Here is a 280412-nt window from a genome sequence, read left to right as displayed (position 1 = left end):
ACTCATTCTTCAGCTGTGTATGTTGAAATTTTTCTCTTCCTTCAATGCTCAACTTGGTGCCTCCATGAACCCTTCAATGGTTTCCCCTCTGAAAGCTTTTCTCTCTCCTCAAATTTTCCTAATGTCAAGATAGTTCATTTGTTCCTATCATACTTCAGCTTGTATTTAACTTAATTATATACATGTCCCTTCTGCCTTAGTTATACATATGTGTATATGCATAAGTACTACTGTTTTTCAGTAATTTTAAATTATGTTCAACTCTTCATAACCCCATTTGGGGTTTTCTTTGTAAAAATAATGGAGTTAATTTACCATTTCTTTCTACACCTCATTTCACAGAAAGAAAACTGAGGCAAACAGGATAATTATCCGGCATCACACAGTTAGGAAGTGTCTGATATCATATTAAACTCAAGAAAATGTGTCTTCTAGACCACTCCAACACTCTATCTACTGGATCACCTAGCTTCCCTATATATATATATATATATATATATATATATATATATATATATATAATATATATATATATATATATATACATACACATATGTGTGTACATATATATGGAGAGAGAGAGATCTATAAACATACTTTTAGGCAGGGGCAGCATCCCTTTTTTCAATTCCATTTGTTTGTATAAATATATATGTGGATATATTTATGTATAAGTGTATGGATATATGTGTATACATAAATTCATTCTTTAGGAAGAAGTTTCATCTTTTTGTTTTTCAATTCTTGTACATCACAATATTTTTCATAAAGTAGGTTTTGATATTCTTTTAAGTAAATCAAATTATACATATATAAGTAACCATTGGGAAGATTAGATTTAGCTCTCTCTTGATTGTAACAATGAAGATACTTAGCTCTTCCTTATTGTGAAGATTAATTGTAATCCTGTCTATTTTTAGATTTTAATCTACAAAAAGGTGGAAACAGTATTTGAAGTATATCTACCCATTTTAACTACAAAAAGTTGTTACCTAACTATAAAAGGTGAACTAACAAAAAAAGGTGTTAAGTTACCAAAAAAGGTATAATCTAAGCAAAGAAGGTGTGAACTAAAGAGTGGGCAGTCCTGGAGAGGAGAGTCTACTGTGATTGGTAGATGTGAAATTTAGGGGAGGTTACATAAGATGAAAAAGATCTTTAAAAAGAGGACCAGAGGCCAGAAGAAGATATATTCAATATTCGATATTCGAGTTAGATCAAAGAACTCTCACTTGAGGGAGAGACTGGAAGACACTCAAACTTTACTGTGGAACTGGACCCCTGGAGGAGTTTGTGCAGGAGACCAGACTGTTTTCTTTTTAGATCATTACCATCGGTGAGTGAAAGCCTGTCTTAGTAACCCTGCCTTTCTCAGAGGTGTAAACCTGGAAGAAAGGCCAATTGTCTTGAGACTTTTTTCCCTGATTAGGGTCTTAGAATTTCTACCTGGCTCAGAGGAAGCCAGAGTTCTCTCTCTCTCTCTCTCTCTCTCTCTCTCTCTCTCTCTCTCTCTCTCTCTCTCTCTCTCTCTCTCTCTCTCTCTCTCTCTCTCTTTCTCTCTCTCTCTCCTCTCTCTTCTCTCTCTCTTTCTCTCTCTCTTTCTCTCTCTCTCTCTCTCTCTCTCTCTCTCTTTCCTCTCTCTCTCTCTCTCTCTCTCTCTCTCTCTCTCTTTCTCTCTCTCTTTCTCTCTCTCTCTCTCCTCTCTCCTCTTTCTCTCTCTCTCTTCTCTCTCTCTCTCTCTCTCTCTCTCTCTCTCTCTCCTCTCTCTCTCTCTTCCTCTCTCTCTCTCTTTCTCTCTCTCCTCTCTCCTCTCTCTCTCTCTCTCTCTTCCTCTCTCTCTCTCTCTCTCAATACACACACACATGCCTTAATATCTTCTCTCTATTGTAAATAAAACTACCATAAATTACATTTTACTGTAGTAATTCATTTTGGGATCTAGACATTAATTCCTTTATGACCGCCAATTTTAATACATTTAGAGTCCAACCAATAAAAATTTAACACCATAAAAACAAAATACTATGTGCTAAGTGCTTTTAAAAGATATGAGAGGGGGCAGCTGGGTGGCTCAGTGGATTGAGAGCCAGGCCTAGAGACAGGAGGTCCTAAGTTCAAGTCTGGCCTCAGACACTTTTCAGCTGTGTGACCCTGGGCAAGTCACTTGACCCCCATTGCCTAGCCCTTACCACTCTTCTGCCTTGAGCCAATGCTCCAAGACAGAAGGTAAGGGTTTAAAAAAAAAGATATGGGAAAGTTCTCTATGAGATCTGATAGTAGGGAAGGTGAAGGAAAGTTATTACTGACTAGAAGAAACTTGACTCCAGAGGACAAATGATGAACTATGCCACCATAGAAAGGAGGTGGACAACATAGGAGGAATAATGAATTTTCTAATGAAGATAATCACTATGTTTGTTTGTTTTACTTAACTATACTTCTTTATTATATCAGAAGGTGGGGAGGGGGATATGGGATTAGAAAATGAACATTTTAAAAAGATTAATAACTTTTTAAAGATGACATTGCAGTTAGAATTTAAATGATGGATATGACTTTAACAGAGTCTTTGGGTGGATTATAAATCATTTAACCTTTCTCAGCATCAGTTTCCCCATTATCTTATATAGTTGTTCTAGGCAGAGCAAACAGATCAAAAAAAGTCATGGAGGTGGGAAAGTACAAGAGATATACAGAGAATATCAGGAAGTAGGGATAGGAACACAGAGTACGACAAATTGATATATAGTATTCCTTGTGACTTGTTAGCAAATAAATACATTTGCAGAAAAGAAAAATATTTTTCTGTACAGTCAAATATGGAAAGTAAATATAGCTAACTAGGAATCATGACACACACAAAAATGAACCCTATGGGAATATGTTTTGCATGATAATACACATGTAATTCAGATCGCACTGGTTGCCAGCTCTGGGAGAGAGAAGGGAAGGGAAAGTGAAAGGCAATTTAGATCATATAACTTTGGAAAACTTAAGTGGAAATTTTTTATTATATGTCATTGGTCTGGTGAATTAATTAATTAAAAAAATCATGAGCAGCATCATGCAATTATGTATACTGGGAGCTATCTATGTGATATAGTGAGCAATGGGGTTGGAATCAGTGGACATGAATTCAAATCTTGCTTTAGACACTTACTTTGCTATGTACTCCTAGGCAAGTAACTTTATCTTTCTCTATCTTTTTTTCTCACCAGCAAAATGGAAATAATAATAGCACCTGCTTCATAGGATCAAATGAGGTGACATGAGTTAAACACTTTACATAATGCTAGAGATTATTATGTACAAGAGAAAAAATATGAAGTGAGTTCTACTACTATGGTACCTTTTGCATGTTTATTAAACTTTTCTGGGTCTCAGTTCTCCTCTCTGTAAAAATGAAAGGTTCCTTGAACCCCTAAAATTATACTCAGAAATTACATGGAGCTTCCCCCACCCTTTTGAATCATAAAATTGGAAACAAAATCACCACACAGGCAAGCTAGTTCATTCCAAGTCAAATCTTAAAATCTCATTTACATGTCTCCAACAATTGGTCAACCAGATTCCTATGAAACACTATCTCATAAAATAACCATTATATTTTTGGATTGATCAGATTATTAGGAAGATTTTCTTTTTACTAAGCTAAAATATATCTCTCTGTAATGTCCACCCACTGTTACTAGTTCTGCCTCTTAGGTCAAAGAAGAATAAATTTATTCAATTTTCAACCTGACAGTCCTTAAATATTTGAAGTCAGTCTCTCATCTCCTCTTCTGCAAGCCAAACATTCCCAGGTCTACATTTTTCATAATTTTTATCCCTCTCATCTTCCTCATCAATTCCCCCTGGATGTGCTCTAGGATTTCAATGTCCCTTCAAAAATGAGGTATCCAAAACTGAATTTTCGATTCTAGCTTGGTTTGACTGGGGCAGAGAAAAATATAATTGCAACTTTCCTTATTTTGATTGTATATTTGAATTAATAAATCCAAATATCACATTAGGTTTTTCAACTGCCACATTTACCACTGAATCATATTAAGTTTGCAGTCCACTAAAACATCTAGCCATTTTTGCTCATGAACTAATTTCTAAATGCTTTCTCCTAGCCTGTCTGATTTTCAGGACAAGGGTATGATTTAATGTTTATCACAATTAGATTTCCTGTCTTTAATTTTATCCTCTAGAGAGCTTTCAAAGACCCTGACCTTGGCATATAGTGAGTTAGCTCCCTCCAAGCTTTGAATAATATGGAAATTTGATGAGGAAGCCATCTTTTCCTTACTCCAAGATACTTATCAAAATGTTGACTAGAACAAGGTTAAAGAGATATCCTGTGTACCTTCTTCCAGGGTGCCATCAATATATTTATCTTGTTCATGCAAGTATAATGAGAGACTTCATTAAATTCCTTAAAACTGAAATCAAGATATATTTGGAAGAGCCAAGATGGTGGAGTAGAGGCAGAAAACCTAATAAACTCTCCTGATATTCTCCTCAAACAACTTTAAAATAGCTTATCAAATTGAATTTTTGAATGGCACAGCCAGCAAAAGTTCAGTGACACATTTTTTCCAGCTCAAGAAAACTCAGGAGATTGGGAGGAGAGATCTGTGACACTCTGGTGCAAACAGCCTGTTTTGTTTGTTTATGCAACCAAGCTAATATGGAAATATGACCTGCATGATTTCATATGTATAATTTATATCATATTGTTTGCCTTCTCAATGGATGGGAGAAAGGCTAGAGAAAGAAAAAAAATTGGAACTCAGATTTTTTAAATGAATGTTAAAAAAATAACAATTTGAAATAAAATAAAATACACCAATAATTTTGGTATAGTTTATAGAAACATCACTTCTTTTGATCTGTCAAGAGATTCATGATGTTATTCATGTAAATACTTCTCTAACTGATCTAGATCATACTTCTTTGATGAACAGTAGACAGCTTTCTGACTGAGCTGCTGTTCTTCTTCCTCATCTCCTAGATTAAGATTAGGTGGTCAACTTGTGGTTCAGGAGTCCCTCCAAATTTAAACATGCTGAACCTCAAATTGCTTAATCACATTTCATGGTTAAACTTATACTTGAAGTCCTTTCAATCTGATAGGACCTGCTGAGCCTATGCTCAACAACACAATGAGGCACCAGAGCTAAAATTTCCAGAGAACAAAGAATACTAAAAGTATATACAAAAAGACATGGCAAGAATAATTCTGGGCATTATAATAGGTCCTGTGGATACAAAAGATGTTGTAACAGCTCTTTGTGTGGTAACCAAAATGAGAAACTAAGGGAGATGGTTGAACCTCAATTGGGGAATGGCTGAACAAATTGTGGCATGTGCAAAATACTATTGTGCTGTAAAGAATTTAAGAAAGAGATGGTTTCAAAGAGACATGGAAAGACTTGTATGAATGGAACAGAGAATAAAGTCATGAGAAAAAGAACAGCTTATAATATGAAATCAGTACTCTGAAAATCAACAATTTTGAAAGACTTAAGGGTTATGATCAAGTAAATGATGAAAAATTATTTCTGACAATAGATGAAAAAGGATTCAGCCTACCTCTTATCAAAGAAATATTGGACTAACATGCAGAGTAAGCAAGTTCATTTGGGGATATTATTAATGAGGCAATGGCAATGTGTGTTTTTCTTGACTGGGATTATGTGAATAATAGAAAAGTTCTGTATTTCTTGTTTTAGTGAAGGGAGGTGAGAGGGAAAAATAAATACTTGATATTGAAAAAATAAAATATTAAAATTTAAATGTTACATATAAAATAAGAAATCAAAATATACTTCTGTCCAGAACATTCCCCTAATTTGAAATGCTAATGCATAGGTATCTTCAAATCAAGGCTAAGCTATCTTCCTGGAGGATAGATATTTTTCCTTTCATACTATTTTATATTGTGAAATAATACTATCTAAGGGAAAGAACAATTAACTGAACCTAGGTTCCATGATCCACATTCTGCTATTCTGTAATGATGTGGCTTCTTCTAGGAGCCCTAATTTCTTCATTTTTACCAGAGGGGGATAAGACAAAAGAACTTTCCAAATTCTCAAAATCAAAGATAATTAGTCATGTACTACATCCTCTTCCCCCAAATATTTTGGCTAAAAATGTAGCCAATAAAAACAAATATCTTTAAGACCCATCAAGTAACAATTATTGCCAATAGAAATAATTAATAACATCTGAAAACTGAAACAATCAGGTAGAAAAACCCTTTGAATATTTTGAGCAGATGCTTACCAGATGTCTGAGACTGACTTAACAAAGAGAAATAATTGTTAATCCTTTTATTAACCTGCTAATCCCAAAGTATAGAAATATATATCTGCATCTTTTGATAAAAGTAAGTGGAATATTTTCCAGGGCCCAGGATGAAGACAGTTTATAGAATAAAAAAATTATGGAGGTTAACTAGTCCAACTTCTTTTTTCTAAATGAGATAATTGAGTCTTAACCAAGGAAGTGAAGTGAATTGCCCAAGGTCACAGTTTTAATTTTCATTAGGAAATATCTGATGGATTCAAATATAAAGGTGTAAGGTTATTATGAGTCAGTGTGATATGGCAAAAAAAGAAAGCTAATTTTCTCTCGGGCATCACCAAGAGCCTTAGTATTCACGAATGATAATATGATAGTCTGTTTTCATTATTCCCTGATCAGATCATACCTAAAATATTGTGTTCAGGTCTGATTTCATTTCATGAGTGATATTAATAAGCAGTAGAGCACCTAGAGTAGGGCAAACAAGATGGTGAAGATTTTAGAGCCATATGATGATTAACAGAAAGAGAAGAATATGGACCCATTTTAGCTCCAAAAATTAGCTATAGAAGGTACTTCCTCCTCTTTTTAGATTTTGGTGACTAGAGTTATGAAACACTACATATAATTTCAACTTTTTTATGTGTTACTTAATTTTTTTTTTGATTACGTAGTGGAAAACTGATCTGGGAGTCAAGAAAAATTGCCTTCAAGTCCCACCTCTAATATATATTGATAGTAGACCTCAGGCAAGTCACTTAACCAATCACTGCTCTGGGGAATTCCTCAAAACCATTTATGTGAAGAGAAGGTGAGACAAAAGAAAATGCACATCTATGAGTTCACAATCCTGATATAACAGTCCCTATCTATCTACTTAATTCTTTTATATAAGAAAATGCTCTCTGGGATAAGGAAAGGGGAAACATTGGGAAATATAAGTGATAAAAAAATAACTAGGGCAGATAGGTGGTGTATTGGATAAAGTGTCGAGCCTAGAAGTAGCAAGATTCATCTTTCTACATTCAAATCTGGCCTCAAAAACTTACTAGCTGTGTGACCTTGGACAAGATACTTAACCCTGTTTGCCTCAATTTCCCCATCTGTAAAATATCTGGAGAAGGAAATAGCAAACTCCAGTATCTTTGCCAAGAAAATCCCAGATGGATCCTAAAGAGTTGGACACAACTGAGAATGACTCAACAACAACAAAGGAAAAAACAATATTATATTAAAACAGAAAAAAAATATTGAGAATGTTTAGCTTAAAGAAGAAAAGTCTTGGTGTGAAGAATTAAAGAAGGGGACTTGTTAGATATCTTCAAGTTTTTAATGAGTTGCCATTGGTAAAAGGGATTCAATTTTTCCACTTTGCTACAAGGGTCAGAACCAAAGTAATGGGTAAAAGTTGTAGAGAAGCAAATTTAGATTTAATGTAAGGGGGAAACTTCCTAACAATTAGAGCAGCCTGAAATTGGAGGAGACTACCTCAAGAATTAATGATTTCCCCTTCCTTTGAAGACTTTTAGCAAAAGCTAGATGACATAGTATTGGGCATCCTGTATATAATGGTTCTTATTCAGCTTTGGGCTGAATCAGAAGGCTACAAAGGTTCTTTGAAATGCTGAAAATCTGTGATTCTCTGAATTTGGTTCATTCGTTATGATAAAACTTGAAGTTAACAGGAATATGCATTTAAAAATTATATACCCAGGTTTTGATGATAGTCATGCCTAAGAATATCTCAACAAATACTGCTTCATTCTAGATCTCGTTCCTTAAACAAATTCCAAAATTTAATATGTGACTGCCTTGTAGTATCTATGTATTTCAAGGAAAAGGATGGGTAAAAATATTAATGTTCTTACCCAAATTTTTTTGACAGTTGTTTTGAGTAACAAGCAGACAACTACTAGAGTAACAAACTATGCAAACCTAGCATAAAAAAGGGAATTTCATATAAAATCCAATAAAAATACTAAAAAAAAAAATAAAGCTGTGATTATGGATCTATGGGAAAGTACCAGATTTAGAATCAGATAACTAGGATCCATAATTCCACATTATAAGATCATTTGTGAAACTTTGGACAAGTCAATCAGTCAACTAGAGTCAACTAGTATTTATTATCTACTATGGAATAGGCACTGTGCTAAGAACTGGACATATAAAGAAAGGCAAAACAAAGCACTCATGCTTTCAAAAAGTTCTAATAGAGAAGAGAACATGCAAACAATTACACATCAATAATATACATACAGGATAAAAGGGGGATCATCTCACACCCAAGACAATAAGAAAAACAAAGTCTGAGAATGGCTTCTTACCAAAGGTGGAGTTTTTATATTAGACTTGAAGGAAGTCTGGAGATGGAGACAAGGAGAGAGAAAATCACAACCATGGGTAACAGCCAGTGAAAATTCCCAGAAGTGGTAGGTAAGCTTTCTTATGTGATGGACAGCAAAGAAGCCAGGGTCAACTGAAGTCCCTTCATCTTGTAATGGGGAAATTTAAGGCTTCTGGGAGAAGGTTATAATATAGTAATGGTTACAAATGTGGCTACAAGATTTATATAATATTTAACAATGGCCGCCAAGGAATTTACTTATGAAATTCCTAAAATGAAACACTCAAGTCAGAATGAGGTTTATGGAGGTTTAATCACACTGGGAGTAGGGAAAAGGTTAGGGAGAGAAGGAGAGAAGAGAAAAGGGAAAGGGGCTACTCAACCTCTGACCAAGGCAGGGGGAGTTTTAGGCCCAAAGGCCCAGGTGGAAAGAATCAGTCCTTAACTCACGTGACCCATCTGAAGGAAAGCTGTCTGCGGGCGTCCTCCCTCTCCAAGCTCCTAACACCAACCCCCTCTCGCTCTCCCCACAGGAAGTCCCGCGAATCTCAGAGGCTGTTCCCTACCTCACTTCCTGTGTCTCACAAATCCAATGGTTGGCTCTAGCTTGGCTTAGGACAGCCCAGGTGGGCAGTTAGTTATTTCTGATTTGTCATTGACTAGCGCATGCCCGTGTAGTGTGGGTGTGCACAATTTTTTGGGTGCTAGACCAAAATGGAGACTTTTAAAATTCACAATCCCCCCCTGATGATGATTGGGAGACTAGTCTCCCCAATTGATCACTAAACATAAGCATACTGCACCCCAAAAATTTCTAACTATAAGTGTATACAAAAATTTTTTTACCCACTAAGAGGAAAATTATAATAGTTGTAAATATGGGGAAATAGAGGAGAGAGAAGGACAGCAAACCAATGTTTTGCTGGGCGCATTGACAAAAGCCAATTAGGGGGCAGTCCCCTTTGGCATAAGAGTGTACATTCAAAGAATGTTCAATCAACCACACCCCAAGGTTCATTCTGGATCTTCCTGTAGTGAAAAGGTTTAGATATCTTTCTGCAAACAGTTCATTCTCTGGATTCAGTTAGTTAGCAAGCTTCTTCTCTGAAGATTTCTCTCGAACAAAATTTAAATCTTGGAATTGATGAAATACAATCCCCCCTGAAGAAAGTGTTGGAAAAACACTGAGTCCAGCTGAGGATTCAAGTTTTAGTTGTGGGGGTGTGTGAGTTAATCCAAAAGAAAAACAAAACAAAATGAAAATAAAATAAAAATTCAAAATCAAAAGAAGAAAAAGGGAAAAAATTAAGGGAAAAAATATAAACCTTTTATATATGCATATTTATATTAAAGAAGAATTCAAAATCAGTATCAAAATCAAAAAAATCTATGTATATAAAATTTTAGAAAGCAAGAATAAAAATTTTTTTTTTTTCCACAGGCCCCTGTATTAGGGTCCAGTTAAGTAATTTCTAATCCCACAAGTCTGTAGGACAGAATGCAGCATATTTTACTTCCCCATTTGCAGCCAAGGCTACAGGAAGTTGCCATACTATAGGAGAGAAAAAAGAGGACCAGATTTTTATTTTATATCTAGGGAAGTGTTATCCCCTTGTCTGATTTTTACCTTCGTTCTCAGGGATGGATGGAGCCAGGATGGTAGCCAACCTTAGGTACTTGTCTGTAGGTATTTTCACGAAGAGTGTGGATACAGGGAAGGCCTACATCTTAACGTCTGTCAAGTGTCGCAACCCCGAGTCTCACACTAGGTTCAAGTCCTTAGTATTGGCTTAGAAATGCATTAATTCTACCTGGATTGGTCTTTGATTTTTAGACCTGTGAGCTCTTTTGGCATTATCCAGGTTATCTCTGTGCTCCTTTTTTGATCTCGTTCCTAGAATCAGACACAAACATTAATCATAGTCCCACAACAATTATCAATAAATGGCAGGTTCCCATAGTCTAAAGCTGTTTGGGTGCGTATTAATAATAACAACAAGTATATATATTTAAACTAATATTGTAGAATAAAATTAATATTGATCATATGTACCTAAAGTACATAGAAATGAGAAAAAGGGAAAAAAATAAAATAATGTAAAAATAATAATAATAATAAAATAAGGAAAAGAGAAAAAAAAGGAAAAAAGGAAAAAAATTAAATTTAGGAATTCAATGTGTCAAAAGCAGAATAAAAACAGTTCCACTTGTCAATGTATAGTTATCTCCAATGCATGTATAGGATAGAGTCAATCAGTCTCAACAGAAGATGCTCTCTTTACATGAGAACAGTGAATCCAAGAGTCCTTTTCTCCAACCTTTATAGATGTTGGAGTAGTTAACAATATTTGGAATGGTCCTTCCCATGAAGGTTCAGTTGCTCCAGTACGCTTGAAATTCTTTATATACACGTTGTCTCCTGGGTTCAGGTCGTGAAGTGAGAAGTCTAGTGGTCCAGCTTGTACTGCAGCTCCGGATTCATGTAGCTCACGCAGTTTGTGCTGTAATTCCTGTATATAGGAAGCAATAGTAGTATCTCCCCCTAATAGCGATGTATAAGCCAGGGAGAAAGGCTTAGCCTGTATAGGCGGATGTCCAAAAAGCATTTCAAATGGTGAAATATGTAAGTCTCCTCTAGGCCTGCTTCTAAGATAAAATAGGGCCAAAGGGAGAATTTCAGGCCATTTTAAATGGGTCTCAGTGCATAATTTTCCAATCATAGTTTTAAGTTCTTTGTTCATCCTCTCAACTTGGCCTGAACTCTGGGGATGATATGGAACATGGAATTTGGGAGTTATCCCCAAGCAAGAATATATCTGGTTTAAGACAGAATCGGTAAAATGACTCCCTCTATCAGAGTCAATACGTGCTGGTAGGCCAAAACGAGGAATAATTTCTTTTAAAAGCACCTTAGCAACAAAAGCTGCTGTGGCTCGGGCTGTAGGAAATGCTTCCGGCCATCTGGTCAGTTGGTCTACTATGACCAAACAAAATTTATATTGTCCAGCCTTTGGCATCGTTATAAAATCTATCTGCAGGTGCTCAAAAGGTGTGTAAGCCAGAGGACGTCCACCAAAGGCTTTACCACGAAAGGCATGTTGGTTATATGCCTGGCAGGTAGGGCAGGATGAACACACTTTAGAGGCTATGGTAGTTATACCAGGGGCTATCCATACTCTCTTAACAGAGTCCACGATGCCCTGGGTACCAAAATGACCATTTTTATGAATAGATTGGCAAATTTGGTTATAGAAACTTCTAGGGAGCAGGGGTTTTCCTTCAGATGACACCCATCCCATACTCCATTAATTTGTTTTGCTTTAAATTTTTGTTTCCATTTTTCCACTTCCTTTTCATTATAGGAGAGTGATAAATTTAAATTATCAGTGGTTGTTAATGTTAAAATTAATCCAGGTCCTTCTATGGCTGCTAGTTTTGCAGCGGCATCTGCTCGGTCATTTCCTCTAGAGACAGGGTCTGAGCCACCTGTATGGGCAGAGCAATGAACTACAGCTAGGGCTCTAGGCAGTTTGAGAGCAGAAAGAACTTCATTAATAATTTCTGCATTAGCTATGGATTTTCCAGCTGAGGTTAAAAATCCTCTCTGGAGCCATAGCATTCCGACTGAGTGACAAATGCCAAAAGCATATCTAGAATCCGTATAAATTGTTGCCTTTTTATCCTTGGCAATTATACAGGCATGTTTCAGAGCTATGAGCTCTGCTCCTTGAGCGCTAATGTTAGAAGGTAGTGAAGCTGACCATTCAGTGGCAAATTCTGAGACTACGGCAGCTCCAGTGTAACGTATGCCATCCCTCATAAAAGAGGAACCATCGGTAAATAAAATCAGATCTGCATTGTCTAAGGGAGTGTCCAAGAGATTATCTCGAGGCTTTTCTGCCATGGACACTAATGTTTCACAGTTATGTAGTGGTTCTCCTGAAGTAGGTAAATCTGGAAGCAAGGTGGCAGGGTTAAGAGTTGAACAGCGTTTCAAGGTAATATTTTCACTATTTAATAAGGTTATTTCATACCTTGTAATTCTCTGATCCGAGAATGCCTGTGTTCTATGTTTTACCAATAATGCTTCAATCTCATGTGGGCACATTATTGTTAATGGACATCCCAATACTAAATCAAAGGTTTTTGTTACTAGTAAGGCTGTAGCAGCTACTCCTCTAAGGCATGGTGGTGCTCCTGCTGCTACTGGGTCTAGTTGGGCAGAATAATAGGCAATTGGGCGCTGAGAAGGTCCCAAAGTCTGAGTTAAAACGCCTGAGGCTACTCCTCTTCGCTCATGCACATATAAAGTAAATGGCTTGTTGTAATTTGGGATGCCTAGAGCAGGGGCAGATAAGATAGCCTTTTTTAGCTCTGATAGAGCTGACAGGTGTTCAGGCTCTAATTTGAGGGGTTCAGGGACTACATCCCTTGTTAGTGCTATAAGAGGTTTAGTAATTTCCCCATAACAAGGAATCCATTGTCTGCAAAACCCTGTTGCTCCCAGAATTGCTCTTAACTGTTTTTTAGTGGTAGGAGCACTCAATTTTTGAATATTCTCAATTCGCTTGGGAGAAATAGAGCGGGCACCAGCTGTCAGAATGAACCCCAAATATTCTACTTTGGGGAGACACCACTGAACTTTGTCCTTCGAGATCTTATGACCTCTTTTGTGCAATTCCAAAAGAAGGTGTTTGCTATCTTCTTGACATGTTTTTGCATCTGTTGAAGCCAAGAGTAGATCATCTACATATTTGATTAATTTGCTATTTTTAAATGTTATATTGTCTGTGTCTTGGCTCAAAATTTGCTCAAATAAGCTCGGACTTTCGACATAACCCTGTGGCAGCCGACACCAGGTATATTGTGAGCCCTTCCAGGTGAAAGCAAAAATATGTCTGGAGTTTTCATGTATTGGTATGGAAAAAAAGGCTGAACACAAGTCTACTACTGTAAAGTATGTAGCTGTGCTAGGAATAGATGAAATAATAGTATGTATGTTAGAAACTACGGAGTGTCTCTTTATAACGTGATTATTTACTGCCCTTAGATCCTGTATAAATCTATAGATGTGCTTGCCATCGGGCCCTTTTTTTGTTTTTTTTAATTGGTAGGATGGGCGTGTTGTATTCAGATTTACAAGGGATTATTATTCCCTGTTCTATTAATGAGTTAATAACTGGTGTAATACCCTCAATTGCCTCCTTTGAGAGGGGATACTGAGGGATAGAAGGAGGTAGGCTAGATTTAGTTTTTATCTGCACAGGAACAGCAGATTTAAGCAAGCCTACATCAGAAGAAGATGTGGCCCAAAGAGACTCAGGTATATCTTTAGGTATTTCAAAAATGGAAGGCTTTTTTGCGTCCTGGTTTTCCGAGAGAAGTACAGGGAGTAATTTTAAAGATTCCTCTGGTACTTCTAATGATAATGAGCCATCTGGGGAGCAGGTTATTGTGGCTCTGAGTTTGCATAGAAGGTCCCTCCCCAGCAAATTTAAAGGGGAGTCAGGCATCAAAAGGAAGGAGTGTTGTACCTCTAGGGGTCCTACAGACACCATTCTAGGAGGAAGTCTTTTAACTCTTTGGGTTATTCCTGATACTCCCATTACATTCTCTGAGCCAATAGAATAACATTGTAAATCAGGTTTTCTCTTTAATACAGACCAGGAAGCTCCGGTGTCTAATAGACAATCATAATAGGTGTTACCCACCTTTAAGGTAACATGGGGTTCATTAGTATGGGGAGGGCAGTGGATAGGGACAACGGGTAGTAGGACATCAGGGTCCAGGAAATCAAAGGTTGTATCCTCTGATTCCTGTGCCCCAGCCCCCCCCGGGCACCATCATTGTTTTTGGGATATTCCTTGGGCACCCCCCTGAAGGGCACCTCTCTGAGAGTCATTAGTACCTCGAGTAATTTTTGGACGAGCGCCATTTCTCATATATTGTTGAGTATTATCATTAAAATTTTCTTCAATTTGAGCATTGTCATTGATTTCCCAATTCCTATTTCTATAATTCTGGTTTCTAAAGTTCTTATTTCTATATTCATTATAGTTATTATTTCTAAAGCTATTATTAGACTGTGTATTTCTTCCAATCATCTTAAGAAAGATTCTACATTCCATCATTTTGTGGCCCTTCTTCTCACAGAAGTGGCAAGTAATGGATTGATAATTGGATTTCTGGAGAGGGGCAATTGTCGTTGGTTCATTACCCTGCCCACTTTCTAATTTAGTTATCCTATCTATTAAATATCTCATTTTTTTCTTCATTTCCTCCATGTCATCATCATTTTCTTTCTCCTTTTCTTCGTTTCCCTTTAAAACATATATAGCTGTTTTTCGCAATTCTTCAAGGTCCATATCTGACCATCTTGGGCATTGTGTCTTAAAATAATTCTTAATTACTTTGCAAGAATTGTTTACAAAGATTCTTCTAACTTGTCTTATACTACTCTCTTTAGTTAAGTCCCAATCTAAGTATCTGTCCCCAAACTCGATAATTCTGTCCATAAATCTGGAGGGTGTTTCGTTTTCCTTTTGCTTAATTTTTTCCAGTTCCATCCACTTATCTGTACTGTCCGCACATTCCTTCATGGACGTGAGGATGGCCTCTCTACAACGGTATAGTTGTAGATAATCCTCAGGATTGTTATAGTCCCATTCGGGATCCTGAGATGGCCAATGTGCTGCATTACACCCCCTGGTTTTGTTGACATGAGCAATTATTTTATTTTTTTCACGTTCACTTAAAAAAGCCTGGAGTAAGCTCTCAACGTCCTTGTAAGACGGATTATACTGAAAAAATATGTCTCCCATCTTTTTTGTTACTAGAAAAGGATCTTGTTCATATGTGGGAATATTTCGTGTAAATTCATTTATTTCTTGGGGAGTAAACGGTATCCTATGTCTTAAAGTCACCACATCCCCATTTCGTCCTATTTCAGGTACTTCTCTTAGAGGAAACAGGCCTCTAGTTGGATTTTGCACCTGTGGGTCAGTTTGACAAGGACAGGTTTTTCTAGGGGGACAAGATCTCTCTTGCATTGGAATTTGGTTTTCTGTAGGAGAAGGAACATGAGAATCTGGGATTGCCGGGGAAGGGTTTTGGGGATTAAATTCAGACAAGATTTGCACTGCACGAGAGAAGCAGTCTGTTAACTGGGCTATAGGAAAGGTGCTTTCCATTTCTATTTCAGGGAAGGAAATTTCCTCATTCAAAGGTTCAGAAACAGGTCTATTTCTGGTAGAGTGGTTGTTTGTCAATTGATCCTGTAAGAAACTTTTTAGATCTTCTAATTGGGCTTGCATTTTATCCTCAATTTTTCCTATTTTATCTTCCATATTTCCCATTTTATCCTCAATATTTCCTATTTTATTCTCAATATTTCCTATTTTATCCTCAATTTTTTCTATTTTATTCTCAATATTTCCTATTTTATCCTCAATTTTTTCTATTGTATCCTCAATTTTTTCTATTTTATCCTCAACATTTTCTATTTTATCCTCAATATTTTCTATTTTATCCTCATTTTGCTTTATTTCCTCCTCATTTTGTTTTATTTTCTCCTCATTTTGTTTTATTTTATCCTCAATTTTTTTTATTTTTTCATCTCTAAATATAGTATTGAGGAGTACAAAAATGACAGTACCTATTAATATAAAAATTTGGAGGTATCCTGGATTCCTCAATGCCCCTACTTCTTCAGCTGCCTTATAATTGTCAAAGGATATAGTACTCATTTTTATATGTATATTTTGTAATTTCACAAAACACGTGGGGAGCAGGGCAAAGCAACAAACTTTCCACAGGCTTTTTTTTTTTTTTGCAGTAGGTGGCTCCCTAGTCTACAACCCCTATACAAGCTAAGGGCCTATTGTATTGTAAATTGTATATGGGTGGGTCTCAGCAATCTTCTTTAGACCTCAGGCTAAAACTGCTAGGATCATGTGCTATCTTCCTTCAGCAAAGCCCACTTAAATTTTTAAGACTAGAAAGGCCAGGAAACAGAAAAAAAAATGGTTTTTAAGTTAGCTCCCTAGCTGTATTCAGCTGATTTTTGCGGGCTAGGAGCTCCTAAGAGCTTCCTCTCCTGAGGTTCCTCGTTGTTGATCAGTTGATTAGCTAAGTCTGGCCTGCCTTATAATCTACTGAGCCACCTCCTTAAAGTAAAAGGAGACGGAAATGAGAGACAAAAAAAAAGAGAGAAGAAAAAAAAATCCTGTTGACCCCAATTTAACTTAAGGGGTAAAGGGAAAAGAGAAAAAAAGTATTTTATACTCACCTGTTCTGGCAGCTGTGTCTTTAAGCCAAGGTATTTGGTAACAGGACTGAGGGAGTGAGCAATAAGTGGGTTGAAAAGGCAAGAAAATTCAGGAAATTTATTGAGGTTCTAGAAACCTTCCAAGCACTAAGGCAGGGCCAAGAGCCAGAGGGGGTAGCCGGGGTGGGATTTCTCCCAGGTGATAGTAAGGAGATCAGAAGACTGATAAGGTTCTTTTTTCCAGTAGTGGTTAGCCAAAACTGTAATGGGGAAATTTAAGGCTTCTGGGAGAAGGTTATAATATAGTAATGGTTACAAATGTGGCTACAAGATTTATATAATATTTAACAATGGCCGCCAAGGAATTTACTTATGAAATTCCTAAAATGAAACACTCAAGTCAGAATGAGGTTTATGGAGGTTTAATCACACTGGGAGTAGGGAAAAGGTTAGGGAGAGAAGGAGAGAAGAGAAAAGGGAAAGGGGCTACTCAACCTCTGACCAAGGCAGGGGGAGTTTTAGGCCCAAAGGCCCAGGTGGAAAGAATCAGTCCTTAACTCACGTGACCCATCTGAAGGAAAGCTGTCTGCGGGCGTCCTCCCTCTCCAAGCTCCTAACACCAACCCCCTCTCGCTCTCCCCACAGGAAGTCCCGCGAATCTCAGAGGCTGTTCCCTACCTCACTTCCTGTGTCTCACAAATCCAATGGTTGGCTCTAGCTTGGCTTAGGACAGCCCAGGTGGGCAGTTAGTTATTTCTGATTTGTCATTGACTAGCGCATGCCCGTGTAGTGTGGGTGTGCACAATTTTTTGGGTGCTAGACCAAAATGGAGACTTTTAAAATTCACAATCTCTCAGGGTCACAGTTCCTCATGTGTAAAATTCATGTAACTATTTAGATATTCTGTATCCATAGCATATAGCATTGTTCATGTCACAGCAGGCAATAGAGGAAAATGCCAGATTTAGAGTCTGGAAACATGCATTCAGATCCTGATTTTATCCAGATATCATCAGTAAAACTGTAGGAAAGTCATTTTATTTCTTAGTGATACAGTGGACAGAGCATTGAACTTGGTCCTAGGAAAATCTGAATTTAAATCCAACCTCAGATTTATCCTGCCTCATTAGTTATGTGACCAAATTCTAATTATTTAATGTCTCAGAGACTCACTTTAATCAGACATAAAATAGGAATAAGAATAACATCTCTCTTATAAGCTTGTTATGAGGATTAAATGAGAAAAAAAACAAAAGCACTTTGCAAATCTTAAATTGCAATTTTACCTATAAATATGTTGTTATTGTTAAATTTTTATTACTCAGGATCTTAGTCCCCTCAGCCATTAAAAAAAATTTTTTTTTTGCCTAGCCATTACAAAAATAGTCCTTTTCAGCCTTAAAAAGTGGTTATCATCTTAGTCTTATTTTTCATTTGAGTCTTGCATGTGCTTGTGCAAAAATGTTTCAAAGGTGACTTTTGATGATTCTCATCACTATGTATAATTGAAAATCTGTTACCCCCAAAAAAGAACTACATTTCCTGGGAGTCCACTGACTTCCTGTCATTATGTACTTCCTGTAGACAGGGGATATTAGGTGGGGATATGGAGGGTACCACCTCTTTACTTCCTGTCCAGAGGTGGTGGTAGTAAGGCAGGCATTAGAACTGGCTGATCAGCCATGGGCACATGGTCTTTATTTTGTATCCTCTTTATTCCTTAATTTCTAATGATCATTAATAAATCCTTTAAAATATAACATTTTAATATTTGAGATTAAATTTTAATTTTTACAACTGTCACTGAATTCTGTTCAAGGATGGCACCATCTTCATTGCTAATGGAGGAAATATGAATATACTTGGAATCAGAACAAGGCTTATGGGAATAGGATCACAACTTTCTCCCCTAAAAAATGCCAGTATGTCTGTTTGATACCTAAATAATTCACCTCTTCATATAAATTTTATTATTATCATGGTAGTATTTATAAAGCATTCACATTGGGAATACCATTTACTGAGCCAGATAATTTCCCACCTAGATGAAATGAAATGCTGACTCTTGTGCCTGGACAGAATGAATTTGTTTTGAAGAGGATATCAAACATATAGTCCTTTGCTCTAGATTCAGTATTATTCCATTTCACATCCTATTAAAGCAAATAAATCATTAAGACATGAAAAAAAAGAATAATTAATCTAAGTTCAACATATATGTGGGTTCCTTAGCCAATGTGTCTCCTAGCAAGCATGTTATTACATTACTAGGGATATACATTTTTTCATCCTTCTGTGTACCTTTATTGTAAGAATTCCATCATTTTAAACAATGAATATTTTATGAAGTCCTATTCTAAGAATTGCTTTGGATTTCTATATGTTGTTCTCAAGACTAAGGAGATGGTAGCCATGATATACTCTGCCCTTGTTAGACATCATTTCAAGTGTTGTGTTCATTTTTAAGCGTCATATTTTAGGAATGATATTGTTAAGATAACAAACATTAAATTGCGTAGTCAACAAGGTATAATGAAAGGGTACTAGCTATCAAGTAATGGGATTGGGTTCACATGCTATGATCCCATAGTATCTGTGTGACATTGAGCAAGTCACCTAACTTCCTTGGGGCTTGGTTTCCTCATTTTATAAAAGGAGGGGGTCAGAATGGATGTAAAGGATATACAGGTCTTTGAGGTCTAGCCTCTGAGACTTGACCAACTGTGATTTGAACAGATAAAGAAAGTACGATGTTTGAACTGGAGAAAAGATGACTTAAAAGATCATAATTTGTTATTACTGTAGTTCAGTTGTGTCCAGTTCTTCATGACCCCTTTGGGGTTTCCTTGGCAAAGATACTGAAAGGAGTTGCCATTTTCTTCTCCAATTCATTTTACAGATGAAGAACTGAGGCAGGCAGGGCTAAGTGGTTTGACCAGTCATAAGTGTCTGAGGCCAGATTTGAACTCACAAAGACAATCTTTCTGATTCTAGGTCTGGTTCTCTACCTACTTAGCCACCTAGCAGTGTTTTAAGTTTCTGAAGAGAGAAAGATTAGACTAGTTTTGCTTGGTCCACAAGGATAAAACCTCAAACAATAGTTGAAAATTTCAGAAAGTTGGAAGTGAAAATTTAGGCTTGATGTAAGGAAAAACTGCCTTATTTCTAGGAATTTTCCAAGCTACAATGAGCTGCCTCAAAAGAGAGCAGGTTCTTCTTCAATCGAGGACTAACAGCAAAGATAAAATGACTACAAAGATGAGATGAGGGTTGTCTGCCATTGAGGGGATTTTCATTTAGGCAGGGATAGGTCTGGATGAATTCTGAGGTCCTTTCCAGAGCTCAGACTGTGATTCTGAGTATCCTGGCCTCATGATAAAAATGTCTTTGTTATTTCTGTGAACACTGTAAAAAACATAAATTATAACCAGACAGAAAAAAAAAACAGTATAAGCTAAGCATGCACAAATGGGCTACAGATGTTGGTTGCAGTCATATTTAAGTGCATTCCAAGAACCCAATGAGCTAAACAGGAATCCATGCCAGGATACAGATATCTGATAACACCACCACGTGTCACCGATGGGCCCTGATTCAAGAGGAAGCTTTCATTCACAACTCTTTTCCTCTCATTATGAAACCAGAAGATATGGAATTGTCAGTGGACTTAGGGAATATTTTAAAGCAATAATAGTGAAAAGAGGAGGTTAATATATCTCATAAACTTTTCAATAAAAAAGTCATATTGAAGTAATTCCTCACTTATCTAGAGGCTGCTCAATTAGAAACATCAGCCTAATAAGAAGGTGTGCCAGTCCGTCCTAAAAAGCTGCTTCCTTAAACTGAGGGGGAAAGGAGACTCCATGGTAAAGCCAAAAAGCTCTCATGCCTATGATCAGAAAACATAATAACTAAAAAAATATTAGTTCGTAAGTCTATGTTACCTTAAGTGGGGCTCTTAGCAGAAACTTTGCAAAGTAGATTCTATAATTATTAATATCTCTTTTTAATAGTTAAGGAAACAAGTGACTTGGCTATTGTCCCAAAGCTATTGCAAGGTTGGGTTGGCCAAACCCAGTCTGTGGCTCTAAGAATGACACACAAAATTAATAGAGCAAGAAAAATTGATTTAATAAATTCTACCCCTTAGAGTGCTCTCAGACCACACTTATAACCTACTTAACCTTACTGTGAATGTACTTGTTTTTTAAACCCTTACTTTTCATCTTAGAATGAATACTCTATATAGGTTCCAAGTCAAAAGAGTGGTAAGGGTCAGGTCACATAGGTAGGGAATTGCCTAAAGTCATATTTGAACCCAGGATCTCCTGCCTCTAGTCTTAGCACTGGGTCCACTGAACCACTTAGCCACATCCTTTGCATACACTTCAAACATGCTCCATTACTTGGCTTTCATCTCTCCAAGGGAGGGAGGGAATAGATGGGAGGCAGGATATTCATTTTCTAGCATTTAGAGGGATGTTTCCCCCATTTTCATTATTTGACTGGACAAATTTCTTTTTTCCTGATCTCAGTTTCATGCTTCATAAAATTAGTTATAGATAGAACTTTTGGATCCTTCCTTGTTCTGACAGTCTAGGAATTTGAGTCTATGACTAGAAAGTAAGGAGTATTGTGACTTAATGGCAAAAGACCAAACAGGCCTACCTGGCTTCAGGTCTACTTCTGGCACATACTGATTGGATTTAACATCTGACTTTGGCTTTAATGCCTTGGAGCTCTGGGTCAGAGATGTCAAACAACAAGCAACCTGTAGAAGTAGGAGTGCCACCCTAACCAGATTGGAATATAATTAGGAAATATTGAACAAAAGAAATAAAAATTCAGTGGAGCATAGATAATGTTAATTTGTGGTTTTCTATGTCAGCATGTTGCCTGCAGCAATTTGAGTATGACACCACTACTCTGGGCATTTCTCTAAAGCTATTCATTTCAGAGAAATGGTCAACATGTAGTAGTAGAGGGCATTTCCTCACTTGGGAGTTCCCTATACAAATGAAATCACAGATCTAGTCCCTTCCTTTAGGATTATAAAGAGTAAATTAGAAGTAGTTGTGGACATACAGGTAAGTATGTAGACTGATAACCACAAGAAATGAGAGCTAACTTGAAGAGGAGACAGAAAATACTTGGGGGGAGGGAAGGCTTGTGTACTTAAAAATCACAACAGCCTGTGAATATATGGTCTAGAGATGAACAGCAATTCCTCTCAATAGCCCTCGAGAGCATAACTTTATTCAAAAAAACTGAATTATCTTATGGCCATCTTGATGACCCTAGAAACCAGGACCTGAAATAAGCATTATAGGTGCCTAGAACAGTAGGCTTAATTCCCAATTTCATTCATGTCTTCATTCACAGCCCCTATCTCTGAAGGACTATTTTAAAAGTCTAGAGTAGAGATTAATACTATATTCATAATATAAAGAATGCTAGAAACAAAGTGGGGATTGTCTGATCCAAAGTTTTCGTTGGATTGGTAAAGAGACTGAGGCTAAGAAAGAACTGATAGTCACAAAATTAGTTCAAGACAGCTGAGACCACAATGCAATTTCACCAATTTATAGGCTTTTTCTGAGACCCCCTTCTGCTATTCATTTTCATCCAATTTCCTATTTTGCTTAAAATAATTTGGCCAAATATCCCACTGTGTGCCAGAGAGCATTGTAAGATATAAAATCAAACATTAAATTAAAAATGGATTGTACAAGTAAAATTGATGTAGCCAAAATTAGAAGGAAAGCAGAAAACTGAATATATATATATATATATACATAGTTTCTCAAATAGAAGTCTATATCTCAAATATAGAGAGAACTTGCTTCTATTTTTAATTTAATTCATGACATTAACAGAACAGAATTAATTTTCCTTTCTAAATGAGGAAAGAACCATCCTTTTCCAATATCAATAAGGCTTTGTCTACATAGGTAAAATGGAGCATTTTATTTATGAAATGTTTGTGTGTGTGTGTGTGTGTGTTGGATTAGGTTTTTTTTAATAAGGAGTAATAGTTTCACTATAATTTCATTCATTTTATTTCAAAGATTCAGAAAGGATACATGGTTTCAAAAATTAAAAGAGCTTTGTATCTCAGTATCCTTCCTTCAATGACAAGGATTATATCTCAGGAGTGTATGAGGTGTCCAAGGAAGACTAGCACCTCTTTTAGTACAGGGACTTGCCTAGCCCGTTTCAGGGCTGCTCATCCACCTTTGGTGTCCATCTTTTATACAACTCTCACCTGTGGCTCCAAGAAGCTGCATAACAGCTACACCCTGGTAAAACCATTCCAACATATGGCTAAACCACATTGAGGATAACTGGCATGGCTCAAATCTGTCATTGACTTAGAGGGATGTTTACTTCTGGCAGAATGGACAGATGAGGATGATTTGTCCATGCAGGTGACAGAAGACAAGCTCTATGAGGCTTCTGGCATTTGGTCAGATAATGAAGATGCCAAGCTCATCTGTTGCATCCCAAGCCCCTACCAGTCATTCTGACTTATCTTGCAGGGGTCTTCAATGAATTGGAAAGAGTAGAGCTAATGACTTTATGTAACTGCCTCATTTAAATCCACTTGCTCTGCAAGTAAAGACATCACCCACAAGGTCAGTGATCCCCTTCAAAAATGAAAGAAGAAAAAAAAAACATTCCATTCCATTGATACCCTCTTATTCTACATAATTCTTGTGCATTTCCTCTTATAAATTCTTGGGAATAAACTCAATGATTTGAGGACCTTCCTTTAGGTCTTTCAACATTGTTTGAGTACCAGGGCAGCATTCAGGCTGTCCATTTGTTACTTTGTGTATAAATCCCTTGAAACTAATAATCAGAGGATTAACAACTGAACTTATCTATCACTGAATATAATAAGGAATCTTTTTTATTTACTTTATTATTTAAAAATTTACTTTTGTCAGAGAAGATTCTTCAAGTCTGTGTTTTGCTCTGTTTATAATCAATAAATTAAAAAAAAACTACAGCATCTTTTATACTTTGAAACTTTTAGATCTGTGAATAGCTTTAGGAAATCATTTGTGAAATACTGCCTGGTTTCTCATATTTTCATCAAGGACACCCTCAATATATATGTAGATCATTTTCATTAAAAAATCATAAAAACAAGAAAGGTAACATAAGAATCTGAAGATTCTGGTGTCTTGCCCTACCCCAAGCTCTTTCTCAGTAATATCATTCATGGTTGATTTTTAATCATTAAATACCTTCCTATATGTCATATTATATATATATATATATTTATGTATATATATATATGTTTTCAATTTCTCAATGCTTTTAAATTCATGTTACATTTGACATAGATTTCTTCATTTTCTTATAGGACCCATCTTATCTTTCCCATTTCATTGTCTTTGACCCATCAATTTGAAGAATCAAATTATTTAGTTTCCAATTAATTCTTAATTTACCTTTCCATGGGGGGCAGGTGGGTAGCTCAGTGGATGGAGACCCAGGCCTAGAGGTGGGAAGTCCTAGATTCAAATCTGGCCTCAGACACTTCCCAGCCGTGTGACCCCATTGCCTAGCCCTTACCACTCTTCTGCCTTAGAACCAATACACAGTATTGATTCCAAAATGGAAGGTAAGGGTTTTTTTAATTACCTTTCCATGAATATTTATTGATTATAATTTTATTGCATTATGATCTGAAAAAAATGCATTTATTATTTCTGCTTTCCTGCATTTGGCTGTGAAGTTTACATGGTTAATTTTGTGTATGTACCATATGCTGCTAAAAAGAAGATATATTCCTTTTTTTCCCCATTCAATTTTCTCTAGATAACTATTAAATTTAACTTTTTAAAAATTTCATTCATTTCCTTTACTTCTTTCTTGGTTTTTTTTTGTTAAATTTATTTAGTTCTGATAGAGGAAAGTTGAGGTCCCCCACTAGTATAGTTTTACTGTCTATTTCCTTCTTAAGTCTTTATAGTTTCTCCTTCAAAAACCTAGAGGCTATGCCATTTGATGCATATATATATATATATATATATATATCAAGTATTGATATTACTTTATCTTCTAGATTACCTTTTATCAAGGTATAATTATGTTTCTTATTTCTTTTAATCAGATATATTTTTGTTTAAGCTTTGTCTGAGTTCATGATCACTACACCTATGTTTTGAAAAAAATCTCAATTGAAAACTAATAGATTCTGTTGTCTACCTGTCTCAAATGTGTTTCTTGTAAAAAAAAATATAGTAAGCTTCTGGATTTTAATACACTCTACTTTCTGCTTCCATTTTATCAGTGAGTTCATCTTATTTACATTCACACTTATGACTGCCATCTATGTATTCTCCTCCATTTTGTTTTCCACCTTTAATCCCACCCTTTCTCCTTTCACTCTGTTCCTCCACACAAGTGCTCTACTTTTAATCATTCCCCCATTCCCCTTCCTTTAAATTACTCCCTTCTAACCATCCCCTTTCTTATTCCCCTTCTACTTCCCTATAGGGTAAAATAGGATTCTATACTCCATTGAGTCTGGCTATTTTTTTCCTCTCAGCCAATTCCAATGAGAGTATGGTTTATTACCCATCATCACTCATGGCCTCTTCCCCACTGTGATAGTTATTTTCTGTGATATAATTTACCCAATTTTGTCTATCTTCCCACTTCTCTCAATATAATCCTTTTTTTTCACACCTTGATTTTTTTTGCACATGACCCTAAAAAGCTTACTATCACAATCTCTGTCTATGAATACTTCTTCTAACTACTATAGTGGTAGTCTCTCGGTGATCAAGAATGACGATTGTCTTTGTGCAGTTCCATCTACGGTGTACCCTCATGTGGCTTTGGAGTCCAAAGGCTGAGGCGCAGAGTTTGTGGCACATGGGGCATGGGACGCCAGTTGTTACGGGAGGTGCGGTTGTGGCCTGGTGTCGGCGTTCACGCGCAGCGGCAAGACGTCGACTTCGCTCATCTTCAAAGGTGATGGCGGCATGGTTAATGTGGGTTCGCCAGCTGCTTCTGACAGAGGCAGCGAGTTCTAGTTGCTTTGGTGTCATGCCAGCCCACTTCAAGTTTGACTTTAGCTGATCCTTGAATCTTTTCTTTGGTTGGCCTTGTTTCCTGAGTCCAGCTGACAGTTCACCATAGAATACCTGTCTTGGTATTCGGTGTGGGTCCATGCGGATGACGTGTCCAGACCATCGTGGCTGGGTTTTGAGGACCAGGACTTCGATGCTGGTGGAGTTGGCTCTGTCGAGGACTTCCTGGTTGGTGACTCGGTCCTGCCATCGGATCCTCATGATTGACCAGAGGGAGCATTGGTGGAATTGCTCCATCTGTTTCATGTGCTTCCGGTACAGTGTCCATGTCTCACAACTGTACAGGAGTGAGCTGAGGACCACTGCGTTATACACTTTGAGCTTCGTCGCAGTGCTTACACCGCTGTGTTGGAGGACTTTGCAGCGCAGCCACCCAAGTGCCTGGCTGGCCTTTTGGATCCTGGCATTAATCTCGTGGTCTAGGGACCCGTCATTGGCGATGGTGCTGCCCAGGTACTTGAAAGTGTTTACGTTAGAAAGCTGCGTGCTGTCGATTGTAATGCACGGCTGGTTAGTTGGCCTCCCTGGTGCAGGTTGGAACAGCACCTCTGTTTTGCTGAGGCTGATAGTCAGGCCAAGCAGTTTTGTTGCGGTGGAGAACCTGTCCATAATGGTTTGGAGATGATTTTCTTGGTGGGCCATGAGAGCACAGTCATCTGCAAAGAGAGCTTCCAGGATGAGTCTCTCTGTTGTCTTTGTTTTTGCAGTCAGGCGGCGAAGGTCAAATAGTGAGCCATCCAGTCAGTATTTGATGTATACGCCCAGGTCTAGATCCATCACAGCATGTCGTAATACTTGGGTGAAAAATAAGTTGAATAGTACCAGAGCGAGGACACAGCCTTGTTTCACGCCATTGGAGATGTTGAAGCGATTGGAAGTCTCTCCACCAGATAGGACTTCCCCTGTCATGTCGACATGAAAGAGCTGGATCAGTTCGACGAATTTTGCTGGGCAACCGAGCTTGCTGAGGATCACCCACAATGCATCCCTGTTCACTGTGTCGAACGCCTTTGTCAGGTCTATGAAGACAATGTAGAGACTCAGGTTCTGCTCAAGGCATTTTTCCTGCATTTGCCTCACCGTGAAGACCATGTTGATGGTGCTTCAATCTGGTCGGAAGCCACATTGTGATTCAGGCAGGTTCTTCTCTGAAACAGATGACAGGAGTCTGTTGAGTATAACATGGGCGAGGATCTTTCCAGCAGTGGAGAATAGTGAGATGCCTCTGTAGTTGTCACAGGCTGCTCATGAGCCTTTGTTCTTGTATAGGGCTACAATGGAGGCATCTCTGAGTTCTGGGGGCATGTCTTCCTCTTCCCATATGCTGGTCAGCACTATGTGGAATGCCTGGAGCCCCTTTCCATTTAAGGCCTTGTACACCTCAGTTGGGATCCCGTCTTTACCGGGTGCTTTGCCTGCACTCATTTGTTTGATGGCTTTTTGGACTTCATCTATTGAAGGAGGGATGCCAAGTTGTTCAATGGTGCAGTTTTGGGGGATCTCGTCAAGGGCGCTTTGGTCGACTGAAGAGGGTCGGTTGAGAAGCTGACTGAAGTGTTCTTTCCACCTGTTGCTGATGCCTTTTTTATCTTTTATGAGAGTGTCACCGTCAGAGGATAGCAAGGGAGTGGTGGTGGGTTTTAATGGCCCATAGACAGTCTTGAGGGCACTGAAAAATTGTTTGTAGTTTTTCGTATCAGCAAAACGCTGGATTTCTTCTGCCTTTTTCCCCACCATCGGTCTTGCATCTTCCTGATCTCACGCTGTGCCGTGGCTTGGGGAGACTTGAATCTGTCCTTTTTAGGAGCAGAGTTTGGGTTATTTTGCCACTCCATAAAGGCTTTGTTCTTCTTGCTCAATAGGTCTTCAATAGCAGTGTTGTTCTTGTCGAACCAGTCCTGGTGGTTGCATTGTTTTGGGCCTAGGACTGCCTTTGATGTTTCCTTCACTGTGTCTCTGAACTGGTTCCATTTCTCAGTTGAGCTTCCAGTGAGTGGTCCCTTGGCAGACAGCTTGTCGTCCAGGCAGGACTGGAATGTTTGCAAATAATATGGATCTCTAAGACGACTCACTTTGTAAAATGCGCGAACTGTCTGGGCGCGTTTTGGATGGCGAGGCTCAATGCGCATTTGAAGAGTCGCTCTAACCAATCAGTGGTCTGTCCAGCATTCAGCTCCTCTCATGGCTCCGGTGATCTTTACATTCTGGATGTCTCACCTATCATAATGATAAAAATGTTAAGAGTTACAAATATTATCTTTCCACGTAGGAATATAAACAATTTGATGTTAATTTTTTTAATCTTTTTTATATACCTTTTTATGATTCCATTGAATTTTGTATTTGAATATCAAATTTTCTATTTAGGTCTGATCTTTTCTTTAGGAATGCTTAGAAATCTTCTATTTTATTAAATGACCATATTTCCCCCTGAAATAATATAGTCAGTTTTTTTTTTTAAACCCTTACCTTCCATCTTAGAACCAATACTGTATACTGGTTCTAAGGTAAAAGATTGGTAAGGGCTAGGCAATGGGGGTCAAGTGACTTGCCCAGGGTCACACAGCTAGGAAGTGTCTGACGCAAGATTTGAACTCAAGACCTCCCATCTCTGGTACTGGCTCTCAATCCACTGAGCCACCCACCTGCCCCCAATATAGTCAATTTTGATGGGTAGGTGATTCTCAGGTGTAAGCCCAGTTTCCTTACCTCCCAGAATATCCAAGTCTTCTGATCCTTCAATATAAAAGCCACTAGATCCTGTGTAAAGTTGATTGGGGCTACATGATATGTGAATTGTTTCTCTGACTGGTTGTAGTATTTTTCTCCTTGACCTGGAAGATCTTGAACTTGGACTCTAACATTCCTATAAGTTGTCATTTGGAGATTTAGTACCGGAGGTGATCTATGAATGCTTTCAATTTCTATTTTATCCTCTTGTTCAAGAATATCAGGTCACTTGGAAAATTTCTTGTAATTTGATTTCTAGGTTGTTGTTGTTTTTTAACATGACTTTCAGGTAGTTCAAAAATTCTTAGATTATCTCTCCTGAATATATTTTCTAGGTTATTTGTTTTTTTCAGTGAGATATTTCATATTTTCTTCTATTTTTTCATTCTTTTGATTTTGTTTGTTTCTTGATGTCTTATAAAATCATTTCTAACCCATTTCAGCAGCAAGAATTAGAAAGAGAAATACCATTTAAAATCACCCTAGACAATATAAAATACTTAGGAATCTATCTGCCGAGACAAACACAGGAACTATATGAACACAACTACAAAACACTTTCCACACAGTTAAAACTAGATAAACATTTGGAAAAACATTGATTGCTCATGGGTAGGAAGAGCTAACATAATAAAAATGACAACTCTACCCAAATTAATTTACTTATTTAGTGCCATACCCTTTGAACTACCAAAAAACTTCTTTACTGAATTAGAAAAAACCATAAATAATTTCATTTGGAAGAACAAAAGATCAAGGATCTCCAGGGAAATCATGAAAAAAAAATGCAAAGGAAGGAGGACTTTCAGTCCCAGATCTCAAACTATACTATAAAGCAGTGGTTATCAAAACAATTTGGTACTGGCTAAGAGACAAAAAGGAGGATCAGTGGAATAGACTTGGTGTAAATGATCTCAGCAAGACAATTTATGACAAACTCAAAGACCCCAGCTTTGGGGACAAAAATCCATTATTTGGTAAAAACTGCTGGGAAAATTGGAAGACAGTGTGGGAGAGATTAGGTTTGGATCAACATCTCACACCCTACATCAAAATAAATTCAAAATGGGTGAATGACTTGAACATAAAGAAGGAAACTATAAGTAAATTAGGTGAACATAGAATAGTATACATGTCAGACCTTTGGGAAGGGAAAGATTGTAAAACCAAGCAAGACTTAGAAAGAGTCACAAAATGTAAAGTAAATAATTTTGACTACATCAAATTAAAAAGGTTTTGTACAAACAAAACCAACATAACTAAAAATCAGAAGAGAAGCAACAAAGTGGGTAACAATCTTCATAAAAACCTCTGACAAAGGTTTAATTACTCAAATTTCTAAGAGCTAAATCAATTGTACAAAAAATCAAGCCATTCTCCAATTGATCAATGGGCAAGGGACATGAACAGGCAGTTCTCAGCCAAAGAAATTAAAACTATTAATAAGCACATGAAAAAATGTTCTACATCTCTTATAATCAGAGCGATGCAAATCAAAACAACTCTGAGGTATTACCTCACATCTAGCAGATTGGCTAACATGACAGCAAAGGAAAGTAATGAATGCTGGAGGGGATGTGGCAAAGTAGGGACACTAATTCATTGCTGGTGGAGTTGTGAATTGATCCAACCATTCTGGAGGACAATTTGGAACTATGCCCAAAGGGCGATAAGAGACTGTCTGCCCTTTGATCCAGCCATAGCACTGCTGTGTTTGTACCCCAAAGAGATAATAAGGAAAAAGACTTGTACAAGAATATTCATAGCTGCGCTCTTTGTGGAGGCCAAAAATTGGAAAATGAGGGGATGCCTTCAATTGGGGAATGGCTGAACAAATTGTGGTATATATTGGTGATGGAATACTATTGTGCAAAAAGGAATAATAAAGTGGAGGAATTCCATGGGGACTGGAACAACTTCCAGGAAGTGATGCAGAGAGAAAGGAGCATAACCAGGAAAACGTTGTACACAGAGACTGATACACTGTGGTACAATTGAAGGTGATGGACTTCTCCATTGGTGTCAATGCAGTGTCCCTGAACAATTTGCAGGGATCTAAAAAAGACTATCCACAAGCAGAGGATAAACTGTGGGAGTAAAAACACTGATGAAAAGCAACTGCTTGACTGCAGGGATGGAGGGGATATGACTGAAGAGAGACTCTAAATGAACACTCTAATGCAGATACCAACAACATGGAAATGGGTTTGAATCAAGAACACAGTGGAACCGTCCGTCGGCTATGGGAGAGGTGGGGGTGGGGGGAAAGGGAAAGAAAATGATCTTTGTTTCCAATGAATAATATTTGGAAATGACCAAATAAAATAAATTTTAAAAATCATTTCTAATTAAAAAAATTTTTTTAATTAAGTTTAAAAAATTTAATGATTTCCAATTCTAATAAAAAATTTTTTTTAATGATTTTCTTCAAAGACCTTTTGATCCTCCTTTCCCATTTGGTCTATTCTATTTTTCTTGGAACTATTTTATTCATTGGATATTTTTACCTCTTTTTCCAGAAGGTCAATTCTTTTATTTTTAAGAAACTCTTTTCTTTATTTGATTTTTGTTTCTCTTTTCCCACTTGACCAATTTTGCTTTTTACGCTGTTATTTTCCTTTTTTGCATTGCTTTCATTTCTTTTTTCCCATTTTTCTTCCACCTCTCTTGTTTGATTTTTTTAATTTCTTTTTGAGTTCTTCCAGTGCCTGAGACCAATTCATATTTTTCTTTGAAATTTTGCATGTGGTTTCTTTCCTCTTATGATTCCCTGAATCAGTACCTTGCTCTTCTTTGTCACCACAAAAATGTTCTATGGTTAGATGTTTCTTTTGCTGTTTGCTTATTTCCCCAGTCTTTTTTCTTGCCTGTGTACTGGGAGTTCTGAAAATTGCTGTTTCTGTCTCATCTGCTGATGGCTTGCAGGACTTCAAGCATTTTGAGGTATTTTGCCCTGGGATTAGGGATTTCACCATAGGCTTGAAAGAACCATCCTCTGTGGACTTCTGGGCCTCACTGTAGGCCTGTGTCAGGACTTGAGACTTCAAAGGGTGTGGGGTGTGGGGTGGTCTGCTTTTGTCTTAGGCAGGGTCCCAGGATTTCAAAGTTTAACTATGTCTGGGCTAGGAACCCAGTGCATTAGATGGAGGGTGGTCAGTCTGTACTTCTCTGGGTGATGTTTTATTAATAATTCCCCTTTATCCCATGAAAATTAACTCTGCCTACCTTTCAAGTTGTTTTCTGCAGGAGAGCCCTCTCTTCAGTCATTTTGAGGTAGTATTTTTTTAAATTTTTTTCGATTTTTTTATTCAGATTTAATTTGGATTTGAACTTTATTTGGAAGGATTCTTGGAACAGTTCAGGCTTTTGGTGGCTTGGCTCTACCCCTCCCCACTTCACCTTTTTAAATGTCATTTTAATTTCCTCGCATAGTATGAATGTGGTGATGCTACTCTCCCTAATTATGAAAATATCACTATGAAAGTTCTGACTACTCTGGAAAAGTCCTAAAGTAACTATTTCACTCTCTATCTCTGTGTTTTCTACACCAAGCACAGTGCTTGGTATATGATAGGTGACTAATAAATACATGTGAATTAATTTGTTGACTGATGTGGTTTTTCAGCTCCTTTGGTGGCATTATTCTCATAGCTTTAACATCATTGTGCTGATCCTAATTTAAATATTTTACTTAATTAATTTTTCATTTTTCAGCACTTAAAGCTTATTTGAATTGATTATTATATTGTACAAAGTTTCTTATTCTCATCTTTATCTTTCTAGCTTATGGTTGAACTTAATGTTTCCTCAAGAAAATGTCAATGATTTGAATGTAAAGTCTAAGAACCTATATCTAGAAGTTATAGCATTTAATACTATAATGCTTATTATCAACTTTATAGGGTTCTAAGGAGGGAAAATAAACTGTAAAATGCCATAAAATATGAACTATTATTATTGAGCTATTATGAATTTGATGCTTTATGAAGTAGGTATAAAAGGATTATTAAAGTCACTTTACATATACTCAGTTTGAAAGTGTCAAAAACCTAGATCTCCTGACTGAGAATATTGTGCCCATATGTACAAAAAACATTTACAGAAGCTTTTTTGTGTTGGTAAAGAATTGGAAACTGAGGGGATGTTCATCAACTGGCAAAGGGCTGAACAAATTATGCTCTATGATTCTGATGGAATACTATTGTGCCATGAGAAATGGTTTCAGAAAAACCAAGGAACACTATGAATCCATTCACAGTGAAGTGAGAAGAACCAGGAGAAAATTGCACACAGTAAAAGCAAAATTATAATTATAATCAACTGGAAATGACTTAGCTACTTGATGAATATAATAATTTACAATTCTAAAAGAACCATGATGGAAAATGTTATATATATATAATATGTATATTATATATATAATATTTTGTATATATAATATATATATGGATATATATATACACATATATATATATGGATATATATATATATATCCATAGAGAATACTCTTGAACTCTAACTTCAAGTTAAAGCATATTTTTATTTTCTTTATTTTTCTCACTTCATATGGTCATTCTTGAAATATACTTACATGGCTTCACATGTATAATGGATATCCTCAGTGGGCAAGGGGAGGCTGAATGTTAAATAAAAGATAATTTTTAAAAATATAGAGTATTCCTTCTTTTCATTACACTCTATTACCTTTCATATTTAAAACAAGACAATTGGACCAGATGATATCTAAGATCTTTTCTAGCTGTCTCATAGGATTCTATAGAAAGATATTCCTGTAATGAGTCTTTGAATTGAAAAATGTTTAACAAATTATATGCAGTCACATAGGTAGTGTTTGGAAGAACAAGGACTAGAAGAACCATGGTCCTCATATTCATAATCAATCAATGATTTTACCATTCTGTGAATAGATATGTATTAAGTGCCAACTATATGCTGGAAACACAAAAACAAAAATGAAACATTCCTTGGCCTCAAAGAACTCAACATTCTTGTCATTGCTTCTATTATAAACCATATTGACTACCACTGGAGTAAAATAATTAATATATTCATTGAAATTGAAATAACTTTATAAAAGTTATCATTTCTGGTACTCAGGAAAGAGATGCTGAAGTTTTTCAAACTTAGAGTCCAATCTCATCATCCTAACAGAAATTTCTGAAAAATATGTAAGCAATTCAAGGTGGAAATGGCATATTGGTATTAATAACTAGTCCTAAGTGATTTTGGCAGCCTATTGGGAAAGCTAGATGGCACAATGGATAGGGCACTGGACTAGGGATCAGGAAGATTCATTTTCATTAGTTCAACCTCAGACACTTAATAGCTACATGATCCTACACAAGTCACTATTCCCTGTCTGCCTCCGTTCCTCATCTCTAAAATGAGCTGGAGAAAAAAATAGCAAACCATTCTGGGATCTTTACCCAAAAAACCCCAAAAGAGGTCACCAAGAGTCAGATACAACTGATGACTCAACAACAAAAACAATGAAACAAAGGATGAAAACAGGGCATGGGAAGAGCTAAAAAGTGAGATAAAAAGTAAGATAAAAACACAATTAGGTGAAAGATGAATTAAGAGTATTTTCATTCTGGGTTAATAGTCAACTAGTCTGCATTCTCCACTGGAGCAGAAGGCAAACACTCAAGCCAAATGTGCACTGGGGCACTGCATTCCTGAAAGAGAAGAGGCCAAGCTAAGAAATATTCTTAAGCACTCAGAAAGTAAGGAGTGGAAAAGTGTACTGTTCAACTGCTTATTTTAGACAGATGAATTGCCTGAAAGAATCTGGCATTCCTTGTCTGAACAATTACATTTTTTAATATGCTGTCTGGCTTGTTAAGAAAAGGTAATTTCTTTGTCTTGTCTTGTAGAAGATTACTGATTCTGTAATTAAGAGGGAAAACCATTTTTTTCAATAAAAGAAAAGCAGGAGCAGAGTGAAGGTTAATTTTAAAACATAATTAATAGGACTGCACTGCACAAAAGTTCTCCAAGAGTGAATTTAGAGTTAGAGGACATGGATCCAAATCTTGCTTTTGACTAACTAATCTTGTTCTACTGCTTGCTAAATTTGAGTAAGTCGCTTAACCTCTCTAAGTTAAATAAGATAACAGTTCCTCATTTATAGAATGAACAAGTTGGACTAACTTACCTTAAAGGCTATTCTGGCACTTAGTATCTGATCTTGTGGTCAACTATGACTTATCAAAGCACAGAGATGAACTTGGACTTTTGAAGTCTATACTCATATTTCATTCTCCACAAGGTCCTACAAAGCTGAAAAGACTTCAAATATGGACTGGTGGAGAATTGTATATTTATGATTCAAAGACTGGCATAGCTGTGTTTATAAAGATTTGTTACTAGGTTGGTTCCTGGAACATTTCAGCTCTTCAAGGCTATTTACTTCAAATGCAGGTAGACTGGGATCTACCATGCTAGAGAAAATACTCACACCAAATTAACCACAGATTCATAAGATGATCATTAAACTATAGAGGATCAAATCTATATAATACATTTTGGATTAACAATCTATTCACTTTGTAAGTTAGGTAATTGTGACACAGAGGGCTTACACAAGATAAAGTAACTTCAGTTTCAATTTCTCTTAAAGGAATTGCCAGATTCATAGGTTTCCATGATGAAAGAATTCATCAACAAATAGCCAATCTATTGATGATCCTTCTTCCCATGGTTGGCTAGGTTTGTCCTTCATATGACATCTTTTCAAAATGGTAGTCCCTACCAGAGATAACATTCTAATTCCGTAGTCTTTGGGAATCTATCTGCAAATCTCAAGTCTTCTAGTAAATATTTAACTGACTGTCTAGGAAAAAGAAAAAGATATGCTCTGAATATTTAAGTTAAATTTGTTTTATTAACATTTTCTTCAACATTTTCTTAGGTCTAGACCAGGCATAAGCAAAGTTTTTTCTGCAAAGATCCAAATAGCAGATCTTTTAGACTTATCATTACACTAGGCTAGACTGAGGACAGCAAGTAAGTATTTATATAACAAAAGAACAAATATATTTCCATAACTTTTCATTGGCAGAATTCAAAATATAATAATAACGTATTATTTTTATAATACCAGTACACCAATAAAAAGAATAGAATTTTAGGGGATAAACTTCCACTTAATTGAATTTCAAAGTTAGTCTTTCCTACTATCAAAACTATTGCAAATATTCATCTATTAATGCTGATCTGTAATGAGATTTTATGTATTTCATCTTTGAAAATGTCACTTCACCAAATTAGGTACTGCCAAATATGGACATCAGTTAATGAGCTATGATTTTAATTGAACAGATTCATTTCTTATTATTGTTGTTATTGAGTCATTTCAGTTACTCTTCCTGATGACATTTGGGGTTTTGTTAGCAAAGATACTAGAATAGTTTGCCATTTCCTTCTCTGGTTTATTTTATAGATGAAGAAACTAAGGCAAACAGGGTTAAATGACTTGCCCAGAGTCACATAGATACTAAGTGTGTTAGAAATTAAATTTAGGGTTTGACTAAATATGAGAATTCTAAAGTAATATTGTGGTTGCTGATTTAAAATATTATAGCTAAAGTCAAAATGACTTTTAGTAGCTTTTATTTATAAAGAGGTGGAAAGAGTAAAAGTAGAGAAATGAAAGAAGAGGGTAAAGAAAATGTCTAACCTATCACACTAAATGTTGCTCTGGTGTCTGGCTCAGTCCCAGCAGGGTTTGGTAACCCTCAGCCAGAGGATCTGGTGGTGTCTTATGCAAGGATTCCACCAACTCAGCCTCCTCCAACAAAGGAAGGCCTCTCTGGAACTAATCTCTCCAGAAGCCAGGAAAGTAAGGCTAACTTCTCAATCACCCAAGACAGAGTCCAAAGGAAAAGATCCAGGAGCAGTCCTCCAAGAAGCAGTCCAAGAGCCAAAGTCAAGGTCCAAGGCAAAGGCCAAGTCCAAAGCCACCTCCAAAAACCAAATCACCAGGAGAAGCCCTGGACAGGAAGTTCAGGGCTTTTTTAGTCCTTTCCCCACATTACTTCCTGTCCTTTCCTCCACTTTATGGGAACCAATTGCAGTCCTTCAATTTGCTTAGCACTGTCCAAGGGGTAATCTGTGGCCTCTGGAATTGTCATCCATTCTAGGAAGTGACTTGTGAACTCTCTTACTTAGTGTTAAGTAGGGGTGTTTATTTTTTTTTAAACTCTTACCTTCCGTCTTGGAATCAATACTGTGTATTGGCTCCAAGGCAGAAGAGTGGTAAGGGCTAGGCAATGGGGGTCAAGTGACTTGCCCAGGGTCACACAGCTGGGAAGTGTCTGAGGCCAGATTTGAACCTAGGACCTCCCATCTCTAGGCCTGACTCTCAATTCACTGAGCTACCCAGCTGCGCCCAAGTAGGAGTGTTTAAGTTTTTGGTTGATTAACCTAAAAATTGCTGATTGATGGACAAAGTTTGATTCATTCTTCACAAGTGTGACTAACAACATTAGACTCTTCCTTTGATATTCATCTTTTAAAATGCCATTACATTATGAATTAATCACTTCCATTTGAAGGTTAAGTAAAATATTCTCAATTGCACAGTTAAATAGATTTTGAAATATGTACTTTTTGTACTTGTATTGAAGTCTATATTATATTGCTAGAACTATAATTTTATCTCAGGAAAAAAAATATATATATATACACTAAAAATTTCTATAGGAATGGGGATCTTGCTCCTTGTCTTAACAGCTAAGGAAGTATATAAAAGTTTGACATTATTTGTGATTTGAACATTTGTTCTCTTCAAAATGATTTTACTGTACTATAAGTTTCACATATAAGTCCTGTTTTGTCCTGTAATTCACATTCATTTAGAAACATTATTAAGTTTGCAGCAAAAACCAATTTCCAAAGGCATCTAGTGTTTGATAATAATGATTGTGTTCTCATTCAGAAAACATTCAATCACAGAACAATTATGGGTTTTTTCTTCTTTTCTTGTTTTGACATGATGGGTATGCACTAATAATAAAAATAAAATAAAATAATGCAGTGTGGTGATACACAGGGCATTCAAAACTGTCACTAGAATTTGTAGTTTACCTAGTAGGAATGCAATGAGAGCAACCACTTAATTATGCCATTGTATCACACTCATACATGACAAATAAATGAATGAATGTGACTTTATTCCCCCCAAAATGAAACTTTATTTAAAAATAAAAAACCCTTCTGGCTTTTCTGGTCAAGGACAGGTCATGTGTTGGATTTGGTCCAAGGCCTTACTTAGTTTGTCTATTTCTTGAATAATCAACAAAACAATAAATCAAGTCCTGGTTTTAGTGTTTGCTGATCTAGCATTTATTTAGCATTTTAAGATTTACAAAACATTTTACAGATCTTATTGTATTCCCACAATATCCTAAGAAGTGAGTAAAATTATTTTTCTCATTTTACAAATAAGGAAACTCAGGCAGAGAGGTTCAGTTATTTACCAAAGGGTCACAGAGTTCATAAGTATCTGAGTCTGGATTTTAACTCAAATCTTTCTGAATCTAGGTCCAATGCTCTGTGCACTGGGTCACCAGTTAAGGGAACTGGTGATAGTTAACTTAGAAAATTAACTGTGTGGGTAGGGAGGTAGAGATATGAGAGTTGACTTTAAGCATTTAGAGGGCTGTGAGGGAAAACCAATTAGACTTATTCTGCTTGATGCCAGAGGGTAGGACTAAGAATTCTAAATAGGAACTTCAGGGAGATAAATTGAGACTAAATGTGGTGGGGTTAAACACAGCCATCTAAAAGTGGAATGGGCTGCTTCACAGAATAAATGGATTTACTCTCACTGAAAGCACTCAGACAAAAGTTGGATGACTACAGAGAAGATTCTCACATGGTTATGGATTAAATTGTACAGCCACTGAGATCCTTCCAACTCCAAGATTCTGTGTCTATGTAACTTAGTTAATAAGATCCATTCTCAGTGTTGTACATAGCAGAGTTTCTGAGGTCCCACTAAATGGTTGGAGATACTCTTCCGGTATCTCCATCAGATTGAAATTATTAAAGCAGGAAGAGCAATGTATTTTTTAAAGCACATATACAACTTTATTAAAGTACTAGGAAATTAGGGTTTGAGGTGTGCACCTGGACTGAACAAAGTCAATGTGTTTCAAAAATTACTTCATGGCAAGATATTTTTAAAATGTTTACAAAATTCCCTCCTGCAGTCCTTACAAGGATCATACTTTCCAACACTTTTTATTTTTATTAACAACTTTTATTATGAAGCTTGTGAATGAATTGCCAGTGCTCTAAGGCCAACTGATCTAGACCTCAAACTCAATTTTTCTCTTTAAAAGTCCCCAGGGAACTTATTCTAAGTGCTCGGTTTCATCCCTCCATAAACCACCTGTTCTTGACTACAGCTGGAGGTTTCATAGCTCTCTCAGGTCTACAAGTGAATTCCAAATTAGAACGCACAAGCATCTTACTTTAAGGTATTTTTATAGTGCTATGTCACAGTATTTTTTATTTCGGGTTGTGCTATGTCCCATACCACTCCTTTCATGCTCTAGATTAATCACCTGAAAATTGCATTATTACTGTAATTCTTCTGTAAATGGTCTCTCTACAGAAGATCACAAAACAGCTCCTTCATACCAAGAGGATTTGTTGAGATGAATGTTGTTTTTTCTCATCAGCTGGAAAGAAGCCAAACTTGTCATACTTGGATCATTATCCACATTCATTGCCTACTCCCTCGGAGAAAGAACACTGAATAGTTTCCCCAGTAACCTGAATGTGTTGACCCAGTGATGAAAGTGCCCAATTTAGACTCAGAGAATAACATCCACAGGTCATAGCAACTATTCCAAGAAATTTAAAGAAATATATCAGGGAGGTAGATGAGATGAACCAAGTAGCATACTATAGTAGATATCATAAAATCAAAATTACTTCTCTTGCAATTGAGACTCTGATGCTCATTGCCCATGCTGCAAACCTGGGCAAGTCACTAAGTTGAAGATTTGACTCATTTTTATAATTTTAGAACAAATTTTAGAACAAAACAGAACTGAGTAGGTGATATCAAGGAATTGAGGACAACATGGTTGGTTACATAGCTGAGGCGTGGGAAACAATATGATTGGATGGAAGTCAGAAATGAGGAGCTAGCAATAGACCCCCCTTCTTCCCTTCATTGTTCCAATCCACCTACAAGGTTAAAAGGTAGTGGCCCAGGCTTTTTGGAAAACAAATTAGATATCCTTGAAGAATAGCTTGATGGTGATTCTGGACTAAACTTTCTGATGTCCATCACATTTCCCAAGGATAACAGTGATGCACATAACTAGATTTCTAATTAAAGCCAGCTAAATTTCTGCACTAACTTTAGAGACCAAGAACCACAACAATTAGTTGTAAATAGGACCAATAAAAATGATACAGAATCAATTTAATCTTTTCAGTTCCAACTGAGAGCTTTTACAACTCTGAGGATTTATGATCGTACTTTAATGGATTTATTATCTCACATAATTTGTGTATATGAAGTACTTTGCAAAGTAGATGATCTGGTGGATAGTGGCAGATCTGTAGTATAAAAGATCTAAATTCAAATCCAGCATTAAACACTTAATAATAGCTCTGTGACCCTCTGTTAACTTCTGTTTGCCACAGTTTTCTCATATATAACATATTGATAATAATAGTACCTCTCACCTACAGCCATTATGAGAATCAAATGAAATAATAATTGCAAAGTAAGCACAGTGACAGACACATTTTAGGAGCCATATAAATATTAGCCATTAATATTATTAAAACACTACAAAAATTTGAATGACAGCAGCAATATAACAATTACAGCTATTCTGATAGTAATACCATTTATATAGCATTTTCAGGTTTTCAGAGTACTTTACCTATAAAATATCATTTTATCCTCACAACAAAGCTTTAAAGTAGGTACTTTTAAGAATATCTATTTTCTGTTCAAAAACTATGAACATGCAATTTTCTGTTGAATAAATTAAAGCAGTCAATGATCATATGATGAAAAAATGTTCTAAATCATTCTTGATTATAGAAATGCAAATTAAAATAAGTCTAGGCACCACTTCACAACTATCATATTAGACAAAATTATGGTAAAGAAAAGTGATAATTTGTTAGAGAGGGTGTGGCAAAATTGGGACACTAATACATTGTTGGTGGAGTTGTAAACTGATCCAACCATTCTGGAGGGTAATTCATAACTATGTCCAAAGGGCTATAAAATTGTGCATACCCTTTGATCCTGCAATGCCATTATGGGTACTGTATCCTAAAAAGAACATAAAACATGATAAAAGGACTACTTATACAAAATTATTTATAGCATCTCTTTTCTTGTTATGGTAAAGAATTGGAAATTGGGCAGACGTCTACATATTATGGAATGGCTGAACAAATTGTGGTTTATGCTGCTGCTGGAATACTATTGAGCTAATAGAAATGATAAGCAAGATGATTTCAGAAAAAGCTGGAAAGATCTCCATGAACTGATACAAAGCAAAATGAGCAGAAACAGGAGAACATATTGTACACAGTAACAACACTATTGTAGGATGATCAACTGTGAAAGACAATGATCTTGGACAGTTCTGAAGGACTTAAGAAAAAGAATGATTTCCACCTCCAGAGAAAGAACTATTGGAGCCAATGCAGATCAAGCATACTTTCACATTAGTTTATTTATGGTTTTATCTTAGGATTTGGGTTTTATATGATTATGCTCTCATAACAATGACCAATATGGAAGTAAGTTTTGCATGATAATACATGTATAACCCAGATCAAGTTGTTTACCATCTCTGGGTGCAGGAAGGGAAGAGAGAGGGGAGGAGATAATTTGGATGTTATAATGTCAGAAAATGTGTATTTCAAATTATTATTATATGTAATTGGAAAAATAAAATATCACTGAATAAAAAGAGAATATCCATTTTACAGGTGAGAAAACTGAGACTCAGAGAGATCCGAATAACTTGCCCATAGTCTCACGGCTATTAGGTGCCTAAGATAGCGTTCAACTCAAGTTTCCCTAATTCCAAGTTCAGCAGAAGCCTATTAATTTTTCCACCTAGTTGCCTGATCCTGATGTAGTCACTTTTCCACCCGTATATTTTGTAGTCCTTCATGTATCCTCATCCTCTAAAGTTCTTTTTTCATTCTCTCTCTTTTTTTCCAACCTCTACCTTCTGTCTTAGAATCAATTCTAAGTATCAGTTCCAAGGTAGAAAAGTAGTAAAGGCTAGGCAATAGAAAGTGCTGAAGTCACATTTTAATCCCAGACAGACCTCCTGTCTCCAGGCTGGGCTCTCCATCCATTGAGCCATCTAGCTATTCCTAAAGACCAACCTCTTGCTCTTTAATATTTTGAGTATGTTGGTGCAGCACTCAAGTAGTTTATCTATGAGCTGTTATTCTTCCTAACATGACCAGCCCATCTTCTTTCTCTGGTCACACAAGGCTTTAATCTTGTCTTTTATATAACTTTCTGTGCAAGAAGTAATTTGCTTCTCAACTTCAGCTGCAGCCAGTTTTCCCCACCATGTCCCCTTCCTGACAGAATCACCTGAAACAATCCCATTTGAATCACCATGAAATCTTGACACTTTGCAGCTTTCCATGTTCCATGATTCAAAGCAGCTATTCATTAAACATTGCTGAGTGAAAATATACAATTCTATTTCTATGAAAATTTCATTTGGAAAAAATTTAAACTTTTTTTGTTCAAACACACAGACACAAATTAACAATTCTATGTAACTTGGTGGATTATAATTCAACCTTTGACAATTATTGCTTCCAATTTCCATAGTTAAAGCACTACTGTTTCTTAAGATTCGCCATGAGCTATGATCCTAATCCCCATCCCCAAATGGGTGGTCATGAGAACCATCAATGACAGAAAAGCTTCAGCTTATTTTTTCTCTGGGGTCTCAGGCTCCCACATGTCTGTAGTCAAGCAGGCACTGGTGCTTCCAATCACACTTTTCTCCAATCAGAGTTCAGGGTGGAGCTCAGATGCCATTCCTTCTAGAAGGCTATCAGATATATGCAGCTGACTTGCAGCTGTTTTTGCTCAAGTTCCCCACCACTAAAAGCATATTAGGAGCTCAAAGGGGGCTCTCAGAGAAACAGAAAAACAAAGAAATGGATGTACAGTATATGCAAAGCATTTCCCCAGGCAGTTGATAGCTTTCTTCTGTTCCTTTCTGAATAGCTGAGACAAGCTTTAAAAAGAAAATTCCTGAATGTTGTTTTGCTGAAGTTACATTGCTATGGCTGCAAACACATTGTTAGTGGTCTAGTCTTACATCGAATCCTTTAGTCTCTATCTTTCATGATAGGAGTAGGGAGTCCCTGGCTGAATAATGAGCTAGACTCAGAATAGACTGATATTGAAATGGTTCTTTTCAAAATTCCAGCCAAACTGGCCTACTTACCGCTCCTCCTTATATACAATATTCCATCCCCAAACACCATGTTTTTACCCAGACTGTCTCATGCCTGAAATATTCTCCATGTTCTACCTATTGGAAATCCTGGCTTCCTTCAAGGCTTACTATGTATTTTCTCCTACAAGAAAATTTTCCTGATTTCTCCAGTGGTTCACATTTTTGCTTCTCTGCCCCTCATTACTATGTATTTATTTGATTTAGTTTTTGTTTTTACTTATCAGTACAAATCTTGTTTTCTCAGTAGAATTTAAGCTCCTTGAGGGAGGAGATTGCTTTTGTCTTCGATTCCCCAATTCCTGGCACAATGCCTAGAATAAGTTTAATAAATACTGTAATTACAGAGTAGTAATACTAGTTGACTCAATGTTTCATATGAATTTGAAGTGTCATGCGGCAGTCAAAAAAGAAGATGGGATCCCAAGTGTCACTAACAGAAGCTTAATTTCCAAAAGGGGAGGAGGAGAGTAGATGGAAACATAAAATGCCCCAAATCAGACACATGAGGAGTTAGTAGCATCACTGTTCTGTGCTCTGGTTGGAACAGATGCAGGCAATTGTGTTTAGTTCAGAGTACTATTAAGGAGGAAAGATATTAAGGGGGATAGGGAACATTTGAAGAGTGTGACCAGGATGGTTAAAGAACTTGAAAACAGGACATAGAAGGATTATAAGTGGAAAGAACAGGGGATATTGATCATAAAGAAGAGAAGACTTAAAAGGGAGACAGGGTGGTTGTCTCCCTAGACCTGCTCTGCACTTGGCTCCAGAGGGCAGAACTACACACAGGTGTAGAAGCTACAAGGAGACAATTTTCCGTTCAATAGAAGGAAAACTCACCCAAAGTATGAGGCAATGCTTCTAGAAATAGTGAGTTTGCCCATCACTACAGACCTGTTTGTTCAGTCATTTTCAGTCATGTCTGACTCTTCATGATCCCATTTGAAGAATGGTTTACCATTTCCTTCTCTAGATCATTTTATAGATGAGGAAACAAGCCAACAGAGGTAAGTGACTTGCTCAGTGTCACACAGCTAGTAAGTATCTGAAGACAGATTTTTAACTCAGCTGTTCCTGACTCTAAACCTGGCATTCTATTCATTGTACCACCTAGTTGCCACTAGAAGCCTAGGAGAGGCTCAAAAAACACTCGCTTGTTGGGGACATCAAGGAGGTGGGTCTCTGAGTAAGTACATGTTGGCCAAACTAGCCTCTGATGGGCCCTATCTAATGGCAAGTTCAGAGATGTTTTGCTTCTATATAGTGAAAGTTTTATTAATTATCTAAAATTTCCTTCTTCATGCTATAAAGAGGACACTGCTGTATTACACTTCTACATAGTGAGCATTTTCTCTGCAAAGAACTAAGGGACATAACGGTTTAGATTTAGAGAGCTAGAAGGGACCTTGGAGGCCAACATGTTATAGACTAATACCAGAATAATTCTGCATTTTAGGTCCATTACTTCTTGGACAAGAGGTAAGTCGTCTCCATCATTAGTCCCCACCAAAAAATTGTGGTTTGTATTATACTGACCAGAGTTTGAAAGTCACATTTATTTTGAAGTTTTTATATAGTGTTCTCCTCATCTGCTCATTTGACCTTACATCAGTTCAAAGACATTTCCCAGGTTCCTCTAAAACTGGCCATTTAATCATTCTCTATGATATCATAATAATCCATTACCATCATACACCATAACTGGTTTACCCATTCCACAACAGATGTACTCTTTAGTTTCCAATTTTTTGCTACTTTCAAATGAACTATTATAAATATTATTGTTCTTATCATCCTTTTCTCTCTTTCTTTGACTTCTTTAGTTTTTGGTTTGGTTGGTTTGGTTTTTTACCTTTTTTATGATACCTCTACCCCCTTTCAAGGGCCCAATGCCATCCTCAAGAATTTGTTATTTCCATTCACACACACATATACTTTTAAAAATTAAATCCCAAGTTAGGAAATTTCCTTTACTAATAAAAATCAGTATTTGCTCTGTACTTACTAGACTTAAGAGTTGCCTGAGACACAGGGGTTAAGTGACTTGCACAGGTCACAAAAACATTATGTGTCAGAGATAAGACTTGATTACAAAAAAAAAAAAGGTCTTCTACCCAACTATCCTACACTGTCTCTAAGACATAGACATAAAGATAAAACTCTGATATCATCTTGGCTATGTAATCTTAAGCAAGTCACTTTTAATGTCTAAGAACCCTAAAATTAGAGTGTTTAACTTTGTGTCTGTAAACTTCTTTTTAGAAAAATGGTTTAAGCACTACATTTCAATATAACTAACTTCCTTTGTATTCTACTAGGCTAATAAACATGGATTTTCCCATTGCTTTGCATATAGAAAAGTCTCAATAAATATCTTTTGATTATATTGGCTTCTAATACACTATTTTCTACAATGGTGCTACTCTTCTAAGTATATAGAAAATATCCTTAATGCTAGCCAGCTAAGAGATATGTCTTCAGGTCAGTCCCATTACTTTTAATGGGAGAATAATCTAACATCCAAATCTTATTGATGGAAGATAGTAGTATTATCTTTAGATGTGAATCAAAGTCATCTCCAACTGCCTTGGAGGTAGTAAGCTTCCCATAATTGGAATTCTTACAGCAGAGAGTGAATAGACACTTATTAGAGCTACCTGTTAGAGAGAATTGTTGATCAGATTTAGGGTGAATTACATGTCCTCTGAGATCTCATCAAATGCTAAGATATTTTGTGAATATAAGAACTTGCCATGTGCTTTTGGGCAAGAAAGTCTGTCTGTCAAACTCTGCGCTTCCTCTCCAAAAAATGAGAAGAATGATGAGAATATGATTGCACCAAAAGAAATAGCAAAAAAGAGGAATTCAGAGAAAAATAAATGTTAAAAATGGATACAAAGTGATATAGATTTGAAGCAATACATATGTAATGCAATAATAAAAATTAGTAATATTAATATATCACTTTAAGATTTGTAAGTCGATTAAAATATCTTGCTTCATTTGAGCCTCACCATAACCTTAAAAGGTCAGCACTGTCCCAATTCTAATTTTTGAAATGAAGAAAATATGAGACTGAAAGAGATTCAATTCAATTCAACAGTCATTAAGTATCGCCTATGTGCCTGGTGCAGTGCTAAATGCTAGGAGCAAAAATAAGAAAAAGGCAGTCCTTGCCCTGGGGGAGCTTACAATTCTTTATATAAGACAACATGCAGAGTGACAGGATGTGGAAATGACCTTCATGGAGTCAGAACCAAGCACAGCTGCTGTGGGAAAATGTGGGAAAAATTACCTAGAAAATTCAGAACCCCAACCTCTAAAAGGAAGGCTTTGGGAGGAGTTTAGGGCTCTCCTCCTCTAGCACTCTAATCAGAGGGAACAGGCATCTGAGGGAATTCAATCCAAAATTAAGACTGTTGCAACAGTAATGAAATTTCAGGTGATCAGCTTATGATGGATGAGACATATTGTTTCCTAGTGTTAAAACCAAGCAGAGCTGCAGGTGAAAAATGTAGAGTTACTTGACTTGTAGGGTCAAAAGCAATCAAAGTGTTTGAGTCAGGATTTGAATATGGGTCTTCCTGGCCAAGCAACCACCTAACTAGCTGACCAAAATAGCAATACTCCAACTTTTTGTTCTCAGGATCCATTTACATTCTTTAAAATTATTGAAATATACAAAGAACTTTTATTTGTAGGGTTTATAACTATCAGTATTTACTGCATTGGACATTAAAATGTCTTAATAACATGGTGAAAATAGGTTGTTGTTTTTTAACCCTTACCTTCCATCTTAGAATCAATATTGTGTTTTGGTTCCAAGGCAGAAGAGTGGTAAGGGCTAGACAAGGGGGGGGGGGGCGTTTAAGTGACTTGCCCAGGGCCACACAGCTAGGAAGAGTCTGAGGCCAGATTTTAACCTAGGACCTCCTATCTCTAGGTCTGGCTCTCAATTTACTGAACTATCCAGCTGACCCTGTGAATATAGTTTTTTAACCTCTTAAAAATTTCTTAGGTACCCACAGATGTCCCTAAACTATACTTTGAGAAATTCTGAACTACTGGGCAACTAGGTAGTTTAGTGGATAGAAAGTCAGATCTGGACACAGGTGGTCTTGGGTTCAAATTTAATTTCAGACACTACCTAGTTGTGTGACTCTGGGCAAGTCACTTAACTCCAATTACCTACCCTTTACTGCTTTTCTACCTTGGAACTAATACTTAGTATTGATTCTCAGACAGAAGATAGGAGTTTATTTTTTTATACTAAACTAGATTAATATGAACAAAACACAACAGTAAAAATAAGATCTCTCATTACTCTTAGACTGTCTCTCTCTCTCTCTCTCTCTCTCTCTCTCTCTCTCTCTCTCTCTCTCTCTCTCTCTCACACACACACACACACACACACACACACACTTTCTGTCTCTGTCTCTGTCTCTGTCTCACACACATATACACACAGAATGAGGGGAAAGGACAGAGTCATTAAAACTAAAAAAAAACAAAAACTTTTTTTCAGCTGCTTTTCAAAAGAGGAACTGAATTAGAAAAGGAAATCCCTCCAGGCAATCTCTAGCTATTATTCCTCTTTATGGGATTTTACTGAGGAAAACTTAATGACCTATAAGTTTGACTAGGTGTTTTTACTCTTCTCTCAGGAGCTCGAGACTTCAAGAAGTTTGTCTTTTGAAACTGTCAGACACCCTTAATGAAAATTCTGCTGTTTAGAAAAGAGCAACTGAGTTGAGGTCTTTCCTTTTGATGGAGACAAAGGCATCCATACCAGATATCAACTATTCTGTGCAACCAGTAGCAGAAATACCCACTTGTGAACAGTCAAGAGCTTAGTAAGAGCTTACTATGTGCCAGGCACTGTGCCAAGCACTGAGGATCCAAAGAAAAACAAATATATTGTTCTTATTCTAGAAGAAATATCAGCCTAAGTGTGAAGGGAATATGCCAATAACTATGTAGGTTTAATATCAAGCATTTCTTCCCTTCTGCTGTTGTCAAACACATGACCTTTTGAATAATTATGTCCTAAAAGTCAAAGGTTTCTCTCTTTTCTGGCCTTGGCCTAGTTAATAACCAGAATGATCATGTAGTGAGAAATGCATTGGGACAGAGAGAGAGAGAGAGAGAGAGAGAGAGAGAGAGAGGAGAAATAATCTGGAATAGATTTTAAAATTCCTTCTCCTAGACTAGCTAAGCACTTCTAGGAAAACACCAAAGAGCATCTTTTGGGTAGAGGAAGTGATCTTTTGAGGGCACTCTGTAAGTCCCATTTAGAAACCTTTAACACCACCATACTCTAAGAAATTGTTAAGGAAAATTGTCCAAAAATTCTAGGTACCATAGATAATGAAGACTTATCAATTTTTAATCTATATGCACCAAATGTTTTAGCATCCAAATTTTTAAAAGAAAAATTAAATTAGATTTAGACAGAAATAAATGAAATAATTATTGTGGGGAATTTTAATCTTCCCCTCTCAGAAATAGATAAATCTAATTAAAAATAATTAAGAAAAAATCAATTAAATGAATGAAATCTTAGATAAATTAAATATGATAGATATCTGGAGAGAACTAAATAGAAACAGAAAGGATTATATCTTTTTTCAATGATACATGGCACTTTCACAAAAATTGACCATATATTAGGGTATAAAAACATTATAGTGTAATGTGAAAAAAACTGAAATATTAAATGCAACTTTCTCAGACAAAGCAATAAAAATTGTATATAATAAGGGAAGATGGAAACAATAAGTAAAATCTAATTGGAAACTAAATAACTTAATTGAAAAAGAATGAGTAGGTTAAATAACAAATTATTGGAATAATAGTTTCATTAAATAGAATGAAAATAATGAGACATCAACCTATGGGATATAGCAAAAGCAATAGAGGAAAATGTATATCTCTGAATGCTTATATTTATAAAATAGATTTAAAAAAAAACAATGAATGAATGCAATCTAAAATGTTGGAAAAGAACAAGTTGCCTAGACTATCAGGGTGAGAAATAGAATACCTACACAAATCTATTTTAGAAAATAAAAAATGAACAAGCGATAAATTAACTTCCTCAGAACAAAACATCAGGACAAGATGGATTTATGAGTGAATTTTACCTAACACATAAGGATCAACTAATTTCAATAGTAAATAAATTGTTTGAAATAACAGTTAAAGACGTTTTATCAAACTCCTTTCATGAAATAAATATGGTTCTGATACCTACCCCAAGAATAGCAAAAATCAAGAAAGAAAATTAAACACCAATCTCATTAATGAATATGGTTGCAAAAATCCTAAACAAACTACTAAGTAGAAGACTAAAACAACATGTACAAAGATAATACATTATGACTAAACAGGATGTATATACCAGGAATACAGGGATGGTTTAATATGAGGAAAATTCTCAGCATAATTGATAATATCAATAACAACAGTAATAAAAATCATATGAATACATTAAGAGATGCAGAAAAAGCCTTTGACAAAATACAACACCCATTCCTATTTAAAAACACTATAAAGCACAGGTATGAATGGATTTTTTCTTAAAATGATACAAAACATCTACCTAAAACCATCAACAAGTATTAGGCATAATGGGAGAAAAGCCAGTTTTCCTAATATGATCAAGAGTGAAAGAAGGATGCCTACTATCTGAAAAGATAAATTGTACTTATTGCTTTTATATCATTTATTGTAAAATCAATTCATCTAATAAACTTTTTGGTTATATAGGTAACTCAGATTTTAGAAAGGGTAGTCTTTGTTATGAATTAACTGTATATAAGTAGTGATAGATAAGAAGAGTTAGCTTAGAGATCCTGTTATCAACCTAGAAATATTAAATACACAGCTTAACTAAATCCTGATTCTGGATAAAGCTAACAGGAGCAATTATAGTCAGTTGTAAAAGTAGAAATTTATTAATAGTATTTGCTTTTCTAGAAATTTATGTCAATAACAACAATTTTATGATTCAGAGAGATGACTTGTTTATCTTAATGTCTCTTCTCAAGAGATTGTCTGAGGATACCAATTATAAGTTTAATAAAATTCTTGAACCTTGTACTGGAATTTATTGACTACTAGCTAATATACTTTAAGTATGTAGTTTTTGTTAATCAATTATTTGTATTAACTGTCAAAAGTCTATAAAAAATAACAGGATGTCTTTCATAACAGACTAGGTGTGATGAGGCCACTGACTATATTTACCCACAAATAGTCAGTTTACATCATTATGGCCCCAAAATTTCTTTATTTTTTCCTTATTACCAATATATTTTAACAAAGTATTAGACATGCTAGCAGTAGTAATAAGAGAAGAAAAAGAAATTGACGGAATCAGAATGGGCAAAGAGGTTATAAAACTATCTGTGCTGATGACATGATGGGATAGATGGAAAATCCAAAAATTCAATTAAAAGGATAGGTGAAAATATCAATAATTTTAGCAAAGTAGCAGGATATAAAATCAATCTACAGCATTTTACTGACAAAATCCTGAAGGAAGAGAAAGAGATACTCCATTTAAAATGATCACAGATAGAATAAAATATTAGACTGCCAAAACACACCCAGGAACTACATGATCATAATTATAAAACACTTTTTACACAAATAAAGTCATAACATATCTAAATAATTGAAGAAATATTAATGCTTATGGATGAGCAGAATTAATGTAATTCAAATGATAATGCTACCTCAAATAATTTACCTATTCAATGCCATACCAATTAAATTTCCCAAAATTTATTTTATTGAGTTAGAAAAAATAATAGCAAAATTCATTGGGAAGAATAAAAGATCAAGAATACTAAAGGAATTCATTGGGGGGAGTGAACATAAAGGAAGGCAGTTTAGCAGTAGTAGATTTTAAATTGTATTTTTTTAAACCCTAACTTTCCATCATAGAGTCAATATTGTGTATTGGTTCCAAGACAGAAGAGCAGTAAGGACTAAGGTTAAAGATCTTTTCTTCTATTCTACTTACATGAAAACAAAAGCCTTCAAAATGATTCTTAAAAAATATTTTGACCCACCTGAATGCCAAAAGTTTCATAGTACAATTCCAGCTTTCATCATCTCTTACCGGCCTCCTTGCTTCAATGTCTCCAGCATCAAGTCATCCTCCACATCCTTTCCAAATGGCTATTGCTAAAGCAAAAAATCTGACCATACCACTTCCCTCCTCAAAAAGCTTCACTGGTTATTTTGCTCTTCAATAAACAATTGCTGTTTGGCATTTAAACTTCTTCACAATCTAGCCCTAATTCCTCTGCAGAATAATTTCACATTATACATTTCTTGCACATTCTCCATTTCTGCTAAACTAGCATCCTTGTTCACTGCAGAAGAACCTAACTCCATGCCTTTGCATAGACTGGCAGGAGAACTATATTGATCCCTCTGTTAGCACTGTTGTCTCCTCCTGAAATTGCTTTGATTTCTCAAGATTTACTTCTTATATACATTTGTATTTGAAAGACAATTTGGTAGAGGGATAGAAAACTTTCCTTGTACCATATCTGAGTTCGAGTTTTGTTTCTGAAAAATATTAGTTATGTGAGCAAGAGGGAACTTTTTTATGTCTTTAAAAGCTAGGCAACTCTCTAAGATTAAATTAGAGCAGAGGTTCTGGTTTGCATTTTCTAATGTTGATGAAATTATGGTGACAGACCAAAAATTAAAATTGTACATGTTGAAGACAAAGACTGATTCCTTTGTATTTTTGTCTATCCAAATATGTAGCACTTATGTGCCTTGAAATAATGAGAATTAAACAAATGTGTGTTGGCTTAAATTGAATAGAAAATATTAAGGGAAAATATAGGGGGCAGCTAGGTGGTTCAGTGTTTTGAGAGCCAGACCTAGAGATGAAATATCCTGGATTTAAAACTGGTCTTGGATATTTCCTAGCTATATGACCCTGGCTAAGTCACTTAAACTCCATTACCTAGCCCTTGTTGCTTTATGCCTTGAAACCTGTACATTGTATTGATTCTGAGATGGAAGGCAAGAGTTTATAAAAATGAGAGAGACTGAAATATGATTGACCAGACATGACAAATTAAAGTGTGGACTCTTTATGGGTATCCACAAATGAAGCCCAACTCCAGTCTTCAAAAGGTGCTGAGTTCAGTAAATTCTTTTTATTTCCATATATTCACTTTGTTACCTTTCTTTTGTTTTTGTTTAATTCTTCACAGCATCATAAATGAAGAGCTATAATAGAGGTATTCTGATAAATATTTAACAATCAGCTTCTCTAGTAGGGAATTGTTCATGGAACACTTTTAAGTTTAGTCTTCATTCTTTCCATTTCCTAAATCATTTTATTATGATTATTTAATCAGTAAAACAATAAACCAAGCTCTGGTTTTAATGTTTACCTAATAATACAGCTTTTTTATCGCTGTGGATATAAAGAATTTTAGTGCTGAACCCTATCACTTTATAAAGAAACAGCAGAGCAGAGATGTGAAGTAATCTTTCCATTATAAAACATTGCTTCTCAGTGACTTAATCAATCCTTGGCTAATTAGTTAAATCAACATTATATTGCATTTCCCCTGTATTCCAGTTATGAGCCTGATGCATTAACTTCTGTTCTGACCATCCTTTTCTTAATGGTGGCTTGAGAGGCTCATTAATACACAAAGGCACTTAATCACAGAGTATACTTGGGAGCAACCCAAATATTGCAATTTACTTGTTCGTCACCAAGACTTTAGTCTAAGGCATAGATGATAGTGGCAGCAGCTGCTGCACATTCCCAGAGACAAGGGCATGAAATGTGCAGCCTACTAGCAGGTTGTGTATTGGGATGGCTCTAATATTTGGAATTCTCAAGTGATTCTCCCATAATTTCAACTCAGATCCCTATGTTTGTTTACCTTAACAAATGATGGGGGGAAGGGTTTTAGGGGGTCTAATAATAAAAAAGTGGGGAGGGGGGGTTTCCTCCTGTTCTGGGGCATCTTCAAGCAGAGACAAGACAATCATTTCAGGGGATTCCTTCTGATTAAGAGTTAGAGTAGATGACAAAAAGTCTGTGATTTTGAACTCTCCCACTTCTACTTCTCCTGGGCTCCCTTTCTTTGATGTCATACATTTGTGTGGCAGACTTTTATTTATTCAATCATAGAAAAATAAATGGCTTCTCCCAAACAATTCAGGGTGCATTTTTAATACAATAATTTTGTGGAGCTAATCTTTAAGTGTATTCCTATGTATTATCTTTTTCTTTTTTGTATCAGAGGGATTTCATTTTAAGGATGTGCTTTTTAAGGAAATATACAATTGTCATTGATAGTATTATGTCTGCCATTGCGGGGGGAGGGGAAAGTATAAATCAAATGCAGGATCAACTGTCTCCTCTCTTTTCAAAATTTTGGAGATATTGAGAATATAGTGTGCATGTATAATTATGTATACATGCATATATATGTCTATATGTATATGTACATATACACATATGTCAATTGGGATTGTAATTTTAAACATCACTGAAATATATAAAATAACATTCAAATATGAACATATGGTCTAGATCTGGAAGACATCTGAGACATCTAGTTTGGCCCCCTCAATTTACAATAAGGAAAATGAGACCCTGAGGCTGTGACTTGTCCAAGATGAGGCAGACAATAAATATTGGAAAAGAGATTTGAACCCAGGTGCTCTAACTACAGAAACAATGGCTATTTTTTCACTTTCTCACTCTGACTTCAATAAGTCTGACCTTTTCCAATGGCTCTTTTCTTTCTTCATTGATACTACAGCCATTTTTTTTAGTTCAATTATTTTTTAATTTTTAGCAATGTTTAATTTTTCCAAATTACATGTAATGACAATTTTAACATGTTTTCTCACAGATTTAATTCCAAAATTTCTACTTTCTGCATTTCTCTCCCCCTTCCCTGAGCCAGAAACCAATTTGATTTAGGTTTTACATGTACATCCAGTCGCTTCTGTGGTCTATGGAAATGTAAAACTACTTCATGTATGATTATACATTATGCCCACAGGAAGAATTGTAAAACGAAGAAAAAATGTTTCTTTAGTCATTTATTTTTTAGCTCCAACAGTGAATAAGCCTCTGCCTACAGAAGGCAAAGTTGTTCTGGGAATTTAGATGAACAAGGCACTTGGATTTTCCTCATGTAAGAATTATACTTCCTTCCGCTGTTGTTTGAACAAAGGCTGAGACTCACTGTAAAAACAGATGGAAACACTGTTTTTTGGGGGGGAAGAAGCAATGTTATTTTTACAAACTTAAATGCACAGAAATGAAAGCAGTAAATCCTTAATCCAGAGATTTTAAATGAACAATTTAAGACCTCCAAATTCTGTCCAGAACAAAAAAGAAAAAAGAAAAAAGAAAAAGGTAAAGGTTTACACCAATTCTACCATCATACCACATACATTTATGGAGAAAAAAATTATCCTGTGCCATTAAATTTGAATTATTCAAAGGAGCTGCCACTACTATTCTGAGAGACCTCAGGACATAGTGCATAATTGTTAGTCCTAGAGTCAGAAAAATCTGAGGTCAAATCTCACCTCTGGCACTTAGTAGCTATAGAAAAATAAGCATTTAAATTTCCTAGCTGCTGTTTCATTTGAAGAGAGAAAGGCAGACAGACAGACTCAAAGAGAGGCAGAAAAGGAAACGGAAAGAGAGATAGAGACAGACTCAAAGCATTCACATTCTAATAGGAAAGACAACATGCAATTAACTAGGTACTTATTTACAAAATCTAACCAGTATAAATTGGAGGTAATATCTCAGAGGGAAGGTACAACAATGCAAATAGAACATTAGTATGGAAAGGTCTCTAGCATAAGGTGGAAATTAAGTTGAATTTTGAAGGAAGCCAGAAGGGGGAAGTGAGGGGTTATATTACAGGTATGAGGGACAGAGAATTTAAAAATGCAATCAAGAAATGGAGCATAGTGTTTCAGAAACAGGGGAAAGTCAGTGTAGCTATTTTGTATAGTACGTGGAATAACCAGAACAGGTAATAAGAGTTCACGTGGTGAAGAAGTTTAAATACCAAAGAGCTTTTTAAATTTGATGCTTTAGGAAAATCACAAGCACCTGAATGTAAGATGTTTGGAGTAAGACGAGACTAAAGGCAAGAAGACCAACCAGAAGTCTAGGTATGAAGTAATCAAGGGTCTATACCAGGGAAGCATCTATGTGAGTGGAAAGAAAGGTATGACATATATGGGAGACATTGGGAAGATATAAACAATATGAGGGCAGATTGGATGCATGGGTTGAGTGAGGAGTCAAGGTTGACAAGACATTTCAGGCATGAGTGACTGAGAAGATGGTAGTATCCTAAATGGTTAACAGTAAAGTTGAGAAAAGGGATGGGTTTGGGGGTTGGGGAGGGAATAATAAGTTCTATATTATATAAGTTGAGTTTGAGATACCTGTGGGACACCCATTTTAAGAATTCCAAAAGGTAATTAATAATGTGGGACTGGAGTTTAGAAGATAGATTAGAGTGAATACACACATTCCCACATACTTTGTAATTCAGTTGTTTCAGTCATGTCCAATTCTTCATGATCCCACTTGGTGTTTTCTTGATAAAGACATGCAAGTGATCTTGTCCAACTTATTTTACAAATGAGGAAACTGTGACAAACAAGGTTAAGTGATTTGCTCAAGGTCACACTGCTAATAATTCCCTGAGGCCACATTTGAACTCGGGAAGATAGCTACCCAATCTACAGCATGATCTAGCTGCCTCCCACATAATAGAATAAAATGAAGTTTATATTTGATGAAACCTTTAAAAGAAAATATTTGCCAGAATAAAAAGTCCTGAGCGATGTATAAAGACACAATTTACAAAGATATATATATGCAAACACATGCACATGGATACATTCACATAGATATACATAAATGCATTTTATAAATGTAAACATTTAGAATAAACTTTTAGAATCAAGTAAATTTATTATAAGAAAATTGTCTTACATCAGAGAAAAACAAAATAATGATAGGAAAGTTAACAAATAGAAAACCTGCCATAGTATATGAGATAAATCTCTGAAGCATCCCTCTTTTCCCTGAACTCCTACAATCCTTTATGTACTATTTAAAAGGTGGCATAAAACAATGGAAAGGGCACTAGATCCTGCTTTTGAGTCTGACACTTAATAACTATGTTACCTTGAAACATGTTTGACCTCTTTGAGGCTATTATCTCATCCAAAAAAAAAAAAACCCAAAAGGTTATAATCCTTGAACTACTTTCTCCAGTAAAGCTTGTGTAAAGAAAATACTTGAAAACATTAAAGCACTACAGAATAAATGTAGTAAATGCCTTATAGTACTCAACCCATGCTGTCCCAAAGTTAGATGACTACAAAGCAACCCAAATTAAATACCCCAAAACCAATGAGTTAAGAGTCACCTTCCGCTTGGAATGCACATAGCATTATGTTCTGCCACTCTGGTGCATGTGTTATAAAATAGAGCATGTGTCAGCTCCTTTTACTAAATTGTATGAAGCAGAGATAATGTCTTATATAAACTTTGGATCTCCTCTTGAACTCAGGATCATGTTCTATATACAAGATTTAATGCTTGTTAAATGAAATAAATATTATAATTATCTGTGTAAATGTGTTATCCAACTCACTAGACTATAAACTTGAGGACAAGGGACTGTCTTATTTCTTTCAGTTTCCCAAAGCACAGGATTATTTAACTCAATCTATGTTTTATTGAATGAATGAATTTAGAGTCAAATGCACTTGGCTAAAGTCTCAAGATCATCTACTTCCTACCTCTGTACCTTTGGACAAGTCATTTCCTTTCTCTAGATTTGTTTCCTCTTCTTTAAGAGGAGGAGCTGAACTGAATCTTTAGTCTCTTTCCAGCTTTGACATGTTACATTTCTGAATGGAACACTCCCATTACAAGAAGCCAAACAAACAAAATAGGCTAAAAATAAGCACTACCCATGACTAGTCAATATGATTTAATACTTCCTCTCTTTCATAAGTCTTTGCTCCCCACTACTCTACTACATAACAAGTATTATGTTCTAAACTTTGCTTCATGGACATCATGGACAATAAGGGAAAAGTCTAAGGAACTTTTAAAAAGTGACCGCTAAGTTTAAATTGAACTAAATTTTTGCCACTGCTGCAGTTAAAAAATAAGACTTACATGAACTAAGTATCAATTTTTTGCCATTTTTTATACTTCAACAGATTGGAATAGGGTAATCATGAGTATGCCTTTCATGATTGTAGACTACCATCCACAAGTCACAACTATCCTGTGCTTCCTAGTCATTGATACTCATCTCTTTATTTCCACTAAATCTTCCATTGATCATCTAACATGCTAGACAACTTCCTTTCATGTTCCCATTTCAGATAACAATGCAGAATATGTGCAATACACATGTTTTGCTTTAGCTTTGTCACATTGTTGACTTTCCACTTTTCAATCACATGCCCTTGATTATCATTTAAATTAAAACAATTCTGAGGTTGTGCCTCCCAGCCAGGAAAATGGCAAAAATAATAAAATATGGAAATATACTAGAGGGAGAAGAAGACAGGTACGCTAATAAATAAACTGTTGGTGGAGACATAAATCTCTATCCAACCATCCTGGAAAACATTTTGGAATTATGGGAAAAACTTTTTAAACTATTCATATCCCTTAATTTAGTAATACAACTCTATACTCCAAAGAGATCAAAAATTGAAAGAAAAGTCCCAGATATTCCTAAAAATTAACAAGTGCTTTTCAAAATGCAAAACATAGAAAATATAGTAAGTGCTCATTAATTGGGAAATGACCCTAAATTATTATTACAAACAAGCAAATTAGGGAAATGTGGGAAGACTTGTAGGAATGTATGCAAAATGAAGCACAATTCAGTGCAATCAGTACAACAACATATATGTATAATAAGAGGCAGCTGAACAAAGATAAATTGCAATAAACTGGTTTTGATCCCAAAGAAGAGATGATGAAGTAAACTTCTTTTAGAAGAGGTGAGTGACTACAGGAATGCAATAGTACACATCCTGCCAGACTTGATAATTTTTTTGGGTGCTTTTGTTTGAATGTTTTTGAGGGATTGTTCTAATGGGAGGGAGGGTGTATAAGGAAATGACTTAAGGATATGAAAGTAAAGACATCAATAACAATTTTCTGGAAAGAAATCAGTACAGATTTTTACTATTACTTTTAATCCAGGTTTGTCTGGGCATGCCCAGTTTCTATCTAATACAGAGCCTGAGGGGCTTTTGGAACATGTCCAGATTGCCTTGGCATCCCCTAGGGTGTATGGGTGTAGTTTCCTTTGACTGCAGGCATCTTTTCAAATTTGGTGAGATCAAGACCATAATTCTCTTTTGGCATCTCTTTCTGCTACTTTCTTTCTGGCTTGCCAGTTGATGATCACCATTTACCCCATAAGAGAGGCACTATGAACTTTACTGGTGAGAAGGGAAAGATTTCTTTCCTCTGCTCCCTCTTTCACTCCCTATATGAGAAATGGGGCTGGGGGTGTTTGTTTCTGTTCTGTGTTGATTTTTTCTAATTTGGGGGAGCCAGTAATAATCTCCACTTGACCTGGGAGTTCAAGACGTGGCAACTTTGGAGCTAGAACTCCAGGTTGCCCAGGTTATCAGCCCACCAGTCTCTCCCATGAGGAAGCCTTGCCCAGTGGAAGCAGGATGTCCAAGACTCAAACTCAAGGTGGGGTTTGGATTTGGACCTAGGACAATGTTCTATAGAAACTGAGATAAGCTAAGGACCTGATATACTTCCCCTCCCCAAAGAATAATGTGGTGCAAAGGAAGTGGCATAGTTTGGGGGCAGGTAGTAAAGTATGCCTTCCTATTTCAGGAGGAGTGTAATAATACTATTTGTAGTAAATATGCCATTGTAAAAGCTAAACTGACTGTGAAGTGGTTAAAAAAAAACTGGAGTAGTATCCCCTACATTTGAAGGCACTTCTTATAGGGGCTGGAGCCATTTGTTGTGAGCCTAAATACACCCTACCAATCCCCTCAAGGTTACTGAAAAACCCTGAGGGAGGAGTGAATGTAATATGCCTTCAAGTGTACGGGCCTGGGTAATCTATATTACATGCTTATTAGTAATAATGCTGGCCCCTTCCAAGCAAAAGTGTACTGTAGGAAAATTTAACCTCAGTGTTGCTTTTCTGTCCTTCCTGAAGTTTGATTGGAATGTCACCCTTCCCCTTATTCATAGTAAGAAAATCTTTAAAGTCTCTCCCCAAAGAAGAGTCTCAAATCTGTTATTTACATCTTAGTGTAAATTTGTATTCCATTTCACAATTTGAAAAAGTTTGATCTAGAGTTTAAGGAATCCCAAAGAACAGAAAAGCAGATGGAGAAGATTCCTATTCATGGTGTGTGTGTATTTTGGGAGAGATGGCATAGATGAATCCTCATTCTGAATATCCTACCCCTCTCTTCAGTCAGCAACTGTATATATTTTTATTTTTTCAATGAAATATTTCATGATTGGGATTACCAAATCTAAGAACTAGGGAAGAAGTTGGAAATCAAATCCTTCATCAAGCACCCTACAGCATCAATTCTCAACATGTACTCAAGGGACTCCTGCATATCCCCAAGACTGTTTCAGAAGGTTCTTAAGGACAAAACTGTTTTCATAGTAATACTAAGCGTTTTTACTTTATTTGGGATATAGCAAATAGCTAGAGATATGACTCACATGAACAAAAGCTTTTTGTGGAGCATATGGTGATTTTTAATATTATTAAGGAAACCAAAAGTTTGAGAACCTCTGGACTGCAGAAAAGAGAATATTTTCAATACCACCCCTACCCCACTATGATTTAAATGTGCTATACATATTTCAAGATAAAGGATACTATTTTTAACTTTCTCCAAATCCCCATACTCTACTACCAGAACAACTGTTATGAACAAGAACAAGTAACTTTTCTATTAGAGAAATGAGTGAAAGAGGAACCAAGTCTCCACTTCAAAACGTGGCCCATTTATTTGAAACTGGGAAGCATCATTACACAGTGCAACACTTCTTTGGTAAATGTATTGGTTACATTGAACATAACAAGAGCATTCTGCTCTTGATAACAGTTAGAAACGTAAATAAATATGTACAGTTTGCAACATATTAAAGCAATATTCTGACAGTGGCTACTCAGAAAAGTTCATCCAGGTACTAACCACTGTCCTTTAAAAAAAATTAAACTGGTGATCCAGCAGACATTTCGATGGAAATTACAGAATGTTATTGCAAGGCACAGCTCGGCTCTTCCATGAATTTTCAGTTCACTGACAAAAACATTCATTTTGACAAATGCCTCAGTCAGGCACTCTAAGCATGTTTTTTTTTGTTTTTAGCCCCCTTTTATATCATCTAAATCATACACACACACACACCACAAAATATCCCTCCAACAAGAAGCTATTAAGACATGGCAATACTTCCACAAGAGTAGAAAAATCATTGCTATAGTTTCTATACCTGAGCATTTTATAACTACCCTAAAATTCTGAGGATAAGTTAAGAGAAACATTTAACTTTTTCTGGTTGACAGAACCCCCTCCACTATTTAATATCTTTCTCATCTTGAAAACCTTCACCAGAAAATTTGAAACAACTTCTGTGAAATTTAAAGAAACTTGATGAAGCCATTTAATGATATTCAAATCAAAGATGAAGCCAACCAATCTTGGTGCATGAAATCAATTTGAAGCTTCTTAACATTGGACTATCAAATGTAGCCCATCACAAATGTGCCATAGTAGAGTACACATAGCCATGTTTTGCAAACAAAGGACACTATGTGCTAAGGCTGTTTGTTCCCTGACTCTCATTTGAATGATGCTGATTATGTCATATATTTATAAAAGGCATATCATCCCAAGACTTAGTCACAGTCAATGTACCATGCATGAGAAAGCCTTATCTCATAATCCTGGGCAGAATCATACCATTTACTTTGGCCTATCCTGCAAAGTGAAGACCTTATGATCTTTCACAGAAAACAATTGTGCAGTTTTCATACCTATTTCCATTATTTCATGTTCAGAGAGCACAGTAGTTGGACTGGGGCAAGATAGAGAGAGGTGTTGGTGGCACAAAATACAGCCCAAGTTTAAAAAGAAAAAGGTCACACAAGGTACAAGAGTTGCCTTTCATTGAAGTGTATGATGACAAAAGAGTCAGAACAGGAATACTAAGAGAGAAAGGTCTCTTGCATAATGGAGCTGGTTTATCTGTCCCTCTAATACTTATGCGTGGAGAGTGGTGTGGAAAATATTTTTTAAAAACACACAAATGAGGTATAGGAATTGACCACACATGCATAGCACACCTGGAAGTGATTAACTTCTCAACATTCAAATATCTAACCAGAAAAGCTAGAAACAAAGTCAGGGCTATTGCTGCCCTTTTACCCCCAATAATGACACTACAACTAAGAACAGTGGCTATCTACTGGAAGTTTTTGTCAGTACACACAATAATCAATAGGTATTTTCATATACTAAATGATATGAAATATAATTTTCACATTGTCTTAAAAACCACATTTTTGTGGATGCAGGTCAGAAATTCAAACCAGCTGGTTTCTAAATAAGAGTTCATATATTCATTTCAATCATACTTGGGAAGATACAAAAAGGGGGAAGTAGTAGAAATTTACACGTATTTTGAGGAAAAGTAGTTTTATGATTAAATGCTGATGAGCTATGAAATATCATTCATGTGGCTAACAAAAACTGGAGAAATGCTGATCACTTTGGGGATCATTGAGGAGGATTAAAAAAGACTATATTCCACTGCTAATACACTCATAAAAGATGCTTCTCGACTTGCCAAAGATGTATGTCTTTTGTAAATGTTGCTTGAAACTTCATACCCATTCCACTGGGATCTTCCACACCCTTCTTTGTTATTCACCCCTATATGGTCTTCATGCACTCTTTCTCTGTTCTGCATCAAGACTGAGAACTCAGCTAGACATAAGATCATCTCTACCCACTGCTCTGAGGTACCACTGGGCCGAGTTTAAATTAAAACAAGATCACAGTAAATCATCAGGGGGACCTCACTTGCCTGACTGTGCAATTTCATAGTAGCACCAATTTTTAATTTAATACAAAAGAAAAACCTGAGAAGCCTACAAGAGGTTATATAACCATTCACCTACTTCCCTTTCCATACATTTGTATGGGGGGTGCCTGTCTCCTGGGAAACTAGATAAAGAATGCACACAGCATTCAATTCTTTAACAGCATCAGTCTGATGCTGTTGTGAAATGTCTCCATTCTGGATATACTGTTAAAGTCTGCATTTATCTGTGTTGGCCACCTGATCTCAAGATGGCTTAGCAGAGAATCCCACCCCCACCCAACCCCCAAAATGTATACAGGCAGCTATGGCTTCTTTGGCTTGCTAACAGTGTTTTTTAAGCAGACTGGACAACATTCTCCTTTGATCTTCACTGGAGCTGGACAATCTGCTGGCTGACAAGATTCCACAAAACAAGTGATCTGGCCATCCTATGGGAGAAAGATTTTGTTACTTTATTTTCTAAAACATCTATGATAAAAAATATCCCTCTCCACACTCTGCACACTGATTCTCTGGGGGACATTTATCCAGTTCATTTTTTGTGGTTCTTCATATAATAAAAGCAAATTCTATATCCTTTGCAATTTTTCATTTAAAGAAGGGATTCCTCCTCAGGTGTGGGTTGGATTTGATCAATAGCATCAAATTCAGATATAAATAGAGGTCACTGATCTGAAAAAAGGATACATGCAGATGGCATGCTAACTAAGTTTTAAAATGTAATAGCATCTATGTTTTATTGTAGTTTTCTTTATATTGTCAAATATTCCCCAATTAAATTTTAAACTAGTTTGGGTTACACTTGAGATTGTTATGGGCCACACACTATGTCATGGGCCACATATTTGACAACTCTGTCCTACATACAAGATTGTTTTTTTAATTCAAAGATCTATGAATGTTACAGTTCTCTTCAAATATTTTGTTACCATGTGAAAGAGAAATCAGAGTTGTACAATGTGACCCCAGAGAAAACAACTGGTATAATGCAAAGAACATAGACAGGCTCACAGATATAAAGAAAAATTTCCTAACATTACAGCTATCCACAAGTGAAATGGTCAGCCTTAGATGTTATTGATTCTCTATTACTAGTAGTTTTAAGAGAAAGCAGAATGATAATTTGTTGGGAATGATGTTGAGGGGTTTTTATAACAACTAAGAGTTGGACTAGATGTACTCTAAGAACACTTCCTAATTCAGAGATTCTGTGAAGTTAGATTTTTTTTTCATTAATGTCCCAACATGGAACTGATTATTCACAAAAAGAGTAAACTCTCCATAGATATTTATTTAAGTAAAAATAAAGATTAAAAATATCAGGAGTCAAATACCTAAGACAGTTATATAAAATACTGCTGACTTAATGGTTTCCATCATTTCCAACCTTCCTCATCATCAAAGAATTCAAATTAAAACAAATTAAATTTAAATCAGAACCAAAGATTTTCCTGACTTATCTGACTTTTTTGACTCCTTTTCCTCACCCCTACAATGCCCACTCTATGCCCAGGCAGAGACATGGGATTATTCTAACTATGACCTACTAAAAATGGACAAAGTTAGCTAGATCACAAGTCCCAAGGAGGAGAAAATGACTAAAACTGAGTTCAAGGATTTCTCACATACTCACTTTGCATTCACACACAGTACATGAATCTCTTTTCCATTTTTCATTGCTCGAGTATGATTTACCCTTTTCATCAGTGCATTCAGTTTTACTGAGGCGTGATTCAAGTTTCTTTATCTGTAGAAAGATTGAAGTTTAATTAGTCACTTCTCAAAGTCATAGCCATGCTTCAAATCTGACCTCTCACTTCACTTTTAATTCCCTTCTCATCTCTCCAATTGATGAAAATTTATCTTCATGATCTCATTACAAAGAATTATTGGGAAACTGAAAGTCAAGAGATTAAGAAGCAGGAAATCATGGTCCATTACTGACCTAGACACCAGAAATAAATACACTCCAGAAACTGACATCCAGATACTTGAAAAAAACATGGAAAGCTAAAAATCAAAAAAATTTTTTTCTAAACGAATTGTGAAGTATACTTAACTATAACATGATAAATGAAAATTTTCCCTCTGTTTTCAAATAGCTGAATGAGTGTATTCTAGAGACTACCCTGCTTATGAACATCCTCAATTACATCTAAACACTTATAAAGATTATATTATATTAAATAAAAATGTTACTCTTAATTTCTGTTTGGGGAAAAAAAGATATGAATGGCATGTACTTGATTTGAGTTTTTTATTTCCTTGCGACAGTTTACCATATACTCCCAAAGCATGGAAATAGCTCCTTAAAACAAAGTATGCTCTCTAAATACTATAGTTGTACATTAACATTTGACATTTTGAATGGAAGAAGGCAGAAAAAAACAGCTAGAGAGAAATTAAATGAGCACAAAAAGTTTGGTCACTCTTTTAAGAATCTCTTACCACCCATACACAGAGCAATTCAGATAATGTACACTGGGGCAGAAGAATTAAATTGGGTACCACTGCTAACATTGGCCTCATGGAAATTTAACAAACACATCAATTCCCTAACAAGTCAAAAGAACCATAGCTCCCTTATTAATTCAAATTCTTTCTCTAATTAAATTGCCTTACTATTTTCCCAAAATTTGGGGTCCAGGCCAAATTTAAAAATTAAGACTCTTAGTTCTAAAAGGAAAAGACATAAGACTTCCAAGTGATGAAACTACTTAAATAGTTATAAATCTCTTTATAAATGTGGGTGCCTAATATAGAGACTATAAATCACTGGCTAATATTCCTAGTAGGTAGGAATTAAAACCAGAGTTTTGTCAATATTTAAATTGACAGCCTCAGTAGCTCAAGGGTCTAGAGTTATATCAATTTGGCCTCTCCCTTTACTACTTTTCCATCAAGATTAGATCAATCTATTAAAACTATAAATATAATACATTGATAACAAAAATTAAAACTATATACCAACAGAAAAATTTTAAAAAACTTTAAACATGATTCAACACTCCCTTCTTAAAGAAACACTTTTCAATGTCATCTTTTCAGATAATGAACACAATTAAAAAATGCCTCATTATATGAAAACAGATCTAAACAATTAGAGAAATATTGATTACTCAAAGGTAAGCAGATCTAATATAATAAAAAATAAAAATACAAAATAAATTAATTTATTTATTCAGTGCCATACTAATCAAACTTCCAAAGAATTGTTTTATAGAACTAGGAAAAATAATAACAAAATTCATCTGAAGGAACAAAAAGACCAAGAATATCCAAGGAATCAATGAAAAAATAGTAAAGGAAGGTGGCCTATGATAACCAGATCTCAAAGTACACTACAAAGCAAAAATCATCAAAAATTATGGGGGTAAGGGGGACAAAGAACATGAATCTTGTAACCATGGGAAAATATTTTAATTAATTAAAATTAAAAATATTTATAATCTGGTACTAGATTTAAAAAAAAGCACAACAGATAAGTGCAACAGATTAGGGACACTATACAGAAATGAATGATCATAGTGGTAATCTAGTATTTGATTAACCCAGAGATCTAAGTTGTAGAGTCAAGAACTAACTACTTGACAGAACTGCCGAAAAAATTGGAAAATAGTCTGATAGAAACTAGATAAAGATCATCAATCCACACTGTATATACCATTATTAGCTTAAAATGGTTATATAATTTAGATATATAAGGTGATATCAGAAGCAAATGAAAACACAGGAAAAAATTATCTGTCATATTTGCAGATAAAGGAAGAGTTCAGAGAGGAAGAACAGAGGAAACATCTTAGTCAAATCTCTCAATACTTCCTTTCAAAAAACCAAAATAGTGTCTTAAATTGAATGGAGCCCACAGCCAACAAAAAGTTGGGTATAAGACATTATTCCATCCCAAGACAACTTAAGAGATGAGAAGCAAAGTCTGTGGCACTGGGGTACAGGACTTGCCAGAAGTGCAGTTTGGCAACAATACCAGTTCTGGGCATTAGAGGCTGTAGCAATGACAGCACTAGAACTTTGGGGTATTCTCACCACCCAGAGAAGGTAATGAAGTGGAATAAGTCAGAAAGTGATTATAAGAGTTCTCTGTACAAACACCAATCATGGAATCAAGTGCCATTTAGCAATTCTACTGCCTATTATTCAGGTCTAAAGTGAAGTCACAAGGAAACAGAGGGCCTGATTACAATTTCAAGGAGAAGAGAAAGAAAGAGAGCCACGAGTAGAAGGCCTAGGTCCTCTTTGGCACATGAGCACAACCGGCACTGGGGAGCTGCTCCTTTCCTCCTCTTCCCAGCCAGGGAGAACATTTTTGCATGCCCCACCCCTCTGACCAGCTGCCCAAAGCAAGCACTTTCTCCCCCAACTCTCTCCGGAAATTCTAGGGTTCACAGACATCTTGAATTTGTTCTCTGGGCACCCAAATTGAGAAAAGGCTCAACAACCCTAGCCTTGTTCATGGTCCTATTATTAGGAGTGAAAAAGAGAGCTAGCATTTATAGTTAGCTGAAAAGAAGCAGGGATTCTTACTAAAGTAAGGACTAGAATACACAGCACCAGAGAAAGGACTACACCTCTCACCAGATTACATCACCTTGAAACCATCTAAACTAAAAGACACCACAGACCTAGTTGGAAAAACAGTAGGGTGAAAAAACTTTAACATTGCAAAAGTAACTTTCCCTAATTCCCCATCAAAATTGAGTAGAACCTAATACTAAAAGTTTAAAGTCAAGAAATAGGCTAGAAAAATGAGCAAACAATTAAAAAAAGAACCTGACCATATAAATCAACTATGATAAGAGGGAAGCTCAAGACACATCTCAGAAGACAACAGCCATCTACAAGCAAAGCCTCAAAAGAAAGCTGGTTAGATATAAATCTAACAAGAATTCCTGGAAGAAATAAAGAAAGCAATAAGGAAAAAAAGAACAAAAATTATTTTAAAAATAAAAGCAATAGAGGAAAAACTGGGAAAAGAAATTAGAGCAATGGAAGAAAAGTATAAAAAAAGAATAAGCAACTGCTTTATAAAAAAAAAGCTGGCTAAATGGTAAAATGGGTACAAAATCTCACAGAAGTAAGCTAATTATTGCATGAAATATCAAGATGGTGTAAAACAAAGTCAAAAGAATAAAACTTAGAAGGAAACATGAAATATCTGAACAGAAATCTACTGACCTATAAAGCAGATCAAGGAAAGATAATTTAAGAATTATTGGACCACCTAAAAACTATGATAAAAATGAAAAGCCAAAGCCATGATAAAAATAAAGAGCCTAGACATGTTTCAAGGAATTATAAAGGAAACTTCCCTGACATCTTGGAACTAGACTGTAAAATAGAAACTGAAAGAATCTATCAATTACCTCCTGAAAAAAAATCTCAAAATAAAAACTCCCAAGAATATTAAAGCTCAATGCTAGAACTCTGAGGTCAAGGAGAAAACACTATGAGCATCCAGAAAGGAGTCATTCAAATATTACGATGTCATAGTCAGGAGCACATAAGATTTAGCAGCTACCATGTTAAAGAAGCAGAAAGCTTGGAATATGATATTTCAAAAAGTAAAGGAGTTACAGTTACAACCAAGAATAATCAACTTGGCAATACTAAGTATAGTCCTTTGACAGTGGTGGGCAGAGGGGTGGACATTAAAAAAAATACAGGACTTTCAAGCCTTCATAATGAAAAGACCTGAACTGAATAGGAAATCTGGCATTCAAGCACAAGACTTAAAAGAAATATAAAAAGGTAAACATGAAAGAGAAAGCATTAAGGAACTTAATATGGTAATATTGTTTATATTCCTATATGGAAAGATGATACTTGTAACTCCTAAGAACTTTATCATTATTAGCATTAAAATGAACAGGATAAAGGTATCACTGATGAAAATGAAATTTTAAAAATCATTAGGAATAAGATGATATAAGAGATTGAATTTAAGGAGTCAGAGGAGAAAAATGTCAGATGGAGACAAACTTTAAAAAAACATAGCCAAAGCGTGGATTTTTGTCATCTGACTATGCATATTTGTTATGAGGTTATTTTTTCTTTTTTTCTACAGAGAGAAGGGAGGATAGAAAGTAAATTTACTTTTGTTCATTGAAATTGAAAGAACTTTGATTATCATTAGTAAAGGAAAATGCTTTGCTTTCTACAAATATATATACAAGTTATACAATATATCTTGAATCTATTTAGTATTAGCAACCTAATATATTATATGCTCAATGGTATTTGGAAGAAAATAGCAACAATCATTTATATGTAAGGCTCTATATTCTATACAAGTGACTTGCCCAGGGTACCACAGCTAGGAAGTATCTAAGATCAAATTTGAACCTAGGACCTCCTGTCTCTAGACTGGCTCTCAATCCACTGAGCCATCTAGCTGTCCCCTGCACCACTGGATTTCAATGACTGTGGTATTACTTCTGAATGTATATGGTATATGTATGTGACTTGAGAAATGGCACAGTACTATGGAGACATGCATTTTGAAATGAGCTATCTTAGAAAGCAATTTTTACAATGAAAATGACAACCTAAGAACTAAGCAAGGCAATTATCACTAGTCTTTCTAGTTACCTGTTTTCTGAGGCCCGTGATAGTCTTTTGCATTTCCAGAACAAATTCTTTGAAGTCATTTGTTGCTGGTACATTCATGTGTTCATCAGAGGAAGAAGTGAAGTTATTAAAAGGCTGACTCTGCTTTACAGTACTGGAACAAGGACAAAATAATTCAAATGCATTGTTAATACCTGTTCTCAACCAGGAGCATTTTAAGAAAAGATAAGAATGCATCCTCCATTCCCAAAATATGTAAAAAATATATAATTAAATTGGGCATGGGAAAAGACAAAAACAATTTTGCCTACATATTAGTCTCTTGAAAGCATATTCTCTGCCCCTGAAAACACAAAAGTTGAAAATCAAAATGTCAAGGATACATTAGAAGACTGCCAACTGGATTCATTCAGTCTAATTTCTATGGCCTAACCCATCCTGTTTAGACCTCTCTTTCCCCATCTAATCCTTTTCTTTCCCCAGTCAACAGAAACAAAACACTTATATACACCCTCCTACTTCTTGCTTCTCTCATGACCGCCATTCTTTTTGTGATTAGTATGGTATAGGTGCACATGATATCCCGATTTCTTGGACCATTAAAACACATCTCCATGATTGCAATACATCTGCTATATAAAAGTTATTTGGTACAAAAATACCTTAGTATTTTTCGTGCTTTGGTTCTCTTTGCAGGCTTGTCTTCCTGATAGCTGAATTCAAGAGAGCGTCTTCCTCTGAAGTGATATGAAAACACATTAAACTGCCCTCTAGTCCTACAATCTAAAATCATAGACAAAAAGAAATATTAGTCATTGACATATCTAATTATTTATTTTAATAGAGACTGTACATTTATTTCAAATAAAACTCATTAATAATGAGGATTATGATTACTACTGACAACACAATTCAGAAGTTCTTAGTAACTCAGTACCAAGTGCCACCTAAAGTAGTTTATTGGTTTCATAAACACACACACACACACACACACACACACACACACACACACACACACAATAAAGCAGAAATATAGGCAGCAGCTGGGTGGTTCAGTGGATTGAGAACCAGACCTATAGATAGGAGGTCCTAGGTTGAAATCTGGCATCAGATGGGACCTAGCTGTGTGACCCTGGGCAAGTCACTTGACCCCAACTGCCTAGCCCTAACCACTCTTCTGCCTTGGAACCAATACATAATTTGACTCTAAGGTGGAAGGTAAGGATTATTAAAAGAAAAACAGCATTGTTTTAAAGAAGAATGATTTAAATGTTATGGATAAGGGCAACCACTTAAATAATAAAGAAAGTAGCAAAGCTGTAATAAATAAATCTGTCACTTTATAGGGTCTATTTATAATGCATTTATGATACTATGGATATTAAAAGCAACCTTATAAAGGATTTTCTTGTCAGCAAAAAAGGGAGCCTAAACAATAGACAATTACAGTATTCAGTGTCTGATGACCTGGATTCAAATGCCAGCTCTAATATTTATTATCAATACTTCCTGGTCAAGTCACTTCCCTTCTTTGCAAAGAAGTAGGCAAATAATGATCAGAAGGATCTCTTTCAAGTCTGATTCCCGTGATTTTATTTGTTTGTTTTTTTTATAAAATCTATGATTTCACTAGGTTAAAGAACTAAATTAGTGACAAAATGAGCTCTCCTCACACGTATTAAATCTTAAGAAGCTGCCTAAGAGCTGGAGAAATAAAATGACTTGGACATGGTCAGAAAGACTGCAAGCAACAAAGGCAGACCTTAAACACATATCTTTCTTAATCTGAATCCTGATCCTTCCATTCAAACATAATTCCTCACCCTATGAGTTATAAATGCTTACAAAAGATTATAGAGACTTTGAGTAAAATGAACTTTTTATACCATGACACGTCTCAGTCATTACTAATCACTCCAGCCCTGAAAGCCTTTGAAATTTTTTGGTTCAACCAGCCAGAGCCATATAATATACATACTGAAGAAGCCATGAGATAATGGGACCTCAAAGATGATTGACCATCCACAGTCCTGACCTATTAGCATAGAAGATCTACAAGATACTGAACTGATGCATTTAAAGGTTCCTTTGAATTTCAAGTATGTTTACTGGAAAGAAGAATGAAAAAGTGGACCAACCCACCCACCCCCAAATTTGGAATTACAATGGCAGTTCAAATTCTGGCTCTGCTTTTTGCTGGTTGTAGGGTCTTAAGTAAGTCAACTAACTCCTTTGAGCATTTAGTTTCATTATTTATAAAATAAGATTTTGGAATGGAATATCTACCAGTTCTAAATTTATGATCCTACTATATAAAACTTGGAGTATATTCAAAATAATTTTGAAGATGAACCAAAAAGCACAGAGAAATAAATGAAAATCAAATGTTACAAAGAGATTCTGTCCTTTTGAACTATGCCTTAAGACAGTCTTTAATGAAGGGAAAAGGCACATGATTTTAGTAAGCAAAATTTGTCCCCACCAACCCTAAATTCCTCAAACTGTACTGTGGATGCTTTTTAGGCTAAAATGAAAGCAGCCAAAGCATATTAAATGTCCTTTCAGCTTCACAGACCGGGAACGCTCAATAAACGTTGAATTGAGTTGCTATAAAATAATGTGACCCCAGACAGTTGCCTGATTTGAGAATGAGAAGAACCAAGGCTCAACTATCTAAGAGATGGCTAAGTTTCTCAAACAAATTAACAGCCAAGCTCCTAAGAAGATAATGGAATGTGAAGACTAGTCTCCAAAGATTAAGTCTTTCAAAGGAAACTCAGATTTTCTGACCAAGAAAACAGAAAATCTGGCTGTGCTGCTTCTTAGGCAGCTAAAGGCAATCTGGTTTAGTTATCAAAAAATGAAAAGGCCTTTTGTGTCTGGTTAGGGAAAAAAGACTTGGCGTTTCCCAAAGATTCATAAAGACAACTTTATTCAAATATAAGAACTTGCCCTCTTGACATTCTGATGGAAAAGTATTTTGGGTAGAAAAATGTAGGGAAAATATCAAAAACAGATACAAGTTCAACAGCTGGAATAAGCAGAATTTAACTACTAACTTTAAGGTAAATCAAGGTCTCCACTGAGCACAAATTATTCTTTATTAGATTATTTCAACATTTGTACAGTAATAATACAACTGAAAAGAATACTAAAACAAAGCTGATTATTGGGTAATTTTAATAATAAATCTTAGCTCTAGAAAAGCAATTAAACCTAACTTCTTTTTCTGTTTTGCATATGGAAATGCTCATGTTCAATGAGAGTTGATAAATACAAAATAATAAAAAACATATTAAAATGGAAATTTTTAAAAATGAAAATGCATCTTCTTTTCCTTAGAAAGGTGGAGGCCAGAATAGATATATGATGTTGCATGCTATCTGATAGAGCTTCTGTATTTAATGGTTGCATTTAATTTTTTTTCTTTTTTGCAAAGGAAGTTGAGTGGATTAGAGAAGGTAATGAGTAAAAATATCAAGACATAACTGTAGCAGAAAAACAAAAGGCACAAATAAAATGTTACCCAAAAAACCCTTCAAAATTTTTATGAAAAAGCATCCAGTTGAAAAGTAATTGGATAATTATACAAACACAACTACAAAACACTTTCACACAAATAAAACTAAATCTAAACAATTGGAAAAACATAAATTACTCATGGGTAGGATGAGCTAATATAATAAAAATGAAAATCCTACCTAAATTAACTTACTTATTTAATGTCATATCTATCAAACTACCAAAAAAAATTTTTTATAGAATTAGAAAAAATTTTTAACAAATTTCATCTGGAAGAACAAAAGATCAAGAATATCAAGGGAACTAATGAAACAAAGTGTGAAGGGTGGTGATCTAGCAGTACCAGATCTTAAACTGCACTATAAAGCAGTAATCATCAAAACAATCTGGTACTAGCTAAGGGATAGAAGAATGGATCAATGGAATAGACTAGAGGTAATGACCTCAGCAATCTAGTGTGTGATAAGCCCAAAGATCCCAGCTTTGAGGATAAGAACTCACCATTTGACAAAAACTGTAGGGGAAATTAGAAAACAGTATGGCAAAAATTAGGCTTAGATCAATATCTCATATCCTATACCAAGAGAAGTTAAAAATCGGTATATGACAAACATAAAGAGTGATATTATGAGTAAATTAGGGGAACATGGAATGGTCTACTTATCAGATCTATGGAAAAGGGCACCATTTAAGACTAAACAAGAGATAGAGAACAAGATATAAAATGAATAATTTTGATTATATTAAATTAAAAGGCTTTTGCACAAATAAAGCCAATGCAACCAAAATTATAAGGGGAAACAACAAAATGGCGAAAAATTTTATAACAAATTTCTCTTACAAAGGTCTAATTTCTCAAATATAGAAAGAATTAAGTCAAATTTATAAGGAATCAAATCACTCCCCAATTGACAAATGGTCAAGGGACATGAATAGGCAGTTTTCAGATGAAGAAATCAAAACTATCAATAATCTTAAGAAAAAATATTCTAAATTCCTCCTGATTTGAGAAATGCGGATCAAAAAAACACTGAGGTACCCACCTTACACCTAGCAAAGTAGCCAATATGACAGGAAAGGAAAATAATAAATATTAGAGGGGATGTGACAAAGTTGGGACACTGATGCATTGCTGGCAGAGTTGTGAATTGATCTGACCATTCTGGGGGACAATTTGGAATCATGACCAAAGAGCCTTAAAAGAATGCATGCCCTTTGATCCAGCAATACTACTATTGGGTTTATATCTAAAGAGATATTTTTTAAAAGTCTGGGCAAAGATTTGTTTGTACAAAAATATTTATACCTGCATTTTTTGTGGTAGCAAAAAATTGGTTTCTCAATTCGGAAGGGCTAAACAAATTGTGATATCTGTAGGTGAATGGAATGATAAATTGATGGATTTCTATAAGAACTGGAAAGACCTAAATGGACTGATGCAGGGTGAAATAAGCAGAATCAAGAGAACATTATACACAGAAACTGTAACATAGTGGGACGATCAAAGGTAATTGACTTTGTTCCAATAACAATGCAACGATCAGGGACAATTCTGTGGAACTTATGAGAAGAATGCTATCCACATCTAGAGAAGGAACTGTAGGAATAGAAATCCAGAAGAAAACATATGACTTATCAACTTGTTTTTATAGGTATGTGGTTTGAGGTTTGGGTTTTAAAGGATTACTTTTTTACAAACATGAATAAGATGGACATGGATTTGAGTGATAATAAATATATATATATATATATACATATATATATATATACACACACATATAGCCCAGTGGAATTGCTTGTCAATTCCAGAAGTGGGGAGGGAGAAATCATGAATAATGGAATCATGGAAAAAATTTAAAAATTTTTTTAAATTAAAAAAAAAAAAGGCAGGGTAGCCCAGTGGACTGAGAGTCAGACCTAGAGACAGAAGATCCTGGTTCAAATCTGGCCTCAGACACTTCCCAGCTGTGTGACCCTGGACAAGTCACTTAGCCCCCATTGCCTAGCCCTTAACACTCTTCTGCCTTGGAACCAATACACAGTATTGATTTCAAGATGGAAGGTAAGGGTTTTAGAAAAAAAATGTTTTAAAAGGAAAAGAAATTTTTTAAAAAGTAGTTGGAAAAGGTGGAGAATGCAAGACTACCAATTATAAGTATCAGCTAAGTCTATCATGCCAAAGTCCATATCTAATCTAGTTACCAATTAAATCAATATCCTGCTCAGTACCATTAGGTATGTGTGTTTCTATATATAATCATATGTATGATACATATAGACACACACACATATATGTGTGTATATATGTGTCTGTATATAATTATATATACACATAAAATTTTCTCAATAGAGAGATATACACTGAGACAGAGATACATATAGAGACACACAGAAAGAAGCAAGTTAAAAAACTAGCCTTAGAGTGAGACAGATCTGATTTCAAGCCCTGAATCAGTCACATACTAATTTACAGCAAAGGGTGAATCAGACCTCTCAATGCCTCAAGCAACAAAAAACATCATCTTCATTGACAGTGCCACTTCTTCACTAGGAGCTCTCTGTTCCAATAAAATTAGATTCAATCAAACAAAGAAACATGTGGTCAACTAGAAAGAAAAACAATGAATTGGGAATTAGGAGACTAGAACCTCTGCCCCACATCTACCTCCACTCATCTGACCACAGGAAAACTATATGAACCCCCATGATCCACAACTCTAAAATGAGGAGATTGTACTGGATGATCTCAAAGGTTCCTTCCAGATCTGGCCTTCTGTTTTCACAAAATGATAGAATAAAGTGAAAACCAGATCAAATAAAGTTACTCAGTGATGCCTCACAACATATAGTGGTGACTGGATTATAGCTTTCTGGCTTTGCCAGTGTCGTGTTAGTGCTAGGAGATGCTGTCCCACATTTCAAAACTGTGTGTCTGGCAACCTTATGTCAGTCTCAGCAAATGTAAAGATTCTACACCATGCTAACCTTGAATATGTGGGAGAGGAAAGGACCACAGGAACTCATGAAATCTGTCAATTGAGATGGAAAGATAGTTCAAAGATAGTGAGAAAAGGCAGTACCAACACTGCTGAAATTAAATGTCTTTTGAAATACTGAACTAAGGCTCAAAAAAGAAAGCAGAAATAGAAAAAAATGTGCAAAAGAAAAGAACAGAAATAAAATCTATGAGATAATTAAACAGACCACTGCCCACAGAATAACTATCAAGGCAGGGTAGCAAAGAACTATCTTTAAGATCAGTGTGGACTGTGGCAGTTCAGGACATTGAAAGAGTATTTTCTAGCTAATTCTAACCACTTGAATGTCACCCTTTGATCAAGGAGGATTATATGCTTCTTCTCAAAGGAATCTTCTCTATAAGAAAGCTCTTCAAAACTGACTGCAGAAAACAACCATTTTTTAAAAACATAATACATTAGTTGAGAGCTTTATTCACAGTAACTCTGTAAAGTATACAAGGCAAGAATTATCCGCAGTATAGAAATGGGGAAACTGAGACTCAAGAGAGCATAATTGGCTTGTCCAGATAAAACTTATTTTCTTTTGCAAAGTCGGTGTTACTTTTAGTTCATGCTTCACCTCCCCCAACCCCAATTATTGATTCTTATTAGCCAATCTGTATCTTTTCCTTATATACAAACCTTCACAGCAATCCTGCCACATTCTTAGGTCCACTTTGGGAATTTCATCACAGCTACTATATCCATGTGGAAATTCAGCCACTCTAAAAACATCTCTTTGGACATGAGTGATGTTGTCAGAATTGTCACAAAGAATTCGGGCAAGGGATGTCTGCTTGATTTGGGTCAACTGAGCAGGGCTAAATACTCCAGGGTTTTCATACCATAACCTGTAGTTTAGAAGAAGGGAAAAGAGAAAAATGGAAACAAGAAAAAGAAAGCCCCCAAATAACTAGATATAACAGACTGAAACAATTGCTCCAAACCTTGAAGCTTAATTCCATGAGTATTTTAATTTTTGTCAGATTCACTTATAAAATAAGACAACTGTAGACAGTTATAGGATCTTGGAAAAAATCAGCCATGCTCTCCAGGAGCTCAGTTTTGCTAAACAAAAATGAGGTAATTGGAATAGATAATTTCTGCAGTCGCATCCAAGTTTCTAATATTCTATGAAATATCACTTACAAGACATAAAACAGCTGGTCTTTATTTCTGAAGGGCAAAAATTAAGTTCTCTAATAAACTATAATTTAAAATAATCATATATAAACAAAAAAGTTACATCTTTAGGGGACAAACTGATAACTGAATTATTTACATGATAGGGAATTCTGAAAGTTTTGATATGAGTTAATGCATTGAGTATCTTAGATTATAATATAGATTGAATCTAGAACTCTAAAAACATATGTATAATTCATCAAATAAACCATAAAATGTTATAATGGTACATTCCTTCTAAAATATGCCTAGAAGATTTTATGTAGCAAAATTATTATTCAATCAGAGAAAACATATAATATAGTTAATTTGGCATTGTTTCCAAGATACATATTGCTAAGAGGAGGCTCAAACAATTCAAGGTTTCTAAAAAAATAACTACCAAGAATAAAGAATAATTTTTCTTCCTAGCCTCAATCTAGAGGAGCTAAACGATCTTATCTTATCTCTTATCTCCCCCATATCAAAGAAAAAACAATAATACTAAAAATAGTATTTCTTTGGCACTATTAATGTACACTTATTAAACTTTATCTGGTATTCCAATGAAGTATTGATCAGAGCATGCAAATTACCTGTCCCCATCTCGTAGACGTTTAAATTGCGTACTTAGAAGGCACATCAAAGTTGGGCCCAGTCTGCTACCAGGAACCAAATCTTCCACCATGAGAGCAGGAAATAAATCTATATTCAATGGTGAGCCATATAATCTATGACATTAAAAAAACTTTCTTAATATTCTTGACAAAGATATAATTATTTTTATTTTTAAGATTCTCTTATTATGACTTTAGTAATTATCATTATCACAAATAATCCAATACACAAAAAGACAAAAAGAGGATTATATATGAAAACGTAAACAGTTCTGTGAAGTTTGTTTTTTAAGTGTGTGAGCCACTAAATTTTACTAATAGGAAAAGTGCCCTTCTGTAACTTGTGAATTTTTTACTTTCTTCTGTGTATTTTTTAAATGTTTTATTGATGTTCTTGTTCTTTGGAAAAAAGGGAATCCTTATAGGCACCATTATCCCTCCCACAGATCACAGATCTACTACCTCTTTGTTGAGGTAGAAAATTTTTTCATAAGTTCCTGAATCTGAAAAAAAAATCACTACTTTGTGGCCACCCTCCTGAAGACGAATAGTATCTAGGCATGGAATGGCACAGAACATAGAGAGTGCTAAGCGTGGATTCAGATAGTTCTCAATTCAAATCCACTCTCAGTTACTAGCTCTGTGACCCAGAGAAAATCACATCACTTCTGCCTGTTTCTATTTTCTCAGCTGTAAGATGGGAATAATGATAATGCCTACCTCACAGGGTTGTTGACAGTATCAAGTAAGAATATATTTGTAAAGTGCTTAGCTGACTGTCTGTCTAAATACAAAATCATCATTATTATTAGGTAAAATTCATTCATGGATGATGGACATACAACCTTCTATTAGTTCCATATTAAAAGATTTTTCCACTAGCATGGATAAGATTTGCTAAGACTGTACTCTTTACTGCTATAGTGAAGGATATATGCATACCACCAGGAGACAAAAACAGAGAACTTTTTTGTGTATATGTCAATTATAATTTATACTTTTGAACTACAAGAGAATAAATCAAAGTAACATTAAAAATTAGAGAAATTATTCTAAAAAAATCTACTTCAGACCAGTACAAATATACTATAATAAATTAACTATATGATCAAGTAAATAAAACTGACATATACATTGGATAAAGATTAGCTGTGCAGAATCTGAGGGCAGTAATGGCCTGGGGATTATAATGGTCCAGAAGATAAATGTGTCAGTAAAATTAGATTATGATTCAAACTCTCACTGAAATATATTAACCCAAACTGATGGGCTGTTTTGTTTTGTGAAGGGGATTGGATGTGTGGTTTCAAATTTTGAGGAATTCTTGGTAATGGAAATTTTCCCAATAGTTATAGGTACACAGTTTTATAAAAGAGCTGTCTAGGGCACTAAGAGAATAGATGACTTGACCATAGTCACACAGGCAATGTAGGTCAGAAGTAAGACTTGAACATAAATCTTCCAGTCTCCAAGGTCAGCCTCTAGCTTCTATGTCATTCTCACACTTATTTTTAAAATAGGGCATATTATTCAGTTGTGATATGTATATTTTTCAAACCTTTTACTATATTAGACATTGGTTGCAACCTCATTAAAGTATCCTACTTCATTCTTTTAAGAAAAAATTAAAGAAGTTCTTTCAATTGGTAATTAAGAGGTGTCTGAAATTTTTGTTAATTGATCATATCTGACAACCCATTATCTCAGAAAGACTGACCAATTATTATTTTTCTATATATAATAGACAGAAAAGAGGAGAAATAACCAAAGGGAATATCTTGAAATCCCAAGTAGGTGAGAAAAGAACTTCTAACAACAAAGAGCTGTGAGTTCTCTCCTTTATCGCATGTACTCTCTAAGCTTGATCCCATTTTCCCCTAGATTCTGTAGGTTCATTTAGAAGATTTCATCATAGACTTTCAGTAGATGTCTTGTATCAACTGTTCTACCAGTACCAACTTAGTAAACACCCTCTTTCTAAAAGCTAACAAATGGCCTTAAATAAAATGTTGGAATTATGAATACAATAATAATTTGATAGATCTGTGATCTTTTTGATGTATTAGATACTTCCTAAGATAGCTCCTTATTATCATGACTTTTTTCTGTGCCCTCAATACAAAGAGCCCACCCAATGTGCTAGGGATCTTCTTTTAGATCACTTGACAGTATGTGAAAAGCAATGGAGCATATGGATTGCCTTCCTCTTTTCTGTCTCATATCTAATGACCTTTTTTACACTGCTCTGGTTTCCCTTGTTTTTCACTGGTTCTTTCTTGCATCTATTCTGTGCCTACTATGTGCCTCTACAATACCCCTCAGGTGACATGCAATGCTAATATTTCAGAGACCATGGTAAAATGACTTTGCAGCCACATGCCTTGATATCACCTTTCCTCTACCTTGGTACACAGAATAACTTGGACCAACTGATGATCAAAAGTATTGGGTAGCTTTATTCTTCTGCTCAGTCAAGGGAGCTTATTTTAGTATCTCTGAGTGGTCTCTTTATCTTGGCAACCATGACTGCTTCTTAACATTCCTGTTACAGTAAAATGCTTTGTGACATATTATTAATATAATATAACCTATCACTGTCTCCCATTTCAAGTTTGTACACTATTCCAAAAGAAATGTCTAAGTTTTCTCTGAAACTTACCCTTGAAGTTTCTCCCGAATGTGAGGATTTTTTATTTCATTCCTCAGATCTTCAAAAGTGGAAGCAGAAGAGAGATTACAGTACACTCTAAAGTCATGATAGGGTGGAATACCATGATCTCGACCCCGTTGAATGTTGATTGCTGCTAGATCCAGGGCCACAGTATGAGCCATAGAGAAGAGCCTCTCCGTCAGTTCAGTATTCAGTAGCTGAGTTGGCACACGCATCTTTCCAGCAACTCCAAACAATCCTCTCAGGAGGGGGTCAATGCCACCTTCATTGACAATCCGGAATGGTGAGAAGAAAGCTTTGTGCAGAGGTATGTGACCCTGTGGAATGGGCTCAAAGTTCTCATCTAGCCTATACAGTATTGGATTGATGAGCGTGTGACCAAACCTAAAAGCTGCCGTTGCAAAGGCATTGAAGATGCCAGAGTTGACACTGGGATCATAACCCTTGTATTCCCCAAGCATCTTCATGCCGACTTCACCGAAGATCTTGGGTAGCCAGTGGTTATATGTGATATGCTGTATCTCTGCACCAACAATTTTACGTGTCTCATAATATATAGTGTCACCATCCCAATGGGGATTGAGTTTTAGTAATTCAGTGGCAATTCGATTATGTTCTCGAAACCACAGTGTGTGCATACTGGTCAGCCCCAGTTGCTCATTAGCACGGTGATCCCCAGCTAAGAAGCAAGGAATAGGACTTTCATTCTCATCTCTCATGCACTCTGTTGGTGGGCCAGTTGCAAAGGGAAGAAGAGGTTTTCCTGATCTCTGTACTATGCCTTGTCTCAGGAGACCTCTATGGCTGGCCAAATCTCTGATTTCTCGGGCTTCGTGATCTGAACTCCCATAAACATTAGATGCATCTATATAAGAAGTGAGCTGGTTGATCTGCTCTCGAGGATAAACAGAGTTCATGAGCAGAGAGGTCATACCACTGCCACACACTGGGCTGGAACGTACAAAGAACATACAACGAGCACCATTTCTGACTCTGGGGTCATTGGGTGGAATCATGACTGAAAAGCAGGGAGGATCATTGGTGCAGACAGAACTGCAGTGCTGACCATCAGAGAACCGGGCTTGACTCAGAGCAACAACTGTGGAATCCAAGTCATGATCGAGAAACTGACCCCACTGCATTGTCATGTGAGTGAACTGCTCATCAGGGGTGATTGATTCAGTTCCTATCAAGGTGGTAGATACCAAACGAGGCATTGGGAGTGGGAATCCATTATAAAGTCTATTTGGATTAATACCTCGTGGCAGGTTAAACCCATTTTCATACACAGATTTCAAGAGTCTTTCAAAGGCAGTTAGAGATGCACCCCACATTGGATGTTGCAGGTTATTGCAAGTTCCATCATGGGTCCTGTATTTCTGATGAAAGCACATATCTGAACAGTTGTTCACTCGTCTGTGGGCAGTACAGCCAGATAAGTTTGCAATCAGGCTTAGGTATTGAGGAGAAACAAGGTCATTGTAATGGTAGCCTGAAATGAAGATCAAAAACAAGAATAAAAAAAATGACTTCCTCATTTGTAGTAATTACCCCAAAATTTGTTAACACTTTTTTCACTCTTTTTTTTCAAAATCTCTTGTTGGAAATGTCAAATTATATTGACATCAGAGTAAAATATGAGCTCTGTGAAGACAGAAAAAGTTACCTTTTTGTCTTTTTTCAGTAATGCTTACATAGCAAAATGCTTGGCATACAATAGGAGTTTAAGATATTTTTGTTCATTTCACTGAATCACACAGGCACAGGCATTGGTGTATTGATAGAATCATTAATGATCTCTCCTTGAAAGAATTTGGAGCTTGCTGAGATCAATTACAGTTCTGCTATATAGTAGGTGTTTAATACATACTGTGAAGAATGGATTTAGCTATCTCCTGATTGTAACAATGAAGGTACTTAGCTCTTCCTTTATAGTGAAGCTAGAATTGTAAGTTACAATCTATTTTTAGATTTTAACTACAAAAAGTTTTAAGTAACTACAAAAGGCGAATTAATCACAAAAAGGTGTTAAGTAACTACAAAAGGTGAACTTAAAAGAGATGTTAAGTAACCCAAAAAGAAAAAAATCTAGCCAAAGAAAGGTGAGAACTAAAGAGTGGGCAGTCCTGGAGAAAATCTAAACAAGGAAGATATGAACTAAAGAATGGGCAGTCCTGGAGAAAAGTGTCTGCTGTGATTGGTAGATTGGTGACAATCAGTCACCCAGGCTTGGAGTGAAAGATCAGTCACTCAGAGCTGAAGGGAAGAAGGTCATTCATTCGGAAATTCTGGTACTGACAGTAACCAGAAGGCAGACACCCAGACTTCTTTAAGACTGTCTCCATTGGTGAGTGAAAAGCTGATTTAGTGCCCCTGCCTTTCTGGAGGCATGAATCCTCCAGGAAAGGCCCAACTTCTTGAGACTCTCTTCCCCTGGTTGGGCTTATAAATTCTAACTGATATCAGAAGCCAGAGTTTTCTCTCTCTCTCTCTCTCTCTCTCTCTCTCTCTCTCTCTCTCTCTCTCTCATTCCTTAATGTCTTCCTTCTACTGTAAATATTATAATTAAATTACCATAAATTCCATTTACTTTAGTAATTCATTTTGGGATTTAGAAATTAAATCCTTGGTTACCAATTAATATATTATCTCAGTCTCAACCACAATTAATTTTAACAATATCAAATGAATTGAATGAGTAGATTGATAGATCTAGATTCTATGAAAATAAATAGAAGATGAGCTGGTGGTTAGCTGTAACCAAACCCAGGTCTTACTTGTAAGATGAAAGGAAAAAACATTGGATTTGTTGTCACAATAACCACAGTTCTAACTGGGGCTTTGCCCCTTATTGGCAATATGGCCTTGAGCAAGGTGTTTCCCCTCTCTCTCTCTGGGCCTCTCAGTTGATTAATTCCTTGTAGAATGGAATGAGGGGTAAATATAGAACTGATAGAAAGACAGTACATACTAGTGGAGAAATTAGTCTTTAAATTGGATTCAAATCTCACCTCCAACACTAAATAGTTGAGACTAAGCAAATTAGGTAATTTCTCTCAGTCTTAGTTTCCGAATGTAAAATTGAGATTTGAACTCTGGACTCCATTCCCCAGGAGTCCTTGCTAGCTCCCAGAATGCCCTCTAATATCACTGAATTCTCACCTGGGACGAGAACAAAATTTTATTTAAAGGGTCTTCCCCGTAGGCGGGGTCTCTTTTGGACTTCTGTTTTGGGGCAGATGTGGCTTTTTCCATAATGTAGGTTATCTTGTCTAGGCCTCCGGCCTAGGCACGTGTTTTTTCTTATTCTGTATTTTCTTTAATCCTTAATCTCTAATAAACCTCTAAAAAATATAATACTCCTTGCAGAGAGAAACTAATTTCTAACTGCCTCAGTCTCCCCTAAATTTTAATCTTTACACTAACCCATAAAATGGCTTAAAATTAATAATAGTTCTGAATTTAAAGAATTGTTATGAGATCAACTAAGATTATATATTTAAAATACATTATAAACTTTAAAGAGTTATGTAAATGTCAACTATCTTCATTATTAAAAACAACATCTATAAAAGGATATGTGTGTAAAAGGAACATACACACAAAATAATTTCTGAAGTCCTTGTTCCCTCAGATAAGTTTCCTATGGGGGTAGGAATAGAAAAAGATAGGAAAGAAAATTAGAAGAACTGGCATTTCATATGAGAAAAAATATTGGGCTTTCTACAAGCATAGAGTTTTCATTTTAAAAAAATCAAACTCAAGAGTTCATTTTACTTTAAATACTTCTCCAATGTAAATCCCACAATACTTCAAGTGGTGAGATTGAAATATCTATCTGTATAATTGCAGGGGTTTTTTTATTTCAAGGAAGTCACAGTGAAATTCTTAATCATGAACATAAAAATAAAACATGAAATAATATTTTATCAGATTTTCTGTCTCATGCCAAGTCTCAATAACTTTTTAAATATAGTGTCATTATTTTTGTATCTTGAAGTTATAAGTTTTAAATAACAGACATACTATATTTAGACTCCTAAAAATAAAGGTTTTAAATATAGAGAAATTATGCAATGAGCCTGCACTTTGATGTCCAGTGGAGTTTTTCAGGTCTTATAATGAAGAAAATATAATGGTCTAACTTACTGTATAGATGTATATATCCGTATTTAGACATATTAGATATACATGTTTATATATATGAATAAATAAAATCAGCTTGCATTTTGAGTTGAGGATTTTTAACAAATTAAACATGGTGTTTAAACATATGTCTTAACAAATTAAAAGGCATAGACAAAACAGAAATGAGAATTATTTTGACAATTTGGAAGTTTAATAAATATCCAACAGAAATTTCAAATTTAGGTTATCACTATTAGTCTATAAGTTCTATTAGAACAGAGATGGACCTTATTTAAAACTTGTATATTCCATAAATTTCAATAAGTAGCACATAATTTTACATTCAATAAGTGCTTAATGTTGTGTTGATGGAGTGACTGACGGAATGAATGAATCCTCCAAGTCTATATTATTCAAAAGTAGTATGTTTTTGACAGTTACATTATATTGACCTCAGAACTACTGGGCATTTTAGAATATATCATGATTTGCTTTAGCTTAAGAGTGGTTTGGGAAAAATATACATTTTATAACTATTTAATTCATTAATTCATATATTTGGCCATGTGGTAAGAATAAGGGATCACAGATGAACAGTTCAAGAGTTATTATACTAATATCTGTAAAACATTAAAAGACCCCAAGGGAGGTCACTAGTACTTTGGATAGGCTTATGGAAAATGAAAGGAAAAACACGATGAGAACTGCACTGAATAAAAAGGCATGAAGAGGTTGTGCCTTGTATCAACAGAAAGAATAGTGACAATCTACTTAGTAGTAAAAGAGATACTAAGGCTTGATGTTAGGGATATGAAAAGTTTAGATAAAGACTTTAAGTAATGAGGTACTTAACAGAAAAATTCTCTCCTTAAGGGCACTTCATCAAAAGCATTTTATTCATCCACACCATGATATGGGGGTGGAAGAGAGGCAGCTAGATATGTTAATATTATTTTTACCCAAACAGGAAAAGCACATGGTAACTTTCTGCTAAAATGATGTACACAGCATAAAGGAGGGCCATTAATCCAATATGCAGCTGGGGGGACATTAAGGCACTAAGAACAGGTGGATTCAGTAAAACTCCTTTGTTCTAGGGCACTGGAGAAAACGCCTGCCTTAGAGATAGAATAAAATTGGGTATTTGGGGGTGGGGTGGTATAGAATGAGACTCTTTAGTCTCTCCCTAGACTAAAACAAGAGGTCAGGCTAGGATCAGGTCCTGGTGAAGAAGCTAAAGGTTCAAAGTAACAACTCCCAACATTTCCCCATGCAGAGAAATGGGCATGGAGTCTGGGCCAAGAGGTAGAAAAGAAAAAAAACATTTAATATAAAAAATAATAATTTTTATAGTAGGATGAACAGAACTTGGACCTCAGCTCCCCTCTTCCTACCTATGTGACTTTGGGCAAATAACAATAGCTTTCAAGCTTAGTATCCTAATCTAAAAATATGAACTTAGGCTAAATAACTTCTGAGGTCTCTTTTGAGCTCCTGATCAATTGATGAACTTACAAGAATCCCCAAGAACACAGATAACCCTTTATGAACCCATGATATGTTATGGAGGACTGCTAGAGAGAGGTAGACATTCTGCTTCATAGAGAAAGAACTACTTTAAAATCCACACCTCTCCTTGTGTTTACATATAATTTCGGGAAGGCCATCTATCAGTGTCCTTCTCTTGATTCAAGAACTGGCCACTTAATCAAGGAATTCTGACCAGAAAACCCACTGGAATGTTCCATAACATTCCACACTATAAATGTCTAAACACATGCTAATGATTCATTCTGGTACCTCTGGATAAATTTCTTGAACAATAACTTATGAAAATTGGAATTGTAATCAACTCAGAATGAAAGGACTCTAGGATGTTAAAAACAGCCAATGTTTTCCCATATTTGGAAAATGAACCATGAGAAAAGACTATAAGGAAGTCAAATATTCATATTGTAAATTATCTTCTTACTTCAGATGCTATCAGGGAAGAGTATATATAATTAGCCTCGAGCCAAGAAGACCTGGTATTAATCCCTGTCTCTAAAACATATTAACTGACCCTGTACCAGTATCCTTACTTCTCAGTGCTCTAGAGAATTTTGTAAAACAATGAGTTACAAAGATGGTGCTGACATGCCTGGATTGGTACAAGAAGGTTCTTTACCCAGACAGTCCCTTAGTCAATGAATTCATAAGGCTAGATAGTATCAATATTTTGAATTATTAAAAAAATTTAATTGTTTTTCTATTTCAGTTGCAAAAAAAGAGTAATAAAATTATTTGACTAAGGATATATGAATTTTTAAAAACACTTAAGTAAAATGATCCTTTCATTCATTTCCACAAAAGCTACAAAAGATGAGGACAGGAATGGGTTGATGAAAGAGGATAAGAAGGGAAAGGAGAAAAAGAAATTACAATTTCTATACAGAAATTACTTGCTAATGTTTTGCCTGCCCCCCACTGAATCCCTGTATTATTTCCTCAAGAAATTACTTTATATTTATGCAGATATATTTCATGTACATGTATATATACATTCAGATGCATGTATGTATGTACTTTGTAGTTTTAATGTTTATTTCATGTCCTCTGAATAGATTATATGGTCATTGGAGGCAGGAATTGATGTGTTCCTGTCTTTGCAACTCTAGTGCCTAGAACACATTGAGTAATATTTAATAATTTAAATGAATTACTGACTTGTTCCATTCAGGTCAACCATTAAGCCATGCTGCACATGTTCCTGTATAAGCTGCAAAGTCCTTTCAAAGATTTCTCCAGCTCTTGCTTGTTCCACAGTGTAGGGATCTCTCGGGTATCGAAATAAGGCCAACAAGTCATTTGGGGAACGAGGGCGGCTAACAAGTTAATAGAAAAAGAAAAAAAAAGAACACAAATCATGTGATTCAAACTACTAGAAGATACTTGAGGAAAAGAGACAGTGTAACAATCCACCAATATATAGAAATGAAATGTTTGGGTTTTGCTATTTCTAAAGATGAATAATCTATAGAAAAAGAATGTACTATACCTTATTCACTCATCCAAAAGCAGAAAGCAAAATTTTTTTAAAAAGGAGAAAAAAATCTGTGATTAATACAAAAGAAAACACAATCTTTATTAAAATGTGACACTTCAGAGCTATCAGTGTTTGAAAAATATACTAATTGTTTTTGAAAGATTTTGATTCTATAAGGTCATTAAAGTAACTAAATAAGGTGAATGATTTATTTGTGAATCATTGCTATGAATATTGCTATTTGGAAGGCCAAGTTTTTCAATTCAGCTGGTAAGCCATAGAAATTAGCCAAATGTTAATGCTATTTATTATTTAAAAATTAAAAAGCAGTTAAATCCTTCAACAGCAAATAGAATACCAATAAAATTTCTGCATATACTTGTATGGGTTTTTTTTAATTATTCCAGTTAATTAAAGGAAACTTAGAATTCAATTTGTTTGTTTTTTAAATCTCTACCATACCTGTCAAACAGATGGGTCCGTGTTGAATTGATGGCTCTGTCAACTGTTGCTATTGCTTCTACAATTGAAGTGGCTACAAAAGGATCTCCATTTCGGCTGACATCAGGAACTACAAAAGTACCAAGAAGTTACCCATTACCAGAAAAAATACCTATACATATTACTCATAAAATTGTCTAGACACTACATCACTTAAAGCTACAAAAGCCACATTTTTTGTCTGACTCTTTTTTTAAACCAAAGTTTTTTACTCATCACAAACTCTATTCAAAGGTATTTGCTTTGTATTGTGAGGAAATTAAAGCTCTTCATTTTCCAGACAAGATTCTGTAGGTAAGAAGAGGGGAGGAAATTAAGATAATGAGTTGCTTGACTGTTCATGACAGAGTAATGGGAAAAGTTAATGATAGACCAGAGTGGATGATCCAGACACCATGAATAGCATTAGTCACACAGCTTGACCTCAGATGGATTTTGTATTTATCTTTAAATTTTAGCACATGTAATCAGAAGTACAGATTTCCTCCCTGAAGATCCAAGAAGAATAAACATATGATAGAGTAGCAGAAATAGCAAGACCATTTTGAACCCATTCAAACCACTAATATCAACAGTTGACCTAGAAATCTAAGTGGCCACATGCTGGCTAAAGACAGACATTCCTTGAGATTTTAAACCTCTAGAAAAGAAGTTTTTATTTACTCCTGCCCCAAAACTGGGCCCTCCAGGGCCCCAAAATTATAATCATATAATAAATAGAATATATCTAATATACAATATATAATTTTTTTGAATTTATATACACATACATATACATGCAAGTGCATGTATATGTTTGTGTGTGTGCACATATATGTGATACAGTGGATAGAGCACTGGGCTGGAGTCATGAAGATGAGTTCAAATCTGACCTCAGATTCACACCAGCTGTATGACTGTCATTTTTTTTACCTCAGTTTCCTTATCTGTAAAATGAGGACAATTATAGTATCTAACTCCTAGGGTTGTTGGGAGGATCACATGGGAGGATAACTGTAAAGTGATTAACACAATGCCTAGCACATATAACACTGTATAAATATTGGCTATCAATTTTATTATTACTATTTGATGTCATTGTTTGGGCTATATGTAATTATATAATTATTAAATAAACATATAACCAATGGAAGGATCTGGACTAGGATTTGGAAAAGATCTAGGTTCAAATCCTGACTCAGTTATTAGCTGTATGACTATGAGTAAATCAATTCATCGTTTTTAGTTTCAATTTCCTCATCTAAAAAATCAGCGTGATAATTCTGGCAATATCTCACTTCACAGGGTTATTATGCTTATCAAATAAGAGAAATAATGTATACAAATTGCTTCATAGACCTTGATATACCCACTTTTTTTCTTTCTTATATTGTTTTAATGATTTAATGGACTAGAATGGGGGAGAAAAGAAATATCAGTGGTGTAAAAAACAAAAAATATTTTTAAAACTATTTTTAAAGAAAGTTAAATTTTTAAGCACTATGTTAGTGATCAGTTTTTTTTTTTGGTTCATGTCCAAATATTCATGAACCCAGGTGTAGTTTTCTTGACCAAGAAACAGGAGTGATTTGCTATTTCCTCCTCCTGCTCATTTTACAGATGAGGAAACTGAAACAAACACGGTCAAGTGACTTGCACAGTCTCACACAGCTAGTTAAGTATTGGAGGCTGGATCTGAACTTGGGAAGATGAATCTTCTGGACTCTGAGGCTGGCACTCTATTCACTGTGCTACCTAGCTGCCAATTCCAAAACAGAGAGAGATGGCTCTACAAGTCCTTGAGTCAGAGTTTGTTCCTTTTTCCTATGTCTGCTTGTCCTCTTCCAAGTGCTTTCTTGCCTCTTCTGTTTGCAAACTAGAAGAACTGGAAAATTTATAAAGAAAAAAGAAAGAAAGAAAACATTCTTCTTTAAAAAAATGGTTTTCATTCATCCTGATATAAGTAGGATGAGAAAAGAGAGGTTGAGGCACTTTTATCTGGGATAGGGAAGACAGTAGCTGTGCACATACCTAGAATTATCCTTCTCTCACATTCAAGGCCATAGAGTAAAATTTCTGCTCTAGTTATAAAGCCACAGACAATAAGAGCTAAAAGGCCTATCTAGAAACAGTTCTCATTTATAGATAAGGAAACTGAGATCCAAGGAAATTATTTTCCAAAAGTTGATAATATAGAATAAGATCAGTTGAAGGAAAAGGGGATGTTTAATATGTTAATGACAATGATAATAACGATAGCACCTAGCATTTATATAATGCCTAGTATGTGCCAGGTACTGTAAAATGCCTCATTTTATCCTCACAACTCTGGGAGGTAGGTGCTTATTATTATCTCCATTTTGTAGCAAAGGAAATCTGATTTAAATAGAGGTTAAACCACCTGCCCAAGCATATACATAGATAAGTGTCTGATTACAGATTTGAACTCAGGTTTTTCTGCCTCTAGGACTAATGCTCTATCCACTGCACCACCTAGCTTCCACCGAGAGAAGACAAGATTTCAGGGGTTTTTGGCATCCTTATTATGATACATGGAAAAGGAATTATGTTTATTTTATTTGGTCCCAAAGGAGAAAACAAATGGAAAGAAACTTCAAAGAAGAAATGTCATTCTTCATGAAAGGGGGAAAAAAAACCCTTCTTAATAATTAAGGTTAACTAATAATATAAAGAGGGCTACTAAGTGGTAGAGTAGATAGAGTGTAAAGTCTAGCATTAGGAAGACTCATCTTCCAGAGTTCAAATATGGCTGCAGAAACTCATTAGCTTGTGGCTCTGGACACAGAGTTAAGGACTCTTAACCCTATTTGCTTTAATTTCTTCATCTATAAAAATGAACTGGAAGAGAAAATAGCAAACCACAACAGGAGCTTTGCCAAGAAAACCCCTAATGACTGAAAATTATTGAACAACAAATAATATAAAGAGCTATTTCTGGAAGTAATGGGTTATCTCTCACTAGACTTTCTTCAAGTAGAGGTTGGTAGGTCACTTGGTGATTACATTATAATTAGTATTACTTTTGGGTTTAGATTGGACTAAAATGTCCTTCAAATTTGCAATTCCTGTGATTGTATCATTCTCTAAGTAGCAGTTACCATGCTCTTTGACTCCAAATCCAATGCTCTTTAAAAAAAAAGGCTATCTTGATTTAACAATACAACAGTCTACAGGCTTTGTCAATTCTTTAAAAGCTGGCTCTTCTCTCCAGTCATCACTGTCACAACTCAGAACTAGACACTAATATATAAGCCCTGGTCCCTGTTTTACTGTAGCTGACTTTAAATGGTACACTTTTTTTTGTGGTCACCCTGTTTTCTGCCACAATTAACAATGTTTCCATGAATCTATTATTTATTAAGGTAAGTCTCAAGTCCTTTCTTTAGTTTTCACAGTGCACTATAATCTGACCCCTTCTTATCAATCAAACTTTTTATCCCAAAAGCTTCTTCCACTTTAAAGAAATTTCCTCCTGTTCCCTGAATATAACAAGTGCTTTTCTTTCCCATGAGCTCATCTGATATTCCTCTTCCTGTCTCTTTCATGTGTTTAAATACTACATATCCTGAAATTTCCCATTTCAAGTCTTCCTTCTTCTACAAAGCTGCTTCAAGTATACTTTACCCTCTTTGATCTGCTCCTTCGCACCATTCCTCTGATATTTATAATCTGTACTATAAACCTTATCTCTAAAGAATATGTTGTTTGCTTCTGTATCATGTGTAAATAGTAGTCTTAGTAGAATCCTCTTTTCCAACTAAATTCTAATCTCTTTTAGAGAAGGGGAAGTGCTTTATCCATTTTCCACAGCCTTTAACTATAGAGGAGTTAAATAAAACCTTGTTGAATGGTTCAAGTTGACTCATGTATCCTTTCTTATGCAACTTCATAAAGAGGCATCTTTTACCTTATGTTTGCAATTAATAATATGAATTTAATTAATTTTGCAACTGAATCCTCTCTTAAAGAAGTGCATGGTTTTAATGGATCAAATAATCTGTGTGTCTGTATGTGTGTGTAAAAGGATATAAATCAAGGCTATTTTCTGAAGTAGTCCCCACACTCCTCAATGATCTCACCTATCTATGTCCCTTAAAAAATCATTATTATAATTTAGAGGTAAATTTTAAGAATAACATTACTGGGGACAAGGGAGGTAGGTTGAAACCCATGTTTAATTAGTGTGGGAAACAAGGAATATGGAGAGTCTATTCATGCAAATCAATAACACTTTGCTGATTCATGGTCTTAAGAGAGTTGCCTGAAGAACTTAGCAGTTAGAGTAAATTATTCTTGTTTTAACTGTTAGTGTATATCAGAAGCAGTAATTAATTCAATCTAAGTCCATCGCCCATCTTCTATTCAAAAATTCAAGTAGCTTCCATGTAAACTATACTCTTTTTATCTTATCTTACCATAAAATTATGAGTTGACCCTTTGTTCTTCCACAATTTTGTGCTCCTAATTTCACAGAATCACAGAATTTCAACATTGGAAGGGGATTTAATCTAACACATATGCCAAAGAAATAACATGTCTGGTATATCCAAAGTCTTGCTTAAATATTTCTAAGAAGAGAAAATCCACCATGTTGTGAGTAAACCGTTTTCACTATTGTTCCTAGTTTTATCCTCTAAGGCTAAACAGAACAAGTCTAATGCCAGCTTCTCAGACATTTGAATATCAAACTGCCTCTGGTTCTTCTTTTTTCCAGACTAAACATCCCCTGTTCCTTCAAAGGTTTCCCATCTAGATGAAGACTCCTGGAAACCCATTGCCATTTTGTTTTCTTTCCTCTAGACTCTTTACAGCTTAAATTCTTTTGAAACTCTATTGCTAAAAACTGATAATATCAGATGAGGGCAGAATACAGCAGGATTATAACCTACCTATTCCTGGAAGCTTTGTATCGCAAATGCAATCATCATTATCATCACACTTCAGATACTAAAAATGATAATCATAGATATTCTCTTTTAGTGAAAATCACTTCCCCTCCAATTGCAAAATGATATTGTCCTTACTTGGATTAGAGACAATCCCCTTTCTCTTTCTGGAAGCTATATTTCTCCTAATATAGTCTTAGATCACATTAGATTTTTTGTTCATTACATCACAAGACTGATTCTACTCCTCATTAAACTTAGTAGTTGATTCTCAACGTCTTCATATATGCCATCCTATATCAAATCTGGTAAGGAGCTCTTCTGAATTTAGCTACTTTTATCTTTGAACAATAGACTTATTAGTGATGAATATAGGATTGTCAATTCCAAAATTAAAGTTTTTCTGTTCAATAGTGTCTACCATAGCATTTTTCCATAATAGCACAGGCTTCGAAAAAATCCAGGTTATCTCTTCAGAAGAGAAATTAGCAACAAATCAAAACAAATTCATCAGAAAATCTTTATGGACTTTACAAAATTCAATCATCAAGGAATCATCAATTGACTGATTATACTTTTGTATCCTTTTGAGTCACAACTCTTTAAAAAAGGACACTTAAAATTTATCCTCACCAATTCAATCCTTTCAATCATCCACTGAAATCATTCTTATTTGACTCTGAGTCCTAAAACTGTACCATTCCATATACATAATATCCAGGATACTCTACCTTGAATACATCAACTTTCCAAAGACATAATATTCTTTCTCACTTTAGCAAGATATTGAGTATTCAATTAGGGACAGAAGATTGACCCATTATATGACTCATACAGGAAATTCCCATATGTGGATAATTCCTTTGCCAATGCACTGTCAGCATCTTCCCTAGAGCAGTAAGTAGTTAAAAAAATTTGCCAAGGGTCACAGAGTCAATGTTAGACTTAAAATTAGAACTCAGATCTTCCTAGGTCCAAAAATAGCTATTTCTATACACAAGAAAGCTCCACATTCATCTTCTCTAATCATCCATTTTTTATACCCTTAAAATTTTGGGAGGGTTTAAATTACCACTTTGTCAAGCTACTATATCTCTTAGAGAGGTAAATCTTGTAAAGAGAATTGATCAAGTTAATATGATGTAGTGAGAAAAAGGTCCAAATTGGAAATTTGTTTACTAGCTTAGCTCTGTCTCTCATGCTTTGTTTTCCATATCTGTAAAATAAGGGATTTTGTCTACCTGACCTATATAACAGCATCCCTTTCTTCTCTAAAATTCTACAACTCAGAAGTTTCCAAATGAACAATCTGGTTTTTATATCATAGGGTCTTGGTGCTTGTTAGGTAAAATATCTTATACAAATTATAAGAAATAATTCCTATTGGTATGACTGTCTTACCATTAACACTTAGGACCATACTAACTGAGGAATATCCAATAGTATTCCGGGCAACACATTCATAGCGACCTTCATCAGCTGGTCCAACATCATTTATGGTCAGAAATCCCTCTGGGTTAATATGAAATTTGCCACTTTCAGTCACCTGCACTCCATCCTAAAACAAAATGGAATAATCAGTTGTCTGGAAAAAGAAGACTGAGACTTTCTCATGCTTGTTTTTTTTTCCCCTCCTGAATGATTTTCCAAACTGGAATTTCTTGAGGTATGCCTTCAAGCCCAGCCCAACATTGAACCTCAGAAGGAATTTAATCTATTTCACTCAATAACAAAGCCTAGTAGCAAAAATTCACTAAAAAATTCAAAGTGAAAAAGGTGAATTAAATAAAAACAATAGCATATATGTCTTAATTATACATTATTAACCTATTAGCACTTAACAAGGTTTTCAAAACACTGAGAACATTGAAGAAAACCCTATATAATGGTTAAATTTTAAAGACAACTTTGGACATTAAACAAAACCAAAAATTAATTCCTTGCTCCTCATCTACCCATGTTGTAAGGCAACCCTTTTTGAAGCACAAAAAATATAGTCAAAGATTTTACTTCTCCACTTGAAGGATTTGCAAAGAAAAAGGATGGCTCTTTCTTTTTCCCACTATAAAAGAGGGGAAAAAAAACAGACCTAGGGGTAATTAGATAGTGTAGTGGTTATAGTGCTGGGCCTGGAGTCAGAAAGTCCTTCATTCAAATTTGACCTCAGGTTGATTATCAGCTCTGTGACTCTGAGCAAGTTATTTAATTGCTCTTTACTTCAGTCTCCTCAGCTGTAATGGGGATGATAATAGCATCTATCACCCTGGATTGCTGAAATGATCAAAAAATATTATTTGTAAATTATAGCACAGAGCCTGATCATAGGTACTTGTTTCCTTCCTTCTTTCCCTATATAAGTTCTAACAACTAAAATTATGGTGGTCACAGGGTCCCACAGGAGATTTCAGAGATTCTTTAAATGTGGATCTGGAAATACAGCAGTCGTGTGCACTCAAATTTGGTAAAAACTCAGCAACATACTATTATGTAATTTAAAAGTCAGCTTCTTAATTTGGAAGCTAAAGAATGTTAATAGGAGGTTTAAAAGCATTCCTAAGTTAAATTCTTCAAGATTTTTGTGTGTCTGCTAAAACATTTTTATAAAGATTTTATTCTGAAAGGTACAGGATTAGGGTAAATATCAGGCATTTCTTGATTTACACATTTATTTTCTAAAAGTTCTTATGTAACTGCTGTACCTTTTAAGCATTCCAATTAAGCTTCATAGAAATTTTCAGTTTGCTTTATAAGATAAGGAAGAAACAAGTATTAAAGTTTGAGAATCATGCCCAAATTCATTTCTTATAAAAAGGATACAATCAATTAAGCAGAAACGACTAGTGAAATTTCAGGAAACGACAGTTTTTTGTGTTGGAGCAGATTCTTTTTTTTATTATTTGTAATCTTCATATATTTTAGTCAAATCATTAAAATTTCATTCTTACATATCCCAGTTTAAATCCCGCTTATGCAATAATACTTTGAATCATATATTTTAGTAAAACCTTTCATTTTAACCCCTTGCACTATTCCCATAGTTCTTTCTCTGGATGTGGATAGTGTTCTTTCTCATAAGTCCCTCAGAATTGCCCTGGACCATTGCATTGCTGCTAGTAGAGAAGTCCATTTCATTCAATTATGTCACAATGTGTGACATTGCTGTGTACAAGGTTCTCCTAGTTCTGCTCCTTTCACTCTGCAACAATTCCTGGAGGTTGTTGCAGTTCACATGGAATCCCTCCAATTCATCATTCCTTTTAGCACAATAGTAATCCATCACCAACATATACCACAATTTGTTCAGCCATTCTCCAATTGAAGGGCATCCCCTCATTTTCCAGTTTTTTGCTACCATAAAGAGTGCAGCTATAAATATTTTGGTACAGGTCTTTTTCCTTATTATCTCTTTGGGGTACAAACCCAGTAGTGCTATGGCTGGATCAAAGGGCAAACAGTCTTTTAGCACCCTTTGGGCATAGGTGTTGGAGCAGATTCTGATAGGTCTTAGAATTGTTTTGTGTTGATTCCCTTTAAGATTATTTTTTTAAATCCTTGTACCCAAAAGGGAATACATGCTTTGGAATACATCCTTCTTCAGTACTGTTTTGGAATACATCCTTCATCGAATACTAATATTTCCAATCTCAGAACAAATGAGTATTTTTAATAAAGGCTTTCTTACAGTCTTTTCATTCCTCCAATACTTAATTGCATTTAGACACCAAAAAGCTTAAAATAGGTTTTATTGTTTTTTAGTGCAATCTTGGATTTTTCATTTGGTTTTTGGTGGATTTTTTCTAGTACTACCTGCAGCAGTAGATGGCATTGCATTAGTTTTTTGTTTTGTTTTGTTTTTTTTTGATGGGGGTGGTAGAACAACTGAAAACCTTTGCTCCAATTAATTGAATTACATTAAAGGTTTCTAAAATTAAAAAAAAAAGATCCTCCTGGGACCTAAATGGGAAGAGGAAAGATACTTTGTGGAACACTAGAAGTTACATTCAATAAATATACAATTCAATGAAAAAAATTATTTTCTCAAATATCTAAATGAAATTTAGCATTTCCTTCCATTATGAACATAAGGGGGAAAGACATTTTTTTCCAGAAGGGGCCTATAATCTTCATAAAAATGCCAAAGGAGCCCATCATAAATTTATAAAAATAAAAGGATTTTTTCCCTAAAAAAACTCATTGGGGATTTTCACTTGCTCCTGCCCAAATATAACTCTTAAGAATAAGGAACTACCTAATTTTATAACTGTTAAGGATATAAAAGGTACTTCTCCAAATAAATTACTTTTAGATTTTTGCAATGGGCTTGCAGGTGGTGCAGAGGATGAAGTGTCAGGCCTGGAATCAGAAGATTCCTCTTCCTGAATTTAAATCTGACTTCAGACACTTACTAGGTGTGTACGTCTGGGCAAGTCACTTAACCTTGTTTGTATCAGTTTCCTCATAGGTAAAACAAAATGGAGAAGGAAATGGCAAAACATTCCTGTATCTTTGCCAAGAAAGTCACAAATGTGATTTAAAAATGACTAACAAAATAATTGGTATTTTCATGCTATCTTGTATTCTATTTTTTCTACCATACAATATTCCATACTTATTCATCATGTTTAATTATCTCTGAAGTATCCCATCATATAGAATAATATTCCACAGTTTGCTTAGTCATTACCTATTCTTTTGAATTTGGTTGGACAAGACTAAAAAAACATCCTCCAAAAGAACATCAGATATTCTCAATATGTAACCCAAAAAAAGGCTGTTGAGAGTAGAATACTTACATCTAGCTTGGACAAGAAAGGGTCAATACAAAAGCATATTTTTTGCTTATTTGTTCATTTTTTTGTTATTCCTTGTTGAATGTGAGGAGAATTAGGTAATTATTACATTGTTTTGAATGTTTACTCAAATAAAAATGGTTTTGTGCATGTCTTCGTAACCCCAGCACTGAGCAAAGTACCTTACAACAGAATGGGTGTTTAATAAATGTTTGTTGAATTGAATTGGGGGTAGGGCAACAAAAGGACTGGATTTGAGCCCTACAAGTTCTAAATGCCATTCCATTTATTATTTTTCTTCCTTTTCAAATTAAATTTTTAAAAATGTTTATTAAGATGCCAACTCCAAGGCAACAAGATAGTACAGTAGACACAGTCCAGGCCTGAATCAGAAGAATGTGCATTCAAATCTAGCCTCAGACACTTCCTAGCTGTGTGACCCTGAGCAAGTCACTTAACCCTGCTGCCTACTCCTTATGACTCTTCAGTTTTAGAATCCAAATTAAGACAGATGGTAAAGATTTGGAAAAAAAGAAAGATGCAAGCTCCAAAATGAAATCATAAACCAAGTAGAACAAGGAAGAAAGAGAAGGGCATATTGCATCTTATTCCTCAGTTGAATATACATAAAACACAAAATCATGATTAATGGATGAACATGACCAATATATGAAAAAACAAAGTAAATAATTAATTGTGCCACTAATAACCAATATGAAGTGTTGTGTGTTTGCATGTGTATATACACACATAAATGTACATATACACAGAAATTAGACACATACGATACACATATATGTATAATGTATACATGAAAGTGGTATGTGTATATGCATAATATACATATATACAATATGATGTTTTGTATATACATATGTACTGTGTGTGCATGCATGTAGATACTTATATGACATTTACCTATCATGATATTGCCTTGGCTTCATAAGTGGGAAGGAGGTTTATGAGAGAAAAGAACAGAATCAAACAATGATACAAACTAACTTGCCTATTGGATGGTGGCTATAAGATTGTTATTTTATTTGTTGATTGTTTCATTTTTTAAAAAATGTTAAAGTATAAATTTTAGATATAAATTCATGAAACTTCAACAGCCCCAAATTTATCATTTTTGAACTTTCTTTGCTACTTTCTACTTAGAAATTGGACAGGCAGCTATGAGATGCTCTATATTTAATAAACCTGAACCACAAAACAGTTAAGTCTGAACTACACTTCTGAGCCCTTCAGAAACCCAGCAACAGAGATTACCTTATTCTTACCTTATTCCATGTTATTACTGGCTCTGGTTCTCCTTGAGAACTGCAAGGAATCTGCACATTGGTACCAACCTCCACTGTCATATCCCTTGGGATGCTAGCAAACACAGGAGTAACTAGGAGAAAAGTGACATGTGACTATTCAGTGGGTAGAGATGATAAACTATTATAAATCACAAGGAATTACAAACAGAAACTGAAAACATAATAATCCTTCTCCCAAACCAGACTTGAATCACTCAATTCCAATCAATCAATCAATCTCTCTCTTATATACACACATATATAACAAACACCCACATATGCATATTATAGCACTTATATACAAAAAGTCAAGCAAAATGCCTATGCTAGATATCAATAATAAAAATCAAACTGTTTTTGCCCCCATAATGGCATATTACCATGGGAAGAGTGGGTGGGGTTGAAAGGATATATATATATATATATATATATATATAGAGAGAGAGAGAGAGAGAGAGAGAGAGAGAGAGAGAGATCAATATACTATAAGTTATTAATCAAATACCAAGTCCTTATGAAGTATTTAATCTGTATTAGGCACTGGCATTATAAAAAGAAAAATGACAGTCTATTCTCATCAGGTTTACAATCTAAACACAATTATAATCTAAAGGCAATTTGGAATTATGCCCAAAAGACTTTAAAAGAATGCATGCCTTTTGATCCAGCGATACTACTACTAGGTTTGTACCCCAAAGAGATCAAAATAAATGGGGAAGGACCTGTTTCTACAAAAATATTTATAGTTGTGCTTTTCGTGATAGTAAAAAAAATGGAAAATGATGGGATGTCTTTCAATTGGGGAATGGCTGAACAAACTGTGATATATGATAGTGATAGAATACTACTGTACTATAAGAAATGATGAACTGTTTGATTTCTATAAGAACTGGAAAGACCTCTATGAAATTATGCAGAGTGAAATGAGCAGAAAAAGGAGAACATTGTACACAGTAACTGAAATATGGTGGGATGATCAAATGTAATAGACTTTGCTACTAACATCAATGCATTGAATCAGGACAATTCTGAGAGTCTTATAAGAAAGAATGCTATCCACAGACAGAGAAAGAACTGTGGAAGTAGAAATGAAGAAGAAAACATATGATGTGTCACTTATTTATATGGGTTTATGATTTGGGATTTTAGTTTTAAAAGATTGAACTATTACAAAAATGAATAATATGGAAATGGGGTTTAAGTGATAATACATGTACACAGTGGAACTGCTTATCAACTCTGGAAGGAGGAAGGGAAGAGGGAAAGAAGACAACATAAATCATGTAATTATAGGAAAAAATAATTTTAAAAAGTTTTTTTAAGTTTACAATCTAACAAGAGAAGTGTCATGTACATACAGATGTTTACAGAATGTACAACATAGTTACAAGGTAAACTAGAGGGGAAGGCACTAATGATATAACACAATTATACCCATATATACAAAAGATACATACAACATAGCTACAAGGTAACCTGTATAGGGTAAGGCACTGGTGATGTGATGGGATTGATATGAATAATGGAGAGAGTCAGAGAATATGCTAGTGAAATGATGGGAATGATGGAGATAATGAACTCAGAGAATGTGTAGGAGGAATAGTGTAGATAACTAATAATTGATGGGATCATGGAAGGGTAGCACTGAGATGAGCTTTGAAAGAAAAAGGATTCAGAAAAAATGACATTTCAGACATGAGGGGAAAATTTGGGTAAATGAAAGGAGATAAAATGCCAAGTTCAGGAAACAACTAGCAATCTAATTCTTTTGGAATATAACTGTATATGTGAAGAGGAATAAAATAAAACAAGACTGAAAAGACAAGGGATACCCTGCAGGTATCCCCAGTGGGCACCTTCAGCAGCCTATTCAAGTACTCGTCTCCATGCTCCCTGTGGACATCCTCCTATAATTCACTAACTCAGGCTCTGTCCTAACCTCCAACCTACTACACCATGACTTCTTAGAACTCAGCCACTTTCCTGAAATAGTACCTTCCTACACTTCTAGGGATTTGGTACAGGCAAAGGCTATTATATGAAGTTGTAGAGAGGGCATTAGAAGAAAACAATTAGGAAAAAAGATGGGTATTCAAATGTGTAAAGTATAAGCAGGGAGTTGGTCACTTGGTCACAAATGGTTTTGGTCACAGCAACTGAACACACCATCTCCTGACCCCAGTAGGAATGCAATCCATTAGGGGAACTGTACCTATATAACCACCTGCAATCAGCGAGTCCTTGAAATATAGTCTGATTAGAATATCTGAAAATTCAAGAAGTTGAAAAATAGAACCAGAGAGAAAATGAAGCAGATTCTGATAAAATGCTGTACTACCTTATGAGTAGAGCTACCATATGGATGAGGTTTTGGGAAAATTTTAAGTAAGTATCACAGGAAAGTAAATGTTAACTGAAAATATATTTTAATTAAATTTTAAATATTATAAGGATCTCATTTGTTAAAAACCATCAATTTCCTCACAGTTCATAAACAAACCATTACTATGCAGTCATTGGACAAGAAAGTCAGTCCTCTGTTATTATGCTTGCTTTAATATCACTCCAAGAAAACATATTTATACATATTTTTCTTAAAACATTTTATAAAACTTAAAGCTAAGTATAACTACTAATTTTATAAATCCACTTTTTTTTTAAAGTGGAATATGTGGGGCAGTTAGGTAGCTGAGAGCCAGGCCTAGAGATGGGAAGTTCTCGGTTCAAATCCTAGTTGTGTGACCCTAGGCAAGTCACTTAACCTCCATTGCCTAGCATTACCACACTTCTACCTTAGAACCAATACACAGTACCAATTCTAAGACAAAAGGTAAGAGGTTCCTTTTATAATTTTTAAATTGGAATATGTGGTTCCTAATAAGGAGCAATGAAATGAAAACCAGCAAATATGAATAAATATATTTTTGCTAAAATAAACATTCACAATTCCACCCTATGCATCCCATACCCAAAAATAAACTTTACCTCTAGGCTGCACTGTCAAATGCACAGCCACCCTCTGAGAGCCTATGATATTGACAGCTTGGCATTCATATTGTCCCTGGTCATGAAGGGCAACGCTTGAAATCCTCAAAGTTCCCGATGAAAGAACTAAATGTCTTCTATCTACTGAGAGTTGACTCCCTGAAATACAGTGGAAGTAAGTTGTTTGGCACTATAACACAAGAGCAGTATAATGTAGTAGGTAGAGAACTGGCCACAGAAAGAGCATCCTGTTCTTAAAACCTATCTCTGACACATACTGGGAGGGGGGTGCAGGAACCAGTTGAAATCTGCCCTAGAGAGAGAACTGTTAAATTTTCAGTGTGAACATTTATACCTTGTAAATTGGAAAACACTTCAGATCGGGTTTTATTTATTTGCTTTGTTCGTTGACTACGCTTAAGAAAGTAATGGAGATAATGTTAATAATGCAAATCAAACTTAAAAGCATGTCATGCTGCAAAGATCCAGTTGTTAAACATTTACCAGCACATCTCCAGTATACACTGCTATGTGATCTTTGACAAATGATTTAATCTTTCAGTGTCCTAGGAAATTCCCTGAGACTGTTTTGGATATCAAATGCTGATCTCTTTGGTAGAGGGAATTCTTTGTCAGGAAATACTAAGACCAATTAAATCATGAGTACATTTTTTTTAAAAGGAACATACAATGATATAACAAGTGATTTAAAATAGGTAGGAAGTTATGAATTTGGCAACCTTTGACAACACTTTTTTGATTACCAGTTTGAGAAAGCAAGCATTATAAAAGTTTATTCAATAACGAGTTCAAGTCAAAGATTATCAACCTTTTATTCCAAAGGCCCAAAGTTCACTCATCATTAGTCTCCTATCCTGTAATATTAACTCTTTATATGTGTGAACTTATAGGGAGATTCCCTTAGTGAGGATATCAAATAAAATCAAGAGTTCATTATATGTGATATGTCCCCTGGCCCTGGACCAGTGCTGCTTTTCCTGCTTACTTCAGGGCAAAATGTGAGAGATCCAGTATGTACCCATGTACTAAGGAGATCAGATATCCATTGCAATCCACTTTTGCCTGGATCAAACCCAAGAATGTTGCAGGAAGAGACTGAAATTCAAAAGAGGAAGTTTCCTTGGGCCCAGCACTTATCTATTTGATGCTGTCCAGGATACGATATCATTTTATGGGCAATCAGAATTAATAAAATTACCAAATAACATAATTACCTAACAAAGTATGGAAGAAACAAACATACATATGAGCACAGTACAAATATAAAAGTTTGTAATATGTCAGAAAAAATATTAAAAGCAGTGCAAGAAAGTTTAGACTTAGATTGAAAGCTTTTCCCCCCTTTTACATACAATTCTACCTCCCCTAATCTACTCAACCCCTACCATGGCTTTCCCAAAACACCTCTTGCTTGTCTTCTGATGTCATTTGGCAACTTAGTTTAACTTAACCCAGATGGGCCCAAAGTAGAGGGAATGGCTGGGGAGAGAGATTATTATAAATTTAGAATAGGATATTTTACTGCCCCACCTATGAAGTCAAGTTTTTTTCAGCATTTGAGGCAATAATATGTAGTACACACAATATAGTCATGGAAGCACTGCACATATGGGACATTTAGGTGTTGAAAGAAAGCAAGTCATGTCTCAAGACCAGAGGGTTAACTTTTGAAAGATTCAACTCATCTAAAAAAATGTCCTAAGCAGGAATAAAAAAAAATTGAGCATATGAATATACAGAATACAATATAAAAAAATTGTACCTTCCATAATTTTATCAGTGTTTTTAGTGTTAGAAAGAAGAAAATGAGAAATACAATACTGGAAATCTCACCTCCTTTTGTCCAGGCAATAACGGGTTGTGGATAGCCTTGTGCTTCACACTGGAAATCAACAGTTTGGCCCTCAATAACCACTCTGTCTTGAGGAGTAACAGTGAAATGAGGCACAGCTACATAGAGAAAATAAATTATTGAAAAAATTAAGTCAAAGGGGAAAAGAATACTTGCAAAATATTATGACATAGGTATAAATTACTATTTTTAAAAAGTGTATTAGGCAACACTTCCTTCTATATTCTGCATATTATTTTTAAAATATGAGTCGTATGATTTCCTTGAATCTCTTTTAGACCACTACCCTTCTCTTAGTAGGAGTGATTATGAGAAATAGCATGGTATAGTGGAAAATGCTGGTTTGTTGTGTCAGAAAACCTGGGACCAAGTATTTACTCTATCTAACCTTTTCTCTAAGAGTTTCATTTTTGTCTTGGTATAGAAATTGCCAGGTATAAAATTTCTACAAATGAATTATATTACTGGGTATGTATAAACTCCTTTGTATAACATTCAAGGGTATCCCATGATCTATTGGGACTACCTAATCTTTCTAATTTTATTTCTTCTTCTTGCCCCTCTGGTCACAATAAACTATTCTATGCCTCACTCTTTCCCCTACCAATAAAGTAGAACCCATAATTTCTAGATACAGTCCAATTCTATTTCTGGATAGCTGTTAGCAAGTGTTACTCTTAAAGATGTCATTTCTTTACAGAAATTACAAATCAAACTTTATCTGATATATATATATATATATTTCAAATGTGTTTTTTCCAATTGGTCTCTATTATGTTTATTTCACCATACTGTTCATCCTTAATGATAATAATAAAATCTAGAGTATTAGTTAATCACGTTGCTTCTTTCACCTCTTAGGGAGATGAAATTATCATTAAAGCAAGTCAAGAAGTTATCAGCTGCTCAGTTTTTAGCAGAGAAAGTCAAAGAAACTTATCATCTCTACTGGTATGTGCTTCTGTGTCAGGGTCACCATCTACTTCTCAAACTTCTCATTCCATTTATTCCTTCTGACTGCATTGAATATAATAAATTCTCACCACAATATCACTTGTTTTTCTGCCAGGTGACCTCTATAATCCATTACTTCCTAGTTCTATGTAGTCCATATATAATTTGTTTCTGTCACATCTTATATGTGACTTGTATACCCTACCATTGACAGATCCCAATAATGATTTGTCTCACCAAAAGTCTCAAATTAATATCCCTCCAACAAAGTTTGTAGTTTACCCTGTTTGCTAGTTCAGTTCCATCTTCATTTCATAAGCACCTACTCTCTTCAAGGCACTAAGCTAGGTGGTCAGGAAATAAAGGCAAAAACAAAACTGTCCCTTGCCTTCAAGGAAGTGACATTCTACTGGAGACTAGTCAGTAAAGTTGAAGTATGTGCAAAATAATTTCAAGATGCAAAGACAACTGGAAGGAGGTGTTGGGGGAGACTAGGAAAGGCCTCATGTAGGAGGTTAGCACCTAAGCCATACTGTAAAGGAAATTAGAGATTCTATGAGGTGGAGCTAAAGAATGAATACTTCACAAGGTGAGGTGATGGACAACAGAATAGAATGTGAAAATATTAGCTAATGAGCTAGTTTAACTGGAAAAATAATTCAAGAAGAGGAAAATACAAAAGACTAAAAAGGTAGCTAAAAGCCTGATTATGGATGAGGATTTTTATCATTTCCCATAGGCAATAGGAAGAAACATAAGATTTTTAAGAAGTCAAGAGTTATATTTCAAGAATAGAAACTTGGCAATTTGGGGAGGATCAATTATAATGGGGAAGAATAAAAAGGAGACCAATTAGGAAACTGTTGCAATAGTCTAGGCAGGAAATAATAAAGGCCTGAACTAGATTAGACGAGATAATAATAAAATAATAATAAAAGAGAAGACAGCTGTGATTGATGTCATGTAAGTAAATTTACAAGATACCTCCACTGATGGAATAAATGGAGAAGTAAGGGAGATGGAAAAGTCAAGCATAATTGTGATGTTTCAAATCTGAGTTACTGGAAGGATAATGATACCATCACTAGAAATGGGAAAGGCTGAGGATAGTTTTGTTGGGGAATATAATGAGTTCCATTCTGGGTAATGTTGACTATTACCTTATGGTACCATCTTGTCAAATGTTACCCTCCACATATTTGTGTATTTTTAATAGTTGCTTATTCTTTTTTTCCAATTCAATCAACAAGCATTTTGATACATTTTTATACAGAAATAAAATAAAAAATATATTTTATATATAACATAAAATATATATTTCCATGTTCATCATGTTGTGAAAGGTGGCATATTGCTTACACTAGACAAAACTTCAACATGAAAGTAGTAAAGAATGATGTTTCAATTTGTATTCAGACCTGATCTGTTCCTTCTCTGGTGGAAGATAACCTTTTTTTTTATTATAAGTCTCTTGGAACTATCCTGGACCTTTGCCTTGTTAAAAATTTGAAATGCAGGCTAATTTTATCTGAAAATTATTTATGTAAACCTAACTAGAAAAAGATGTAGTTCCTATTACTTTTTTCTGTGATACAATAAAGATAACACTAGCTCTGTAGTCAAAGAACCTGGATTAAAATGGTACATATTATCTGTATGCCCTCACACAAATTATTTAACCTTGGAACTGAGTCATCTCATCTGGAAATTGGAGGTATTGAACTAGGTGGCCTCTGGAGTCTCTTTCTGCTCCAGAACTCTGATCCTATGATAGAAGTTTCTGAAATACATACAATGACCAGAATTACCAAATTACCAGAACAAAGCAATCCTTCTTGAGGGTCATTAACTATAGCTATGCTTATATGACTATAACAGACATGCTAAGAACTATTATAATTACTTAACTGAACTAACGAACCATGCATCATCAATAAGCAGTGAACATTTTGATTGGACTAAAAGACTTCAGTTAGCATAGTTCTATGAAAGTTCTGATGCAGTGAATTCTAAAGAGAATATATAATATAAGCTCAGGGGTTTGTGCTGGAAACAGCTCAAAAGAATTTTGAAAGTCAATTGTTAAATTTTTTTAGTATGAATATTTACACTTCAGAAATTGGCACACTCTAAAAGCAGGTCTTGGTTTATCATTTTAATGACTGTCTAGATTTAAGAAAGTGTTGATAATACAGTCAAACTTAAAAGTATATTGCATACTTTTTTCTGGAGAATTCAGTTGTTAGGCATTTATCAAAATACTCTTGTATTGCTCTATAAACAGTGTTTGAGCTTATCAGGAGTACATTAAAAGGCTCAAGGAATGAAACTATCACCTGGTTGGAGGTCTGGTAACTTAAGGATAAAAGTAGCAATCACAACAACAAAAACAATAACTTGTATTTATATTGTGCTTTAAGATCTTCAAAGTACTTTATTTGAACCCTTGAATAAGTCTGAATATTTTTCATTCATACAGCAAACCTGTATTGAGTGTCTATAGCATAGAACAGTAAAAATGATATTGAATTTGGAGTGAGAAACTGAATTCAAGGGTTTGGCTTCTTTGAAGTTAGTCAATAATCAATAGACATTTATTAAGTGCCTAGTATATTATAGTCACAATGCTAACACCTATAGATACCAAAAAAGATGGAAAAGACAAGCCCTGTCCTCAAGGAGCTGACAAAGATCCAATAAAATAACATCTTTCATCAGAAGTCTTTCCCAACCCCTCCCTCTAGTGCCTTTCCTCAGTTAATTATTTTCTCTTTATCCTGTATATATTTTGCTTTACATATATTTGTTTTTATGTTATCTCTTCCACTGAGCCTTAAGTCAAATTCTGAGTTCAAATGCAGCCTCAACACTTACTAGCTATATGACATTAGGCAAGTCACTGAGGGCACTGAGTGGTTAGATGTTTTTCACCCATCATATCACTTTGTCTGTCTCAATTTCCTCAATGGTAAAATAACAATAATAAAGCAACTACTTCCTTGTTGTGAAGATCAAACATGATTATTTTAATATTTTTAGCACAATACCTGGCACAAATTAGGTGCTATGTAAATGCGTATTTCCTCTCACTCTCCTTCTAATAATGATATGTCAAGCACATTACAGAGGAGTTTCATATATGGATTGAACTAAATGGCCATTAAGAATGGTAAACTCAAATTTTGTGGTCACATTTTATTAACAATTCAGGTTGCATTTGAGTTGAGCAATGGAAGATTTGTACAGTGTCACTAAATTGAGATCTATTTATTTACCCATAACTTTAGGAGAAGGGAAGGCATTGATGGATTATTTTTAAAACACCTTAGAAAAACAAAATTAAGCATTATATTAATTTTACCTGTAAAAAAATTAAGATATATGAATATGCAAAAAGAAGTTTCAAAAGGATCCAAACTAATGCAGTAATGGAAGAAGGGCTGAAATGAAAATCTAGAGATCTGGGTTACATTTAACCCTGGAACTGTTAGTATAACCTTTTGCAAGCCACGTAAACTTGCTCAGCATTAGTTTTCTTACTGAATATAAAGCAGAAAGATAATGGATTATATCAGATAACCATATTAAGATCCATTTCAGCAATAAAATTCTATTATTTGCAAACATTTCTTTTTTCTAATTTTGATGGCACTCACCTTGCACAATGATGTATGCCGTTGCATGGATGCTATCTACATTGTTGGCTGCAAAACAAATATACTCCCCACTATCTTCCTGGATTACTTTTTCAATGTAAAGACCACCAGAAGGAGTAATATTGACACGTGGATCAGTTGGCAAGGGTGTTCTGTCACCTTTTGTCCAGGTAATTCGAGGTAGTGGGTGGCCAGTAGCACTGCATTCTAAAGTAACACTTTCTCCAACCAACACCTCTGTGTTCTGTGGCTGGATGACAAAACTGGGTCTAGCTATTCCAAGAACACGAAAGAAAGAGAAAAAGAAATTAAAGCCTTGAAACCATTTCCAATGATTTAATACACTGCTTTGTTTAAAAATTGGAATAGAAGGAAATACTCTCTTTGACACCAGTTTCATCTACCTTTGCAATGGATAATACTCAAAGGATGTCAAAAACAAAATTAGAACAAATGATTTTTTTAAGTGCCATCTTAGCTTGGAGGAAAACAACTCATTAATTTAAGATCAGATGTGGTCTGAGTTACTGTTGCTCTCTTAAAGGTCGGACCTTTCAAGGTTTTAAACATACTGCTATTCTATTTTTCTTGGCATAGCATGGAAGAACTTAATTAATTTCTCAGGAAGAAAAACAAATTTAGCAATCCATTTTAAACTATTCAATTCTATGTGAATCCTCTCCTTCTTTGAATAAATGTACAACTTTAAAGGAGACAAATTGGCTTCAGACACTAGGTGTGTGATACTGGGTAAGTCACCTAACCCTATTGGTCATTTAATGTGCCATAGCTTCAATTTCCTCTCCTGTTAAATGGGATAATAATAGTACCAATGTCACAGGGATTGTACAGATCAAATGAGATATAATTAAAACTCTTTATAAGCAAATTAAACTAACATATAAATGTGAGCTATTATTATTGTGATTTTGATGATTTCTTATTTTGCAGTGGCATAAATGGTAATGTTAAAGAATTTCTTTATATAAATTACTACCTTTTGCAATATGTTTTGTGTTCCAGACCTCCAAATGATTAAAATTACAAATAACAAAACTCTTACTAGTTTTCATCTTATATTATCTTTCGCAAATCATGACAATTGCCCGTAAACAATCCAAAAAGTTGCTTTTAAGAGTATTTAAATTTTTGCCCATGAAGTAACTTATAAATATGTGTTTTATGTGCTATGAAAAGTACATTAGCAAGTAACGAGTTAAATAGACAAAGAGTCTTGCTTCAGCAGCATAATATTCCATTGAAATGCCATAGATTATTATTATGATTATTATTATCATTGCCACAAGGCTTTTTAGAGGTAAAGATGATAATACTAACACATAAAGAGGGCAGTTTGGTGGATTATGAACCAGGCCTGAAGACAGGTGGGTGGGGGGTGGGTCCTTGGGTTCAAATATTACCTCAAATACTTCCTACTATGTGACCCTGGGCAAGCCACTTAACCCCTATTGCCTAGCTCACCGCTTTTCTGCTTTGGAACCAATATTTAATAATAATTCCAAGATAGTAGGCAAGAGTTAAAAAAAAAAGGCATGCTATATACCTTGATCTACTCTGCCCTCCATCTCCCCCCCCCCCAAGCAACAATAAAGGGTCCAAGAATCCATTAAATAATTTAGGTCCCAAACACATTCTTGTGACCAGAATCCAATGTTAAATACCTAAATGTCCAATGTACATTGGACCATAGTTGAATTGGACCACAGAATACAGCAGGTCAAACTAGATCACCTGTTTTTAATTTCCCAGCTTGGCTTCCTCAGTCTTGTGATACTAACAAATAAGCAACCTAATATGAATTAATATAATCCTGGAGGCTGGAAAGAGTAAGGCCTTGGTTAAAAAGGAAAATTGCTTAAATGATATCAGCTTACCTGGAGAACCAAAGTATCTAAGGGTGACTTCCTGAGTTTTTACTTCTCCTGCTACATTTTTTGCCATACACTGGTAAATTCCTTGGTCTGTCTCCTGAGTGTTCTGAATCATCAGAGTTCCATCATCTAACAAGTTTAAACGGGAATCTGTTTTCATACTCAGCTCGTTACTGTAAAGATAGAAATCTAGTGGGCTAACATGTTTTTAAGCACACAAGCAGAAGTGATGCTTCTAATCATAAAGAAAGACACTTGGGAATTCTTAGGGAAACCTGGGGCTAGAATCTGCCCAAATCCCAAAATGCAGTCCCATCTCAAACACTCCTCACCATCTCAAGACCACCCCTTCTTGGGTAGTCCTGTGTAAAAGGTAGTCCATAAGAAAAAGCTACATGATTATAGTTTTTGGACTAGAATATACATTCTTTGAATACAGAGACTTTTATTTCTGTCTTGGACGATGCCTTGTAGTCGCTGCATAATACATATTTGATAAATGGAATTGAAATATAGGTTTAAAAATTTTTAAATGGACAGAGATCTAGAAACAATAATAATTGCACCCAAGAGATAGAAGAATTAAAGAGATAGAACCTTTTTCTGGGACCTGGTTGACTCAAAGTTTAAAACTAAAATATAATTACAAACAGAATAAAAAATAATCATTTTGATATAAATGATAAAATTTGCACATGCTTAACTCCACCCACTCACTCACTATCACACTTTTATAACAGACAACAAATTGTTACTATTCCCAAACTAACTTAAAATACCTCCTCTGCTTACACATGTGTGATTCCCAAGGTACTTAATGGCTTTATCTTTCACATGACTTTGAAGATTACTTTAGACAGTTATAATCTATAACTGGATTCCTGCCACATTCAATTGTCTTTACACATTCCATTCCTACTTTGCTTGGTCATGTAGTTAAGTCAGCCAGCCAAGGACAAAGGAGCTATCACATATTGCCACATGGCCTTTCTTAACCCACAGATTACCTTCTTGTTTGGATGTGAATTTGTTTTAGATCATCATTGATTAGTGCACAAAAACAGAAATCACAGATTTTTACCAAGATCATGGTTTGCAGCAAGAGGTAAAAGTCTGAATGTTTAAAAAAAAAAAGGTAAGATATTGGATCTTACAGATAAGAATGAGAAAAAATATCTTTTCTAGATCGTTAATAAAAACTATTTTTAAACAGACAAAAGGTATTGTTTTTCACTTATAAAGTAAATGCAATCTTCAGTGTCTAAAGTATTATAATCTTTAAGAAAAACTACAAATAAATGAATATTTTGCTGGAAGGAAAAGTTTACATGAAAAAATTATCACTAAATATCCCATCAGGGAAAAAATTTCCTCCAGTAGATTTAGCATAAAATTTCTAACATTTAATAGGGATAAAAAGATCATTTTTAATACCTATTTTCTTTAGTTATCCCCCTCCTGTCTCCAAACATTCTCTACTGGTAGTCCATGTTACATACAAACAAACTGTCTTCTCCCCACCAATCAACCAAAGAATCTTCTGTTCCTTAATCAGTCTACTCTTGAAATGTCCTAACCTGTAGGAAGCTTTATTGCCTGATTTGGGAAATATCGGCTATATCAGATTCCATGAGTGGGAATCCTTTTATTATCCCTTCACTGTCAATTAATAAGATGAATTTATCTAACACATGCTTATGATATGATCATTTACTATAGTTAATGTAATTATTTTCCTGCCTTATTTGGTTGTTTTTGTATTATCTACATGTCCATTTGCACCCAAGTTCTTTGAGATTAAAAGTTCCTGCTTTCTTAAATAAATTTGTGTGGTTATTAATACAAAAATCAGGGTGTTTGAAGTTAATTGACTTCAATTCAACAAACATTTATTAAACTTCTACACTATGCATGGACAAACAAAAATAAAAATGATCTCTGCCCTAGAGGAACTTAAAATTAATGGGAAATACATACATGGCAAATATATGCCAATAAATACAATGTATTTCAATGTCATATGAAATAATTTTCAAGGGAAGAAAACATTAATAACATAGTCAATCTGAAAGTCTTGGTTTGGGAGCAAGCATCTAACATTAATAACATAGTCAATCTGAAAGTCTTGGTTTGGGAGCAAGCATCTAACATTAATAACATAGTCAATCTGAAAGTCTTGGTTTGGGAGCAAGCATCTAAACCAGTATTTTGAAGACTGGTAAAGAGTCCATGAGGCAGTGATGAGGAGGAAATGAATACCATAAGTAAGAGTCCAATTGGGAAAGTCATGTAGATGAGAGAGAGGAAGTTAGGGGTAAGTGATAACTAATTGGATATTTCGACTGAAATGGAAACTGTGTCAAATCTAAGTAATATAAAATAGGGGAAAAAAGGTAGGTTAGGATAAAGGCAGAGTTATGAGGCTGGGAATTTGTTTTGTATACTAGAGGCAACAGGGAGCTACTAAGAATTTTTTAATAGAGTGACAAATTTGGGTTTTAGAAATATCAATTTGTCAGCCATGTGGAGAAGGGGATCATTAATATTATTGTAATTTTGGAATGTAATTTCATAAATGTACAAAGAAGCAAAAGGTACATACATTATTTATTGTTCCTGATAACTCTCAAAATTGCTATGTGGAATTCACAGGAAAAGTCCTTTATTTTTCACAAACACTGAATTTATGTGCCTAATTTTGGGCTTTTCCCCCTATTGTGCTACTATCAAATGGGGATAAATAATGCAAACATTTAGGTCTTTGCTCTTCTCCTCTCAACATTATCCATTTGGATTTGGCTTTGAAGAACTTGCATCCTAAGATACATTAGACATAACTAGGTTTCACAAGTTGCAAAAATAATTGTAAACTATATCTCTTAGTACTTCAGGTTTCCTTTATCCACTCAAAATGCTTACTCAGAAGAGGCTATCAACTAAGAATTGACAGATAGAATCTATATGAAGATATTTGTGGATGTGGAGAGTCAAGAATGGGAAATCAAAAGGTGGTGTTTCCCAATTTAGAATTAAAGGAAATCTTTTCTAAAACCATGTTTAGAGCTTAATTATGTTTAGTTCAGGAAAAGATGCATGCAGAAACCACTACAGTCCCAGATGGATACTCAAATTTCTCCCTATATGACACCCTCAAACCTTAAACAATAAATATGGAAAGAAATCATCCCATATATTCATTTGGTACCGCTGACCTTAGACCACATAGACTTGAAAATTTTAAAGGGGAACAGAAGTCAGAGAAAATAAAAGAGAAGTTTGAGGGAAACAAATTGAATCTGAGCACAAGTAAAAGGTCTAGCTCTTCTTACCACTGCACCCAAATAGCTATAAGTAACATATTGTATTCTTGATCTATTCCATTGTATAGCTAGTCAGAGGCAATCAGTTAACAAATATTTATTAAAATTTTATTCTGTGCTAAGCACTGGGAATACAAAGTAAAACAAAAACATGGAGCCCTTATGATGGTCATATTCTGATTAAATAGAATGTATTCTACTATTTGGGGAAAAAAGTGCCTAAGAGAAAATGCACTCTAACTTAAATCAAAGTATAGTTGTTAATCTGACTGAAGATTTTTTTAAACTCCCATGAGTCTTTGCTTATAATTTCAAAGCCCTACCAAAAAAGGGCAGGAAAGATAAAAATGAGATGATGAAAAAGTAGCACCTATTTTTTTCTCTAAAGGGAAGAAAAAATGTGGGTTTTAAAAACTCAGTAAAAATGGTAGATGGTGATTGTTTCACGTGTAAAAATATTAAATATCTACTGTACTCATCAAATTATTTTTCTTCCTCCAACTTACTTGTTTCGAAGCCAAATTATTTCTGGTTTGGGATTGCCTTCAGCTCTGCAAGTGAAATAGACTGTATTCCCAGAGGTCACATCCACATCCTGAGGCTCTGATGTAATCCTTGGCCTTTCTGTATCAAGAAATGAAAAGGAAACATTACTTCCTTTAAAATTGTCAAGTAAAAGTAAATGGGGATATTTTGCCTTTATAATTTTTTCAAAAAATGTGATGAATGCATCATGTCAAATATTTTAAGAAACTCTACAAATGGTTCCCTGAACAGAATTCTAATTTGTACCATGACTACAACAAATGAATTTTAAAAATGCTTATTAAGACCAGTCTCTAAGAAATTTTATAGATTAATAAAACCAAGAAGGTTTTATAAAGTGAATATCAGATGTAATCACTCCTATTGTAGGCCCCATATTTCCTGAATGATTTTCTAGCAGCAAACCTGGAATGCATGAAAAAAAGTAAAAAACGAGATCCAGCATAAGATCACACACAGCTCTGCTGCCTTCAACAGACAAACCTCTCTATTAACTAGCTAACAGGGATAAACTCAATTTTTTCTTTCATATTTATATAACCCTTTATGGTATATGAATATTTCCTAATAACAATCCTGTTCAATAAATAGAGCTAAATATTATTACCTCTACTTCATAAATGAGGACCCAATAAACCATAAAACATTCAATTTTTATTTTATTTTGTTCTCATACTTGCTAACTTTTGTATCACATCCATCCACTTGTATTTCTCTGGATAAAAAGAATCAGGACACCAAATGAAAGGCAATTGGAAATAGCTTAAACTCTCTCCAACAATTCAAACTCACAAAACATCTCTATGCCTAGGTATAGTGATGGATTCAGAAGAAATGAGTTCAAATCTCCATTTCACTATTTACTATATGACCTTGAACCCATTATTTCCCTTTTCTGGGCAAAGCTTCATCATCTACAAAATAAAAAGTTGAGAATGAATGTTCCATTAATTAGAGATATTCCATTTCTAATTTTATACAGATATTCTTAAGCAGTAAGAATAAAAATTAATTATTACAAAACCAAGTGCCTGTGGCTCTTCTACATGAGACAAATTCAAATGCCAACAAAGAAAAAGAAACAAATTACCTTAATGAAATAATAATTAATGAAATTGTAAACACAAATTGGTGGCCAAGGACTTCTTATTCATTTCTAGTCAAATTATCAGCTATGGTGTCTACCTATTCTGCTTCTATTCTCCTTTCTTTAATGCATTCTTCTTCACACCAGGTTAAGCAGGCCTCCTTTGGAATTATTGTAAGGAGTTCTCTCTCTTCATCTTTCCAACTTATTCTTTCACTGTTTCTCCTGTAGAAATCTCTAAGGAATAGTAGGCAAGCAACTCTGCAGCACCCATGGGAGTATATGTGTGTACATATTTATACACACATGCATGTGTACATGTGTGTCCATTAGGCTCTCATTTGCTGAAATCTCAATACACATGAATTCAGGTATATACAATTGGCATTTAAAAAAATTAAGGCAGAAAAATAAATAAAAATGCTTAATTATGTGCTAAATCTTGTAAATCTTGAAATCTCTCAGACTTGTGAATGTTAAAAATTTTCCCATCGGGGAATTCTTAATTGGAACAAATTCCCTACTGAGAAACATTCCCCATTTTGATGTGAGAACTCGCCAGGATCAGAAATGGGAGGACCTCTACTCCAACAGTACTTAAGACTGCTTTAGGGGAGAAAACTCCTTGCTAAACAATGAAAGTACTTAGACCCATACTTATAATGAGGCAAGGAGTTCTTTGAGCCAGGCCTGTTTTTAGAATTGATACAATGGGATGCTAGGTACCTAAAAGGGTCGGGCAAGTTTTCTCTTGATGAGATTAGTTGACTCAGCTGTGTTTTCTCTCCTTCAGACTTACTGAGGAGATTTGGTCAACTTAGCAGGAATTTAGATGGGCAGTCGTTTGGAAAGCATCTACAGTGATTGGTAGATGTAGGGACTTAGGAGAGATGACATGGGAGAAAAACCCAGATATAAGAAAAAGCAGAATCTCTTGAGGAGAAATCCTTTTGGAGGATCTCTGATGAGGATCGCTTGGGAAGAATCTCTTGATAGAGGCTCTGGAGAAAGGCCCTTTGGAACAGTCTCTGGCTGGAAGGCTCTCTGGTGAAGTCAGCTGAGATGGAGCTGGCCTGGTGTCACTAGAATCCTTGTTTAGGCAGACCTTGTGGTGAGTGTTAAGACTGACTGATTTCTCTCCTAAGACTCAGGTCTAGGCCATATTGGCTTGAGGTCCTTCATACTTATTCCTTTCTTACTCTCTCTCTCTTTCTTTGATTACTCATTGTATTGTTAATTAAAATCTCTATAAAACCCAATTGACTTGGGTATTTGAATAATTGGGAATATTTCCCTGGTGACCACCTTATATTTGATTTTAAACCCAAGACACTGTAGTGAAACATATTTTCTGCGGTCAAATTTACTCACCCTCCCTTATATCTATCACAATTTATATCTTCCACCATTTTAACTCACTACAGTTTAAGACCTCAACCATTTTAAATCTCACAATCTAAACCATTTTCCTAAGAAGTATAAAGTCTCACAGCAATTCACCCAATCATGCTCATTCTCCAGGTAAGAAATATTAGTGTAAACTGCAACACTGTTTTGCACCAAACTTTAGCTTCTGCATCAATCTTCGTCTAGAGTTTCTGTTTGTAAAAAAGTCATGTCCATGTCAGAGCTCTACTTCTCTTTGCTTCATTAACACTCGTCATTAATAATGGCCCCAAAGTACAAGAGTGGTGAATTTGTAGCTCTGAAAAACGTAAGGAAAGTCGTAAATCTCTAGGTATGTTTGTATCAGAAATACTTACTTACTATTATGTGAGATATTCAGCTTTAAAGAAAGGCCTTGGAACATATTGGTTGCATAAAATGAGGTCTTATTATACAGTGGTACCTTGATACACGAGCACCTTAAGTCATAAGCAATTTGAGATACGAGCAGTCATGATCAGGATTTTTTGCTTCAATTCAAAAGTGAATATTTGAACCACAAGCTTCCACCACTCTCCATTAGATAGCCTGCTGAACATTCAGTTTCACAAGTTTCATGAGGCTGTCTCATTTAGTTCAGTGTTTATCTGGACATACAAGCATCTGTATTGAATTGCTTTTGCTTCCTTCCTTATTTTTGTCTTTATATCAGGCTTTTTTTGGCAAATTTCTTAACTTTTAACCATGAGTCCTGATGATGGAGTAATTGAAGGAGTTGCAGCAGCAGCAACAGCAGCAGAAGGAGATTTTGCAGGAAATTAGTTGGAGGAGCACCAGGTAGATGAGTTAGTCATTAAAGTGAGATTAAGATAATGTTGAGGATTTGGGGAAAAAAATTAAAGTTTATTGAAAAAACACACCCAGAAAAAGTTGCAACAGGTCGTACTTTGGAACTGTGTAACATTTGTTTCACACATTAATGAAACATTCTGAAAGGAAGGAAGAAACAAAGTTCCATGGAATGGATTTTGTTAAAACAGCCTCTAAGTGAAATCAAGGAAAGTGTGGCAAAACAGCCAAAATTAAATGAAGAAAAATGATAATTAAGTAAGTAAAAAAAATAGCATTTAAGTTTAACAGTAAAATTACATGTCATAAGTTATGTATATGGTCAATTTTGCTTTTAAATGTAGCATTACATTTGTAGAGAATAAGTTATGTTCAGCAATGGCACATGAAATGAAAACCTCCTCAGCCAGCATCTTCACCTGACATTGAAGGTAAATAATATTTCATAAGACAGTGTATTTATTTATATGTTTCTTATTATCTGCAAATATATTTATTTGATATTTATAAAGAACATTTTCATATTTAAAAGCTTATATATAAAACAAAAAAATATTCATGTGTTTTTTTGGGGCCAGAACAAATTACTTGTATTTCCATTAATTTAAATGGGGAAATTCAATTTGACACACAAGTAAATACTTGGCCATGGAACCAATTAAACTCATGTGTCAAGGTACCACTGTATAAAGTCGTCCCTCGCTATGTAGTAATTCCCTTATCGGGGCTTCACTGTATCATGGGGTTTTTTTAAATATATATACATATATATATATATATATGTATATATATATATATATATATATATAATTCTGTATGCTGGAGTTACACTTAATGTGGCACATTATTGACTGATGGAATGAAAAGCAACCAACCACAGCACTGTGTTCTGTATCCAGGATGCTTATTGGCTCAGTGATTGTGGGTTATAAAGCGTAGAAAAGGTTTATATATGAGTGGAAAGGGTTTATAAAGCCTTAAAAATATACATATATATATATGATAAAATAAAATCAATATAACACTGCTACTTTGTGGATTTTAACTATTGCTGGGGTCTCTGAAATAAAATCCATGATAGGTAAGGGATCACTTTGTATATATATACATGTATACATATATATGTTTGTCTCTTAATGCATGCCAGAGACTAAATGAACAAATGCTAAAGGAAATCAAAATAAACAATATAGAAATTAGGAATCAACTATATTAAAATATTTAGTATGAGGAGCAGAATAAATTTAACAAGTTCTACCTCATGTTTTTATAAGATCGTTGAATTGAAAGCTTGGAAGAAACTTAAGACATGGTCTAATCCAACCACCTCATCTTACAAAGGATGAAACAGAAGTCCAGAGAGAAGTGACTTGAGCAAAGCTATCTAGTTTAGCCATCAGCAGAGCCAAAATATGAACCCAGGATGTCTGTGTCTAAATCTTGTGGTATTGCCAACTACACTACAATGCCAACATTATTTTTCCTTTTAGACATACAGCAAACACATTTTGGAAATAGCAGCTGTCAGGCTATGTAGTGATTAAATTTTGTCAATTATAGAAGTTCAAACATGGTCTTATCAATACACTTCCTGGGAATATCCAGAGAACATAAATAAAATGAAGAAAAATGAAAAATAAACATCTTATGTCATTGTCAAGTGTCAAAACAAATCAATTTATTTACCTTTTTATTTTTGCTAAATATGACCAAAGTTGAACAATTAAGCTAATATTTCCTAGCCATTTTCTCTTTGTTTTTTATTTGTCCAATTTAAAAAATATCTTTTTTTTTTACCATGAACTTAGAATGCTAAGGACCATGAGGCCAATCTATTTGCCTTAAAGTTGAAGTCTCTTTGTATTATCTTCCTCTATTAGAATGTGAGTTCCTCAAACACAAACATTTCACTATAAAAAGAATAACAAAAATATTGTGTGGGAAACTGTGAACTGTTAGATTTTATAAAAAAAAAAAGAAACACTCGTGTGTGTGTGTGTGTGCGTGTGCGTGTGCGTGTGTGTGTGTACGTGTGTGCGTGCGTGCGTGTGTGTGTACGTGTGTGTGTGTGTGTGTGTGCGTGCGTGTGTGTGTACGTGTGTGTGTGTGTGTGTGTGTGTGTGTGTGTGTGTGTGTGAAGCCATAAGAAAATTGTGATGTCATTACTTCAGCAACTCAGAAATCAAGCCTTTCTGGGCTGTTCTGCTGCCTCCAGTTGTCAATGTTTTTTGCTTCTTCAATTACCATATGTTGTATTTACTTTTCTTTATCCATAAGAGACAAAGTGATATAGTGTTGTTGAACCAGGAGCCAGAAAACCTGAATTCAAATCCTTTCTTAGGCACTTATTAGCTATGTGAAAATGGGTGATTTACTTAAGCACTGGTGAGTACCTCAGTTTCATCACTAAATAAATTCTGGAAAATAATATTTGAACTATTGGGTGGTGAGGAAGGAGCTTTGCACACCTAAGAGACCATATAAGTTACTACCACAGTAGAACATAAGTTCCTTGAGGGAAGACTGAATGTAGATTTTTGTATCCATCCCAAGTACCTGGAATACCTCCTTATACCTAATTCAAATGAATTGAATTTCAACAGCCAATTTATAATAGTTAATGAATAAGAGAAAAGACCTCAGGACTAGGTATTATCAAGGAGTTAAAACCTCATTCATAAATGCCATATGTAATAATTAAAATAAATAATTAAAATAAATATTTCTACCCCGATATATATATTTTATAAAGTTTATTGGAAAGGTAGACAAACGTTCCTAAGAAACCTGACCACATGGTGCTTAGCCTGCCAGTCTCTTCCTCATTCCTTCCTCACCTGCCTGCTCTGTTTTTCCCTTTCAATTCTTCTGCAGTTCTCTCCCAAGAAGCCCCCAGCCTTGACTTTTATTGGCATACAGAACGTACACAGACGCAACCCAGCAGCAGCTCTGCTATGTCAGGAATGTTTAATAGACAGGTAAAGCTCCTCAGGAGGGAGAGGGGATAAACTTCCTTGACACACATATCAAATAGAAAAGAAAGACCATAAGAAAACAAAGGAAACAGAATATGTCTCTATCACAAAATGCACACTGAATACTAGTTAAGAAAACAATGAAGAAGTTTTTTCCTTATCCCCTTTAGTAGTTTCTCCCATAATATCTAGAATGGTATTCCGAATACATTGAACAGCTAATACATGTAAACCAACATTTCCTTCCAGTCTCATTTTCTATTTTTTTTTCTCATTTATGATCCTTTCCAGGTCAGACATAGTGAAACTTGAGGACAGATGCAGTATTTACTACTATAATGCTAAACACAGTTTACAACCAGGAAAAGAATAAACTAGAGGCTGTTAGAATTGGCCCATCTGTAGACAAAAAGGCATGTCAGCTGATGAATGGGAATGAGGAGCCACACAAACTCTCCACAATAATCCAAACTGGCAAACAGCTGGTAAGAGTAATGGAATCAAAAGACCTCAGTTAAATCCTCATTATACTATTCACTATCTATGTGACCTTAAGCAAGTGATTTCCCTTCCCTATCAGACAAGAGGTTGAGAACAGAAGTTCCCTTAAAATCCCTTCGTCTCTAAATCCTATGATCTCAAGATGTATCTACTTATAACTGTTCAATTATACCACTATCTCTGGATATATCTCCAAAACCTTTCTACATTTGCTTTTGATCAGTTTGTATTAGTTGCAGAAAGTTCATTTCTCTTCCTTAAATCCCAGTCCCTATAGGGAGTGCAGGAGAAGATAAGAAACTTGTTATAGTAATAATCCAGTGAGGAAAAGAGTTGAGAAATCAGTAGCAGTTGATCTCAACAAAAAGCAACTAGCCTTCAGAAAAAAAAAAGAAAGAAAAGAAAAACTAAAAGTTGTATTACCAAAAAATGACACTAAGAAAATAGAAAATTGCAATTCCTTAGGAGCTTTCTGAAATTAAAAGTAGTAACTAGATATTGTATAGAATTGTGCCTAATAGAAACATTATACTTTTGTTTGCATTTTTGGAAACTAAAACACAATCACAAATCCAATCTGGTAATCTAATAGGGCTAATTTCAGTGCTGGAGCCACTTCAGATAAACTGATCTGGAATTGTGCCAAGAAAAAACTCACCACAATTTAGTTCTTCTGGTGTTATAGTAGCCACAGATCTCCCTTGGATCCTCCTGGGATATTCACAGGTAGCAGCTGCCTGGGCATTCCCCGACTCTGCATATGTCTTTAGCAGGTCTGCCAACCATAGGATTTCACAGTCACAATGGAGGGCATTTGAATCTAATCGCCTTTGGAAGAAGAAGAAATAGCCAGTAAAAATTAATCAAAATGGCCAAGAATGGCAGACAAATATATTAGGTGTTCAAAACACAAATTTAGTCCAAACAAAAATATCACTCACTACCTTCTTTGTTCATAACCCTATGCTAGATGAGTCTGCATGATACAAAGATGTATAATGTATAAGAATGGTTCTCTGAAAATGATCCTCTTGAAAACAATCTAACTGAAGGCACATGGAAGCATGGAACATATAAATATTACAAATGGGTCTCTTCAAATTCATCTAGCTCAAAGACCTCAACTCAATGAAGCACCAGTCCCATCTCTATCATCCCTGAAAAGTATTCATCATATGTTCCACTTGAACAACTCTGGTAGAGAGAAAACTCACTACTTAATGAGGAATTCCATCCCATCTTTGATTGTTTCTAGGAAAATTCTTCCTGATGTTGAACTAAAATCTACTTCATTGTGACTACTCCTCATATTCCTTACTATGTCCTTTCCGGGGTAAAACAGAGTAAGTTTAATTCAAGTGAAATCCCTATAAATACATCAGTTTTGAAGATAACTATCTTATTCCCATCAGCCTTCTCTTCTGTACATTAAATTTTGAAACAATTCTCATGGTGGTTTTGAGTTAGTCATAGATACATAAGTGACTCTTAGAATTAATAAATATCCAAGGATTTGAGAGACAATCCAAACCCTTATTTTAGAGATAAGGAAACTGAGATTCAGGTGTTAAATGACTTGTTCAAGGACACACAGACAGTACTCATCAGAGACAGGATTTGAACACATGTCATCTTAATCCAGAGCTTGAACTCATTCTAATACACCATGCGTATCTCACCATACCATCCCTAATTGTTTCCTTCTGGATGCACTCAAACTGTTTTATATTCCTTCTTAAATATGATGTATAGAAATAGAAAAAAAGATCCTAAACTACAAGATCATAGATTTAGACCCAGAAGAGTACTGAATGCATAAAAGAATCTTGAGAATGAGAGATAACATGTGCTAGAGAGTTAAAACCATGGCTACTACCTCAAATTATACCTCCCCTAAGACTAAAGTATACAAAGCCCAAGACCCAGAGTTAGATTCCTAGAAACATCCATCCCAAGGCCAATTTTTCTATCTTAAGCTTTACCAATGCAGCCATCAATGAAAGGAATATCCTTTGTGGAAAAGTGTTTCATCATCATCATCACAAATACCAACCACCAATTTACTGTCACTTTTTGGCAGGTAAACTCAATATGCTGAGGAAGAGCACATCCTCCAAATAATCAACTCTACTACAAGCCCAGCTACCATGACCAGCATTGAGGGAAATGATCATAATAAAGGGGCAAGTTGTTAACTGCCTCTGAAATATTGCACCCCTCCCCTCTCTTCTTAGCTACTAAAGCTACTAAAGACTGGAAAAAAACAAAGTTTTTGCTACCAAGTTCTTTTTGTGCTGAACAAATCATTTACCATCTAAAACAGATATAGTTTTACTACTAGAAATGACATAAAATGAGCTATATTATCAACAGCCTTGAAACGACACCCTAAGAACCAGTGGACTTTGTCATCTATCTTGCAACCAAAACCTCCTATATTTTCTAAATTCCCATATTAAATTATGAATTCTCCAAGCACAGGGAATATGTTATTTTTCTACATTTGTTTCAAGCACTTAACACAATGCTACACACACAACTCTTAATAATTTTTTCAATCATTTATTCACTCATTGCTTCACAGTCTGACAAAAGGTTGTCAGCTCCATCAACTTATATGCTGAATTTCTTTTAAATTTCTTTATTTAGTCAATTTAGAATATTATTCCTTGGTTACAATAAACACATTGTTTACCTCCCTCCCCTACACCAACCCTTTCCACAGCCAACAGCAATTTCATTGGGCATTATTTATAGACTAAGGCTCCAATAACTTTTTGGACAGTCACATTATGCTCATTACATGCTGAAATATCACCTAAGCTATCTCCCCCATATTGTATTTGTGCATCTGATTTACTGAACCAAAGTGCAGAATTTTCATCTTGTTGCACTTTACTATTAAATATGAGAAGATCTTTCTTCGTTCTGATCCTGTCATCCAACACATTGCCTTCACCCTTTTCAGCTTTCTGAATAAATCTGAATGAATGATGAAACTGAATCTGAAAAATTTAATAGCTACCCATGCCTCTTCCAAAACTAAGGACAATGATAAACAAGCCAGGGCTATGAATATAGCTAGGTGAATACTAGAAAACACTCCCCTTCAGGCAACGCCCTTTCCACAAAATCACTATGGGTATAAATCTACCAATAGCATCTTTCCCATATTCCTCCACAAGAACATTAGTACACAAACAAGTACCTTGCTGAAATACAAATACGTTTACGGTTGTTCCCCCAAACTAGTTATTATATTAAAAAATAAAATGAGGCAAACTTAACCAAACCTTTCTTTTTTTAACCCATGCTGGCTTCTCTTCATTTGGCACTTATTTTGATAACACTATAGACTTTTAGTTCTACTCTGATGTGTATTTTTTTCTATTCAATAAGTGAGTGGATTTCATGAAAACACTCAATTGGTTCTATACTCCTTTTTATCTTCACCATCGTGCCTAACACAATTCATAAAGTAGACATTCAATAAATATTTTGTTAAATGACACACTTTAGCAATATTCACGAACAATCAAATGAAGATTAAGAATGGGGATCTTTGTGCTTAATATCTGTCACAAAGAATAAAAGGGTTAAATACTGAAATATAAATTTCTAATTAATTGTGAGTAAATACTCTTATTCTGGAAGTCTCAGAAGAGGGATATTTAAGGAGGTTAAAAAATTTTAATTATACATCCATGTCTAGAGAAAAAATGGTAGATCTGGAATAACCAGAGTTATTTCTTCTTTGTAGTATATTACAACCTATGATAAATTAATACAATATGTTGCATTATAAAGCAATTGAAATTTAAGTAAAAACAAGTATTTTCTCCACTAATATTCACAAGGTAAATATTAAATCAATCAAATCAATCAAGATTTTACTATAAATGCTTATATCATATAACCAAGTTTTAACTCCCAGAGACAGACAGACAGACAGACGGACAGACACACACACACACACACACACACACATACACACACACACACCAACTACTTTTTATCTTTTATAACAGATTTTCTGATTGGTATAAGCTCCTATGATTAATAATCAAAGGAAATGCTTAACTAGTACAAATATGCATAAGTGTATATTAATACAGTATCATGGTTAGATAATTGAACTAGGAATTAGAAGATTTAACTTGGACCTAGAATATTTTGGTATGATTCATTCTAAGTTCTACTATTTATCAATCCAATAACATTAGAAAACTCATTCAAACCTTTCTTGACCATCATTCTCCTCCTAAGTAAAAAAGATCATCAAAATAACATTTACATAGTTATAAGTTGTTATAAGAAAAGATATTTGTGTGCTATACAACATTACAGGATAAAGAGCAATATCACAAATGCAGAAATTAAATATACTGAAACTTAGGAATAAAAATTATTTTACTTACAATCTCTTCATGGAATTCAAGTGACTGAATGTTCCAGGAACTAAGTGAGCAATTCGATTGTTATGCAAAAATCTGTTGATTAAAAGAATATAATGAATCATTTTAAATATATGTATATTATAGATAAAAGGTGAGAGGTTAATCTTTTAAAAGATTTAGGTGACTACTTTCTGCATCATTTAAAAGAGGTCTTGTTTCTACTATTCTAGATCACCATTGGTTTGTTGAGATTACTCACTAATTACTAGGTTAAGAGCATTAATTTTTAGCCTAGTTTAATGTTTATTTTTTAATGATACTACTCTGAGAAAATATAATTTAACTTTAAAAATGGATACCAATAGAAATTATAAAGGAACAAAATAACATTATCCCAAGATGATGATTTATTATTACTCTTTTTTCCCCATGTGAATTAGTTTATTTAGTCAATTTAGAACATTATTCCTTGGTTACAATAATCATATTGTTTCCCTCCCTCCTCTCCACCAACCCTTCCCACAGACAACAGCAATTTCATTGGGTATTACTTATGTCCTTAATCAGAACCTATTTCCATGTTGTTTGCACTATGATGTTCATTTAGAGTCTATATCCCCATCCATATCTCCTCAACCCATGTATTCAAGCAGTTGTTTATCTTTGGTGTTTTTACTCCCACAGTGTTTCCTCTGGATGTGGATAGTGGTTTTTCTTGTAGATTCCTCCAGGTTGTTCAATGTCATTGCATTGCCACTAATGGAGAAGTCCATTACATTCAATTGTACCATAGTGAATCAGTCTCTGTGTACAATGTTTTCCTGGTTCTGCTCCCCTCACTCTGCATCAATTCCTGGAAGTTGTTCCAGTCCCCATGGAACTCCTCCACTTTATTATTCCTTTGAGCACAATAATATTCCATCACCAACATATACCACAATTTCTTCAGCCATTCCCCAATTGAAGGGCATCCCCTCATTTTCCAATTTTTTACCACCACAAAGAACGTAGCTATAATCATTTTTGTACATGTCTTTTTCCTTATTATCTCTTTGGGGTACAAGCCCAGCAGTGCTATGGTTGGATTAAAGGGCAGACAGTCTTTTATTGCCCTTTGGGCATAGTTCCAAATTGCTCTCCAGAATGGTTGGATCAATTCACAACTCCACCAGCAATGAATTAATGTTCCGACTTTGCCATATCCCCTCCAGCATTCATTACTTTCCTTTGCTGTCATGTTAGCCTATCTGCTAGGTGTGAGGTGATACTTCAGAGTTGTTTTGATTTGCATTTCTCTGATTATAAGAGATTTAGAACACTTTTTCATGTGCTTATTAATAGTTTTGATTTCTTTAACTGAAAATTGCCTTTTCATGTCCCTTGCCCATTTATCAATTGGAGAATGGCTTGATTTTTTGTACAATTGGTTTGGCTCTTCATAAATTTGAGTAATTAGACCTTTGTCAGAGGTTTTTGTAATGAAGATTGTTTCCCAATTTCTTGCCTTTCTTCTAATTTTGGATGCATTCGTTTTGTTTGTACAAAAACTTTTTAATTTGATGACATCAAAATTATTGATTTTACATTTTGTGATATTTTCTAGCTCTTGCTTGGTTTTAAAGTCTTTCCTTTCCCAAAGATCTGACTAATATACTATTCTATATTCGCCTAATTTGTTTATAGTTTCCTTCTTTATATTCAGGTCATTCACCCATTCTGAGTTTATCTTGGTGTAGGGGGTGAGATGTTGATCTAAACCTAATCTCTCCCATACTGTCTTCCAATTTTCCCAGCAGTTTTTATCAAATAGTGGGTTTTGGTCCCACAACCTGGGATCTTTGGGTTTATCATATACTGTCTTTATTATTACTCTTAAGCAGGGGATCTTAACCTTTCTGTGTAATGTCCATGACACATTTCTCAGAGTAAAGATTTTAAATGCATAAAATAAAATACACAGGTTTATAAACATAACCAAATGACAGTGAAAAGAAAAAATGCAATTTCCCCATCTAAGTTCATGGATCTCTTGGTGTCTATTAGATTGGCTCAATGACCCTTAGGCTAAGGTCAAAAAAAAGAAAAAGAAAACTTACAGCCTTTCAAGCTTAGGAAGGTGGTTGAATGATTCTGGGTCCAAAGTCTCAATCTGATTAAAGTGAAGATATCTATAAAAGCAAAAAGCAAAAATTATCAAAACTTATTTTTGTCATCTTTCTTCAGAATCATCATTTTCCATTGCAAAATGGATTATAAGTTATAACTCTAGTTTTCCTAAGAAATAAAAAGACCATTTAGATGTGAAGATCAAAATGAAAAGTTGAAACAAAATTTTAAGTTAAATGACATAAGTTTACTTATATGATCAAATCTACATAAAATTAATATTGTCAAGAAAATATCTAACTAGTTAGAGATAGTAAAATATCTTATCTTTTTCCCAGACCTGTAATTTTATTTTCAAATGATGTCACATCTATTTACTATATTTCTTATTTTTTTAAATGGTATTTAGCACCACAGTTATTTTTGTAGTGCTCTTTTCACAGATCCTAACATGGTGTCTTGCCTAAAGAATGTACTTGTGAAATATTTGTGTCTGAATTGAGTTTTTAGAAAGATACTTGATTTTTTCATAATAAGTAATAATATAAGCTTATCTTGGGCTATAATAAGACACATAGCATTCAAGGTATTACATAATGGTCCCTCTTTTCTTTGCTTCATTCTAACCACATTAAGAGTATTGTGTTTAGGTCTGGGCACTAAATTATAGAATGGGCTGATAAAATAGAGAGAATTCACTGTTCCCCCAATAATATTCCATAAGAATCAGATGAAAGAATCAGAGCTGCTTAGCATAAAGAAGGTAAGAGACCACAGGGAGCTATTTTTCAAGAACCTAAAGGGATATCAAGTGAAAGTTGAATTTGAATGCAATTCCAGAGGGCCACAAACATAAAGAAAAGCAAATGGAAGTTGAAAAAAAATTTTAGATTTAAACTTGATAGAGAGAAAAAAAATTTTAACAATGAGAATATCTGAGAGTGTCCCAAGAAATAGTACATTACTCCTTAATTGAAGTCTTTACTCAAGGATTTGCTGAAGATGTTATAGGGGACATTTTTGTGAAGAAGCAGGTCAGACAAGGTGGTTTCTAAGGTCTTTTCCAACAATCCTTATGGATATTGTACATGTCATAGAAAATACTCTGAAGATGCACTTTGATTTAGCAAATAAAGAAATTTGGGATAATACACACACTCTAAATTTGGTTAGACTGTAACATTTATGAATGAGAAACAAAGAAACCCACTAACTGAAAAAATGGGCAAAAAAATTTTGCTGTAAGAATTAAATATTACTGTACCATAAAAATATATTTGAAGGATGCAGAGAAGCATGAGAAGACACATAGGAACTTGTAGAGACTGCAACAGACAGAACATACAGACATAATTACTACAACAATGTAAAAAGAAAAAAGAAAGGAAAAATAATTCTTTATAATTTTTAAGTTGTATCTTGTGACTAGACAAGAAAGAAAAAATATACTTCTGCTTCCTTCATTGTGGAGAAGAGGTTTTCCAAGTATACAGCATTCTGCCTAATGTAAGACCTGGTTGATATGTTGGTTAGTTTTGCTGAGTTGCTTTCTTATCCTCTTTTATAATTTTTTTGTTGTGAGGGATGGCTCAACTGGATGTGATAGCTATACCAGGGAAGCAAAGGCTAGTTCTGAGGTACACGGGGTTATGCCAATGGAGCATTCAGCATTAAGATGGTGAACCCTTTAAATAGGGGAACACCAGGCTGCTTAAGAAGGGGATTTCAAGTCAAAGCTCCCATATCAATTAAACTGGAATCAGGTCTATGAATAACTCCTTTACTCCCTGGAAAAGATAGGGAGAACTATTCCTTAAAAAAATAACAGCAATAATAATATTAACATATACTTCAACGTATAAGAGAAGCAAAGTGATATATTTGGGAATGAACTCAATTAAAAACAGAATATATCAATAAAATGACTAAATTCATTTAAGAAATTTATTCAACTATAAAAAATAATACTTTCTCATTCCTAGAAATGAAAGTCTACCACATGGAAACAAAAGGATGTTTCAACAAACCACCAAAAAATCATATATTATATACATAAAATTCCCAACTATTTGTATAATACCCTATACATCAAATTCTTCTACACATTGGATTCATACCTTAAGCAAAGTTAATTACAATGAATTTCTTGTACTGACCATACTTTTCTCAGAATCACAATACAAGCACCAAAAATGCCCAAATCAACAGAATAATTTTGAAAATAGATTCATGAAAAAACCTGAAGCTTGACACAGTACCTCCCTACATCCCATTGAGTAGTGTCCAACTTTAACATAAATTTCAAAGTAAAAAAAATGGGCTGGAAAAATGATAAAGCAACAACAAAAAAAATTGACAAAAAGCTACTATGGTAGCAGGGAAGACCAAGCTATAAACTCAAATTATGACAACAATGTGAAAACAGTTATAAAAAATCATGCCCCCCAAAATAACTAAATAATAATCATTAAATAAGAATTCATGGAAGAGTAAATGAAAGAGAAAAGAATTGTAGAGGAAAAACAGGGGAAAGAAATGAGTGATACAAGAAAATTGTGAAAAAAGAATTAACAACTTAATAAATTTTTTAAAAGTACCAAAAACACTGAAGAAAATACAAATTAAAAAACAGTATTGGCCAAATGGTAAAAGAGGAATGAAAATCCACTGAAGAGAAAAACTTCATAAAAAGAAGAATTGGTCAAATGTAAAAGGCGCTACAGGAAATCAATGAAGAAAAGAATTTGTTAAAAAGCAGAATTGGTTAATGGGAAAAGAGATACAAAAGCTCACTGAAGAATGATTCCACAAAAATTAGAATTAGATAAATTGAAACCAATGACTCCATGAGAAATAAAGAAACAATAAAACAAGTCAAAAATATGGAAAAATACAAAATGTGAAATAGCTCATCAGAAAAAAAAATAGTTTACTTAGAAAATGAGACTGAGAAGAGATCATTAAAAAATGATTGTACTACCAGAAATTCATGATCAAAGAAGGAGGATATATATCTCAAGAAATTACAAAGGAATATTGTCTTGATATCTTAGATCCAAAGGATAAAACAAAAATTAGTGATCACTTCCTGAAAGGGATTCCCCTAATGAAAACTCCCAGGAATATTACCGGCAAATCCCAGAGTTGTAAGGATAAAAAGAAAATACTTAAGCTACCCAGGAAGAAATAATTCAAATATCATGGAGTTACAGTCAGGATCAAACAAGTTTTAATGACTTCCACATTAAAGGAAGGGAGGACTTAAAATATGATATTCTGGAAGGCAAAAGAAGAATTAAGATTAAAATCAAGAATAACCTTTCCAAATGAGGGGATGCCCTTCAACTTGGGAATGGATGAACAAATTGTGGAATATGTTTGTTATGGAATACTATTGTGCTCAAAGGAATAATAAAGTGGAGGAATTCCATGGGAACTGGAACAACCTCCAGGAAGTGATGAGGAGCGAAAGGAGCAGAACCGGGAGAACATTGTATACATAGACCGATACACTGTGGTACAATAGAATATAATGGACTTCTCCATTGGTGGCAATGCAGTGATCCTGAACAACCTGGAGGGATCTATGAGAAAAAACACTATCCACATTCAGAGGAAAAACTGTGGGAGTAGAAACACAGAAGAAAACAAGTACTTGAATACATGGGTTGAGGGGATATGGATGGGGATATAGACTCTAAATGAACATCCTAATGCAAACACCAACAACATGGAAATAAGTACTGATCAAGAACAAATGTCCTTTAAGAGGAAAATATCTATATTTAATGAAATAGAGAACTTCCAAGCATTCCTGATGAAAAAATCAGAGATGGATAGAAAATCTGATACTCAAACCTGTGGAAAGGAAAACTAAAGGAAGTTTTGGACTTTCTGCCACTCAAGTGGAACAAATAACAGTTGGAATGTTAAAGAAGACATTGACAAGAATGACAGTTGGTGGGGGGAGGGGATACTTGGAGGGTCAGTTGGTCTCCTTATGGGGACTCTCTTCCTGACCCAAGGACTGGAAGGAGAATTCTCTCCCTGTCTCTGGATAAAAGTACCTTTATTGCCTTGGAGCCAATACACAGTATTGACTCCAAGATGGAAGGTAAGGGTTGAAAAAAAAAAAGTACCTCTATTCCTGGACTTTTCCTAACTGTGTGCTCTACCTGGATTCCTGTGAGCATGTCATCAAACAAAAGGATTTAAGGGGAGGAGTTTGAACTGTAAGGCCAGTCTTTAGGGCATCAGCCTGAAGAGACAGGCCCAACCAGCTCTGAAAGTCAGAATCTTTTCTTCCTCTTGCTGTCAACTGCTAAAAACTTTGAACTTAAGAAAACTAGCACAGATTAGCATTGACAGGAATAAAAGAAACCCTCCACCAGCCTGTGAGGCCTGGCCTTAGCTCTAAAGCTGAGAGAGACTCAAACCCAATCGAGGGAAACCAAAACTGTAATATTTGATGGGATAGTAGGGATTGAAAAGGTGCAGGGCATAAGTAAGGTTTCATAAGAGTGAATGGAGGCGTTGAAGGGAGAGGGGGAATATGGCTGCCAGTGAGGTAAAAGGAGATACCCCATGCTGATAGGCTATCTTGGAAAATTGGGGTTCCCAAGAAATGGGCCACCTATGATAGCCTGAGGGGATGTCTTCTCTATTGATGGATATTGAAGATACCAGAGTACATGAGCATGGACACCCCCCCCCAAGGGACAAGCCTTCCCCCAGACCAAGGTTGCCTAGTAGGGGTCCAATAAGAACTGTTTATGGTTGAATAGCTGTACTTAATTTCAGCTCCCTCTGTGTCCCCTGAAATGATTGTACTCTTATCTGACTGCAGTTATTTAAAAAAAGATGAATTTAATAACAAGTTTGGATTGGAAGGTATCAGGGAAGAGGGAATCAGAATTTCCCTAGATTGGGTTTGAGTCTCTCTCAGCTTTTGAGCTGAGGCCAGGCTTCACCGGCTGGTGGAGGGTTTCTTTTATTCCCATCTGTGCTAATCTGTGCTAGCTTTCTTAAATTCAAAGTCTTTAGCAGTAGACAGCAAGAGGAAGAAATGGTTCTGATCTTCAGAGCTTGTTGGGCCTGTCCCTTCGTGCTGATGCCCTAAAGACTGGCCTTACAGTTCAAACTCCTCCCCTTAATTCCTTTTGTTCAATGACATGCTCACAGGAATCCAGGTAGAACACACAGTTGGAAAAAGTCAAGGAATAGAGGTACTTCTGTCCTGAGACAGGGAGAGAGCGCTCCTCCCAGTCCAAGGACCAGGAAGAGAGTCCCCATCAGGAGACTGTCACTCTCCAAGTTCCCCTCTCCCCATCAACTGTCATTCTTGTCAATATCTTCTCTCTAACATTCTAACTGCTATTTGTTCCACCTGAGTGGCAGAAAGTCCAAAATTTGCTTAAGTTTTCCTTTCCACAATCATCCTCTTTTTTTGTTGTGACCTTCCCAAGGTAACTTATTTTTGTTATACTTACCAATATACTAAATCTATTTTCTAACTAGTCCCCGCAAAATAATAAAATTCCCTCAATTACTCTATCTCTATTCTATGCTAACTTTAACTATATCTAAGGAATTCTATGCAGGAAAGTTTGGGTAAGGGTAGTTTTAGGGTTTTACAATAAATTCAGTACAATAAATGTTTGAACAAAACCATTGCAAAGAAATTTGAATCTTAGTGCTAATGCTACTTACTCTTCCTAAGTTAAACTAATATAAACATTTTCCCATTTTATATATCTACAATTATTTGCAAACTATTTTATCTATATATAGTTCCATTAAACATAATTTCAGCATCAGCTTTACAACTTTGTTTCACAAGAGTGACTGAATTGCCATTTTTCCCAATATCCTCCTAGCTGTAAACCTTAAAATTTCTTAGACTTATAAATGTTGGAAATTTCACCATTGGGAAATTTCATACTTGAAAAATTTCCTATCGATAGTGGGAACTCTATTGGAATGTGAACCCCATTGGCATGGGAGGTTCCTCCTCCTCCCTTCTTAAGATTACTTTAGGACAGAAACCTTTTGCTGAACAATGGAAAGGGCTTTGACCTATGCTTAAGCATAGAACAGGAATTTCTTTGAGTCATGATTGATTTTAGAATTGATACAATGGAGATACTTGGAATGACAGAACCAGGTCTTGGAAATTGCAATCTCCACCCTACTCAGTCCTAACAGGATTTAGGAAGGGCTGCAGCATAGATCAAAATTTAATTATTCCAATCTCTACCCTACTCAGGGTAACAGGATTTAGGAAGGGCTGCAGCAAAGGATCAAGATTTAATTATTTGAGAATATGACCTTCAACAGACATGTGCAAAGCCACAGACCTCTGGGCGGTCCTGGGTTAAGGTAGAGCCACCATTGGCACAGGGAAGACATGGACAGTGATTGGTAGATGTGAGAACTGAGGGGAGGCAACTTGGATGGTTTCCTTAAAGATAGCGGGGTCTGAGGACTAGGAGGGGTTGGTTGGAGAGGTTTTTGCTCTGAGAGGTTGTGCTCTGAGAAGCTGGCTCTGAAGGAAGCTGGAGGTGGAGGCCCTGAGACTGTTTCTCCATTTTGGTCACGTGAGTGATAGGGACTGATCTCTTTTCTTTGCCTCAGCTATCTAAGGGCTTGGGCCTTTTGGCCCAGCCTAAACAGAAGGGGTATTTAAGCCCTATTCCCTTCTCTCCCCTTGCTCTCTCCCTCTCTCTCTCTATCTCTAATACCTTTCTTCCTCCTGTTTGTAATTAAACTCCATAAAAGATTTACTGCTGACTTGAGTTTTCATTAGGAATTACATAGCTGAATTCCTTGGCGACCTTAAATTAATATATATCAGTCTTTTAAAGTGATTTCCTTGTCACATAGCCAAGGCTCCCTGTAGGTAATAGGGAAAACCCCATCCCTCTTACCTTATCCTCCTTCCTTGAGTTAAAGAAGAGAAAAGAGTATTTTCTCTAAAACATCATAGTTCACACTGAGTGAAACTGAAGAAAGGGGGGACGGGGAAGCTGAAAGGTTTCTGAAGAGGGGAGATATAGGGAGGTATAGGGAGGAAGGGTAGACAAACCTTGATCCATTTGTCATTCAGTATCCCATCAATATACCCCTCAGAATATATCTATTACACTATCTGCAAATGCAGCTTAAGTCTATTTCTAAGTATAATTAACTGTCTGTGCTATGTTTAATTTAATTTACTCCTAATCTATTCCCTACTAATTATAACTATTCTCTTAATCCCTAGTCTAATCTATAATCTAATTTTATGTACAACATATATACAAACTATGCTACATATTTACAGATTCTATCACTATGCTACTAACCTAATTATAGCATATATATTATTTCTAGAGATTATTTACATATAATACAATAATATACATGGTTCTCTAATCTCATCAAATAGAAATATCTATTGATCATTCTATTTGCCCAAGACCTTATGAAACTAACTATATACATATATACATTTTGCATAAATACAATTTCAGACACTTATTTACTTAAACAATGTCTCCTAATATACGTCAGTTTGTGATTTTGTGTTTTGTGTCTAATAGTATTGTGTTGAATTAACACTTATCAAGTTTCTTCAGATTTCCACTTCTCATGTTAACAGATGGATCTCTTCTTTCTTCCAAGTTATGTAATGTGGCATGCTATTTCCCTAATATGTGAAATTAATGTTGTTTTATGATTTTGCTGCACTCAATCTTACAGATAAATCCTGTTTTCCATCTGTCCTCTTCTTATATAAACAAATTTATGAAGTTCAAAGTCTTAGCTGTCCATTTCAGCTTTTCTCTTTGTTTCTTCTCTATAGCAGCTTTTCTTGATGCCTTTCCTCTGGGATACTTTAAAATCTTTTCCTCTGGACTTGTTTGAAATCTTGTCCTCTAGGAAGCTTTTCCTCTGGCCTGGAAAGTTGTCTTCTTGCTGTGACATGCTTGACTGCTAGGATGTTGTTGTCTCAAACATGATGTGTCACTATTGTGTGACACTTTGTGTGTGTGACACTTTGTGGTGTACTTTTTGATGTTAATCAGTTTTTGTTTTCATTTCAGTTTTTGTTCTCATTTCTCAGCACTATCTTTTGTGTAACTACCTTCTTCTATGTCTGTTAGTGATGTTGGATTTTTCTGGTTTTATGTAACAACAGTGGAAGCATGAATCTTTCCCTGCAATTTTTATAGCAGCCGGGCTAGTAAGCAATACTTCATGTGGTCAAGTCCATTTTATGTCTGTAGTTAATTTTCTATTGAAATTCTTTAAGTATACTTTGTCTCCTGGTTTGATGTTGTACAAATTGTAATCCAGGGGTACTGTTTATTGTATGAAGCCCATTTTGTGCAATTCTGCTATTTTTGTTTGTAAAGCTTGTATATATCTTGTTAATTAACAATCTGGTTTGTGAGAAGTTCAAAGTCAGAGAAAGGAAGGTGTGAGAGGATCATTACATTGTTTGCTTCTTCCTATATTTGTTTTCTATCAGGTATATAATTTTGTTCTACTCCTATTTCAGTGTCTTCTAATTCAGTGACTTCTTCCTCAACCTCAAACTCTTGATAATTCTTGATTCCCAATGCCACCATCATTTCTTCTAATGAATTTGTGTATTATTTGCCCTGAACTAACTCTTCTGACAGGATCATTTGTTCTTGATTTGAGTTGTTAAAGTAATCATCTGTCTCCCACTCTTGTAAAGTTTTGGGATCTTGATTATGAAGTTTGATATATTCATAAGGTTCTTTGTCTTCCTTGCTTTCTGTCAAATATCATTGTATATAGTAGTTCTGTGTGATTCATGTCTTGTTCTGACTCTTGCTCAGTCATTTCTATATTCCCAAAGCCTTTTGCTAGCTGTTGCCCAGCAGTATGCTGTAACTCTATTATGTGTTGATAAATTTGGTTCTTGTGTGTTTGTTCCTTCCTGTGGAACTGCTATCATATCCCAGTTTTGTTCTTCAGCTACAGACTTCTCTTGTAGCTTTGAACATTCATTTTGCAATCCATAATCAGTTTGCAATGGAATTGCATTATCATGGAGACTTAAGGATGGTGTGATAATGTTTGTGTTTGCTTTTTCTTGTGCAGTTGCTCTTGGTTGGAATTCTTTGACATAGGTTGACTTTTCTATTATGTCATTGGTATGTTCTTTCGAAATGTCATCCCTAATTTCAGTGTCATTGTCTCCAGGAGGTCTGCTAATTTGAATGTTCTCTGTTATTGCATTTTCCTCTCCCTTGGACCATTCTATTGTTTGCTTATGTGCTTCAATTAATTCATTTGCAGTTTGTTTAAAACCCTCTACTATTTGTGTCTCATATGGTTCTGGTTTTGGTTTTGCTATTTGTTCTATACTTTCTGTTTCTAAAGTATATTCTTTACTTTCTGCTAAGTCACTATTGTCTTATGCTGAGAAATGTTGCAATCCACTGTTGCTTGGATTTATTCTTTCATGTTCTTTGGCTTTTAAAGTTATAATGTCCTAATAAATTTAAGGTTTGTGTATTACAGACTGTCACCAGATCAGTTCCTTCCCCTTTCTTTGTATCTTGTTCCTCTGTTCCAAAAATTTTTTTCTCTAATCTCTGTTATATCATTATTTAACTTGATTTCTTCTTCTATCTGCTCTTTAGTTTTATTTTGTGCTTTTGGAACCCCAAATTCTATTTGCATGCAGTCTCCTTCCTTTTCATATTCCCCATTTCCTTTCCCGTTTTTCCTTTTGGATGTTACCCCATGCACCTGGCTTCATAACTGACATTGTTTAGCAGCACCTGAAACTACTTGTGAATAATGTGGTTTCACCTCTTGTTGGATGCATCTCCCCATAGTTTCTAAATTTGGTGCTTGAAATGAATTTTGCAATTACAATTGCAACATTTTGTATATGTTTGTGTATTGTTGCTGCTATACTTTATGTTGCTTTTCCAGGACCTCTTTTTGTTCTTAGCTTGGACTAATAGTGGCCTTAAATAACAATCTCAAACCATGTGTCCCAATTTCCAGCAAAGGAAACATGTGGGTAAAATTGAATTGTAATTCCCAGTCTATTTTTAGATTTTAATCCCCAAAAGAGTTAACTCAGTATTTTAAGTAGATCTGCCTATTTTAATCACAAAAGGGTGCGAACTAATTACTAAAGGTGAGAACTAACTACTAAAGGTACAAACTAAATACTAAAGGTGTGATACAACCAAAAAAAGATATAATCTAACCCAAAAAGGGGTGAACTAAAGAGTGGGCACTCCTGGAGAGGGCATCTGCTATAATTGGTAGATGAAAAATTTTGGAGAGGTGACACAAGAGAAAAATATCCTTAAATAGAGGAAACAGAGGCAGACAAGATAGATAGATCGAAGAACTCTGACTGGGAGTTGTACTGGAGGATCAGTCTCTCAAGTTTGGAGTGAAGAAGAGTCACTTGGAAGAGAGACTGGAAGACAGACACTCAGACTTGGCTGTGAAACTTGACCCTGGAGAAGCATGTGCAGGAGACCTCAGATTACTTTTCTTTTAGACTATCACCTTGGTGAGTATCAAGGCTGACTTAGTTTCCCTGACTTTCTGGATGTGTGAACCTCTGAGAATGGCCCATCATCTGGAGACTCTTTTCCCTGATTAGGGCCTTAGAATTTCTACCTGACTCAGAAGAAGCTAGAGTTTTCTCTCTCTCTCTCTTCCTTAATATCTTCTATTATAAAATAAACTATTTTAGTAATTCATTTTGGGATTTAGAAATTAAATCCCTGGCAATGACCAAATTAATATGTTAAGTCCAACCACAATAAATTTAACAATGGCTTATGTGTTTTAATATGAATTATGCCACTGTCTGATTGTAGGCTTGTTTGATCTCTTAGTAGCAATATTGGTATTCCCCCTTCAGCTCCATCTGACTTTTCCTGGTCCATTACATTGTTATTTTTAGGTATCTCTTATTGTGTGTTAATATCTTTACAACTTTGTTTCTCCTCAGTTACTTGCTTAATCATTTGCTTTAGTTGTGTCATCTCCTCCCTCCTGGCTAAAATCATCACTGCCATTTCATTGTCTTTTCTTTTTTCCCATAAATTAGATACACACCTTTTTTCAGAGCATGGCATAACCGGATTAAGGAGAATAATGCTCCCTCATAAGTGGGAATGAATCAAATCAAGAAATCTACACTAATCTTCAGCCATTGAAAACTTTCATATATGTTAAGCAAAAAGTAAATGTAATCTGTAATCTTGACAAAAAATAAGTTATAAAACATATAAAAGAAATGTCCAATCAAGGCTGTATAACCCATGACAAGTAATAGTTTCTTTGCCTTCTTGTATCCTGAAAAGCCTTTTGCAAAAGAAAAAAATGTTTTTAAGTCTGGCCCTTTACATTGCCTCCTCCCTTAAGAAGGAGTGGTTTCTTTTGGCTGTGGTATTGCTAGACAGATTAGCTGCACTCAACACTGCTCTCAAAATGACTGCTTTCCAGTCACACAGGCTTTTGAAATGTGTATAGGCCCAATTTCTCTGAAACTTTCCTCACACCTCTAACTGCCTTCTTTCCAAATTTTTGGCAAAATAGTCTGGAAAAACCTAGCTGGCTCTGCCAAAGCTACAATATTTAAAAGGATAGTAGGGATTAAAAAGGTACAGGGGATGAGGAAGGTATATAAGAGAGAATGGAGGAGTTGAAGAAAAGAGAAAGAATATGGCAGCCGGTGAAGTAAATGGAGATACCCCCTGTTGAGAGGCTATCTTAGAAAATTGGGGTTCCTGAGAAATGGGACACCTGAGGGGACATCTTCTTTATTGATTGATTTTGAAGATACCACAGAGCAGGTAAGCACACACCCTGAGAGAAAAGCCTCCCCTCAGACCAAGATTGCCTAGCAGGGGTCCAATAAAGACCATTTATGGTTGAATGGCTGTCCTTAGGTTCAGCTCCTTCTATGCCCCTGAAATGATAGTCCTCTTATCTGACTGTGGGTTATTTAAATAAAGATGAATTTAATAACAAGTTTGGATTGGAAGGTATCAGGGAAGAGGGAATCAGAATTTCCCTAGATTGGGTTTGAGTCTCTCTCAGCTTTTGAGCTGAGGCCAGGCCTCACTGGCTGGTGGAGGGTTTCTTTTATTCCTGTCTGTGCTAATCTGTGCTAGTTTTCTTAAGTTCAAAGTCTTTAGCAGTAGACAGTAAGAGGAAGAAATGGTTCTGACCTTCAGAGCTGGTTGGACCTGTCTCTTCAGGCTGACACCCTAAAGACCAGCTTTACAGTTCAAAATGCTCCCCTTAAATCCTTTTGTTTGATGACATGCTCATAGGAATCCAGGTAGAGCACACAGTTGGGAAAAGTCCAGGAATAGAGGTACTTCTATCCCATGACAGGGAGAGGCTCCTTGCAGTCCTAGGGTCAGGAGAGAGTCCCCGTCAGGAGACAAACTGTTGCTCCAAGTCTCCCCTTCCCCCAACTGTCATTCTTGTCAATATCTTCTCTCTAACATTCCATCTGCTATTTGTTCCACCTGAGTGGCAGAAAGTACAAAACTTGCTTCAGTTTTCCTTTCCACAAACCCAAGACTCAAGAGAAACATAAAAAAGTAAACACTAAAAAGTAATGATAAGGGACTCAATAAAATTAAGCTGTTCAAATTCCTAAATATATTACTGAATATACTATTACCTTAAAAAATTATAAGTTTTATTATAATGACATTTTTAATAGAGCACTGTCTCAATTTTTCATTTGTTTATTTGCATGAACTTCAATATTGTGGGAATGCAGGCAAATCCATCATATACCAGAAATTATTATTTCATGCTCACCATTTCCATTTCTGACCCCCAAAATTAAATGAACCACTGACTCATCTCATGAAAAACAATGTATTATTTTCAAAACGACCTCTGTATTTGTTTCTCTAGGATCCCAGCCATGTTTGATCTGCAGAGCTTTCCATTTGTCATGTAACCACTAAGAAAAAGTACTCACCATTCAGTTTTAAAACAATGCCTTAAAGAAATCTTAATAGATAAGCAACCCTCAACATGCTCATTAGTTTTGCTGAAAAAATTCTCCTTTATGTTGGTAGTTTGCAACTAAATAGTCATTTTCCCATATGTACAAAATTATGAATGGTGACTAAATTTCCTGGACATCCCACAAATGGCAATTTATTCTTTAATGCAATTAACATAGTAGTAATAAGAAGACCTCATACTCTTACAATGCTCTAAAGTAAACCATGGCCTTTCATCAAAATAATCCAAAGAGGTGGACAGTGTTGACAGAGTTAGATGAAAATACTGCAGCTCAGAGAACACAAGGGACTTGCTCAAGGACACACAGTTAGACTGTCAAGGCTAGACTCCAAGAAACATTCTTTCCCGAACTCTATACCACTTTTCAATATTTTCAATAGCAAAGATTTGGGGGAGTAAAATGAATTCAACTAAAGCCATGTTTAATGGCACATTGTAGTTGAACTATGAGACAGAAGAAATACCAAGCATGTATCCTAGTGATAATGATGATTAGTCTTTTGGATATATAGGATGTCCACAAATGAGGCGCTAGTAATAAGGATAGAAAGGATTAATATTTCACATTTTTATAGTACTTTAAATACTTTCTTCATCACAGTCCTTTAAGATACAGCATAAATATTACTATTCCCATTTTATGATTGAGGTATTAGGCATGCCTATGTCCCACAGCTAATAAGTATATAAACAAGAATTTAAACTCATCCCTCGTTTTTGGGTTTGAGGACATCCAATAAGATGAGTTAAAGCTTTATAAAAAACATTGGAGGGAATGGCTGAACAAATTGTGGTATATGTTGGTGATGGAATACTATTGTGCTCAAAGGAATAATAAACTGGAGGAATTCCATGGAGTCTGGAACGACCTCCAGGAAGTGATGCAGAGTGAAAGGAGCAGAACCAGGAAATCATTATACACAGAGACTAATACACTGTGGTACAATTGAAGGTAATGGACTTCTCCATTAGGGACAATGCAATGTCCCTGACAATCTGCAGGGATCTAAAAACACTATCCACAAGCAGAGGATAAACTGTGAGAGTAAAAACACCGAAGAAAAGTAACTGCTTGACTACAGGGGTGGAGGGGATATGACTGAGGAGAGACTCTAAATGAACACTCTAGAGCAAATACCAACAACATGGAAATAGGTTAGAGTCAAGAACACATGTGATACCCAGTGGAATCATGTGCCAGCTATGGGGGGGGGGGGAGGAGAGGAAAAGAAATGATTTTTGTTTCCAATTAATAATGTTTGGAAATGACCAAATAAAATAATGTTTAAAAAAAAAACATTGGACAAAAATTTCTATAAAATAACCATAACTGCATCAATTTAACCCTCATTATATCAGAGTAAGCTAAGAATTTATTTTATGAACCTAAATCATTTTCCCTAAAATTAATAAGAAAAAAGATTTCTTTCATTGCATACCCAATAAAATATTAATAAACTGAATAAAAACTCAAAGTCATCTGTCCACAAACTGATCGGCAAAGAGGAGAGACACAGATTTATTATTCCCCAGAATAAATGTCTACTACTCTAACACAAGGAATCCTTACAATGAAAGAAAGAAATATTATCTCTCTGTTTCCATTTTTTTTATGTCAGAGGTCAGTACAGTTCCTTTTACAAAGTAGTATCTACCATTTAATAAATGCTTGTTGATTGAATGAGCAAGTTTGGTGCTTCTGAGAAGAAATAACTGTTTCATAATCACGGCTAATAAGTGTATCCAGATCAGAGAACCTACAAGATGGGTAAAAGGGGTAAGGTAGAAAAAAATATTTATCCCAAGGGCAGTCAGTCTGTAAGGACTCTGGCATACAAACTGGTTAAGGATTTCTCTCTGTGGCCCTACCTTGATTAAGCATGTAAGCCTGATCTTCAATAACTCACAAATCTTTTTCCTTCCCATCTTTTAGAGTAATGTTTTTTAACCTTTTTGCATATCATGGATCCCTCTGGCAGTTTGGTAAAGTGCATTAACTCCTCAGAATGAATTTTTAAATACATGAAATAAAATACATGGGACTACAAGGGAATTAAATAATATTAAATAGAATTATCCAAAAAATTGGGTTTTCATTCTGGAGGGTAATCTGGAACTATGCCCAAAGGGTGCTAAAAGACTGTTTGCTCTTTGATGCAGCCATAGCACTGCTGGGTTTGTACTCCAAAGAGATAATAAGGAAAAAGACATGTACAAAAATATTAATAGCTGTGTTCTTTGTGGTGGCAAAAAAATTGGAAAATGAGGGGGATGCCCTTCTACTAGGGAATGGCTGAACAAATTGTGGGTATATGTTAGTGATGGAATACTATTTTGCTCAAAGGAATAATAAAGTGGAGGAATTCCATGGACAATGGAACAACCTCCAGGAAGTGATGCAGAGCAAGAGGAGCAGAACCAGGAGAACATTGTACACAGAGACTGATATGCTGTGGTACAATCAAATCTAATGGACTTCTCCATTAGTGGCAATGCAGTGATCATGAACAACCTGAAGGCATCTATGAGAAAGATCACTATCCACATTCAGAGGAAAAACAATGGGAGTAGAAACACGGAAGAAAAACAACTGCTTGATTTCATGGCTCGAGGGGATATGATTGGGGATATAGACTCTCAATGAACATCCTAATGCAAATGTCAACAGTATGGAAATAGGTTCAGATCAAGGACACATGTAATACCCAGTAGAATTGCATGTCAGCTACTACAGGAAGGGCGGGGGGAGGGGAGGGAGGAATAGAATATGATTTTTGTAACCAAGGAATAATGTTTGAAATTGACCAAATAAAATTTTTTAAATTATGTTTTTGCAGACCTCTGACAGGGTAGAATTATAGAAACTTGATTTTATCTTTAGTACCTCTACCCCTTTTAGTATATATATATATATATATATATATATATATAAATATATATATATATATATATATACTATACTATAACTTCCAGTTCTCACATTCATACCTCCAAGTTGCTTCTCCCTCTAGGTTTATTTATAATCTGAGATCAGTTCCTTTGGTGAATAGTCTGAACTATATCTTCATCCTGAATTTTAACCATTCTACAATTAAGAAAGCCCCAACCAATAGCTACCTTCTTTGAAAGTCTTCCTTGATTCTCCTGTGGTCAGAAATACTCCTTTTTCTTGGGCCTGACATAGTCCCTTTATTGAATGTTATAATTTGTTCCTCATTTGCTTTTATGTAGTATAGATACTGTCTGTTTGTGTTTTATCCCCCTTATTACACTGTAAGCATCATGGAGATAGGGAACAGATCTTAGCAAAAATTTTTCTTTCTGAGCCTAGTGCACTACCCCATATATAGTAGACACTTAATAAGTGTTTGTTGATAAGGTCAGCAATGTTCAGAAATAAGGGTCTTTAAATCTTAAGTTTCATTTTAATTTTAAATTTGGATACTTAGGCAAAACAGTAGATAAATCACTGGGCCTATAGTTAGAAAAATTTGAATATAAATTCAGTCTCAGATATTTACTAGCAAATCACCTAGGCACTGTTTGCCTCAGTTTCCTCAAGTGTAAAATGAGACTAATAATAGAATCTACCTTCCAGGGTAGTTATGAGGATAAAATGACATTTATAAAGTGCTTGGTACATAATGGGTTATGTAAATCCTCTGACTAATGCTTTATTTTCTTTTTTTTTAAACAGCAAGGAATATCTTTTCAAAATCTATTCCTTTAATTCCTTTCTTATATCAAAAATGCCTGAGTTTTAAATTTTATTAGTAGGTCAAACAAATATACTTTGAAAAGTGATGGTCTTACACACACCATACACCCAAAAATATTCCCTGGTATAAAAAGGACTTATTCCCTATTTGTTATCATTACATAACTGGGAAAGAACATCACAAACATGGAAAAAAGCTAAAATAAAAATGACAGCAATAGACTTTTGATATTTCATTTACATTCTCATAATTAAAGACCTGTAAGGACTTTGCCTCATTAATCAGATTACAGAATACAAGCAATAGACCTCAGAACAAACAGGCAATCAATGCTCAAATGGAAATAAGAGAAAGACAAAAGACATCCTTATACAGTAATTCTCTTATTGGTTTTAAAAGACTTGAATAGATTAGAACAGCAAATGGTTAACTGTGGGAACTGAGTGAACCACATTTATTCTATTTTATGACTCAATTATGGAGCTAGCTTAATTCCCTTTCTATTCTATTATAGATCTACTTCAAATTCTCTCTTCTGAGAAAGGCTTATTTAATTGTGGGAATCAGGAGAAAACTTTATTACATTGTTTGAACCTAGCCCTGCATGACTGATAAACTGGACCACCTATATAAGCTATTTATACACACCTAATGAAGGTACCAGGTTCGTTAAAAATAATCAGTCAGATGCTAAAACTGATGTAAGAAATTTTCTCATAATTATACATCTCAAAAAACCCATGATCACCTGAAAATTGGTCCCATAGTGATCAATCAATTATTGCTTCCACATTCCTTTAATTGTTTACAGACACTTGAGAAGAGTGGGACATCTCTTTTCTTGAATTCAGGGAATTGCACCTGCAGTTCATTCTCCCCTAATTTTTCATCCAATTAAAATTTAGTTTATCAAGCATACTATTTCCTTTTAAATAATTGGCCTTGATTAATTGTTTTTAATGTATAAATTTCTATCATCCTCTGTATTCAGGGGTTAGCCCTAAGCTAAGGAAGGGCCCTGGCCCTGATTTTTTAGTCAGTTGAAATGAATTGCTTAATAAATGGATATGCTTAGAAGATAAAGCATTTGTTTCCTTAGTCGTTTCATCTTTTTTGGTCATTACACTAGCATAGATAGGATTCTTTCAAATGGAAATGGTAAAACATGAATTTTTTTCTCAATAATGATTTATAAGGCATTGCAAAATGTGTCTGCTATCAACAGATATTTCATTGGGAATATTTATTACAACATATAGTTGTTCCTCATAAATGCATTCTCTGTCAAAAATAGGTGAAAATACTTGGAAATATTATAGCAGCATTTTTGAAATAATTAAAAAGCAAAGATTATGGGTATCCATCAATTGGGAAGTGGCTGAAAAAATTGTTATAGAAGACCACAATTTATTATTTGGTCTAAAAAAATCAATGGCTATGAAGAATTTGGTGAGAGTTGAGAAATGATCCATGAAATATTACAAAATAGAACATGAAAAATCAGAACAATATACTTTATTACTATAATAAAAAAGAGGAAAACAATATTGAAAGGCTTTAAAAAAATAGATGTATGAGGACTAATGATAAATCATCATTAGAGAGATGGTAGACTATGCTAAGTAGAGTATTCATTCTCAGATATAGACAATATTATTATTCATTTTGGTTAATTATATTTATTTATTATTATAAGGTAAAGTTCACTAGAAAGTGGAAATAATTTTTTTAAAGCATCCATAAAACATTTAAAATATATATTTAGGGGGCAGCTGGGTAGCTCAGTGGATTGAGAGCCAGGCCTAGAGATGGGAGGTCCTAGTTCAAATATGGCCTCAGATACTTCCCAGCAGTGTGACCCTGGCCAAGTCACTTGACCCCCATTGCCTAGCCCTTTCCACTCTTCTGCCTTGGAGCCAATATACAGTATTGATTCCAAGAAGGAAGGTAAGGGTTTAAAACATAGATAGATAGATAGATAGATAGATAGATAGATAGATAGATAGATAGATAGATACACACACACACACACACACATATACATGATTAGTCCAAGAAATTAGAAATAGGTTTAAAGGCTAGTTGTATCCAAATAGGTATATCTGACATACAAAACACACACACACACACACACAAAACTTACGTATTTTTTTTAGACATTTCAACAAAAACATGTTGAACTATTTCACAAAAAGTCCTTTTTGTTCAGTAGCACAATTCACAAAAACAGCCAGGGAGTCTCCTTAACTTTATCTCTCAAGAGTTAGAATTTAGCAAATTAATTTTGAACAAATGCTAACTCAATCCCAGGATTTTTCAAAATGAAATCAATCCTTCATAGTAACATATTCATTGAGAAATCCCATATGGTGTTTTGACTTAGTAACAACTGACCCATAGTTTCAGATAAAAGTTAAAAATTCTAGTTTCTTTCAACACAATTCAATTTACACATAATGTGTGTGATGGGGTTATCATGAAACCTCTCTTTCTCCCTTTTCCAATGCCTTTTCACTAGGTGATGTCCCATGAAGCCTGTGTAGAGCTGAGCTTAAGTTCCCTTGGCCACTTTCCATGAGTGATGTTCTTGGATTAAGCCCTAAAGGATTTAGAGTTTCCAAATAACATTTTGGAATGATGTAGTGATCTCTTGGGATCTGTGATGGCAGCAATGGAAGAGGATGCATGAAAAGAGGATTGGCCATTGAGCAACCCACTGGGTTCCATTGAGGGAAAGTCCAAAGGAGAGGCAAAAAGAACTCCCACACACTTGGCATACAAGGAAAAAGAAAAATTGCAAATTGAGTCTCCTTTTAAAGTCTACTGAGTTCTCATACTCTGACTCATCCTATTGACATTTTCACCTTGCCCCTTGCTACCAACCCCAGGGATTTCTTTACAGGCCCAAAGCAATGAAGATGATGCCCTTCATTACTGACCTAGAGCACATATGTTTTACAAGAAAAGGCCAAGAGAGTTCAGCTCATCCTCATATGGGCTCCGTGAGAACTGATCTAGCAAGAGCACATCAGAGAAAGATTTTGTGATTACCCCCTAATAAATGTGAGTACTTTTCTCAAACATAAGATTCATCTCTCTCCTCTTTCCCCACCCTACACACACACACACACACACACACACACACACACACATAAACACAAATAGACACTCACACTCACCCTAATCCAACTTCCCAAGTATTACAGGAAATTACAAAGGAATTAGAAAAGGAAATTACAAATATGTAGACACAACAGAGTCAACAAATGGCATTGTCAATTTTTGCTACTTCACATACATACACATAATTAACCCCTACTTAATTCATGTTCCATTAAGCATATACATGGAGCATGCAAAAAACAGACATGAATCAAAATCACACACTTTCCCCACTGAAAGGCAACCCAGTAGATGTTATGGCTAAAAGTAGAGCATGGGTAAGAAGGATGGCACTTACAGTTGCTCTAGAGAGGCAAGTCCCTTAAATGCTTGCCTGTCAATTGACTGGATTTCATTCTTGTATAAATAGCTGAAACAAGAAACATTGGGGAATATTAGTACACACACGAGACCTGACAAGGTGGAAAAAGAAGAATTAAGTTGACACAAAAAGACAGTTTTAAAATGAACAATTAAATGAGAGAAACAAATGTGATTCCCACCCCCATCCAACTTTCCAGAAGAAAAACATCAGTAGATGAAAACTAAACATGTCCAGAGGGGAGGGAAAGGGAAGGGACAAAAAACTAAACACGTCTTCTTGGAAGTCAAACCTTTCGCATGGGCTACTATTGAAGCTCATTTGTGCATGCATATATATGTGTGTATGTGTTTAAATATATTAGCTCAAAGCTCTAAACCAAAAGAAAATTCTTATTCCCAACACAGGGAGGACAGTGGGGGCGGGGGTGAAAAGTCATAAAATACAAATACTTCATAAGGTTCTATTCCTGACCCTTTGCCAGCTTGTAAATATTCAAGAATATTGGTAAACAAATATCAGAGTTAAAAATAGTGCCTTAAAATACCATCACTATACTCCCATCAAAATCAAATAAACACAACAACAAAAAACAAAATAAAACAGGGAAAATGGCCTAAGGAGTAAAGAAATCTTGAAAATCTAGTGATAGTCAAGCTTCCATGCTCATTTCTAATTAAATGGCATTAACCTCAGAGCTAGATCTATTTTTATAGGAATATCTTAAGTATGGATTCCTAACCTTAGTGTTATCAAACCTAAATGATCCAGCAAAAATCCATTAAGTGTCTAATGTTTGCAGACTTTTGTTAGATCTTCTGGAGAGATTTTGTCCAGCTTTTTACCATATATATGTTTCTATGTATGTGTGTGTGTATATACATAATATATACATGCACACATATGTCCACATTTATATAATCAAAGGAGTAAATCCATTGGGGAAATGGGCTATGGGTACTCATGGAGGAATTTTCACGTAGAACATAAATTTGGTTTTTCACCTGAGACTGTAGAGATGACTCCCAGTTCACACTTGATCACTAATCCCTATTGGGATAATTGTACAATGCTGAGGAACTCATTTTGGGTTAGTTTTTCCATTAGAGCAGAAGCAAATTTTTCAGTTTTCTTAGTTGATTGTTTTATTTCCTCTTGAATTCTGTATTGTTTCCCTAGTTTTTTGGGTTGAAGAAATTCAAAAATACTAGGCAAGTTTGTTGGTTTGTTTCTGAGGTGGCATGGGTAAAGAGAAAGACTTGAGAGTCAGAAAGACCTGGGTTCATATCTGACCTTAGACACTATCTTGTGACTTTGAACAAATCATTTAATTTCTCTAGGCCTCAGCTTCCTCACCTGATAAATAAGGGGGTAGATTCAACTACCACTGCTTTCCTTCTAATTCTAAATCTATGGTTTTAAAAACTGTCTTCAATAACTGGAGGAGGCTACATGAAAGTAACTGTTTCCAAATAAAATACATTTTAATTTACTGTATCTTAAAGAGAGATAGGTCCTCAATATAAACTTAAGCCAGTCTTGCTTTGAAAAAAAAGAAGAAAAAAATTCTCTTAAAGGGGGCTATCAATTTCTAGCTCAGAACAATATTAAACCAACATTTAGAGCTCATATGTTTGTTTTTCTTTACTTTCTCTTTTAAACACTTTTAAAGAGGGGGATGGAACATGTATTAAAAACAATAGCAGGGAAATAGGTTTTGAACAAGGACATATGTAAAAACCAGTGGAATTGCACCTCGGCTACGGGAAGGGGAGGGAAAGAATATGATTCTTGTAACCAAGGAAAAATGTTCTAAATTGACTAATTAAATAACATTTTTAAAAAGCAATGGCAGGGGAAGGGGTCTAAATGAAAAATTAAAAAGATTGGTATATTTTATTTAAATTCGGGGTATATAAAGACTTTCTTGGATCAATGTTTCTGTTGTAATTAGGTCTTTAAACCCTGAAGCACCAAAGTATACACATACAAAAAATAAGCCAATGAACATTTTCAATTGTTTACAAAATATATAGCTTAATACTCAAAGACACACAATTGCATTTCACCAGATGACTATCTGTAATGTCAGTTTTAGTCCTTGCTAAATCAGTTTATTTATCAGAATCAATTGTATTTTCTATACTCGGTCTTCAGAAAAAAATTTTTTTCAGTACTAGGTATGTATTGTATTGTAATGTGGGCACTGAGTACTAGGCAATAAATAAATTTCTATATCACCAAAGAACTTTATAATATCACCTATATCTTCATTATACCAAATAACAATTAATTTTAAAAGTTCTAATGATAGTAACACATTTTGTTGTTGTTCAATAACGTCCAACTCTTCATGACCCCATTTGAGGGTTCTTTTTTTTAAACAGATCCTTTTCTGGCTCATTTTAAAGTTGAGGAAACTGAGGCAAACGAGGTTAAGTGATTTGCCTAGGGTCTCAGAACTAGTAAATGTCTGAAGCTAGATTTGAAACCTTAAAGAAGAATCTTCCTAACTCCAAGCCCAGCACTTTGTCCATTTGCCATCTATCTGCCCTAATAACTAATGGCATGGCTAAATGGCACAAGATAGGTGACTACCAGATTTGAATGTGCCTATTCTCGATTCTGGGATTAGTGTGGACAACTCTTTAAGGAACATGGTTTTTCTAAGGTTTCATTTTAATTTTCAACTAGGTTTCATGGCTATTGTGAGGAGAGCACTTACAATTCCTTTTCTTTAAATTATTTTCTTTAAATACCTCTGTGATTTCATTGTGATAGAGGTGTCAAATTAGCAGCTGAACCTGATTAAAATGTAATTTAGAAATGTTCAAAAAATAAACAAAATGCAATATGATGAAAATAACATTAATTTGTGGGGTTAACATTATCTCTGTTGCATTGTATTTTGTTGAATATTTCCCAGTTACAAAATCCAATACTATAGAAATAATGTTAATTTGTGAAAGATTTTTTTTTTACATTTTAAACATTTTTTTCCAGTTGCAGGTAAAATTTTTTTACAATCTTTTTTAAAATTGGGTTCCAAATTCTCTTCCTCCCTCCCTCTCTCCCCACCTCCCTTCATTAATAAGGCAAGCAATTTGATATAGGTTATACATATGCAGTTATGAAAATATATCTCTATGTTAGACATGTTATAAAACACAGTCCAAAACAGAAAAAAAAAAACAAGAAAAATCAAGCATTTTTAAAGTAATCTTTGGTCTCCGTTCAGACTCCAATTCTTTTTCTGGAATAGGGCAGCATTTTTCATTATGAATCCTGAATTGTCTTGCGACATTGTATTGCTGAGAAAAACTAAGTTATTAACAGTTCATCATAGAACAACATTGCTGTTACTGTATATAATACTCTCCAGGTTCTGCTTATTTTGCTTTTCCTTTGTTCATGTAAGTCTTTGTAGGTTTTTCTGAAGGCATTGTTCTGCACCAGTCTTTTTACTTGAAGCTAGACAAATAATAATCCCCAGTAAAAGTCATCCTCTTCTTTGTAAAAAATTTCCATGAATATTCTACTTTTCTAGAAGGAAAAACATACTTGTATCTTGAACTTTAAGATTTATGAGTCAAACCATTTTTGCTTTGTATGAAATAGATCTGTAACAGGTAAATTTGCCCACAACATGGCACATTCCCATTTAATATTTCTGAATCTATGGTATTTGGGATTTCTGTATTATCAAGTTGACAATACTTTCATTCTTATCCCCCCAAATAAAGCATCTGAAGAAAAGGTTAAATTCTGACAAACCCCTCCAGCCCTTTTCTTTAATTTTTTAAACCCTTACTTTCTGTCTTAAATCAATACAAAATATTGATTACTAGGCAGAAAAGCAGTAAGGGCTAGGCAACTGGAGTTAAATGGCTTGCCCAGAGTCACATAGCAAGGAAGAGTGTGAGGCCAGATTTTAACCCAAAACCTCCTCTCTCCTGATTTAGACTACTATACACTGAGCCACCATTAACTTTGAACTAAAGGGAAGGGGAAATGACACAACTTCAGAGATGAAAGAAATCTTAGAAGCCTGTTACTTCAACCCATTCATGAACAATGAATCCTCTCTACAAAAATCGCAAGAGGTTCTCCATATATTTTTATACTCAAAGACCCCTTTTAAAGGGGTTATACTACCATTCTACTGTCAAAGAACTTCTATTCTGTTTAAAAAGAAAAAAATTTACCCCCAACCATCATACCTAAATCTGCCTCTTTAAAACTTTTACCCATGATTCCTCCAGTAGTTAGGTTTTCTGGACTAGAGAACAAGTCTAACTGCTCTTCTACATGAAGGTTAAAAATACTTGAAAAGAACTCTCATGACCCCTTCAAGTTTATTTCTTTCTAAGCTAAACTTTCTCACTTCCTTTGACCAATCTTTCATTTGGCATGGTCTCAAGGTCCTTCACCTTCTGGTGGACCTCTTCTAAATGTTTGGCTTAAAATTAAACAATACAAACAAAAATAACTGATGTGTTTAAAGAAAATTTAGCTTCAAAAGCCATGAGAATAAAGTTAGGTCAAACTTCTTATTAGAAAGATAAGTGGGGTATGGGAGGATTCCTTTTACAGAGGTTGTAAATTTCTGTCCAGAAAAAACTCAAGTCAAATATTCCTATCCTTTTTCTTTAATATCTCTTCTCTAGGAGATAAGTATACTGAATCCTCAAACCCACATGGGAAAATCTTAACTGCATAGTCTATATTTGCAAGCAACTGAACAAAAAGATGAAATGTATAGCCCTTAAATTCACAACAGATTAAGACTGTGCTAAATGAGATATTGTGGCATAGTGGAGAGTGAGCCAATTTCAGTTGAAAATATCTGGATTCTAATGTCGCTTTCATAGTGAGTCTAGGCAAGTATTTAATCTTTCACTGAAGGGATAAGTAGGTGGCTCAGTAGACTGAAAGCCAGGCCTGAATTCAGAAGGTACTGGATTCAAATGTGGCCTCAGATACTTCCTAGCTGTGTGACCCTGGGTAAGTCACTTAAAACCCATTGCCTAGCCCTTACTGCTCTTCTGCCTTGGAACCAATACACTGTATTGATTCAAAGTAGAAGATAAGGATTTTTTTTTTAAATCTTTCATTGCCCCTGCACAACTCTAAGACTCTAAGTTATAGAACATGTGTGATCAGAGAAAGTTTCCTCATAAGTCATTCCCCGTTCCAGCAAAATTACAGTTCAGATCCTTTTCATTTTATTTTTTTAGTTCTAAGCACAGCAAATCAAAAAAATTCTGATCAAATCTGACTTTTCCACAGAAATAATAATAGAATGAAATCCAAATTAATGTCTCAACTATTTACAACAATGACAAATACTATCCTAAATCAGTTAGAAATTACAGACTTTAATACTGTTTAGTATGAAGTAAAAGTTAAAGTAAAAAATATTAAGAACTTCCCTGGGCAGCAACTAGGTGGCTCAGTAAATTGAAAGTCAAACCTAGAGATGGGAGGTCCTGGGTTAAAATCTGTACTCAGACTCTTCCTAGCTGTGTGTCTTTGGGCAAGTCACTTAGCCCTAATTGTCCTATATTTACCACTCTTCTGGTCTGGCACCAATACACAGAATTAATTCTAAGAAAAAAGGCAAGGATTTTAAGAAAGGGAACTTTACAAAAGAGAAGAATGCACAGGGTAGGGGAAGAGATGGTTATTGGACTTTTAGGAAACTAATGGGCCTCAAAGAATCAAAAAAAGCATAAGACTTACAGCTAGGAAAAATTGGAGAAATCATCTAGCCCAAAAGTTTTCAAAACATGTCAGACCATATGAGGTCCATAACATTCCCAAGTTTGACCAAGCAAGCTTAAAATAGAATTTTTGAAATATATAACAAAATAAATACTTAGTAAAATATTGAAAATGTCAAAATGTAATGTTTTAGATCAAGATATGGCCCACAGAGATCCTTATATACAGTGTAGTGACTCTCTTCTATTTGAGTCTGACAATACTGATCTAGCCCAAACATTTTATAGAGCAGAAAACTGAGGTATAAAGACCTTAAAATTGCTTAAAATCAATAGGCAATAAGCATCAAAATCAAACAGGTTAAATGGCTTGCCCAAGGTTCCACACAATCGGAAGAGAGAGTTGAACTGAGGTCCTCTAAATACAGTAGTGCAAGAACTATTAGCTCTTGAACCAAAAGGAATTCACTTGTTGGAGTACTGTGTATAGCATTTCCAAAAATCAGCTGAATGGGTGTAATAAACTATGTAGTTTGTAAGCCCTGAATGCTGTGTCATAAATAATAATATCAGTACTACTGCCAACAGTGAATCACTGTTAAGTAAGGGAGTACAATTTGGTTTATTGGTTCCCAAAAGGACTGACTTACAACTTGTCTTAGAAGGAATCAAGCAAACCCTAATGGGACCATTAGTGACATTTTATTTTCTATATTTAATAAAATTAAATCTTTTTTAAAGTTTATTTTACATTTCGGCAGCTAAGTTGATCAATATGAACACATGAACACAATGAAGGCTTTCTATCCCTAACAAAAGCAGTGTGATATGGTATGAAGAGATGAACTTAGAGTCATGAGACCTGAATTTGAATTGCTGCTGCACCACTATTACCTATTGTAAAAATGGAAACTTGAATCCAGGACTCCAGTCCCCAGAAGTCCTTGCTCACTTCCCAGAATGCTTTGTAATCGCACTGAATTCTCACCTGGGTGAGAACATAAATTATTATTTAAAGGAGTTCTGAGCCTACTGAGGGTCTTTTTTTCCTACTTCCGCTTTGGAGCAGACGCATCTTTTCATGATGTAGGTGAGGTTGTCTAGGCCTCTCTGGGCCTAGACACATGCTTTCTTATTCTGCATTTTCTTTAATCCTTAACCTTTAATAAACCTCTAAAAAATATAATACTCCTTGCAGAAAGAAACTAATTTCTACCTGCCCCAGTTTCCCCAAAATTTTAACTCTTATATTATGTGATTTTGAATAAATTGCTTACCCTCGCCTAAGTCTAGGTTTCCTCATATTATAAAAGACTGAGCTTTATATCTATTATCTCATGAAGGGGAACTCATTCTAAGATTCAACTTCTAAATGCACTTTGGTTCTAGACATATAGCATGGGGGGAATAGTATCCTGAATTTAAAAGTACCCTTACATCCTTAAGCCATATTATCTCACATAGCTTCTCAAAACGTTCCAATAGGATCCAAGGGAAAGGGGATTTTTAAGCCACAGAAATTCAAATAACTTTTAGACAAAGTCCATCATAGTGGCTTCCAACCATTTTTGTGATGAGCCACTTTGGCAGTCTAGGGAAGCCCATGAAACCCATCACAGGATAATATTTTAATTGCATTAAATAAAATACATAGGACTAAAAAGAAAATAAAAGGTTAGTGAAAATAAAGATGCAATTTTTTTTCTCAGCCCAATTTACAGATCTTCTGAAATCTTTCCACAGTTCTCTTAGGATTCCATGAGCACCAGGTAAAGAATGGACCACATGGTCCATTAGAAAAACTTCAATTAAATTATAACTATTATGCCTTTCTGCATTCCTTTCAACCCTGACTTGCCCCTTCCCTCCTCTCTGAATAATGCCCTCTCTTTATGTCCAAAGATCATTGCATTAATATTACTTATTCTCTTCTTTTCAGGAGGAATAGAAAGCAGGACTACTGATTATTTTCAATGGAAGTGCCAAGAAAGACTGAAGTAGGTAATGGACTTGGAAACATGATTAAGAGAAGAGAACTACAGTTTTAAACCAATCTTTCTTCTAAGACGCAAAGAGTTTCCAGGCAAATGTAATATATTCTGCTTTCAAAAAGATATTAGCTTCATTCTGAGAATTATAAAGCATTGCAAGTAAGCTTTGAATTTGCCAGCTGTCTCTGAGGATATAAATGGATGATAGTTACTCCTAAGTAACATTACACCTGTAAAAGTTTTTCTTAATTCTTCCTCAGCTACCTCATCAAAGTATGGCTGAAAGTTTACCAACACACCGTCAGGCATCATTCTACTGCTAGAAAGCCACTTTATGCATCATCCTGAAAATTTCTACCTATCACTGACTTTTTATGATACATCTGATAATGTATTGTGTATCTTATTCCTGGGAATAAATCTAGTTAAGGTCCAAGAGGTTTCTCCCTTCAAGGTAGGCATCAGAGTAATCAAATTTTCAGCTACAGCAATTCATGGAAACCATCTTTTAAGATATGAAGGGTTGCAATATGTAACGGTAGGGGATGTACCCATAATGAAATTTAGAGGACAAAAATCTAGAGCTGAAGGGAACCTTGAATATCAATTAATCCATCTCTCTTACTTGACAGATGAAGGAACTGAGACCCAGAAAAGTTAAAGTATTTGTACAAAGTCAAGAAAAAACAAAGAAGAGATTCAAACCTAGTTCCTTTGACTTGAAATTCAATATACCTTCCACTAGAAAACTGGGTTCCTCAATTAATAGAATACTGTGCAATAGTAACTTTGATGTAACTTAAATCACCTTGAAAATTAGCAAGACATGTAAAAGATCATAGAAAAAAATACATCCAAAATTATTTTCAATTATTTTCATTAGACAATATATTTAAATAGACAAGTTAAAATTGAATTCTGATTTAGAATTATCATTTCTGACTTTCAACTATTGAGTGACACTAATAATATGCAAAAAATCCATGCAAAGGAAAAAATACAACTATAACTTCTAGCTAAAGAAAAGGAATGAAAGCTTTTATGGAAATGTGAGATTCAATAAAAAAAGACTCAGTTAACTGAAGTAAAAGCTGTTTACATCTTTTCTGTATACTAAAAATCAGAACTCTGGCACCAATTTTAATGGGGATAAACAAAACATAACGATGATCTCGATTTCATATGCTATTAATTCTGCATTGTAAAGATAAATATGCTACATACTTCTAATCTGCTTTGGGTCCTTAACTTGACCTTCAAAATGTCATCATATTCTTAATCCTCCCTAATTTAAGTACCTATTAATCTGAAACAGAAATGTTTTCCCCCCAGGGGGAAAGAAAGGGAGGAGAGGTTCTGAAAAAGCAAAAGGGAATTCAGCAAAAAACAGAAAATGAAATGAAAAAAAGTTTTGAAAATAATTAAGAAGACTATAAATCTAAGACCTATAGCTTATTACCAAAATAATTTGATATAATAATTGGGAAAGAAGTTTGGAACCTATAAATTTCTCTGTGTAAATGTATATATATACATATGTGTGTAAATAAATAATATTTATAAAATATATAATTCTATATTTATAAATTAGCAAATATAGGTTTTATATTTTATATATTCATTATATTTATATTATATATTATCTAATAAATGTCATACATAAATATATATTTATTGATGTATTATATATTTCACAAACTTTAGATTAAGAGATATTTAAGTAGAAAATAACCTGCTGGGGCAGCAAGGTATCTCAATGGAGTGAGAACCAAGTGCAGAGAAGGAAGGTCCTGGGTTCAAATCTAGCCTCAGACATTCCTAGCTATGTGACCCTGGAAAAGTCACTTAATTCCCATTGGCTAGCTCTTACTACTACTCTGCCTTGGAACCAATACAAAATACAAGATAAGGGTTAAAAAAAAGAAAACAAATTGCCAAAAATCTCAAATGTCTATGAATGAGCCTGGTTTTACTTAAGTATTGTGAATTAAAAAAAAAAAAACTATCAGCCTATCTTAGTGCTGTCATGTCCAAGACTTCAAATTATTCAATTAGGAATATATGAAATGAAGGAAATTGCTTTTATCCCAAAGGGTTTGTAAAATGCTTGATAGAACATCTTTTTAAAATTGTTCTATCTATAAATTTAAAAGAAGTGGATAAGGATAACTTGAATGCCTTATAATCTGGGAATAGGATCAAACTTTATTTTTAAAAGACCAGTCTCTCTAAAGTAGCCAACAAAATTAATACACAGACCACTATACACCCAGAAATCTTATATATCTCAAATAAGAGAATAAAACCCATAAATATCAAGTCAACTATATAAAGGCATGGAAAATCCCCAGGATAAAGAGGGAGGAATAAAGAAAAATAATTGAGCAAAACGTCCCATCTATTTTCATCCCCAAAATTTCCACATAAAATGTAACATTTTAAAATGGAAAATATTATTTTCCCATAGTATTCTGATGCAAAATTAAGCAGAATGCCAGGACTAAATAAGAACTGTTTTTAGGAAACAATATCACAAAGGAATAGTACTGCTACTAATAATTATGACTATATAGTCACTAATCTTTATTCAACCTATTTTACAGGTTTTGTATCAAATCACTAAAAGCACCTACACAGCATGTATGCTTAAATAAACCATTCTTGCATCCTGATACACACTTTAGAAAGCTTCTAAATATAGATCCAAGTTTTTATTAGATACTTTCACCTATAGGATTGTACACAGTATATTTAATCTAAAATTTTGTGATTATTTAAATAAATAAAAATTGATCACATAAGTATTTAAATTAATGATTAAAAAACTTACAGATATTTTAAATTTTCCAAGTCTTCAAAAGATCCACTGGGTATTCTTTTAATTTGATTGTTGTTAAGAAGTCTATAAAGAGAAAACAAAAGAGATTATAGTATTTTGTTTTCTTGAGGCTACAAACAATATGAGCCTTCAAAGAAAATAGCATTAGCCTTCAGAGAAAAGGGGCAGCTTCTATCTTATCAAATTTAACATAGAATCAAAGAATTTTTAACTTAAAATTATGCAACCCCATTACTTTACATAAAGTAAGGTCCAAAGAAGGGAAGCAATTTACCAAATGTCACATTGCTAGATAGTAGCAAATTTAAAAACTAAGGATGAATTTAGAGGAATTTTCCTTTATTCCTAAACAATATGCAATTAGTAGCAATGCTAAAAGATTTTGCTAACATTCAAATTTTGTTTCCCTAACGTAAAATCATTTCTAATGTGTATGACATTCAGCTTGCACTGCTTTCTGAACTCAATAATACCACTTTGCATAGGTGGTCCAAGACCTCCAACAGTCAAAATATGAATGAAGGTAAACTTCCAAAGTTTTAAGCTAGAAGAATAAAAGCTATAGCAAGTTAATTGAAGCTAGAAAAACTTAGAGAGTATAGGAAAATGACCATTTCTCAGTTCCTTCTTTTCTTAAAAGAGGGGAGTGGCTTGGAATAAATTATTGCTAAGGTCCCTTCCAAAGCTAGTATTCAGAAATGGTAGGCTTCCAGAAGCATTAGGCTGTATGTCTCATCTGAAGGTCAGCCAAGCTGCTGTTTCACCAGAACATGATATGGACTATTATCTAATAGATTTTTTTTTTCCTTCTGGTCAGAACAATCCATGAACTCATATCTTAGAAGGGATTCAAACTACTTCAGTAAAAAAGAATCTACTTGGATCTTTGGAAGAACTTAAGTTTTAGCACTCAAAATCTTTAACAGATTGGCTTTCAATATAAACATCATTAATCATATATACTATGAAATATTATATATAGTTTATTGTTATAAATTTTAAAAAGGATCATTAAGTCAAACCTCATTTTACAGATGAGGAAACTGAGATCTAGTCAGGTGGTATGACAGCTCTATATTAATGGTAGACCAAGAATCCAGGCTCCAGAATCAAACCTGAGAAAATGGACATAAAATTTTTCATAAACCTTAAAATACTACATTAATGTAAACTACTATTAATACTATGATTCATATACCTCACTGCCTCTTAACGTATATAAAATTTATAACTAGTTACCTTTTTAAAGAATAAACATTTTTAAGGGCAGCTGGGTGGCTCAGCAGATTGAGAGCTAGGTCTAGAGATGGGAGGTCCTGGGTTCAAATATGACCTCAGATGTTTCCTACTTGTGTGGCCCTAGACAAGTCACTTAACCCCCATTGCCTAGCCCTTACCACTCTCATGCCTTGGAATCAATACATGGTTATTGACTTTAAGACAGAAGGTATGGGTTTAAAAAGAATAAGCACTTTCATTAATTTTCCAAAAAAGAATTTCAACTTACAATGTATTCAAGTTTTTTAGTCGTTTAAATGTTCCAGGCTGGATCTCTCTTATTCTATTAAATCGCAAGTCCCTGTGAAAAAAACAAAAACATGATTTTTATTTATACTTTCTTTAAAAGTCAGGATGAAATTTGTGAGATTTGCAAACATCACTGTCATTCTCCAATTTCCAAGCATTTTTCACAACATTGAGGGTGAATTAAAGGTAGACTAACAATGCATCTACTGACTGACATTTATAAATATGGGCAAGATATTTTTATTACTAAGGTCCCTTGTGTCCTCCTATCTTACAAGTGATCTCAGAAAGGCAAAAAAAAAAAGACCTGCAGGAATTGATGCAGAGCAAAAGTAACAAAACCAGGAGAACATTGTACACAGAGACTGATGCATTGTGGCACAATTAAATGTAATAGAATTTTCTACTAGAGGCAATGCAATGATCCAGGACAATCCAGAGGAATTTATGAGAAAGAACACTATCCACAACCAGAGGAAGAACTATGGGAACAGAAATACAGAAGAAAAACATATGATCAATCACATAGTTCAATAGGGATATGATTGGGGCTCTGGTGTTAAAAGATCACTGTATTGCAAATATGAATAACATGGAAATAGGTTTTGAACAATGATACATGTATAACCCAGTGGAATTGCATGTCAACTCTTGGAGGGGGGAGGAAAGAGGGAGGGAAAGAACATGAATCATGTAACTATGAAAAATATTCTAAATTAATTGATTACTTAATTAAAAAAAAAAAAGAATTTCAGTGTCCACTACATTACAGATAATTTAAAGAGAAGAAACTGAAAAAAAAAACAGCTCAGTATCCCAGTAAGTCTGAAGAATGGACATAGCTTGTTGATGGAGAACATGAAGGGGAGTTAACATTATATTGAAAATGATGCTCCATCCAAAAGAGTCAAAGCAGCTGTATAAATTGTGCAACCTCTTCAGATTTCTCAAACATGTTTTCATTCATCAACCTTTAAGCAAACAGGCATACTATCATCTGATAAAAAATTTAAGTTTTAATCCCTCAGAAATATGAAACAGATTAAGTCAAAAAAGATGCCATACAATGTATATTTTTATTATTATTACTTTAATTAGCCCCAAACATGAATTTCAAACAGCTGTTCCAGACTGTAAAAAAACCTATCTAAAATCATTGAGGCAAAATATGGAATTCAAGTATAGAACCTAATGTTTTTAAGAGATTACTGACTGGAAAAACCACAAACTAAACAGCACTCAGAATGGAATTAATATTTCACAAAAAAATTAACAAAATTCATTAGCACTAATTTATATGTAGTATTAACAATAACCAAGAGGAAAAATAGGAAAATAAGATTAAATACATTCAAAATAACCAAAATACACACAAAATGTACAAAATACCAGAGAAATAACTTGCCAGGATTTATAGAAATCCAAATATAAAAAGTCTGTACAATAAGGAAAGATAAGCAGCATTCCTTGCTGAGCCAATGACAATACAATAAAAGTGACAATATCACCTAAATTAATTTCTATATTTAGTGCTATACTAGTCAAACTACCAAAAAGATATGTTATTGAATGAGGAAAAATGATAAGATTCAAGGTTAATGAAAACATGTTTGTTTTTTTTTAAATGGCTAACAAGGAGCTAATAATATAAATAAGGAGATTAGTAAGAGAACACTTAATAAACACCTTGATAAATTAAAGTTACCTGGACCAAAGGTACTTGCGAACTAAAAAACATGACTGCTAAGCCACTGTCAGTGTTATTCAAACTATCATGGAAAAGAGAAAAACTGTAAGATTGGAAAAGGTTAAATGTTTTCCCTATTTTCAAAAAATAGAATAATTAGCTATAGATTATAGAACTATGAGCTTGAATTTTTTATGAAGCATGTAAAAAATTTTAATGAATATATTAATTAATTTTTGTTTATTTAATTAATTTAGAATATTTTTCAATGGTTACATAAATCATGTTCTTTCCCTCCCCTCCTCCCATCCCCCTCCTATAGCCAACAAGCAATTCCACTGAGTTTTACATGTGTCATTGATCATGACCTATTTCCACATTATTAATATTTATACTAGGGTGATCATTTTAGAGTCTACATCCTTAATTATATTCTCATTGAGCAGTTGTTTTTCTTCTGTGTTTCTACTCCCACAATTCTTTCTCTGGATGTGGGTAGCATTCTTTCTCTTAAGTTCCTCTGGATTGTTCTGGAGCATTGTTTTGATGATAGTAGAGAAGTCCATTACATTTGATTGTGCTACAGTGTATCCATCTCTGTGTACAATGTTCTCCTGGTTCTGCTCCTTCCACTCTGCATCAATTCCTGGAGGTCATCCCAGTTCATGTGGAATTCCTATGAGCTTGAATTTAATACCTAGCAAATTACTAAAATATCATTAAATAGATGGTTAGTGAACATCTAGTAAAAAGTGAGAAGTAATCATGAAGAATGAGGATGGATTCAGAAAAATAAGTTATGCTAAGTAAACCTTATTTATTTCCTTCTTTTTTTAAAAGTTACTAAATGGTAGGTGATAAAACTGCTATAAAAATGGTTAGCCTCCATTTTAACAAAACACTAATAAAGTACCTCATGCTTCTGGTATGGAAAACTGGGAAAGCCATATACTAAACAATAGTTAAAATAAATGGATTTGGAACTGAGTTCAAAGTTCATGTTCAAAGAGTAATCATTAATAGTTCTAGGTCAATTTGGCAGTCCTCCAATGGAATGTGGAATGATTTTGGGATCTGTACTTGATCTGTGGTATATAACATTATTTCCAATACCTTTCACATTTTTTTAATTTTCAGATAAATAAAAGCTTAGTGGGAGAGCTTGCAAAATGGACTGAAACATGTAAGGTGAAATGTAATAGAGATCAATAAAAATTTCTTAAAGTACTTACTAAGTGTATTGTAGTAGATATTGATACTAGGGGAATTATGGTAATAGGGAAATGTTAGATATATAACAACAGGAAGCAAGCCAGGGAAAAGCCTGGATCTTGAGCCCTTCCCCCTACACTACTTCTTGTTCCCTTTCAATTGTCTTAGAAATGTTCTTCTCACAGATGGTAAGCTTGAACATTTCCCCTAATAACAAAATCCCACAATCAAATCCTTCAACTAAAAGGTCTTTTATTCTTTTGGGTAGAGGAGGTAAAGAGAGGAGAGGGGTAAGAGGAAATTAGGTCTCCCTGAATTTTCTAAATTACCTGGTTGATTGAAGAGTTCAAGATATATTCAAATTCGGGAAACAAAATTATTTTTCTCCAAGGGAAGATATTGACTACAATGCTGACAGGTTTCTTCTAGGCTAAAACCCCAATGTCTTTTTAGTTCACAGTCTTATAGATAAGGCAATGGCTAGAGAGTAATCTATTTTCCACCTTCTGGTCAAACAGCCAGAGAAGGAATCTCCCTCAGCCAGCTCAAGATGCTTAGCTGCTTTTTCCCAAGGTTCCCTGGGAACTGTCTCCCCATCTCAGTTGATTGGCATTTCACAAAGTTCTGAGCTCCTTTTCTTTTTGCAGATGCATTTGTCATTGCCCAATATCCTCGTTTACAGTATCAAATAGTGTGCAAGAGTATAGAGATAAAGACAAAGGTAGAACAATTCCTATCTTCCATAAGCTTACATTCTATTGGAAAAGTGAAAAATGAAAAGAAGTGAAATCTTACACAGGTTCAAAATTCCACTTTACATATAAAAGTTGAGGAGGGAGGGTATGTTGCATGATAAAACAGCAGTTTATCTAAAATGATGTTATTTATATTAGCTTACAAACTCCATGAGTCAACAATGGGAAAAATGATAGTCAAAAAAGCATGTACAATCTTGAATTAAGAGGTACAGAAAAGAGGATATAATAATACCACTTTACTCAGCCGTCTTCAGACCCTATCTGGAATAGTTCATTCAGTTTTTATATTGCCATTCTAGGAAAGATACGAATAAGCTAGGGAGGAACCAGGCAAGGACAATCAGAAGTGAAAGAAGTTGAAATCATTCCAAGGGAGTATCAATAAATGAATGGGGAATGTTTACCATGGAGAAAACAGAGAGTCAACATGATACACTGGAAAGAGTAACAGATTGTTGGAGTTAGATACCTGGAGTTCAAAGCCTACCTCTACTCTTCACATTAGAGGAGTGACCTTGGCCAAGTAATTCAAATTTTAGGGGGTCACAGTTCCTCATCAGTGGATTAAGGCATGGGATGTGGGGAATGGTCTCTACAGTCCTTTCCAGATACAAAGCTATTCACTCCTATAACACAGCTGAATTTTAGGGGCAGCCAAATAGAAACAGGATAAGACTTGTTCTCCTTGGATCCCTCAGGCAGAACAGGGAGAAACATTGGTGGAAGTTACAAAGACAAATTTAGGCTTGATTTAAAAAACAAATTCCTAAACTCAGAGCTATTCTAAAGTAAAATGAACTGTCCTGGGATGGGAATGAATTCTCTCTCATCAGAAAGTCTTCAAGCAAAGTTCAGATGACCATTAGTTGGATGGGGGAGGTTATTTTTCAGTTATAGGTTGGGCTACATTGGCACAAGGGTTTCTACAAACTCTACAATTCTGAGCTTCATTGTTTTTATAATAGCATCAAAGGAGAGGGACCTCTAACATCCCTTCAAGCTCTAAAATTCTTTGACTCTGGAATATCCATTTCTTGGAAATCTTATCTTTCAGGCTATGAAATTGGGCTTATTTAATTGCATATAATTACAGGAAGGATTAGATGTTCAAAAATATAACAAACATTTCTATGTACCATTATTAATTCTTATGACAACAAAAACAATGGGAGTCTTGCTATTACTGAAGCATATGAAAATAACATTGTAAACTAAAAGCTAACCTAGTAACTTTTTCAATAATATTTGGCAGGCTTAAGAACCAATTCACATTTTATAATATTTGTTATTACTTTTGTAATGAATGTATTTTAAGAACTAAAAAAACAAACACAAAATAACCCACTGAGTTGCTTTTCAGGAATTATATTACTATTTTTAAACTCTGATGAAAGCAATATAGTTGCTTCCAAGACAAATTTATTTTCAGTTGCACTATGAGACCATTTTGATGCATAGTAACAAATTGACAAGTTAACACTTCTTATTGAATAAACATACAACCTATTTAATTTTTAGTAAGTTTAAAGAAGTGTTTTTGCCAGTGTATAGAATCAGTAACAGTAAGTTACAAAAAGCATTAAATTGATCAGTTGCCTAAAATGATATTTTTAACTCTTTTCAGCAAAAAAAAATACAATTTTTCCAATTATTGGAAGAATAAAAGATATAGCCTTCATAATTAAAATAGCTTTATAACATCAACATGAATTCATTTGTTACACTTTGTGAAACTTCAGTTAGGGAAATGAGAAATGTATCAACTCCTGACTTCTAATTTCTATTAATCAAATGTCCAAACACCTGAGTTTTTAATCTCAGCTTTGCTACAAACTCAAGAAGCAACATGGTGTAATAGAAATAATGTAGATTTGGGGTCAAAGAACTATGGTTTGAATATTGGCCCAATGGCTTACAACCTAAGTGACCTTGAACAAGTTATTTAACTTCTTTTGGTCTCAGTTTTCTAATAAGTAAAACTGAGGGATTGTAGTATATGTTCTTTGAAATCCCTCTCCTTCCAGATCAAAGATTTTGTTATCCTAAAAGATTGGATGACTTTAATGATTTCTTCCCACTTTTCAATTCACAGTTCCTACAATCTGGCCTTGTGAGCTCATACAAGTGACTTCTTTCTGGGCCTCAAGTTTTTAATATATTTCGCAGAGAGTTTGGAAAATATCAAGGGGTGAAGGGGGCCTAATCTCTCTTTTTTATCTCATCATAATGACTATGAACTCTTTAATAATATTTTAATAGGATAGTAAAAAAATAAATGTTTTGCAAAGGAAACTAATTATAAATTGAAATAAAATTACTGAATTTCAAAAGAAAAAAGGGTCAGCTTTCTAAAGTTAAGAAGTTAAGTTAATATGTGGGTTTGATCATAGTATAATAGCCTTGAATATAGAAAGGACTTCAGAGTAATCAGATCTCTAAAATCCTTTTCTTAAGAGAAATTTTCATTTCATTTTTAATTTTTTGATAGTACTAAGAAAAAATTGGATAGTTAAAATTTTTTGAGGAATGATGACAAAAAAAATCTCAGGGACAGGAACCACATTCACTAGTTGCAACATAAAACCATCTTTTTTTCTTCAAAATGAAACAGATGGATCATAAGTCAAGTTACAAAATGAGTAGTTAAGCTGCAAAAAGCCCTCTAGGCACATTGGAATTTTTAGTCTATCTCTTAAATGGGATTCAGATAACAAGTCTTGACAGGTACAGGGAAAGAAGGTTTTCAATGGGATGCCTGTCTAGAAAAGACAATAGTTAAATAGTATACATACATCAAGTAGATAAGAAAGGATGCTTCTCTTATGACAACACAGAACTATTTCTAGTAATGGTGTGTCTGACACTGTCAACAGATATCTAATTTTTAAAAAGGAAATTCATTGAGTTGTAATCACTTAGGAAGAAAACTGAGTAAATATTATCCAACTTTAAAGACAATTAAAACACACCAAACTAGAAAAAGAAAAGGGTAGAATAAAGTTTAAAGAGAGAAGGACTTTTTAAAGTATTGGGGAAAAAAAGATAGTTAAATATTACCTAAGAATTGTCTGAAAATACTAGTACCAAAACAAAGTTGAATTTAAGGTTTGTATGTATGAATGAAGAACTGAGCTTGACCAGATGCTAATTGCCAAAAGGGAAACAAGAAGGGGGTGGAAAAGATGACCTCACAATTATAGAAAATTTTGGGGAGAAAAGTTTGAGGAGATTTACCTCCCAGCAAGGTGAATTTCCAAGTCTCAGGAAGAGTATATGTTAATAATTATTATGTTTGCAGAAGAAAAAGGACATGTGGAGGGTGACAGATCATGACCAGAGAAAACCTGTTGTGGAGAGATATATGAAGAGAAAAAGAGGTAAATATCTCATAGTATGACATTTTCTTGAATATTACAAGTTGAATGTGGGCATGGGTACACCTTAGTATAAGTATAATGCCTGGCACATAACAGATGCTTAATAAATGTTGATTGATTAATTGATTGATAGGACAGGGGGCATTATTTTACCACCCAACCCATTACAGAAGTGATAGGACTGGTGTGTGCAGTTATGTGGCACTTCACTAAGCCTGAGGAAAATGTCTAGCATCCATCTAGGGCCTGTGATGTTCCTCACAACCATTTCAGAAATAACTTGGAACAGAGACTTGGTGAGTGAAATGTCCACCTAAGAGGAAGCTGATATTCTTTGAGATCAAGGCCCCAACAAAATCAACATCAAAGAAGAGTGAGTCAGAAAATGAGCAAGAGGGTATAATAAAAAATAAAGATGGAAATTTCCAAAGATCTCAGGAAGAAAACTCAATTGAAGACCTCAAGCATAAGCAGATAAACTAATAGGAAGATGTTAATAGCAAAAGATAAAATGGTCTCTAAACTAGGTAAAAGATTCCAGACATCCATGAATAGAGTAAGATAAAATAAAATTAATCAACACCTGATGAGACAGAGGACCTCTGTAGACTCCCAAGAGAATATATGGTTTACATGGTTTAATTAATAAATAAGAATTATGAGAGCAGAATTAATCGTCTACAGAGCAGAAATATTTTTGGCAGAATACAAAAACTTGAATCCACAGTTCCGAGGTTCATACAAAAGAAAATAAAATAACTTTTTGGAATTTTTTTTTAAAAAGAAGAGGATAATTTGAAAGAAGAAAAAACAATAACATTAAAAGAAAGCAAGATCTCCACACAAGCAAAATATATTGACCTTAAAGATGCAATGCATAGAGACAACTGAAGGATTATAGGACTCCCAGAAGGATACAATTAAAAAAATAAAGATTGTAGACTGGCTCACTAAGAAGATGGTAATTCTATTAACAGAAATACTGAAGATGGCATGAGGAACAAGTTTTGGGGGGTAGGATGGTGATAATGGCAAAGTTTTGGCAGAATTATTTTTAGTGTCCAAAGAATATTAAAAGAAAATAGGCTGGTCACTTGGCAAGGATAAATATATGACAAATGGATAGTCAGTGGACAAATGGATAACACTCTTGCAATTTGGGGAGAAAATAAATGAGATACCTAGCTAGTTGATTAACCTCCACTGGAGAACTTCTAAGATAATATGGATAAGTCAACCAGAGTATATAGGCACAAGTGGGTACTCCTTTTCATCTTTGCAAGGAACTCCTGAATCAAAAAGATAATTCCTATTTTTGTATTCTTTTGAATTAACAAAAACATTTTGCCCTTTGTTAAATTAACTATCTCAAAATAAATTAGAAAAATTGTATGGACTTGAGAATATCTTTCATTGTGACAAAATTGGTACACTAATGCATTGCTGGTAGAATTGTGAACTGATCCAATCATTCTGGAGAGCAATTTGGAATTATGCCCAAAGGGTTATAAAACTGTACCTACTCTTTGATCCTGTAATAGCACTACAGAGTCTATTCTAAAGACATCATAAAAAGGGGAAATTACCTAGGTATACAAAAATATTTTAGCACTGCTTTTTGTAATGTCAAAATTAGAAAATGGGGAAATGTCCATCAATTGGGAAATGGTTAAACAAATTGTGATATATTTTGTCGATGGAATACTGTTATGACATAAGAAATAAGTAATATGATTTCAGAAAAAGCTGGAAAGATCTTCAGGAACTGATGTAGAGAGAAATAAGCAAAACTGGGAGAACATTGTACACAATACAGTGGTATTTACACATGAGTTTAATTCATTCCATGGCCAAGCTCATAACTCCATTTGCTTGTGTGTCAAATCGAATTTCCCCATTTAAATTAATGGAAATTCAATTAATCTATTCTGGCCCAAAAAACACATGAATTTTTTGTTTTATATGCTTTTAAATCTGAAAATGTACTTTATAAATAACAAATAAATATATTTATAGATAATAAGAAAGAATTTAAAGAAATAAACTTGCTTATGAAAGGTTATTTACCTTCAAGGTCAGGCAAAGATGCTGGAGGAGAAAGTTTTCATTTCCTGTGCTATTGCTTAACATAACTTACTCTCCACACAACACTACATTTAAATGCAAAATTAACCTTACACATTACTTATAATATATAACTTTATTGCTAAACTTGAGTTTCTATTTTTTAATTTTACTTAATTATCATCATTTTCTTCATTGAATTTTGGCTATTTTGCCACATTTTCCTTGATTTCACTAAGAGGCTATTTCAACAAAAACTTTTCCATGGAAGTTTATTTCTTCCTCCCTTTCAGAACATTTGGATACCATGTGAAACAAGTGTCGTTAACACAGCTTCAACAGACGATCTGTTGCAACTTTTTCTGGTTGTGTCTTTTCCATAAATTGTTTAATTTTTCCCAAATCCTCAACATTTCCTTAATCTCACTTGTAATGATTACCTCATCCACCTCAGGCTCCACCCCACTAATTTCCTGCAAAACCTCCATCTGCTGCTGCTGCTGCTGCTGCTGTAACTCCTTCAATTCCTCCATTGTCAGGGCCCATGGTTAAAAGCTAAGAAATTTGCCAAAAAAAAAAACCTGATAATAAAGATAAAAATAAAGAAGAAAGCAAAAGCAATTCAACACAGATGCTTGCATGTCCAGATAAACACTGAACTAAATGAGAGAGCCTCATGTAATTTGTGAAACCAAAAATTCAGCAGGCTATCTATCGAATGAAGGTGGCAGAAGCCCATGGTTCAAAATATCCGCTTGTGACTTAAAGCAAAAAATCTCTATCATGATTGCTCTGTCTCAAATTGCTTGTGATTTAAGGTGCTTGGGTATCAAGGTATCACTGTAATAGCAATATTGTATGATGATTATCTGTGAAAACGTGGCTACTCTCAAGCAATGCAATGATCCGGAATAATCTTGTAAGACTTATGACAGTGAATGTTACCCATCTCCAGAGAAAGAACTGTTGGGAATCATCTTTCATAGTATTTATGGTTTTATTTTGGGATTTGGGTTATGAGTGTACTCTTACAACAATGACCAATATGGAAGTGTGTTTTGCAAGACAATAAAAATAAAATTATAGATATCTATATATCTTTCACTTCTAATAAGTGAAGCCTCTCTCTCAGAGGAAATGTAGCTTGTGGATTGAAGGACTAGCTTGAAGAGTCAGGAAAATTTGGGTTTAAGTCCTGCCTCTCACTCATTAATAGTTTAACCACAACATATAGCATATGCAACTCTCCAATATCCTACTCTACAGGCAATTGCTTATCTGAATGAATGTAGAGATATAACAGGAGTTCTTCTACAATAATGAAATTGAATAAAGACAAAAGAGAGGGAGGGAAAATTTTTTAATTAAAAAAAAATTTTAATAGGGAGGGGGACCCCTCACAAAAACTCTCTAATTTCCACGACTCTTACACAAAATTTCATTAAAGACATAGAATATATTTTCAATCTATGTAAAAAATGAAACAAGAATATCAAATATTTGAGATTAAAATACTTAAAACCTCAATTTTCTAGCAAATACTTCACTTTCCTACACTGGTCTTAATGACCATTTCTCTTTAGCTAGCATAAGCCCAAAGAATGTAATCTAAACTCAAACAATCACTAACACAGAGGCATTTACTAGATAAAACAATCAGCTTTGTCATATACAACATGGGGGAACATGTAGTCTCTGGCAGTGAAAGCTGGAATGAATGGGTGTTTCTTTCTCCTAATGTTATCTGCAAAATTTTGGAGCTGAGTAAATCAGGGAGCTCAGGTTTGCTTTGGACACTCTTTGTTCTTGCATTAGAAAATGCCTGAAGTCATTGTATGTATACATGTGCCAAGATTTGGAAATGAGACATAATCTCCCATCCTTTGTTTCTGCCATTGTCTTGCTCCAAGAGAGTTAGCACAAAATACTTCTTAATGCATAGTGGTATGCTTTTAGCTGACAAAGGAAGCTCATTTTTATCATAGAATCCCAGAGTTAGAAGGAACCTCAGAGGACATCTAATCCAACCCATATCCAAAAGAAATATGCCCAGCACGTAGTCATTCAGCATTCGTCTCAAATACCAGAAAGGAAAATTAACCATCTCCTGAGAGCGTCCATTGCCCTAATGGATAGTTCTCCTATTTCTGCCTTCTAGGACCAAGAAGAAAAAAGTCTAATCTCTCTTTTACATGATAACCATTCAAATACTTTGATATAGCTCTCAGATAGCCCTTAAGTATTTTCTTCTTGAACCTAAACATCTAAACAACCCATAATCTTCAATGGATCCACATAGAATATGGATTCAAAGTTTCTCCCTAGTCTATATGCCCTATAATAGATGTCCTATGTGTCACTAGAAATACCCTTCCTAAACTCTGGCTCCCAGAACTGACCAACAATACTCTAAGTTTGCTCTGATAAAGGACATAGCATAGACTATAGTCCAAAAACTAAGACTTTTTTCCTGCAATCCAAGATCTCATTAGTCTTATTGTTTATTTGGAGGAAGAAGGAATATTGTCACAACAAGACATAGTGTACTTTCAGTTCACCTTTTCCAAATAAACAATTAACCCTACCTACTCTGTTTTGTATTTCTGAAACTTATATTTTGAAATCAAGTACAAGAATCTAAAATTACTCCCACCAAGTTTACTAGAATTTTTCAAGATCCTTTTGGATCCTGACACTGTAACTTCATGTGTTAAATTATTCCTCCAAACTATGTGACATCTGTAAATTTCATGAGCTATACCTTTGCTAGGAATAAACAATAAAATAAACAATAACAAAAAAAGTTAAATAGTGCATGACCAAGCCTAGGTCTCTGGGGCATGCCATTAGTGTTCTCCTTCTAAGATAACATTGAATAATTAATGGTTATTATTTGGTAGTCCACCCAACCACCCAACCAGATCTGAATTTATGAAATTATATCATCATCTGTTTTATATCTCTTTTATCTTTTCCTTTTCTTTTTTATATTAATAGAATTCATCCATAAGTGTCTCAGCCTCTCCTGCCACCAACACCCCCTTCTCGTATCACAAGAGGCATCATCTGGGATTCAGACATGTTCATACAAATAATGTCTTTGATGATTCCATTTTTCAATTCACTCTCTGGAGGTAACATTTGTAAGTTCTCTTGGTTCTTACTCATTTTGCTGTTCATAATCCTGGTTGTTGTTTTTTTATTAGCCTGTTCAATGTTTCTTATGGCAGAGTAATATTCCATCACCATCATGTAATACAAACTGTTTAGCCATTCTCCAACTTCTGGGCATTCTCTCAATTTCTAGTTCATTTTCCACCACAAAAAGAGCTGCTATAGATATTTTGGAACATGTAGGTCCTTTTCCTTTTTTCCTGATCTCCTTATGAAATAAACCCAGCAATAATATTGCTGGGTCAAAGGGTATACATAGTTTTATAACATCAAAGGGTATACATAGTTTTATAACACTGTGGGTGTAATTCCAAATTGCTCTCCAAAATGACTAGTTGAGTTCACACCCCCAACCAACAGTGTAATTCTGTCCCCATTTTTCCACATTCTCTATATATTTTCCACAATGATCATATGACATACTTTATCAAATGCTTTAATAAAATCAAGATAAACTATATCCATAGCCTTCTCAGATCTACTAATGTAAACTAGTTTTCATGAATCCAGGTAACTGATTCTTTAGTTCCAGTTTCTGCCCACTAAAGCTACCAGTGAATAAATATAATTTCCCACCTTAAAGTCCTTCAAATGTTGAAGATTACTATACCAACCTAAACTACCTTATCTGGTATTGATTCTGTATATATCTGTATATGTAAATGTCTCCTATCATAGCATTTAAACTCTTTAAGAATACGGATGGCATTATCTCTGTGGCTATATTCCCAGAGGATGATATATAGCATTTGGCATAGTGTAAGTCTTTAATAAATTATAAATATCATAATGGTAATATTTATATAGCACTTAAGGTTTGTAAAATGATGTGTATATTATCTCATGTGCCCCTCACAACAACTATGTGAGGTAGATACAATTATCATCTGCAAGTAACAGAAAATTGAGGCTGAGAAAAAGGCTCAATACTATACCAGAGTCAAAAAGCCAGTACATGTCTAAGGCAGGACTTGAATTCAAGTCTTCTTACCTACAAGTCCAACACTGCTGTTTGAAGTCCCTTTAAGTTCTGACATGCTATCACTATCAAGTCCCCTCACAAATACTAATAATCTTCCACTGGATATCAATCAATAAAAAAACAAGAATGTATTAAGTGCCTACTATGTGCTAAACATAGTGCCAAAAATACAATGATAAAAATAAAACAGTCCCAGTCCTCAAAGAGCTTAAATTCTAGTGAATTCAAACTGTTAATATCTCTTTTTAAAACTAAAACAGTATATATGGTTAATCTTCTGAGTAGTCTCATTCTATACTATTTCTCAAATATTTCAATCATCATATCTAATCTTACAACATAAAATGTATAGCTTACATGTTTATTGTTGCTTCATACTTTTTCAATAGAAACTCCAATACAAAGGAATCATTCCATCAATACTTAATTTTCTGTTCTCCAGATAAATTGACTTAGTTGAAAATTGTGTTGATATTTTGCTATTGTAATACAAGTTGATATATTATAAATTAATTTTATGTGGATTATTGTATTCATTGTTAAGATACACAATATTTCTATCATATGAACAAACAAATGACTTAACTAAGGCTGCTTTGTTGAAATACATCCACACTGAGTTCCTGGGAATTCTGAAGTTCTAAGCAACTCACAAGGGGGAAAGGATATAAGAAAAATTCTCAGATATTGAGCATTAGAATAGAACTAATAAAGCAAACAGAAACCTGAACTTGATATCAAGGGCCTCTTTGATGATAAATACTGTACATGTCTGCAAGGAAAAAACTCCTAAATCAAATGTTATCAAGCTTCTTGTAATTTACTTTAAATTCCCTAAATCATAGCTTTTATTAACATGGAAATGAGGAATAAATTCATAATCTGTCTAGTAGAATTCATAGGACTACATGAGGCAGAAAAAAAAGTTATCTAGAAATCATATTGAAAACTTGACCTACCACAGCATCTTTAAGAAAGTTTTGAAAAGTAAATTGAATTAACATAATAATTAAATCCAAGAGAATGTTAGTTCTTTGAGAACAGAGACTTTTTTATTTCTTTCTTTGTGTCCCTGGCACCTAGCACAATAGCTAGCATCTTTATAAATTACAGTGAATTAAATTGAATTTTAACTCCCATTTCTATTTAATTCCTATCTAGTACCTTAAGATTTAGAGAAGAATTTCTTCACAATAAACTACTGGACTATATCATGAGCATTATTATTCCCATTTTACAGATGAAGGAATTGCATCTGAAACTTAAAAATATCCACCACATCCCCACAGTCCTAGGACTGCTATATGTCAAAGCTTAGACTGGAAACTAATTCCAACTTCAATTCAAGTCTGTTCCTTTTTCCCACTATACTGTAAATGTTTTGTTAAAAGAGACAAAGAAAATCTTTGGGTTTTTATCATCAATAACTGCAACTCTTTATGAAAGTTACCAAGTTTCAGAGAACTCTCATCTACAACAGAGATGGAAAGAGTTTCCACAACAGCAATTTCCCAAAGAAATACCATATGTTTGGGAGTCATTACAGATCACTGAGGAGGGAACTGACATGCTCACATTTATATTTTCATGATTTTACTATCTCCTCCCTTCATGTCTTACTCAATAAAGCCCTACCTATATTTTCATAATTTTACTATCACTTCTTTTACTATGCTGCCTTATCATTGCAAGGGATGCTCCTGAGGTTCTCATGGCTATGACAGCTAAGCCTAAGTGGTTGTAGGTTGTAACCCCCTGAAGAGACACTTAAAATGTACAATATTTCTTCTATCTGAAGACCAACTTAATGAAATATAGAGAAGCTTGCCCCTAAGAGAATGGCAATATGGAGAATTATGGAGCAGATAAAAATACAAAAAGGTTACCCAACTATGTCAAGGAATAGGGAACAGAGTGTGAAGAATCACATAGTTTTTAGACTACAACCATTCATGTTAACTCAGTATTCTATTTTTTCACCCTTACTTTCTGTCTTAGAATCAATATTGTGCATTGGTTCCAAGACAGAAGAGCAGTAAGGGCAAGGCAATGGGGGTTAAGTGACTTGCCCAGGGTCATACAGCTAGGAAATATCTGAGGTCAAATTTGAACCTGAGAAGTCCTATCTCTGAGCCTGGCTCACAATCCACTGAGCTACCTATGTGCCACATTCTTCATATTCTTAATATGCAATCCTCAACCAATGATCCACCAATTAATTAATGTATCAATGGAGGGGCTGAAAGCCCAGCTATACTGAAAAAGAAAGAAAGAAAGAGAGACAGAGGGAAGGAGGGAGGGAGAGAGGAAAGAAAGAAAGAAAGAAAGAAAGAAAGAAAGAAAGAAAGAAAGAAAGAAAGAAAGAAAGAAAGAAAGAAAGAAAGAAAGAAAGAAAGAAAGAAAGAAAGAAAGAAAGAAAGAAAGAAAGAAAGAAAGAAAGAAAGAAAGAAAGAAAGAAAGAAAGAAAGAAAGAAAGAAAGAAAGAAAGAAAGAAAGAAAGAAAGAAAGAAAGAAAGAAAGAACATCAAAGCTAAATAAATGGGAGAGTATAAATCATATGGTCTCCTCAGGGAGACAAATAAACAAGTTGGCAGGGTTGATTTCTTCATGTGTTCAAATAAAAAAAGGTGACATTGATGTAACATTTTAAGAACTACAAAGCATTTTGTATATTGTAGGGATGATAGCGATTTCATTATGCTGACAGAAAAAGCCAGATCAAAAGGCAGCTTGGTAGTATAGTAAATAGAGTAGCAGGCCGGGTATCAGGAAGACTTATCATCTGGATTTCAAATCTGGCCTCAAACTAGCTTTGTGACCCTAGGCAAGTCATTTAACCCTATTTATCTCAGTTTCCTCATCTAAAGAAGGAAATGACAAACTGCTCTAGTATCTTTGCCAAGAAAACCCCAAATGAGATCAGAAAGAAGTGGACACAAATGAAATGATTGATCAACAGCAATGAGCAAAACCAGTCTCTTTCATTTTTATTAAGTGAAACTCCTAGGGTTATTTTCAGGTACCAAAAGGGGCACTGAACGAATTCAGTTCATTTAATTCAATTGCTCATTTTTCCTACCTCACCCATGTTTTTTACGCATGTGTCCTCTACTCTGACTCATATGTGTTATCCTATCCATGTGTATTCTCTACAGATATTCCCTTTGCATATATATGGAGTTTCCTTACTGTAAAATGAGGGAGTTAAATTAGATGATTTCTAAGGTACTTTCATCCCCAAATCTTATGACAATGGCAATGCAAATTGCCCATTCTTGCTATTTTTTTCTGGTCCTTGTTAAAACCAGAAAAGATATCAACTGTGCCATTCTTTATCTTTATGATGCTAGGGAAGTCATGAATGTTTCAAGAAGAAAAGTGGAGAGATAGGCAGCTAGGCGTCACTGTGCCTAAAGCACTAGGGCTAGAGTCATGAAAACCTGATTTCAAATCCAAGCTTAGACACTTACTAGCTATGCAACCTTGGATAAATCATTTGACATCAGTTTCTTCATCTGTAAAATGGGACAATAAATCTATTTTCCAGCTTTGCTTGAAGAAGATCAAATGAGATTCTATTTGTAAAGAGCTTAACACAGTACCTAGCACATAGGAGACACTAGAAAAATGCCATTATTATCCTCCTCTTCATCAAAATCAAGGTCTCAATTTCCTCATCTGTAAAATAATGAGGCTTAAGCTTGCCGATCTTCCAAAGTCCTGTCCAGCTCTAAATCTATGCTCCTTTGACTTCTTATTATGGGTTAAAGAACCATAAATGACAGATTTTGCTCTAGACTAGCTAAGCAATCATTCTATTGTACTCTTGCTCCAATTTTTCTTACTCCAGACCTCTATCAAGAGTAGAACAGCTAAGCCAATTACTCCAGCAGCAGGAAAGAGCTCAACCCTCCTCTACCACAAAAAATGCTGACCTGATAATAAAGCAAATTACAATTATCTCAGACCAAACTTCAAAAGAGGCTCAGGAAAGTGTCCAAATTCATAAGCCTCAGAGAGCCCCATTGTATGGAGAAAGCGGGATGTGTATATCAGATTGGACAGGCCTACTCTAGCAAGCTCCAGACCACTGTAAAGCCAATCCAGGAAAGCCCCATGACTGATGGGCTGGCCTGACCTCTACCTTTGAAGAAACCTGCCCTAGCACAGCTAAACCCAAAGACTAAGAAGAAAAAAAAAGGATTAAAAGCTTTTAGTAGAATCAGAAAAGTTTGACCCAAAATTCCACTACCATATGATTTATTGGCTTGATACACAGATACAACAAAATTACAGAATAGAAATGGATCCTTCGTCAAATATTCTTAGAGGTGAAAAGGGATCTTGGTCTCCCATTTCAATGACCTCCTAATCCCCATTTTACAGATAAGAAAATGAAGCCCAGAGAGGAGATTTGCCCAAAATTAGAAACAAATTAATAACAAAGCCAGTATTTAACAGGATAAAATGCTTGAGTCCAATGTTTTTTCAAATGTACTATACTAACTTTTTTCCTGTAATCTATTTTTCCCCAATTACACATTAAAACAATTTTTTTTTAAACCCTTACCCTCCATCTTGGAGTCAATACTGTCAGCTGTCCCCTAAAACAATTTTTAACATCCATTTCGGGTTTTTATTTTAATTGTGAGTTCCAAATTCTTTTCCTCCTTTACTCCTTCTCTTCCCTCCTCCCTGAGACAATAAGTAATCTGATCGCTGTGCTGACTTCTTAAAGCTCAAGAAAAGGTAGAATCATTTCAAATCCCCTTTCTGCTACTTGCTATGTAACCTTGGATAAGTTCTTTTCTATCTGAGACTCACTTTCTTCATTTCTAAAATGAGGGTGTTTAAATACTTAATCCCAATGTCCCTTCCAGTTCTAACATCCTATGTAATCAAATAGATTCAAATATTTTATCAGGTTTAAATGAAATGACATAAGTACTTTTCAGACTCTGAAAGACTATACAACTGGCAGTTATATAATCTTGCTTCTTTGTCTTGAGATGGTAATCTGGGGTAGAGTAAATTAGTTACAAAACAACCTTCTCACCATGAAAGACTTTACAATGATTTGCTAGCTCCTAAATAGGAAGGGAATTCTGAGGACATCTAATTGCCCTTGTATTTGATAAAGAGTCCCTGCTATAATATCCAGGCAAATAAACATGAGCAAGATGTCTTATTGCCTTTCTTTGCATCTCCTCTCGGCCAGCACCACACCATCATCACTAGCCACTGCCTGGTACATACATAGTAACAAACTAATAAATGCTTATTACCTTAACTTGGTTATCCAGCCTGTACCTGGAGGCATTGGATGACATCCAGAGAATTGAAATCGGCAGTCCCAGGATTCAAACACCACTTCTCCTGCTTATTATCTATGTGACCTTCAGCAAGTCAATTAACCTCCCTTTAGCCTCAGTTTGCACATCTGTAAAATGGATGGCTTGGGCTAATGAAATGGTATGCTTTGAGAGGTAGTGGGTTCCTGTTTATTAAAGGATTAAAATTTAAAAATTTTTAAAAAGGATAAAAATTAAAAATTAAAATTATTCAAGCAAAAGTTTGATAACCCCTTGTAAGGTTTGTTACAATAATAATTCCTTCATGTAATGGCTGGATTAGCTGGAAACTAAAATATCTTCCAACTCTAAAATTCTATGATCCTGTAACTAGATGACCTTTGAGATATTTTCAAGGTCTAGATCTATGATCTCATGATCTTGTTAGCCTGAGGCAACCCATTCCATTTTTGCACAACTATAATTGCTAATAAATTTAGCAATTACAATTAGCATCTAACCTTGACCAATAAGGAAGGTATTCTATTTCTTTAAAATGTTAATTTTTATTATCTTAAATTAGTCTTTTTTTAGTATATTGTTTTTAGATTACTTCTGGATAAAATTTTTAATAATGGTTTTCTTACATTGTGTGATCCAGGTTCTCTCCCTTCCTACTCATCTTCCCCTTCTCCAAAATGTCAGTTAATATTAAATATGTTGAGAGGTTATTCTCTTTTTCAAATCCTTTCGTAGGTCTGATATACACAACTAAATTATAAACTCCTTAAGTATAACCTATCTGCAACATTTATTGGAAGGCTGATAGTTTTTGCTACATGGGTAGATCTGGATGTTTCAATACACAACTGTTACTGTATCCTAACAATCACATACATTATTTAATTGTATATACCCCCAAACCTTTTCCAAATACACTTTGTTCCAGAGTGGAAAATAAAGTGCACTAAATCAAAAGCATAGATTTTGAGTTACAGATCTTCCAGGAATTAATTGTGTGAACCCAGAGAAGTTATTTCCCTTCTTTGGGCATTCAACTTCCTTTTCTCTGATCTGACTCAAAAAAATATGTTTATAGCCTTCACATTCCATTACTTCCCTATATGAATACTTTTTTTGTTTTATATTTCATAAGTTTTTCTTACATTCATAAATTTAAAAATACCAATAAACATAAATATTCTCATATGTAAAGAACAGAAAGGGGATGTTAAGTGAAACTGGAAATCTATTGCATATAGTTTTTAAATATATATGTATGTGAATATATATATTTACACACACTCTAAATTCAATAATATATAGCATTAACACTGACTATTTATGGTCCTTTTGAAACTTCCTATTACTATTTTCAATGAATTTTTAAAAAATATATTATTGAAATATTTTTCATTCCTTTCATTCCTATAATTCTCTCCCACCATTTAAAAAATAAATAAAAGCCCTACCTCATTTTTTAAAAAGCACAGTCAAGCAAAACAAACACATCTAATTCCTATCTTATTCTGCAAAACAATTCATTACCTTCTTGGCAAAAAAAAAAGTATGCTTATCATTCTTCTTGAGTCATGGTTGGTCATTCATTGCATTCAAGTATTCTTAAATCTTTTAAAGTTCTTTTCCTTTGCCATATTGTGGTCGGTATATAATTATCCTCATTCTCTGACTCAAACTCTGAATTAGTTTATACAAGCCTTCCTGGGTTTCTATTAATTCATCCATTTCATTATTTCTTTTTTTTTATTTTAAACCCTTACCTTCTGTCTTCGAGCCAATACTGTGTATTGGCTCCAAGGCAAAAGAATGGTAAGGGCTAAGGCAATGGGAGGTTAAGTGACTTGCCCAGGGTCACACAGCTGGGAAGTTTCTGAGGTCACATTTAAACCCAGGACCTCCTGTCTCTAGGTCTGACTCTCAATCCATTGAGCCACCCAGCTGTCCCCAATTTCGTTATTTCTTACAGTATAATAGTATTCCAAATACATTCACATATCATAATTTAACCAATCTTCCTACATTTATGGGAACCAGCTTCCATTCTAAATGAAATCAACTGTCTCATCTTATTCTAATATTTAAACTTTTATGAGAACAAGGGATGCTTAATTTGGAAGAGAGAATGGAGAACACAACAGCTTTTTCCAGAATTTTGAAGGGTTGACATAGAGGAGATAGATTAATTTTATGGAGAAATGGAAGCAAAAAAATCTGTACTTGAATCCATGATATTTTACATTTTTATCAAGACTTTGAATAAATACAGATACAGCAAACTTCAAATTTGCAGATGACACACAAAACTAGAGAAAGTGCTAATATGTTGGATTTACAGAATACAAATCAAAATTTGGGTAAAATTTAATAAGATGAAATGTAAGAAAAAGGTATAAATGTCAGGTTCACACTTGGCTTCAAAATATCAGCCACATAATTATAAGTTAGGTAAAGCTTTAGGTAAAGCTTGATTTGACAGATGTTCATATGAAGAAAAAAAACCTTGATGTTTTATTGGACTAAATGTCCACTGAATCTATAGTTTAATGCAGCATCTCAAAAAGCTAATATGATTTTAGGCTGAATTGAGGAGTTTAGTATCTAAGACTAGAGAAGGAATATTATATTTAATTTTTCTCCTCTCCCTCCCCTATTTTGCCTGGTGACTATTACAGCTGACATGTATTCAAATATCATCTCTATGCTAATGATTTTCAGATCTACTCAACCAGAGCTAATCTCTTTCCTGACCTCCAGAGTCATAATTTGATTGACCTATTTGATTTCTCAAATTTCCCATAGACACCATGAACTCCTGGTTCTCGTAAAGTAACTAAAGATGCTTTGCCAACATAAGAAAAGACATTGAAAAAAACTGGAGAGTGGGGAACTTGAGAACTTTTTGGAGTATTTCAAACACTGTCATGTGGAAAATTGATTGGATTTGTTCTATTTGGTCCCAGGGATAGAACTTGGACTAATTAATTGAACTTATATAGTTAGTCTTGAAGAAACAAGAGTTCTCCAACAATCAGAGCTATTTTAAAATGTAATGGGCTTTGGGGGCAGCTGGGTAGCTCAGTGGATTGAGAACCAGGCCTAGAGACGGGAGGTCCTAGGTTCAAATCCTGCCTCAGCCACTTCCTAGCTGTGTGACCCTGTGCAAGTCACTTGACCCCCATTGCCTAGCCCTTACCACTCCTCTGCCTTGGAGCCAATACATAGTATTGACTCCAAGATGGAAGGTAAGGGTTTAAAAAAAAATGTAATGGGCTTCTTTCAAAGATAGTAGACTTCAGTCTTTAGAAGTCTCCAAATAGACTAGATTACTACTTCTCAGATATGCTATTAGTAGTACTATTCAATGCAACTCTGAAAACCTCTGATTCTGGATTCTACTTATGTATGCAATGAGTAGAAATTTCAAGAACACAAATATCAGCTCAGTAAAAGGAAGGACTTCTTAATGATTGCAGCTGCCCACAATGGAATGGGCTGCCCAATGATGTCATGATGTACTTGTCAAGAGAATTCTGGGAAGATAAAGAGATGGGACTAAATAATTTCTGAGATTCCTTCATAATTTCAGACTTTATGACTTGAATGTAATAAAATAGTCATCTTCTCAAAGAACTGGAAGCTATACCTAAAGAACTATAAGACAACATTAAATTCAATCATTTCCTCAATAAGAATGAATGTGAAAAAAAGTTTCACAGATCCTCCTAATTAGGATAGTGAGGAATGAATGGAAACAAAATTCTGGGCAGTAAAATGGAAACACAATCTCTTGCAACAGGGAATTGGAGCTATTTCTCTCTGAGAAGATTTGAGAATTTCCTTCTGTTACAAAAACAGGACACAGGTGCAAACAGCAGAATGTAAACCTCTTAATTGAAACAACATGCAGTGGTTTATGACTGTATGTTTTTCTCTAAGACTTTCAAATGCAACTTGCTAATGAACCTAACCAGTTCAGTGGTTAAAACACATCTCTTTCCTCCTAACTTGTAAAAATGAAGCAAACTGAAGACATAAGCATGTCTTCATCCAGGAGGGAATGTAGGAAGAAATCAAGAGATCCTGAGAAACAGCCAGAGCAATAAAGGGCAGGACTAGTCTGAAGCAGTAGATAGATCTTTACCCTAGGAAGTCAGAAAGACCCAGGTTTAAGTTCTGCTTTTACCACCTACTAACATGTAATAGCTGTGTCTATATTAAAATGATTTAACCTTTTTAAACCTCCATATCCTTATATGTAAAATGGGGGAAATAAAACCCCTAGATCTAAGGGTTCTTTTTCTTAAATTTACTTGTTTATTTACCTACTACATTAAAAGCACCTCCCTCCATCCCCATCCTGTAGACATTATCTGACAGGTATAAAGATACCTGTATATAAAAAAATTTCTTGCTTTTTCCTACTTATTGATTCTTTCTCTAGAGGTGGACACATATAAGTCATTCCCTATTCCACTTGCCCTGTTCTGCATAACTACTTCCATATCTCTACATGATTTTTTTCAGAATCAACTACTACACTGTAAGAAATGATGAACAGGTTAATTTTGGAAAAAATATGAAAAGACATATATGAAATTATGAAGAAGGAAACAAGAAGAAGCAAGAGAACATCATATACAGCAAGAGAAACATTTTTTGAAGAATGACTTGTGTATGTCTACTTCCAGAAAATAACTGATAAATAGAAAAAAGACATAGGTTTATGTATAAAATAGTATCTTTCTGTCAAATGATGGCTTCTCAAATTCAGAGGACAGAATTAACAGTATTTTAATATTTTAAATGTAATAATTTCTTTAAAAAATCAATCTGCTGGCAAGGAATTGGAAATTGAAGGAAGTCCATCAATTGAGCAATGACTGAACAAATATTTGTGATATAATACTATTGTGCTATAAGAAATAAGCAGAATAATTTCAGAAAAAGCTGGAAAGATCCATATGAACTGATGTAAAGCAAAATAAACAGATCTGGGAGAACATTGTTCATGGTAACAGCAATATTGTATAATAAACTGTGAAAACTTGCCTACTCTTGGCAGTGCAATGGTGTGGGACAATTCTGAAAGACATAAGACAAGGAATGCTATCCACCTCCAGAGTCAGATGGATGCAGATACTATCTTTCACATCACTGTATTTATGGTTTTATTTGCGGGGGGGGGGGGTTGTTTTGTATAAGTGTACTTTTAAAACAATGACCAATAGGAAAGCATAAAAAAAATCAAGTTGCTCATCATTTCCTTTGGTATAGCAGCATTCCATCACAATCACACATACCACAAATTGTTCAGTAATTCCCCAATTGATGGGCATCTCCCCAATTTCCAGCTCTATAAATAGAGCTGCTATAAATATTTTATAACATTTAGGTTCCTCTCCCCTCTCCTTGATCATCCTAGGAAACAAGCCCAATAATGTTATTATTGAGTCAAAGGTACACATTTGTTGAAATGATAAAAGGGTAGGAAGACAGGTATTGGTGGGAATGTGAAGAAATGGCAACACTGGTGAACTGACACTGGAATTGTGAGCTGATCCAACCATTTTGGAAACCAATCTGGAATTATGCCCAAGGAATTGTAAAACTATGTGTACAGAAAGGGTTCTTATAAAGATATGATAATATGTATGAATACATATAATTATTGAATATACAAACATGACTATGAACATATGAATATATGAAAATCCATATAATCCATACTATTATTCTTCATGGTAAGAATAATGAAGGGTATTCCTCACACCAAAATATTTCCTCCAGTGGTCTTTTGCTCCTTCTTGAAATGCCACCATTGAGGATTTTCTCCATTGGACTAAAAGGTAATTTTTAGATGATATACAATAGAATCTGATTTACTAGAGGGAGTAGAATAATATGGCAAAATGTGAGGAACACATGAGAGATGAAGACAAAAGACAAGCTTTAAATCCTGCCTCTGCTTATAATTAAACCAGACAATGTGATAGCAAATAATTCTCATTTTAAACATGTGTGAAATCTTGGTCAAGTCACTTTCCCAATTTGGACTTTAGTTTCCTATCCTGTAAAATAAGAGGGTTGGCTTGGATAACTGGCAACATTCTTCCTCCTCTAAATCCCAGGATTTTAAGGAGATCAAAAGTGATAAAATGCACCATTTAACTACTAAAATTAAAAAGCTTTCACATGTTTTCTCAAAGAAAGCAATTGAGAAACACAAGTCTACTTATTTTCAGGCCCCAGAGTACAGAACAAGGAGCAATTTAGAAAGAGACATTTAAGTTTGAGAAAAGATAAAAGTTCTAAAAATCAATGAATAAAGAATAAGAGGAATGACATGGAATGGATATTTCCATTAATTATTATAAATAAGAGGTGGATACCTAAAACACAAAAGGAGACATACACAAATATTTAACACCAAGAGCCATCTCCAAATTACACTTTGCAAATTCTCCATGATCCATGTGGAACTAATGTCTTCCAATTTAATTTATCCCCCTAACAGTTATTTTCAGAATAATGGAGGAAAAAACTTTGCTCAGATAGACACAAAGCCTGGAGAGCCCTATTGAGACATGGCCCTTGACATTTCCATGAAATCTTGGGGAATAATTTGGGTATCAAAAGAAATCAGCTAATTACAATGACATTTCCTCTCAAAGCTACAGTAACAAGAATATTTTAGGGAAAGGGTTAATGGGACAGAAGTATTTTGTGAAAAACTGATCAATATTATATAGCATTTCACTGAGAGATTTCCTTTAATACTGAAGGAAGGAGCTAGGTAAGAATAATGAGTATTTAGATAGTCAACTACAGAGGTTGGGGATAGGCATTCTTTCCTTTGTTTCGGACTAAAGAATTACCATCATCAAATAATGTGTAGTGCATATCCCCATGTGTCCTATTTGTCAGAAACCTCAGTGGAGGAATGGCCAAGAGAAGTTCATTTATTTATTTTTTAATTTTATTTAGTCAATTTAGAACAGTATTCCTCAGTTACAAGAATCATATTCTATCCCTCCCTCCCCTACCCTCACCTTCCCATAGCTGACGCGCAGTTCCACTAGGTATTACATGTGTCCTTGATCAGAACCTATTTCAATGTTGTTGGTGTTTGCACTAGGATGTTCATTTAGAGTCTACATCCCCAATCATATCCCCCTTGAATCAAGCAGCTAATTCCTCTGAATGTGGATAGTGTTCTTTCTCATAGATCCCTGCGGGTTGTTCAGGACCACTGCATTGCCACTAATGGAGAAGTCCATTACATTCGATTGTACCACAGTGTATCAGTCTCTGTATACAATGTTTTCCTGGTTCTGCTCCTCTCACTCTGCATCACTTCCTGGAGGTTGTTCTATTCTCCATGGAATTCCTCCACTTTATTATTCCTTTTAGCACAATAGTATTCCATCACCAACATATACCACAATTTGTTCAGCCATTCCCCAATTGATGGACATCCCCTCGTTTTCCAGTTTTTGGCCACCACAAAGAGCACAGCTATGAATATTTTTGTACAAGTCTTTTTGTCCATTATCTCTTTGGGGTACAGACCCAGCAGTGCTATGGCTGGATCAAAGGGTAGACATTCTTTTGTCACCCTTTGGGCATAGTTCCAAATTGCCCTCCAGAATGGTTGGATCAATTCACAACTCCACCAGCAGTGTATTAATGTTCTCACTTTGCCACATCCCCTCCAGCATTCATTACTTTCCTTTGCTGTCCTGTTAGCCAATCTGCTAGGTGTGAAGTGATACCTCATAGTTGTTTTGATTTGCATCTCTCTGATTATAAGAGACTTAGAACACTTTTTCATGTGCTTATTAATAGTTTTGATTTCTTTAACTGAAAATTGCCTATTCAAGTTGTGAATATTAAAAACTACTCAGACTGTACTTTATTTTTTTAAACCCTTACCTTCCATCTTGGAGTCAATAATGTGTTATTGGCACCAAGGCAGAAGAGTGGTAAGGGCTAGGCAATGGGGGGTCAAGTGACTTGCCCAGGGTCACACAACTGGGAAGTGTCTGAGGCCAGATTTGAACCTAGGACCTCCTGTCTCTAGGCCTAGCTCTCAATTCACTGAGCTACCCAGCTGCCCCCTCAGACTGTACTTTAGAAGATTTGATTTTAGCTATTTCCTTATTGTAACAATGGAGATACTTGGTCTAACAAGAATCAGGAATGTATTGGGAACTTTTAAAATTACTCCATCCTAATTAGACATACTTTAGGGGAAGATAAAGTTGTAAACTCCTGATTGAACAATGAAGGTACTTAACTCATACCTTATAGTGAGGCTAGACTCTTAAGCAAAGTCTGTTTTTAGATCTAATACAAAAAGATGTTAAGTACCTGTAAAGGTTAATTTAATCACAAAAGGTCAAGTAACTCACAAAAGGCAAGCTTAACAAAGAAGTGTGAAGTACTCAGAAGATATAATCTAACCAGAGAAAGTGAGGACTAAAGAGTGGTGAGAACTAAGAATGGGCAGTCTTGGGGAAAAAGCGTCTACTGTGATTGGTAGGTGTGAAAATTTAGGGGAGGTGACATAAGAGAAAATGTCTTTAAAAGGAGGGGTAAAAAGTCAGTTCAGGCAATTGAATTCAGTTCTGAACTCAGTTCAGGAGATTGAGTTCAGTGGAGGACTGGAGCTTCCTTGGAGACAGTCTCGTGGTGAGTGATAAGACTGGACTCCCTTTCCCTTAGGCTCAGGGAGGCCACTTTGGCCAAGGCCTTTAACTACTGCCTGGCTCAGCCTGAACCAGAGCAGTTTAAATTTATTCTCTCTCTCTCTCTCTCTCTCTCTCTCTCTCTCTCTCTCTCTCTCTCTCTCTCTCTCTCTCTCTCTCTCTGTCTGTCTGTCTGTCTGTCTCTCTCTCTCTCTCTCTCTCTCTCTCTCTCTCTCTGTCTCTATCTCTGTCTGTCTGTCTGTCTCTCTCTTTCTCTCTCTGTCTGTCTGTCTGTCTGTCTCTCTCTTCCTTAATTCCTTCTCTCTATAATAATTAAAATCTCCATAATTCCCAGCTGACTTGGGTATTTTATTATTTGGGAATCATCCCTAGTGACCAATTATTTAGATTTAAGTCAAAACTCTAAAATCATCTTTAAAATGTCCCTTGCCCATTTATCAATTGGAGAATGGCTTGATTTTTTGTACAATTGATTTAGCTCTTCATAAATGAGTAATTAGACCTTTGTCAGAGGTTTTTTTAATGAAGATTGTTTCCTAATTTGTTGCTTCCCTTCTAATTTTGGTTGCATTGGTTTTGTTTGTACAAAAACTTTTTAATTCAATGTGATCAAAATTATTGATTTTATATTTTGTGATTTTTTTCTAACTCTTGCTTGGTTTTAAAATCTTTCCTTTCCCAAACATCTGACATGTATACTATTCTGTGCTCACCTAATTTACTTATAGTTTCCTTCTTTATATTCAAGTCATTCACCCATTCTGAGTTTATTTTGGTGTAGGGAGTGAGATGTTAATCCAAACCTAATCTCTCCCATACTGTCTTCTAATTTTCCCAGCAGTTTTTGTCAAATAGTGAATTTTGGTCCCAAAATCTGAGATCTTTGGGCTTATCATAGACTGTCTTGATGAGATCATTTAGCCCAAGTCTATTCCACTCATCCTCCTTTCTGTCTCTTAGCTAGTACCATATTCTTTTGATGACCACTGCTTGTGCTTTATAGGGATAGTTTGAGATCTGGTACTGCAAGGCCACCTTCCTTTGCATTTATTTTATGGTTTCCCTGGATATCCTTGATCTTTTGTTCTTCCAAATGAACTTTGTTATGTTTTTTTCTAATTCAGTAAAAAAGTTTTTTGGTAGTTTGATGGGTATGGCACTAAATAAGTATATAAGTTCAGGTGGGATGGTCATTTTTATTATATGTTAGCTCATCCTACCCATGCAATTAATGTTTTTCCAATTGTTTAGATCTAGTTTTAATTGTGTGGAAATTGTTTTGTAGTTGTGTTCATATAGTTCCTGTGTTTGTCTCAGCAGATGGATTCCTAAGTATTTTATATTGTCTAGGGTGATTTTAAATGGAATTTCCAAGAGAGGTTTATTTAAAAGTTCTCTGTGAGCAATGTTCGTTCAGGATGGGTCCAAGGAACCTGATAATTTTTAAATGAAAGTTCATCACTTTAATATTCATATTAAATATTCATATAATGGCTTATTAAACTGTTTGACCCAAAATAAATTTAATCTTTAGGCAATGGAGCTATAAGAAGTCTCCCTCCCATTTCATTTCAAATTACAACAGAATAAAATTTAATAATGGAATGTTTCTATAGCTTCTCTTCAACCATATACCTCTCCTTTTCCTCTAACAGAAAGGAAAAAATAATCTAAGATTATCTTGGGGGAAAAAAGTGGAAAGTTTGGGCACTGTAGATTTCACAACAGTCTCTTTCCTTTTAAAGAACAGCTCTATTCATTTTAGAGACAGCTTCTGGCTTTCAAATCCATGTAATTCCAACAGCTTCTTCACAATGGCAATCATATCATCAACTAACAAAGACTCCATACAAAATGGGAAAGATTTCATTTGCCCACAGGCTTCACTCCCTTACAATAGATTTCTCAAGGAATACAGTTGAGAACAACTAGTCTACTCATTTTCAGACCCCAAATACACATCTACGAGCAATTCAGAAAAAGACAAATTTAAGTGTGATAAAAGATAAAAGTTTGATAAATGAGAACTATCTAAATATCCAACTACACAAAAGTAAAATGGCTTGCTTTGGGAAGTACTAGATTGCCCTCACTGAATATTTTCAGGCAAAGGTTAGGTGGACACTCAGGAGGTATGTTGTGTAAAAACTTTTATTCTTCTATGAGTTAGACTAGGTAGCCTGAAGTCTCCTTGGTCCGCTGAGATCCCAAGATTCTTTCAAGGAAAAACACTGTGGGGAAATAAAATGAGGGACACATATCTAAGCACCTTGAAGGTCAAAGCCAAGATAGCAGAGAAGGTAAAGGGATTCTTCTTACTTTTATCAAATTATTCTCCCAAAATCTATAATATAAAGCCTCAAAATGAATTCTTGAGCAGCATAACCAACCCAAAAAAGCCAACGTGAAGCAATTTTTCAGCTCAAAACAAGCACAAGGGATCTAGTGCACTGGGGTGTTGGTGGAGAACAGTATACCAGGGCAAACCCTACCATGACAATAGGCCTTGACCTCAATTGAAGCAGTACCCAAGGCTTCAGGAACTCTAAGACACAGATAGTAAGGGAGACTGGACTAATGCTAAGAAGGAGATTGCAGGGGTTCCCTTTGCTGACTCTGGGTTCAAGACTCTTGTCACATGGCTTAGAACCAGGTCTCAATCCTGGGGTGCAGTCTCAGGGTGAGGAGGAGCACCTGCATATACCAGCATTTGTAGCTACAGGGAAGCAAAAGACCCTTGTCACACTTTCAAAGGGCAAAAAGATGCTCAAGGTTATTTGTAGACCAGAGCACAGACTGGGAGAATATTAAACACACCTCTCCTTACATCATACCACCTTGGAAGAACTGAAAGCAGATAAATTCCCAGCACCAGCTCTGCAAGCAGCTCCTCAAAGAACCTAAAGCTTTTAACAGTGTTTCCTTCACTACAGTTAAACAGCCTAATTTTAAGGGTTTTTTAACTAAAAGAAAAGAAGGGTCAGGAAAATGAGGAAATTAAAAAAATGAAATTAAATTAAGAAAGTTATTTTGGTGACAGGGTAGACACAAACTCAGAAGACAACAAAGTCAATGTTGCTGCATCCAAAGCTTCCAAGAAAAATATTAATTACTCTCAAGCACAAAAGGAATTAATGGAGGAGCTCAAAAATATTTTAAAAACAAATAAGAGAGGTAGAAGAAAAATTGAGAAAAGAAATGAGAGTGATACAGAAAAGTCATGAAAAAAGAGTCAACAGCTTAGAAAAGCAGGCACAAAAATACTGAAAAAATTAATTATCTTAAAAACAGAACAGGCAAATTCATAAAAAAGAGGCACAAAAATCTAAAGAAGAGGCAAATTCGTAAAAAAGAGGCACAAAAATCTAAAGAAGAGAAGAATTCTTAATAAGCAGAATTAGTCAAATGGAAAAAAATAATACACTAAAGATAAAAATTTCTTGAAATCCAGAATTGACCCTTTGGAAAAGTAGAAAAAATGTGAAATACAGGAAAAACAACTCACCTGGAAAATAAATACAGGAGAGATAATTTACGAACTAGGTATGAAAGCTCATTCAAAAAATCATTTCTTAAAAATTAGAATTGGGCAAGTGGAAGCTAATGACTTCATGAGACATGAAGAAACAATCAAAAAAATCTAAAGAATGGAAAAGTAGAAAAAATGTGAAATATGGAAAAAACAACTCCCCTGGAAAACAAATACAGGAGAGATAATTTAAGAATTATTGGACTAACCAAAAGCCATTATCAAAAAAAGAGCATAGATGTCTTTCAAGAAATCATCAAGGAAAACTGGCTTGATATTTTGGAACCAGAGGACAAAATAGAAATTGAAAGACTCAACTGATCACCTCCTGAAAGAGATTCCAAAAGGATAAATCCCAGGAATATTATAGCCAAATTCTAAAACTCCCAGTTCAAGGAGAAAATATTGTAAGTAGTCAAAAAGAAACTATTCAAATATTGTGGAGTCACAGTCAGAATAACACAACACTTAGCAGCTCCTCCATTAAAGGACTGAAGGGCCTGGAATATGATACTCCAGAAGGCAAATGAACCAGGACTTCAACCAAGAATTACTTACCAAGCAAAACTGAGCATAATCCTTGAGGGGGGGGGGGGGAATGAGTATTCGATGAAATAGAGGACTTTCAAATATTGCTGTTGAAAAAATCAGAACTAAGTGGAAAATGTGACTCTAATATACAAGAACCAGGATAATCATAAAAAGATAAATAAAGAAAGAGAAATTGAAATTCAATAAGATTAAACTGTGTACATCCCTACATTGGGAGATGATTCTTTTATTTCCAAAGAACTTTATCATTATTAGAGCAGTTGGGAGGGCAAGAATATGAGCTGAATATGATGGGATGATATAAGACTTTTAATTTAATTAAGGCCTGAGAAGGAGGATGTATTGGGAGACAGGCAAAGGGAAAACCACAATGGGGAAAATTATTCTACTTCAAAGAGCATTCAGGGGGCAGCTGAGTGGCTCAGTGGATTGAGAGTCAGACCTAGAGATGGGAGGTCCTGGGTTCAAATCTGACCTCAGACACTTCCCAGTTGTGTGACCCTGGGCAAGTCACTTAACCCCCATTGCCTAGCCCTTACCACTCTTTTGCCTTGGAACCAATACACAGTATTGATTCCAAGACGGAAGGTAAAGGTTTTTATTTTAAAAAAAAAAAAGGAGCATTCATGTGGAGGAGAAGATGAGGAAAGTGGGGAAGACAGTATGGGAACCTAACTCTCAGGCAGATGAGGGGTTGAGTGGAAAAAGGGAGTTAGAGAATTCAAGACTCAATATTCTCTGAAAAATGTTGGAAACTCTTTTTCATGTAATTCAGAGGGAAAAAAAGAAAAAATTAGGGCCTCAAATGTCATTTTTAAATAGATATTAACATTCAATAATATTGTCAATGGATAAAGATTTTCAGCATTCATCCTTAACATTACCACAAAGACTTCAGCAACCAGAAACTAAATCATATTTAAAGTAAGTCTTATTGGAGATGGTCAAAATCTTTTTAAGCTGCTCTCTGAAACAATAACCCAAATATTTAATTCCAGTATTTCCTTGGTGAAACAATATGTATATCAATCATGAATCACCAAACAGCATGGGACTGACTCATCATTGCAAGTGACCCAAGCCAATGGAAAGACATAAGACAGTTATGAAATTAAGCTGAAATACACTACTAATTAGAACTTGCAATAAGACCATCATGAAAGGCATTTAGTACTAGCAAAAATGAACTGATCAAGTACTGATAAATCAAATAGAGGAATTACACAGATGTTTCACTGTTAATTTAAAAGTCTGTACAATGAAATCACTGATTTGTCACAGCACAAGTAATCGCACACAAATAATAATGAAAAGATATGATGACAGCAGTAATTTCATCTATTCAAACAAGCCATTAACGCCCCCCAAAAAGAAGAAACAAATAATAAAAATGGACCTTAACAAAAACTACCACTAATTCCAAAGGAAGTTTAGCTGATAAAAACCAATCACTATAGCAAGGAGATGAAAATATCCTAAAAGTAATTCAAACCAGCAATTATTTGACCTCCTTGCCAAGAAGAGCATAATGATTTGGGGCATAAATTCATTTTTAAGATTTTGCAGAGGAAGATAGTGAAATATTATGAGAATATCATCTTGTCTAATAGCTAGAAGCAATGGAAGGAAATTAATTTTTAAGAAACACTGATGGAGGCTCAATTAAACAAAATAATCCTGAAAGTATTAGGGATGAACCAGAAGGAAAACCACTGAAAAGCAGAAAAGATCTGAAAATATTTGAGAATTTTTTCCTAAGTTTTGGTCATCCTCCTTTCTTTCAGTTACCCTATATCTCAATACACTCAAAATTATGGGGTCATAATGTTCAAAATTGACCAAATTTAAAAAATAAATAAATTTAAATAAAGTAAAAAAAATTATGGAGTCATATAATGAGTATTTTCTGTTTGTCAAGTCAATATTATTCTAAAGAACCCAATTATTCATACTGAAAAAACAAGCAGATGAAAAGCTGGTGTCTGTACCATAATAAGCAGAATGAGGGATGTTCTATAAAAATCATCCAGCAGTATATCTTAGATAAATAGATAAACAAATGGATAATCAACTCAGCCCAGAATTGAACAGAACTTTAATAAATTGGAATTGCTGTTGGAAAACTGAATGATACTTTTAATAACTCTGTATATCTTTTTAATGAAAAGGTTTTTCAAAGAATTTTTCCTATAATACTGTATGCCTGACTATGCATCACAGAATACCAGTCTTAGCAGAATTCATGTTGAGGGTCACCCAAAAAGGCATGAAGAGGCACATTGGGCATGAGCAAGCTGTAACACATTCACCAATTAAGAACTGAATAAGAGTAGTGTAAAATATATCATCTAAGAAATACATTCCAAAAAAAAAGAAAGTAGCTTTATGTGACCTTTCTAAGAACAATTAATAAGAAGCCATTGGCAAGAGCCATACAAAGTATGAATGAGTTAAAAGTTGAATTATTGGAAGGGGTATAATCCCTCCCAAGTATAAAAGTATTTATGTAAATACAAGGGCAAAAATAGCAAAAATAAATAAGTGAGGAGAAGTTGTAACCTACATGAGGGCAGAGGGAACACTATCATAACAATAAAGGATCTTAGTATAACCACATGCTCTTCCCCTAAAAAAAAACTATTAAAATGCCTAAACTTCAGCATATGGATCAATGTTTTCTCTGAGTTAATGAATAACTTCAAGAGCCATAGTTTGTTTAACATTTCATATCATTCTTTTAGGAAATTAATCTTCAGGAATATTTTTATTTATCTAATTTTCCCAGCATATCAATAGCTCTGACTATATGTTTTATATCTTTCTTTCCCACACCCACTTTCCTATGAGTAACTACTTACTCGGTCATTACAATGTCTCATTTCTAGGAAGACACCAAACAATCACTGCTGGCTAAAATTTCTCCTCAGAAATCTTAGGCAGAGGAAGTCATAAGTTCTACTTTTCCCAATTTCCACCATTCTCTCAGTAAACAGAAGCTGGCCATACTAAAACCAGTAAATTCCTCCATTAATCTCAATCTGTATGGTTTGAAACTACTTGAGGAGCTGGGTTTTCTGATTTTTAATGGCCTTATAAAATACTTCTTCCCTAATCCTACCACATAAATTTGCAAAACTAATCTTGAACTCCCAGTAAGACACAGGAAAGTTTCAAAACACAAAATCATCTCACAAAATATATGACTTCAAAATCACCTAAGTCCAAGTTGGAAAGGATTTCAGAGGCCATATATAGTCTCACTCACAACTGAGTAAGAAACTCAACTACAAGATACAAAGTTCTTCCAGACTTTGAATGAATTCCACTGATAAATGGAAATGTTCATCTATTCCACTTTGGTATAGCTCCAATTGTTAGGAAGTTTTTCCCTACAATTTGCCTTGGGAACTTCCACCCATTGTTGCTAGTTCTGTCTCCTGGGGCCAAGAAGAACAAATTAATTTCTCTTCCATGTGGTAGTCCTTCAAAATACTTTCTCACTGTTAATAACAGATGTATCTTTCAAGTATCAAATGTATCAGATAAAGTCTTAAAATTACTCTATAATTGAAAATACACACACAAAGAAAGAAATATTAATTTATGAAATGAATGTCTTTGCATTTTTTATATATCTGCAGTTAATCAATGAGCATTTATTCAGAACTTAATGTGCATTCCAGGAACTATGACAAATGCCCAGGATACAAAGAAAGGGAAAAACAAAAATATTTCTTGCATTCAAAGAGGTTATATACTTATATGGGAGACAATGGTATGTATAGAATAGAGACAAAGTAGAAGGAAGGTTTCAGAGAGAACACAGGAGAATGATGAAAGGACTTAAAGCCATTCTACATGGGGATTAGTTTTAGTATGAAAGAAAACTTTGGGAAAAGCTAGTAGTATGTGAAGAGGTATCTTGTGAAAAAGTAATTAGGCAAGTTTTGCTTAGCCCTTGAGTGTAAAACAGAAACAAAAAGTTGATGTAAAAGGGGCACAGTTTGTTCAATATCAGGAAAATGTTCCTGATAATTATTGTTGTTTCAGAGTGGAATAAGTTACCACAGGAAGTCATGAGGTCCCCATCACTGGTGACTATAAAAACATGTGTATAGGTTTCTTAAAGGCAAAAGCTGTTTTATTTTTATATCTCAAGAACTCATTACAGTATAAGCAAATACAAGGTACTGAACCATTGTTTGAATTGATATTATTGAGAGGATTCTCATTCAGATATAGGTTGGAGTTAATGACCTCAAAGGTCTCATTTAACTCAGAGAGACTGGTTTTTATTTTTTGGGAAAAGAAAAGGGCTTCACCCCAGAGATCCTGCTTCTAGGCATGTAGTCCAAGAAGTCAAAGATAGAAAGTGTCTATGAATGAATGAATAAATAGAATTTATTAAATTCTTACAATGTGTTAATCATTGTGCTAAGTATGCAAATACAAAAGCAAACCAGTCCTTCCCCTTAAGGAGCTTATATTCTAATGGGGAAAAATAAAAATAGAAATAGTGGCCAAGAAATTATGGTCTGGAAATGCAGAGATGGTTAGGGAAATAGTTCAAAAGCATTCATTCTTCAAGCAGTGTTAGTGATGATTTTTTATAGCTCTTAAATAAAGATATTAGAGGAGGAGGAGATAAAGGGTAAACATAGTGATAAGGCATGAAATGATTGGGATGAAGATGAAGATGAAAAGTCCAGAAATTGTACCCAGTGGCTTACCTCCTCCAATGCATTGATTCTGGTGCTCAGGTTTGGAGCATAGATCAAAAGAAAGAGTAGCAGTAGGAAGATGGCAAATATATGCTAAAATATTTACAGCAGTATTTTTTTTGGTGGTAACAAAGAACTAGAAACAAATTGGTGACCTACTAATCGGGCAATGCCTGAAAAAATTGTGCTCACTAACATAATGGAATATTGTTGTCCCACAAGAAAAAATGGAAGGTAAAGAATTAAATAGCAAATAGGAAGACTTGTATGAACTGATGCAAAATAAAAGCATAGATAATAATTTATTCTAAAAGAACTAAACAAAATAGTATAGAAGGAAAAAGAGGGCCACAGACAGGGTTCCAGAGGACTCTGTTATTGGGCATGACCTAGAAGAAGATCCAGCAATCATCAAAAGCAAGAGTATGAAGAGAGTAAAGAAAAGAATGAGAAGCCCTTTTAAGAAATCTCAAAAGAAAGCAATGTGGTACAATGGAAAGGGCACTGGTTACAAAATCAGAGGACATAAGTTTGAATCTGAGCTTTGCCACTTTTGTTACTTACATGATCGGAGCCAATTCACTTTCTCTTCTTTGGAACCTAGTTTTTTTCCTCTATAAAATGAGAAGGTTGGAAAAGATGATCTCTAAGGCTTCTTACAGTTCAAAAACCTAAGTCTCTTGAGTCCTAGGTCAGGTCTTTATTGATATGACTTAAGTATTTCAACTAGAGAGGTTAGTTAGGGATGATGATTAATATAATGGAACCAACAATAGTTCAGGAACTTATGATGAAACATGTTATCCCCCTAAAAAAAGTGATGGACTGAAAAGTCCAAATCAACACTGTTTTTTAACATGGCTATGTCAGAACTTATTTTGGTTGATGATTATATACTGTTACAGCTTCATTTTTCTTGAGTGAGAAAGAGGAGGTGGAAAGAAAATTCAGAACTGAAAATAAAATTGAATTTTAAAAAATTAGAGATATTAGGCATACTTTAAACTAAACTCTGCTTTAGATAAGTTTCCTAATACATTATAAAAACAAAAGTCTTTCAGTAAAAGAATTTTAAAATCCTGTGATATTTTCCCTTTTTTTGAAATAACATTTAAGATGGCTAATGATATCATTTAGTAGTGGTAAAAATAAATAATGGAGATGATAAGAAGACTCTAACTTTAAGTGGTTTAAGATTTACAAAGTGTTTGCCTTACATAACAACCCCATAAAATAGGTAGTAAAATTTCAACCTCATTTCACAAAAGTGTAATAAAAAGTGAATGTATTTTTTAAATCATAAAGCCGTAAGGAACCTAAGAAGTTATATACTCCAATTCTCTCATTTTACAAAGGAGAAAACTGAAGAGCTGGAGTAAAATAACTTGCCCCACTGTCATATGTAGTTAAGTAGTGAAGAATTATACTCAAACTTTGGACTTTTGAGTTCCAAGTGCTATGCTCCTAGACATTCTGACTCCTTATTCTCCTAAGTCTTGAACTTTAATGTTGACATAAAAATGTCCTCTATTACCATCATTATCATTACTATGGGAATTTGAGACAAATTGGAAAATCCTAAAGTCAACCCTTAATTCACAGCTACTTGAATAACTTTCTAAGTATCTTAAGTCAGTTAGTCAACATTTATTAAGCATCTACTATGTGACAGACACTGTGCCCAGCACTAAAGAAACAATGAATGGCAAAAGACAGCCCTGGCTTTCAAGGAACTGCCAATATGAAGGGATACCACAAGCAAAACCCCATAAATAGATGAGCAATATATAGGATAAGTTGGAAATATTCAGTAGGGGGAAGACACCAGAATTAATGAGGCATGAGAAAAGCTTGCCATTTTAGCTGCAACTTGAAGGAAGCTAGAGAAGCAAGGAGGTGATGAGGAGGGAAAGAATTCCAAGCATAGGAGATGGTTGGTTAGTAAAAATGTGTAGATAGATAAGTGATCAAAATGGAGATGGGGAGTAACTGAGGGAGGAAGGCTACTGGGAGATCCAATACTACTAGTGTTCATATTCAAAGACAGCCCCCTAGGATTTAAGATTGTCTTTGTGGTACCCTCACACACATACTCTCATCCACCGATGTGAGTAGCTGGCACCTACACATTCTGTTCAACACATCTATTTATACAATATAGCAATGAAATTTAGGGATTCTGGATTATTCATATTAAAGGGTTGTTTAGTATCTTTCATTTTTTCAATGGCCTTAAAATAGTTTTAAAATATTAGAACCTCTGCTAGGCTCTGTCAGCTATCATTCTCTCTCTTCCAACAACTCCCTTTTCTAGCCCCATCCCCTTAGAAAAAATGCTAGTTCATTTTACTTCCAATCCCAAGCTATTTTGCAAGCTCAAACAGATTTCTTTCTTTAAGCTCCTAGGTTCCAGGAAAAACAGGGTCCTCAGTGTAAATAAGGCTCCTGGACTAGATGACATAAATCTTTCAGCTCTTAAGCCCTATGATCTCTGTTTTACCCAAAGGTTTACCCACTGATTTCAGGAGAAAACTGATTTTCTCACAACAATTTGAAATATCAACTTGATTTGGTGTCCTCTTCTACTAACAGAAATTCCATGCCTATCCTTTCCCTTGGTTCTAAGGTCTTAGTATCTTGCATTCATCATTCCCCTGAGATATACATACCTCTAGCAATCTCTTCTTAGTCTCTTTCCTCACTTCCCTCTTTTCATATTTCCTCTTGAATCCACAAGACCAATAATCATTGTGTCAAAACTATCTTCCACCCCTTAATTATTTGCCAGTTCTAGAATTCCAAGCTCCTCTTGGTATACATATCCCCATCTGAGATCATCACTCTACCCCACTTTATGAAAAATCCCCAGGCATATTAGTATGTCATTAAATCTTCATTCAATCTTTACAACTGAAAATCTGAACTTGAAAGAAATGTAGGATTTGGATTGAAGAAAACCCCTGACCAAACCTGTCAAATAAAGCATAAACTTTTGATTCTTGAATTCAAGGGCCTCAATATCATTTTTTTCTAGTTAAACTAGATGGTTAGGATGTACTCTGAAGTCTCTGCCACATCCTTCTCCTCTCCCAACTCCTGCAGGATACTTTCATTTTTCCCACTTCCATTTTCAGGTTCATTTTAGATATTTGTTGTCTTTTTCTTTTTCTATTACAATATAAGCTCTTTGAGGGCAGGAATTAACTTTCCCTTTAGGGGTATTTATATTCTCAGTTCTTTGCACAAAACGAGGCACATAGCAAGCACTTAAATGCTTACTGACATATAAATGAAGTTTTAAGAAATTCCCTTGATAGCAGAGTTAGAGAACTTTTTCTAAGAAAAACTAAAAGAAGGAAAAAAATTGTGGAGGAACACAACTGATGGACAAACCCCAGATTGAAAAATGATTCATGAGTTGCCATGCCAATAAAAACATTACCCACAATAATGCACTCCATGCAGGCACTATAAATGCTATTTTAAAAAGTTAAAAAGTCTTACTCTCATGGATATGTATTTTTAGAAATGCTTGCTGTCAGCCAATAAGCAACAAACCAAATCTGACCCCCAATGCTGTTAAATTCCCTAGCTCAAAAGGAAATCTATTTTCCATTGGAAACAAGAGGATATCCACATCTCATCACTTATAAAGACTAGAGCTAAAAGAAAATAAGAAAAATTGAAGACTATTTTCTTGTGGAAAAAAAGTGAATTATGTTTTGTCAACAAATAGCAGTTTTCAACAAATATCTATTATGCATCTGTTATGTGATAGGCAGGGGTAATGCCCCCCCAAAAAAAACCTCTACCCTCAAAGAAACTATATTCTATTGAGAGTGGGAATGGGGTGTAGCACACAAGTAAGCAAATATAAGGTGATTCCAGGATAGAATGTTTAATAAATAAGGGACTCAAAATATCTATACCTTGGAACAGGTACTTGAGTTGTGATATTTTTTTCTTTGCAATGTTCACTTTATTAAATTTGATCTAATAATCAAGCCCTTAGAGATTTTTTTCCTCACATTTTTTCTCAACTATATGTAAACAAAAATTATAATTTTTTTAAAATTTTGAGTTCCATATTCTTTACTGAATTCCTTTCTTCCACCTTGAGAAGGCAAGTAGTTTGATATAGGTTACACATGTGCAGTCATAAAAAAAAAATACTCCTATACTAGCTATGTTGCAAAAGAAAATGCAGGCTAAAAAGAAGAAAGAAAAAAATTTAAGTATGTTCCAAAATCTCATTCAAACTCCATCTGTCATTTCTCTGGAAATAGATAGCATTTTATCATAAGTCCTTCAGAATTGTCTTGGATCACTATGTTGCTAAGAATAGGGAGGTCATCACAGTTGTTTATCATAAATATTGCTATTACTGTGTACAATGTTCTCCTGGTTCTACTTACTTCACTAGGCATCAGTTCTTACCAAGTCTTCTCAAGTTTTTCTGAAACCATCCTGTTCATCATTTCTGGTAACATAATAGTATTCCATCACAATTCTATTTCACAACTTGTTCAGTCCTTCCCCAATTGACAGGCATTCCCTGAATTTCCAATTCTTTACCAACACAAAAAGAGCTGCTATAAACAATTTTTTTTACCTATTGGTCTTTTTCCTTTTTTACTTGATTTGTTTGGAGTACCTACCTAGTAGTGGTATTGTTGAACAAAGAATATGTACAGTTTCAAAGCCTTTGGGGCATACTTCCAAATTACTCTCCAGAATTGTGGATCAGTTCACAACTCCCCAATGTATTAGTGTCATTATTTTTCTATATCCTTGCCAATATTTGTCATTTGTATTTTCTGTCATATTACTCAATCTAATAGGTGTGAGGTGGTACATCAGAGTTGTTTTATTTTGAATTTTCTATAATAAGTGTGATTTAGAGCATTTTTTAAAACCATTACCCTCTCTCTTAGAATCAATAATAAAGTGATCATTTCCAAGGCAAAAGAGTAATAAGGGCTGGACAATGGGGGTTAAATAACTCAGCCAGGATCACATCAGTGTCTGATGCTGTATTTGGACCCAGGATCTCCAATCTCTAGGCCTGGCTCTCAATCCACTGAGCTACCTACCTGCATTTTTTTACATGACTTTGGCTTTGATTTCTTCTTCTGAAAACTGCCTATTCTTATCCTTTAATGATTTATTAATTGGAGACTAACTCATATTCTTATAAATTTGACTTGTTCTCTGAATATTTTTAAAATGAAGCCTTTATCAGAGAAATTTGCTGTATCTCCCCCTCCCCCAATTTACTGCTTTCCTTCTAATTTTGACTACATAGTTAATTTGTATAAAAATGTTTTGATGCGTTCAAAATTATCTATTTTGCATTCCCACAATACTTTCTAACTTGTTTTGTCATAAATTTTCTCCTTGATCATAAATCTGACAGGTAAAAATACAGTAACTGCTCCCTTAATTTACTTATGATATTATTCTTTATGGCTAAGTCATATTCCCATTTTTACCTTATCTTGGCATCCAGTAAGAGATGTTGGTGTATACTAGTTTCTCCCAAAATGCTTTATAGTTTTCCTGGCAGATTTTCTCAAATATTTATTTTTGTCCCAAAAACTGGGATACATCAAATTAAGGTCTTAAAAATGAACAATCTGTTGTCCTCTTCCTGGCAAAGCAAATTAATACCAGGTTTCTGTTAATAAGAGAACACGGAGAATTATGGGACAAAGAATGGGTTTAGAAGCTTCACAGCTTGAAAGAGATCTTAGAAGTGATCTAGTTTGACCTCTTCATTCTACAGATGAGAAAAGTGAGACCCAGAGAGACTGTCATGCAGTGAAATCAGTATGATCAAGGTCACACAGATAGAAAATAGCCAAGCTAGTCATGGAATGGATTACCTGCACACTAGAAATCCACCCACAAGCATTAAGGGGATGGTACGATGTACTAAGCATTGTGCTAGGTATTAAGGATACAAAAGCAGATCAGGAAGAGATTTTAGGAGAAAACGGTTCTTAAACTTTGGATTAAAGGAAGAAAGGGATTTCATGAAGAGTGGGTAGGGGAAAACAAATGCAACAGCATTGAGAATGGATATGGAGTGTTGTATGTCAGAAGCAAAGGTCAATGTGACTAGATCCCAAGGTAAAGGACAAGGAATAATGGCCAATAAGATTAGAAAGATAAGTTGGGACCAGTGTGTAGAAGTCTTTAAAAGACCAAAAAGTCAATATCCTTACAGTTAATAGGAAACTATGAGAGTGAATGTAAGGAGTAAAGTGGTCAGATCTATGATTAAGTAATATTACTTTGACACCAGTGTATATCATTATGAACTAGAGTAGTGAGATATTTGAGGCAGAGAGACCAGTTAAGAGGCTGTTGCAAAGATCTGTTTAAAAGTGATGAAAATGCTGAACTAAAGTGGTAGTTATGAGTTAAGAAAAGGGGTCAAACATGAAATTGATTGTAGAGGTAAAAAGAGAAATCAGATTTGGCAACTGATGTGATATTTGCAGTGAGGGAAAATGAGGAATTGAAAATAACTTAGAGGTTATGAACCCGAGATAGTGGAAGAATGATGATTAATGTCTTTGAAAGAAAAGAGAACTTTTGTTTTAAGGTGGATTAGGAGAGAAAGATAATTAGTTTTATTTTTTAGACATGTTAAGTTTGAAATGTATCAAAACATCAAAATGAAATGTCCAACAGGCAATTGGGGATGAGGGCCTGAAACTTGAGGGAGATACTGGGGCTAGAAATGTAATTTGTAAATATTTGAGAAAATCTGCTAGAAATATAATAGATATGATAGAAGAGTTATAGAAAATCAAATCAATGAAAATGTCAGAGTTCATTTTTAGGTACTTGTGAAGGCTGACCTAATAAAACCTTAGTAGATCTTTTATATTATCACAGTAAAGGGAAGGACTTATCACTAGATATCAGAGAAAATGAGAGAATATCCAGAAATAAATGTGATTTTTTAAAAAATCAGTAAACATAAAAGTAATTTTTAAATCCACATGTTGTTTGGTTTTTTATTTAATTTGTATGATGAATTACCATAAACAAAAAAGAACACTTTGTGGAAAAAACCTGAGTAAGTCAAGTTTTCTTGTCCTATAGAATAATCATTTAAATCAAAACTACTATGATAGGAATAGTTTGGAATAAGTATGTCTTGGACCTTTGAAAAATTATTTAAGAATTTCTGCCCCTGTGAACAAAATGGAACTCTAGTGACCTGGAAGTTAATTTACCATCAAAGTAAGAAATGTTTCCTCCTGAGAAGGAGTAAGTTAGTCACCAGCTGGAACAGGACCAATATTATTAAGAATACTAAATGTGTTAGACACTCAAAAAACAGTCTTCATCCTTGCCTTTATCACTGAAAATAAACTGACACAATGAACTCCAAAAAAATTTTGATATTAAAAGAAATGAATGATGCAAAATAAGGTAAATTCTTCTATTAACCAGCAATATTTGTTTTGAAATAATCAATAAGGAGACTTGGGGGGACATGACCTCAGCAAAACAGTCTATGATAAACCCAAAGATCCCAGTTTGGGGGACCAAAACCCAGTATTTGATAAAAACTTCTGGGAAAATTGGAAGACAGTATGAGAGAGATTAGGTTTGGATCAACATCTTACACCCTTACACCAAGATAAACTCAGAATGAGTGAATAACCTGAATATAAAGAAGGAAACTATAAGCAAATTAGGTGAACACAGAATAGTATACTTGTCAGATCTTTGGGAAAGGAAAGACTTTAAAACCAAGCAAGAGCTAGAAAAAAAATCACAAAATTTAAAATCAATAATTTTGATTACATCAAATTAAAAAGGTTTTGCACAAACAAAACTAATGCATCCAAAATTAGAAGGGAAGCAACAAATTGGGAAACAATCTTCATTACAAAAACCTCTGACAAAGGTCTAATTACTCAAACTTATAAAGAGCTAAAACAGTTGTACAAAAAATCAAGCCATTCTCCAATTGAAAAACGGGCAAGGGACATGAATAGGAAGTTTTCAATTAAAGAAATCAAAACTATTAATAGGCACATGAAAAAGTGTTCTAAATCTCTTATAATCAGAGAGATACAAATCAAAACAACTCTGAGGTATCACCTCACACCTAGCAGATTGGCTAACATGACAGTAAAGGAAAGTAAAGAATGTTGGAGGGGATGTGGCAAAGTTGGGACATTAATTCATTGTTCGTGGAGTTGTGAATTGACCCAACCATTCTGGAGGGCAATTTAGAACTATGCCCAAAGGGTGCTAAAAGACTGTCTGCACTTTGATCCAGCCATAGCACTGCTGGGTTTGTACCCCAAAGATAATAAGGAAAAAGACATGTACAAAATTATTCATAGCTGTCTCTTTGTGGTGGCCAAAAATTGGAAAATAAGGGAATGCCCTTCAATTGGGGAATGGCTGAACAAATTGTGGTATATGTTGGTGATGAATTACTATTGTGCTCAAAGGAATAATAAAGTGGAGGAATTCCATGGAGATTGGAACAATCTCCGGGAAGTGATGCAGAGTGAGAGGAGCAGAACCAGGAAAACATTGTATTCAGAGACTGATACACTGTGGTACAATAGAATGTAATGGACTTCTCTATTAGTGGCAATGCAATGACCCTGAACAATTTGAAGGAACCTATGAAAAAAACCACTATCCACATCCAGAGGAAACACAGTGGGAGTAAAAACACTGAGGAAAAACCACTGCTTGAATACATGGGTCCAAGGGATATGGTTGGGGATGTAGACTCTAAATAAACATTCTAGTGTAAACAACAACATGGAAACAGGTTCTGATCAAAGACACAAGTAATACCCAATGAAATTGTCTGTTGGCTACAGGAAGAGTGGATGGAGGGGAGGGAGGGAAATAATGTGATTATTGTAACCAAGGAATAATGTTCCAAATTGACTAAATAAACTTATTCAAATGGGGAAAATAACTGAAATAATCCATAAGGCAATAGAAGGGAATATAGTGGGCAGAAATTACAGCATCTTACTATTGAGAGAATTGATAGTTTAAATATATGTTAACATATTTATAAATAAAATGAGCACTCTAGAGTGGTATATAATGCATGTATCATCAATGACATGTAAGTCCAGATAAGAAAGTAAGTCATTCATATAGCAGGAAGTATAAAAAAATAGCTAAGTCTGTGGATTGCAATGTTACCCATAAAATACCATACATATGTCTAAAGAAAAGGCTTTATAAAATTGAGAACTTCTGAGGAAGATTTATGAGAAAACATGAAGAAAAATCACACAGGGTGATAACATATGGAAATGATGTCACAATAATGAAGTATCTATTGAAGTATCAGAGTAAATAGATAGTTCAGTTACCTTGGTCAAATTATTTAATCTCAAAGGATTCTAGTCAACCCATTTGTAAAGTGGGGAAATTATTTTACTTGCATAAAGACAGAAAGTTTGACCAGCTAAACAATCTCTTAGGGACCCTTCCAACACTAGAATATTTACTTCTATGCTTCTTGAGTTCAAATGAACTGATCCTTGGATAATTACCAAATATAGAATATGTTTGTCACAAAATGGGAATTTTTAAGAGTCTAGTTGAAATCAGTCATCATTATATTAATGATAGACATGAATTATTTGGTCAACTTTTTTATATATGAAAGCCTCAAATTCCAAACATTTAGAGAGAAAAACATACAATATTCATCAAAAAGTACTGATTAAACAAAGAAGCATGTAAGTCATATTGAATGCATTCACTTCCAGAACAGGATTTCTCAGATCTCCAGAGTTAGTCAAAAGAGATTCATGTACCAATCCATGCAAGAAAAGTGGATGAAAAAGCATCCTGATCATCCTAGAAAAGAACCCAAAATTATTCAGGAAAAATTACTAAAATGTTTATATACTTTCACTCCAAAATTCTACCATTGGCATTACTTCCTAGAAAAGTTTTTAACAAAAAGGTAAGACCAATATGTACAAAAATATTTATAACAGCATTATTTATTAAACAAAAAGGTAGAAATAAATATGTACCTAACTAAAGAATAGTTGAAAAAAGCATAATATACATTTGAATTGTATTTTGCTGGGCCAGAAGGAATGATGAATGAAGAGGGCTCATAGAAACCTGGGGAGATTTGTATGAAGTGATTCAAAGTGAAGAAAATAAAGTCAAAATACCAATACCTTCAAAAAAGTAACAAATTTCAATATTGGTAGTTAAAGGTACCAGCGTATAATCAAGAGCAGTCTAAACATTAGAGCAAGGAAGACTTCTGTTCAAGTTCTGCCTTTGAAACATAATAGTTTTTTTAATTAAATAATTATTTTGTTTTTTATAATAAAATGCCCAGTCATTTCCCAGCCTTTCTCCCCTTCCTGAATTAGAGAGGGCATCATTTGACAAAAAAAATTATTACATAATAGCTTTATGACTATGTAAAAGTTACTTAACCATTCAGAAAATTCCCTGAGCAACTCTCTAAGACTAAATTATAGAGGAATTGCTGATTTTTATCAGTGAAGGATTTTCCTACATTGGGAGTTCCCCATACCACTGATATCACAGGTTCAGACTATTCACAAACAAAAAAATGTCAATCAAACATGAATCGATATTAGTAGCATGCTATCAAAATTGAAGGCTGAAGTCTTTCGGTTATCAATAAACTAAATAAATTCCAGGAGAGGTTGGCTACTTGTTGGGAAATAACTGTGAAAAATAAATACATCTCCATTGGAAAAGAAAAGAATCAATATGGCCCTAATTGTGACAAAAAGAAGCCTAATGAGTTTCTCTGTCTTAAAAAGACAACACTGGGGTGAGCTGAACCCAGAACAAACAGGAAAAGTCATCAGGGTATATGTATCATCTGAGAAAATACATGGCCCTGTCAATAATCCCAAAATGTTCCTTATGGCAAAAACCCATCTTTGTAACACCAATGTTCTCCCAGTGATGTTATAGGCCTGCAACTCATAGAACCTCATAATCTCATCAGATTCAGTCTCAAGGGGCAATGGAAAGATACATAGTAGGGTTACATCATCTGTACACGTTCCCAATGATGACTTGCATGTAGCTCTTAAAAAAAAAAAAAAGAGGTAGACCAAATATGAAGCAAGAAAAGGTAAATGGAGGGTCAGTTCAATAACTACTAGAAGACCAAGAGAAAGACGTCCAGTTCATTGGGTAGTTACACTATGTAGGATTTACAGAAATGTTAGTTCCATAGAATGACAAAAGAATGAACAATGATTCTTAGATGGAGTACCTAAAAGGAGATGATAGATTCTCTGGAGGTAAAAAGCAGTCAGGCACTAGGGAATTAGAAATCAACCAGAAAGATATTTTATCTCCAAAAGCTAAATCATGACTCACTTTTACATAGCACTTTAAAGTATTTAAAACACTTAATATGACATGATCTCATTTGAATCCAGTAAAACCTCTTTATACTGTGAATATTATACCCATTATATAGAGAGATAGGAAGGAAGAAAGGAAAAGGGAGAGGAAGAAAAATAAGTTATGTAAGGTAGGATGGAGGCAAGTTGGTTTTGAGGTCTTGGTAAAGCATCTGGAGAAATGTGAGGAAGTGTGAAAGAGAAGAAGCTGCCATCCTCTTTAGGATATGTTTGGCTGAGTAGATTCTGGAAGCTAATAAAAAGATATTCTTTGGGTGGATCAAAATGTCATGGAGGAAAAATAGGAAGGATTTTGAAATTAAATGGCAAAGAGTTTAGGTTTCATAACCTACTTAAGTATTGTTCTATCTCCTGTGAAAAAGCAAGCAAGCCTCCTCTCCAGCAGGAATTGTTAAAGCAGCATGACTATGTGCATAAAAGCAAACATATTTTCAAAATGTATACCCATGTGAAGCAAATAACAATTAATAACTGTGGAGACCTAACAGAAAAACTCAGTGGGGTAGATTTCTGAAAATCTAATGTATTTGATGTTAGAATTAAGAAAAGTAAAAGGAAACTGTCCCAAGAGTAGATATACACAGACACACACACTCTGAGTTTCACTGGCATTAAAAGTACTTGATGGATTATGATGAGAATACTAGGTACAAAATGTTACAGAAACACTGCCAGTTCTTGATTCACAAGAGCTGACTGTCCAATTGGAATATTATTTATTTCTCTTCTACTTCCTACTGACATCCCTTTACTATCTCATTATTCATCTATAAAATAAAATAATGTCTTATGTGTAAGAGAGGCTAAATGACATCTGTTGAATCAGTCAGTTTGGCCATTTAGGGAAAAATCAAATAAAGATTTCAGTGGAGAAAAGCAATTACCTAGGCAATTTGGCTAAAACAAGACTTGGCTCTTTTTTATGAATTTCAATTATCCAGGCTATTTCAGCCTTGACACAGATAATTAAAATATAGTCGTGTGCCAGAAGGAAAGAATAGAAATGTTCATAAATTATTAATAGTCAATAGGTTCAAAATTATGTAGCCATAAAAAAAGTTTTGGTGGAAAAGTACCAGGTAATCACAGATAGCTGACAGTTCTCTACTAATGAACTGAAATATTATTATATGTTAATACTTCCAAGGATCAGAGATCTCATCAACATAGTAGCTGTCCAATGGTGTTATATATCTAATGAAGATATACTCCTACCCTCTCATCCCTGTGTGATTTTTGCCCATGTTCTTTGACCAGTCTCTTATGGAAGGATTATCCAGTTCTACTAGAGGGCCTTCTCTAATTCTTTTAACATTTTACAGGTAGAATAAAATAAGTAGCCCAATACTGTGTTATCATAATTAAAATTTTATGCATGCAATATATAAAAATAATGGCTTAAAAGGTTTAATGCAGTTTTAAGCTTTAGTAGCTTAAAATTGCACTCAGACTTTTGGAACTTCCTTTATACATACATACATACATACATACATGCGTGCATGCATAACCATTCACATACATGAATCTGACCTACACCTATCAACCAACAATTATCAAACTATCATGTCCCAAGCTCTCTGTGCTAAGCTACTGAGGATACGAATGTAAAGAATGAAGTAATCTCTAAATTAAAGGAGCTTATGTCAGAAGATGTCCTCTGATTCTGAACCCTGTGCTATATATACTGTATGATGGTAGAAAAAGGATTCAAGAGAAAGAACGCTATTCACATCCAGAGAAAGAACTGTGGAAGTAGAAACAAAGAAGAGGAAAAAAATTGCTTGATCACATGGGTTTATGGGGATATGATTGGGGATATAGACTGTAAGCAATCACTCTAATGCAGATATTAATAATATGGAAATAGTTCTTGATCAATGACACATGTAAAACCCAGTGGAATTGCTAATTGACTGGGGATGGGGGAGGAAGAACATGAATCATGTAACCATGGAAAAATATTCTAAATTAATTAATTAATTAAAATGTTTCAATTTAAAAAAAAGAAAGAGAAATAATTCAAGTATAAGTGTACCTATTCTGTAAGTGGCAGGGCTTGGTAAAACTGTTAAATTACCTAGATCACTACAAGACAAAACAAATCACCGGCTTTCCAATAAATTACCCCACTGTGCCAAAGACAGAAAACCTTTTAGTACATGTCAAAGTGACCAATTGATGCATAAATTTCCAACACATTCTAATGCCATTATAATTCCACCTACTAAGTGGAAATGAAATACTAGAAGGCAGGTTAAGAAATGATAGTTGAGTGTTAATCAGCAGAAGATTCTAAAGACAAAGGAAATAATAGAATGTGGGGGAGAAAAATAGACTTAAGGTCATCTTAGGTATTAATTCAGATTCTCCTAAATAAAAAAAAAATTAGTATTAAAAGCCAGCCTAAATCTTCAGCTACATACACTCAGATAAGGTTTTTAAATTCACTGAAGACCCCTCAGCACTCAGGACAAAGACAGGCATGCTCTACACAGTGATTACTTAGTAAATAATTAACTAACTAGAAAAGTTGGAAGCTACAACTGTGAACATTCCATGCTCCTGTTCCAAAATATACCAACATAAACACCACCACAGCTGGTCAGCTGCTCACTCTTTATTCAAGTATGAAATCATTCAAGAACTAAGCATGATCAGCATGTTAGGACAGAGGCTTATAAGCATCTGAGTGTTGTTTTCTATAGACCTGAGTATCTACAATAGATACTCAAGGAATATTTTTAAAAAGAATGAATGAATAAATAAATGAAGCAAAAAAAACTATTTCAGAAATGAAGATATGAAAATTACAAATAACAGTTGTAAGAATAGTACTTGTTGACAAGAGCCAGTAAAACTATAAAATGTGTAGCACTGCATTTATTAATCAAGCTTGATGGTTGCTACTTTTTTGGAATATAAATTTCATCCTAACAGACTTCAGACAACTATAGAAGACATTTCATAGGCATTACTGATTCTATTGTGAGTTTGTGCCAATCTGGCTATATTGCAAGGTACTAGCAAAAGCAAAGTAGAATTCTCATTGTTTGAAAGATAAATAAAAGTATCTGGAAATCACATACTTTTCTAATGCATTATCTTAATAAATTCTAGAGTAATCATTTAGGGAACAATAATATCTGGTAAATGGAAAGCTATCAAACATCACTTTCCAAAAACAAGTAACATACAAAAATCAACATATCACCAGTGGGGCCCCAACGATGGACTCAATACATAAAGTAGGCAGGGGCTTAGAGCTAAGTGCTCAGTGTATTGAGCCAGGCCTAAGGACAGGAGGTCCTGAGTTCAAATTTGGACTCAGACACTTCCTCTCTGTATGACCCTGAGAAAATCTTCATGCCCATTTCCTAGCCCTTGCTGTTTTTCTGCCTTAGAATTAATACTGAAATGGAAGGTAAGGGTTTTTTTCTTTTTAAATACATAGGGTAATCTACAAAAGACAAAACGAAGCTTGGGTTAAGACCTGATTTTAAACAGTACCTATGACTTGTGCTAACTGGGTGATGGTAGGTAACATTAATGCCTTAACCTCAGTACTTCTGGGAAAACTATAAGATTATAAATTGCAGATTTAGAACCTACATGGAAATCTGCATTGGTAGAGGAAATTTCCCCAGAACTGCCACCCATAGAAATAAAATCACGCCCGAGACAATATAAAATACTTAGGAATCTATCTGCCAAGACAAACACAGGAACTATATGAACACAACTACAAAACACTCTCCACACAATTAAAACTAGATCTAAACAATTGGAAAAACATTGATTGCTCATGGGTGGGACGAGCTAACATAATAAAAATGACCATCCTACCCAAACTTATCTATTTATTTAGTGCCATACCCATTGAACTTCCAAACAACTTTTTTTCTGAATTAGAAAAAACCATAACAAAATTCATTTGGAAAAACAAAGGATCAAGGATCTCCAGGAAAATAATGAAAAAAATACAAAGGAAGGTGGTCTTGCAGTCCCAGATCTCAAACTATATTACAAAGTAGTGGTCATCAAAACAATTTGGTACTGGCTAAGAGACAGAAAGGAGGATCAGTGGAATAGACTTGGGGTAAATGACCTCATCAAGACAGTCTATGACAAACCCAAAGACCCCAGCTTTTGGGACAAAAATCCACTATTTGATAAAAACTACTGGGAAAATTGGAAGACAGTGTGGGAGAGATTAGGTTTGGATCAACACTTCACACGCTACACCAAGATAAACTCAGAATGGGTGAATGACCTGAACATAAAGAAGAAAACTATAAGTAAATTAGGTGAACACAGAATAGTATACATGTCAGACCTTTGGGAAGGGAAAGATTTTAAAACCAAGCAAGACTTAAAAAGAGTCACAAAATGTAAAATAAATAAGTTTACATCAAATTAAAAAGTTTCTGTACAAACAAAACCAATGTAACTAAAATTAGAAGGGAGGCAACAAATTGGGAGACAATCTTCATAACAAAAACCTCTGACAAAGGTCTAATTACTCAAATTTATAAAGAGTTAAACCAGCTGTACAAAAATTCTCCAATTGAAAAATGGGCAAGGGACATGAATAGGAAGTTTTCAATTAAAGAAATCAAAACTATTAACAAACACATGAAAAAATGTTCTAAATCTCTTATAATTAGAGAGATGCAAATCAAAACAACTATGAGGTATCACCTCACACCTAGCAGATTGGCTAACATGACAGCAAAGGAAAGTAGTGAATGCTGGAGGGGATGTGGCAAAGTGGGAACACTAATTCATTGCTGGTGGAGTTGTGAATTGATCCAATCATTCTGGAGGGCAATTTGGAACTATGCCTAAAGGGCGATAAAAGACTGTCTGCACCTTGATCCAGCCATAGTACTGCTGGGTTTGTACCCCAAAGAGATAATAAGGAAAAAGACTTGTACAAGAATATTCATAGCTGCATTCTTTGTGGTGGCCAAAAACTGGAAAATGAGGGGATGCCCATCAATTGGGGAATGGCTGAACAAACTATGGTATATGTTGGTGATGGAATACTATTGTGCTAAAAGGAATAATAAAGTGGAGGAGTTCCATGGAGACTGGAACAACCTCCAGGAAGTGATGCAGAGTGAAAGGAGCAGAACCAGGAGAACATTGTACACAGAGACTGAGACACTGTAGTACAATCGAACGTAATGGACTTCTCCATTAATGGCAATACAATGTCCCTGAACAATCTGCAGGGATCTATGAGAAAAAAACACTATCCTCAAGAGGAGGACAAACTGTGGGAGTAAAAACACAGAGGAAAAGCAACTGTTTGACTACAGGGGTGGAGGGGATATGATTGAGGAGAGACTCTAAATGAACACCCTAATGCAAATACCAACAACAAGGAAATGGGTTCGGAGCAAGGACACATGTGATACCCAGTGGAATTGCGAATTGGATAGGGGAGGGGTGGCGGTGGGGGGGGGGGTTGGGGGGGGGGAATTGATCTCTGTTTCCAATGAATAATGTATTAAAATGACCAAATAAAATAATGTTTAAAAAAAGAAATAAAATCATATGTTCAGCCACAACCAAAAAGAAAAAAAAAAGTTCAGCAATGAGTTAATACACTGAAGAGGATTCATCCATTGACTTCAAGGTTTTGTTTTGTTTTGTTTTTTAAAATATAAGGTTCCAGAAAACAAGTAAGGGGCCATGGGAAGAGTTATGGATACAGAGACAAAGGAACTGAGTTTAATTTCTGGTTCAGTCACTAATATAACTTAATGAAATAGTTTACAATATGAGCTCCTGTATGACTTTAGATGGGTCACTTAACCTCTGTGGCTTCAGTTTCCTTTTATGTAAAATGAGGTGGTTGAACTAGACTTCATTTAAGATTCTTTTGGGAACTAATATTCAACACCCAAAAAATGTATTGTCTAATCCAGCAGATAAAATAAATAAATATATACACACACAGCACACACTATTGTTAAATCATTAATTTATCATTCTATCATTTTTATTATTATAATTATTTACTATTATAATTATCAGACAAGGGTTAATCAAAAAAGTTAATCATTGGAACCAATTCTCACTTTAGTTTTTTTTTTTATTTTTTAGAATATCATTGCATGCTTTCATGATTCATATTCTTTCCCTCCCCTCTTCCCTCTTCATTCCCAGAGCTGACAAGCAATTCTACTGGGTTGTACAAATGTTGTCACTTGATATCTATTTCCATATTATCCATTTTTTCTATAGAGCAATCTTTTAAAGCCTAGACCCCAAATCACATATTCATATATACATATAATGAGTAATGTCATATGTTTTGCTTTTGCATTTCTACTCCCATAGTTCTTTCTCTCAATGTGGATAGCATTCTTTTACACAAGTCCTTCAGGAGTGTCCTGGCTTACTGCATTGTTACTAGTAGCAAAGTCTATTACTTTGGATTTTTCCACAATGTTTTACTTTCTGTGTACAGTGTTCTTCTGGTTCTTTCTCATTTCACTCTACATCAGTTCTTTGAGGTTCTTCCAGTTCATATAGAAAGCCTCTGGATCATCAATCCTTACAGCACAATAGTATTCCATCACCATCAGGTACCACAATTTTTTCAGCCATTCCGCAATTGAGGGACACCCCATCATTTTCCAACTTTTTGCCACCACAAAGAGAATGGCTATGAATATTTTTGTACAGGTATTTTTCCTTATTATCTCTTTGGAGTACAAACCCAGTAGTGGTATTGCTGGATCAAAGGGTATGCATTCTTTTAAAGCCCTTTGCATATAATTCCAAATTGCCTTCCAGAATGGCTGAATTAGTTCACAACTCCACCAGCAATGCAATAGTGTCCTGATTTTGCCACATCCCCTCCAACATTTATTATTTTCCTTTACTGTCATATTGGCCAATCTGATAGGTGTGGGGTGGCACCTCAGCATTATTTTGATGTGCATTTCTCTAATTATGAGAGATTTAGAACACTTTTTCGTGTGCTTATTGATAGTTTTTTTATTTCTTCATCTGAAAACTGCCTATTCATATCCCTTGACCATTTGTCAATTGGGGAATGGCTTACTCACTTTAGTTTTAGAAGATCATGAACAAGAAGACTCCTTACCCAGAAAAAAAAACCCTCTACATATACAAGTGATTCCATTCCATCTTGTCTTCTACAGATTTCCTCCTTTATCATCCTTTACTCTCTCACTTATCTTCCACTTCTCCTGTCTACTCTTAACATCAAAAAACCCTCACTTAATCCATCCATTCCCACTAGTCTACCCCTCTATTCTCTTTTTTTGTGACTAAACTTGAGATCATTTACAGTGGGTACCTAAATTATCCTTTCTTTTCACTTTTAACTCTCTACAGTTTAGCACCTGATCTGATCACTCAAGTGAAACTACACTGTTAAAATTTAACAATGATCTTTTAACTATCAAATCTAATGTTCTTTTTTCAATCTTCACTCTTACTGACCTGTCTGAATACTTTGACTCTGTTGATCACAACCTTCTCCTTTTAGATTTTCATGACACTACTCTATCCTGCCTGGTTCTTTCTCCTTGTATCTATCTGACTACTCCTTCTCATTCTCTTTTGCCAAATCTTCATCCAGACACACTGAATTTTGCAGATAGTAGGTGTCCTGAACCCTTTTCTCCCTCTCTATGTTATTTCACTTAGTTATCTCACCAGCTCATATGGATTTAATCATCATTATTATTCTGATGCTTCTCAAATCTACTTACCCTGAAATAGCCCTAACCTTTTTTCTGACATCCAATTACATATCTCCAAATGCCTACTGTACATCTCAAACCATAGTTCCTATATATATCTTAAGACTCAGCATGTCCAAAAGTGAACCCATTTTCCATTACACCAAATCCTCCCACCTTCTAATCTTGTTGAGAGTACTATCAGCTTCTAAGTCACCCTGGCTTACAACCTTGATGTCATCTTCATCTCTTCATTCTCTCTCATCTCTCCATATTCAGACTGCTGTCAAGTAATGCTGATTTAACTTTAACAGTATCTTTTTATATATTTCCCCCTTCCCTCCTCTGACACTGTCACCAACTGGGTACAAACTCTCATCACCTCATGTCAGAACTACTGTAATAAGTTGCTTATTGGCCTCTCTGGCTCAAGTCTTTCCCCTCTCCAGTATATTATCCTAACAGCTGTTAAACCAATCTTTCTGTGGCATAGGCCTGACCTTGTCATCCTTCCAGTCAATAAACTGAAATGGCTCCCTGTCATAAATACAAACTCCTATTTGGCACTGAAAGACTTTCATAACTTAGTCCCCTTGTAGCTTTCTAGTCTTTATACACTTTAATCACCTCCATGTCTCTGTGATACAGTGAACCTTAGCCTCCTTCCTCTTCCTCTTCCTCAACCAAGATACTCTATCTCCCAACTCCATGTGTTTTCCCTGGGTGGCCTCCATGCTTAAAATTCTGTCCCTCCTCATCTCTGCCTCCTGGCTTTAAGTATCAGCTAAAATCACACTTTCTACAAGAGGCTCTTCTCAATCCCCCTTAATGCTAGTACCTTTTTGTCAACAGTCTTTCATCTATCATGTGTATGCCATATGCTCTCTGTGCTCATATGGATCTCCCTCCAAGATAGGAGGAAATATGCAGAAGACAAGATGGAATGAGATCACATGTGCAATATAAAAACAGCTTGTACAGTTGTCTGTATGTTGTCTCCCTCATTAGACTATGAGCTCCTTGAGTACAAAGGACTCCCTTTGGTCTTTCTCTGTATACCCAATATTTGGCACAATACCTGGCACATAGCAGGTACTTAAATAAAGTAGGTAAAATAAAGGCATACTGACTGAATCATTCCAAAAACTCCATCAGTACAAAGGTTTAAGAAGTCCATTAAACCATCAGAAACAACTAGCTTATTGGTTGGATTAAGTTAAATACTCTTAATAGTTCTTGCTGTTGCTGTTGCTCATATGAAAGTGAAGGAAGTCAATGCCAGAAGAATATCATCATTCACACAATTAGTCATGGAAGTAGCCCTACAGAACCTGTCTTCCAGCCCCCTCACTTTACAAATAATCAAACCGAAACTTAGGGAGGTCAAATGACTTGACCAACATAATATAGCTAGGCACTGACAAAGCTAGGAGAGGAAATTTGGTTCCCTGACTCCCAGCCCAAATATTTTGCTACTGTACCATAAAAAAAGCTCTAAGAAATCAATAAAATTATCAGCATTTAAAAGTTGCTGGAGAAAAATCTATACCAATTTGCAAAATTCATTTATAATTTATATACATCCTCCTTGTATTTCGTTTGCATGAAAGGAATCTAGAAAGAAATCCGTTAAAAAGACCTGCGACTTTCTTGACAGAATTCAGGATTCTGTGGATAGTCTAGTTATGTGTATTAGGAACAAAGCATTTACAGCTATAAGGGACCTTAAGAGATAATCTAGTCCAATCACAGCATTTTAAATGTGGAAAAAATGAGGTCTGGAGAAGTAATGTGATTTATTCACTAGTCACAAAGGTTGAAGGAAGGTCATGCAGTACTCAAAGCCAGTTCATCTACCAACAAATATCGTGTTCTTTATACTGCTCCATGCTGGCTCCCCTTTTACTATAATTTTTATTGTTTCCTTTTCAACAATCAGTTAAGGAAAGCATTAATTCCACAGCCTTTCCCCCCAAAAAATTAACTTTAAGCCATAATTCTTCTATTTCATTTTGACCAATTTCTTCTCTTTATATGGAACTAATTTACAAAAGGGAGAAGGCAATCAGTATTGGGAAAGTATTTGAGACTGCCATGACACAAAATATAACTGTGAGTGTTTCATGTAAAGAAGAGAAGGCTTAGGACTATAGTGCATAATAGCTATGTTAGAGCATCTTGAAGGGCTGCCACATGGAAGATGTTGGACACATTCTGCTTGTCCCCTAAAAAGTTAAATTTTAAGCAAGGCAGAGAAACTGCAAAAAAGTATGTTGTAATTAAATGTAAGGAAAACTCCCTAGCAACACTATGCCAAAGTGAATTGGCTATATTGAGTTCACCCTTACTATGATCCTTTAAATAAAGTTGAAATGAAATAGTCGTATATGGAAAATTTTGTTATGGTAAAGATTTAGACTAGTGGCCTAAGACACATCCACGTACCTCAGCAACCCATCCCTACACTAAAATTTTCACTTAGTGATTAGAATTGAGCAAACAAATACCTAAGATGTGCCAGACACCAAGATTTACCTGATAAAAATGAAAGTTCCTCTTCTCAAAGAACTATTATTACGTCAAGGGAAACATCATATATTCATAGAAACAATTAATATATATTGTGTGTGTTCAGTCATTTTCAGCTATATCAGACTCTTCATGACCCTATTTGAAATTTTCTTGACAAAGATTCCGGAGTGGTTTGCCATTTTCTTCTCCAGATCATTTTACAGATGAGGAAACTGAGGCAAACGGGGTTAAGTGACTTGCCTAAGGTCATATAGTTATTATCTGAGGTCAGATTTAAACTCATATCTTCCTAACTCTAGGTCTAGCACTCTAAACACTGCATCACCTAGCTGCCCTCTGGCAATTGGCAGAATTATATACATTATATACATATACTATCATAATATTGAGATAGCTATATGGAATAAAGAGGACCTGAGTTTAAATTACTAATAGTAAGTTCACACAATAACTGTAAAGTGCTGTGCAAATCACTTAATTCTTTCAGACTCAAATTTCCTCATTTATAAAATAGGGATCAAAGGAAATTATTTTTGTAGTTCGTTATGCAAATCTTAAATCACTATATGCTAACTTTATTACGATTAAGGTAATGGGAAGGGAAGAGAGAACTTCAGGAATGAATAAGAAAAGCCTCAGGGTCACACAATAAGGACTTTTGATATAAGGCACTTGGGTGGAGCTTTTTTATTTTTAAGGGAGAAAAATATAAGTATCCCTTTCACAGTGTGTGTTTGGGGCTCTGTGCTCTCGTGATCTGGAAAATCCATGTAAACTTTCTGGCCTTTCCTTCATAACAAAGGAAAAGTCTAAATATTTTCTTTTATGGAGTGTTTATTGTTTATATTTTGGTATAAAAATAAAATAGGTGGCCATTATGTAATACAATTAATATATTTTATGCATTTTTGAGTTTCAAAAGTTTTTCTGTTTCATCTGCTTGGCATCCACATGACATCTATAATTTCCACAAAAAATCCAAAAATTTACCATTTAATTTCTTTTCCTGATCCATGATATATCAAAACCACAAAGAGGAAAGTTGCAATGTAGAAAGGATACCTGTTACTTCTGCTCCTTATTTCACTCCGCATCGCACTTCTGTGTTTTTTTTTACCATTTTTTGAATGTGTGACTTATCCCTATGGATTGATTCTTTTCCACAAGTGTAGAATCCACCCCATATTTCATAGTCACTAGGATACAGTTGGTCCTTCCTAGATCTGAATCCATTTCAATTCCATAAACATTAAGTACCTACTTTGTATAATGTGTTGTACCAGGTAGAAAGAAAGATATAAAGATAGGTAATTCATTCTGGATTCATAGATCATTCCTTGTTCCAAGGAAGGAACCTTAGAAGTCATCTAGTTTCCAGTATTGCCACTACTGGGTCTATATCCCAAATTGATCATAAAAAGGGGAAAGGACCTACTTTTACAAAAATATGTCTAGCAGCTCTTTTGTGGTAGCAAAGAATTGGAAACTGAGGGGATGTCCATCAATTGAGAAATGGCTGAACAAATTGTGGTACGTTAGTGATGGAATACTGTTGTGCTATAAGGAATAATAAAGATGATTTCAGAAAACTAGAAGATCTGCAGGAACAGATGCAGAACGAAATAAGCAGAACTGGGAGAACATTGTACACAGTAACAGCAGTACTGGATGATGATTATCTGTGAACATTTGGTTACTCTCAGCAATACAATGATCTGGGACAATCCTGAAAGATGTATGACAAGGAATGTTCTCCACCTCCAGAGAAAGAGTTAGAGTCATCTTTGACATCAGTGTATTTATGACTTTATTTTGGAATTTGGGATATGTATGAGTTTGTTCATGTAACAATAAAAAATGAAAAAAAGAAAGGATACCTGTAATTCTTCAGAAAATATAGTTTTGTTGCATTATTATTATCCTGCCAAAATTCTAACAAACAAGGGAACACAAGTTCTCCAATTGCAGATTTTTCTATAGTCAAAAACAGTTGGCCTGAAATATGTACCATAGATCCCAATGTGACAAATCATTTTCACACTACATAGCAATTTGATCACTCAAAATGACCAGTAACATTTAGTGTTCAGTTATGAAAAGCCAACAATTTTCTTCTGCTCTGGACAAGTACATGAGTTTATAAAACTGAAAAACAACCTAATTCTAGATAGTTTGATGGCATTCCTCAAATAAGTGGCAGCAAAATACAAATATACTGTGAGGTTGGGGAAATTTATGCTCACAATATTTTCCCAGGATGACAAAAGTACTTTTTAAATCACTTTGGAAGTCATAGAGGAAAAATTTTAACAGAGATCTTTTATTTCTTTATCTAAAAATAGTAGAGAGATTCCTCATGTAAATAAACTTCCAAAAACACAGAAATTTGTATTCATAAATTGGGAATTCATTTGTTATACATAATCTAATAGTATAAATTGTTTAAGATACCAGTTTAGTAGTGGTGAGAAAAAATACTGCAAACCAGCTCCACAAAAATATCCTAAATACCCATATTAAATGAGGAGAAGGGGATACAGCCCTGAGAATTCCAAGAGCCTGGTAAGAGTTCCACAGGCACAAGAATTCTTTTTACTTGCGCAACAGATTGGTGGGAAATGTAAAAATACTGCCCCCCCAAAAAATGATAAATATTAGAAAAGGCTTTGAACTAGGTGTCAAGAGACTGCTTTCTAACCTTGACTATGTCACAAAATACTTACCTTATCTTCCCTAAATCTCTTCATAGCTCTCAGCTTTAGATTCCTAATCCATAAAGTGTGAAGAGATTATCATTAAGATCTCTTTTTCCTCTAAAATTGTAGGAATCTATTGAAGTGCTTTAAAGTTAGTTACCTTTTAATATGGTTAATTGGCTCTAATGTCTGACATACCAGTTTCAGTATATTCATGCATCTACTACAAAAATGGCTATGTCCACATAAATACAGTTGAGCAGAGCAAGACAACACAGGGTAGGGTTAGAATAAAGTGAAAGAGAAAAAGATTGATTTTGAACAGAAATCAGGGAAAATCAAATTCCCTCACAGTCAATTTTTCTGGAATATATTTTGTAAAGTGAAGAGGATACCTGTAATTCTGTGGTGTCTTAACTAGAACCATGGAAATATCTTAGGAGACTGAAAAATCATTTCTCAAAGTATGTGCCATGATATTCCAGGGGAGATCTCATGGAAGCTCAAGATGGTTTAGAGATCTTGAGGTTGAGTAGAAGAAAGTTGCATATCCAATTTCAGTGATAGCTTGCGAAGTGCTTAGATATTTTTCGACAGACCACCTATAAGAAGGTAGCAGTGGCTAGGTGATTAAGAGCATGCCAGTATGCTAACAAAGCTAACAACATAATCTTTGTGGAAAGGTTTCTCTTCCATGGCTGTTAGATGTAAATTGAAGTCCTCCATCACTTTTAATGTCTCTTAAATATTTCCCTTCCAGCTATATCTTCCCCACACCCAAGGGGAGGAAAAATATGGGACAAAATAAGCTATCTGGAATAGATGGATCAAGGATTTGTGTGTCTGTGTTAAAGATAAAGAAGATATAGTTTTGTTTGTAAGCAATTGGAAAGAACTCAGGAAATAGGGGGAGGCTGAAGATCAGAGAGAACAGAGATGATAGAGGGGACATTCTATTAGCGATGACAAGATGAAATGGGGACAGAGAGACATGTGAAAGGGCTTGCCTTTTGAAGATAAAAGGCTATCTCTTCATGTGAGATATGGGTAAAGGAATAGTTAGTGACAGAAGATAAAGAGGGAGAAAAGGGAGTCCTGGCCATTTCTTTTTTTTACTCACTAAAGTATATGAAGCAGGATCTTTAGCCAAAATGGGGTAATGGGATACCAAATAAGGTTGAAAATGGATTTTTAAAAATTCTCTAATAGATACTATTATGGTGAGTGGAATAAATAATTGATTAGGGAGTAAAAGGACTACTTTGCTTCAATAATGCTCAGTTGAGATTCTATAACAAATTTGCATTGGACCCAACTGGCAAGGTAATTATTCTGAAGGTACTGTGCTGAGGAGTCAAATGTACTTAAGCCATAGTGTGACCCCAAGTATTTCATAGTCCAATAGTAAATGTACAGATCGAAGATGACATATATACAAGTAAATATGAATTAAGGCAGATTATGATTATAGCAAGAGAAAACCCTACAGGACTTTAATGAAAACGTGAGAAGGAAGAGAGAACTTTAGGCTGACTAGGAGTGGGAGAATTCTGAAAAGCTTCATGAAGGAAGTGGGGTTTGAAATGCATCTTTGAAGAAAAGGATTTCAATAAAGCTATTTTTCAAGGCTTGATTCCTATTACCTCAAAATAGTATAATCAGGGGAAAAGGAAAGAGGTGTCTGGAAGAAGACTGACCTAGTGGGCATGTCTGAGGCTGGATGTCAATAGTAGGAACTCCCATATGGAATTAAGTGCATTAAAAGATTAATTCCAGAGGGAGCTGTTTTGCAATATACTTTAATTTTGGTTGTTTGTTGTTCAGTAATTTTTCAGTCATGACCAACTCTTTGTGACTCCATTTAGGGTTTTCTTGGCTAAGATACTGAAATGGTTTACTGCAGATAAGGAAACTGAGACACAGGATTAAGGGACATGTCCTGGGTCATACAGTTAGTGTCTGGGGCCAAATTTGAACTCATGAATTTGAGTCTTCCTAATTCCAAGCTCAGTGTTCTCTATCCACTATGCCATCTTGCTGCCCTATTTTGGTACATGCTTACAAAGAATTACTCTCATAATCATCCCCTTCTAGTAATAAATAGGGCATTTTTAAAGCCAACAGACTATTTCCAATATACATCTAAGCCCATCCTAGAAAACAATATATAGTGCTGTAAGAATAAGGAATAAGGGATAGGAAAAAATGCAAAGATTATTTTTAAGAGGAAAGGGAGAGAATTTAAGACACAAACCCTGGGAGAAGATTCTGGGAGGAGGTTTTGCACAAGAGGATCTTGGGAGTTAACTGAGATTAACTGTCATTTCTGATCTGTTTCTCTCTGAGCTAGAAAGGAAGACATTTGCTCTATCATCTCCTGGGAACTCACTAGTCTTGAGGAAAGATTAGGAAGTTCCTGGGTTTGAGGGTAATACCTTGGAGGAGATCTGTGTTTCCCTGAAGTGCTGAGACTAATCTGGCTGAAACAACTCCGCTAAGGTAAACTTAAGGGATTTTCATCTGGGACTTTGGAAGCCAACCCCAGGCATTGGGAAAGGACTCAGTCCATCTGTGAGTCCTGTATCCTTAGTCTTTTAGAAATAATCTATATTTTGTTTAAGTAAGGTAGTCAGATAGTTTTGTGGTCTAGGCAGATCAGGAAGTTTGTAAGAAGGGTTTGAGAAGACAAGAAGGGCATGGGGGGAGGCGGGGCATAGAAAGATGAGAGGATCTAGAGCTATATAGATTTAGGACCTTATCTACCATTTCCTAACCTCAATAAACTTGGTTTTCTATAATCCCAAGGGGTTGTGCTTTACTGGCTCTGGGAGGTTACTAGTTGGGCTTTTTTTTTTTCCATCACCAATCCATCTAGGTCCTTCCCAATCAATCTATCTCCTTTTGGAGGCAGATTTCTTTTTCAGTGGAGTGTTACTAGAATTCCCAAAAATGGCCTAAAGTTTCCAGATAACGAAATCAAATATGAGTTATGTGTCATTTTACAAGTCTCCTAAATATTTATGTTTGCATATCTTGTGTCTTTTCCAGGTACATTTTAATAAGGTCAAACAGCCTGAATGGCAAGTTGATTCCAACTATTAGTTTCATTCCTCAAATTACAAGAAAAATAATCCTTTAAATTTCTTCTGAACTTACTTCTGAAATATACTTCAACATTTCAAGTAAATTGTCTTTGGAGGTTGTGGTGGCCAAAAGAATGAATCACTCTGCAGCAAGCCTGAAAGGGAGATCCTAAGAATGTAGCAGGTCTAGACACCAGATTCATGAATTGAGTCCATAATCTCAATCCATAATCTTTTTTTCCGCCTTGAAAGGGGTTCCCAGACTTTTTCTAGTCTATCTCTATGGAAGGAAGAGAAGGGAAAAGAGTTTTGTGTTTGTGTTTGAGTCTGAATCCTATCTCTACCATTTACTAACTATATGAGTCCAAGCAAATCTCAATGTGCCAGGAGGAATTTAGGACTAAATTACCTATGAGATCCCTTTTACTTCTAAATTATGATTCCTCACTTCACTTGGGTATCTCAACACAACATATTAAAAAACAGAATTAATATCTTTTCCCATACCCCTATGTAGAGGATCCCACCTCTATAAATTTCTTTCTATTGAGGGCACCACCATCCTTCCAGTTAAGTAGGTTTACATCATCAGAATTATCCTCATCGCTACCTCCTCTCTTGCCATATCTAATCAGGTACCAAATCTTTTCAATTCTCTCTCCACCACAACTCTGGAATCTGTCCCCTTCTCTTTACTCATATGGTTATCACACTGATTCTGCCTTTTATCATCATCCCTTTATTACCTCTCACTCAAATGATTTCCAAAGCCTCTTAAATCATCTCCTTTCTCCCAGGCTCTTTCCATTCCATCAACACAGTTGCTACATTCTCCACATTGTTGCAAAAGCAATCTTCTTAATTCACATGTCTAACCATATCAACTAGATGGCACAATGAATAGAGTTTTAGGCTTGAAGTCAAGAAAATAAGAGTACAAATACAAATTCAGACATTTATTAGATATGTGACTTTGGACAAATCATTTAACCTCCACTCAGCCTTGATTTCCCAACTGTAAAATGGAGATAAAAATAAGACCTACGTCATAAGAGTTGTTGTACAAGATCAAAGGTGATATCACCCTATATCTGTTTGTTCTCTTTTGCTTCCCCCTCTGCTTAGGTATCAATGGCTACTCCCTATGAACACTAAGATAAAAATCCTTAATTTCCATATTTGAAGTCCTTCACAATCAATCTAGGATCTAGCTCAAGTCTACCTTTGTATTCCTATTTCACCTTATTCTCCTTTACCTACTCTACTTGCTGATTCCAGAGGTTAGCATTTCACCTGCTCCCATGCCTTTTCAAGATCTGTCCCTCATGCCTGGTACATTTGCCTTACCCAACTCTGCCTCTCTAAATCTCTGGCTCCTTAAAGACCCAGTTTAGGCATCCTCTTTTAGGAAACATTTCCTGGCCATACAGATTATTAGAGTTATCTCCCTCTTCAAATCTACTTCCTGTTGTATTTTTCAACAGAATGTAATATAACTGAGGGCAGGTTCTGCTTTTTTAAATCTTCTATCTCCAAGCGGAATACTGGTAGAATTTAATTTTATTAAATTTCTCTCTAATAACTTTTGTTCCTAACAGTTCAATTTTCTAATTCCCCATCCCTCCCTTTTCCTTTTAGTAATGCTGCTCCCCTTTACCTAGAATATGCTTCTTCCCCATCCCCATTTAAATTCCATTCATTCCTCAAGGTTCAACACAAGTCTCACTTCTTCCACAAAACCTTTCTCTACAACTCTAGGTTATGTTGATTTTCAATTCTTTCATGTTGGTACTCTAGTCTCCCCAAACTGAACTTCAGTTCTTCAAGAGAAGGATCTTAAATGAACAGTGCTACTGTTGGTGGGATTGTGAAGTGGTATCTTTCTAGAGAACAGTTTGGAACTATGCCCAAAGGGGTATAAAACTATGCATACCCTTTAATCCAGCAATACCACTTCTAGGGCTTTATCACAAAGAGGTCAAAGAAAATGGAATAGTACTTACTTATACAAAAAAATATGTATAGCAATTCTTTTTGTGGTGGCAAAGAATTGGAAATTAAGGTGATGCCCATCAATTGAGAAATGGCTAAACAATTTATGGTATATGATTGTAATGGAACACTATCATGCTATAAGAAACGATGAGTAGGATGATTTCAGAAAAACCTGAAAAGACTTAAAAGAAATGATGCAAAGTGAAATGGGAAGAACTTAAAAAACATTGTATATAACAAATATTATAATGATAATCAACTATGAAAGACTTAGATATTCTGATCAATACAAAGATCGAAGATGATCAAGAGAGAGCTGATAAACTCTAGGTGCAGATTGAATCTTTCTTTTTTCACTTTATGATTCCTGCTTTTTTTGTTTGGGGTGTTTTAAAATATGATTAACATGGGAATGTTTTGAATGATTTTATATGTATAAATGATGAGTATTGCTTGGCTTCTCAATTAGTGGGGTAGAGAGAAGATTTGAAGATAAAAAATTTAAGAAATTAATGTTATAAATGAATCAGTTGATAAAAGAAAACAGTGCTGTGTGTTCTTGTAGGTACTCAATATTTTCTGATTGACTGACAGATGCCTCTAAATCTCATCCCATCCTAGAGGACTAAACTTAACATACTCAACACACTTTAGTTCAAAGCTTAAAGACAGTAAGATGTTGGAGTCAGGAAGACATGGGTTCTTAGGAAAGGTCTCTCTAAGATTCAATTTTCTCATCTGTAAAAGGAGGAAGATAATACTTGGAATTACCAATTTACAGAGTAATTGTGAAAAAAATATTCAGTAAAGTTCAAAAGTACTTCAGAAATGTGAGCTGTGGTTTTATGAGAGTTATTCATAGTCACTCCACTCTCTAGATTTGGGAGTGACATCAGAGTTCTAATGAAATGACCCCAGGCCAACAGAAACAAAGGTGAAGGCACAAGAGGCCACAATAGAGAAAAGGAGAAAAGGCCTGAAGTCTCATTAGAATGTAGTGCAATTAACCCTTAGTCCCAGAATCATCTCAGACTGTGTTCCCTAACACAAGACAGACCAATCTAATCAATGATACTGGCTAGGCAAAAAAAAAAGACAATGCATTCCACATCCTCCTCATTCACCATCTCAAAGTGCCCCTGCCACAGCAAAGTTAGAAACCTACTGAATCTGGTGCCACCCCAGTCCCCATGGAGAATTATAAGTTTGGAAAACAGAAATATACCATAATCCATTAAGCTCTTTACCATATTGTATCTCAGATCTCATACTTTATGCCCCTTTTAGAAATACAAAGTTATTTAATATTTACTTAGCACTAATACTCTGTAAGGTAGGGCATAGTGTACACACATGTAATAGCATCTTTGTTCCCCTTAAAGTATGCTTAACACTAAAATAACTTTTAAGTAGAAAATAAGGTTGGAGGACATGAGTAGATTAGAAATATTAAAATCTGGCCCGATGAGTATAATACTTGCATTGTCCTAGTTTTTTCCACTGACTCACAGAAAGCTTAAAAATACCCATATCCAAAGAAACCTTGCCCTGCCCTTTGAAAAAAAAAAAAGTTCTACTACAGTATCTGTTCCACTGAATATATAAGGAGAATTACCTCCATCACCTCAAGCTGGAAAAACTTATTAAGGAGAACAACTTTCAAAGACAATTGACTCCCCCTTGCCACCCCCCCAAAAAAAAAACTACAGGAAGCTTACTAAAAAAATTTCAATGATCAGTATGAAAGGTGTTCTGTAAATACATTTGTAAGAAACACTAACCACCCACTTCCTGAATAGTTCACTAAAACTTTTACAACTTCTGCAGGACCCCATTCCATCCTGCCAAAACTTCTTTCACTCAGCCAAGAAAACTGAAAACTATTTTAGGCATCCCAAAATGTAGCTATAGGTCATTAAATTATATTCAGTATCTAAAATGAATGGCTGCTTTACGGATTTTGAAAATGTCTAATCAAAGTTTAATCACAAATCCTGGAAATACATTAAATCCTGTAGCGAACTCTGGTGGCATTTTTGTATCCAAAGAAAATACACAAATTCAGAATGATGGGAAAAGCTTTCCTTGGGGAAGCCCCAAGACAGCAGGCACTTTTTATACTGGATTTGCATTTGTGTTCCGAGGAAATCTGTGAGCTGTGCTTTTCTTACTTGAATGTGAAAAAAAAATACTATCAATTTAGTCTGTTGCATATGGGATGTGAATCCAAGCATTTAAATGAATGAAAATGTTTGCAAGTAAGACTTATTTCCAGGTAGGTGCAATAGGTGTGGAGAAGACTGAAATCTTATTCTCAGTAACTTCTGATGAGAACTTGTTCTTCAAAATCTGAAACGCTCTATATGCCCTAGGTGGTAAGGTTCCTGGAAAACTTGGCAAGCTGAGTTCAGGAGAGAACCTTAAAGGATCAGCAGTGTCTAATTTGTGAAACTCCGGGAGAGGAAGGGTCTGCATTTTCAGGTAATGCGGTTAACAAGAGATTTAACCATCACAGAGGGAGAAGGAAACCACATTTCCCCCGAGCTGGGAAATTATTTGAGTTAAACTAAAGAAAGGGCAGAACGGGGAAAGGGTAGGATAGAAAGGAGAAATGAAGGGGGAACCCAAGGAAGGTGTGGGTGAAGAGCGGAGGGAGGGGGTAAAAGGGGAGGGGAAAATGAGTGGGGGGCAGGGGGAGGGACTACGAGACAGGGAGCCTGAGACAGGAAAACAAGAAGAGGAGGGGGAGGGGGGAAAGCGGAGAAGAGTGAATGGAGGAGAGTTGGGAGAACAAGGTGCAAGAAAGGGAGGAAAGTGAAGGAAGGAATGAAAGAGAATGGGGGGAGGAGGAGGAGGAGGAGGAGAGCAGGAGTGGGGAGAAGAGATGGGGAAGAAAAAGGACTGGGAAGGTGGAGACTGAGGATTCCCTTAGCTGCTCCAAGCTGCTTCCAAATTCAGCTGTGGAATCTCCAGATGCTAACAAAGGAGACTCCCTCTGGCATAAAGCAAGAGCCCAGTGAAAATCTCTGTAGACTCAGATCCGGCTTCAAGAAGTCTTACCAAGTATGGGGCCAAAGAAGACAAAAGAGCTCTGCGGCCAGATGCCTCAATCCCCACCCACTCCACCCCACAACACACACTAAGGCATACCTCACCTACCAAACCGGCTCCAATTTCTCATTCATCTATTTCCCCGCTTTTCCCCACCCCAGAAAGATGCAAGAGGGTAAGCTTTTCACAGCCCATTCGATCACATTCTCCCTCTCCCCAAAGAAGCTAAAAAAAATCTCACCCCCCCACCCCTCAGCAAACCACTTACAGGATGGAGGTCTGGGGCGAAACAGAAGGGACACTCTCCAGCATCAGATGCATGCACCGCACTGTGGTGCGGAAGCAGAGGCAGCGACTGGGACACCCGCCGTTGCCGCCGCCACCACTACTGCTGCCCAGTTGCGGGGAGACCCCCACGAAGACACCCGCGCTCCAACAGAGCAGAAGGAGCAAGAGGCTACGCGGGGTACTCGCTCTAAAGGGGGCCATTGCAGACCCAGAAAGTGTAGTCGGAGGAGTGGGAATCCAGTGGAGGCGGCCGGGGGGGGACGGGGGGCGCCACTGGGTGCAAGAGCCAACGACGAAGAGCAACAGCACCCACGTTTGTCCCGGCCCTACTCCACCCGGCCTGGCTGCCCCTACAGAGCGAGTCTGTAGCTAGAGAGGCAGCAGCAGCAGCTGAGCGGATTTCCCCAGCTGCCTAGAAGGGAGGGGGGAAGGGGAGCAGAGGTGGGGAGGTGTGTGGGGGGGGGCGACCAGCTGTGCACATGCGCCGTAGATTCTCTCCCCACCCTTTACCCACCGAAGCAGGACACAGTGGAAGAGGGCAGGGGGTGTGAGGAGAGGGAGGAGGGAGGAAGGAGGAGGGGGCGGAGCAAGGGAGTAAAAGAAAGTCTGCGTGGCTTAGTCTGAAATGTGTGTGCACCCAGAAACTGATTTTAAGGTTCCTGCTGGTCTCTATGGGCAAGTATTGGAGGGAGATGGATGGATGGAGCTCAACAAGTTGATAATTATTTCAACATGAACTTCACAGAATAAGAAGATACGGAACTCAGCTTCCCTAAATGGCAAAATCTCTGCACTGGAAAGATTTAAAGGGTATTTTCGTTAAGCCTCATATCCAATCAATCCAGTCCAATCAATCTTCCCCATTCTGGCCGAATTCTCATCTTGTCTCAACTTTAAAATGTCTAGTGAGGCAGAACCCACTTCTAGGACATCAATGTCCACTTTTGAATAGCTCTAATTGCTGAGATATTCTTCCTTACAAGGAGCTTAAATCTGCCTCTTTTATACTTCCACCCATTTATTCTTAGTTCTGCTCTCCGGAAACAAACGGAACAAGTCTATTACGTCTTCCACTGACAATCATCCTATCATCCTTCAGCTAGTTGACCTTTATTATCTCCCGTTCCTCATTCTCTTCTCAATTCTTTTAATTCATCCTTATAGGCGTGGTATGGACTCCTCTCATCAAACCTGGTTTGCCCTCTTCTGGACAAGCTTCATTCTGGCTATGTCCTTCTTAAAGTGTGGATGTGGTTTCCTTATGGAGAGAATCAAGCAAGTAATGACATTGAGAAAATAAATTTAAATGTAGGTTACCAAGAAATTATTTGAAGAGGATAAAGGCGTCACCTGTAGGTTCCCTGAGTATTGAATCATGATATCCTTCAAATAAATATACAATTGAAGAAGTATAGGAAAGTACACAGGAAAAATGTCTGTTCTTCTGGAAAATAAAGCAGCACCTGAGCGCCAGGAGGAAGTCCAGACATCAGATGAAGGAGAAAGGGAAGGGGATGGAGAAGGTGCTAAATTTAACTTCTTATTTCCCACATGCACTCACTGTGTTAACCATCCAAAGATATCATCTCTGCCCTTAAGAAGTTTACGTTCTTAGTATAAACTTCTCACTGATAGCAAATATATTTTAGGAAGATCATGAGTTCCTATGAAAGGTCAATGTCTCTTTGGTTTGCTCTACCATATTCTCTCATCCCACCCCCCAATTTTGAGAATAATTCAATAACAGATATAATAAAGCAGTAACTGTGAACAGAGCAGTGTTCCAGGAAAGACCAAAAAATATATATATATAAATGTAGTCTGTGTCCTCATAAAGCAAAAATACAGTCTCATAGAGAGATGTGATAAATAATTACAATTCAAAATACTCTAAAATAACCAATCCATCTGTGTTCTCACTATTGTAATTTTCCCTTCGGGACAGAAATCAAATACTATGCATCCCTGCCAATCCTGTGCAACTCTTGTCCAGATCTTAACATGACAAATCATTTAGAAACTGCATATAAACTGTTCTGTGAGATGGGGAATAGGGAGGGGTGATGAGATCTCTAAGATCATTTTGTCTTGAATCTTTTCCTTTCCTATTCCTTCTGTCTTTTGGCTCCAGTGGTTTGCTGTTGCTAGCTCAGATTAGCTGGACCATTTGTTAAACTAACTCTTTTTCCTCTCTCTTAATTTCTTCCTCCTATTGTAAATAAATCACCATAAAATTCCATTCTGACTTGAGTGCTTCATTGGGATTTAAGAAATTAAATCCCTGGTGACCAATTAAATTTATATTCAGTCTCAACCCTAAATCTTACCCTTTATAGTCTTTGACACTACTGATCATCCCTTTTTCCTTGGCACTCTCTTCTCTCTAGATTTCCCTGACATTATTCTATCCTCCTTCCCTGCCTATTTGACTTCTCCTTAATTAATCTCATTTGCTGATTCTTTAATCAAGTCAAGTCCACTAACAATGGAAATCCCACAGAACTGTATCATGGGCTGCCTTCTCCATCTATACTATTTCATTTGGTGATATTATTGGCTCCCACAGATCCATGGTTTCAACTACAGATGATTTTCAAATATATTGATCCAGGCATGTGAAGACCTCCCCTGCCAAAAGGGTAAATGAGAGCAATTTGATCCAATGGCCATGAAGGTGGCAAAAGCAGCACTTAGATCTTGGAGCACTTAGAATTTTTTTAGTTAAATGTCAAAAAAGGCAAGGTTAATCACTATATTCCAAGCTATCACCAGTTGTCTTGACTTTTGTCTTGCCACTGGACTTCAGTGAGTCTAGAAGAGAAAGTGAGGTCAATTGTACAACTCTTTCTCAATTATGCATGAGTCAAAAGATATCCCTAATTACATCATTTAGATACTCTTGAAGTATGAAGTATAACAACCTCCCACAGGCAAATTGCAGATTTAGCTTGAGGAATGAGTACAACATATGGAAAGATACAAGATCATGGTCAGAGCTAGGGATTTCAATTTCTGAGGTACTGCAATTCTGTAAAATGATGATGTCTCAGAAAATACAACATATTGGTTTGTGTTTGGTAAGGGACAGAAAAAATAGTCATTGAAGTTAGAGAAGTTAAGAGGTTGTGTGGCCAGGATATTAAAGGGGTTATCCAAATGAATTTTGAAGTCCCTAAGGAATGATGGCAGAAGGTGAGATGCTATGGAAGACCATGAGCCAAGTAATGAAGACACTGAGAAAATTGAGAGTGACTGGGAAGTTAGTAAGATGCAACAAGGAAATCTAAACAGCATATTAATAGAATACTAAGCAACTGAGATAACAATCAATCACTTGGATTTTTTATGGAATATTATGTAAGGAATATCACAGAAAACATTTCATAAAATCCATTGTTCATACATCTAGAGCTAGAAGGGACCCTGGTGGTCATCTAGTCTAACTCTGCATTTTGTAAACAAGAACCCAAAGAAATACAAGATGGAGACCCCATGGTGGGGGGCAATCACTCACAAAACACGTCATAACCTAAAAGAAGTAGAAAATTAGCTGAACCTTAAAGGAAAATCAGAGGTCAAAGACAAATAATGAGAAAGGACTAGATTCCAAAAGGGGTAACGACATGCTAAAATGCACAAAGATGAGAAATGGAGGTATAATTCCACCATCATAAATTAACAGTGTTTGAGGAAACAGCTAGTCACCCAGTTTGACTAGAATATAGAATACATAAAGAGATATAATATGGGATAAGAATGGAAATGTAAATGGAAGCCAAGTTGTGGAAAGTCTTGATTGACAAACTAAGGATGGTCTTTTGTGCTATAGCCAATGGGAAACTACTGAAGTTTTTTGTACAAGGGACTGACACATTTCTTTTCATTAGTGGCAGAAGTGGGACTGGAACTGTGACTCTAAATTCCAGGTCATGGGATTGAAATCTAGAAGAGACCTAGAGGTGAACTAATCCAAACTCCTTATTTTTCAAGTGAGGAAACTGATGCCCAGAGGGATCAAGTGTCTTGTTCGAGTTTATAGAGGCAATAAAAGTGAATGAAACATAGAAGAAAAACAACTGCTTGATTACATGGGTTGAGGGGGATATGATTGGGGATGTAGATTCCAAAAGGTCATCCTTGTGCAAACATCAATAACATGAAAATAGGTTTTGATCAAGGACACATGTAAAACCCAGTGGAATTGCGGGTTGGTTATAGGAAGGGGTGGGGGGAGAGGAGGGAAATAATATGATTCTTGTAACCAAGGAATAATGTTCTAAATTGACTAATTAAATAAAATCCCCCCCAAAAAAAGTGCAAAAAAAGTGCAAAAAACGTGAATAAGCCAGAATATGTAGCACAAACTATTAGAAAACAATTATTAAAATTGTATCTACATGTAATCTGAACAAAATATATAAAAAATAAAATAAATTTTAAAATGTTTGAGCCAGTATTTAAACTGAGTTCCCTCTACCATAATAATCTTACCTATTTTGTTATGCTACCTCTTATGTGCTACACAGTACAATTCAGAAAAGATTCATTAAGTGCCTACTGTGCTAAGAACTAAGGATAAAAATAAGAAAGAGAAAAGCATCCCATGGCCTCAAGGAGCTTATAATCAATGGGGAAAGACAATACACAAAAGGAACCTGAAAAGCTTGGGGACAGGTTGGATCTAGAAGATATCAGACACAAGGGCAGCATGATGATGAGGCTGACACCAAGCAGAGTAGCTGGTAGGAAATGAAGTATTGCCTAGGGAATGCTGAGCTCTCTCTAAAGAGAGTTTGAGGGAGAAGTGAGTGCTCATCCCTCCAACCCATTAATTAGAGGGGCATACCCTTTGTCTATTCCCACTTTTGTGGCACAGTTCAAGGGTGGAGAGTGGTACTTTCAGTCACAAGGAATCAGGGACATTGAGAAATAATATCATTTCTGGTACCAACATAGCAAGGGCCCTTGAGGAACAGTATAGATTGAAATCTCACCTATCAGAGGCCCTTCCTGGGTAAGGTCTAGAGTGCAGACCAGAAGAGCAATGACTACACCTCTCCTCAGTCACAGCACTTCAGAGACCCTAAAAACTTCCAGACCTCCAAAACTAGCTCTGAAAACAGCAATTCATAAAAATTTGACATTTGGGACAGTGCCCCTCCCCATCCCAATCCTCCACAATAGGAACAGAGCCCAGCTAGAACATTAAGTTGAAAGTCAAATCAGCATTTAAATTGGTCAGTGTAGCCATGACACTTCCAGCTAAGATGAGATAGGGAGAGTCAGTCTCAAATAGTGATAGGATGTAGGCAGATAGATAGATAGATAGATAGATAGATAGATAGATAGATAGATAGATAGATGGATAGATGGATAGATGGATAGATAGATAAACATGTGCAAATACATAGAGATTATTTGATTAAATTGAATGAAAAAGTGGGAAAAAAGATATAGTTGGAGTCAGAATATATATGTGTAAAGGGACTTCATCCAAATATGACTAGATTAAAATGATACTTTTTTCAATGTAAAATCGTCATCAGTCATTGTTGAAATCATCTCAGTTACTCAGTGAAGATAGAAGAGTATCAAATAACTAGTACCCACAAATGACCTCATTAGGATTTCTGTGTGTACACAATTATGCCTGGTTTCAGACCAAGAATGTTTTGTTCCACATCACTGAAGCAGAAAGGTAAATACCATTGTGATAACATAACCTTGTTGGAGGAGAATTGTTTATTACTTACCATTTAGCTAAGGAGTCGTGTGTGTGTGTGTGTGTGTGTGTGTGTGTGTGTGTGTGTGTCTGTGTCTGTGTTGTGTTGACATCTGGATTCTAGAAAAACATTCCTGGAGGAGAAGAGTATGAACACTGAATCAGGAATTAGAAAGCAAAAAAAAGAACAAACAAAAGAGAAAGATAATTGTTTATTGGTTCTAGTTTTTGTCTATTATTCTAGTCTTACCAATGAGTTAGAAGCTAAAGAGTCTCAGAAACAAAAAAAAGTGGTACTCATTAGAGTGTAGGTAAGATGAGTCTTATTAAGTAGGAAAAACTAACTCATCAGCTATAAGGAGGATGGGGGAGGGGAGGGAGAGAAATAATATGATTCTTGTAACCAAGGAATAATGTTCTAACTTGACTAAATAAATTAATTTAAATTTAAAAAAAGAAGGAAAAACTAATTTAAGTGTTAATACATGTATAACCCAGATTGAATTGCTTGCCAGTTCCAGGAAAGGGGAGGGAAGAAGGGAGAGAGACAATTCAGATCATATAATTTCAGAAAACTTATGTGGAAATTTATTAAAATAAAACTTTTTTTAAAGAAGGAAAAACTAAGTCTTGAAGGAAACCTAAAATGAAATCAGGATACAGGGAAGATTAGAGAAGAGGGTCTATGTCACCTAGAATGTGTACCTTAAAGCCATGAGCCTTTTAGAGAGGACACAAGGGACAGTTTGAGAAACTGATAAAATAAGCTAATTTCATCAATAAGGACTGAAGAGTAAATTTACCACTCGGGACAGAGGAGATGGTTTAATGGGGAGAAAAAGCTTCCAAGGCTAGAATCTTTAGGTGGTAGGGTAAAAGATTCAGAACACACATATAACTAGTTCAGATTTATGGTCAGTGTTATAGCATGGGCACAACTCTAAATCAAACCCAGTGCTTTTTCTATTCTGCTCCACGGCCTTGCTTCTCAACATCTCCAGTCCTTCATTTCAGTCTCTTAGCCTGCTTTTTTTTTTCTGCTTAAAAAAAAAAAACTTACTTTCTTAGAATCAATCAGTAAGAAAAGTAAGGCCCCAAGGGATTAAGTTACTCTCCTCAGTCAAAAGGTCATAAAGATTCTGGGCTTGTAGGCTTCGAAAGCATATCCTTTCTTTCTTTCCTTTTCTTTTTCAAACACATATTTGCTCCTTCATCTAATGAGCCACCTAGCTGCCCTTCTTAGCGGGCTTACCAAAAACTAGTACTATATGACCTGAGATTTACTATTTAGGGGAAATGATAGATAGAATTTTCTGCACAAAAATAGACATTTTGACCCAAAAAAAGAGATATCTGCCACTGACTTGGAGTTCCTGTGAAAGAAAATATAGTTTGAATAAGTAGATTTTAGGAGTGAGCCTCATTCACAGCCTTTTCATAGATTAGACATAGATTAGATTTTTTTTAGAATTTCATAGAAATTAGAGTTTTTCATAGACATAGATTAGAAATCTAGTACTGAGCTTACATACACCCGCAGAAGAAAGGAAAAAGGGTAAATCAAAGGGGGTGGGGAGGGAGGAAGGAGAAGGAACTAAAACTCAAGGCTTGATTCCCTATGAATGTGTTTATTTCAGATCCAGGATGCAAGAGGTAGAAATGCAGAGTAGATTTATGCTGACCATAAACAAGAACTTCCCAACAATTAGAGCTAAAAGGAAGGAGGAATGTTGGTGCCCTTACTCCTCCTTAGAATTCTTCCAGCAGGGACTAGATAAGCACTTGTCTGGGATATAGTAGAGGGGAATACTTGTTTAGATCTGGGTTAGACCACGTGACCTCTGAGGTCCCTTCCCACTCTGAGATTCTTGGAGTGCCAATAGACTTCTGTAACTTTGCAATTTCTCCTTTGGAACAATATTTTATCTTCCTACATACTTGTCCTTTTAATATTGAGCAATAATTATTGTTTAGTTATTCCAGTCATATCTAACTGTTTGTGACTCCATTTGGGTTTTCTTAGCAAAGATAGTGGAGTGGTTTTGCCATTTCCTTTTCAAGCTCGTCTTACAGATAAGGAAACTGAGGTTAAGTGGCTTCCTTGCTCAAGGTAACATAGATAGTAAGAGTCTGAGACAACAAATAATCATAAAAGATTATATAGCAACCTTGTATTTGAAAAAGGCAAAGTTCCAAGTTTTTAGAATAAGAATTCACTATTTGGTAAAAATTATTGGAAAAATTGGAAGGCAGTTTGATAGAAACCAGATATAAACTAATATTTTACACCGTTTACCAAGACAAGGTCAAAATGGGTACATGAACTAGGTATAAAGGGAGATATTATAAACAAATTAGAAGAACAGGGAACATATTACTTATCAGATTTATGAATAGTAGAATTTAGGAATAAACAAGAGACAATATTGTGAGATGTAAAACAGATAATTTTGAATACATTGAATTGAAAAGGCTTTGTACAAATAAAACTAATGTAATCAGTATTAGAAGAATAGCAATAAGTTTGGAAACCATTTTTATAAACAATCAGATAAATAACGATGTCATATATAAAATATGTAGAGAACTTTATCAAATATTTAAGTAAGAATATGAGCCATTCTCCAATTGATATTTGTTCAAAAGATATGAACAGATAGTTTCTGGATGAAAAAATCAAAGCTAAATATAACTATATGAAATAATGTACTAAGTCATTACTATTTGAGAAATGCAAATCAAAACAATTCTGATATGTCATCTCATACCTATCAGACTGGCTAAAATGACGAGGACAAAATAACAAATGTTGGAGTGGATGTGGAAAAATAGGGATGCTGATATATTGTTGGTGAATCTAAACTGATCCAAAAATTTTGCAGAGCAATCTGGAGTTACATTTACATAGTTATAAAACTGTATATACCTTTTGACGCAGTAATACAACTTTATATTTCCTAAAGTGATCAAGGAAAAGAAAGCATATATTCTAAAATATTTATAGTAGCTCCAGTAACTGGAAACTGAAGTGATATTCATCACTTAGGGAATGGTTGAACAAGTTGTGGTATATGATTGATTGTAATAGAACAAATCATATGTATTATATTATTGTTATATTATATATTATGTTATGTTATATATTTTTAAAAAAATAAATGGTAATAAATGTTGGAAAGATTGTGGCAAAATCAGGACACTAATGAATTGCTGGTGGAGTTGTGAATTAATCCTGCCATTCTGGAAGGCAATTTGGAATTATGCACAAAGGGCTTTAAAAGAATTCATACTCTTTGATCTAGCAATATCACTACTAGGTTTGCACCCCAAAGAGATGACAAAGAAAAATATTTGTACAAAAATGTTCACAGTTGTGCTCTTTGTGGTGGCAAAAAAAAAAATTGGAAAACGAGGGGTGTCCTTCAATTGGGGAATGGCTGAACAAATTGTGGTGTATGATGATGATAGAATATTATTGTACTAAGGATTGATGATCTTGAGGCTTTCTATATGAACTAGGAGAACCTCAGTGAACTGATGCAGAGTGAGATGAGCAAAACCAGAAGAACACTGTACACAGAAAGTAAAACATTGTAGAAAAAATCCAATGTAATAGACTTTGCTACTAGTAGCAATGCAATAAGCCAGGACTTTCCTGAAGGATTTATGTAAAAGAATGCTATCCACATTGAGAGATAGAATTATGGGAGTAGAAATGCAAAAGCAAAACATATGCCATCACTTATCACATGTATATAAGGTTATGTGATTTGGGGGTTAGGCTTTAAAAAATTGCTCTATAGGGAAAATGAAAAATTTGGAAATAGGTATCAAGAGATAACATTTGTACAATTCAGTGGAATTGCTTGTCAGCTCTGGGATGAGAGGAGGGAAGAGGGAAAGAAAAGGAAAATAAATCATATAAACATGGAAAAATATTTTAAAACAAATAAATAAATGGTTATTTTAAAAAGTCTGAAACTGGATTTGAACTCTGGTCTTCTTGACTCTAGGTTCAATGATCTAATCACTGTACCTCCTAGCTTCCCCAATTAAGCAATACAAACCTTAATGACACGTAGTATGAGAGTTGGGTGCTGTTTTCAGGAAAAAATTGTGAATTGATAGGACTGGATCTTTTCCTATATGTTAATCTAGATGTCAGAAAACCTGGATGTAGAGAATAAAGAGGGCTGAAAAATGAAACTAGTAAGGGATAGTGAGGGACTTGCAGGCAAAAGAACATCATGATCTCATAAGACATAATAGACCAGAAATGTCACAATCAACTTCTACCTAATCTTTTCAATGTGGCCTAAGGCATTGTAAATAGCATAGCAGTGCTATCATCCAAACCTTCCACAGGTAGGAACAGCACCCCCAGATCACTAGAGACCACATCCTGGAATCATCTCAAACAGAATTGTTTTATGGCCTGGATTTTTGGAGCTCTGAAAGAAATAGAAATAGTTAGATCCAAATAAAAGATTAGAATTTTATACTTAAGACAAATTCCTTAGCATTTTTATTTAGTAAAGAATTGGGAGAATACATTTTGCTGTCCATCAGGCCCTCTCTCAAACTAGAGTGCTTCTGAACTTATGCCAAACATATATTCAAGGGTCAAGCTTCCCTGTACACAGAACAAGATGTTTTAATTTTGAAGAGCAGAATGTTTAAGAACAAAAAAAAAAATCTAACAAAAACTTCTTTAGACATTTTATAGCTTCTTTTTTTAATCTATATTGATTTTTTTCTTTTTATATTATAGACATTTCAAGGCATCCCCCCCACTCCCACAACCTCATCCCAGGGATAAACACATTGTAATAATAATAAATAATAAATAACAACAATAAACAACAGTTGCACTAAATCATCAGTCTTTGTGAATGGACAAGTATATCAATGGAGCACATGGATTGTCTAGAGGATGTTTCTTGTTCTTGCCCTATATCCAACCTATTTTTTATTGATCATTCATTTCTTTTTAACATTCTATACATATTTTCTCCAAAGTAGGTTCTTTGCTATTTGTTGTAGTTAATTATACCCATCATGTGCTTGTTAACCATCCTTTAGATTAATTATTTACAATTATCAACTTCAATCTTTCAGAAATCATAGTGTTCCATGACATAGCCTTAGAGTATCATTGGAAGAATACTTATATAGAAATAGCCTGTTTCAAAGAGAAGCTTGTGAAAATTAACAGGACTTTGCAATTTGTCAAACACAGTTAATCAACCAGCAAGCATGTTCTAAATCAGGTGTCCATAACCTTTAATTGGCATGGTCTCTTTTTGGCATTCTGTTGAATCCTATATACTACTTATTAGAAAAATATTTTTAAATCCATAAAATAAGATATAGGATTCTAAATATGATTTAGAATGAATAGGATAAATAAAATTGAATTCTAACAGTTTCTAAAAGAAATCAATTATTGTGAAATACAATTACAAAAATATAAACAAACCAAAAAGTTCACAAATTTCTCACATATCTCTCAAATTGGCAAGTCAATTTTTGGCTGACAGGTCATCCTTATTTGATCTCCTTCTTATGTCAATTGACCTATATCTATTAAATTCCTGATTGGAATTCCTATTCTCTATCTACCTCTCATCTCTTGCCAGAAGTAACTTATTTAAGAGACTAAGGCAGAAGTTGATAATGTTTATCTCAATGTTGTCTAAAACTGAAACAGGATCAAAACTAATTTTATAGAGGTAGAAAAATAATAACAAAAATTCATAGGAAGAACAAAAAGTCAAGAATATCAAGGGAAATAATGAAAAAAAATGTGAAGGAAGGTGACCTAGCAATACCAGATCTCAAACTGTACTATAAAGTAATAACCAGCAAAACAATCCAGTACTGGCTAAGAAATAGAATGATAGGTCAATGGAATAGATTAGGTGTACAATATATAGTTTTAAATGACCATAGCAATCTAGTATTTTATAAACCCAAAGATCCCAGTTTTGGCATAAGAACTCACTATTTAACCAAAAACTGCTGGTAAAATTGGAAAACTATGGCAGAAAGTACATATAAACCAATATCTCACATCCTATAATACTATTACAAGGTAAGGTCAAAATGGATATATGATTTAGACATAAAGGGCAATATCATAACCAAATTAGAGGAGCATGGAATAGTTCAACTGTCAGATATATGGATAAGGGAAGAATTTACAACCAAACAAGAGATAGATATTAGAAGATGTAAAATGGATAATTTTGATTACATTAAATCAAAAAGGTTTTATACAAATAGACTAATGCATCTAAGCTAAGAAGGGAAACAAGAAAGTGGGAAAAAATTTTTTCATTGCAGATTTCTCTGAAAAAGATTTCATTTCTCAAATATCTAGAGAACTGAGTCAAATTTATAAAAATGCAAGTCATTACCAATTGACAAACACTTAAAAGATATGAACAGCTTTCCAATGAAAAAATCAAAGCTATCTAGTCTTGTGAAAAAAAAAAATTGTAAATCATTAATCAGAGAAATTCAAATTACAATAACTCTAAGTTACCACCTTACACCTATTAGACTGGCTTATATGATAGTAAAGGAAAGTAATAAATGTTGTAGGGGATATGACAGAGTCAGGACACTAATGAATTGTTGGTGAAGGTATAAATTGATCCAACCTCATTCAAGAGAACAATTTAGAACTATGCCCTAAGGTGCCCTAAGGGCTATAAAACTGTGCATACTCTTTGATCCAGACATATGACTACTTTGTCTTTATCCCAAGCAATTTTTTTAAAGGCAGGGGGAAATATCTATTTGTACAAAATTTTTTACAGAAGCTTTTTTTGTTGGTGGCAGGGAATTAGAAATTATGGGGATGTTTATCAATCAAGAAATGCCTGAACAAATTGTGGTATGTGATTTTATGGAATACTATTGAAATATAAGAAATGATGAACAGAATGATTTCAGAAAAGACCTGAAAAGACATACATGAACTGATGCAGAGTTAAGTAAGCAGAACCAGAAGAACATTGTACACAGTTAACAGCAATATTATATGACAATCATTTGTGAAAGACCTGGCTATTCTCAGCAATTCAGTGATCCAAGACAATTCTGAAGGACTTAAGGAAAAAAGCCCTATCCAGCTTTAGAGAAAGAACTGATGGATTCTGAATGCAGGCTGAAACATACAATTTTTCACTTGATTTTATTTGTATATGTGTTTATTTGGAGGTTTTGGTCTTATATGAATATTCTCTCATACTATAATCAATATGAAAACATGCTTTCCATGATTATACATGTATAACCCAGATCAAATTGTTTACCATCTCAAGGAAGGATAAGAGAGGTAGATAATTTGGAATTCAAAATTTCAGAAAAATATATTAAAATTGTTATATATAATTGAGAAAATAAAATAATAATATTTAAAAATTTTAAAGACTGCAGTATGAATTATTTGAGTGCAGAAATGTACCTTTTACAATTAAATCCAATTTTACCCTCCCAAACATTAGTGGTCCAGTGCTCAGAAAACTTTTGCCATGTGATAACTACTTTCTAAGTAAACATAAAGATGAGTTAAGATAAAGAAATAAAATTAAGGGAGAAATTAATAAAATTGAAAGTGATAGAACTATTGATTTAATAAATAAGACAAGAAGCTGGTACTTTGAAAAAACAAACAAAATAGACAAAGTACTGGTCAATCTAATTAAAAAAAGGAAGGAAGAAAAGCAAATTAACAGCATCAAAGATGAAAAGGGGGACAGCACCTCCAATGAAGAGGAAATTAAGGCAATCATTAGAAATTACTTTGCCCAATTATATGGCAATAAATACACCAACTTAGGTGATATGGATGAATATATACAAAAATACAAACTGCCTAGACTAACAGAAGAGGAAATAGAATTCTTAAATAACCCCATATCAGAAAGTGAAATCCAGCAAGTCATCAAAGAACTTCCTAAGAAAAAATCCCCAGGGCCTGATGGATTCACCAGTGAATTCTATCAAACATTCAGAGAACAGTTAATCCCAATACTATACAAATTATATGACATAATAAGCAAAGAGGGAGTAATACCAAACTCCTTTTATGACACAAACATGGTACTGATTCCAAAACCAGGCAGATCAAAAACAGAGAAAAAAAACTATAGACCAATCTCCCTAATGAATATAGATGCAAAAATCTTAAATAGGATACTAGCAAAAAGACTCCAGCAAGTGATCAGAAGAGTCATCCATCATGATCAAGTAGGATTTATACCAGGGATGCAGGGCTGGTTCAATATTAGGAAAACCATCCACATCATTGACCAGATCAACAAACAAACCAACAAGAATCACATGATTATCTCAATAGATGCAGAAAAAGCCATTGATAAAATACAACACCCATTCCTATTAAAAACACTAGAAAGCATAGGAATAGAAGGGTCGTTCCTAAAAATAATAAACAGTATATATCTAAAACCATCAACTAATATCATCTGCAATGGGGATAAACTAGATGCATTCCCAATAAGATCAGGAGTGAAACAAGGATGCCCATTATCACCTCTACTATTTGACATTGTACTAGGAAACACTAGCAGTAGCAATTAGAGAAGAAAAAGAAATTGAAGGCATCAAAATAGGCAAGGAGGAGACCAAATTATCGCTCTTTGCAGATGACATGATGGTCTACTTAAAGAATCCTAGAGATTCAACCAAAAAGCTAATTGAAATAATCAACAACTTTAGCAAAGTTGCAGGATACAAAATAAACCCACATAAGTCATCAGCTTTTCTATATATGTCCAACACAGCTCAGCAGCAAAAACTAGAAAGAGAAATCCCATTCAAAATCACCTTAGACAAAATAAAATACCTAGGAATCTATCTCCCGAGACAAACACAGGAACTATATGAATACAACTACAAAACACTCGCCACACAACTAAAACTAGACTTGAGCAATTGGAAAAACATTAACTGCTCATGGATAGGACAAGCCAATATAATAAAAATGACCATCCTACCCAAACTTATTTATCTATTTAGTGCCATACCCATTGAACTCCCAAAATATTTCTTTACTGATTTAGAAAAAAACATAACAAAATTCATTTTAATAACAAAAGATCAAGGATATCCAGGGAAATAATGAAAAAAAAATGCATATGATGGGGGGCTTGCAGTCCCAGACCTTAAACTATATTACAAAGCAACAGTCATCAAAACAATTTGGTACTGGCTAAGAAACAGAAAGGAAGATCAGTGGAATAGACTGGGGGAAAGGGACCTCAGCAAGACAGTATACAATAAACCCAAAGATCCCAGCTTTGGGAACAAAAATCCACTATTCGATAAAAACTGCTGGGAAAATTGGAAGACAGTATGGGAGAGATTAGGAAAAGATCAACACCTCACACCCTACACCAAGATAAATTCCAAATGGGTGAATGACTTAAAAATAAAGAAGGAAAGCATAAGTAAATTGGGTAAACACAGAATAGTATACATGTCAGACCTTTGGGAGGGGAAAGACTTTAAAACCAAGCAAGACATAGAAAGAATCACAAAATGTAAAATAAATAATTTTGACTACATCAAATTAAAAAGCTTTTGTACAAACAAAACCAATGTAACCAAAATCAGAAGGGTAGCAACAAATTGGGAAACAATCTTCATAAAAACCTCTGACAAAGGTTTAATTACTAAAATTTATAAAGAACTAAATCAATTGTACAAAAAATCAAGCCATTCTCCAATTGACAAATGGGCAAGGGACATGAACAGGCAATTCTCAGCCAAAGAAATCAAAACTATTAATAAGCACATGAAAAAGTGCTCTACATCTCTTATAATCAGAGAGATGCAAATCAAAACAACTCTGAGGTATCATCTCACACCTAGCAGATTGACTAACATGACAGCTATGCAAAGTAATGAATGCTGGAGGGGATGTGGCAAAGTGGGGACATTAATTCATTGCTGGTGGAGTTGTGAATTGATCCAAGCATTCTGGAGGGCAATTTGGAACTATGTCCAAAGGGCGATAAAAGACTGTCTGCCCTTTGATCCAGCCATAGCACTGCTGGGCTTGTACCCCAAAGAGATAATGGTCAAAAAGACTTGTACAAAAATATTCATAGCTGCGCTCTTTGTGGTGGCCAAAAATTGGAAAATGAGGGGATGCCCTTCAATTGGGGAATGGCTGAACAAATTGTGGTATATGTTGGTGATGGAATACTATTGTGCTCAAAGGAATAATAAAGTGGAGGAATTCCATGGAGACTGGAACAACCTCCAGGAAGTGATGCAGAGCGAAAAGAGCAGAACCAGGAAAACATTATACACAGAGACTGATACATTGTGGTACAATCGAAGGTGATGGACTTCTCCATTAGTATCAATGCAATTTCCCTGAACAATCTGCAGGGATCTAAAAAAAAAATACTACCCACAAGCAGAGGATAAACTGTGGGAGTAAAAACACCGCTGAAAAGCAACTGCTTGACTACAGGGTTGGAGGAGATAAGACTGAGGAGAGACTCTAAATGAACACTATAATGCAAACTCCAACAACAGGGAAATGGGTTCGAGTCAAGAACACATGCGATAACCAGTGGAATCATGCGTCGGCTATGGGAGAGGGAAAGGCGGGGGGGGGGGGGGGGGAGGGGAAGGGGAGGGGAGGAAAAGAAAACGATCTTTGTTTCCAGTGAATAATGTATGAAAACGACCAAATAAAATAATATTAAAAAAAAAAGAAACCTCTGACAAAGGTTTAATTACTCAAATTTATAAAGAGCTAAATCAATTGTACAAAAAATCAAGCCATTCTCCAATTGATAAATGGGCAAGGGACATGGATAGGCAGTTCTCAGATAAAGAAATCAAAACTATTAATAAGCACATGAAGAAGTGTTCTAAATCACTTATAATCAGAGAGATGCAAATCAAAACAACTCTGAGGTATCACCTCACACCTAGCAGATTGGCTAACATGATAGCAAAGGAAAGTAATAAATGCTGGAGGGGATGTGGCAAAGTTGGGACATTAATCAATCCATTGCTGGTGGAGTTGTGAACTGATCCAACCATTCTGGAGGGCAATTTGGAACTATGCCCAAAGGGTGACAAAAGAATGTCTGCCCTTTGATCCAGCCATAGCACTGCTGGGTCTGTACCCCAAAGAGATAATGGACAAAAAGACTTGTACAAAAATATTCATAGCTGTGCTCTTTGTGGTGGCCAAAAACTGGAAAACGAGGGGATGTCCATCAATTGGGGAATGGCTGAACAAATTGTGGTATATGTTGGTGATGGAATACTATTGTGCTCAAAGGAATAATAAAGTGGAGGAATTCCATGGAGAATAGAACAACCTCCAGGAAGTGATACAGAGCGAGAGGAGCAGAACCAGGAGAACATTGTACACAGAGACTAATACACTGTGGTATAATCGAACGTAATGGACTTCTCCATCAGTAGTGGTGTAATATCCCTGAACAATCTGCAGGGATCTAGGAGAAAAAACACTATGCATAAGCAAAGGATAAGCTATGGGAATAGAAACACTGAGGAAAAGCAACTGCCTGACTACAGCGGTTGAGGGGACATGACAGAGGAGAGACTCTAAACGAAACTCTAATGCAAATATTAACAACATGGAAATGGGTTCGAATCAAAAACACATGTGACACCCAGTGGAATCACGCGTCGGCTATGGGGGGTTGGGGGGAGGAAAAGATAATGATCTTTGTCTTTAATGAATAATGCTTGGAAATGATCAAATAAAATATTATTTTTAAAAAAGACAAAGAAATAAGAAATTCATAAGGGATTAAAGGAGGACTATTTCTTTGCTGTTTTCTATTCCATGGATATAGTCATTGTTTTATTTTTCTTCCCCAAACTCACAAATGATACATATTTTAAAAAAAGATTCTAGAAATCAGCTAGTCCAATTCCCTTATTTTGCATGGAGGATGTTAAGGACCAGAAAAACTAAATAACTTGCTCATCAAAGTAACATAAGTATAAAATCTCATTATTAAAATTTGTTTCTATATCTTTTAATTCCAAATTTGATATTCTTTCTGACATAGCAAACCTTCTGCCTTATCTCACTGACTCCAATCTAATCCAAGAAACATTTGTTAAGAACCTATTATGTATTAAGTGCTAGAGGTATAAAAGGGGGGAAAATACCTGACCTAAAAGAGTTTACATGGTACTGGTTCATTTAATAATAAGTTATTAGAACTAAAATGAATCTTGGAAATCAGATAGTCCAAGTTAATTTTAGTATAATAATAGCCCATATTTCTATAGTCCTTTAAGATTGCTCAATTCAATTTAACACAATAAACATTATCGACTATTATGTGCAAGTTACTGGTAATTCTTTGTGATTTCCTTGAGAATAAGTACTAGTTTTGATCTTTCTTTGTATTTCCAACTTGTCAGCTATGATCCCTAAGACAAAGGAGAATAATGCCTACTCTCTAGTAACATATTCTGTTCAGGAAAGGACATTACATGTATATGTAAGGGGGATGATGTATGATCCCTTAATCACCCCACCATTACAATCACATTTACAAAGAAGTAAATATGAGATCCTTTCAGTTGGGAGAAAGCACTAGCCACTGGGAAGAAATGAGATAAATCTTCAGGAAGGAAGTGACACCTAAGTAGCATCTTTAAAAGAAGATAAGAATTCAGAGGCAGAAGTAAAAAAAAGAAAAAAGAAGAGTGCACTATACGTATGGAGAAAGGTTTGCACTTATGCACAGGAGGCAGAAGATTGAACATTAATCTCAAGGAATGGGCTACTAATCCAGTTTGACTAGAATTTAGAGTATACGAACAGGATTTTAATAAAGCTGGAAAGGTAAATTAGAGTTAGTCTGTGGAAGGATTTAACCATAAAACTATAGCTTATAAGTCCCCATCAGTGTTCTCTTTTTAATAGTCAGTCAGCAGACACAATTCAGAAAAAAAGCATCTACTAGAATGACTTCATAAGAACAATGGTAACAAAACATTTTCCCTATAAACTAGAGAGTGCTCTCCCACAACCACACATGTCTTTAGGAAGAGGAGACATGAATTCTCTGAACATGACTTGGCTAAAAGAATGCTGAGTGTGATTATGCATAACTGAATGAAGAATTTACTTCAGTTGGTTGGGGAAACATTTCAAAAGGGGCCTTCAGGAAAATGGTTGAAAGACACACATTGAATAGAAAACTAGTTTTTGTGCCATATGCAGGTACAGAAGCCAATTCCATCATGTTCCTTGACCTTAAAGACTCGCAATGCTAGACTGATGAGAGCTTGCCTTGGATGAGATTTTTCTCTTTCTATGTGAATTGTGATCTTATCTTGTTTTGAGCTGAATAATTCTTTTACTTTTGTGTATTCTTTGGTATATTTTAATCTTTAGGACTTCTCCCACTTGTTTACTGGTTTGCTTTGATAAATAGGTTTACTTGTTGTTCTTTGCAATGGTCTTTTGTATAATCGGTAATTGGTGGGAAAGAGTTAAGTTGTCCAAGCTTAGGGCTACCCTACCACTTAAGAGAAATCAGAGAAATTATCTCTGTTCTGGACCCAACATACTCTTAGGCTAGAATTATTTGAAGGATGGCAGATAAAAATATGTTCAGCCTGATCATTATCTTGCAAACTAGATATAGGTAAATCTTAGCAGTCCTGAAACTTGCCTGAATCGATGGCATAAAACTACTATACACTATGCTGGTCTTCTACAAAATAGAAAGTCAGTTAATATATATTTATTAAGTGCCACTACATATCTGGCACTGTGCTGAGCATTGACACAAAGAAAGGCAAAGATAGTACCTACTATCAAAAACTTACGGTCTAAAAAGGGAGACAACAAACCAACTTAGAACCTAGCACTGGAGTAATTCCAAGTCCAGAATAGAAAACAGTTCTAACCAAACCCCTGAAAGGGAGTCACTTTGGTTGGATGAAAGGGAGTGGAGTTTTTTTCTCCTCCTGTTAATTGGAAGACAACCTTGTGAACTCTATACATTTGTAATACTTAGATTTCTCATTGGCATCCTAGAAATGTCCCAAGAATAGTAGTGACTAGTGGCAATGTCTACATTTGGAGTCAAGCACAAACTAGTGAAATTGAGACTAAGTAGCTTTAGGTCTCACAAGAAGTCTAGCAGACAGCTATACTAAATTTAAGGGAAACTTCATATAGAAAAGGACTTCCAGCAAAAGAACTTTCAGAAACTGTGTTGCCCAATTTGTCAAACCATGCATTATAATTTTGAGCCTCGATTTTGCATTTACCTGAGGAGGAAAATGTCCCTGGTTTGGGGATAGGTTTTGTTTCATTTTGTTTTTATCTATAAACTGTTCTTATTATACCAGCTTAGTACATACCCATTTCAAATATTTAAGTATAAGTATCATACTGTGAGGGATCTTCAATTATAGCATTAGAAAGATACTACTAAAAATATGTACATTAACAAACCACTATTGAAGTAGTGAATTGGTCCAACTATTTGAGAGAACAATTTAGAATTATGACCAAAGGGCTATAAAAATGTTCATATCCTTTGATCTAGCAATACCACTACTAGGTCTGCATAAGAAAGAGATCAAAGGAAAAGGAAAAGGATCTATATGTACAAAAAATATTTACAGCAGCTCTCTTTGTGCTGACAAAGAATTGGAAATTGAAGGGATGCTCATCAATTGGGGAGTGACTGAATAAGTTGTAGCATATGCATATGAAGGGACATTATAGGGCTGTGGGAAATGATGATTGAGTATGGTTTCAGAAAAAAATGTCAAGACCTTTATGAAGTGAGTGAAGTGAAGTGAGAACTGGAAGATCACTGTTCCTAGTAAAAGCAATGTTGTAATGAGGATCAACTGTGAAAGACTTGGCTGCTCTGATCAGTACAATGGTCCATGACAATTCTAAAGGACTCATGATAGAAAAATGTCAACTACATCTAGGGAGAGACCTGATGAAATCCAAAGCAAATTGAAGTACAATTTTCTCCCTTTATTTTTTTAGCTTTTTAAAAAATATGACTTAAAAGGATGTTTTGTATGATTTCACATGTAAAAATATATTGTTTGCTTTCTTAGTAGGTGGGGTAGGGATGGGAAAGAGGAAGAAAATTTAAAACTCAAAATTTTAAAAGAAAACAATACTTTAAAAAGAAGTAAAAAATTAAAATGCATTTAAAAATAAAATTAAAAGATTTAAAAAAAGAAAAGACTTCCCAAACTCTAAGGATCAGCCCTAAGAAGAGAAGTTGTCCTGTGGGGGCAAGGAGCAATCTGCCAGTATAAATAGGGATTTGAACAGTATATACTACATTAGCAAATAGTTGGGGCTTTATAAAGGCTTATAAACTGCATGATGATCTCTTTATAAAGGCAGAGGACCTTTTTCTGGATTCTTAGAAGTTCTCGGAATTTTTCAGCCAAGAAGACCAAAATAACGATTACTATTATGAATTTTACTGCTCTTCTATAGCCAGCAAACTAGCACTCTATCAATAACATAATGAGTACATTTTTTATAATTAATTTATTTTGCCAATTTAGAACATTACTCCTTCGTTACAAGAATCATATTATTTTCCTTACCCCAACCTTCCTGTAGCTGATGCACAATTTCACTGGGTATTACATGTATCCTTGATCAAAACCTATTTCCATGTTGTTGGTGTTTGTATTAAGATGTTCATTTAGAGTCTACATCCCCAACCATATCCTCTCGACCCATGTAATCAAGCAGTGGTTTTTCTTCTGTGTTTCTACTCCCCAGTTTTTCCTCTGAAGGTGGATAGTGTTCTTTCTCATAGTTCCCTGCAGGTTGTTCAGGGACATTGCATTGACACTAATGGAGAAGACCATTACATTCGATTGTACCACAGTGCGTCAGTCTCTGTGTACAATGTTCTCCTGGTTCTGCTCCTTTCACTCTGCATCAATTCTTGGAGGTCATTCCAGTTCACATGAAATTCCTCCAGTTTATTATTCCTTTGAGCACAACAGTATTCCATCATCAACATATACCACAATTTCTTCAGCCATTCTCCAATTGAAGGGCATCCCCTCAGTTTCCAATTTTTTTGCCACCACAAAGAGCGCAGCTATGAATATTCTTGTACAAGTCTTTTTCCTTATGATCTCTTTGGGGTACAAACCCAGCAGTGCTATGGCTGGATCAAAGGGCAGAAAGTATTTTAGCGCCCTTTAGGCATACTGCCAAATTGGTTGGATCCAAAATGGTTGGATCAATTCACAACTCCACCAGCAATGCATTAATGTCCCAACTTTGCCACATCGCCTCCTGCATTCATTACTTTCCTTCACTGTCATGTTAGCCAATCTGCTAGTTGTGAGGTGATATATTAGAGTTATTTTGATTTGCTTCTCTCTGATTATAAGAGATTTAGAACACTTTTTCATGTGCTTATTAATAGTTTTGATTTCTTTAACTGAAAATTGCCTATTCATGTCCCTTGCCCATTTATCAATTGGAGAATGGCTTGATTTTTTTGTACAATTGATTTAGCTCTTCATAAATTTGAGTAATTAGATCTTTGTCAGAGGTTTTTGTTATGAAGATTATTTCCCAATTTGTTACTTCCCTTCTAATTTTGGTTGCATTGGTTTTGTTTGTACAAAAACTTTTTCATTTGATGATTACATCAAAATTATTGATTTTACATTTTGTGATTTTTCCTAGCTCTTGCTTGATTTTAAAGTCTTTCCCCCCCCCCAAAGATCTCACATGTATACTATGCTGTGTTCACCTAATTTATTTATAGTTTCCTTCTTTATATTCAAGTCATTCACCCATTCTGAGTTTATCTTGATGTAGGGTGTGAGATGTTGATCCAAACCTAATCTCTCCCATGCTGTCTTCCAATTTTCCCAGCAGTTATTATCAAATAGTGGATTTTGGTCCCAAAAGCTGCAATCTTTGGAGTTATCATAAACTGTCTTGATGAGGTCACTTACCCCAAGTCTATTCCACTGATCCTACTTTCTGTCTCTTAGCCAGTACCAAATTGTTTTGATGACCACTGTTTTAGAATATAGTTTGAGATCTGGGACTGCAAGTCCTCCTTTCTTCACATTTTTTTTCATGATTTCCCTGGATATTCTTGATCTTTTGTTCTTCCAAATGAACTTTGTTATGTTTTTTTCTAGTTTAGTAAAAAAGTTTTTGGTAATTCAATGGGTATGGCACTAAATAAGTAAATTAAAAATTTGGGTCTATACATTGTCTATACATTTTTATTATGTTAGCTCATCCTACCCATAGCAATCGATGTTTTTCCAATTGTTTAGATCTAGTTTTAATTGTGTGGAGAGTATTTTGTAATTGTATTCATATAGTTCTTGTGTTTGTCTCAGCAGATAGATTCCTAAGAATTTTATATTGTCTAGGGTAATTTTAAATGAGATTTCTCTTTCTAATTCTTGCTGCTGAGATGTGTTGGAAATACATAGAAATGCTGATGATTTATGTGGGTTTATTTTATATCTTACAAGTTTACTAAACCTGTTGATTATTTCAACTAGCTTTTTGGTTGATTCTCTAGGATTCTTTAAGTAGACTATCATGTCATCTACAAAGAGTGATACTTTGGTCTCCTCATTGCCTATTTTAATACATTCAATCTCTTTTTCTTCTCTAATTGCTACAGCTAGTGTTTCTAGTACAATATTAAATAATTGAGGTGATAATGGGCATCCTTGTTTCACTCCTGATCTTATTGGGAAGGCTTCTCATTTATCCCTATTGCAGATGATATTTGTTGATGGGGTTAGGTATATACTGTTTATTATTTTTAGGAAAGGCCCTTCTATTCCTATGCTTCCTAGTGTTTTCAATAGGAGTGAGTTTTGTATTTTGTCAAAGGCTTTTTCTATATCTAATGAGATAATCATGTGATTTTTGTCAGTTTGCTTGTTAATATGGTCAATTATGTGGATGGTTTTCCTAATATTGAACCATCCTTGCATTCCTGGTATGCATCCTACCTGGTCATAGTGAATAACCCTCATGATCACTTGCTGGAGTTTTTTTGCTTGTATCCTATTTAAGATTTTTGCATCTATATTCATTAAGGAATTGGTTTATAGTTTTCTTTCTCTTTTTTTGACCTTTCTGGCTTTGGAATCAGTACCATATTTGTGTTGTAAAAGGAATTTGGTAGAACTCCTTCTTTGCATATTCTGTATAATATTGGGATTAGTTGTTCTTTGAAAGCTTAATAGAATTCATTTGTGAATCCATCTGGACCTGGGCATTTTTACTTAGGGAGTTCTTTGATGGCTTGTTCAATTTCTTTTTCTGATATGGGGTTGTTCCTCTGTTAGTCTAAGCAATTTATATTTTTGTAAATAATCATCCATATCACTTAGATTGCCATATTTATTGCCATAAAATTGGACATAATAGTCTTTAATTACTGCCTTAATTTTTTCTTCATTAGAGGTGAGGTCTCCCTTTTCATCTTGGATACTGTCAATTTGGTTTTCTTCTTTCCTTTTTTTAATTAGCTTGACCACTGCTTTGTCTATTTTATTTGTTTTTTCAAAGTACCAGCTTCTAGTCTTATTTATTAAATTATAGTTCTTTGACTTTCAATTTTATTAATTTCTCCTTTGATTTTTAGGATCTCTAATTTAGTCTTCATCTGAGGATTTTTAATTTGTTCACTTTCTTGTTTTTTAATTTGCATGTCCAATTCATTAACCTCTGCTCTCCCTAATTTGTTAATATATGAATTCAAGGATATAAATATCCTCCCAAATACTGCTTTGGCTGCATCCCATAGATTTTGAAGGGATGTCTCATCATTGTCATTTTCTTCAATGAAATTATTGTTTCTATGATTTGTTCTTTGACCAATTTTTGAAGAATCCTTTTTTTATCTTCCAATTAATTTTTTTTATTTGCCACTCCATGTACTCTTACTAATTATTATTTTCATTGCATTGTAATCTGAAAAGTTTAGGTTGCATTTATTATTTCTGCTCTTTTGTACTTGTTTGCCATGTTTTTATGCCCTAGTACATGGTCAATCTTTGTGAATATACCATGTGCTACTAAAAAGAGGGTGTATTCCTTTTTGTCCCTATTTATTTTTCTTCACATATCTACTAACTCTAATTTTTCTAAGATATCATTCACTTCTCTTACCTCTTTCTTGTTTACTTCTTTTTTGTTTGATTTATCTAGTTCTGATAGAGGAAGACTCAGGTCTTCCACTAGCATAGTTTTTCTATCTATTTCATCCTTGAGCTCTTCTAGTTTCTCCTTTAGAAATCTGATTGCTATGTCATTTGGTGCATGCAGTTGAGTACTGATATTTCCTCATTGTCTATACTGCCTTTTATCAGGATGTAATTACCTTCCCTATGTTTTTTAAGTAGATCTATTTTTACTTTGGCTTTGACAGATATCATAATTGTTACTCCTGCCTTCTTTTTATCAGTTGATGCCCAAGAGATTTGGCTCCATCCTCTTACTTTTATGCTATGCATGCCTACCTTCCCCATATGTTTCTTGTAGACAGCATAGGGTAGGATTTTGGTTTCTAATCCACTCTGCTATTCGCTTGCATTTTATGGGTGAGTTCATTCCATTCACATTCAGAGTTATGATTACCAGCTGTGTATTTCCCAGCATATTGATTTCCACTCCTAGTTCTGCCTTTTCTTTTTTCACTATTTGCTTCTACACCAATGTTTTGTTTTTAATCAGTCCCCCTAATTCCCACCCTTATTTTACTTCCCTTTCTACCCCCCTCCCTTCTTATTACCCTCATATTTTCTTTACAGGCTTTTTAAACTACCCCCACCCTCCCCCTCCCTTGTACTGGTTCCCTCCCAGCCAGTCCATTTGTTACCCTTATACTTCCCTATAGGACACAAATCAATTCTCTTACCCAATGTATTTAATTGTTCTTCTCTCTTTGAGTCAATTTCAATGCACATAAGAACTGAGTATTCCCTATCTCCAACCTCTTTATCCTTCCAGTATTTTGATGGTCTCCCCTGCTCCCACCATGTGCTTCTTTGTGACATATAAATTTACCTCATTTTGTTTCTTTTCCCATTTCTTTTAGTATTAACCTCTTTTTTAGCTCTAGTTGTATACACACACACATATGTATTTCTGCATACATATATCTATATACATATTTATGTCTTGGCATTTCATCCTATACAGTTTGTCACTGTTCCATCTAAGTGTAATTCTTCTAGCTTCCCAGGGGATAATAACAATTTTTAGGAGTTACCAATGACCTCTTTTCTTATAGGGATACATATCATTTAACTAATTGGATCTCTTAAAAAAAAGTTTTTTTGTTTTTTGTTTTTATGGTTTTATTTTTATTTTTTCCCTCTTTCGTAATTACCTTTTGTTGATTCTCTTGAGTTCTGTGCTTCAGCATCAAATTTTTGTTCAGGTCTGGTCTTTTCTTTATAAATGCTTGGAATTCTTTTATTTTGTTAAATGACCATACTTTCCCCTATAAGAATATGGTCAGTTTTGTTGGGTAGTTGATTTTTGCTTGTAGACCTAGTTCCCTTGCTTTCCAGAATGTCTTATTACATGCCTTTCAGTCCTTCAGTATAGATGCAGCCAGATCCTGTGTTATCCTCACGGTGCTTCCATGGTATCTGAATGACTTCTTCTTGACAGCTTGTAATATTTTCTTCCTTGGACTGATAGTTCTTGAATTTGGCTATAACATTCCTGGGTGTTGTCAGTTGGGGATTAAGTACAGGAGGTGATCTTTGGAGTCTTTCAATCTTCACTTTTCTCTATTGTTCTAAAATATCAGGGCAATTTTCTTGGATAATTTCCTGTAGGATAATGTCTAGGCTTTTTATGTTGTCATGGTCTTCCAGTAAACCAATGATTCTTAAGTTGTCCCCCTGGAATGACTTTCTAAATCTTCTGTTTTGTGAATGAGGTTCTTCATATTTTCCTCAATTTTTCATTCTTTTGATTTTGTTTTATAGTATCCTGCTGCCTTGTGATGTCACTTGCTTCTAATCATTGTATTCTTGTTTTTAAAGACTGGATTTCATCCCTGGCTTTTTGGTCATCCTTCTCCTTATGGTCTGATCTTTTTTGGAGGTCATCTTTCATCTTCTTTGCCTCATCTTTCATTTTCTTTGCCTCATCTTTTATCTTCTTTGCCTCATCTTTCATCTCCTTTGCCTCATTTTCAAGCTGATTCATTTTAGCTTTCAAGACACTGTTTTCTGTTTCCAGATGACTTATCTTGCTTTTTAAGTTCTTTTCCCAGTTGTCTTCAGCCTCTCTTAATTATGTTTTGAATTGTATTTTTAGTTTTTCCAAACCCTATATCCAATTCATTAGGGTTTCTGTTTTTTTGCTTGGTGTTCCCTCATCCTTCTCTGTTCCATTTGCTCTTTGTTCATTGCCTGTACAGAAGCTATCAATTGTAATTTCTTTTTTCTTGTTCTGTTGTTTGCTCATATTTACCCCTTCTTTACTCCCTGCAGTTGCCTGCGCTCTTGTTCCTCTCATTTTTTTTTGTTGGATCTGTAGTTTTCAGCTTTTCTGTCAGCCTTCACCCTTGGAGCTTTGTCAGCAAATTTCTCAGTGTAGTCTGTGGGGGAGGGGTGTTGGAGCTTGAGCTCCACTGCCCTCTGAAGGCTTTGATGGGATTAAGTCCTGCTGTGTTGAGCTAGATGTGCCCTGAAGCTGATACCTTGGGAAGGGGAGGGCAATATGGAGTGTTTCCATTGCCACAACCAGGCTTCCCACTCTGCACTTCCTCTCCAACTGCTTCCCCACCACCTGTGCGCAATGCTCTGAGCCTGGCACAGCCTTGCCCGCAAGGTACTCCCTCCAGACCAGTACCCTTATCCACCCAGAGATTCCAGTTACCACTGAAGGTTCAGTGCTGGGGGGGAGGGGTCCTGAGATCTTCCTTCTTCCTTCCCCTTAAACCCGAGTGTTCTCGAATTCAGACTTTTGGGGGATGAACCTTTTAACTTGAGTCCAGCAGGAGGTTGTTGTTAGGTTTGATTTTCATTCCCCTAGGAGCATTTAGTTTGTAATCAGTATGGAAGGGTTTTCAGAGGTCTGAACTTTCACTGCCTCTATGCTGTCATCTTGACTCCCAGTGAGTGCACTTCTGCATTTTATTTCCTGCTCCTTTGAGCAAGACCTTAGAGTTTAGAATGAGAAACCTGAACATATATGCTTCTATAAAACTCATATTTCCAAAATCCAGATATTTCTATAATACTCTAAGACTTACTTTTTTTTAGATCCTTACCTTCTGTCTTAGACTTGATATTATATATTGAATCTAAGTCAGAAGAGGTGGTAAGGCCAAGGCAATGGGGATTAAGTGACTTTCCCAGAGACACACAGCTAGGAAGTATCTAAGATGACATTTGAACCCAGAACCTCCTATCTCTTTTTCTACTGAGCCATCTACCTGCCCCCTAAGATTTACTGTTTTACATTTATTCTCACTATTACCTTGGAGATAAGTATTTTACTCATCTTTTGGATGTTTATTATTTAGTGGTCCTATATCTTCTTCTCTTCAAGTTTGATGGATTTGTGTCTCTATGGGAGGCAGAGTGGATAAAGTGCTAGACTTGGAGCCAGAAATTGAGCTCAATTACTATCTCAGACAGTTACTAGCTGTATGACTCTGGGCAAGTCACTTAACCCCTCTCAGACTCAGTTTTTTCACTTGTAAAATAGAGATAACACCAAACTTCAAGAGGTAGTGTGAGAAACAAATGTGATAATATGTGTGAAGAACTTAACTCTAAAACACTAGATATTAGCTATTATGATTATATTATTATCATTATTATTGTAGAATTCACATAACCAGGAAGCAGGTCAAAGACATTAAAGCAACCCTTCTCATTACTTATAATTTTTTAAATATCTTTTTTTTAATAATATAAACTTGGGAAATATTAAAAAAACAACTAGATTTGTGTAGGATATTATAAATCCCAATTATATAAAAATATATATCAAATTTAACACTGTATCTCCAACACCACACTAGCTATCTTTGTTTCCTGATTTTCCTTTAGATCACTTTTAGTGTTTTTTTTTGATGTTTCATCAATAGTTTTTTCTTTTTCCTTTTTTTTTTTGTTGTATCTATCATTATTCTCTTCCATTCATCTCCCTCACTTTACTGAAGAGGAAATTAAGACCTGAAGTTTTAAAGTTTCTTGGCCAGGGCCACACATAAGACTTGACAGAACAATAATTATAACAGAGACCCTGTGCTGTCAAGTTCATTTCTCTCCTCAGAATACCACACTAGCTCTAGTAATTTTTTGCTCCAACTATTAAGGAATCTAAGGATATAGCTGCACTGTAGAGTCCTACTAAATTTTTCTTTCAATTAAAAAAATGGAAAGCAATGGATTTAATATTATACTAAGCAAATCTCTGAAAACCAACCTTTCCAAGTAGTGAAACAATAAACTGAAATAACTAATTTGACACTTATTTAACTATTTGGGATAATTATAGGTTCAAGGGTGGTACTATAGGGCCAGTAATCTGGTTTGGAAAGGGTATACCAACCCATGGCAGGCAGAGCCCAACCCTGAGCTAATAAACACAGATACTGTATAATAACAGGACAGTTTAGTTTAATAACTAAGAGAAAGGTGAAAAGGATTTGGGATATCTAAACTAAAGAACATAAATAAACCTCCCCCCTAAGAGACCTACAGTTAATAGCTAAACCAAATTTAGGCAATTCCTTTTCCCCAGCTGACCCTCAGTTTTCTTCTCTGTAGGAATGGGATAATAATATTTGCTAGAGAAGCTATGAAAACAGTCTCAGATCCAAGAAAATCCGGGTTCAAATGGAGCCCCTGACACATGCTTTTGACCTTGGCAAGTCATTTAACCTCTGAGTGTTCTAGGAAATTTCTAAAACTATATCTAAGTTTCATAGAAGATGCCAGCCTGGCCCCTATATCAGTGAAATTACAACTCCAGTCTTTAATCCTAATACTTTCACTACCTCTTTAGTAAGGATTGTTATGGAGAGTCTTTGCAAATAGCAAAATGCTATATATATCTGACATTAACACTATTGTGTTTTTCCATAAATAAATTTTTGTTTGGGAAGTGAAATGAACTGATTTAAAAAGTGGCTCCTGAACCAGGAAAACATTATACACAGAGACTGATACATTGTGGTACAATCGAAGGTGATGGACTTCTCCATTAGTATCAATGCAATTTCCCTGAACAATCTGCAGGGATCTAAAAAAAAATACTACCCACAAGCAGAGGATAAACTGTGGGAGTAAAAACACCGCTGAAAAGCAACTGCTTGACTACAGGGTTGGAGGAGATAAGACTGAGGAGAGACTCTAAATGAACACTATAATGCAAACTCCAACAACAGGGAAATGGGTTCGAGTCAAGAACACATGTGATAACCAGTGGAATTATGCGTCGGCTATGGGAGAGGGAAAGGCGGGGGGGGGGGGGGGGGGGGGGGGGGGGAAGGGGAGGGGAGGAAAAGAAAACGATCTTTGTTTCCAGTGAATAATGTATGAAAACGACCAAATAAAATAATATTTAAAAAAAATAAAAAGTGACTCCTTATACTAAATCGCCAAGAGTGCAAAGGGTTCAAAAAAAGAACCAAATTTCTTTGCTGGTAATTACATTTGGTCCATTTAGACAACTGTATCATATGTTCTGTAGAATAATTTCCCAGTTTACCTTTTATCCACTTAACTTCCAATTTCCCTAGGACTGTAATGTTAATTCCCCCACCCTTTTTTTTTTTAGGTGATTGTCTCTGGGCTTTGCTGACTGCCAGATGTGAAGAAATTACAATTAGGTTAGATGCAACATAATTCCTCTTATTGCAATATAATGTAAATCAGTTTAGCATTCCCTGAATCTCAGATAAATGTGAATTCCTCCATCTTAAGCACTTCAGATGACACTGAACTATATAGCTTAAAGTTAAGCATTTTGTCTTGATCTTACCACCCAAAAATTAATCCAAAGACATATGGGTGTCATGGAGCAAATTAAAAGAGCACAGAATTTTTTCCTCTTTGGAGACATTGTTATTGAGCAACATCACTATTTCTGTTAGTCATGAACCAGGAATGTCATGAACCAGGAATGTCATAGTGAATCAATGAATCAATAAACATTTATTAAGAGACTTCTATGTTCTAAGATCTGTGCTAGAACCAAAAGATGCAAAGGCAGAAACAACACAGTCCCATTCCTTGGAGAGTTCACATTATACAGGGAGAAAACAACATTATCAAACTGTATACAAATTTGTTAAAAGTCCAAACAAAGCAGACACAAGGAAATGTTAGGATGTAGCAAAACTTCATTGCCACTAGTAGGTCTGTATCCCAGAGGAATCAAAAGGGACCTATTTCTATTAAAATATTCATAGCAGCTTTTTCTGTGGTGGCAAAGAACTGGAAACTGAGGAGATGTCCATCGACTGGGGAATGGCTGAACAAATTGTGGTATATGACTATAATGGACTACTATTGTGCCATAAGAAATGACAAAAAAAAAATCTGGAAAGACTAATATATGAAGGAATGCAAAATGAAGTGAGCAGAACCAGAAGAATTTTGTACACAGTAACAGCAATAAGATCAACTGTGAATGACGACTATTATCAGCAATGCAAGGATCGAGGACAGCTCCAAAGAACTCATGATGAAAAAGGCTCTCCACTGCCATAGAAGGAACTGAGAATCTTTATGCAGATTGAAGCATACCATTCTTCACTTTATTTCCTCCATGAATTTTTCTCCAGTGTAAGTAATATGTGCCTTCTTTCACAACATGATGAACATAGAAATATGTATTGTGAAACACATACATGACCTATATTATTTTAACTGCCACCTTGTGGAAGGGGATGGGATGGAGGGGGAGAACATGGATTACAAAATATCAGAAAACTATTATTGAAAATTGTTCCAACATGTAATCTGGAAAAAAGAAATAAGTAAATTTTTAAAAAAGAACAAAAAGGAAGGAACTAGCAGTCAAACAACAAGGAAAGACCTCATGCAAAAGAGGGTGAAGTGTATTAAAGGAAACCAGGGATTCTGAACAGTGTCCAGGAAAAAAGAGATCATTCTGGGCATGGAGACAATCCTTGCAAAGGTATGAAGGCAGGATGAGCACCACGTGTGAGGAAGAGCAAGGTTATTCCGTCTGAACCACAAAATACACAGAACACGTAGAAGGAGTTATATGTAATAGTACTGGAAAGATATCCCCAAGTGTCATGCTAGCACATAATGGGTAATTTATAAATGCTTGTTGAATTATAGCAAATGCTTTATATCATGTTGCTTTTTACTTTTTATTTCTATATATGTACATATATATCTTACCAATTACACATAATGACAAATTTCCATACAAGTTTTCCCAAGTTACATGATTGGACATATTTCTCTCCCTCCTTTCCTTGCACATACCGGTGTTGGAAGGCGATTTGATCTGGGTTATACATGTATTATCATGCAAAACATATTTCCATATTGTTCATTTTGTGAGTAATCTTATAATACAAAAACCTCCAAAAATAAACCCAAATAAACAATTGAAAAATTGCATGCTGTATGTTGCGTTTTGAAAGAGAACAGAGAGTGGGAGAAGAAATGCAGAGAGAAAACATATGATGGATCATGTGGTTCCATGAAGATAGGATTGGAGTTTTGATGTTAAAAGATGACTCTATTGCAAATATGAATAAGATGGAAATAGATTTTGAACAATGATACATGTATAACCCATTGGAATTGCTTGCAGTTCCGGGAGGGGAAAAGAGAAGAAGATTGGGAAAAATCATGAATCATGTAACCATGGAAAAAATATTCTAAATAAATGAAAAATAAATAAAATAAAAAGTAAAAATAAAAGAGAACATAGAGAAAGAGGCAATCCTTGATCCAAAGGGAAAAAAAAATTCCAATCAGGGAAGGGGAGCAGGTTCCAATATCACTAAAATTCCATCAGATAAGCCTAAAACTAAAGAAATTATTTCTGAAGATGCATGTTCTACATTGTATTCAAAAGTTATTTTTAAACAATTCTTTTCTCTCTAGTTTTCTCTTAAATGTAAATCCTCTTTAAATCTAAATTCATCTGTTTGACTTTTCAAGGCTTATCATATTCCCATTCCATTATACTTATCCAATTCCATTTCCTAAATCAAGAAGCAGAGCATTCCCTAGCCTCCATTCTCAGAGATGGTCTATATCAATGATGACAAGCCTATGGCACAGGTGCCAAAGATGGCACACAGAGCACTCTCTGTGGGCACACAGTTACCTCCCTGCCCATAGTTTGTTACTAGAAAGGCAGAGGAACTCAGGTAGACCTGCTTCCCTCCCTCTCTCCACTGTGCCTGGTGATATTTTTTTAACATCACTTGCGGGGGCAGCTGAGTAGCTCAGTGGATTGAGAGCTAGGCCTAGAGACGGGAGGTCCTAGGTTCAAATCTAGCCTCAGACACTTCCCAGCTATGTGACCCTGTGCAAGTCACTTGACCCCCATTGCCTAGCCCTTACCATTCTTCTGCCTTTGCTCCAAGACAGAAGGTAAGGGTTTAAAAAAAAAACAAACATCACTTGCCCCTCTGACAATGGGAGCCCAATGGTAAGGTGGGCAGCTCACAGGCAGCAAAGCTTAGAGGGAAGCTCAGGCTATTCTTCTCCCCCTCTCTACACTTGCTGAGGACATTTCTCACTTTACCCACCCAGCAGCCCAATGGGAACACTTCTACTTGTCCCAGTGTGGGGTAAGGTGGGACAGGTACAAAGTCTTGGTGGAGGAGGTGCACAGCACATGGTCTCTGGGAGAGGCAGGCACAGCACTCTATCTGGGAGGTGGGGTGGAGGCAGGGCCTGCCTGGCACTCCATCTCTAAAAGGTTTGCCATCACCAGATATCCTCAGAAACCTTCACACATATCTTTGCTTCACACAATTCCCTTAGCCTGGAATTTGTCTATCTCCCCCCCCCTTTTTTTCTCTTTAACCCTTTTGTATTATCTTAGAATCAATTCTGAGAAGAGTAGTGAGGGCTAGGCAATTGGAGTTAAGTGACTTGCCCAGGGCACAGCTAGAAAGTATTTGAGGCCAAATTTGAACCCCCAGGATTTCTTGTCTCTTAGCCTGACTCTCTATCCGCTGAGCCACTTAGTTGTCCCTCTCCCTACTTTTTTATATCTCTCCATATACTTTGCATGCTTCTAGGTTCAGGGGAAGTCTCTTCTTTCCATGAAACCTTACTCAAATTCATCCGGTCCACACCCATCTCTGACACCTCTGATCTTCTGCTATATAGAGAATCTGAAGCCTACTACTTGACTCAGAAGACTTTATTCTTCTGTAGATCAATCCATCCACTAACCTTCAGTGGAAATTGTTTACCTACAGTGCCTAGCAACTAGAAATTGATATGGGTAACTTGACTGATCCTTTTTTATTTTTATATCTAAATAAATTCTTCTTTGTCTCAGAAATTTTTTTTTTAAATATATTTTATTTGATCATTTCCAAGCATTATTCGTTAAAGACATAGATCATTTTCTTTTCCTCCCCCCCACCCCCCATAGCCGACGCGTAAGTCCACTGGGCATTAGATGTTTTCTTGATTTGAACCCATTGCTTTGTTGATAGTATTTGCATTAGAGTGTTCATTTAAAGTCTATCCTCTGTCATGTCCCCTCAACCTCTGTATTCAGGCAGTTGCTTTTTCTCGGTGTTTCCACTCCCATAGTTTATCCTTTGCTTATGAATGGTGTTTTTTTTCTCCTGGATCCCTGAAAGTTGTTCAGGGACATTACACCGCCCCTAATGGAGAAGTCCATTACGTTCGATTATACCACAGTGTATTAGTCTCTGTGTACAATGTTCTCCTGGTTCTGCTCCTCTCGCTCTGCATCACTTCCTGGAGGTTGTTCCAGTCTCCATGGAACTTCTCCACTTTATTATTCCTTTGTGTCTCAGAAATTTTTTAAAAGTAATATTGGCTTCATTTTTTCCTTAAACTAGATTATTTCTCATGCTGATCAATTATCCCTGGGAAAGAGATAAGGAAACGCATCCCTCCTTTCAGTAGATTGGGAAAGAAGGAAGAGAACTACAGGTTTAGAATATTGCATACAATGAGAAATGTGATCAATATTTTTATTGGCTTTGATTAACTGATTTGTTACAAGCATGGCAGGAGTTGAATACTTAGAAATGGCCATAATGTCAAATCAAAAATAACCAATAAAACTTAGTATTAAAATTTTTTTCTAGATCACTTTGCTTAGATTTGAAATTCCAGAACCATAATCAAGAATTCCAGGACCTGGGACAACTTCATTTTTACCTGAATAAAGTATAGTAGTAGAAATATCCATTTCGAACAATAGGGAAATGTTTTATAGGATTATATATGTATGATTCAGATTGAATTGCTTGCCAGTTCCAGGAGCAGGGAGGAAAGGAGAGAATGAGACAATTTAGATCATAAAACTTCAGAAAACTTTTGTGGAAATTTGTTATTACATTTAACTAGCAAAAAATAAAAATAGAGTTGAATAAATATCCATTCCTGTGAGTGAGGTAAATTAGACACATAAATCATGGAAGTTGAGGATGATGAAAATCAGAAAAGTCAGTTATAAAGTAAGTGCTAGGATGAAGGACTATGAGCCAGGTATTGAACTTATTAAGGAAAAGGGAGTGAACTGAAGGTTTATAGATGTCAACAAAGCTTAAGACAGCATGGAATAAACTCTTTATGTAGAAAGGAGACTGCTAATGGATGGTAGCAAAGGAAGGCTCTGAAACTGGCAGTGAATATTCCAATTTCTCATTTCCTCTGTATGTTTTTTTCATATTTTTTTCAGATTAAATGTCGATACAACTTCCTAATATTTGCTTTCTGATATTTTGCTATCCATGTCCCTTCCCCAAGAAAGCAGGTAATGATATAGGTTGTAAATAAATTATCATACAATACATATTTCCATGTTCTTCATGTTGAGAAAAAGAGAAAATTCATGGAAGAAATAGAGATGAAATTTTTCAATATGCTTGCAGACCATCTTTTCTTTCTACATCATTGAATATCTTTTTTTTTTTTGGTCATGAATCTCTTGTAGTTGTCTTTGTTGATAATAGTTGTCATTTAGTCATTCATAGCTGATCATTATACATTATTTTTGTTACCGTGTACAATGTATGTGTGTTTTGAGAGAAGAAATGTCAAACCTCGGAGAGGGTACCAAGATGAATGGTACCATAACAAGGAAGTTAGGTTTCAGGGAACACCTGAAGATCTAAAGTGTCAGAAAGCTGGAGTGAATTTTATTAATAACAGTAGAGGTTTCCAAAGAGCACATTGTAAAGGGAAGGCACAGGGACCAGAAAAATCTAGTAGTGACCTTACTCTGCTGTGTACTGTATGTGGAAAGGGAGCTGAACAAAGTAGACAGGATGCATTTTATCTTCCCTGCTCTTCCTGCCACCCTTGATGATCCCAAATGTCTTACAAGGTACAGATGCCCAAGACATGAGACAAAACGGTGGCAGACCACTCTGATAGGATACATTCCAGGTGATAATTGTAATGAACACAGGCAGCAACTCCATGGCCAAGAAAAGGAACTCCCATCACTTTGCCTTCCCATCAACAATTGGGTCAAAGCCTCAGATACCACTGCTAGTTCCGGCTTTGCAGAATCCGAAAATCCTAAAATCCTTGGAAAAGTAGTAATGCTAAAGATCTTAGGTTTTCAAAGTAGAGGGAAAAGCCAGAAAAAAAATGTCTAAATATATTGAAGTTTTTGAAAGTTAAAGTCCATGCCTGATTTACTTCAACATTCTCAGCCAGTATCTTGTTTGTTTTTTGCAAATGAGTCAATGTGAAATCTGGATTGTTCTTATATACCCTCCAAAGAGGTCTAGACCAGTTTTAATTTTCTTGACATCGTGGCCTCAAAGTAATGAGATTATTCATTACCCACAAGAACATATTCAGCTGAGTGCTAACCAAGTATTTTCGCGGTATTCTTGAGATATGGCCTCTGGGGGCACCTGGAAGAATTCCTGCTTATTGTCCAACACTGCCACTTGCTGGTCATCCCTTATAGTGCTTTCTGTCATTACAAATACTCCTGAGAGCACCAGTAGAATTCTATCCAGTCAAAGGTTTTTGTGTTTGTGGAAGTGAAATGATAAATGAATGCAGTATTATAATACACTTGAGCTCCCATTCCCTGAAGAGACTCCAGACCTTGATGAGGGAGAAATCATAGCCAATCAGAACTATTCTCTTGCTTGACATTCCCACAATCCCTTACAGTTCCTGCCAAGACAATTGCTAAATGAACCCAAGGAACCAGGTGCAATACTTTTTTTCCAGGAATTGAAAAAAGACACTGCTTCAAAACCCTGGTCTTATATAAGAACTCACACAGCTTGATGCTTTAAGAACTTCTCTTAACTGTTTTTGTGATTTTTAGGCTTAACTACTTTGATGCAACCTACTCCCACTGAACTCTGAGGCTGGGTTCTCCCTGATTTGGCTTGTGAGCATTTCTCAGAGAATAATTGCCCCTTTCTTTCCTGACTTGTCATAAACCTTGTTATAAATTGGTCCTTTCTAGGCCTGGGTCTGTCAACTGGTCTAGGTGGTGATGACTCAGCTTATAAGTTCAATGTGCTCTACAATTAATAATAAAGGTAGATGCATTTCAGGTGGCAGACACCATGTGATTATAGGTTTGAAGCTCATTGATTGTGAAAAGTAAATAGTCCCTAAGAGACCAGAGAACAAACCTTCATAATACAATGTTGCCTAAAAAACGTCACTTTATATTTTTCTTTATTCAAAGTTTTACAAAACCAAATGGACATTTCCATATGCAAAAACAAGATTGTACATAAATCACAGCTCTTTTATATTTAGCTCACATTTCTTCAGATCTACAAAATATAATTCACAAGTGTTCTAGCCACCCCTCACCTTCCTTCCATCATAGAAAGTATCACCTTGGAAACATGTTCATACAAACTAAGTTTTTCAGGTTTTCGTCTTTCAGTTCCCTCTCTGAAGGTAACATCAACAATTTATTCTCCCAGTATTAATCTTGCTGTGTATGGTATTCTCTTGGTTCTACTCATTTCACTGTTCATTACCCTGTGTAGTTTTTCCCCCCCAAGTTTTTAAACAGCCTGCTCATCACTTCTTATGATGCAATAGGTATTCCATTACCATCATATACCACAATTTGTTTAGCCATTCTCCCAACTGATGAATGTCCCTTCAATTTCCAGTTCTTTGCTACCACAAAGAGAACTGCTATAAAAAATTTTGGGACATGTTCTCTACCTTTTTCCTTTATCTTCTTGGGAAATAAACCCAGCAAGTATAAGACCCAAAGTTATTGGGTCTAAGGATATACAGTTTTATAATGACCTGGGTAAAACTCCATATTGCTCTGCCACAGGCAAGGTCCAGCCTCACATGTGACTCTAGGGGTTCCCAACAGGTGGCGAACAATCAGTCAAGAAAACAAACAGAAGACAGCTGTGTATTTACGGCCATAGGCATGCTTTGCTTCTGATAACTGTTCCCGAATCCCAGGACCTGATGTTTATTTTTATACCCATTTTCTTGGCACACAGATACATTACCCAACACCCATGTCTAAATAATTGGGAAAGTGATACGATTAGCTTCTAACAAATCACTTGATTAACATTCTATATTTTTGTATTGTGATTATAGATTCTTGGCAGCATAAAGGTTTCATGCAAGATAAATGATTTCACCACAGGTGGCTTAATTTTCTCATTACCCTGTGAGTTTTGAGCTTACAATCAAGGAAATTTACTTATTAATTTTAATAAAAATAATCAGATTAGCTACCATGAGTGACTTTGTCAAGACATTGTGGCCTGATGGCTCCCAGCATTGCTCTAAAAAATGATGGGATCAGTTTATAGCTCCAACAATAGCATCTTAAGCTTTCCCATTTTTCCACAACCCCTCCAATATTTCTGATTTTGCCCTTTTTTCATTTTAGTCTATTTGAGGTGTAATAATCACTTAAGACAGTACTAATCATAGCCAAAAATAGCTTTTCATTGTCTACTATGTTAAACATTTAACAACGAATTAAATATTTTTATTAAGGACTTGGTTGAAGGTAATGAGATGAGGAAAAGCTGGGATATCCAATTCATTGGATCGCTGAGGCAGAATATTTTTTTTAAATCTCAACAAGTGGGAAACTATAGGTCAATTTGCTTTTAACCAAGTAGAAAACCCTAGAAAATCCTATCGTAGATAAAGGTTAGCAATTTATCTGCAACTTTTAAGTTTCTGAGGCATTCTGGAGCATTAAGAAGTTATTTGCTTGCTAATCTGAATCAGAGGCAGAAAATGAAGTGAGGTCTTCCTAATATTAAGATTATTCTTCCACATTAGGTTGTCTCATAACTAGTAGTGCACCACATTTGTTAAGATGAACTGTAAGAGAAAATTTAGGGTTAGACAATCACCTGTACAGGTGGATGCCTGACCAGATAGGAATTAATGTTGCAAAATCCTTGATATTTCTATAGATTGCAAGCTCTAGATAGAAATATGGCATGATAGCCAAAAAAAAAAATCAAGCATCAACTACTGATATTAGGAACATGCCAATAAAAACATGGTATGAGAATAAGGGGAAGTGGCAGAATTGTCCTGACCCCTGAATAACCTATATCAGGAGTTTTGTTTAGTTTTAAGCCTTGAACTATACCATGGCAACCAAATATTACAATATGGGATGATGATAATACCTAACATAGTACTCATAGATAATAGGGGCAGCTAGGGTGGCACATAAAGCTTTCTAGTAATGGAATGGACTTCCTTTTAAGGGAGGGAATGCCTCATGAGGTTTCCAAGCAGAAATTGTCAGGACTCATGTATGGAAATGGATTAATCCTTGAGAAGCCATAACGATTGTTTTGATAACAATTTGCTCCTAATACCGGATTTAATTTTCCCCAATCAAGACACCTTTAGAAGCCCCATTTTGAGAACTCCTAAAACTGAGCTTAAATATATTAAAATTTGAGTTTTAAGCATTATTTGATAGCAGTTGCCAATCTTCAGAAGTCAGTGGGAGATATTTCTCCAAATATCCTCATTGTCTTTCTATACCAGTAGCATAGCACCTCAACTCATCTCCAAGTCTTTGCACTCACTGGCTGCTATGACTGGGAGACGATTCCATGATGGTAACTAACCTCAAGCAGTGCTTGCAACATGGTAAAATACTATAGCTTTAGATCTTAATTTTTTTGACTCCCCTATTGGCCTTTTCACAATTTTACCCTCCCATAATCCTCCAGCTCAGAACCCATAAAATGTTAAGTGGATAATAGGTTTCTAGTTAAAGAAACCATTACTACCCATGAAAGCTATGTATTCTCATATCAGAGCAACAGCCAGAAAAGGCTGGCACCCACCCAGCAGAGGTTTTCTTTTCTCATTACCATTTTTATTGCCATCTTTCCATAAATTTTGGGGCGGTAGCTCAGGGATAAATAAGGCTGAATTATACCAGTTTCTGATTCAGTTAATTGTTTATACAAATGACAGAACTAGGACCGTTGTCTGAAAGTTACTGTTAAAAGACAGTTAGAAGTCAGGATTTTCCAAAGATAGAACCTGATTGAATAGAATGAGTTAGTAAAGTTCTTATTACTAGAGGTCAGACTTTGACTAAAAACTAAATTGCTATGGAGTACAAAGCATGGACTCACTGTGCTAAAACAAAGATGTTTAAGTCTTTGCCTAATTGGAATTGTTTACCAACATATTATAGCCCTAAATAACAATATTTTATGATAAATGTGCTTTTATGTGTTATGCTTATACCAAACAAGGGAATTGAAAGATGGTTTCTGGAAAGTGGCATTTCAGTTTTATTTTAGGGATGTTGGGTGGAAAAGATAAGGAAGATTAGCCATTGGCTGGTGAGGTTAAATATAATGAATAAACAAATATAAATTATGGAACAGCAAAGAATATGGCTCTGGAGTCAAGACTCAAGTTGAGTTCTACCTTTTACTAGGACTGTGACTTTGTCCAAAAAGAGAAAAGAGAAAAATCACCCAAGAGATTACACATATGGGTGTGGACAAGGCTTTGCCCTCACAACCCAGGTCTTTTCTCTCTTTACCTTAAGACAAAAAAGATCAAGATTCTGGTAGATTTTTTTTACTTGTAGATCAGGATTTTTTCACTTCCCTTCATCTAAAAATTAGTTGATGCTACACTAAATTAGAAAATTCTACACAAAGGCAATGAAACCTAAGTTAAAAGGCTAGCTGGGGGGAGGGGATTTCATAGCACAGCTCTATGACAATGGTTTCTCAAATACAGGGAATAAAAATTACACTATACAGTTTTTCCAAACTTGCAAATGGTCAAAGGATACAATAGTCATTTCTTCAGAGAAATTCAAATTTAAAAATGCTCTTAATTGTTAGAGGAATTAAATGAGGAGCTACCTCATACCTATCAAAAGTGACATGACCTAAACTAGGGTAAATATTGGAGGGGAAGCTGAAAAATTGGGACACTAGCACACTTGCTGGTGGAATGTGGACGATTCAATTATTCTGAGCACAATGTGGAACTACTCAAAGGGCCAAACTGTGCTTAGCCTTTCTTTACTACTATATCTGTATCTGCAAGAGACTAAATGCAGGGCAGCTCAAGGGACTACCTGTACAAAAACACTTACAATAAAAAAAATAAAAATCCTGAATAGATTTCAATGAAGGGTTACATTGGATCTAGCAGAATCAGGAGAAAGGTCTACATAGTAATGTTGCCTGTGAATGCTATTCAAGGCAACAAGGACTAAGATAACTTCAAGGGACTCATGACAAAGAGGAATATCCATCAGCCTACAAGAACCTAAATGCAAATTGAATCATACCATTCAATCTTTTTAGTGTAAGAAATGTGCCCTTTTTCACAACAGGAACATGGATATATGGATAACAGGTACAACCTCTCTTATAACCTGACTTTTTGGAAAGGGAACAGTGGGAAGGTAATGGATAACATAGATTGTCAACTTTTTAAAGAGTATTTGACCTGTAGGAAAACAAAATTTAATCAGTCTTATACCAGGAGAGGAGACAATGCTACACTTTTTTTTAAACCCTTACCTTCAATGCTATGTATTGGTTCAAAGGCAGAAGAGTGGTAAGGGCTAGCAATGGGGGTTAACTTGCCCAACCAGGGCCACACAGCTGTGTCTGAGGGCACATTTGAACTTAGGACCTCCCATCTGGAGGACTGGCTCTCAATCCACTGAGCTACCCAGCTGCTCTCTACTTTTAACTCAGAAGAAATTTTCTAGGACTTCAGCCCAAAGTGTACCCTATGCTAGAGCTCACATTTCCCCTGAAAATATTGTGCAAAGGGGGGGGGGGGAACACCTCACCATAATGAGGCCATTGGTTTTAATGAGAAGTCATTAATCAAAGATAAGAAATTGAGGGGTGGGTGTATAGGTATAGGGATTCCAGGATTAAATGATTTGCATTACCTTGCTCCTTATCCTAAGGGGGTAGGGGATGGATCCAGGGTGTCTAAGGTGGGATTTCTGACAATTCTAACTTTGGATTGGATATGGGTATATGTCCATCATTTGATTATTCTATTTTGAAAGGGAAGGTTTTAAAAGCCTCCTTGAAAAGAGGATCTAATGTGGCTGAGGTAAGAAATCTCTCCCTTTTGATTAATATGCAATAAACTTTTAGATAAAGGAATTCCAGAAGGGGAATTTTGACAAATGGCCAGTTACATGTATTTTTATATCTTAAGTGATTAGCTAATCACTAGTCCTAAATTTCAGAATTCATTAATGGCTGGAACTACTTACTACAAAATCTGATCACTAACAGTTCTAATCAATAGCTGATCCTAAACTGTATTCACTGTAGTTTATACCAATTATTTTTACTATAAGAACTTAATAAATTATCACTAAAAGTCAATTGTCTAGTTGTTTTTCATTTATTTCAACTATTTAAAAGAAATTCAAAATAGCAGAGAAAACTTATTAAGTATATGAAGAAAATGTCCAAAGCTAACCATAGAACACAGCTCTAAGACAAGGCAGGAAATCTGGAGATTATATATTGCAGTTAAACATTCACAAATACCAAAGTCTTCTCACTTTCTATAAGCTTCTCTAGCTAATTTGTGAGCTTCAGCATTGCCTCCTTTTGAACGAGCAGGAACATACTTCTGTTAAAATAATATGAAATTTAATCAATTAATTTAATTTCAACTATTCCCATACCTGTAAGGGGAAAAAAAACTTTTAAAATGTCAGTTAGAAGGCTTAAACAGAGGTAGCATTCACAAGACATTACAGAAGATCCAAAATCACCAATCTAACAAAAGGGGGGCATGAGTGACTTTTATGCTAATACATGATTCCCTTTTGTAATACACCAAATGAGATTTTTTAAAACACTTGTTAAAATCATGCTTCTGGGATATCCTTTTCCCCTTTTAGTACTTAAATTTTTAAAACTTCCAAATAATACAAAATGAAAATTATGAATTGTATAGGGTCTGCCTCAAGTCTTAGGATGAAATGGGTATTTAATATCCATTTTACAGATGAGGTTATATTGACTTAAAAGTAGATATAAAAATTATTGACTGTTTTTGGGTCAGCTAAGTGGCTGAGACAGAAAAAGACAAGAGGGGAAAATTCTACATTTAAATCTGGTCTCAAAGACTTTTTAACTGTGTGACCCTGGGAACAAGGTAGTCTTAGAATTAATACAGTATTAATTCTAAGTCAGAAAGTAAGGTTTTTTAAAAGACTGGTTATTTTTTTTAAATGGCTGGGTCAAATTCTTTTTTTTTTTTTAAACCCTTACCTTCTGTCTTGGAGTCAATACTGTGTATTGGCTCCAAGGCAGAAAGAGTGGTAAGGGCTAGGCAATGGGGTTCAAGTGACTTGCCCAGGGTCACACAATTGGGCTGGGTCAAATTCTTAAAACTGATCATTCCTAAATTTTTAAATTGCAAGATTATCTTATTTCCTAACAAATGTATTGTCTCAAAAGCTTCACTATCCTGAGCCTTAGGCAACTTAAAAGACTAGACATTACACTTTGAGCTTCCATTTCTAAATGTTCTTGTTACCTTGGGTTGTCAGAAAATTTGTAACAAAAAATCTCCTTACCCATTCAATATTCATGTCCCGAGTCATTTCATCCAACCTCTTGAATTGATCTTTGTGGACAACATCCCTATTTCTACTCGTTTTCCAGCCATTTTCTTTCCATTTGTTAATCCATTCATTCATTCCTGTTTAATTAAAAGATGTCTTTCTTTAGTTTTTCTACTAATTTTTGAAGGAAAAATACTATACATATTGACATAATTTATAACAATTATTACATTTCCACCATTCCTCTTCTATTCTCTAAAATACCTTAAAAAAACAAACAAGGACAACCCTTTGGTTATCATTTCATACAGATAGAAGGTATTTATTTTCTACACTGAACCTGTTACAAACTGCCAACCATAAGATAACATAGTAACTATTAATCTTATATAGGGTACTTTTGTTTTCCAAGGACAAAAGTCAAGCTATGGATCAAGGATATGTGGGTGGGGGCCAGCCCAGAGGAGGGCAAGTATCCTTTCCAGATATAAATCCTGATCCCTTTTCTACTTTCCTATGAAGTCTTTGGGAAATCATTACCCTGCAAGATGGTAAAAACTTAGCAAGACCAATTCCTAATGACAAAAGGAAGTTAGGTAGTATAGAGGATTTTCCATATATTAAGACCCAAGCAAATAAAATATTCTCTTCAAAAGTCAAGGCCTTTGGAGTGTAACCTTAAAATTTCTTAGACTTATAAAAATGTTGGAAATTTCACCATTGGGAAATTTCATACTTGGAAAATTTCTTACTGATAGTGTATTGGAATGTGAACCCCATTGGCATGGGAGGTTCCTTCTCCTCCCTACTTAAGATTACTTTAGGACAGAAACCTTTTGCTGAACAATGGAAAGGGCTTTGACCTATGCTTAAGCACAGAACAGGAATTTCTTTGAGTCAAGATTGATTTTAGAATTGATACAATAGAGATACTTGGAATGACAGAATCAGGGCTTAGAAAATACAATTTCTACCCCACTCAGTCCTAACAGGATTTAGGAAGGGCTGCAGCATAGATCAGAATTTAATTATTCCAATCTCTACCCTACTCAGGGTAACAGGATTTAGGAAGGGCTGTAGCAAAGGATCAAAGATTTAATTATTTGAGAATATGACCTCCAACAGACATGTGCAAAGCCACAGACCTCTGGGCGGTCCTGGGTTAAGCTAGAGCCACCATTGGCACAGGGAAATTGATGGACAGTGATTGGTAGATGTGAGAACTGAGGGGAGGGAACTTGGATGGTTTCCTTAAAGATAGGGGGTTTTGAGGAGGTCGTGGTTGAGGAGTTTGTCTGATTGGTTGGAGTGTGCTCTGAGAAGCTTGCTCTGAAGGAAGCTGAAGGTGGGGGCCTTTGAGACTGTTTCTCCATTTTGGTCACGTGAGTAATAGGGACTGATCTCTTTTCTTTGCCCCAGCTATCTAAGGACTTGGGCCTTTTGGCCCAGCCTAAACAGAGGGGGTATTTAAGCCCTATTCCCTTCTCTCCCCTTTCTCTCTCTCTCTCTCTCTCTCTCTCTCTCTCTCTCTCTCTCTCTCTCTCTCTAATTCCTTTCTTCCTCCTGTTTGTAATTAAACTCTATAAAAGGCTGACGGCTGACTTGAGTTTTCATTTAGGAATTACATAGCTGAATTCCTTGGCGACCTTAAATTAATATATATCAGTCTTTTAAAGTGATTTCCTTGTCACATTGTGGCTGACCACACGGGAGTCTAAAGAATCCTCTCAATAAACTTCTGAAATTCCTTGCCTTTTTTCTATACCGTCTCACCACTTAGTCCCTTTTTTTTTTAAACAAAAAACTTGGCTTAAAGACACAGCAAGTATAAAAAACTTTCTCTCTTCTCTTTTCTCCTTAAGTTAAATTGGAATCAGCAGTTTTTTCTTTTTCTTCCCTTTAATCTTAAGAGACAGCTGGGTAGCTCAGCGGATTGAGAGCCAGGCCTAGAGACAGAAGGTCCTGGGTTCAAATCGGACCTCGGATACTTCCCAGCTGTGTGACTCTGATAGACAGAAAACAGCTCTTTTAAATCTCAGCAACAGGACTCTAAAGTCCTGGCTGGAAGACCTGTTTCTAAATATCCTTTCCCTTAAGGAACAACTTCCTGGATTAGAAAAAAAAAAAACCTTGTGGAAAGTTTGTGGCTTTGCCCTGCTCCCCACGTGTTTTGTGAAATTACAAAATATATATAAAAAAAATGAGTACTACACTCTTTGACAATTATATGGCAGCTGAAGAAGTAGGGGCATTGAGGAATGCAGGATCCAAATTTTTATATTAATAGGTACTGTCATTTTTGTACTCCTCAATACTATATTTAGAGATGCTAAAGTAAAAAAAATTGAGGATAAAATAAATGAGGATAAAATAAAAAAATGAGGATAAAATAGAAAATATTGAGGATAAAATGGGAAATATGGAGGATAATATAGGAAAAATTGAGGATAAAATGCAAGCCCAATTAGAAGATCTAAAAAGTTTCTTACAGGATCAATTGGCAAACAACCACTCTACCAGAAACAGACCTGTTTCTGAACCTTTGAATGAGGAAATTTCCTTCCCTGAAATAGAGATGGAAAACACCTTCCCTATAGCCCAGTTAACAGACTGCGTCTCTCGTGCAGTGCAAATCTTGACTGAATTTAATCCCCAAAACCCTTTCCCTGCAATCCCAGTTTCTCATGTTCCCTCTCCTACAGAAAACCAAATTCCAATGCAAAGGAGATCTTGTCCTCCTAGAGAAACACCTGTCCTTGTCAAACTGACCCACAGGTACAAAATTCAACTAGAGGCCTGTTTCCTCTAAGAGAAGTACCTGAAATAGGACGGAATGGGGATGTGGTGACTTTAAGACATAGGATACCGTTTACTCCCCAAGAAATAAATGAATTTACACGAAATATCCCCACATATGAACAAGATCCTTTTCTAGTAACAAAAAAGATGGGAGACATATTTTTTCAGTATAATCCGTCTTACAAGGACATTGAGAACTTACTACAGGCTTTTTTAAGTGAACGTGAAAAAAATGAAATAATTGTTCATGTCAACAAAACCTGGGGGCGTAATGCAGCACATTGGCTATCTCAGGATGCCGAATGGGACTATAACAATCCTGAGGATTATCTACAACTATACCGTTGTAGAGAGGCCATCCTCACGGCAATGAAGGAATGTGCAGACAGTACAGATAAGTGGATGGAACTGGAAAAAATTAAGCAAAAGGAAGAAGAATCACCGTCCAGATTTATGGATAGAATTATCGAGTTTGGGGACAGATACTTAGATTGGGACTTAACTAAAGAGAGTAGTTTAAGACAAGTTAGAAGAATCTTTGTAAATAACTCTTGCAAAGCAATTAAGAATTATTTTAGAACACAATGCCCAAGATGGTCAGATATGGACCTTGAAGAATTGCGAAAAACAGCTATATATGTTTTAAAGGGAAACAAAGAAAAGGAGGAAGAAAATAATGATGACATGGAGGAAATGAAGAAAAAAATGAGATATTTAATAGATAGGATGACTAAATTAGAAAGTGGACATGATAATGAACCACAACAATTTCCCCTCTCCAGAAATCCAATTATCAATCCATTACTTGCCACTTCTGTGAGAAGAAGGGCCACAAAATGATGGAATGTAGAACCTTTCTTAAGATGTTTGGAAGGAATACACAGTTTAATAATAATTTTAGAAATAATAATTATAGAAATGATGATAATGGTTATAAAAACCAGAATTCTAGAAATTATAATAATGACTATGGAAATAACTATAATGAATATAGAAATAAGAACTTTAGAAACCAGAATTATAGAAATAGGAATTGGGAAATTAATGACAATGCTCAAATTGAAGAAAATTATAATGATACTGAACAGCAATATATGAGAAATGGTGCTCGTCCAAAAAATACTCGAGGTACTAATGACCCTCAGAGAGGTGCCCTTCAGGGGGGTGCCCAAGGAATATCCCAAACACAATGATGGTGCCCGGGGGGGGGGGGCACAGGAATCAGAGGATACAACTTTTGATTTCCTAGACCCTGATGTCCTACTACCCGTTGTCCCTATCCACTGCCCTCCCCATACTAATGAACCCCATGTTACCTTAAAGGTGGGTAACACCTATTATGATTGTCTATTAGACACCGGAGCTTCCTGGTCTGTATTAAAGAGAACACCTGATTTACAATGTTATTCTATTGGCTCAGAGAATGTAATGGGAGTATCAGGAATAACCCAAAGAGTTAAAAGACTTCCTCCTAGAATGGTGTCTGTAGGACCCCTAGAGGTACAACACTCCTTCCTTTTGATGCCTGACTCCCCTTTAAATTTACTGGGGAGGGACCTTCTATGCAAACTCAGAGCCACAATAACCTGCTCCCCAGATGGCTCATTATCATTAGAAGTACCAGAGGAATCTTTAAATTTACTCCCTGTAATTCTCTCAGAGAGTCAGGAGAAAAAAGAGCATCCCGTCTTTGCAATACCTAAAGACATACCGGAGTCTCTTTGGGCCACATCTTCTTCTGATGTAGGCTTACTTAAATCTGCTGTTCCTGTGCAGATAAAAACTAAATCTAGCCCACCTCCTTCTATCCCTCAGTATCCCCTCTCAAAGGAGGCAATTGAGGGTATTACACCAGTTATTAACTCATTAATAGAACAGGGAATAATAATCCCTTGCAAATCTGAATACAACACGCCCATCCTGCCAATTAAAAAAACAAAAAAAGGGCCCGATGGCAAGCACATCTATAGATTTGTACAGGATCTAAGGGCAGTGAATAATCACGTTATAAAGAGACACTCCATAGTTTCTAACATACATACTATTATTTCATCTATTCCTAGCACAGCTACATACTTTACAGTAGTAGACTTGTGTTCAGCTTTCTTTTCCATACCAATACATGAAAACTCCAGGCATATTTTTGCTTTCGCCTGGAAGGGCTCACAATATACCTGGTGTCGGCTGCCACAGGGTTATGTCAAAAGTCCGAGCTTATTTGAGCAAATTTTGATCCAAGACACAGACAATATAACATTTAAAAATAGCAAATTAATCAAATATGTAGATGATCTACTCTTGGCTTCAACAGATGCAAAAACATGTCAAGAAGATAGCAAACACCTTCTTTTGGAATTGCACAAAAGAGGACATAAAATCTCTAAGGATAAAGTTCAATGGTGTCTCCAAAAAGTAGAATATTTGGGATTCATCTTGACTGCGGGTGCTCGTTATATTTCTCCAAAACGAATTGAGAACATTCAAAAATTGAGTGCTCCTACCACTAAGAAACAGCTGAGAGCAATTTTAGGAGCAACAGGGTTTTGTAGACAATGGATTCCTTGCTATGGGGAAATCACTAAACCCCTTATAGCATTAACAAAGGATTCGGTTCCTGAACCCCTCAAATTAGAGCCTGAACACTTGTCAGCTCTATCAGATCTAAAAAAGGCTATCATGTCTGCCCCTGCTCTAGGCATCCCAGATTACAACAAGCCATTTACTTTATATGTGCATGAGCGAAGAGGAGTAGCCTCTGGTGTGTTAACTCAGACTTTGGGACCTTCTCAGCGCCCAATTGCTTATTATTCTGCCCAACTAGACCCAGTAGCAGCAGGAGCACCACCATGCCTTAGAGGAGTAGCCGCTACAGCCTTACTAGTAACAAAAACCATTGATTTAGTATTGGGATGTCCATTAACAATAATGTGCCCACATGAGATTGAAGCATTATTGATAAAAGATAGAACACAGGCATTCTCGGATCAGAGAATTACAAGGTATGAAATAACCTTATTAAATAGTGAAAATATTACCTTGAAACGCTGTTCAACTCTTAACCTTGCTTCCAGATTTACCTACCTCAGGAGAACCACTACATAACTGTGAAACATTAGTGTCCATGGCAGAAAAGCCTCGAGATAATCTCTTGGACACTCCCTTAGACAATGCAGATCTGGTTTTATTTACCGATGGTTCCTCTTTTATGAGGGATGGCATACGTTACACTGGAGCTGCTGTAGTCTCAGAATTTGCCACTGAATGGTCAGCTTCACTACCTTCTAACATTAGCGCTCAAGGAGCAGAACTCATAGCTCTAACACAAGCTTGTATAATTGCCAAGGATAAAAAGGCAACAATTTATACGGATTCTAGATATGCTTTTGGCATTTGTCACTCAGTCGGGATGTTATGGCTCCAAAGAGGATTTTTAACCTCAGCTGGAAAATCCATAGCTAATGCAGAAATTATTAATGAAGTTCTTTCTGCTCTCAAACTGCCTAAAGCCCTAGCTGTAGTTCACTGCTCTGCCCATACAGGTGGCTCTGACCCTGTCTCTAGAGGAAATGACCGAGCAGATGCAGCTGCAAAACTTAGCAGCCATAGAAGGACCTGGATTAATTTTAACATTAACAACCACTGATAATTTAAATTTATCACTTTCCTATAATGAAAAGGAAGTGGAAAAATGGAAACAAAATTTTAAAGCAAAACAAATTAATGGAGTATGGGTGTCATCTGAAGGAAAACCCCTGCTCCCTAGAAGTTTCTATAACCAAATTTGCCAATCTATTTATAAAAATGGTCATTTTGGCACCCAGGGCATTGTGGACTCTGTCAAGAGAGTATGGATAGCCCCTGGTATAACTACTATAGCCTCTAAAGTATGTTCAGCCTGCCCTATCTGCCAGGCATATAACCAACATGCATATCGTGGAAAAGCCTTTGGGGGACATCCTCTGGCTTACACACCTTTTGAACATCTACAGATAGATTTCATAACGATGCCAAAGGCTGGACGTTATAAATTTTGTCTAGTAATTGTAGATCAACTAACCAGATGGCCGGAAGCATTTCCTACGACCCGAGCCACAGCAGATTTTGTTGCAAAGATACTTTTAAAAGAAATTATTCCTCGTTTTGACCTGCCAGCATGTATTGACTCTGATAGAGGGAGTCATTTTACAGATTCTGTCTTAAACCAAATATATTCTTGCTTGGGGATAACTCCAAAATTCCATGTTCCATATCACCCCCAGAGCTCAGGCCAAGTGGAGAGGATGAATAAAGAACTTAAGACTATGATTGGCAAATTATGCACTGAGACCCATTTAAAATGGCCTGAAATTCTCCCTCTGGCCCTATTTTATCTTAGAAGCAGGCCTAGAGGAGACTTACATATTTCACCATTTGAGATGCTTTTTGGACATCCACCTATACAGGCTAAGCCTTTCTCCCCGGCTTATACATCGTTATTAGGGGGAGATATTACTATTGCTTCCTATATACAGGAGTTACAGCACTAACTACGTGAACTTCATGAATCCAGAGCTGCAGTACAAGCCGTACCATTAGACTTTTCTCTGCATGACCTGAACCCAGGAGATAAAGTTTATATCAAGAATTTCAAGCAAACTGGAGCAACTCAACCTTCATGGGAAGGACCATTCCAAATATTATTAACTACTCCAACATCTATAAAGATTGGAGAAAGAGACTCTTGGATTCACTGCTCACATGTGAAGAAAGCATCTTCTGCTGAGACTGATTGACTCTATCCTATCATATGAATTGTGACTCTAATCATATGAATTGGAGATAATAATCCATAGACAAATGGATGCTGTTTTTTTTTCAAGAATATATTGAATTACTGATTTTTCTTATTTTTTCTTATTTCTTTTCTTTTATTTTTTGATCAGAATATTTGATTTTTTCTCATTTTTTGTACTGAAGGTACACATAATTAATATTAATATTACTTTTCCCTGCAGTAATACAAGTTAATATATATACTCTTGCTATAATATCAATATATGCCTAAAAGCTTTAAACTATGGGAACCTGCCATTTATTGATAAAATATTATAGGACTGTGATTAATGTTTGTGTCTGATC

At 35.2% G+C, this 280412-nt stretch overlaps 2 protein-coding genes and 1 long non-coding RNA gene across 6 annotated transcripts in view; 1 reads left to right on the top strand and 2 right to left on the bottom strand.

The window, feature by feature from the left end:
* Window positions 1-60328: 60328 nt before the first annotated feature.
* Window positions 60329-228857, bottom strand: PXDN (peroxidasin). Of its 2 annotated transcripts, XM_001381344.5 has the most exons (23): window positions 228401-228857; window positions 159506-159577; window positions 157990-158061; window positions 147422-147493; window positions 127183-127254; window positions 125108-125179; window positions 121348-121517; window positions 113852-113969; window positions 110029-110198; window positions 108134-108406; window positions 103505-103621; window positions 101651-101809; window positions 98645-98757; window positions 93976-94132; window positions 87650-87758; window positions 86869-87026; window positions 80023-81526; window positions 77343-77477; window positions 76225-76433; window positions 69703-69823; window positions 69062-69194; window positions 64089-64202; window positions 60329-62883 (listed from the first exon to the last, which is right to left on the bottom strand). In XM_001381344.5, exons 1-23 carry the CDS (start codon window positions 228619-228621, stop codon window positions 62758-62760), a joined length of 4467 nt encoding a protein of 1488 aa, XP_001381381.2. In that variant the 5' UTR covers window positions 228622-228857; the 3' UTR covers window positions 60329-62757. The 2 variants fall into 2 exon arrangements, with proteins under 2 accessions (XP_001381381.2, XP_056669360.1); XM_056813382.1 differs by lacking the exon at window positions 147422-147493.
* Window positions 119630-124082, top strand: LOC103106236 (uncharacterized). Its single transcript, XR_458816.3, has 3 exons — window positions 119630-120191; window positions 120480-120673; window positions 122770-124082. It is a non-coding gene; the product is annotated as an uncharacterized LOC103106236 (long non-coding RNA).
* A 42442-nt stretch (window positions 228858-271299) lies between the features above and the next one.
* The window catches only part of LOC103105931 (ribonuclease H1-like), a 20641-nt gene continuing 11528 nt past the window's right edge, over window positions 271300-280412 (bottom strand). For all 3 annotated transcript variants that reach the window (XM_016428662.2, XM_007476192.3, XM_007476191.3), the window contains exons 6-7: window positions 272508-272632; window positions 271300-271552 (exon numbers count right to left, since the gene is read on the bottom strand). In XM_016428662.2, the coding sequence (XP_016284148.2) occupies window positions 271478-271552; window positions 272508-272632 (200 nt within the window). In that variant the 3' untranslated portion in view covers window positions 271300-271477. The remainder of the gene's footprint in view (window positions 271553-272507; window positions 272633-280412) is intronic.

Source organism: Monodelphis domestica, chromosome 1 (assembly GCF_027887165.1).
Source record: "Monodelphis domestica isolate mMonDom1 chromosome 1, mMonDom1.pri, whole genome shotgun sequence".
In the NCBI taxonomy this organism is placed as follows: Eukaryota; Metazoa; Chordata; class Mammalia; order Didelphimorphia; family Didelphidae; genus Monodelphis; species Monodelphis domestica.
This window is presented reverse-complemented; position numbering and strand designations above follow the sequence as displayed.

Excerpts from the sequence above, each read along its gene's own strand:
- PXDN (XM_001381344.5), bottom strand. The coding sequence starts at position 228,621 with ATGGCCCCCTTTAGAGCGAGTACCCCGCGTAGCCTCTTGCTCCTTCTG. Across the intron at positions 110,199-113,851 it reads ATAATTTGGCTTCGAAACAA|TAACGAGCTGAGTATGAAAA; the intron begins GTAAGTTGGAGG and ends CTATCTTTACAG. Across the intron at positions 101,810-103,504 it reads TATTGCCTGGACAAAAGGAG|GGAGTCAACTCTCAGTAGAT; the intron begins GTGAGATTTCCA and ends ACTGTATTTCAG.